The 249116-nt window shown below is 42.1% G+C and overlaps 2 protein-coding genes across 18 annotated transcripts in view; both read left to right on the top strand.

Moving 5' to 3' along the window:
• zeb2a (zinc finger E-box binding homeobox 2a) overlaps nt 1-25122 on the top strand; it is a 71015-nt gene extending 45893 nt beyond the window's left edge. For 3 of the 5 annotated variants that reach the window (XM_060929256.1, XM_060929255.1, XM_060929254.1), the window contains 8 exons: nt 3236-3409; nt 9426-9494; nt 12038-12232; nt 14102-14316; nt 18571-18679; nt 18933-20902; nt 21335-21515; nt 22980-25122. In XM_060929256.1, the coding sequence (XP_060785239.1) occupies nt 3236-3409; nt 9426-9494; nt 12038-12232; nt 14102-14316; nt 18571-18679; nt 18933-20902; nt 21335-21515; nt 22980-23590 (3524 nt within the window). In that variant the 3' untranslated portion in view covers nt 23591-25122. The remainder of the gene's footprint in view (nt 1-3235; nt 3410-9425; nt 9495-12037; nt 12233-14101; nt 14317-18570; nt 18680-18932; nt 20903-21334; nt 21516-22979) is intronic. The other 2 variants (XM_060929259.1, XM_060929258.1) reach the window with 2 other exon arrangements.
• A 7960-nt stretch (nt 25123-33082) lies between these two features.
• Nucleotides 33083-230133, top strand: gtdc1 (glycosyltransferase-like domain containing 1). 13 transcript variants are annotated; one of them, XM_060929241.1, is made up of 12 exons: nt 33107-33125; nt 88676-88741; nt 89928-90147; nt 140755-140922; nt 141547-141720; nt 201724-201822; nt 206668-206808; nt 217108-217217; nt 219618-219762; nt 229072-229142; nt 229540-229631; nt 229835-230133. In XM_060929241.1, the coding sequence occupies exons 3-12, from the start codon at nt 89969-89971 to the stop codon at nt 229919-229921; spliced, it is 1266 nt and encodes a 421-aa protein (XP_060785224.1). In that variant the 5' UTR covers nt 33107-33125; nt 88676-88741; nt 89928-89968; the 3' UTR covers nt 229922-230133. The 13 variants fall into 13 exon arrangements, 12 of the variants coding, with proteins under 12 accessions (XP_060785226.1, XP_060785224.1, XP_060785231.1 ...); XM_060929244.1 differs by lacking the exon at nt 88676-88741 and adding an exon at nt 54985-55065 and having other exon boundaries at nt 33108-33125; XM_060929242.1 differs by lacking the exon at nt 33107-33125 and adding an exon at nt 86151-86287.
• The last annotated feature ends 18983 nt before the right edge of the window (nt 230134-249116 follow it).

Genomic DNA, 249116 nt, shown 5'->3' with positions numbered 1-249116 from the left:
CGCGCACAGACAGCGTGAAGCTGTGAATCTTAGTCCATGGAGCGACACCGTAGGCCACTGGAAAGAGACGAGGTATTCTTGTTTCGTAAGAAGTCTTTAAATCTGATCTTTGGAGCTTATCTGTTTATATGCTTTGAAACACATGTAAGCCATGCTTGCTTACTTCAGGGACATCGGAGCGTTTTAAAGAAGGAGAAGGGTGAGGATCGGGTGAGAGTGACGACAGATAAGATGATAGGTGGGGCTATGCACTAAACTGAGAGAGAGAGAGAGAGAGAGAGAGAGAGAGAGAGAGAGAGAGAGGTGGCCTCTTTGTCTCTGGGGCGAACACAATGGGCCGTTCACTGCAGACATTACAAGGCAGGACAGCTGGCAGGATAGCAGGATAGATACGACAGCCAATCGGATCGCTAAATGGGCGGGGCACACGGTACACGGCCAGATCTGATTGGCAGCTCTTAGCCACTCGGATTATATTCATATATTCTTCTAGTCATATTGCAAGACAGAAAAGTCTTTGGACATTCGGGCTGGTTGTCTAGCTGTTAATTTTATCACTCGTTGCTTCATTAAAATGTGTCTGTCAAGACACACACACACACACACACACACACACACCCATCTGCCACACCACCAGACTCATTTGACCTCTGAGGTAAACATTGTGATGGATTGCTTTTGTGTTGCAAGCTTTTTGTGTCTTGCACATGTGATAATGGCTACACCCACCCATCCCACACACACACACACACACACCCATGCACGCACGAACACTCATGCACTTGTCCCCAGCCGAAGTGTATTTGACACGAGTCAAAATATTTCTCTTCCTGAAACCATTCTTCGAACCTCATTCTATTTGTGCCAGAAAGAGCCAGGCGGTCAAATCAGAAGCAACTTAGAGCCACAGAGACGTTCTCTCAAACGCCAAAAGAGAGAGAGAGAGATACACTCTGTGTCCTCGCGCATTCATGCCATGTAATTCGGAATGTACCGTCTCTGTAACTAGCTCATCCTGTAAAAACAAACAAACAAAAACCTTGTAAAAGGGAGAGGCTGATGCTGGGTTCGGTATTTTCTGTGGCTATGTCTCACAGTTCCTCTTAAACTCAGACAGCTCAGCAGTCGTCTATTAATGATATTCAGCTCCCTGACCTCTGGATTCATTCTCTCGGCCTTCCCTTCCCTTCCCATTCCATCCCATCTCATCCCTCCCCGTCTGTGTTTTTCCCCTTAGACTTATACTCCCACCATCCTGAGACGTAACGAACGTATTTTTTATTTTTTTTTTAAAGATTTTTTTTGGGCTTTTTCACCTTTATTGGATAGGACAGTGTAGAGACAGGACAGGAAATGATCGGGAGAGAGAGACGGGGAGGGACTGGGAAACGACCCCAGGCCAGAACCGAACCCGGGTCCCCGGACCCACGGCATGGCGCCCCAGCCACCCGAGCCACGACGCCCCCTACGAACGTATTTTCTGAAACGTAGGGCCGCATGTAACATCGTACACGGACGACGGGGAGTTTTGGAGCTATTAAGAAACATGAGAGGAGTCTGTGTGGCTCTGATGTCTTGGAAGATGTTAGCGAGAGAAATATAAAGTTGCAATATGTCCAAGGTATATCCAGACCACACACACAGAGCTACTTATGTCTTACTTTCCATTACTCCCTTAAAGCCTCCCTTTCTCGCTTTCATTTGCACCGAGAAAGGACTTGGGTATCTTTACCCCCACTCTCCGAAATAATCCCACCGGTCACACCTCTTGCTAAAAAATCTTTTTTGTCCCACGCCCCTCCTCAAACACCCCCCCCCCCTTCCCTCTATTCCACCTCTCCCCTCTCTTTTGGTATTCAGCCAGCGGTCGGCGCGTTTTTGCGCCCATCCCTCGCTCCCCTTTTTAATGTGCACCTGTTGCGCAGTTGTCCTGGCCCTGGCAAATGTGGCCGCCACCAATCACACAAAGATCATATTATGATCGGCTACGTGCTGGCTAATCTTTCCCCTTTCCCCAGTGAGTCCTTAGAGGTACAGGCCGTCTTTTTTCCGCCTGGGAACCTGAACGAGGGAGGGGAGAAAAAAAAAAGAAAGAAACCCGGGTGGGTCATTACTGTTTAGTTAAATGAATTGGGGTCCTGCGGACAGATTAGGGGACAGGGTATGGGACGAGATGAAAGGAGCTGGGAAAATGAACATGGCTGAGAAGGAGAGCGTGTTGTTTTTGAAGCCGTGTTGTATGAGGATGAGACAAACATCAGCAATTAGGTCTCAAATTTGGCCATTAGAGCCATTTCCCAGTAACTCTTGCTGGGCTTGGCAGAGTGCCAGGCTGATAAGGTGCTGCCGAGGATGGAGAAAGATCACGCTTCCCATGAAGTCATGCCCATTTGTCCTGCAACACATCACTGCATGCACCCGATTTATTCTTGACTACTTTTTTCCTGTACTGAATGAAGTATTTTGTATATTTTGGACACTGATACTAACTAAGCTTTATAGTTCACAGACTACAAACTAATAGGACGTGCATACTACGTTCGTTTCTTTTAGCCACAGTTTGAGTGCTGGGATATTCATCTCATCTCATCTCATTATCTCTAGCTGCTTTATCCTGTTCTACAGGGTCGCAGGCAAGCTGGAGCCTATCCCAGCTGACTACGGGCGAAAGGCGGGGTACACCCTGGACAAGTCGCCAGGTCATCACAGGGCTGACACATAGACACAGACAACCATTCACACTCGCATTCACACCTATGGTCAATTTAGAGTCACCAGTTAACCTAACCTGCATGTCTTTGGACTGTTGGGGAAACCGGAGCACCCGGAGGAAACCCATGCGGACACGGGGAGAACATGCAAACTCCGCACAGAAAGGCCCTCGCCGGCCACGGGGCTCGAACCCGGACCTTCTTGCTGTGAGGCGACAGCGCTAACCACTACACCACCGTGCCGCCCGGATATTATTCAATATGTTCCAAATGAAGACGATAAGAACGTTACTTCACAGACTACGTTGACTTGCTTAGTTAGACTCCCTAACCAGCCATATTGTCATATCCATCATGCAAACATGGACTGATTTGGCGAGTATGGGAATTTCCATCCATCCTGGGCCGGGCTTTGTTGTCACTCCTGAACAGGAGCCATGCGTGTAAACCAATGGAGAGATCCAAACTGTGTGTGAAAACTTTTTGTGGAAAATGTCAACCGGTTCCTGTCTGTCTTTCTGCAGTGCTGAGCTCCGATGAAGAGGACAGAGTGCATGGTTCGGAGGGAGAGGGGAGCCCGGTTGGCGTTCCCAGCCTGGAGCCATCGCCCCGAGTGGCACATGCCCTTCTTTCATGCAGAGGAGACGAGGAGGACGAGAGCCACGACATCTGGCAACACACGGACCTCAACGGCGCAGGTGAGAGCTGAACTTATATTTTCCGACCCTGTATTTTCTCTTCATTTTACAGAAATGACATACACCGATCAGCCATAACCTTATGATCACTGACCAGTGACTGATGTGAATAGCGTTGATGATCTCATCACAGTGGCACCTGTCAAGCGGTGGGATATACTGTATTATGCGCCAAGAGAACAGTCAGTTTTTAAAGTTGATGTGTTGATATGAAGCAGGAAAAATGGGTAAGCGTAAGGATCTGAGCGACTTCCACAAGGGCCAAATTGTGATGGATAGATGACTGGGTCTGAGCATCTCCAAAATGGCACATCTTGTGGGGTGTTCCTGGTATGCAGTGGTTAGAACCGAGCAAAAGTGGTCCAATGAAGGACAACCATGCCCCTTTTCTACCAAAGCAGTTCCAGGGCTGGTTCGGGGCCAGTGCTTAGTTTGGAACCGGGTTTTCTCTTTCCACTGACAAAGAACTGGCTCTGGGGCCAGAAAAACCGGTTCCAGGCTAGCACCAACTCTCTGCTGGGCCAGAGGAAAGAACCGCTTACGTCAGCGGGGGGCGGAGTTGTTAAGACCAACAACAATAACAAGACCGCGAAAGATCGCCATTTTTAAGCGACGAGAAGCAGCAGCTGTACAAACACGAAGTCATTCATTATTATTATTATTGTTGTTGTTGTTGCTGCTGCTTCTTCCATGTTGTTTTTGCTTCGATATTCGCACCAAGGTTTATGCAAACGTAGCAACGTAACTGACGTATACAGCGACGTAACTGACATATACAACGACGTAATGAAGTGGCTTCCCTGAGCACCGTGAGCTATGGAAAAGCAAACTGGTTCTCAGCTGGCTCGCAAGTTGAACGAGTTGTGAACCAGCACCAGCACTGGCCCTGAACCAGCCCTGGAACTGATTTGGTGGAAAAGGGGTACCAATGAACCGGCGACAGAGTCATGGGTGTCGAAGGCTCATTGATTCATATGGTGCACGAAGGCGAGCCCATATGGTCCAATCGTACAAAAGAGCTACTGTAGCACAAACTGCTGAAAAACTTAATACTGACACCTTTCTGTTTTCATGAGCTATTTAACAGTTATTCCACAAAATCGAGCCGTACATGAGCTGACAGTTGATGAGGCGCGTAGCACCGAGCTGTCTCGCTACAAAAAATTTGAAAACTGAATTTGACACTGCAAAAATGATATCTTAGCAAGTTAGAATATCTTAAATATAGTTGAAACGATCTTGCATTTCCTGTTAGAAGAATACAAGACGCCAACTCTGAGATTATTAAAACTATCTCTAGATTGTAACCAACTTTTTCCAAGATGTCTTGTCAAGTAAAATTATCTGTCCATGCAGCAAGATAATTTCACTAGTATTAAGGAATTTTCTCCTCAAATTCAGTTTTTAGTTTTTCGCAGTGCTATAAGCCGTGTACGACAAGATTGATTGGAATAACTGTTTTATTCTATCCACATTCACTGGATTTTGAGAAACGGAGCATTTTTATTTGTATTTTTTGCAAGTTCGAGAAATAAAAACTTTATACAAAACGTCCGACAATCGTTTCTGCTTAGAATGGAAACAAACCGGCGAAATGACAGGAGCAATTTGTGAAAAATGCGCTAATAATAATAATAATAATAATAAGCAGAAGAAGAATCCTTACCAGGCGGCACGGTGGTGTAGTGGTTAGCGCTGTCGCCTCACAGCAAGAAGGTCCGGGTTCGAGCCCCGTGGCCGGCGAGGGCCTTTCTGTGCGGAGTTTGCATGTTCTCCCCGTGTCCGCGTGGGTTTCCTCCGGGTGCTCCGGTTTCCCCCACAGTCCAAAGACATGCAGGTTAGGTTAACTGGTGACTCTAAATTGACCGTAGGTGTGAATGTGAGTGTGAATGGTTGTCTGTGTCTATGTGTCAGCCCTGTGATGACCTGGCGACTTGTCCAGGGTGTACCCCGCCTTTCGCCCGTAGTCAGCTGGGATAGGCTCCAGCTTGCCTGCGACCCTGTAGAACAGGATAAAGCGACTAGAGATAATGAGATGAGATGAATTTATTTTGTGGGGTTTTGTTTTCGAGTCGAGTTTTTATTTCATCCTCGGTTGCGTCAACGACACGTTCCGCCATTTTGTTTTTCTCTCCTCACGGTATATGAACTGATAGCCTAGTAGTAGAGTCGCCAATCAGAGCGTGCGATTGCTGGTATCCGGTGAATGCGGATGGAATAATCAGCGTTACTCACTTGACCTGTCAGTGGTCGTCATGTTATGGCTGATCGGTGCATTTTCAACCACGCGACATATCGTTATCTTCATTAGTACGGATTATTATGAAGTTCGTTCCTGACATCTTCAGTTCAGCTTGGTATCGTCGGTTATAATTATTTCCAAACATAATCTCGATGATATAATACAAAGATTATTTGTGATAGATAAATAAATAGGGCGGCACGGTGGTGTAGTGGTTAGCGCTGTCGCCTCACAGCAAGAAGGTCCTGGGTTCGAGCCCCAGGGCCGGCGAGGGCCTTTCTGTGTGGAGTTTGCATGTTCTCCCCGTGTCCACATGGGTTTCCTCCGGGTGCTCCGGTTTCCCCCACAGTCCAAAGACATGCAGGTTAGGTTAACTGGTGACTCTAAATTGACCGTAGGTGTGAATGTGAGTGTGAATGGTTGTCTGTGTCTATGTGTCAGCCCTGTGATGACCTGGCGACTTGTCCAGGGTGTACCCCGCCTTTCGCCCGTAGTCAGCTGGGATAGGCTCCAGCTTGCCTGCGACCCTGTAGAACAGGATAAAGCGACTAGAGATAATGAGATGAGATGAATTTATTTTGTGGGGTTTTGTTTTCGAGTCGAGTTTTTATTTCATCCTCGGTTGCGTCAACGACACGTTCCGCCATTTTGTTTTTCTCTCCTCACGGTATATGAACTGATAGCCTAGTAGTAGAGTCGCCAATCAGAGCGTGCGATTGCTGGTATCCGGTGAATGCGGATGGAATAATCAGCGTTACTCACTTGACCTGTCAGTGGTCGTCATGTTATGGCTGATCGGTGCATTTTCAACCACGCGACATATCGTTATCTTCATTAGTACGGATTATTATGAAGTTCGTTCCTGACATCTTCAGTTCAGCTTGGTATCGTCGGTTATAATTATTTCCAAACATAATCTCGATGATATAATACAAAGATTATTTGTGATAGATAAATAAATAGGGCGGCACGGTGGTGTAGTGGTTAGCGCTGTCGCCTCACAGCAAGAAGGTCCTGGGTTCGAGCCCCAGGGCCGGCGAGGGCCTTTCTGTGTGGAGTTTGCATGTTCTCCCCGTGTCCGCTTGGGTTTCCTCCGGGTGCTCCGGTTTCCCCCACAGTCCAAAGACATGCAGGTTAGGTTAACTGGTGACTCTAAATTGACCGTAGGTGTGAATGTGAGTGTGAATGGTTGTCTGTGTCTATGTGTCAACCCTGTGATGACCTGGCGACTTGTCCAGGGTGTACCCCGCCTTTCGCCCGTAGTCAGCTGGGATAGGCTCCAGCTCGCCTGCGACCCTGTAGAACAGGATAAAGCGGCTAGAGATAATGAGATGAGATAAATAAATAAATATATAAAAATTTTCATCAATTTCCTTTTTTATTTAATATTCTTAGTCATCGGTCAACACCCTTTTTTTTTCCCGATTACCTTGCAATGCCTCACATAACTATGAGTTGTAGAAACTGGCTACGGCTCGTGTGGAGTTAAAACTCATCTCTTAGTCATCTCCTTTAGAAGTTACTTACACCTGACCTTATGCATCATCCTCACTCCCACACAGCTCTTCTTTTGTCTCTTTCTTCAAATCTTCTTTCCATACCCCCTTTCTCTCTCTCTCTCTCTCTCTGTTTCAAAAGCGATCACGTTAAATGACAAGCCTCGTGCTAGCAAGGCTCAAAAGACGAATTCTTTTAATTAAGATCTGAGAGACATTATTTAGCGCACGCCTGCCATGACCAAGGCCTCATTAAGAGCATTAAATGAAATTTTTAGCATTATGATATCCATTTACATGCATAATGGCTTCACAATTCCTTGGCAGTTACGAAGCGAAGCCAGAACTTAACCGGGCCACTCGGAGGTTTTCATTTATTTATTTATTTATTTATTTTTTTAAAACCACCCGACTCCTAGAGATCAGTCTTGCCTAATGACTTAGTTTCTTAAACTCAGATGAAGAATGCGATTGCTAGTATAGAAAACTCTGTCTATAGACCTGGCCCCTGGTCGAGTGGCATTTTGCCGAATACCGAATGTCATGTACACTCCGGCATCCTAATTAGCAGCTCTATATAGAAGCAAGCGCAGGGACGAAAATACAGCCCTGACGTCTTCTCAGGATTAGCTTTGAAATTCTAAAGTCAGGTGAACGATTGATTACATTTCAGAATGAATACGTTTCGAAATAATAGCTCAGAGGTCGGATGCAAAAAATAGCAGTAGGTTAGCGGTGTACATGCTGGTAAATGTGACAGCTCGGAGTGTTACATGAATCATCATGCACAGTTATACCCAGGCTAGGACTTCCTCTTTTTTCACAATACTTTTGCCAGCAAAACATCATCTCAGCATTTATGGACTGGCATGCCTCCACTTAGCATGCTAATCCATGTTTATTTAGCTTCCTCTAAATAACCTGTTGGCATCAACAGCAAAAAAAGGGCCATATTTCTGACACGACAAGCCTCAAACACAACTTAGTCCTGTATCACAGAGTGAAAAATGAACTGCAACTGCTCCAAGTAGAACTGAGCCACTAACGTGGTGGCGATTTTTGTCTCTCGAGGAAACCAGACGTCGTAGAACCTCATGAAAACGTCCATCAGCTCCTACTCATGATGATGATGATGATGATGATGATGATGTTTAAATATGGATTATGAAATTCTCTATCGCCGTGCTAGCTAAAAGAGCTTAGCAAGCTTAGCAAGCGTACGTCATGGAAACAGTGAACTACTTTTCTTTTCATTTCATTTCAGTAAGCTCAGGGGAAGATCTGCGCTGACTCCAGGCTGACGGACGTTCGTCTGTTCGGCGCCGAAGGAGAACGTGTCGCCAACCGGGGCTGCTCTAAAGCAAACCGCCCGGTATCGGCGAACGATTTGTTGAATCTGAATTTCAGAAAGTGAAATGATTCCAAAACAAAGCGTTTACTCTTTTACAAGGCCAACAGAAGCGTGCTGCTTTTCAGTAGCAGCTCTTAAATGTGACACATTTTGAAAAAGACGCCTTTCAAATAGGGGAGAAGTGAGATTAATAATCTTTTTTTTTTTTTTCAAGGGGTTTCGGTTTTCATGATCAGATAATAGGAAGGAAACTTGAGAGCGGTTCAGAAATTAAACAGCACTAATGTTGGGGAGGGGTGTGTGTGTGTGTGTGTGTAATATGGAGTCTTCTTATTTTATTATTGTGGTAGAGGTGCTCTATATCCTCCTTTTGAAGGGGAAGCTTGTGATACTTGTGACTGCCGGTAAGAGGTCACATGAGCCCGAGCAGGAGGAACAAATACACAGTACATGAGCAAGATTTCTTCAGAAGCCACAGCACTCCTTGCTGAAAAATACCTTGATTTGGTTTCCTAAGCTTCAAACTGAGAACTTTTGTGCGCTTCATATTCCATTCATATCGTTCAACACAAAAGGAAAAGAAAAGATGTCAACCGCAAGCCTTTCGTCTGTGTTCGTTTCACTAAACACGTGTTGCTGTCTCCTTGTTTTATTGTTAAATTGTCATCAGTATACGGTATGAAAAGAAAGAAAGAAAGAAAGAAAGAAAGAAAGAAAGAAAGAAAGAAAGAAAGAAAGAACATCTGAGGGGTTTATGAAGGAGCCCAGCAGACTGGTGCGAGCACATTTAATGCTGTTGATTCATGCACTGTGGTCTTTCTTTTGGCTGCTCGACTTTGTGGTTTGTCTTAAGCCCAACATTTGCTAATATTCTCTTTCGCTCTCCTCTCATTTTCTCTCTCTCGATCTCTATCTCACTCTCTCCAGAGGAGAGAAAAGATGAATACAATCCTCTGAGCCCTGACGTGTCCCTCCATGGAGCTGGAAACGGTACAGGTGAGCCCACGTCTGTGATTTTAGCGAAACACATCGCCCCGTGCTTGTCAGTTTGTGCCATTGCCTTGGCGGCTAGGAGCTATTTTTAATTCCCCGGGGTTTTTTGTGTGTTTTTTTTTTTTTTTTAGCTTATTCCTGGAACAAAAGTTCTTTTCCATCCTTATTACTTTCTGTGCATTAGATGAACCATTTGCAGAATAGATTTTCATCTGCCACCTTCTCATCTCATCTCATTATCTGTAGCCGCTTTATCCTTCTACAGGGTCGCAGGCAAGCTGGAGTCTATCCCAGCTGACTACGGGCGAAAGGCGGGGTACACCCTGGACAAGTCGCCAGGTCATCACAGGGCTGACACATAGACACAGACAACCATTCACACTCACATTCACACCTACGCTCAATTTAGAGTCACCAGTTAACCTAACCTGCATGTCTTTGGACTGTGGGGGAAACCGGAGCACCCGGAGGAAACCCACGCGGACACTGGGAGAACATACAAACTCCACACAGAAAGGCCCTCGCCGGCCACGGGGCTCGAACCCGGACCTTCTTGCTGTGAGGCGACAGCGCTAACCACTACACCACCGTGCCGCCCCATCTGCCACCTTATTTTATTTTATTTTTTTTCACCGTGTCATGGAATTGAAAGAGTTTCAATACGCCACTTTGGAAAATTAGATCTGTGTCATCATTTTACATCCCTGTTGATTACCGGATTCAAACGTTAGCTGAGCAGAAGATTGGAGACTAGTCACAATCGCCGGTCTGGTGTCTCACAAATGTACACTCGCAGACACACACACACACACGGAGGCATTTAATGTTGCCTCACGTGTGTCAGGAAGAGATGGAAAGTAAACATTTGTAAGTTGAGCGAGAGTGCACCGCAAATCACATTTTACCACCAAATCGAGTTTGGGATGAAATCAGATTTGTTCTGTCCGTGTACTTTCCAATTGGTTTACAATGAGACAATACAATTTTCATTTGCTTTCTCTTCGTAGCTCACTGTTAGCGCCGTCCTGTCAAAGAGAAAATAACGAGTCTAGGACACTTTCCAAACTCCCCCCCCCCCCCCATACATGTCAACCTTTGGTCAATCAAACCTGTATAACCAACCTCCAAAATCCGTATTTCCCTTATAAAATCCGTATAAGATGCAAATTAAAATAACATTTGAATGATAATTAACAATGATATTATCCCAGTTACTTTTTATTCAATATTAATAACAATAAACCTTCAGAATGAATACGAAGCTCCAATGTTCGACAAAAACACAAAGTGTTATCAGCGTAGTTACGAAGGAAATACTTCGTTGTTTGGAGACAGGTTTCACCGAGCGGCTATTATGCACGAGACTTCATATTAGCCACAAAGTCAGGAAAATCTGTTCGTAAAATTATGTTATAATGACCAAATACAATGAAAAGTATTTTTCCAGTCTCACCTGTGAAAGGTAATCCCATGTGATCTCGTTTGGACGGTAAACCTGTTGGTACAGTTAAACGCAGCACATGAATGAGGCATCTTTATTCTCGGCTACTGTCTAGACGCTATACCAGAGACGGTTGAAGAATCTCCACTTTGCCACATCCAATATGGCGGCGAGGATGACGTATGATTCTACGCAGAAGGCGGCGTCTATGTTTATATGTCTATGACTTCACGGTTGGCGGGATTCTCGCAATGCGGTGTGCGCATGATCAAAAGTGGAACGAAGTCTCGCTACCACAAGATAACGCACGATTTCATAAGACTCTTTACTGGCTGTCTGTGGTGTACAGTACGTTTGTAAATATTATGCGCTCTTTTATCATCGTGGGAATTGATTATAGCTCTAAATAAATATTGAAGTTTTTTTTAAAGAATCCGTATAACTTTATTTATACGCCTGTATACTACGTTTATTGAATCAAATCCGTATAAAATACGGACATTCCGTATAGGTTGACATGTATGCCCCCCCTTTTTTCTTTTTTTTTCCTTCCCGCATTGTGTTTGTTGTTATATTTCTCACTTTTTCATGTAACCGTACGGTAGATCTCTCTGACCTTTAGGATGTTGAATCCTCAGACTTTTTTTCAATGCCGTCTTATCTTTCAATGGCGATCATTGCTACTTCTTATTGTTTATCGTAAAAATCTCTGGTCTGTGCAATTATACATAACGCATGGCTCATTATTAGATTTGGAGTCTGATTTTAAGTATACAATGGGCCATGCAAAGTGAGATCAGTTACCCAAGTGAGCCTAATTGCCACATAAACCAATTACCCACAATGCTGCAAATGTTTAAAGCCTTTTCCAACATGCAAGAGGACGCTTAAAGAGTGCTCGATGATCACGCTGGCTCCTATTCGTCTTTGAAGTGGCCATTACACTGTAACTTAAATAAATACTTCCACCTTTAAAGGCTTCCTAATGGTTTGTCCCAGCGCTACATCACATTTAGAGCCGGCTGCTTTCCTAATGTCCAGCTGGGGCTTTTCCACTGACAAACGGATCCATTCGTTATTTCTTTTTCTTTCTTCCTGTGTGTAGTTAAGGGTATTGATGCCACTGAAGAGCTGGAGAGCTTCTTCACCAAGAGGAAGCTGGAGGACAACGAGGGATGTCCTGCCAGCATCGCTGAGTACCTGCAACGAGGGGACACAGCCATAATTTACCCAGAAGACCCAGAAGAGAGTACGAGGCTGAGCACTCCAGAGGCCAACGGGCAGGAAGACAACGAGAACGGTAAGTGCTTTTCAACGGATGTGCTCAAAACTGCAGAGTAGCGAATCATTTCAGTAAGATTCACTGACAAGTAATTTCATTTACATGCTATAGAAGACGATATCTCGCAGAAAATTACTTAAGCCCTGTCTACACGGCAACGGATTCAGGTGAATCTGATAAAATTGTTTATCATTTCGGCCTGGCGTCCACACGGCACCGGCGTTTTGGGTGCCCCAAAACGAAATCTTTTGAGAACGGGTTCCAGAGTGGAAAAATCTGGCAACGGCGCCGTTGCGAAGTCGTCTGGATGAGTAGAACGGATTTGTTTACGATGACGTCACAACCACATGACTGTCAGTGCTTCACGCCGGGTAGAAGTGTAACGAACTCGATGCGAGTCGTCAACAAATCCTATAACTTGGTTCATGAAACGCGCTTACGAAATATTTTCACTGTGAATATTTATTGTGTAATGGTGCAAAGTGAGAGAGAGAGAGAGAGAGAGAGAGAGAATAGCCCTTAGGGCAGAGTCTTTAGTCCAAACACTGCGGAAGTACTGAGTATAACCAAACCGCGCACCGCCCGTGCGCTTTCCAAAAACAATCCCGCCAGCAAACATAGTAAAAAAAAAAGGAGCGATCTCACCTCTTCAGATGTTGGTTTAAGTCCGACAATACATTCCTCGAAAAGGGCGTAGAAGAACAAAGTAATCCATCAACGTGTAGCATTCAATTTATTCCGGACCATTAAAGAATTCTGGAGGATATCAGAATGTTGGCGTACCGGCTTCCATCTACCCCCGTTCATTCCTCTTTCCGCGTCTTTCGTTTTACGCTACTGATTAATAATCAAAACTGTATGTGGCTGATGCTACAGAAGAAGGGGTTTATGCGCATGCGTCTACTTCTTCTATTGTTCTGTTGTCTCTGATGGGACCGTCTTACAGCGCACGTAGAGGTGTGGCATGTGTATTGCATCGTTTTCAACAAGCGTTGCGTTGCAATATGTACCTGATATTTTACTGATCCGTTGCCCATGTGGACGCGATATTTAAAAAAAAAAATCTCATTGCCGTTGTCGTATGGATGTAGCCTTAGACTGCCTGTCAGATTTTTCAAGTGCAGGTCATAAAAAGAATTTTCCCCAACACCCAGTTTTTTTGTTTAGCGGACCGAAAGCTACTGAATTCGAATCACAGACTTCCAATTTTTAGTTTTCTTTGAATAGAACAATTAATGAATCGAGGGCCACGTGGCCCTAAATTCTCTGCTATTTTTTCCTGCTTCACCATGACGCTATACAAGATACTACGTCATGCATGACGTGGTGGGTGGGCTTTCCCTGTTTGCGCAAGGCATTTGTGGGATACAAATTTGAAACGGGAGAGAAAAATGGAGGACGTGAGTGCGCGAATGAAACGTGAAAGACCGACTACAGTAACGGAAAGAAAGCGAGAAGAAAAGATGTGTTATATGCGAAGGAAAAGAAACGCAGGACCAAACTAATAAATAAATATCGGCGGTCAGCGAGCACCTCGGTGTGATCAGCTGTTCGTTTAGCGACAGAATGATGGAACTGTCAGTGCACGGTCAAAGGTAAACCTGCGCATGCATGAGCACACACACACGGACTTCCTCTGTCTGCTTGACTGCGCAAAGCGGGCGATTTCATGCACGTTATTTGCTCGGGAATCAACTTAAATTAAATAACTTCCCAGCCACAGAATGGCCTGGGGTTTTTTTTTTTGGAGATATTTCAGAAATAAACGTATATCACAATGAGCAAATTTCAGAGGGAACTAAATTTTATGAATTCGAAAAAAATGTCGCACCCTAGAACCAACATTTCTAACATTTACTGATCTTGTTTTCCTCGATTTTTGGACAGATCTGGCACTCAGGACGCCAGATGATTTTGCCCAACTGTTGACCTGCCCTTACTGTGACCGCGGCTATAAGCGACTGACTGCCCTCAAGGAGCACATTAAGTACCGGCATGAGAAGAACGAGGAGAGCTTCCCCTGCCAGCTCTGCAGCGACACTTTCGCCTACCGCACGCAGCTGGATCGCCATATGGCCACCCACAGGCCCTCTAGGGACCAGGTGAGTCCAGAGCTTATCTTTGGAGTAATTGAGATCACTTAGAAAATTCAGGAATTTCATTCCTATTATTCATCTCATTATCTCTAGCCACTTTATCCTGTTCTACAGGGTCGCAGGCAAGCTGGAGCCTATCCCAGCTGACTACAGGCGAAAGGCAGGGTACACCCTGGACAAGTCGCCAGGTCATCACAGGGCTGACACATAGACACAGACAACCATTCACACTCACATTCACACCTACGCTCAATTTAGAGTCACCAGTTAACCTAACCTGCATGTCTTTGGACTGTGGGGGAAACCGGAGCACCCGGAGGAAACCCACGCGGACATGGGGAGAACATGCAAACTCCACACAGAAAGGCCTTCGCCGGCCCCGGGGCTCGAACCTGGACCTTCTTGCTGTGAGGCGACAGCGCTAACCACTACACCACCGTGCCGCCCATTCCTATTACTAGTATTAATATTATATCTCTACGGGTGTCACAGTGGTGTAGTGGTTAGCACTGTCGTCTCACAGCAAGAAGGCTCTGGGTTCAAGCCCAGTGGCTGACGGGAGTCTTTCTGTGTGGAGTTTGCGTGTTCTCCCCGTGTCCGCGTGGGTTTCTTCCGGGTGCTCCGGTTTCCCCTACAGTCCAAAGGCATGCAGGTTAGGTTAACTGGTGACTCTAAATTGTCCATAGATGTGAATGGTTGTTTCCCAAGCCCAGAAATGGGAGGGTTGTGGCAGGAAGGGCATCTGGCGTAAAACTATGCTCCAATTAATATGACATGTGGATCAATAGGGTCCACATGGACCCCACCTGGCAACAGTACTGGATAAGGGAGAAGATAATGATGATTAATATTATATCTCCATTCCTGCCTGTTTTTATATTACACTTTAATAAGCTTCAGTGATTGGTTTTCAAATAGAATGCTGCCATTGTTGATCTTATACATTAAAGAAGTTGTAGAAAGGCTCAAGTATATAGTCCCAGTCAGAAGTTTGGACACACCTTCTAAGTCAATGGGTTTTTTTTTTCATTATTTTTATGAATTAAAAGACGCTTCATGTCTTAAAGTAATGACGCATGTCGTTTCTCTTTACTTAGTTGAGCAGTTCTTGACATCATATCGAAAAGGGCTATTTACAGTACATATTATTTTTCATCTCATTATCTGTAGCCGCTTTATCCTGTTCTACAGGGTCGCAGGCAAGCTGGAGCCTATCCCAGCTGACTACGGGCGAAAGGCGGGGTACACCCTGGACAAGTCGCCAGGTCATCACAGGGCTGACACATAGACACAGACAACCATTCACATTCACACCTACGCTCAATTTAGAGTCACCAGTTAACCTAACCTGCATGTCTTTGGACTGTGGGGGAAACCGGAGCACCCGGAGGAAACCCACGCGGACACGGGGAGAACATGCAAACTCCGCACAGAAAGGCCCTCGCCGGCCCCGGGGCTCGAACCCGGACCTTCTTGCTGTGAGGCGACAGCGCTAACCACTACACCACCGTGCCGCCCCATATTATTTTTATTATTTACTATTTGATCTCAAACTCATTAAGAAGGTAAGAAATTGCACTAATTAACTTTAGACAAGACACACCCAGTAACTGAAAAGCATTCCAGGTGACTACCTCATGAAGCTGGTTAAGATAATGCCAGTAGTGTGCAAAGCGTCGTCAAGGTAAACGCTGGATACTTTGAAGAATCTAAAATATGAAACGTATTTTGCTTTTTCAACACTTTTTTTTCTTTTGTTTACCACATAATTCCATATTTGTTATTTCATAGTTTTGGTGTCTTCAGAGTTGCTCTAAAATGGACGAAATAGTCAAAATACAGAAAACTCTATGAGGAGTACTGTCGGTGTGTCCAAACTTTCGACTGGTACTGTATATATAAAATATAAGATAATAAAGGAAAGGAAGTCTCATCTCATCTCATCTCATTATCTCTAGCCACTTTATCCTTCTACAGGGTCGCAGGCAAGCTGGAGCCTATCCCAGCTGACTACGGGTGAAAGGCGGGGTACACCCTGGACAAGTCGCCAGGTCATCACAGGGCTGACACATAGACACAGACAACCATTCACACTCACATTCACACCTACGGTCAATTTAGAGTCACCAGTTAACCTAACCTGCATGTCTTTGGACTGTGGGGGAAACCGGAGCACCCGGAGGAAACCCACGCGGACACGTGCAAACTCCATACAGAAAGGCCCTCGCCGGCCACGGGGCTCGAACCCAGGACCTTCTTGCTGTGAGGCGACAGCGCTAACCACTACACCACCGTGCCGCCCGGAAAGGAAGTCTAAATAATGTTATTAATATAGGAATATGAAATGAATTGTATTTAAAATAGTGTCTGTTCAAATGGACTATGGAAAGCTCATCACTATGGGTTGGTCATGTCTGGAATGACTGATCAGATCCAAAACTAGTACAGTAATACCCAACGCAATTTTAAGGAATGCCGAATCTATATTTAAAGCCAGGCAAATTTCACGCCACCGTCTCACTATAGTGTATGGTCTCCGTTTGCTATACTTCTGGCTCTGTTGGCTTCACATGCTAAACATGTTTCTCTGGAGGCTCCTTAAAATGCAGATCTCTCACACTGGAGCCACAGCTGTGCACGGTTGTCTGCCCACGGTAAGGCATGTGTGGGATGTTCTAGCACATTGAGTTCTATAGACTTTCTGCCTCAGCTGCTGTTGGAGTGGAATCAAACTCCAAACATGCGCCCAACGCTGACATTCGTTTCGGTATATCTCACTGGTGTCAGGGCAGCAAGAGGTCTGTGTGGCTGAAAAGTAGTTGCATGGGTTGGTTTTAAATTAAAATAAATAAATAAATAAATACAAGCGCTGCCAGGCAAAACAAAACTCGCCCGGCAGCTATATGTCGATTATGGTAATGTTTCTCAGTCATCAGCTGTCAGGTTATAGTCCTATGAAAATCCGTGACCTTGAGTTTGACATTTCAGAGTCATTCAAGGCCACAGGTTATGATGCCAAACGAAAGCCCGTATGGCACTTCTTATAAGTTGATAATGGGAAATATCTGTCTCCCGTCAACTGTTTTCAAGTTACAGCCCTCTGTAAATCCGTGACCTTGAGTTTGAGGTCACTCAAGGTCAAAGGTCACGGTGCCAAATGAAAGGCCATACGGGAGTGCTTATAATAGGAAACGTTTGTCTATCGGCAACCGTTTTTGAATTACGATGGAAGATGTTGTTTTGACCCAAAGGTTGACCTTTCTGGTGACCTTGACCTTCACCTTGACCCGATTACCTCCAAGATTTAAATCAGGTAATCTACAGATCATTCCCCACCTACCCTGGAAATTTGAAGTCAACTGGTGCAACCGTCTAGACGCTAGATTGTTAACAGACAGACAAACAAACAAACAGACCGCACTGATTACAATATGCTTACTCCGTCGCGGGCGAGGTACGTAAAAAGGCCCCGTTGCACCTTCATTCTTTTTGATAAAACGTCTCTGGTAAATAAGCGCTCAAGCATTTAATTGGATTGAAACAGGATATTGTGCAAACTTTGAAGCTCTGTCTTCAGCACAAGAATTATGTGAACGACCCACCTTGCCTTCTTATCTGTCTTAATCTTGTTCAGTCTCTCTCATACACACACCTTTCCAGACTAACTTAAACATGTCCAGATGGTTTTCCTTCCCGAGATCTAGCTTATCCTAATCCCTAAATTACCTTAAATGTTTGTTTATTCACTCTCTAGGGATATTTTCCTGAACATTTTGAACTGTTAATTCCTAGGATTACCTCGAATTCTACTCGTTTCTTTACATCATGTGTAGTGCATCCTTTTTTTTTTTTGTGCATGTTTGACATTGTAAAAAATTCCCAGCGTACAGTCATTTGAGCTATGCTCTCCCACTAACATTGAACTTTTGGAGAAGTGTGTTCTGCGCACTGTGTACATTTTGCCCATCGAATACACACTCCTAAACTCCCACATGTTTTTCACAGACCTTTGTATCTGTGAGTGGGGTGCAGTAGTGAGTACTGTTGTTTTGCTTGTGCATCTAGGGCCCGCCCACATTTTAATTTCAAATTCAGAAGAAAGTACCGACATTTATATTCGAGTAAGTAGATAGCTCGCACTCTGTTGCTTAAATCTCAGAACAAAATGATTTATGGTTAAAGCAATTAATCTTGTTCTTCCTAAAATCATGGTTTTCCTTAGGTACTTACTGTACATTTCACTTGTCGTTTTCTCTGTAGCCTCCGGTGCTGAACGAAGGGGCCGGAAACCGCAAGTTCAAATGCACCGAGTGTGGGAAAGCCTTCAAATACAAGCACCATCTGAAGGAGCACCTCCGCATCCACAGTGGTAAGTAGCCAAGTGTCAGTGGTCACCATTTTGTGAGGTTTTGAAATAGATATTTGATGGCCAAAGATTTTACGTCAGCAAATCAAGTAACTTTTCTTATTTTTGTCCTGCATTGCATGTCACTATGACTATTTTCTTTGGCTTTGTATTAGTTATTCAGTAACAGATTTGGTCTTTTAAGAAAGGATTAGGCATTAAATGATGAACTTGACAATTACCTTGTTTTAATTCTTTCCTATATCTTTCTACTCAGGTGAGAAGCCATATGAATGCTCCAACTGTAAGAAGCGCTTCTCTCACTCTGGCTCTTACAGTTCACACATTAGTAGCAAGAAGTGCATCGGCCTCATCTCTATAAATGGACGGGTACGACATGGGGTTGGCACCAAGTCTGGCTCATCCCCAAACTCTGCCGCTTCATCACCAGGCAGCCCTGCCTTGGCTCAGCTAAGGAGCAAACTGGAAAACAGCAGGTGCACTGGTCTCCAGGATCCATTAGCCCACCCTGATATAAAGGCTGAGCCCATGGACTTCAATGAATGCCGTCTCATGATGGCTTCGCCACCAGAATTTGGAGGACATGGGGCTTTTCTTAATGGTACTGGCCGTGGGGGGAGCCCCCTAGGGACGCACAATTCGTCACAGAACCCTTTGCAGCACTTGGCTATGAGGCTGGATTCACATACATTAGGCTACCCAGGCTTGAGTAATAACTTAAGTAAGGTTCAGCGGGTCCTCCAGATTGTCGACAACACCGTGTGCCGGCAGAAGTTGGACAGCAACCCTGAGGAGGCCTCCAAGTTGAGGGCCTACATTAAGGATCTGGGCTCCCAGATGGAAGAGCACAAGCTGGCTCTGGCCTCCCAGGGTGCATTTCGTGGGGTTGGACAGAACAGTCCTAGCAAGAGCATTATCGACTACACGTTGGAGAAGGTCACCGAGGCCAAAACCTCCCCAAGGAGCCTAACTGAAGATGCAGAAAAAAAGGCTCTTGAAATAAAGAAAGAGAGGCCCAGTCATATAATTGGTGCCATTTCAGATGAGAAGGCCCAGGAGAGGGATGGCCAGTACACATCATACTCATGCCAATACTGCAAGGAGTCATTCAATGGCCCTATTCCCTTGCATCAGCATGAGCGCTACCTTTGCAAGATGAACGAAGAGATAAAGGCAGTCCTAAAACCTAATGAAAGCTTACCTGTCAGCCGTAGAGGAGTTTCTGGCGTAGAGCAACAGGGTGTTATGGTATCCTCTTCTATGCCAGATAGAAATACAACTAGCCCGATCAACCCATTTAAAGACCACCTGTCAGTACTGAAAGCTTACTTTGCCATGAATACCAATCCCAGCTCAGAAGAACTGAGAAAGATCTCCATTGCAGTTGGTCTTCCTCAAGAATTTGTAAAGGAGTGGTTTATTCAGTGGAAAGCTCAGTCTCTCCATGGCATGTCCAGGAAAAGATCTCCACCTCCTGAATGGGGCAGTGGGGACAGCAACCATGGTTTGCCTCGAGAATCAGCACTTGCGAGATCACCTGTGTCCACTGGCCAGTATAGTGACTCAACAGCAGAACTCCAAGGTACTACCAATGGTGAAACTGGGCACCGGCTATCCAAACATCACCAGGTACCAAGCATAAGACACATAAATGAAAAACCAGTTGACTCGATGGACCACTTGAGAGGCGAGACCCCCTCACCTCTGAATCTTTCTTCAACATCTTCAAAACACTCTCACAGCAGCTCCTATACCCCTACAAGTCTCACCTCAGAGGATGCCCATGGTGAACCTCTAGATCTGTCGTTGCCAAAACATCTCTCCAAATCTGACAGGAAGCCTAAGCCGAATGGTTTCAACATAGATGGTGACCCTGCTATACGAGCACAAGGTACAGAACCTCTGGACTTAGCGCACATCAAGAAGGAGTTCAATGGCTCAAACAGTGTAGGCAACGAAAACCAGATGGATAAAAGTTCTAGCCCGATCTTTGGCATCAATCCTTTCAGTGGCGGTCCTATTTATACCCCTCTACCACCTCATGGAGCATTCCCTCCATCTACTTTCATGTCCCCAGCACAGGCCAGCATCCCAGGACTAAGGCCTTACCCAGGGCTTGATCCTATGGGCTTCCTTCCACACATGGCTTACACTTACGCGGCAGGGGCGGCCACCTTTGCTGAGATACAGCAGCGACGGAAATACCAACGGAAACCAGGCTTCCAGGTAAATTAGACTAGGTCAGAGGTTAAGTGTGACATTTTATTGTATTTTCATTTGTTCACAAAGTTAATTTATGCTGAAAATTTCAATAAAATGTTGTAATATACGAACCAGGATCAAATAAATAAATAATGAATAAGCCATTAAATATATATATATCGCTGTTTTAAATGAGATATTGTGAACGGGTCTGAATATATTTGTTTAGTTTGTAACCCGTGTTCTCCTGCTAATCCGCTGGTCAAACCTAACCTACTTAAATCACATTTCATGGTCACTGAAAAGCCCATATGTTCCCTTTTTGGAGGTCTTTGCAACAGGTTCAAGAGATAAGCTCTGCCCAGACTTGGGATCAAACAGACGCTGTCTCCCTTAATATGGCAAGTGTGGATTTCTGCGCTAAAAGTCTTAAATCTGTCTCTCTTTGTCTCTCAGGGGGAGCTACTCGACAGCACAGGGGACTATTTGTCAGGGTTGGAAGACCTGACAGAGAGTGAGTTGCTGCTTGCCCGGAAGAAGATTAAGAAGACCGAAAGTGGTATGTACGCGTGTGACTTGTGCGACAAAACATTCCAGAAGACCAGTTCCCTCCTAAGACACAAATATGAGCACACAGGTATATCACATTTAGACAATTCTTTTTTTTTTTACCCTCACCCCAAGTTATATCTTTTGTTTTTTCTCCTTTCTTACATCATTTGCCTTCTTTTATATACCCCAGTTTTATCTTGTTTTCTGTTTATTTATTTCTCCATTTAAAACCATGACCACCAATAAAATGTGTGATTCTTTTCGACAGGCTTTTAGTACTGTAGGTCCGTTATGTAAGGATCGGCTTAGCTGAGATGTAGTATGTCCTTTTCAGGCAACCGAACGTTCTGCGGTAAGCAGCAGACGTTCAAGGGATTTCTTTCCCGCCTGTTACTTCTGTATTGCGTCGATACAGTATATTGATCACTGATAGAAGTGGAAGCCTGTCATGTACAGAGTGTACAAATCATGCTAGCATTTCATACTAAGCCAGGTGCATACAAGTGTGTGTGTGTGTGTGGGGGGGGGGGGGGGGGGGCATTTCGATGCCACGCCGTGACCTCCACTCCTGGGGGACTCCTCTCTTTCACAGGCTTGCATCATACCTCATTCGCATTCCTCCCCAGGAATGCAGGGTGGGGAATCTGCTCTCTCATTTATTTTTGAACTTGATGAGGGAACGTGTGTGTGTGTGTGTGTGTGTGGAGGGGGTCATTTCAAGCATTGCAGCTATGGAAGGTGCCGCAGGCATTCCGGTACTGTCCATGGCCAAGAATACACTACATGTGTTCAAAGATGATAGCGAATGTGCGTGTGCGATGTGTATGCGTAAGTAAAAATGGGGTTACACGTGAAAATGCCAGGCGATTAGACTTACTGTATTCCCTTGTGCTCGAAAGTCCCAGCAGCTCCTGCCAAAGCTTGATTTGGTGAATGAATACAGTGGAGGGGAAGTTTCTACCGTCCTCATCCTCATTACAGTATCACGAGGAAGCTGTCTGACCTAAGCATTTTATAATCTGGAGACATGATGTCATAAAAAGCACGCTCCATCAAGGATGCTGACTGCCTCGATTTCACCTTGTGTGGTATGCTGTGATAATCACCTGATCTCCTTGGCTGCATTCAGCGAGGTCATGTACAACCTCAGAATAGCTCGTCAGGATCATGGCTTCCCTCTTGACTCCTTATCCTGTTTATGGCATAAAATCAAAATAGACCCTGTTGTGTATTCACAGTGAAACCAATTCATGTTATTATTATTATTTTTTTTTTGGCATGCACTTTCTAGCCAGTCTCACAAAGGAGGGTTTGTTCACGGTAGTAATAATAATAATAATAAAAGGTCAAAATATGTTCAAGATGTTCGGTCATATGAAATAGATCATTGTGGTGTTGCATTCGATAGGATCAAATGAATTCTTTTGGATTAGCACACTGACACAAGTTTGATTATAACCCACAAAGTAATACCCGAGAAACACTAATTTGCTGGAAGGTTTGAGCCACACTAACCTGTTGGTTTGTCTCTTTCCTTGTGTGTCTGCAGGAAAGCGGCCTCACCAGTGCCAGATCTGCAAGAAGGCCTTCAAGCACAAGCATCATCTAATCGAGCACTCGCGCTTGCACTCGGGCGAGAAGCCCTATCAGTGCGACAAGTGCGGCAAGCGCTTCTCGCACTCGGGATCGTACTCGCAGCACATGAACCACCGCTACTCCTACTGCAAGAGAGAGGCTGAGGAACGTGAGGCTGCCAAGCAAGAGAGCCACGAGAACGGTGGCTTACTGGAGCCCACGGAGCTTCTGATGCACCACGCTTACCTAAAGGGACTTGCGCCACTGAGATTTTCTGATCCGGATGAACAGGGCGAGGACATGATGCGAGGAAGCACCATCTTGAGAGACGGCACAGAGGATGGGGCTAGGGAAGCAGAGAAGGTGTACCCGGAAGTGACGGACAGACGAGAGGCAATGTTCAGGGAGGAGGAGGAAATGGAAACGGAGGAGGATAGGTTGGAGAGCCAAAGCCTGGATGGTATGGTAAAAGAGAATGACGAGAAAGAGAATGACGCGTCAGGAGGAACGGAAGACGAGAGCTCAGAGGAGAGGAAGGCGGAGAGCAAGACAGATGGCGAGGGCGAGAATGAGGATGCCGATTAACTACTGCGATTTGGATTAAGCTTCCAGTGTTTTTTTGTCTTTGTCTTTTGCTTGTATCGTTTGCTCCTTCCCTCGCACTGAGGGACTTTGAGCCAGATTCACTTTTGTGACCACACTGCCATGTCTTGGTTATTCAGTATTGTACTCTGAGACATAAAGAGTGGAACTCGGGCTGGCATTGTCCATGGTCCAAAAAAGGCAGTCATCAAACGGGGCGGGACAGTTCGAGAGTTCACATTATGCAAAAACAAAAGTGATGATGAACTACGTTATATACAAGAGAACCAACGGAAAGGTTTCACGAGTGTACAGAGTGGAACGTGAAGGCTGTGTGGTGCTTATTATTTCCATAACCCCTGTGTTTTTATTGTGGTCACAGCACAAGCCTCGAATTGCACTCTGACGAATTACTACATTAAATAATAATTGTAAAAAACAAAAAAATTTAGAAAAGAGTAAGCATTGCCTATATGTACATATACTGCACTTGAAGTCGCAGTAGCGTGTCAGTGTTACGTTCTGTCTATCACTTACTGTGATATCCTTGTTTTTGCCTTTTCTTTCCTGACCTGCCACATGTTTATTTTGGATCACGTTACGGCTTTTTTATGAAGCGTCTTTATCGAAATAATACCTGTATGGTTCTAAAGAAAATTACAAAGTCTTAAAAAGAGGGACTAAGGACGGCAGTTACCGTACGATGAAGGCTCCATTGTGCGAGGCTTTGTCAAGCACCCCCGGTTTTGTTTTTTTTGTTTTTCGTTAGAAAAAAACGCCTTATATGCAAACCCTTTCACCTGTGTTTTCTGCAAGTGCCATTCTTGTAAAGTGTACCGTGGAGTCAATGCGTGTCCTCCATGCACCTGCTTAAGTATTACATTAAAAAAAAAACAAAACACACACACATCCACCTTCTTATTTGAATTACCTTCGTCAGTATTAGTATAGCTAGACTGCCTAGTTTACATATTGTTTGTGCAATTTTCTGTATTTTTTTTTTCCAAGACCATCCATCAGTATTACCATGGTTTATTTTGTTCAATACAAAAAATCCAATTATTTTTATTTTAAACTACCATTTTATTTATGTGACTCATTTTATATTTCCTAATTATATTTATTTCATACTGTAGTGTACAGTATTATAGTTCCTCGTTATAGATATATTTTAGTAAAATGGATCCTGACAAGTGAATATCGGAGCAAATTTTACATTAAGAGAGCATTTATTGTATCTGGGACAATTACTCTTAATTGTTCGACTTACTTAATGTACCTGATGAAGGAGATTCTACAATTTGGGAACTTTTGATACAATATTGTGAAAACACTGTATTTTTGACTGAGAAGAAAAAAAATTCCACTTTATTCATCTGTTTTTCTTTTTAGCTAAAGAGATGATGGTTGTCTGTGGTCAATGGGATTCTTGAAATGTCTGTTGAATTATAATTTAATTTTTTTTTTTTTTTTGATTTGTATTTTCTCTTGGAAATGACCTTGCTCGAATAAACGTAGCCCAATTTAATTTTCAATGCCTGCGTCATGCTTCACTGAGGATGAGATTCCTTTATGTTCTGTAGTGTGGTGCGGACAAGTAGGTTTTTCAGTTACAATTATGGACACAAAGACATTTTGGATAGTCGAGAAAATCAACAAGTTTCCTCTGGGAATGATTTTCAGGTTTGGGTTTGGATTTCACAAATTAACAAGGAGTGGGCAGCACGGTGGTGTAGTGGTTAGCGCTGTCGCCTCACAGAAAGAGGGTCCCGGGTTCGAGCCCATTGGTTGATTGGAACCTTTCTGTGTGGAGTTTGCATGTTCTCTCGCCCCGTGTCCGCGTGGGTTTCCTCCGGGTGCTCCGGTTTCCCCCACAGTCCAAAGACATGCAGGTTAGGTTAACTGGTGACTCTAAATTGACCGTGAATGTGAGTGTGAATGGTTGTCTGTGTCTATGTGTCAGCCCTGTGACGACCTGGCGACTTGTCCAGGGTGTACCCCGCCTTTCGCCCGTAGTCAGCTGGGATAGGCTCCAGCTTGCCCGCGACCCTGTAGGACAGGATAAGCGGTTACGGATAATGGATGGATTAACATTAAGAGCAGAATTTGCCCAAATCAACGGAAAACTTCAAGAACTTTCAGCGAAATGTAATTTTTATGGCATTGGTTCTCTTCCAGCACATTAAGGTCAAGAGTTTCAGCTATATGGGGGCGTCGTGGCTCAGTCGACTAAGGCGCCATACCATAAATCCGGGGACCCAGGTTCGATTCCGACCCGAGGTCATTTCCCGATCCCTCCCTGTCTCTCTCTCCTGCTCGTTTCCTGTCTCTACACTGTCCTATCCAATAAAGGTGAAAAAAGCCCAAAAAAAATCTTTAAAAAAAAAAAAAAAGAGTTTCAGCTATATACAGAGAGCTTTCTGTAAGTCAGGTATGTATGGTGAAAGCGAGAGAGGATATTACACAGTGGCACAAAGATATGAAGTTTATCTTCAAGTGGTGAATGTATACACCATGGAAGAGTGAAGCGAATTTTTCAACACGACGAGATAAACTTCATATCTTCACGCGACCGTGGAATGGTGTAATTTTTTGTAATTCGTGTACTTTTTTGATGGACACATAAACCAAGTAAAAAATGCAAGTTAATCAAAAGAATTTTAATTTTGAACCAGGTCGCCATTTGGACAACGTACGTCCAGTCAGCAGGAAAACACTGGGAGTGACATCATCGGAGTGAAATATCAGGAAATATGGCACTCAGATCTGCGATGTATTTCAAACGAAAAATGCGAGTTTTTCAACACGAGAAGAAAAACTTCATCTCTTCAAGCCAACGTGTGATTTTTCGTTGTATTATATCGACACATTCACAAACAAAAAGTACCCAAATTTATCCAAACAATTCATCGATTTCCTCACAAGTGAAGATATTGGAAAATATGTTACTCGCTGCCCTGGATGTGGTTTGTATGAATAACATGAGTAGCGTATTTCTCTGTAAAACAGTCTTGTCGATATCTCATCTCATCTCATCTCATTATCTCTAGCCGCTTTATCCTTCTACAGGGTCGCAGGCAAGCTGGAGCCTATCCCAGCTGTCTACGGGCGAAAGGCGGGGTACACCCTGGACAAGTCGCCAGGTCATCACAGGGCTGACACATAGACACAGACAACCATTCACACTCACATTCACACCTACGGTCAATTTAGAGTCACCAGTTAACCTAACCTGCATGTCTTTGGACTGTGGGGGAAACCGGAGCACCTGGAGGAAACCCACGCGGACACGGGGAGAACATGCAAACTCCACACAGAAAGGCCCTCGCCGGCCCCGGGGCTCGAACCCGGACCTTCTTGCTGTGAGGCGACAGCGCTAACCACTACACCACCGTGCCGCCCGTCTTGTCGATATAATAATTTATATTATCATCATTATCTCCATGTAACACAGGTGTATTCTCCCTGGCAATAAACCATTTTGTACTTTGATATTGAATTAACACTTCAAATATCAAACATTTTAGCAATTCATACTTTCCTTGACATATTTTGGTAAAAATAAGATTCATTATTAGATTCATTGAAAGCTTTTTTAAAATTTTTTGCCTTCTATGCAGTGAAGCGAGCAGTGTTAACTAGCTCACTAATAATAATAATAATAATAATGATGTGTAAGAGTGTTGTAAATGTTAATAAATTACCCAATCTTATTTCTCTCGTTTCTGTTGGCCAGTTACAAGATAAAAAGATTCCGTCTTATACTGTTAAAATGAGCAAATCTTTAATAACAAACTTCACAGTCATTCATAAATGGGGGAAAGAAAGACAGCATGTTATTTCAGAAATAATTCCTCAGGTGATATTTTGCGTACGTATTATTCATCTCATCTCATTATCTCTAGCCGCTTTATCCTGTTCTACAGGGTCGCAGGCAAGCTGGAGCCTATCCCAGCTGACTACGGGCGAAAGGTGGGGTACACCCTGGACAAGTCGCCAGGTCATCACAGGGCTGACACATAGACACAGACAACCATTCACACTCACATTCACACCTACGGTCAATTTAGAGTCACCAGTTAACCTAACCTGCATGTCTTTGGACTGTGGGGGAAACCGGAGCACCCGGAGGAAACCCACGCAGACACGGGGAGAACATGCAAACTCCACACAGAAAGGCCCTCGCCGGCCACAGGGCTCGAACCCGGACCTTCTTGCTGTGAGGCGACAGCGCTAACCACTACACCACCGTGCCGCCCCACGTATTATTTTAAAATGAATTTATTTATTTATTTATTTATTTATTTTTATAAGGACTATAAAGACAATGCATAATACAGGTGGCACAAGATACACATTACTGTACATCATAGCCGTGTACAAAAACACCATAATGGGTGTACAATGTGCATGATTCCATGATTGGGGTGCCATTTGTTCACTTTTTATTTGACCCAGCCCTTTATAACTCCATTTTGTTGAAATATAAAATTTAAATACTTCGCAAATATTTTATTTTATTTTATTTTATTTTATTAGATATGAATCCATTTAACATCTCACGCTTGAAAGATCTCATGCTTTTCCATGAGTCATCCATTACAGGTTATGATTAATGTACATTCGCTCAATCCCGTTACTTGAAACTGAAAGAAAATTATCAATTACAGGAAGTGAATCATTACTTCCACACTGTCTTTGTGTCCTTATCATGAAAGCTAGATAATAAGATTTGATGTATTTGCGAATTCCGTGCTAAACCCCTCAGCAAAGAAACTGCAAGAAACAAAGGTATTCTTGCCTGTAGCTGGGTTAACATGTTGTGAACTTGAAATGATGTTCTTAGATTCAATGCTCAAAATTAATAAAAATCCATCCATTATCTGTAGCCGCTTATCCTGTGCAGGGTTGCGAGCAAGTTGGAGCCTATCCCAGCTGACTATGGGCGAGAGGCGGGGTACACCCTGGACTAGGGCTGCATACTGGTACTGTGTACCGGTACTGTACAGTGAAAATCGATTCGGTACAAGTCCAAAATGCCGGATCATGAAGTACTGGTACTGTACCGATATAAATTTACACCAAGTATCTGCTTATTTTGTGACTGAAGATGTGTAAATCCTACCACAAAGACGAAAATTTAGCACTGAAAAAGACGTAAAATGCCACGCTGAAACTTGAAATCAGAGCCATCTTTGATTTGAGATCCTCTCGCCACAGTCTCACGAGACATTGCGAGAGCTTGGCTGATCCTGATTGGTCAAAAAGACTCAAAAGCAGGTCAGCCATTTTTCCTTTGCTGGCATTGGCGGCCTTTGTTGCTTTGTGTAATTTTGCCGCGTAAGTTAAAGGCCGCAGAGTGAATTTGTTTGTCATGCCACGTGGGAAGACCAGTAAGGTCTGGGATCACGTAACAAAGCTTTCAGGGGGCCAGAACGCAAGTTGTCTCGCTGTGAGACAACTTATGACTTTTTGTCCCAAGTTAACTAAGCCCATGTTTACATTAGACCGTATCAGCGGATCATCAGATTAACGTTTTTAAAACGATTAGTGTGCACACAGCAACACCAATACACGATTTGCGTGCACACAGCAACGCCAATACACGGATACGCTCGGCTCCGCAGGCATCCTGCGCTCCAAATCACTCCGCCCTGAACAGTGAGTGCCCTCTGGAGGGTGCGCACTCCGGCCTTGCGCAGCTCACAGAGTGCGCGAGTGTAGTGCACGAGCAGTGATTCGGGACTGAGCCGCTGTGTGTGTGATCCCAGCGCATATCACTTACCACTTGCAAGTGGAAGGATGGCAAGCCTAAAGACAATCATAACTACACAATGGGCAGTATTTGCATCAGTATTTGCAGTATTTTCATACTTTTATACTCTTTAATGAAAGGTGATACAAGGCGGAAGTCCGCGCCGTTTTTCAGCAGTCGCGTCACATGACCAACGCCAGCGAATCAGGAAGGTGGATGTCACAGTGACGTTGTCCAATGACGACGCCAGCTAGAGCTCAGCACAGCGTATCCGCGTATTCTCAATGTTTACACAGCACCGGACCAGACACGATCTGGATTGAATACGTGGACGCTGGCGGATTCCCGTTTCCCGGCGTTTCCAGGCGGTTTAATGTAAACGGACAGTGCATCCGCGAAGAAAACGAGACAGATACGGTCTAATGTAAACTTGGCCTAAGTGTGAGACTGAGAGGGTGACTGAGAAGTGAGGTAGGAAACCTAGTTACGTTCGGTTTTCTTTGAATAAAGATACTGACAAGTTGTCACCAGTTTATGAATGTTTCTGTCATTATTGAAGAAGTTCAGAAGAACACATGTTAATTTGTCAAATTGTTCAGGTACAGGTCCGGACCTGTACCTAAACCTCTGTACCGGTACCTGTACCTGATGTTACGTTTAGGTACGCAGCCCTACCCTGGACAAGTCGCCAGATCATCGCAGGGCTGACACATAGACACAGACAACCATTCACACTCACATTCACACCTACGGTCAATTTAGAGCCACCAATTAGCCGAACCTGCATGTCTTTGGGGGAAACCAGACCACCCGGAGGAAACCCATGCAGAGAACATGCAAACTCCACACAGAAAGACCACTGGGATCGAACCCAGAACCTTCTTGCTATGAGGCGACAGTGCTAACCACTACACCACTCAGGCCCAATGTCATGGAATCCAAATCATGAACTCAGCCATACAGTGAGTGATATGACTTGGATGATTTTGCTGAAGTGTCCTCCAATAATTTTCAGCTAAACTATAACAAACATTTTGGCATAAATTTTTTTTTTTGAGAAATTTGCATTCATGTAATCTCATCTCATCTCATTATCTCTAGCCGCTTTATCCTGTTCTACAGGGTCGCAGGCAAGCTGGAGCCTATCCCAGCTGACTACGGGCGAAAGGCGGGGTACACCCTGGACAAGTCGCCAGGTCATCACAGGGCTGACACATAGACACAGACAACCATTCACACTCACATTCACACCTATGGTCAATTTAGAGTCACCAGTTAACCTAACCTGCATGTCTTTGGACTGTGGGGGAAACCGGAGCACCCGGAGGAAACCCACGCGGACACGGGGAGAACATGCAAACTCCACACAGAAAGGCCCTCGCCGGCCACGGGGCTCGAACCCAGGACCTTCTTGCTATGAGGCGACAGTGCTAACCACCATATCCATCCATCCATTATCTGTAGCCACTTATCCTGTCCTACAGGGTTGCAGGCAAGCACTAACCACCATATATACAGTATATACAGTGCCTTGAAAAAGTATTCATACCCCTTGAACTTTTTCACATTTTTCCACCTTACAACCACGAACTTAAAAGTTTTTTATTGAGATTTTGTGTGCTACACCAACACAGAGTCGCACAGAATTGTGCAATGAAACGAAAATGATAAATGGTCTTCAAAATTTAAAACAAATAAAAATCTGAAAAATGTGGTGTGCATTAGTATTCAGCCCCCTGTACTCTGATACCTCTAAATACAATCCAGTGCAATCAATTGCCTTCAGAAGTCATCTAATTAGTTAATAGAGTCCTACTGTGTGTAATTTACTCTCAGCATAAATACACTTGTTCTGTGAAGGCCTCAGTGGTTTGTTAGAGGACACTGAAGAACAAACAGCATCATGAAGACCAAATGGTCTTCATGACCATTTTGCTTCATGATGCTGGACATCGCGTTCCCTTAAAAAGGTTGTAGTCCACTGAAAAGTCTACAGTTATCATTAATTGTATTTTAAGTTGGAACTTTATCCACCTAAGGATCGGTGCGCTCACAGAATAATCATAACCGTAATAAAACATCATGCAAAATATTTCATCACCGTTGTAACTCCGTTTTCCGCAAACCCAAAACCAATACGATTGTGTGTTTTGATCTAAACGGAAAGCCTCAGGGTCGAGGTCACTACCTCACCAAAAGTAGTAACTTAAAATCACTACGCCATATAAACATTTAGTGATAAACCTGCGATTTTGTTTTTTAAAACGAAAGCTGAAAGTTAGGTATAGATTATGTTTCTTACAGAATATGTTATGATGGTAGCTGGTCTTGTATGAATTTCTGAGCTATAAAATGAGTTGTGGTCTATTTTTTACCGTAGTGTGTTATTTGTGTGCGGGGAAGGACACACATTAACAATCTGCATGTGTAGAATGGAATTTTCCACTCCGACAGTTAGAAGTTGATCGTGCTTCCATTTGCGGTCTCTCTGTTACGCAGGTGATCTGTTCGGACGTTATCGCTGAAAAGGTGAGTTTTGACAGTTTTATTTTGTTTTAGTCTTGCAGTATAAGGCAATAGAATGTTTCTTTTTCATCTTACTTTCACATTTCGTAGTGTTTGCGTATTTTAGGCCAATATTTTGCAGCCACGGTCAATTTAGATCGAACTTTTGATAGAATCTACGGCCAGTCATTTTGCCCCGCCCCCGCCTCGTGCTCCGTCCGGTGCGGTAGCGATGTCCCGTTACTCGCACGCCGCAGCAGAGACCCGCGCGACCTTCAGCCGGTACAGTCGCTGTTCTTTTACCACCGCCGTTATTCTCATCTTTCCGGTGCGTTCTTGATTTTTCCATAGTGTCCTATTTCGCCATATCAAATACCCAAAATATTATTTATATTTAAGTGAATAATCAATTCAGTCATCAAAACTTGGCATTTTTAACCCAAGCAATCAAAAAGAGGAAATTTATTCAATATTTTCACTCCTCTGTGAAGGAGGGGCTTTAATTCTTCATGATGGAGTTATTTTATATGTAAATCAATTTTACAAAAGCATTTGAACTGTAATCAAAAACATTTCCACAGTGGAGGCCAGATAAAGCAATACGCTATCTTTATTCTTATTAAACATCACAAAAGAAACATTGAGTGTTCGGTAAATGCAAAAAAAAAAAAAAAGTAAAATTAGAAAATTTATTTTTTGACCATAATGTCCCAAATGAGAGACCAGTTTCTGAGACAGACCCAGATCCATCCATCCATTATCTCTAGCCGCTTTATCCTGTTCTACAGGGTCACAGGCAAGCTGGAGCCTATCCCAGCTGACTACGGGCGAAAGGCGGGGTACACCCTGGACAAGTCGCCAGGTCATCACAGGGCTGACACATAGACACAGACAACCATTCACACTCACATTCACACCTACGGTCAATTTAGAGTCACCAGTTAACCTAACCTGCATGTCTTTGGACTGTGGGGGAAACCGGAGCACCCGGAGGAAACCCACGCGGACACGGGGAGAACATGCAAACTCCACACAGAAAGGCCCTTGTCTGCCGTTGGGCTTGAACCCAGAACCTTCTTGCTGTGAGGCGACAGTGCTAACCACCATATATATATATACACACACGTGTGTGTGTTATAGTTTATTAGAAGTTTAGAAGTGAGGTCAGGAGAAAGAGAAGGGCAACGTGCTTACGCTTTCTGCGCACGCATGTGACGTCAGCGCGTACACAGGCACGCACGGCCGTGCTCCAGAGGCTGACGGGACTTTGAGGAAGAGGTAAATATGAACCGAGCGCGGTGTCTTTAGCATGATTTATTTGTGTTCACGCTGATATCTTACACATTGTCTTATAAAACGCATTATTCTCTCTGTAAAAATATTATTCGGTGAACATTAGGTCAGAAAATATCTCTTTATATTCAGAATCCGGTGCAGTGAAGGGTATTAGCCGAGCCGCTAGTTACTGTAGTCAGGGTTTAACGGCAAACCCGGGGCTGAGTGTCAAATCAGTGTGTCCTCGGTAGATTGGTGCACTTCCTAGGGTGACTTGAGTCCAGGAACAACTGCGATTCCAAAAAAGTTGGGACAAAGTACAAATTGTAAATAAAAACGGAATGCAATGATGTGGAAGTTTCAAAATTCCATATTTTATTCAGAATAGAACATAGATGACATATCAAATGTATAAACTGAGAAAATGTATCATTTAAAGAGAAAAATTAGGTGATTTTAAATTTCATTCTAGTTGCTCAACTGTCTTAGGTCTTTTTTGTCGTATCTTCCGTTTTATGATGCGCCAAATGTTTTCTATGGGTGAAAGATCTGGACTGCAGACTGGCCAGTTCAGTACCCGGACCCTTCTTCTACGCAGCCATGATGCTGTAATTGATGCAGTATGTGGTTTGGCATTGTCATGTTGGAAAATGCAAGGTCTTCCCTGAAAGAGACGTCGTCTGGATGGGAGCATATGTTGCTCTAGAACCTGGATATACCTTTCAGCATTGATGGTGTCTTTCCAGATGTGTAAGCTGCCCATGCCACACGCACTAATGCAACCCCATACCATCAGAGATGCAGGCTTCTGAACTGAGCGCTGATAACAACTTGGGTCGTCCTTCTCCTCTTTAGTCCGAATGACACGGCGTCACTGATTTCCATAAAGAACTTCAAATTTTGATTCGTCTGACCACAGAACAGTTTTCCACTTTGCCACAGTCCATTTTAAATGAGCCTTGGCCCAGAGAAGACGTCTGCGCTTCTGGATCGTGTTTAGATACGGATTCTTCTTTGAACTATAGAGTTTTAGCTGACAACGGCGGATGGCACGGTGAATTGTGTTCACAGATAATGTTCTCTGGAAATATTCCTGAGCCCATTTTGTGATTTCCAATACAGAAGCATGCCTGTATGTGATGCAGTGCCGTCTAAGGGCCCGAAGATCACGGGCACCCAGTATGGTTTTCCGGCCTTGACCCTTACGCACAGAGATTCTTCCAGATTCTCTGAATCTTTTGATGATATTATGCACTGTAGATGATGATATGTTCAAACTCTTTGCAATTTTACACTGTCGAACTCCTTTCTGATATTGCTCCACTATTTGTTGGCGCAGAATTAGGGGGATTGGTGATCCTCTTCCCATCTTTACTTCTGAGAGCTGCTGCCACTCCAAGATGCTCTTTTTATACCCAGTCATGTTAATGACCTATTGCCAATTGACCTAATGAGTTGCAATTTGGTCCTCCAGCTGTTCCTTTTTTGTACCTTTAACTTTTCCAGCCTCTTATTGCCCCTGTCCCAACTTTTTTGAGATGTGTTGCTGTCATGAAATTTCAAATGAGCCAATATTTGGCATGAAATTTCAAAATGTCTCACTTTCGACATTTGATATGTTGTCTATGTTCTATTGTGAATACAATATCAGTTTTTGAGATTTGTAAATTATTGGATTCCATTTTTATTTATAATTTGTACTTTGTCCCAACTTTTTTGGAATCGGGGTTGTAGATTGGTGCACTGCCTTGGGTGACTTGAGTCCAGGAAGATTGGTGCACTACCTAGGGTGACTTGAGTCCAGCCCAGACTGTCCCTCAGATCTGTTGCAGAGTGTCTGTGCTGGTTAAACACTGCCTTTAGGTCTGTTTACAGTTACACTCAGTTCAGATTTGCTAAACAGGCAATTTAAAACAAACAAATAAATAAACAACAAAACAGTAGTGTGTTTAAGCCTGTACACTGACTTTATCAGGAAAGTGGACCATTCACTAGTGCATCTCATTTAGAATATCATGAAAAAGTTCATTTATTTTCACTTTTTTAAAATTTTATCAAAAGGTAAACTATTCATTATATGTAAAGTGAAATATTTCCACACCGTGGGCGGTACGGTGGTGTAGTGGTTAGCACGGTTGCCTCACGGCAAGAAGGTTCTGGGTTCGAGTCCAGCGGCCGGTGAGGGTCTCTCTGTGTGGAGTTTGCATGTTCTCTCTCCCCGTGTCTGCATAGGTTTCCTACGGGTGCTCCTATTTACCCCAAAGACATGCGGTTAGGTTAATATGGGACGGCCTTGGGCTGAGGTGCCCTTGAGTGAGGCATCTAACTCCCAACTGCTCCCTGGGCGCTGTTAGCATGGCTGCCTGCTGCTCTGGGTATGTGTGTGTGTTCACTGCTTCAGATGGGTTAAATGCAGAGAGGAATTTCACACGTGTGTGATGAATAAAGTTGTGCTTTCTTTCTTATTTCAGGTTTTTGTTTTTTTGCTTTAATTTTGATGATTATGGCTTATAGCTCATGCAAATCAGAAATCCAAGGTGATGTAGTGGTTAGCGCTGTTGCCTCACAGCAAGAAGGTTCTGGGTTCGGCTGGCGGGGGCCTTTCTGTGTGGAGTTTGCATGTTTTCTCTCCCCGTGTCTGTGTGGGTTTCCTCCGGGTGTTTAGGTTAACATGTGGTTAGGTTAACATGAGGCAGCCTTGGGCTGAAGTGCCCTTGAGCACGGCACCTAACCCCCAACTGCTTCCTGGGCACTGTAGCATGGCTGCCCACTGCTCTCGGTTTGTGTGTGCACTCATTACTCACTTGTGTGTGTTCACTGCTTCAGATGGGTTAAATGCAGAGGACAAATTTCACTGTGCTTGAATGTGCATGTGGAAAATAAAGACTTCTTCATTATCAGAATATTTCCTAAGATCAATCAATAAAGCATTTACAATACAGAAATGTCCAACTTCTGAAAAGTATGTTCATTTATCCACTCAATACTTGGTTGGGGCTCCTTTACCACAAATTACTACATCAATGCGATCAGCCTGTAGCACTGCCGAGGTGTTATTGAAGCGCCGGTTGTTTCAATTGCGGCCTTCACAGCTCATCTGCATTTTTGGATCGGGTGTTTCCTCTTGACAATACCCTGTAGATTCTCTCTGGGGTTCACGTCAGGCAAGTTGGCTGGCCAATCAAGCACAGTAATATCAAGGTCAGCAAGCCATTTGGTAGTAGTTTTGGCACTGTGGGCAGGTGCTGAGTCCTGCTGGAAAAGGAAATCGGCATCTCCATAAAGCTTGTCAGCAGACGGAAGGTACGAAGTGCTTTAAAATCTCCTGGTAGACGGCTGCGTTGACTTTGGACTTGATAAAACACAGTGGACCAACACTAGCAGATGACATGGCACCCCGAATCATCACCGACTGCGGAAACTTCACACTGGGCTTCAAACACCTTGGCTTCTGTGCCTCTCCACTCTTCCTCCAGACTCTAGGGCCTTGATTTCCAAATGAAATGCAAAATTTGCTTTCATCTGAAAAGAGGACTTTGGACCACCGAGCAACAGTCCAGTTCTTTCTCTCCCTAACCCAGGTAAGACGCTTCTGATATTGTCTCTGGTTCAGGAGGGCCTCGATTTTCGGAATGCGACAGTTGTAGCCCATTTCCTGAAGACGTCTGTGCATGCTGGCTCTTGATGCACTGACACCAGCCTCAGTCCGCTCCTTGTGAAGCTCTCCCAGGTTCTTGAATTGATCTTCTTGACAATTCTCTCAAGGCTGCGGCCATCCCTGTTGCTTGCGCACCTTTTCCAGCCAGCCTTTTCAGCAACGACCTTCTGTGTCTTAGCCTCCTTGTGGAGGGTGTCGATGATTGATTGTCTTCTGGACAACTGTCAAGTCAGCATGATCGTGGTTGCGTGGACTGAACGAAGGCTGAGAGATACACGGTATTTATACTGTTTTACTCAAACTCGGAATGAAATTCTCATATTTTGAGATTTTGTTTCTATTTTTTGGCTCCGTAGGTCATAACGATCAAAATTGCAATAGAAAAACGGTTGAAATCTTTTAGTTGATGTGTAATGAGTCTAGAATATATTATTTTCACTTTCTTAAATAACTGATAGAAAATATTGAATTTTTTCACAATATGCTAATTGTTTGAGAGGCACGAGTAGGTCAGGGGTGTCAAAACATTTTTTCAAAGGAGGGCAGAATGGACTACATCAAAATACCTGCGGGTCAGTTGGAAAGTATTATTTAATAATTCTGCCAAAATACTAAATGTTTACGACAGGTATGGTCAGGCCCATAAATACATCAAGCGCGTTACGTTGGAGTCGGATTTTACATTAAAAAGCACTTTCAGCTTGATTTTTTAAGTATTTACACCCTCATCTCTCACATACCCCTTTTCCACCAAATCAGTTCCAGTGCTGGTGCTGGTTCACACCTCGTTCAACTTGCGAGCCAGCTGAGAACCAGTTTGCTTTTCCATAGCTCGCGGTGCTAAGGGAAGCCACGTTATTACGTCGCTATATACGTCAGTTACGTCGCTACGTTTGCATAAACCTTGGTGCGAATATCGAAGCAAAAACAACACGGAAGAAGCAGCAGCAGCAACAACAGCAATAATAATAATGGCTGACTTCGCATTTGTACAGCTGCTGCTTCTCGTCGCTTAAAAATGGCGATCTTTCGCGGTCTTGTTAGTGTTGTTGGTCTTAACAACTCCGCCCCCCTGCTGACGTAAGCGGTTCTTTCCTCCGGCCCAGCAGAGAGTTGGTGCTAGCCTGGAACCGGTTTTTCTGGCCCCAGAGCCAGTTCTTTGTCAGTGGAAACAGAAAACCCGGTTCCAAACTAAGCACTGGCCCCGAACCAGCCCTGGAACTGCTTTGGTGGAAAAGGGGCATCAGGTGAATGGTGTTGGAATTACAGCACTTTTTATATGTGGTCCCCCCCCTTCCTTTTTTTTTTAAAAGGAATTAGTCATTTTAAAAGCAATAAACATCATGAAGATAATCATAAATTGTTATTCTTAAAATGCGGATTCAAATCCACTTTAGTTAAGGACTTTTTGAAGAATTGTTGAAAGGTTTTCCAAGCGGAGTTTGATTTTTTTTTTAAAGTGCCAGGATAACTTCAGCTGCTTCGCTTTCTTTGCCTTCTCATCCTCTGAATATCTTTTGCATCGCTGATGATTTGTTTCAGTAATGTCACATGATCTTAAATGCTTTTATCGCTGCAATAGTCATGCGCACACACACGTGTTTGCTAAGTATCCATGTTTCCCCAGCTCTTTCTCACTCTTAACATTGTACTTTTTGTCTGTAGCCACGAGTAAATATCATTCAGTAAGTTTAACTGAAAGAAAAAAAGCTTTTAGAATATAGCTAAGAGTGCTAACTCAGTCTACTGATACCATCCGGCAGCTGGGGCTTGACTTTGGAGCCCCAGATATACAGGAGGGTGAATAAGGAATAAAACATACTTTTTTTTTTAAAATCCATTATTGGTTACGTTATATAAACTACAGCCCTGATTCAAAAAATAGTTGGGACACTGTGTAAAACATACATAAAAACAGAACGTGATTTACAAAATCATGGAAACCCTAAATTTCGTTGAAAATAGTACAAAGACAACATATCAAATGTTGAAACTGAGATCTTATTGTTTGTTTTTTGAAAAATGTATGCTCATTTTGAATTTGGTGTCAGCAGCACTTTTCAGAAAAGTTGGGACGGGGCAACAAAAGACTGGAAACATTGTAGAATGTTAAATAAAACTACAGTAATTAGGGAAATCGGCATCAGGTCAGTAACATGATTGGGTATAAAAAGAGCATCGCCGAGAGGCGGAGTCTATCAGAAGTAAAGATGGAGAGGGGTTCACCGCTCTGTGAAAGACTGCGTGGGAAAACAGTGCAGCAGTTTAAGGATAACGTTCCTGAATGTAAAACTGCAAAGAAGTTGTGGATCACATCATCTGTGGTCGATAATATCATTAAAAGATTCAGAGAATCTGGAGAAATCTCTGTATGCAAGAGACAAGGCTGAAAACTGACACTGTGATCTTCAGGCCCCCAGGCGACACTGCATTAAAAGCAGACACGTGTCTGTAGTGGAAATCACTGGATGGGCTCAGGAACACTTCAGAAAACCATCGCCTGTGAAAACAGTTCATTACTGCATCCATAAATGCAGGTTAAAACCAGATATAAACAATATCCAGAAACACCACCACCTTCTCTGGGCCCGAGCTCTTTTACGATGGACTGAGGCGAAGTGGAAAATTATCCCGAGGTCTGACGAATCAAAAGTAGAAATTCTTTTTAGAAATCATGAACACCACGTCCTCCAGGCTAAAGAGGAGAGGGACCATCCGGCTTATCAGTGCACAGTTCAAAAGCCACATGACATGGGTAGCTTGTACATCTGGGAAGGCATCATTAATGCTGAATGATATATACATGTTTTAGATCAATACGCTACCATCCAGACAAAATCTTTTTCAGGGAAGGCTTTCCTTCTTTCAGCAAGACAACGCCAAACCACTTTCTGTACATATTAAAACTGCATGGCTCCGTAGTAAAAGAGTCCGGGTGCTAAACTGGCCTGCCGGCAGTCCAGACCTGTCTCCCATTATGAAGCACAAAATACGACAAAGGAGACCCCGAACTGTTGAGTAACTGAAATTGTATATCGGGCAAGAATGGGACGACATTTCTCTTTCAAAACTACAGCGATTGGTCTCCTCAGTTCCCAAACGTTTACAGAGTGTTGTTAAAAGTAGAGGTGATGCAACACAGTTGGTAAACCTGCCCCTGTCCCAACTTTTTTGAAGCGTGTTGCTGACATCAAATTCAAAAAGAGTGTATATTTTTCAAAAAACTATCAAAATTTCTCACTTTCAACATCTGATATGTTGAAGAAAAAAAATCGCACTGCGTCTTGTGAAGTTGCACTTTGTCACAAAGCTCGAACATGTTTTTTAAAGTGCTGTATATAAACCTTTGACCCGATTTACCACGACTGCCACAACGATCAGAGGTGCTCTTATGGAAAATTAATCAACACCTTTAATAGGTGAAGAGCACCGTGGTATGATTAGTCATCGTCTGTCAGACCCTGAATATAGTCGTATGTGTTCGTAGCGTTGCACTTGATTTGAAGCATGCTACCGGATCCAGTGTCAGTACAGAGAGTGTTCCATTTTCTAAATAACATCTGGACCGTGGTGGTTTCGTACCGGTCCTTTTTGCTGACACAAAGGCGTCTACGGGGTAGCTTCAGCTGATAAGCTGATGAGATGAAACGAGAATCTCGGGTTATATCAGTGCTCAGTTCTCACAGAACGGCACCCGTGTATCAACCAACTTCAGAGAAGCCTGTAATCCATTTCTGACTGAAAGTCTCCTTACCTCAATCCAATACGTTATAAGATCTTACCCCCAAACTTCAAGGCATGGTTTGAAAGTAGTTTTGGAGGTTACTGTATTGTATACTTTATGGAAATTAGCATGGTATTTTGCATTATGCAGATTGAAAGTGGGCATAAACCTGTGTGCATTTCTCACTCTGACTCATACTGAGATAATCGATGTGACTTTTGAGTGCCATGAAGGCAGCGTGCAGCAAAGAAATCAACAGTCATCAACACTGACGCGTTGTTGAGAGAGAAAGAGAGAGAGAGAGAGAGAGAGAAAGAAGTGCCACAGTGGTTGATCCAGATTAAGAAGTCACGTCACACTGTCAGAAACAGGGTCTGTTTCTGTCCCCCAAGGTACAGTCTACACTAATGTACCTCCTCGGGCTCATTATTGGACCTCAGGGTAACTATGTGTACCTTTTTAGGGTCAAAAGGGTACAAATAAGTACCTTAGAAGCCATTGTACCCCGAAAGGTACAGTAATATATGGTATTTTGTGAGAGCGCGGTGCTTGTGCCACCAAGCCAGGTGCTTATGGAATCAATTTTGTGCCAAAATGTTCATACAATACTTTTGAAATATCAAACGAAAACGACAAATCAAAATACAAAAAAAGAACAAAAAGTCAATTTTTTTAGACTGGCAAACAAATTATTCGTGTAATCGTGCAAAATATCAGTCTATTACTCTTCAGAACCCTTTTATTTTTGTTCCGCGTCTTTCTCAGTTTTGTTTGGCGTAATTTATTTTGGTTGCGATTCCAGCTTTCTCGTTTGCGCTCCCTGACTTTTTGCTTGCAGTTTTGGCACAAACTTCACGTGTGGGTGGGCTGTCCAGGAACGCATTCCCATTGGCTAACTTGTGTTTGACTGACAGCTACGCTCAGCCATTCCCTACTCGGATTCTGGCGGACTGTTTGACGAGTGACCGATCCATTGACGGTAAACAAGGATCGAGTGGACTTCAGTGGCGACTATGATACTGAATTAATTCAACAAAGTGTAAATTCAATATCATAGTCGCCACTGAAGTCCTTGTTTACCGTCAATGGATCGGTCACTCGTCAACCAGTCCGCCAGAATCCGAGTAGGGAATGGCTGAGCGTAGCTGTCAGTCAAACACAAGTTAGCCAATGGGAATGCATTCCTGGACAGCCCACCCACACGGGAAGTTTGTGCCAAAACTGCGAGCAAAAAGTCAGGGAGCGCAAACGAGAAAGCTGGAATCGCAACCAAAATAAATTACGCCAAACAAAACTGAGAAAGACGCGGAACAAAAATAAAAGGGTTCTGAAGAGTAATAGACTAATCTTTTGCACGATTACACGAATAATTTGTTTGCCAGTCTAAAAAAATTGACTTTTTGTTCTTTTTTTTATATTTTGATTTGTCGTTTTCGTTTGATATTTCAAAAGTATTGTATGAACATTTTGGCACAAAATTGATTCCATAGGTGCTTGGATCGCACTGGAAATACTTGAAAGTGCATATTCTGGACCAAATTCGTTTTGTTTTTTTTTTATATATGAAAGAACGTCCCTTTACACACTCATCCAGAAGGGTAATTTTGCACAAGGCCGTCTGTCTGCAGCAGAAAAAAATAAAACAACAAAACGCGTCTGGAAAAATCCCAAGGGAGTCTGGAGCCAGATTCGTGACGTCACCTGCGGAAGCGCCAGCAGGCTGCGAGAGCTTTGCACGGTTTCAGTGCACAGCCTGTGTAGACCAAGCGCTCCCATTTCTCTCTCATTGTCCAGTCTTTTGGGAAACGATGAGTACTAATCCCATCAAGATTGGTGTTGCTACACCCTCCTACGATACATCTGTTAACCATTTTAATAATTACGCGATAACGTTGAAGAAATTTGCAGAAAACCACCAGGTCGTTTTCTCAGAAACAAACCAGCGCTGACATAGGGCCATTATTAAAAAATGTTCTGTTTCCGGTCCACCGGCCGGGTGAGTACCGTTTGTGCGGGTGAAAATTTTTTTTTTAACGCCGGTTTTTCGACATTTTTTTCGGGTTCGTAAATCTAAAATCAAACTTGACATTTGCGCATTCCCAGGGCTTTCCACTAAGGCTCATACTAGCCAGCCATGACAAATAAGTAGCCAGCCGGGGGAGGGGGAGTAAACACAAAATCAACTCCTGTGCATGCAGTTCCCAGGATTAAGTGTATTTTCCACAGACCATTTATTTATTCGCTTTACTCAAATACAAAGTAAAATGGCAGTAAATCTTCTTTCTTTTCTTGCGTATTGCATCATGAGGCGTTCCTGGCTTGTAAATCTCTTATTTTCGGTGCATGACACATTCACGCAACCGACAACGATAACGGTCTGCAGTGGTGGCTACACAATTACACACTCGGCGAACATTTCTCCATTTGTGTATGAAAATACACTCCAACCACTCAGTTTGGGTTCATTTACAACCAACGGTGTCTTTTGATGCCAGCACGTAATTGAACAAGAGAAGACTGGTTTACTGGAGACAAAATAAGCGTCATCTCTGCTTCTGTTCCCTCCGACACACTACTGCCTCCACCGAGTGCGCGCGCGCACACACCGCATGTCGGGGCCGCGGATGAGTTACTCTCTCCTGATCAACGAAGTCGGCGGGGAATTTGTGGTTATCGGTACAAACAGCGCGAATCACAACTTAAACAAGTGCGGTTCAGTTTGACATTATTGTCAGTCCGTTAGATAAACATTTAATTTTATTAAAATCGAAAATTAATATTTAAGATATTTTTTGGGCTTTTTTTTTTCACCTTTATTGGATAGGACAGTGTAGAGACAGGAAATGAGCAGGAGAGAGAGACGGGGAGGGATCGGGAAATGACCTCAGGTCGGAATCGAACCCGGGTCCCCGGATTTATGGTATGGCGCCTTATCCACCTGAGCCACGACACCCCCGAAAATTAATATTTAGAGCCTGTGGGCTACAAAAATAAGTCATTAAAGTAGCCGGCTGGACTTAATTGTGTGGCCGGCAGCCGGCGCTTGTGGAAAGCCCTGCATTCCACGCAGAATATAGAATCGAATCAGCTCTGCGCATGCGCCGTGCGGCACAAAAAAAATGGCAGCCACCATGAAGGAAGGAGATCCGGAGTTTTCAAACATTCGCTTCAGTGTGAAATCGCAAAATGGTATTCTAGCGAACAACAAACTAGTAAAGATTCAGAAAAACAAATCATTCAGTGATCATTTTAATAGTGTCATTTCATCCGAACGAGGCCTAACGCTCGATTTAGAACTACAAAAAGTCCGTGTGTCGGACATTTTAAGTACCTTTGTAAAAGTTTTGCAAATGTTGCAGTCAGCATTTAAAATGCTAACTTAAAGTTTTTGTACAAGTTTCAGTTGATTAAACCGTCATATTTTATTAAATGTGTCTGCTTTTGTGATAAAAAAGTACTGAGGCCAAAAAAAAAAAAATAGTGTGTTTCCGGTAACATGAAATACTAAAATAAGGTCGGTAGGTAGGAAAGTTTTTTTTTTTTCTTAATTTTTTTTTATTTTGTTCGAAAAAATTAACACAAGTAAACATCTTACAAAATAGTATTTTGGCACAGAATCCTTTATACCACACATCATAATAAAATAAGTGTTTTAAATCTTTAAACGAATAAAAAAAATATCGCGAGAGTTCGAGTTATGATCTACGGAAGCGATATTTCATGATATTTTCATGTAATAACGTGAAAACACCTTATCAAGAAATAACGTGAAAATAACGTCCTAGGCTAGGCTACTTCCATTAAAAGCAGACGGCCGAGCCTAGCCTACTGTAGAACTTGGGTCGAGCAAAAACATGGCTGAATCCTGAATGACTCCTATTTGTATAAATAGGGGACTACATAGGCGGCAAAATGTAGTGTTTTTCCCTACCATGGAAGTGCACTTGTATACCGAGGAGGAAGCAATTTCTATTACAGCCTTGAATGAGGATTCAAAATGGCGGCTCGGCTCAGTTTTGCCTTCCTCCTTCAGTATACGAGTGCGCTTCCATGTTTATGCAGGAGGGCGGATAGAAGTGGCGAAACATTTTACTTTTTATCGTTTCTTTCACAACTCGAATGCGTTGAAACAAAAAATTATGACAAACTAACGCCGCTTACACTAAAATATCGAGGGAAATTTGTAATAAAAACTTTACGGTCGGCAATTTCGACGCGGAAATTCTCGATCGGTCGGGTTACCGGAAACACACTATTTTTTTTATTTGGCCTGAAAGAAAAAGCAAACACAGCATTGAGATTTCTTATCCATCCATAAAAAAAAAAAATCCCTCCCTCCCTCCCTACTGAAAATTTTTATGCTCACCCAATGGACAGGAAACGGATTTTTTTTTTTTTTTAAAGGATGGCCTTGGATTCAGAAGGAGGCGTCCCACATGCGACGTCACGAAAATCAATGTTTCCCAGGAAATCCAAACGGCAAGTTTTTTCAGAGGCGGACCAATTCGCCTCAAATGGCTTGATTTCAACTGAATTTTTCTGGTATTGCGCAAGATAAAAAAAAAATTGCACAAAATGCAAAATGTGACAGATATTTGACCAAAGTTTAATATAAAATAGGAGAATTACATTGATCTCGCTCCTGAATTTACCCGTGATATGCACTTTAAGCGTGAGTGAGTGTGAGAGAGATGTAATGTACAGTTAAGGCCAATTTATGCTGACAACGCAGTCTTCGCAGACGGTGTCGCAGATAACGTCTGCGTAGCCCCCCCACCTTCGCAGACGCTCTGCGCGCACCTCCCAAAAATTGTGACCACCGCAGAAGCCTCGCAGACAGCGTCGCAGACAAGAGGGCTCTGATTGGTCCACTCTACGTCCGCTGTACACACACTTCCGCTTCCCTACTTTCCCAGTTTGGTTTGTTTTCACGACCGCCATTTTTAAAAACACGAGCGAAGATGGAGCAGCACGAAGAGCGGTTGATCGAGGAAGTGAGGAAGTACGGACATCTATACGACTCCAGTTCTAGTCATTATAAGTAACCGGAGGATAAACACTCCACTAACCACACCCACCAACTACTCCTAGTGATTTCGCGCCCCCTTGCGTTGTGCCGGTGAATAACATCGCGCACGCCTATTACTCCCCGCTCAACGATAAATTACAACTGTCTGCGAAAAGCTGTCTGCGAAAGCCTTGTCGCAAGAGCATGCAGAGGCCCTTAGAGAGAGAACAAAAAAGTTGCAGTGTTCGACATTTTACGGTTTCTCTTCAGGTTAGTGATAGGGACTTGATCAACAGGAGTAGCAAAATTAGTCCAGTTAAAACGAGACGGCCTTTCGATTTCATAAAATTTAGTTCCGTCTGAAACGTGGTCATTTTGATAGATGTTTGTTTCTGGAACATCTTACAAAATATCAGGCTGGGAAGTTATTTAATTAATTCGATTCCCGAGCAAATAACGTGCATGAAATCACCCGCTTTGCGCAGTCAAGCAGACAGAGGAAGTCCGCGTGTGTGTGTGTGTGTGTGTGTGTGTGTGTGTGTGTGTGTGTGCATGCATGCGCAGGTTTACCTTTGAGCGTGCACTGACAGTTCCATCATTCTGTCGCTAAACGAACAGCTGATCACACCGAGGTGCTCGCTGACCGCCGATATTTATTTATTAGTTTGGTCCTGCGTTTCCTTTCCTTCGCATATAACACAACGTCTTTTCTTCTCGCTTTCTTTCCGTTCCTGTAGTCGGTCTTTCACGTTTCATTCGCACACTCACGTCCTCCATTTTTCTCTCCCGTTTCAAATTTATATCCCACAAATGCCTTGTGCGAACAGGGAAAGCCCACCCACCACATCATGCATGACGTAGTATCTTGTATAGCGTCATGGTGAAGCAGGAAAAAATAGCGGAGAGTTTTGGGCCATGTGGAGATAAATTCATTAATTGTTCTATTAAAAAAAAAACTAATAAAATTGGAAGTCTGCGATTCGAATTCAGTAGCTTTCGGTCCACTAAACAAAAATAATTGGGTGTCGGGAAAATTCTTTTTACGACCTGCACGTGAAAAATCTGAAAGACAGTCTACCTGTAACCAATTTTGAAGCTACAGATGTGTATAAAAATCTGCTCCTGGGCAATTCCATGTAAATGTCAACCTCACCATGCAAAAATAAAGCAACATGTAATACATCAAAACCACTCCCAGAGATCTCACCTAGGCCTGTATTTTACAGATGTGAATAAGTTGAACCAATTTGTAACCAACCTAATATGTCACTGTCAGTCTTTCTTTCTTATAATGTAAACCCCAAGCTAAAATCAACTTTGATCATGTACAATTCTATATTATTGCCACAAGCCACAGAAATGTATGCTAAAATCCACAAAACAGCAAAACAATAGCCATCCTAAATATTATTTAAGAACTTTGATAGTTTTAGCTGATATTTAGAGAGTTTTTCAAAGGGTTATGGTGGTTAAATTGCTGATTTTCTAAACATATGCCATGTCTATTTCAGACGCGTCACATCCATAACGGAATTTCGTCACATCCATAACGCTGACTTTTCCTTCCGAAACTGCATGAAATACAAAATATTTTAAACAAAGATTTTTTAATATTCACCTTGGACCCCTCTATCAAACGGATATCTCCATTTCGACATTAGGTTTACGATTTCACAGAGTTTGATAAAAATGTACAGTCACCCAAGAAAAGTGATACTTTTTCTGTCACATCCATAACGCATCTTTTATTGGCGTTTTCTGGCATGCCCTAGATGTACTATGGGAATTATTCTTGTTCTATCACTTCTCCAGTATGGTACAGCCTTAAAATATGCAACACCTGTTTAAATACTGGGAGACAATAAAACATGCACTGGGTCATTTGTTGGCATTTTGAGTTCAAGTGTCACGTCCGTAACGCTGGAATTGCTCTCTTTGCAATATTATTTTTTTAACAGTTATTCGCCGAGGTGACGTGAATATCGGCGAATAACAACCGAGATGAAGTCGGGCCACTGATATTCACCGAACCTGAAGTGGATAATTGTTTGAGTAGAAGTACACAAGTGATTTTATTTAAAAAATAATTTATTTCAGACTTCATAAGAGGCATGCAAACATAACAGCGTAGGCTTGTCACTTATCTACCCCGAGTCACATAAAATACTTTTGTTTAGAAATCGATAAAATAAATCACAATCCCGCCTTACCTTTGAATAGTTTTTGACCAAACTTCGTAGCATCTTTAGTGTTATTTTCTTTCATAAGTGGTAATTATTTTTTTCGCGGTCCGGTTTCCATCAAATCCTGCGCTCTGATTGGCTGGCGAGCGGGTCCGTATCCTACAATACGGACCCCAGTTACGGACCTCTGGCGACTCGCTCGGTCACAACAACAAACATAGTAGCAATTTTTGTCAACATTAATTTTCGCATTTCTCAGGAGAATAGCATTAATTTTACAGCATGGATAGCGATAACGACAGTGTTCACAGCGAAAGCGAGTTTTACTACCCTGAGGAAGAAGAAATAAAAGAAAACATTTCAGGAGAAAGCTAAAAACCTCTAACTGTTGCTAACGCCGAGCAAAAACATGGCTGAATCCTGAATGACTCCTATTTGTATAAATAGGGGACTATGTAGGCAGCAAAATGTAGCTTTTTTCCTGCCATGGAAGTGCACTTGTATACCGAGGAGGAAGCCATTTGCATTACAGCCGTGAACGAGGATTCAAAATGGCGGCTCGGCTCGGTTTTCCCTTTCGGGCGCTCTCGTTTTCTGTTAGAATTTGGTAAAGAAAAAAATAAATATATTATTTACCAGCTTAAGGTCGGTCCGTATGGTGAAATACCGTGACCTCGGCCTTGAACACTGACCTCGACCCAGAGGGCCTCGCTCAGTACTTTCAAGACCTCGGTCACGATATTTCACCATACGGACCTCCCAGCTGCTAAATAACATATATTTCTTCCTCACTTAAGGCGACGAAGCAATCGGCCGCCATTTTGCCGAAATGCTCGAGGTGACGATCGAGAAATAATCTGAATCTCTCGACCAATCAGCATGCATGATTTTCTATAATCACCTGTGTATTTATGCTAATGATGATTGCTACACTCACTACCGCTGTGTTATATTTATCGAAGAGAAGGGAGCGTGTGTAAAGTCATGGTATATACCGTACACAGTGTCGATATTCACCGTTTTGAATTTTACATAATAATAAGTAAAAATAATAATAATAAACTTTCTATGGAAGCATTGTGGGCACAGTTTTGTAAAAAGGCCCACAGGGTAGCAGTTTAAGTGCGAATACCATGATGTGTGTATGAGACATGGATTAAAGTAATCAGTTAGTTCTTGGATGCTGTGACACTTCACACAAAAAATAGGCAGATCAAGTGAAAATTCAAGGCAAGTTTATTTATATAGCACATTTCATACACAATGGCAGTTCAATGTGCTTTACAGAAGTAAAAACAAAAACAGTATACAATGGAGAAATAAAATTACATAAAATTTTATTTTTATTCTAAAACAATTAAAAGAATAAAAAGAATTAAAAGAAAATAAGAATTAAACAATCGTAGAAATAAAATAATAAAATAAAGTAGAAATAGGAGGAGAAAAAAAAAGGAAACCAGCAGAATAGAATAAAGAATAAAATAGAATAAAGTTAAAATTAAAGTAAATTTAAAACATGCAGAGAAAGTAAAAATTATAATAAAAAAAAAAGAAGACAATATTAATAATTTAACAGAAAGCATCTGAAAACAGCTTGGTCTTTAACCTAGATTTAAAACTGCCAACAGCAATCCAAATTGCTTGAAACTGCTGTCATTGAATTCAGAGCTGAATGCAGAACAACGTACTTCTTACAGAATTCACGTCTGTTTATCCGTTCTCGAGATATTACAAATCAAAGATTGAAGAAACGGCAAACGGTAAAAACCAGTTCTGCAAATTAGCATTTAATTCGTACGAATGATTCTAATTAGGTAAAAACGTTAAATCGGGACACTCTCTTCTTCAGAGTTTCACCAAATGGCTTTATTTGTGCAATATAAAGCTGATCTGAACTCTCATTTGTACATCACAAAGAAGGAGAAATCAGTGTTAATTATAAAATCTGCATAAATAAGCACTGAAAGTCATTCACATCTACCATTCGCTATCAAAATAAAAAAGAAATAAAAGATTATTTCTAATCCCCTCTTTGTGCCCTGTAGGCCTTTGTGTTTCCAAGTAGTGCCGACTCGTGTTTATATTAAAGAATATAAATGATGATTTTGATTAATATTCACAGCTTTCAAAGCGAACCTCGAAAAACCTGTCTGATCCACATCCAATAAACAATTCCAGTTAATTAAATTTAAATCGACGCCGTGTTTCTGACTTTTGTTTTTTTTTTTAAATCTCATTCTGACCACTAAGATCTCAATTTTAGGGGTGTTCACACGGCACATATTTGCATCGATGCTGCACCGATGTCTTTTGTTGCGATATATCTTACACCGGTGTAAATTTTGTGGAGCGTTCACACGTCACAAACCTGCTTACTAGAGAGAAGCGTGTTAGCACCGGTGCAGTCCCACTTGCGTTCACACAGCAGTTTTTGAAGCGTGTCAGCACCGGTGCAGCCCCACTTGCGTTCACATGGCAGTTTTTGCGACCGTGTTATACGATAGTAATAATGCGGAAATGGAATATGCGCATGCGTGAAAATGCACTTCCTTTTCCTGGTTGTCATGGCATCGCCAAGCGCCGGGAAAACAACGTGGATGAAGACACCAGTGTTGCCAGATACTGCTGACGTTTTCCAGCCCAAAATATGTTCAAATCCGCCAAAATGCACTTAAAACCGCCCAATCTGGCAACTGGAAGACACGCAGTTCTGTTGTTGTTGATATTCGCCATTTTGGAAGCGCAAAATACCAGGATGCAAATTATGCAATGCCCGTATGTAATGAACTCTCGTCACGCGTAGCGAGTCTACCCCTGTAGCGTTCAGACGTCCCATTTTATATCGGTGCTGCCCCGCAAACTAGCATTTACTCCAGAGTAAATTTCTTAAACCACCTCCCGAGCAGGGTTAGATTTGCACCGGTTTAAGCAGCTTTCAGGGGTGACACCGGTATAACTTTGTACCGTGTGAACGCTCTACCGGGGCAGCCCCGGTGATGCACCGGAGTAAAAGTTGCCGTGTGAACACCCCTTCTGATGCAAAATTAATCCGACTAAAAGTGAATCACTTTCCGTGCTTGGAATCGACTCCAAAGCTTTGAATCTTTTGACTCTTTGGTTTCAATTCATGGAATCGGGGAGTCGACTCTTTTTGGGGTCGTCGAAGGATTACTTGATGCACGACATTTATTTAAATAGAGCATAATGCTGCATCGCAACACGTCATAATCCACGCAGTCCATGACAGGAGTTCATGTTTAGTCTTTTTTTTTTTTGACCCATCAAGTTTTCATACAAAGTACTGCCATTTTGGCCAAAGCAACACAAGGTACTCTTTTCAAACCAGACAGGAAACGATAGACACATGAGAAAAATGACCACAATAAGGTATGACGGAGCTTGAAAAGCAGATAAGCGAGAACAACTCACTCCACACGAGCTGCATGATTCATCCTGGGACACTGCGCTTCCACTGGTTCTCACACTGACCACAAAAGAACGACTGCAAACTGAAATGTTATTCAGATGAAGATCACGAGGCCGACTGTGTACTGTCATGTAACAAGTTCCCGTACTTTTATTTTTAGGAGGTTTTCCTGCTTTAACATGCTCATCCGTTTCCATTAAATGTGTTTTTAGTGTGGATATCAGACGCTCGCTGGCCGTGCTGTGAAAACTGTTCATGCAGACGCTCATCTAAGTTTCCAAATCTGTCATTGCTTAACTCTTGAATATTTTCCATCATAAATACTATCATTAAAAAGCTCATCATTTCTGCTTTCCAAACAAATCTGCTCAGTACTTTGGGAGTAACGGCAGGTTGAAGTCGGTACAACAGAGTAAAAACTCTGTGCTCGCGTGACGTCGGGAAACTGCCGGCGCTTTACTTTTTGAGTCACGGGAAAGCGCTCAGGTTCTCTCTCCTGATCGGTTTCCGACTGGATTACTCGTCAATATCAATCCTAACTTTTATAGCGATGTTCTCTCGCTCTCACTGCTTCTGATGAAGGATTCGGAAAAAATTTCCATCTCCTAGTTTAGATGTTCTGATTCACGCGAGACTCTGAAGTGAGTTTTCGTAGCTTTACCTACTTATTTTTTCAAATCAAACTGAGTCATGTGAATAAATAACTATTTTAGAATATAACTGGAGTTGTTTCGATGAACAATAATGTGAACACCCCTAGAGCGTTTTAGTTCGAGAGACAGGCAATGGAGATTTATTTGTCTGGTCAGAATTGAAAAATTAGGCCTCGAAATGACAAATGCGTCCAGAACCAGGAGAAAATGTGCAGAGTGTAATGACGTCCGTCACCTTGGATGAGCTTGAGTGTCTGGTTTGTTCGAGATGCGCAGTCATCTGATACATGTCATGAATGCAGTGAGTGATCCGTTATGTAATGGCGCCTTGTTAAAGCAGATACGCAGAACCATGGCCTGACTTTCGTTTATAAACGCCTTCAGACCTCAAGAATGGCACAGGAGTAGTTTTAAGCGCTAACAATAAATCTAATATAGTGATTTTTAATGATTAAAGTGATTCATATAGGTAGCGGTCTGAGAGGATGACCTTGATGTCTGTAACGTCACAGCAGGAAGTCAGTCTATCGGTCTCATCGCCATTTCCGCTATACTAAAACACAGAGCTGACTGCAACTCCGATCCTCCATTTTGAGCTAATTTATCGCCATGCCACGCAGATGTGTTGCTGGCGGGTGCAGCAACACGACAGAAGGTGGATTTACGTTGCATTCACGGCCCAAGAATGTTCAAACTGCAAAGATTTGGACGCGTTTTGCGAGAAGTTCATGGGCGCATTGGGTGTCTACGAAGTGGTCTCTCCTCTGCTCTGCACATTTTACTGAAGACTCGTACGACACCTCTGAAACACCCATCCTGTTTTAATGAGAGTCAACCCACAATCAATGAAGTCAAATCAGTCTTAGTTGAGCGAGTAGGTAACGGTATTTCTTACTTTCACCGTAAATGTTTATTTATATGACTTTGGTCTATAGCTGTAAAAGGTGTCGGCCTTAAAACCGGTTCCCGCTGTGACATCACGCACTCAGGGCTGGCTGGCTCAGCGGGGCAGCTCCAATGCCAACTTTGTGGTCGATTTTAACTCTCAAATACAACCCCGATTCCAAAAAAGTTGGGACAAAGTACAAATTGTAAATAAAAACGGAATGCAATAATTTACAAATCTCAAAAACCGATATTGTATTCACAATAGAACATAGACAACATATCAAATGTCGAAAGTGAGACATTTTGAAATTTCATGCCAAATATTGGCTCATTTGAAATTTCATGACAGCAACACATCTCAAAAAAGTTGGGACGGGGCAATAAGAGGCTGGAAAAGTTAAAGGTACAAAAAAGGAACAGCTGGAGGACCAAATTGCAACTCATTAGGTCAATTGGCAATAGGTCATTAACATGACTGGGTATAAAAAGAGCATCTTGGAGTAGCAGCGGCTCTCAGAAGTAAAGATGGGAAGAGGATCACCAATCCCCCTAATTCTGCGCCGACAAATAGTGGAGCAATATCAGAAAGGAGTTCGACAGTGTAAAATTGCAAAGTGTTTGAACATATCATCATCTACAGTGCATAATATCATCAAAAGATTCAGAGAATCTGGAAGAATCTCTGTGCGTAAGGGTCAAGGCCGGAAAACCATACTGGGTGGCCGTGATCTTCGGGCCCTTAGACGGCACTGCATCACATACAGGCATGCTTCTGTATTGGAAATCACAAAATGGGCTCAGGAATATTTCCAGAGAACATTATCTGTGAACACAATTCACCGTGCCATCCGCCGTTGCCAGCTAAAACTCTATAGTTCAAAGAAGACGCCGTATCTAAACATGATCCAGAAGCGCAGACGTCTTCTCTGGGCCAAGGCTCATTTAAAATGGACTGTGGCAAAGTGGAAAACTGTTCTGTGGTCAGACGAATCAAAATTTGAAGTTCTTTATGGAAATCAGGGACGCCGTGTCATTCGGACTAAAGAGGAGAAGGACGACCCAAGTTGTTATCAGCGCTCAGTTCAGAAGCCTGCATCTCTGATGGTATGGGGTTGCATTAGTGCGTGTGGCATGGGCAGCTTACACATCTGGAAAGACACCATCAATGCTGAAAGGTATATCCAGGTTCTAGAGCAACATATGCTCCCATCCAGATGACGTCTCTTTCAGGGAAGACCTTGCATTTTCCAACATGACGATGCCAAACCACACACTGCATCAATTACAGCATCATGGCTGTGTAGAAGAAGGGTCCGGGTACTGAACTGGCCAGCCTGCAGTCCAGATCTTTCACCCATAGAAAACATTTGGTGCATCATAAAACGGAAGATACGACAAAAAAGACCTAAGACAGTTGAGCAACTAGAATCCTACATTAGACAAGAATGGGTTAACATTCCTATCCCTAAACTTGAGCAACTTGTCTCCTCAGTCCCCAGACGTTTACAGACTGTTGTAAAGAGAAAAGGGGATATCTCACAGTGGGAAACATGGCCTTGTCCCAACTTTTTTGAGATGTGTTGTTGTTATGAAATTTAAAATCACCTAATTTTTCTCTTTAAATGATACATTTTCTCAGTTTAAACATTTGATATGTCATCTATGTTCTATTCTGAATAAAATATGGAATTTTGAAACTTCCACATCACTGCATTCCATTTTTATTTACAATTTGTACTTTGTCCCAACTTTTTTGGAATCGGGGTTGTATATATTTTTTTATTCCCATTTATGCAGCATACAAGAGTCAAGGATAGAGATAATATCCACTCAGAAATGTATTTAAAAATAAAGGTTCTGCATATCTGCTTAAAAAAAGAGTTCCGTCGTAGTAGGAGGAAGAGTTGGTGCTTCAAAAATTAAAAAGAAGTGATTCATCATTTAAAATGATCCAGTTAATCAGAGCAGAGGAAGCTGAAAGGTTAATCGATGAACAGAATAATTGTGAGGTGCAGCCTTGCATTACATAATACATGGCAGCTTTCCAACAATTGTGCACCCTTTTTTTTTTTTTTTAAATTGCGAATCTCTTGTGGTTTTATTTTACTGTATTCTGTAGGTTGCCAAGATGAGTTGGTGTATTAATGCGTGTATTAGAAGAAATGTACCAGACAGATAAATATCAACAGCAAAAACGTTACTGTTGAAGGGCTGCAATGAGTAACATCCAACTGCCATGGACTCGCCTCATTCTTCAGAGTGTGATCTACCTCTTTAACTCAGTGTCAAGAAAATCTTATTTCTCATGTTTCACTGTACAGGGTGTCTGAACCGACAGGAACGTGTTGAGCAAAATCTGGAGGAGGAAGTAAAGATCCAGTGGCTGAGGAAATGTGCAGAGTGTAAGGGTGAACATGTAGAGCATGTGTTGTAAATACAACCCCAGTTCTTAAGAAAAAAAAAAAAGTGGGACGTTATGTAAAACAAAGATAAACAGAATGTGATGATTTGCAAATCATGGAAATGCTGTATTTCATTGAAAATAGTACAAAGAGAGGATATATCAAGAGTTAAAACTGATAATTTTTTTATTTGATTTCTTATATATATTCACAAACTCATTTTGAATTTGATGACAACATGTTTCAAAAAAGTCGGGACGGGGGCATGTTTACCACTGTCTTGCATCACTTCTGTTATCAGATATCATAGGTTCGGACTGGATGTTATAATGTTGATATATCGTGCTAAATTATATTACAATACGAGTTTCTGAGATATCGCAGGTTAGTGCTGGACGATATGATGCTATAATGTTGATATATCGTGCTAAATTATATTACAATATGAGTTTCTGAGATATCGCAGGTTAGTGCTGGACGATATGATGCTATAATGTTGATATATCGTGCTAAATTATATTACAATACGAGTTTCTGAGATATCGCAGGTTAGTGCTGGACGATATGATGCTATAACGTTGATATATCGTGATAAATTATATTACGATACGAGTTTCTGAGATATCGCAGGTTAGTGCTGGACAATATGATGCTATAACGTTGATATATCGTGATAAATTATATTACAATACGAGTTTCTGAGATATTGCAGGTTCAGGCTGGATGATATGATAATTTATGTAACGATACACTTTTCTGAGATATCGCAGGTTAGTGCTGGACGATATGATGCTATAATGTTGATATATTGTGATAAAATATATTACAATACAAGTTTCTGTGATATCGCAGGTTCAGGCTGGATGATATGACGCTATAACGTTGATGTATCATGATAATTTATGTAACGATACACTTTTCTGAGATATTGCAGGTGAGGGCTGGACAATATGATGCTACGATGTTGATGTATCGTGATAAGTGATGTTACAATACGAGTTTCTGAGATATTGCAGGTTAGGGCTGGACAATATGATGCTATAATATTGATACATCGTGATAAATGATGTTACAATACGAGTTTCTGAGATATCGCAAGTTCATGCTGGACAATATGACGCTATAATGTTGATATATTGTGATAAATTACGCTATGATACAATTTTCTGAGATATCGCAGGTTCGGGCTGGACAATATGATGCTATAATATTGATGCATCGTGATAAATGATGTTACAGTATGAGTTTCTGAGATATCGCAAGTTCATGCTGGACAATATGACACTATAATGTTGATATATCGTGATAAATTATATTACAATACAAGTTTCTGAGATATCGCAGGTTTGGGCTGGATGATATGATGCTATAATGTTGATATATTGTGATAATTTATGTTACGATACAATTTTTTGAGATATCGCAGGTTAGGGCTGGACAATATGATGCTATAATATTGATACATTGTGATAAATTATGTTACAATACGAGTTTCTAAGATATCGCAAGTTCATGCTGGACAATATGACGCTATAATGTTGATATATCGTGATAAATTATATTACAATACGAGTTTCTGAGATATCGCAGGTTCAGGCTGGATGATATGATACTATAATGTTGATATATCATGATAATTTATGTAACGATACACTTTTCTGAGATATTGCAGGTGAGGGCTGGACAATATGATGCTACGATGTTGATGTATCATGATAAGTGATGTTACAATACGAGTTTCTGAGATATTGCAGGTTAGGGCTGGACAATATGATGCTATAATATTGATACATCGTGATGAATGATGTTACAATACGAGTTTCTGAGATATCGCAAGTTCATGCTGGATGATATGACGCTATAATGTTGATATATTATGATAAATTACGCTATGATACAATTTTCTGAGATATTGCAGGTTAGGGCTGGACAATATGATGCTATTATGTTGATATATTGTGATAAATTACGTTGCGATACAATTTTCTGTGATATCGCAGGTTACGGCTGGACAATATGATGCTATAATATTGATACATCGTGATAAATGATGTTATTTCTGAGATATTGCAAGTTCATGCTGGACAATATGACGCTATAATGTTGATATATCCTGATAAATTATATTACAATACATGTTTCTGAGATATTGCAGGTTAGGGCTGGATGATATGATGCTATAATGTTGATATATCATGATAATTTATGTTACGATACAATTTTCTGAGATATCGCAGGTTAGGGCTGCACAATATGATGCTATAATGTTGATATATTGTGATAGAAAATTGTATCATAACATAATTTATCACAATATATCAACATTATAGCATCATGTCATTTAGCCCAAACCTGCGATATCTCAGAAAATTGTATCATAACATAATTTGAGATATCGCAGGTTTGGGCTAAATGACATGATGCTATAATGTTGATATATCGTGATAGAAAATTGTATTGTAACATAATTTATCACGATATATCAACATTATAGCATCATGTCATTTAGCCCAAACCTGCGATATCTCAAATTATGTTATGATACAATTTTCTGAGATATCGCAGGTTTGGGCTAAATGACATGATGCTATAATGTTGATATATCATGATAATTTATGTTACGATACAATTTTTTGAGATATCGCAGGTTAGGGCTGGACAATATGATGCTATAATATTGATACATCGTGATAAATGATGTTGCAATACAAGTTTCTAAGATATCGCAAGTTCATGCTGGACACTATGACACTATAATGTTGATATATTGCGATAAATTATGTTACAATACAAGTTTCTGAGATATCGCCGGTTCGGGCTGGATGATATGATGCTATAATGATATATCGTGATAATTTATGTTACGATACAATTTTCTGAGATATTGCAGGTTACGGCTGGATGATATGACACTATAATGTTGATATATTGTGATAAATTATGTTATGATACAATTTTCTGAGATCGCAGGTTTGGGCTGGATGATATGACAATATAATGTTGATATATTGTGATAAATTATGTTATGATACAATTTTCTGAGATATCGCAGGTTTGGGCTGGATGATATGATTCTATAATGTTGATATATTGTGATAGTTTGTTACGTTACAATTTTCTGAGATATCGCAGGTTCGGGCTGGATGATATCACGCAATACTGTTGATTCATCGTGATATGATGTTACAATACGAGTTTCTGAGACATTGCAGGTTAGTGCTGGACGATATGATGCTATAATGTTGATACAGTGTGATATTTATGTTACGATACAATTTTCTGAGATATCGCAGGTTAGTGCTGGGTGATCTGATGCAATAATATTGATACATCGTGATAAGTGATGTTATAATACGAGTTTCTAAGATATTGCAGGCTAGTGCTGGACTTTATGACGCAGTAATGTTGATATATCGTGATAATTTATGTTACGATACGAGTTTCTGAGATATCGCAGGTTCGGGCTGGATGATATGACGCTATAATGTTGAAATATTGTGATAAATGATGCTACAATATGAGTTTCTGAGATATCGCAGGTTTGAATGAAGGGAAGCCAAATGTTCAGGAAGCATCTTTAACGATAACGTACAGAGTAACGCGAGTTCTCCAGCCAGCTGTCGTCACACTCTTGCTGTTGTACTGAACATCAGGTGAAACATGGCCGTTTCAGTCTTCAGTGTTATTACACATACGGGCCACTCTTTCCATGGAATAAAAACATGTATTCTGTTCCCTTCTAATGGGTTTATTGATGACATGCAGTATCGTTATCATATCGCTTATCCTCCATGTATTACGCCACTCTCCCCAATAGAGAATGCGCGTGCAATATTGTTATAATATCGCACGTTGTCAAGACAACATGACGTCACAGGTCAGAGTTCATGCGAAGATCCAATGACAGTTTTTCTGCTGCACACGCACAGAATAATTTCTTTGTCCGCCGGGAAAGAGAGAAGACGGGGTTAATCCAGTGCTACTGCTAGAATTAGCTATGCTACAATTAAGCACTAAATAAATAAACTGAAACTGAAGACGCGTTGAACAACCAAAAGGCTACCAAAACTTCGTTATATATTCTTCACGTATATTTACAAGAGAAAAACATACCAACGGACATCGAAGAACTGGAAAAGAGACACATCGGAGACATAAAACTGACGATTTGTAAACAAACATGGCTGTGAGGTTTGCTTCATTAGAAGCGGAAGGTTTTGAGAGAATTTTGGCTGCCAGGTCGCTCTGCTGTGTGTGTAGTTGTTGGTGTTGATTCTAAAAGTAACTAAGTAAATTACACAGGGGAAATAATAATAATATTCGGCTTGACTGTGCTAGCATTGTCCTTCGCTAACACTACGCCCGCTGGAAGGTAACTGGACTGCCTTGCTAACAGCACCGAGTTGTGGGTAATCTAGCGTTGGCCTTTGCTACTGCTACTGCTACACCGGCTGGAAGGTAACTGGACGGTCACACTAACAGCACCAAGCCATGGGTAAGCTAGCGTTGACCTTCACTAATGTTACTGTGACACTGGCTGGAAGGTAACTGGACTGCTGTGCTAACAGCACCAAGCCATGGGTAAGCTTACGTTGGCCTTCACTAATGCTACTGCTACACTGGCTGGAAGGTAACGGGACTGCTGTGCTAACAGCACCAAGCCATGGGCAAGCTAACGTTGGCCTTCGCTTATGCTACTGCTACACTGGCTGGAAGGTAACTGGACTGCCACACTAACAGCACCGAGTCATGAGTAAGCTAATGTTGGCCTTCGCTAATGCTACTGCTACACCGGTTGGAAGGTAACCGGAATGCTGCCTCGCTAACAGCACCGAGTCGTGGGTAAACTAATGCTGGACTTCGCTAATGCTACTGCTACACTGGCTGGAAGGTAACTGGACTGCCGCACTAACAGCACCAAGCCGTGGGTAAGCTAACGTTGACCTTCGCTACTGCTACTGCTACACCGGTTGGAAGGTAACCGGAATGCTGCCTCGCTAACAGCACCGAGTCGTGGGTAAACTAATGCTGGACTTCGCTAATGCTACTGCTACACTGGCTGGAAGCTAACTGGACTGCCTCGCTAACAGCACCGAGTCGTGGGTAAGCTAACGTTGGCCTTTGCTCATGCTACTGCTGGAAGGTAACTGAACTCCTGCGCTAACAGCACCGAGTCACGGGTAAGCTAGCGTTGGCCTTCGAGAATGCTGATATGAAGAATGTGTACGTATAATAATAATAATGTCTGGCTTTTTTCATGGTCCATCCGATATATTCCGTTCAGCTACTCGTCTTCGACTCGTTCAATATCATGCTAGCTGAACGGAGTATATCTGATATACCACGAAAAAAAGCCAACCGATATTATTTAACAAGCGCACAACTGTGTGTTATTCCTTAAACACATCACGCATCGTAGGAATGTCCTCGAGTGTAGTGATATGACAAAAAATGTCCTATCGCCTGCCCCTTTATGAGATCCAAACTCAAAAATAACACATGTCGATATTGGATCAGAGAGACAGGGTCGGTCCTTACTGAACATGTTGATGTGTTTACGATTGCCTTCTGTTTAGAAATGTATTTATTTACTTATTTGTGTGCGTTTTGCGATCTGCTGTGGCCTACTGTAGCGACCGTTTCTCCACTTTAAGGAAGTGAGCAGGCATGCATTTGACCCGAATATAAACCGAGCTGACGTTTTAGTGTTTGCGAAGAGGAGCATTAAAATGATATTTCATTCTCCGTACTGTATTATCGCATCTTCGCTAATCCACCCCATACTCTAGCATCCATCGGTTTGGCCAAATCAGATTCCACTTCCTGATCACCGCTGTACACGTCCGCTCTTGTGCGAGTGTGTAGCGATTAGCATGTACAGTTAGGTCCATAAATATTTGGACAGAGGCAACATTTTTCTAATTTTGGTTCTGCACGTTACCACAATGAATTTTAAACAAAACAATTCAGAGGCAGTTGAAGTTCAGACTTTCAGCTTTAATTCAGTAGGTTGAACAAAATGATTGCATAAAAATGTGAGGAACTAAAGCATTTTTTAAACACAATCCCTTCATTTCAGTCATTGGACAAATTAAATAATTGTAAATAAAATGTTCATTTCTAATACTTGGTTGAAAACCCTTTGTTGGCAATGACTGCCTGAAGTCTTGAACTCATGGACATCACCAGACGCTGTGTTTCCTCCTTTTTAATGCTCTGCCAGGCCTTTACTGCAGCGGTTTTCAGTTGCTGTTTGTTTGTGGGCCTTTCTGTCTGAAGTTTAGTCTTTAACAAGTGAAATGCATGCTCAATTGGGTTGAGATCAGGTGACTGACTTTGGAATATTCAAGAACATTCCACTTCTTTGCTTTAATAAACTCCTGGGTTGCTTTGGCTTTATGTTTTGGGTCATTATCCATCTGTATTATGAAACGCCGACCAATCAGTTTGGCTGGATTTGAGCACACAGTATGTCTCTGAATACCTCAGAATTCATCCGGCTGCTTCTGTCCTGTGTCACATCATCAATAAGCACTAGTGACCCAGTGCCACTGGCAGCCATGCATGCCCAAGCCATCACACTGCCTCCGCCATGTTTTACAGATGATGTGGTATGCTTTGGATCATGAGCTGTACCACGCCTTCATTATACTTTTTTCTTTCCATCATTCTGGTAGAGGTTGATCTTGGTTTCATCTGTCCAAAGAATGTTCTTCCAGAACCGTGCTGGCTTTTTTAGATGTTTTTTAGCAACGTCCAATCTAGCCTTTTTATTCTTGAGGCTTATGAGTGGCTTGCACCGTGCAGTGAACCCTCTGTATTTACTTTCATGCAGTCTTCTCTTTATGGTAGATTTGGATATTGATACGCCTACCTCCTGGAGAGTGTTGTTCACTTGGTTGGCTGTTGTGAAGGGGTTTCTCTTCACCATGGAAATTATTCTGCGATCATCCACCACTGTTGTCGTCTGTGAGTGTCCAGGTCTTTTTGCATTGATGAGTTCACCAGTGCTTGCTTTCTTTCTCAGGATGTACCAAACTGTAGATTTTGCCACTCCTAATATTGTAGCAATTTCTCGGATGGGTTTTTTCTGTTTCCGCAGCTTAAGGATGGCTTGTTTCACCTGCATGGAGAGGTCCTTTGACCGCATGCTTTCTTCACAGCAAAATCTTCCAAATGCAAGCACCACACCTCAGATCAACTCCAGGCCTTTTATCTGCTTAATTGAGAATGACATAACGAAGGAATTGCCCACACCTGCCCATGAAATAGCCTTTGAGTCAATTGTCCAATTACTTTTGGTCCCTTTAAAAACAGGGTGGCACATGTTAAGGAGCTGAAACTCCTAAACCCTTCATCCAGTTTTAATGCAGATCCCCTCAAATGAAAGCTGAAAGTCTGGACTTTATGTCCATGTCCATTATATAACTATAACTTGAATATGTTTCAGTAAACAGATAAAAAAACAAAATTTGTGTCAGTGTCCAAATATATATGGACCTAACTGTACATGTTGGGGCGTAATTACAGCCCTGCTCTTCTTTGATGATTAGCGTTCACACAAAGCCTGGGATGTAGCGAATGACGATGACAACGACGGGACTCGTGTCTTCTATTAAATGAAGGAGAAGTCACTTTTCTGGGCACTTTGCTCCATTTGAGAGTTTAATCCGTGGAAAATGCGAGCTTTTCCATCCGGGCTCTTATAACACGAGATCAAAAGGGTTTGGAAACGCGCCGTGCGTTCTTCCTTCAGCATACTGAACCTGACAGAAATGTCAGTGTCAGTCTGAATGAGCTGGTTTCAGGAACAAATTACTCAACGCTTTTTTTTTTTTTTTTTAAACAGGGCTTACAGTACTGTTTTAGTTGATTGAGATGCCACTCAGCACGTCTGGGGGTTGATGTCAACGCATCACTGCGTCACTGCTGTAGAAAAGTTTTCTCGACCTATTTATATCAAGGCTGACATGACGATCATGAGTTTTGGCGAATCGTAATCTAGATCGAAAGGAAAGCTTCATAGAGTCAAAAAAATCCTTGCGAGTTCTCTGTTGTGCTCAAGTTTCAAGTAAATGTGTCCATGCCCATGCGTTTCTTTTCAGGGTCAGAAAGTGCACGCACTGTGATTGGGGTTATTACACACATCAGCCAAAGTAATAGCTGAAATCGTGATGTCATGGATCTCAGTTTGACGGCACGACACGAAACCTGCGTGTTTGTAGTGCAGCGATTTGGAAATAACGCGTGGCGAGAGCAGTACTCAAAACAGGATTCACATTTTTGTAAAGCTGTTCTTCACTCGTCATACACACATTGGCGATTCAGATGCGATTCAAGTTGGGAAGAGTTAACATGACGGCATGATCTTTTTTTAACCTTTATTTAAAAAAAAAAAAAAGCATCACTTGTTATTTTAAGGAGTTTCTCGGAAAACTATTTTGTTTAAAATATCTGGACACACTCGCAACAAGACTTTTTACTTTATGACCGTGTGTGTGTGTGTCATCATGTGAAAAAGAAAGCACACCCTCTTCCAGTTACATGGTTTTTCCCAATCAAGACCTAAAAAAAAAATAATAATAATAATAATCATCTGATCCTTACCAGGTCCTAAAATTATGCAAATCTAACCCCAGGTGTAAAGCAACACGCGAGAGATTCCACCATGCCGTTATTTATTTAACACAAATTAAGTGAAAATGCAGAATCCAATGTGGTGTGAAAAAGTAAGTACACCTCATGATTCAATAGCTTGGAGAACCACCTTTTGCAGCAGTAACTTGAAGTAGGGCTGTGCGATAATGGGAAAAAATGAATATCCCGATACATTTTTCTCCATTTCACGATATACGATATATATCTCGATATATTTAAATCTCCTCTAAAGGACCCCATGAAATCTAACTTTTTACTGTTTTCACTACAATCCCTGCAGATTAAATAACATAACATTCTTGGTTAACTTTACAGGTGGTTTTCAACAACACATTTTACATTTTCATGTTGGTGATTAATCACAATTGAATTGAAATAAGACTATTTTTATTCAACGAAGACGTGGCACAAACTGCAAAAACAATCTTGAAAATTGCAACAAAGGGGCAACCAGGCTTTTAGGCAGGATTTTTTTTTAGGGAGTCTAACTTTTTTGCAGGTGTCACTGTATGTGGCGAGGTGTAGCGGCGCGTTGAGCGCCGCTGGCACGAGTGTTTTAGGGGGTTCCGGGGGTACTCCCCCGGAAAATTTTGAAATTTCTAATGCTAGCCGCTTCAAAGCCGCTAGCGTCCAAAGATTTAGTATAACAAAGAAAAAAACACACAGGAAATATGGCTAAGTCTTCAAACATTATAATGGTATTCGTTTTTTCAATAGAAACCCATTAATTACAAAGCTAGAAGGTAAAAACCAAGGTACTAAAAATTTACATTTAGGTATGAAAAACCTTCAAATTGTTCTCACCTTTGAAATGCATGCAACACACAATAACTTTTCAGGTAGAATGACCCCAGTACTAATTCTAAACATTTCTATCTTGGTGGAATTGAGCAGCGCCCTATGGTGGCTGAGATATGACGAATGTGACAACCATAACTTGTGACAACCAACCCCGGTCATCCCTATTTATTCATGCAAGAAACCTGGCTGTCTAGTTATGGGATTGTGATAGTTTTTTGACATTCCAAGCCTATCAACAGTTACAGAAGAAAAAAAAAACTTACATGAGTTCTCTTCTGAAAGAAGTTGGAAATCGTTGTTTGCCTTCCTCTTTTCTTCATTTTCTTCCTGTCATGCCCAAAAAACTCAGAAAAATCTATCTTCTATCTTCCTTACCAAATATCCCACGTGTTCGTCCTTTTCACGTGCGTTCTTTGGAATCCCAGCATCCTTTAGAACGTGTCGTATTTGATTATTGTTTAGCCTACTAGAAATACTACCCGCCGGCTCGACTACCACACTCTCCACTACGTAGCCTGTAATGTTGGGAAAATCTGCATGAAAATGTGTTATTTACTGTTAAAAGGATTTATTCGGGATAAATAACATGTCAGGTAAGGCCGGTTTTCTATAGACTACATTCCACATTTAGCTGCGGCAATATAGTCTACGGCTATATTGTCTGGATATTTATGCCAGTGTCTCCTAGGCATACATCTTTTCCCCCTCTGCTCTGGGAACGCATATTACAAGTGCTTTGTACACCAAATTTATTTAATAACCCATTTATTTATAACGAGGGCTCTCACAATTTTGAAATTAGTGCAGCCATAGAAACGCGTGTTTCTGTAGCTCTGCGGCGGGTGCCTATATTTTGTACTCTGGGCTCGTGCTGTTGCTATGGTAACCCTGGGCGTCTTCGGGAAAGACAGCTGTCAAAGCGAGACTTCTGAAATTTCCAAAATGGCGGTGTCAACAAAGCTTGTAGATCCTCGGAAAGCTCAGACTCGGCGATTTTTTAACATATTCAGCTAAGTTACCGGACATAACACGGGCGGAAATATTAGGGCGTCTTTAGGGCGTCGTACTAAAAAGTAGGGCGTCCAATTTCTTGTTTTTTTCAGTACAGGGCGTCGAAAAGACGCCCAGACGCCCCTCTATCTAAAAGCCTGGGGGCAACACAATACAGAGCTGCTCAGAGCTCGAACCAATAAAGCGCAAGCTCAACACTGAGAAAGACATTTAGCCTAAATAAGAAAAGTGCTCATTCATTAAATTATTAAAAAAAAAAATAGATCTCCAAGCTATTAACCTGACTACTGAGAACCACTGGAACATTCACAATGGAGCGCTTGCATGTGACGTCACATCCGATCCAGATTGTAAACAGACGCCACCTTGTCGGTCAAACGCCATGTTTCCGCCTTCTACTTCTGCTACTACCTTTTCTTCTGGAAAACACAATTCTACTACAACGTCAACTCCACTGAAAATCAATAAAACATAAGACGAGTGGAATCCTGTGTCCGAGTCCTTCCCTTTCAAGTGTGGGAAACCCATGATGCTCACATACACTTGACAGTAGGCTGCCACGGGACCCTGACAGGCGTGCAAAATGGATTGCTGCTATCAGGTATACCATATATACAGTAATAGTGATAGACTACAAGCTCTCCCTACCTGTGCACGTTTTTTATGTTTTTTGTGTGTATTTTTGCGTGTTGTTCGTCTGTACCGGACTTCAATATCCACTACAACCGTATGGACTTACTGGACATTGGTTTCCAGCAGAAAATGACGGTTTGTAGCGATTTCCATCGCATGCACAACATTCCGGACGAGATAGCGAGACCAGCGGGGTCTCAATACTTAAGTGACTTACCCGTCCAATGAGGATTGTTATTTTCTTGTTTACAAGATGCCACATCTGAGTCGCTGACAAATCTTGAATTTCTGTAAAGATAACTGTCCAGAGATTTATAAGCACGCAATGCTTCACCACTGAACAGCGAGGGAAAGTTAATGAGGTAATTATACACGTCTGGGTATTCCACCTCCGGCAGTTGAATATCCACTGACACGGTCGTGAAAACTCCGTCCGGTAAGCCATAAGGGCCACTAATCTGTAGATCGTTTATTTTAGACATATATCTAGTTATCTGTTCATTAGAAAAATGAGCCGTGTAGTCCGTCGGTTGAAATTGATCCATTTTGTACACGAGTGCAGCAGTATTCAGCTGTGTTTTTTACCGACAAGATGGCGGCTGTTTACATTCCGGTCACGTGACTGCAAGAGGTCTATAGAGAGAGAAATTGAGGGAGAGAAGAGAGAGATCTGCAAAACATCATTTTTCTCTTTGCACACTTTTGAACTGAATGTTTTCTGGCTCTGCCTCTCAGATGTGTATAATTCCGGCTGCTGCCTTTCGTGATGACAGGTTTTTTTTGCACACTTTACAAACTGGCATTTGCTGCTCCACGTCCTCCTTGCGATATCCAAAAAATGCCACATGACTGACCCCTTACTAGTTCTTTTAGGAACCAATTCGTCCGCTTCCATTTTTAATTTGTCGCTGAAATTGACAGAGCTTACACGGTAGCTAATGTAGCTAATGCAACACCAGCGATTGCACGAACTGAGTCAGCGCTGTAAACCGGAACCAGGAAATCTTCCCGCCGGCAGTGTTGCCAGATACTGCTGACGTTTTCCAGCCCAAAATATGTTCAAAACCCGCCAAAACGCACTTAAAACCGCCCAATCTGGCAACACAACCGAAACTAGAAAATCTTCCCGGAAGTTCCTTTCAGCACCGAGATGTCGCCCGGGATTGGTTGGCGAGTGCGTGACATTATTGTTTTCTTTACCCTTAGGCAGCCTCTCACGTTACTGCCTGAGGGACAGGGAGAAAACCACCGGGAAATGTTTTAAACAAACACGAAACGAACGCAAGTCGGAAGAGGACCATAAAATACACGATAGTTACGATATAATAATTTTATGTATCGCACACAGAATTTTCGGCGATATATCGAGTGTATTCGATATATCGCACTAGCCTGGGCCCGCCCATCCTAAGTGTGACGCAACACGAGGGCCTGTTGCGAGCTTAGTCTGGCAAGGCAAGCTATCTCCAGCTCTTCCAAGCTCCCGAAAAATCGGGAGCCAATCAACTTTGAGCATCTCCAACGGCCCTGGGTAGAGGCGTGTTCAAGGCAGTGACGTAGTAGAACTGCAACCGGAAGCCATAGATTGTTTACAGAATCTATGCCGGAAGCGCTTCATTCACTAGAAACATTACGAACATGGAGCAGCGGCAAGCCTTTGACACAGCGGTAGATGCTGTATTGAAAGCATTCAACGGGAAGTTCTCATTGAAAACGGAGCCCTGGAGGTATTTATCTTCTTCCTGTTACTCAAGCAGTTTCCGTCGCGCCACATACGTCAGAGGAAAGAGTGATGTGATTGGTTTAAGCTTCGTCACAGCCTTTTCTGGCTTCGACCAGTAGCAAACTGAGGCATTTCAGGGAGGCGGGTCAACACGCCTTTGGGAAACGGTTGGGCTTAATATCTTTGCCAGACCAAATGCTCGCAGAGCTTTGAAGTCGCGTTAGCCAGACTAATATCGCACAGCCCTAACGAAGCAATCGTTTTCTGTATGATTTTATCCGTCTCTCATATCGGAATTTTGGCCCACTCTTCTTGACAACATTGCTTCAGTTCATTCATGTTTGGGGCATTTGTTTATGCACAGCTCTCTTAAGGTCCCGCCACGGCATTTCAGTTGGGTTGAGGTCTGGACTTTGACTTGGCCATTCCAACACCTCGATTCTTTTCTTTTTCAGCCATTCTGCTGTAGATTTGCTGGTGTGCTTGGGATCATCGTCCTGTTGCGTGACCCAATTGCGGCCAAGCTTTAGCTGTTGGACAGATGGCCTTACATTTGCCTCTAGAATACTTTGGTATACAGAGGAGTTCATGGTTGACTCGATGACTGCAAGGTGCCCAGGCCTTGTGGCTGCAAAACAAGCCCAAATCATCACCCCTCCACCACCGTTCTTGATGAGGTGTTTGTGCTGATATGCTGTGTTTGGTATTCACCAGACATGGCGCTGTGCATCATGGCCAAACATTTCCACTTTGGTCTCATCTGTCCAAAGCCAAAATTGCTTCTCTAAGATCATTGCTGATGTCTTTCCTCCTTGTCATTGTGTTAACGCACACCCGAGTGCTCCAGACCAGCAAACCGCCAAAACTTCTGCTTTGAAAGAGGTGGCCACACTTGCTGATGATCAATTCTTCAAATTCATTTCATCAGCAACACCTGGCTGCTAATTGCCTTCATAATTTCTATGGAAGCGGTCAGGGTGTACTTAATTTTTCACACACTGCTACTGCATTTTTGGCTTACTTTGTGTTAAATAAATAATGACAGGGTGAATATATCATGTATTATTGGTCATCTGAGGTTGTATTTGCCTAATTTTAAGACCTGGTAAGGACCAGATGATTTTTTTTTAAATTATTTCCTGACACTTAAAACCTAGACTTGAAAGAGGGTGTACTTTCTTTTTCACACGACTGTACACTGTTACTGATCAGTTTACCTCGTCACTGTTCTCACCCTGAAGTTGATGATTTTCCTTTCACAGAACACCCCAGAGTGTGTTATTCCTCTCATCACACAGCAATTACAATTTATGTATTAAAATGATACATGGTGCTTTTTGACCTGTGCATAGCGACATTTAATCTTCTAAAACGTCCACAAACCTCGTCACCGCCTTCGTGCTGAGCGTACCAGCTTTAAACAGTCGTTTCTTCGGCGTGTCTGACAGTTAATAACATGGACAATGCAGCTCGTTGTCGCCGAGACGCCGCAAACGAAGATTCACACGAAGCTGAAACAATGCGTAACTAGGAAAAGCACGGACACTGGAGACTCCTTCCATCAACGTTCAATAAACTTCACCAAAGTTCTCCAGTTAGGTTGCGATCATGTGGAGTGGAGAGTCCACGCTTTCACAAGCCCCTACGAATGAGCTGTTGGATTTCAAGGCTTGACGTAAACGGTTGTCCGACTGTCCGGGACAACCAAGTTTTTGGTCCGGGCAAGTTAATTCCGCATTTGTCTGTCCGCCAGGACGAGTTGAATATTTGTTGAAAATCATCTTTAGTGTCGAAATTATTCAAGAGTTACATCAATAAAGTTCCAGCAAAACCAGTTCAATTCCCTCAGTGATCCGGCCGCGTTACTGTTTAGGAAATTCCACGGAAGCCGACTACAGCAGGTGCGTGTGGAAAAATAGCCATGTCGTAATATCTAATTATAGATTATTAGACTTCATCGAAATCAGAGAAATGGTGATCAAATACCTCAATAAAATCAATACCTGTGGTGAATCTTCATTTCAGTGTGTTTTTCTTTTGTATGGCTCACATCTACCATCACACACGTCGTAAAAAAAATTTCTTGGGGATTTTCCGACCGTACCGAACTCACTCACGGTTTGTTTTCATTCACAACGTGATTCTGTCCTCCTTATCATATCCACCTCGTTTTCTTTAAATTAATTTATACTTCAAGCTTTAACTTTATTTCCTCCAGAAGCTTTGAATTTGGTTGAGTCGAACTCTTAAAACTGCAGAACAGGGAATGGGTTAGAACAACACGCGCACCATAATGGGGCTTCGGATAGTTTCTGTTTATTGTTGCAGTTAAAGTTTGAGTTTTCAGGGGTGTTCACATGGCACATATTTGCATCGATGCTGCACCGATGTCTTTTGTTGCGATATATCTTACACCGGTGTAAATTTTGTGGAGCGTTCACACGTCACAAACCTGCTTACTAGAGAGAAGCGTGTTAGCACCGGTGCAGCCCCACTTGCAGTTTTTGCGACCGTGCTATACGATAGTAATAATGCGGAAATGAAATATGCGCATGCGTGAAAATGTACTTCCTTTTCCCGGTTGTCATGGCATCACCAAGTGCCGGGAAAACAACTTGGATGAAGACACCAGTGTTGCCAGATACTGCTGACGTTTTCCAGCCCAAAATATGTTCAAATCCGCCGAAATGCACTTAAAACCGCCCAATCTGGCAACACTGGAAGACACGCAGTTCTGTTGTTGTTGATATTCGCCATTTTGGAAGCGCAAAATACCAGGATGCAAATTATGCAATGCCCGTATGTAATCAACTCTCGTCACGCGTAGCGAGTCTACCCCTGTAGCGTTCAGACGTCCCATTTTATATCGGTGCTGCCCCGCAAACTAGCATTTACTCCGGAGTAAATTTCTTAAACCCCCTCCCGAGCAGGGTTAGATTTGCACCGGTTTAAGCAGCTTTCTGGGGCGACACCGGTATAACTTTGTACCGTGTGAACGCTCTACCGGGGCAGCCCCGGTGATACACCGGAGTAAAAGCTGCCATGTGAACACCCCTTTATTGAAAAATTATCAATCATGAAAGAATAATGATGATCATAACCAGACCTGCTTTATGATCAACTCGGTTAATCCTTTCACTGAACTAGTAAATACATAGGAATAAAAAGGTTATGGTCAGGACGAGCGAATTAAAAAGTTGATGTCGAGCCCTGGATTAAAAAAACAACAAAAAACCATCTTCGAATGAGCTCATGACGATAAAATGCGAGAGCTGCTGTGATGGAACATTAATCCGCAATTCGAGTCGAGAACGCAACAGCGCTGTGGAACGGAACTTGAACACTAGGGCTGTAACGATACACCCAACTCACGATTCGATTCGTTTCGCGATTTTTGACCCACGATTCGATACGCCCACGATTTTTTTTTAAATGTTTTTTTAAAGTAGTAAATTTGACTTATTAACATTTACTTACTTACATTAACTATTTAATAACAAATAATTCAGACCACTGCAGAGAATGAGTAATATGTATGCATAAATGAACAAATGTAAATCCAAAGACTGTTTTATTTCTCAAAATAATACTGTTGAGCCGGAAGCTCTGTTTCTTTCGGTTCTGAAAAAGTCATTTTTCCAAATCGTGTAAATCCATTAAGATTTTTTTTTTTTGGGGGGGGGGCTCTCTCACTGTCTCACTCTCATAGGGCCAATGATTTTCTGTGATCGCGGAAAACAGATGGAAATTACGGAATTTTTATGGTGAAACATTGCTCGCGTGTCAAAATGTAACTGCCGCAGAAGGCTTCCGCCCAAGCAGACATGCCTTCAGTGTTGCCAGATATTGCTAACGTTTTCCACCCCAAAATATGTTCAAAACCAGCCAAAAAGCACCTAAACCCGCCCAATCTGGCAACACTGCATGCCTGCAAGTGATTGTGATTGGCTTGTGGCACACCTAGCCAGCCAATGAGCTGCTCGTTTACAGATTCGCTCCCCGCGTCGCAACCAGAATGGCGACCGCTTAAAAGAAATGAACGCTCTGCCAGTGGCGAGTGTGGACGTTGCGTGACTCGCAGAAGATTGTCGCAGGTCGGCGAAAAAACGACTTACTAATAGATATAAAAAAATAAAAGTAATTTAAGTAAGTTTAAAATGTAATTTAAATAAAAAGTAAAGTATTCATAAATTGAAGTTTGGAAGCGCCTCTGTTTTTGGGCTGAGGAGAAGTTTGAAAGGGTGTACCGCGATTCTGCCTTCTTGTATCGCGACACGGATCGTGGCTCTGCGTATCGCGATTTCGATTTCGATACGCATATCGTTACAGCCCTATTGAACACGAACCCGTGCTATACGGATACGCTCAGTGTGTGAATGGTACGAGTTGTGATTGTTGTTTATTTTGCGATGAAACATATTGTTTGTTGGTTTTGTGTTGTAGGTATTAATTGCGATTTAATACATGATGTTGGGAAACTCATTACCCAGCACACAGGGTGCTTTAGGCGTGTGTGTGTTTTTACTTCTCCTTATTCTTCAAGTGTAATTTTGCGTTATGAGCCTCTGCTTCACTTGACCGCGGGGGAGTGTTTAATCAGATCTATCATTCAAGCTGGATTAACCCTCCAGAAAGACCATATCACTTTAGGCCTCCTCAAGCCTTATCACACTCCGTTGTGGATGATGAGACACACACACAGTCTAAAGACATCTATGAATGGCTGGAGGCTGTTAAAATGAGGTGTTGAACGCTAGCTGGCACACTCCAGTGCACCATGGTGGTTTTTTACGCTTGTCGCCGGGCAGCGCCACGCTCACCATACTGCTTATAGAGCCCCGACACACTCGCTCCCGCTGATAGGTTTAATCGGGCATGATCAGTGCAGATCATGTTATGTTATGTGATGTGATGTGATGCGATGTTCCAGAGTGTCTGCCCTGTACATGTGTCAGCCATGTTCTCTGAGTTCTTCCACCCCACCCCCCCAAGGCTCCGACCGTCAAAACTCTATCGTCTTCCTCTCATGTTCTCCGAGCTTACATTTCATCCAGATTCGAGAGTACCTCGTCTCACGCTCCAGGTGACTCCAACTATCCAGTCCATACAAACAAATGATTCGTTTTTACAGCCGTTTTTGTTGTTAAGTCTCTGGGATATGATGTTGATATCAGGTCGAATAACATCACAATGCGTCTTTGCGTTCTGACGGGTTGTAGATCAACACTTTTTAATTAAGCCCGAATGAGAGGCGGAGCGACTTTGCTCAAGGAGCACGGAGCGGCTTTTTAGAAACGCTCAGCATCGTGACAGTGTAACACATGCTAGCAGCCCATAATTGTTTTTTTTTTTTTTTTAATGTATTCTCTCAAAAGAATGATCATTAAAACGGCTCTTGGTGAGGCTGAACCGGAATACGTGAGCAGTACCGGAGGTACCGTTTAAGCAGGGAGTGGAAATTACAACCGCTCCACTCCATTCACATCCTATGCTTGAAGTTCATTTTAAAGGTGCCCTTCCACCAAAAACGTTTAATACTGGCTCTTTTTGAAATACCATAGTTCACTCCGAGTTGCGTATGCATGCTGCATGTGAAAATGTAATTCTACTCCCATTCCCTGTATTAGCTTATGAAAGAAAATAGTCGGAAAAACGAGCGAATCAGAAAAAGCCCTACGAACTTACGTAAGTTCGAAAGTTAGTAGTCATGGCCTCGCCCACCTTGGCTTGCGACCGCCCACGGGAAGAAAGTTCGGATTTAAGCGCGAGGAGAGAGAGCAGAGCCCATCTTGTCAGTTGCTAACGAAGAGGACCTAACAGCGAGTTGAAAACATGGCTGAACAAGTTCGTGCCTGTGTTACAGTATTTGTGGCAGTAACACATCAACGTTGCATTTCTTGCCCAAGATAGAAGAGCTGAAGAAGAACTGGTTGGAATTTATCTTTGGAGCACCACCAGCGAAGTATAATGCAGCGTTAGTACTGTGTTCTGATCATTTCAACCACAGTGACTTTTCAAACTTCGGTGCCTTCAGTAGTGGTTTTGCTTCGAGGTTGTTTTTAATCCCTGGATCTGTGCCGTCAAGACGATCGACCACCAGCTCACAAGCTGGAAGTAAAACACGAACTTTTTGTTCGAAGGTTTTTATTACAAAATAGCATGTTCATATTCTCCACGTTAGCATGCATGACATGGTCACAAGCTAGGCAGGGATGAGAGTTTCCCGCTTTTTCTGAGTAAAAAAATGAGCTTTTTATATTATGCCAAATCCGTAGAGAATTTTTTTATTAATTTCGGGGGGTTGGGGTATGTTCCTTCATGCTGTTCAAACTTTATTAACTCCAGCGATGTTTACACATTATTTGTAAGTCGCCATCTTTAGTCTCGTTTAAATCTCGTTGAATGTGATGTGAAATTCGTGTTCTCTACATTGTTATTGGTCAAAACGTCAACGTCGAGACAATAGCCAATCAAAACAGTTTTTACAAAGACGCCCACATCCACTTGTTCTGACCCACTGGAGGTAGCGTCACAGTGCTGTTAGCCAATCAGAGGTAACACGTTTACATGTCATGAATATTAATGAGTAAGAGCTGAAATCCTGTCGTTCTCCCGCCACCCACTCCTCCACCAAACTAGAACAGCCTGAAAAAGGAGAACCACAGCATTTTTTTCACCAAAACCGGCTCACAGGGCATTCATTCATACTAGAGACTACCGCACAATTAATGAAAAAAACGATGCAATGAGACCTTTAAAAAAAAAAAGCATCTTGGCGTGGCATGGTGGTGTAGTGGTTAGCATTGTCGCCTCATAGCAAGAAGGTTCTGGGTTCGAGCCCAGCGGCTCTGTGCGGAGTTTGCATGTTCTGCCCGTGTCTGCGTGGGTTTCCTTCGGGTGCTCCGGTTTCCCCCACAGTCCAAAGACATGGAGGTTGGTGGCTCTAAATTGACCGTAGGTGTGAATGTGAGTGTGAATGGTTGTTTGTCTCTATGTGTCAGCCCTGCGATGACCTAGCAACTTATCACCCCACCTCTTGCCTCATAGTCAGCTGGGATAGGCTCCAGCTTGCCTGCAGCCCTGCACAGGATAAGCGGCTACAGATAATGGATGAATGGATGGAGATACAGCTTGGTGTGATGCTTATAAACTGCTCTTTACTGATGATCACATGGTGGAAAGGAACACTGGAGACTCCTTCCAAAACTGTTAAATGCCTCCTTAGAAAAAACCCAAACTTCACAATGTTAATAATTACACGTTTATGTGCCATGCAAGTGTCTAGGTTTCCACACCATACAGTACGATTTCAAATCGTAGGGCCATGGATTGATATTTGATGATACCACTTCACTTCAGGAGTCAGCGATATGACAAAAATATCATATGAAAATTCAGTACTTTCCAAAAATGCATTATATGCAGCGAGGTCCGCAAATCTGATTCCCGAGTTTGTAATTGTTATTAAAAAAAGATAACGTAGAAGAATATATCACGATACCCATGATTTATCCAAAAAGCCCAAATGCCACTGAATCTTTATTTATTTATCTTAAAAAAAAAAAAGTTTAGGCAGCTTGGTATCGGACCACTAAGGTGCTGCCTGATCCATAATGCACCGAGCCCCAATGGCTCCTCCTGCAGGTGATGGAGCCACAGAAGGGTGGACCCAAGTGGCTCTTTCAGACTGAGCCCTGCTGGTCCCCATGAGTCAAGACTTGACCACTGGGAGCTCACAGATAAGCCCCTTCCCCAGGCCTGTCTCCAGGGTGGGGGCCCAGTATCCCTGTTCTGGGCGAGGTTTCATGCTTTGAAATCCTTGCCTCAAGTGGAGGAGTTCAAGTATCTCGGGTCTTGTTCACGAGTGAGGGAAGAATGGAGTGGGAGATTGACAGACGGTCGAAGCAGATGCTGTACCAGTCTGTTGTGGTGAAGGGCCAAAAGGCAAAGCTCTCGAATGACTGGTTGATCTATGTTCCTACCTTCACCTATGGTGACGAGTTGAGGATAGTGACTGAAAGAACAAGAGCATGGATACAAGAGGCAAAAATTAGCTCTCTCTAAAAGAGGAGTTTGGACATTCTGGAGGGGCTCAGAGTAGAGCCTCTGCTCCTCCACATCAAAAGGAGCCAGCTGAGGTGGTTCTGTCAAGGATGCCTTCTGGATGCATCCCCATTTGGGACCCCGGGGCAGACCCACACAGGACATGCTGGGTGGAGAGATTACATCACTCCGCTGGCTTGGGAATGCCTCGATGCCCCCCCTCCCCTGGACACAGATACTCCCGTCGCCACTGTGGATCTTTGCAGCTCCTTCAGTGTTATCTTATCTTTGGTGTCTTTGTTGCATCTCTGATTAATGCCCTCCTTATGCAGATAACAAACACTCTGACCTGGCCCCATCACACTGGGGCCCTTGTAAAGAGGGCTCAGAAGCGCATGCACTTTCTGTGCCAGATGAAGAAGGCACATCCCCCCTCCAATTCTCACCACTTTCTACAGAGGCACTATAGAGAGCATACTGACTTGCTGCATCTCTGTCTGGTCAGGAGCCTGCAGGGGCTCCGACTGGAAGTCCCTGCAGAGAGTGGTGAAGACAGCGGAGAAAATCATCAGGACTTCACTTCCTCCGATACAGGATATTGCAGAAAAACGTTGCCTGACCAGGGCTCGCAACACCATCAGGGACACCTCCCACCCCCACTATGGACTGTTCTCGCTGCTGGTTTCTGGAAAGAGGCTATGCAGCCTCCAGAGTAGAACAGCCAGGTTCTACAACAGCTTTTTCCCACGTCATAAGACTGTTGAACCGAATTAATCCCCCCTCCCACCTAGGCAATATACTTTATATTCAGGCAATACACTTTATATTGTATATAGGACTTTACACACAGTTTTCTCATATTTATTTATTTATTTCAGGTAATATACACTACCGTTCAAAAGTTTGGGGTCACTTTGAAATGTCCTTATTTTTGAAAGAAAAGCACTGTTCTTTTCAGTGAAGATCACTTTAAACTAATCAGAAATCCACTCTATACATTGCTAATGTGGTAAATGACTATTCTAGCTGCAAATGTCTGGTTTTTGGTGCAATATCTCCATAGGTGTATAGAGGCCCATTTCCAGCAACTCTCACTCCAGTGTTCTAATGGTACAATGTGTTTGCTCATTGCCTCAGAAGGCTAATGGATGATTAGAAAACCCTTGTACAATCATGTTAGCACAGCTGAAAACAGTTGAGCTCTTTAGAGAAGCTATAAAACTGACCTTCCTTTGAGCAGATTGAGTTTCTGGAGCATCACATTTGTGGGGTCGATTAAATGCTCAAAATGGCCAGAAAAATGTCTTGATGATATTTTCTATTTATTTTACAACTTATGGTGGTAAATAAAAGTGTGACTTTTCATGGAAAACACAAAATTGTTTGGGTGAGCCCAAACTTTTGAATGGTAGTGGACTCGCTGCTGTTTCGTTCTGCACTACACTGAGCCAAAGCAACGAAATCTCATTCTGATGTGTATCGTTTGATGCAAATCTGAATGACAATAAAGAAAGTCGAAACACTATACACATTGCCCGGTCTGTGAGTTTTGGTGGGTTGTCTTCTCGTCAGGTTTGCAGTGGTACCATGTTCTTTCCATTTTGCTATAATGGATTTAATGGTGCTCCCTGGGATATTTTTTATAACCCAACCCTGATCCATACTTCTCCACAACTTTGTCTCTGACCTGTTTGGAGGCTCCTTGGTTTTCATGTTGCTTGCTTAGTAGTGTTGCAGAGTCAGGGTCCTTCCAGAACAGGTTGATTTATACAGACATCATGTGACAGATCATGTGACACTTTGATTGCACACCGGTGGATCTTAATCAACTAATTATGTGACTTATGAAGTGAATTGGTTGGACCAGCTCTTATTTAGGGGTTTCATATGAAAGGGGGTGAATACCTATGCACACTCCAGATTTCTGTTTTTTCATCTTAATTATTGTTTGTGTCACAATAATAAAAAAAAAGAAAAAAAAAACAATTTGTATCTTTAAAGTTGTCGGCATGTTCTGTAAATTAAATGGTGCTAACCCCCCCAAACATCCATTTTAATTCCAGCTTGTAATGCGACAAAACAGGGCGGCACGGTGGTGTAGTGGTTAGCGCTGTCGCCTCACAGCAAGAAGGTCCTGGGTTCGAGCCCCGGGGCCGGCGAGGGCCTTTCTGTGTGGAGTTTGCATGTTCTCCCCGTGTCCGCGTGGGTTTCGTCCGGGTGCTCCGGTTTCCCCCACAGTCCAAAGACATGCAGGTTAGGTTAACTGGTGACTCTAAATTGACCGTAGGTGTGAATGTGAGTGTGAATGATTGTCTGTGTCTATGTGTCAGCCCTGTGATGACCTGGCGACTTGTCCAGGGTGTACCCCGCCTTTCGCCCATAGTTAGCTGGGATAGGCTCCAGCTTGCCTGCGACCCTGTAGAAGGATAAAGCGGCTAGAGATAATGAGATGAGATGAATGCGACAAAACAGGACAAACACAAAGGGGGATGAATACTTTTGCACTGTAGCCTCTGACTGGATTTGCATGAATACTTTTGCACTTTTGCACTGTAGCCTCTGACTGGATTTGTGATCAATGTTGAGAATCTTGGGCAGGCTATTAGAGAAGAGTAATGCTTCAGAGTTCCAGGTAAATCACCTTGCTAGCCTGTTAAATTATTCACACATTACTTTCAAATTTAAAAGATATATATGTATGTTATTTAGCAGCTGGGAGGTCCGTATGGTGAAATACCGTGACCGAGGTTTTGAAAGTACTGAGCGAGGCCCTCTGGGCCGAGGTCAGTATTCAAGGCCGAGGTCACGGTATTTCATCACACGGACCGACCTTAAGCTGGTAAATAATATATATTTTTTCTTTACCAGATTCTAACAGAAAATGAGAGCGCCCGAAAGGGAAAACCGAGCCGAGCCGCCATTTTGAATCCTCATTCACGGCTGTAATGCAAATGGCTTCCTCCTCAGTATACAAGTGCACTTCCATAGCAGGAAAAAACTACATTTTGCCGCCTATGTAGTCCCCTATTTATACAAATAGGAGTCATTCAGGATTCAGCCATGTTTTTGCTCAGCGTTAGCAACAGTTAGAGGTTTTTAACTTTCTCCTGAAATGTTTTCTTTTATTTCTTCTTCCTCAGGGTAGTAAAACTCGCTTTCGCTGTGAACACTGTCGTTATCGCTATCCATGCTGTAAAATTAATGCTATTCTCCTGAGAAATGCGAAAATTAATGTTGACAAAAATTGCTACTATGTTTCTTGTTGTGAACGAGCGAGTTGCCAGAGGTCCGTAACTGGGGTCCGTACCGTAGGATACGGACCCGCTCGCCAGCCAGTCAGAGCGCAGGATTTGATGGAAACCGGACCGCGAAAAAAATAATAATTGTTTTCACACATCAATTGATTTTCATTGATTCTGAACCAGTTGTAATCCTAACATGCTCAGTTTATGGTTATTACCTTGATTGATTTATTTCAAATGTTGGCTTTTAAATCAATGTGTCAATCCAAATCATTGGCTCCTTCCACCCTTACAAGTGTGTTAGTTGTTACTATGGAAATAATAAAGTAAGCTTGTTTTCTTTTTTTTTTCCCAGTGCAGCTGTTCAAGAACTTAAACCAGTGTTTGTCAATCAATGGGCCATAGCCCATTAGTGGGCCATGAAGCGTCATCTAGTGGGCCGCGAATTCTTTTAAAGTTTGAAGCCAAATAGTAAATAGTTCAGGATGTCGTAGTGTCCCAAATTGGGTAGCTGGTTTGCCTTACAGTTTTCAAGTGGAATAAATACATTTGTGGGTAAATTAAGAAGAACAAGCCTTTATTTTTGTCACATTCCTCCTCTACATTTAACCCGTGCGTGCACACACAGGCACAGAGACAGAGAGAGCGCACACGCAGAATAAACAAATACGTTTGTGGGTAAATTATATGGATCTGTGATGCCTGCTGGAAGAGAAGAGCAGGGAGGATTGAGAATCGAGTGACTGTGGTTTGTTTACAACTGATACTAAAACTTGTATCGCCCTAGCGACCTTCTCAAAGACGCGGACAAAAAACCCAGAAATTCCTCCTTACCTGGGCAAAAACGATACAGGATTTATCTTGTAGTATCCTGATCCCCAGATCTTTAACCCAGCCACATATTAAAAGTTGTTCTCCTCCATGCTCTTCCAGGTTTTCATCTGCATGTCCGTGTAGAACGATGTCTGCAGCACCAGGTAGTCTGAGATGTCGGGGAACTCAACGGCTGGATCATTTTCCAACTCGTAATGAATGAATGACTTTATTTAAACACGATAAGTTGATCAGCAGAGCTGGTGGGGTCGAGCGTGTACAGATACAAATAATTACAAATACAAAAGACTAAAAATATACACAGTCTTTAAAAAACCCTTTAAAATCTTTAATCCCTTTTGACTGAGAATGACCTGCATGCAAGGTTTGGCTTCTGGTACGTCCATACAGTTTTAAATAAATAAAACCTACGTTAAAATAAAAAAATATATATATTGCATTTATTTAATTCCTGGGCTTCCATCTGTAACAGGGAGTGATGTTGCGTCCCATTAATACACTTTACTAGAGTTGAGCCGGATACTCAGGGTAAAGGGTAAAGCACTTTTGCCGAGTACGAGTATTATACGAGTAATACGAGTCAATATCTGTGCTCGGACTGAATAAAAATCCTCACACAGCGTCACAGCGCCCCTCCCCTACACACACCGCTCTGCTCACTCACACAGAGAACAGCGCTCTGTCTCTCCGGTTCGCGGCTCTTTTCCATTAACGTTTCGGGTTTCTTCAGCTTCAAGTTTGTTTTTATTTCAGTTTGTACTTACTTATAACCAGTAGAGTTCTGGTAAACGTGGGTTTGTTCAGACGTGGTGCTTGGTAGAAAGCGACTCGCGTTGCGTCTGCCTGTCGGAGATTTTTTTTCTTTTTTTAACCGTCGGTTAAAAACAGTTTTTTTTTTTTTTACTTCATGCATTGAGTGTCTGACACTTTCTTGCTGTAATTCATGTAAAAATAAAGGTAGTAGTGGTATAAGTATTACAAATTAAGCTACACTCTCTCTCTCTGCTGGTCGTCAGAGTTTTTTTTTTCTTTTTAAACCGTCAGTTGGCTCTAACCAGTTTTATTTTACTTCACGCACTGAGTGTCTGACACTTTCTAGGTAGTAGTGGTATAAATAATATTACAAATTAAGCTACACACACACACACACACACACACACACACACACACACACCTGGTGTGGAAATAAATTACATTTCATTTCATAATTGCAACCGCATGTGTTGTATTCATTGTTGCGAAGCTTGTTCTGTAAATAGTTCGTTTGCGTTCGTGATCAAAACCACTGATCTGCAGCTCGATGCTGACTCTGTCCTGTAAATAGTTTTCTAATCAGCAATAAATATAACAATTTCTGATCAACCCATATCAATTGCATGCTTAAAATAACATACTGGTTAAAGCCCCGCCCGTTTCAAGACAACCAGACCCACTTCCGGGTTAAACCCCACCCACTTCCGGGTTAGGCCCTGCCCACTCCGAGTGCGGATACGGATACAGATAATTCATCTGGGTAACAGATACAGATAATGCTGTACTCGCTCATCCCTATACTTTACACTAGATGACTAGATTTTAACAGAATAGATGAGCCAAAACAATCGGGGATCTTTTTTAACGGGCCCCGACTCATTACAAGTATGAATAGGTGGGCCGTAAAGCAGAAAAGGTTGAGAACCCCTGCACGAAACAACACTGTCTGCTCAATCAGAATCAACGATCCGTCCTCCTTTATTTTGTCTTTTGTTCTTGTTTGAACAATTAATTGTTTGTGAACTCTAGACATCATTGGTCGTGTGGTGGTCCTGGCAGTGCGGTGCTGTACAGGGCTCTACATTAACTTTTGAAATCACTTGTCCTGTCGGGCAAGTTGAAAGGAAATTTACTTGTCCGAATGTGAAGTTGACTTGTCCGAAGAAAAATTTGAGAAAACAAAACACAAAAACTATTTGTAATCAACTAATTTCACCAGAATTACTTGAACACAATCTATTCACTGCAGAAAAACTTGGACTCCATCAATCATTCATTTATTTATGAGAAATTGAAAACCAGAAAATTAAAATTATACAGTATATTTTCATTTTTAAATGATTAACTTTGAATATATATCCTCCACTGATTAATTGTTGTTGTCTAATTATTCATTGTGGCTCCTGTATGGTATTTAATGGTTGCGATGAAAGTTGCGGTGTTTTTTAGGTTTTTGTTGCGATGACATTGCGGGAGGAAGTGAAAGTTGCGAGAAATTGTTGCGATTTTCTCTTTTTGTGATTAAAATTGAGTGATATGTTAAATATTAAGTTATTACTGAAAAAGTATTGATTAAAAAAACAAAGACACTGAGAAATGGTCCTATAAACAACTTTACCAATATAAAAGATTACCAGGACTACAAAAATGCAGAAAAATTGGCTTTACTTATCCAAATGCACCTGTTGGTTCAAAAGTTAAAGTGCAGAGAACCTCACAGCACAACATGAAGTTACCTTAAAATATAATATAAATGCCTCAGCTTTCATGTAAGAAAAAAAAACTATTAATACTAGTACTGTGTGCAGGCAGTCTCTCCTGAAGACTAAATTAAACAATAATTATAAACTAATAAAATAAATGGCTCAGGCTTCATAGAAGAAAAAAAAAACAATTTGAACAGAATCTCACAGTATGATGCTGAAGCTGCCTAAACAATGGAAAATAAAATACCATTTTGGCAAAAATGTTGGCATCCATTAATTTATTGTATTAAGTAAAAAATAATGTAAAGTGCGCACAGTCCTTCACTGTAAACATAACACACTTTCAGTAACAGAATTTAAGCCCATATAAACACTGACTCGCACATGCTGCTTCTCTTGAATGTATACACGGAAGTAAGGCGGAAGGTAGTTTGTCGACATCACCTCAAGACGACGCCAAAGATTGGTCAAATTTGCGGGAAAGTTGCAGTGATTGGATATAATTGCAACACCGCCCTGAATTCGCGGGGATTGGTTGAATTTGCGTTGAAGTTGCAAATCGCAACATCGCGAAATCCTGGAGGGTCTGGTAAACGACCGTTTACTTTTCAGCTCAAATGCACGAAGCGGTATTGGCCGGTTTCGCAAGTGGAATATTGTGCATGCACACATCGCTCTTTCCGAAGAGAAACATCCGGCGATTCATCAAAACAATATGTCGAGTGAGGTGCTTCGGAAATCATTTGAATAAACTGATACATTTGATATGTAACCCGAATATCAGCGTATTTTGGCACTTGTCTGATCGGACAAGTAACTGAGACGATGAACTTGTCCGACATAAAGGATCACTTGTCCCGGACAAGCGGACAACCATTAATGTTGAGCCCTGCTGTAGTCACAAAAGTGTTCCGGATTTTCCCAGAATTCCGGATTTTTAGATTTTCATGAAAATTCCTCCGGATTTTTCCCGCTAATGACGAAATACCCGGAAATCCGGATATTTGACAAAACTCTTGACAATCTCCGGTTTTCAAATGGAGAAATTTATTTTTCGGATTTTTTGCGTTCTTAGACGCGGCGTAATCCTTCGCATCGTCCTTGCCTGGGCGCGGTCCTTAAATAGCCCAAACATAGTTCATTGATTAAAGACAGGTGTTCTTTGTTCAGGTGCACGTGCTAAAGCGCGCAGGATTGACACCGTTCTGCGCAAGCGCAACACGATCGCACTAGAAAGCACGGTCAAGCTGCCAGTGTCGCTGCAGTCTTTTTAGTCGCAAATTACGAGTATTTTCTCGTGTTAATAATTCACCATGTCAAAACAAGCAAAACTTTCCTCCTTCTTTCGACGGGAAGAGAAGTAAGCAATTTATTATAATTTTTTTTCCATCAAAGTTGCATTTTGTGGTTTCGAAGCTAAGTTTTAGTGCCGTTTCTAGAACACAACATCAAGAAAACGTGGAAGAAACAGCAATAATGGAAGAGCCGGTTTCTAAGCTGCCTAAAACTAGCAATGGTGATTATTTTTTGGTACATAATTTACTCAGGCTGCCAGTCAGTGTGAGACACACACACACACACACCCTACGCCCCTGATTTATATGAGTAATTTGGTATTCATTGGTGTGTTTAAATTTACAGACAATACGAACTAATGTAAACAATTGGCTTCAACTCGCATAAATATGAATCGGAAATGTTTAGTTCACTTTAGCTTCTGCAAACGCACGACTCGACTAAAAGATTGATAAACGAGGCTCAACGTCCCCAACATTGAAACCTGAAAGCTTTAGAAACTCTAACAGACCTTTACTTTTTAACAGGACTGGTTTGGGATTTTGCTGAGTTTACCTTCAACTGTCTGATTTTTTTTTTTTTTCAAAGTAATGAACTGCGTAGCAGGAAAATCACCGCGTTTTCTAAACGCACTCCTGAAAATTACTCATTAACTCAGGGAATTAAATTTGATGTTTTTGACATGTTAATCTAGCCTGGCAAGCCAGACTAAATGTGAATATTTAGTCTGGCCTCGATCCGTAGACGTTTCCGAAGTGGGTAGGAGGAACAAACCGCTGTCTTTCAAACTGTCTCTGTGCGTATAGGCCAACGCTCTGACCAATCAGCACAACAGTGACGTAGTCAGAGCGACAGAAAGCAGTGGGGGAGACCTTGAAATTAAATAATTTTTCAAAATGCGTATTAATTAATAAACAGGTTCTAGATATTAAGAAGTTTGGAGATAATGACCATAAGTTTGGAGTCTGTACCACATACACATTTTTTTCCAAGTGTTTTTCAAGAGTTTAAATTTAAAATAACGGGAAAATAAGAAACAATCAAAAAGTAATGTTTCAAAGCTGTTTATTAATTCTTCGTACTGCACAAACTAGCCCCATCCTTTTGGCTACGAGCGGAGCCAGCTGGTAGATCAGACTTTTGCCATAGCCGGTCGGCAAAACAGCGAAAACGTCCTTCTTGAAAAGGAATGAGCGGAGAGCCTCTTCCTGCTCATGTTTCAACGAAAACTCCAAGTCTAATTCTTCTAAAACTGATTCCAAAGCGGAGTCAAACGCGCGCTGTTCACTAGCCGTAGCCATCTTTCCTGCTGCGCTTTCTCCAGCGTCACGCAGCCTCGTCGTCACTCCTGCAAAAGCCCGCCCAAAGAATCCAAACAAAAACCTTGCGTTGTGATTGGCGGGCACGATTTGATGCCCGGGGTGTTTTTGTTTATATGGTGCGAGGCTAGACCCATTCGCTAGGCAAAAAATATTTTTGGCCGCTAGGCGGTTGGGTCTAGTTTACTAGGCTAATGTTAATCATTAATGTACATGAAAGAAAAAGGCTTAAAAGTGATAACTTGTTTTAGTGAGAATAAGTACTAAAATGCACTAGAATGCAGGGTTTTGCGTGTTATGTTATTAAAATATTTTCGGTGGACGTTGCCCCGCCCCAATCTTAGTTTGACTTTCAAAAGTTCGGGGTTTTTTTTTCTTTGCGCCACTTTCATCTCTAGGTGCTGGCAGTTTGTTACCAAATGCAGATCCTGTCGTCTGTCATATTGTAAAAGTGGTGTGACGATTCTTTTAAGTTACTCTCATTTATCAAAAGAAAACCTTTAACCTCCTAAGGCCCAAGCTGTTTTTTTACATGCATTTTTTTTATTTCTCTTTGCTATTTGGGCTTATTAGAACCTGATTAGAATAAAAACTAAGCATCATCTTTTGATAAGATGCACTTTTAGAGAAAAAGTATGTCCACATATGTGGATTCTTGTTCCGAATTTCTAAAAAGTGCTGTCCACGCATGTGACCGCTAAGCCCTAGGAGGTTAAATTAGCAAATAATAAAAATTCTCGAGAAATGTGGTATACCTATAAAGCGATGGAACACTCGCACTGCACGAAATGGAGATTATGTAGAAAAATGATTCACTTTTGTGGTACCTACTGGCAATAAACAATGCAAAGTAATCGAAAAAATTAATCAAGCTTTCATCTGACTCATCATCGCATACAATATTCCATACACGCTTCAAACAGTGTACAGTAACTGATTTATAATGAACGTAAAGGCTATAGAGATGAGTATTACAACTCTGTTTGAATATCACAGCTGCATTGTGAAGTCTCCTGTCAAGGCTGTTGCTGTCAGCCTCGAGCTCTCAGTCTTGCGTTGAAGTGATCGGAGCGGTTGCGCTGAGGCAATCGTTAGAGAGAAGTTCAGAAATGATTCAGCAGTCACGGTGAGGCATGATGGTGCTGCTTTAGATGGCTTGAGCTCTGGTACCGCGGGGTTTCCCTCTCACATCAGCGCGTGTGGGTAAGAGCTCTGACGTTAACCCCTCACTTTCCTCTCTCCATTTTGAGGTCTTAATGTTTGTTCTGTCCTACCTGTATAAGATGTTAAAGGTAACTGCGTGGCGTAAGCGGGGAAAAGCCCACTAGCTTTATCTGCACAGCAATTTGGAAAACCCCAAAGAATTACGATTTTCTCGGTATCTTGTCTTCGAGTTATTGCTATAGCAGACCACTCAGTGTAAGTGGAAATAATGCTGTGTTTGTTTGTAGTTCTAGTGTTTTTTTTTTTTTTTCCCCTTCTAGGTTTGTGATTGTCTTGTTTCGGCAGTCGGGGATTATATGTTAGTTTGCTCGAAGAAATTTTTTTTTTTTCAGAGAAATGGTGTTTGAGGTTAGACAGAGCAAGGAAAAGCCATCAAAGTGCAATTAAACGATAAATGACGAATTGTCCGATATTTTTTACGACACATGGCTAGAAAATGCTTTGGTCCTGACTATAAAAATGTACATTTTCAAATAGGAGAAAGAACACTTTTTTTTCTCTCTTTCTAGCTTGCACTGCATTTAAAAAAAATATATACTAGTGCATCTCAGAAAATTAGAATACCATGAAAAAGTTCCTTTTTTTCATAATTTAATTCAAAAAGGTAAACTTTCATATATTCTATATTCATTACATGTAAAGTGAAATATTTAAAGCCTTTTTGTTTTAATTTTGATGATTATGGCTTACAGCTCATGAAAATCAGAAATCCAGTATCTCAAATTATTAGAATATTCCCTAAGATCAATCAAAAAAAGGATTTACAATACAGAAATGTCCAACTTCTGAAAAGTATATTCATTTATACACTCAATACTTGGTTGGGGCTCCTTTACGGTACCATGAATTACTGTATCAATGCGGTGTGGCATGGAGGTGATCAGTCTGTGGCACTGCTGAGGTGTTATTGAAGCCCAGGTTGCTTTGATAGTGGCCTTCAGCATATCTGTATTTTTGGGTCGGGTGTTTCTCATCTTCCTCTTGACAATACCCCGTAGATTCTCTATGGGGTTCAGGTCAGGCAAGTTGGCTGGCCAATCAAACACAGTAATATCATGGTCAGCAAACCATTTGGTAGTAGTTTTGGCACTGTGGGTAGGTGCTAAGTCCTGCTGGAAAAGGAAATCAGCATCTCCAAAAAGCTCGTCAGCAGATGGAAGCATGAAGTGCTCTAAAATCTCCTGGTAGATGGCTGTGTTGACTTTGGACTTGATAAAATACAGTGGACCAACACCAGCAGATGACATGGCACCCCGAATCATCACAGACTGTGGAAACTTCACACTGGCCTTCAAACACCTTGGATTCTGTGCCTCTCCACTCTTCCTCCAGACTCTAGAACCGTGATTTCCAAATTAAATGCAAAATGTACTTTCATCTGAAAAGAGGACTTTGGACCACTGAGCAACAGTCCATTTCTTTCTCTCCTTAGCCCAGATAAGACACTTCTGACATTGTCTCTGGCTCAGGAGTAGCTTGATATTAGGAATGCGAAAGTTGTATGCCCTTTCTTGAAGATGTCTGTTCGTGATGGGTCTAGATACACTGACACCAGCCTCAGTCCACTCCTTGTGAAGCTCTCCCAAGTTCTTGAATCAACTTTTCTTGACAATCCACTCAAGACTGCGGCCATCCCTGTTGCTTGCGCACCTTTTCCAGCCACCCTTTTCAGCAATGACCTTTTGTGGCTTACCCTCCTTGTGGAGGGCACCAGTGATCATCTTCTGGACAACAGTCAAGTCAGCAGTCTTCCCCATGATTGTGGTTGTGTGTACTGAACTAGACCGAGAGATACACTGTGTTCATACTGTTTTACTCAAACTCGAAATGAAATATTCTAATATTTTGAGATTTTTTTTATGTTTTTGTACTGTATGCCATACTGATTAAAATCAAAATTAAAATAGAAAAATGCTTGAAACATTTTAGTTTATGTGTAATGAGTCTATAATATATAACATTTTCACTTTCTTAAATAACTGATGGAAAATATTGAACTTTTTCACAATATTCTAATTTTTTGAGATGCACTAGTATATTAAGGCAACATTTAATAAAAATAATAATAATATGTGACCGTCGTTTATTTGACTCGGCCTGAAATAGCACGGATGGCAAGCAACAACAAAAACGTTCGAAAAAAATATCGTTTGCAATATACAATAGGTTACGACAAGTGATACACAGCCGGCTCACGAGCACGTTGTCCTCCAGTCCCATCGATCGACGGTATATCGTCGAAATGGCCAGAAGTGTCACTTTTCCATGATGCATAGCCTGTTTGTGCGATAAATATCACTGTGTCAGCATTTCATTTCCAGCTGTTGATATCATGTTTTTGATTATACGCCTCATTCTGCTTTCCAGTTATGACTTAACCCTTCGTTTCACATGGCAGCCTTGAGCTTCACAAACGACGGGAAAGTACTGCAAGTAGGCGAAAAATTTTTTTCTTTTCTTTCTGTCTCTCTCGAATACAGCCTTTAATGGCATCCCACTTATTATTCCCTCATCACTTTATAGGCCTCGCACTCGTCATGTCTCATTACTCATTACAGTATTTCCATCAATATCAAATAATACGAATAATTCACTTTTTTTTGGGACATTTTGTTTATTACAACCCCAATTCCAAAAAAGTTGGGACAAAGTACAAATTGTAAATAAAAACGGAATGCAATGATGTGGAAGTTTCAAAATTCCATATTTTATTCAGAATAGAACATAGATGACATATCAAATGTTTAAACTGAGAAAATGTATCATTTAAAGAGAAAAATTAGGTGATTTTAAATTTCATGACAACAACACATCTCAAAAAAGTTGGGACAAGGCCATGTTTCCCACTGTGAGACATCCCCTTTTCTCTTTACAACAGTCTGTAAACGTCTGGGGACTGAGGAGACAAGTTGCTCAAGTTTAGGGATAGGAATGTTAACCCATTCTTGTCTAATGTAGGATTCTAGTTGCTCAACTGTCTTAGGTCTTTTTTGTCGTATCTTCCGTTTTATGATGCGCCAAATGTTTCTATGTGTGAAAGATCTGGACTGCAGGCTGGCCAGTTCAGTACCCGGACCCTTCTTCTACGCAGCCATGATGCTGTAATTGATGCAGTATGTGGTTTGGCATTGTCATGTTGGAAAATGCAAGGTCTTCCCTGAAAGAGACGTCGTCTGGATGGGAGCATATGTTGCTCTAGAACCTGGATATTACTTTCAGCATTGATGGTGTCTTTCCAGATGTGTAAGCTGCCCATGCCACACACACTAATGCAACCCCATACCATCAGAGATGCAGGCTTCTGAACTGAGCGCTGATAACAACTTGGGTCGTCCTTCTCCTCTTTAGTCCGAATGACACGGCGTCCCTGATTTCCATAAAGAACTTCACATTTTGATTCGTCTGACCACAGAACAGTTTTCCACTTTGCCATTTTCACACTTTCGACATTTGATATGTTGTCTGTGTTCTATTGTGAATACAATATCAGTTTTTGAGATTTGTAAATTATTGCATTCCGTTTTTATTTACAATTTGTACTTTGTCCCAACTTTTTTGGAATCGGGGTTGTATATGCTGTATTGACGCTACATTAGAGTATCTGTCTCTGTTATTCCAGGTTGAATTGAATTGATTGGGGTGCTCCATCCTGCTGCATCCATGAGCGTGCTGCTGGTGGAGGCTTTCTACGGCGGCTCTCACAAGCAGCTGATGGACCTTCTTCAGGAGGGCATAGATGACTGTGTGGTTTACACGCTACCTGCTAAGAAATGGCACTGGAGGGCCAGAACAGCAGCGCTGCACTTCATGCAGGCTATCCCAAGCAGCCAGTCGTACAGGTCGGTGTGTATAAGAGCATCAGGATCGCACTGACACATGTCTTTCCAGATGTGAAATTATTTAAAAGACATATCAATAATCCGATTACTGAAAGCAGAATATTATCTGGATAAGACTTGTATAAAATATATACACACACTCACTGGCCACTTTAAGAGGAACTTGTTGGTGATTCTAAGATCCCTGTTCTTGGCTGCAGGACTGGAACCCAGTGTGTTCTTCTGTCTGCTGTTGCATGCTGAGATGCTTTTCTGCTCACTACGGTTGTAAAGAGTGACTATATGAGTCACTATATCCTTCCTGGTAAAAAAAAAAAAAAGCTCGAACCAATCTGGCCATTTCCCTCTGACCTCTCTTATCAACAAGGTGTTTGTTTCCACCCACAGAACTGTCGCTCACTCTCTTGATGTTTTGTTTTTTGCACCATTCTGTGTAAACTCCAGAGACGGTTTTGTGTGTGTGTGTGTGTGTGTGTGTGTGTGTGTGTGTGTGTGTGTGTGTGTGTGTGTGTGTGAAAACCCCAGTTGATCAGCAGTTTCAGAAATACTCAGACCAGTCCATCTGGCTCAAACTAACAGCCATGCCAAAGTGAAAGAAAGTCACACTTTGAGATCACAATTTTTCCCGTTCTGATGTCTGAACACTGTGAACATGAACTCAGCTGAAGCTCTTGATTTGTATCCGCGTGATTTGATGCGTCGTGCTGCTCTCAGGGGATCGGCTGATTTAGAGAACCGCATCAAACAGGCAGCAGGTGCATGGGTGGTCCTAATAAAGTGGCCAGGGTGGGGGCTTGGTTAGACAATAAATAGCAATTTTATTGACACATGCAAAATCTTTTGCTGCTGCTACTACTACTACTACTAATAATAATAATAATAATAAAAAGCACTTAAAAATAGTAAAAAAAAAAATCAAGGTATTTGTTGTCTGCCCAAACATGTATTTTTTTTAAATTAATTAATTAATCCCCGAGAGAGAAATCTAGAGCAAATGAAATCAGGATATATGTGTGTGTGTGTGTGTGTGTGTGTGTATAAACACACACGAGGGTAAGACAAAAAGTTCTAAGACAAATGAAAAAAAATCTTTATTTATGAAAATAACAAAGCTATTTCTCTACATATCCTCCATTTAAGTCTAAACACTTCTGTAAGTGATGTTTCCATCGGAGAATTCCTTCTTTGTATTCCTTTTTTGAATTCCTTTAGAAATTATAACATCTGTCTTCGAGCTTTTTGATTTACCCTCGTGTGTGTGTGTGTATATATATATATATATATATATATATATATATATATATATTAGTGCTGTCAAAAATGTCGCGTTATTAACGCGTTAACTTGACTCAATTTTAACGGCGATAATTTTTTTATCGCGAGATTAACGCTCTGTGACATGATGCCACGCCCCGCACAGCCAGAGTCCTCTGCCCTCCCCCGAAGAGCCACGGTGCTCGGCTTAGGTTTCGTTTTCCCATCGGCGGCTCCAGCCCCACTTTGCAGTGGCTGTGACAAGACGTGTTATGCTCTGCAATAAAAAAAAAACAAAACATTGGTACAACCAGTGTTCGAACTATGCCGATATTTTCGGAGGGTCCCTTTTTTTTCCCTTGGGGGGGTGCTTGCGCTTGTCTCAGAGCGCGGCTCTCCATCGCGCGCTCACTTCGGATATGCAAATGCTTCCCGTTACACACGATTGCTGTCAATAAACATCATTTTGCCAATATTTTAGAGACCCCCCCCAACATTTCCCAAATCATGTTTTCAAGGGATCTCATGTCTGTTTCAGGGGATCTCGGATCCCCCGAGTACCCCCGTAGTTCGAACGGTGAGTAAGCCCATTCACTTTATGCTGATTTACAATGGTTTTTCATGTGACAAAAATGTGCGATTAAATTGCGATTAATCGCGAGTTAACTATGACAGTCGCAACATTAATCGCGATTGAATATTTTAATCGCTTGACAGCACTAATATATATATATACACACACACTACCGTTCAAAAGTTTGCGGTCACCCAGATGGACAATTTTGTGTTTTCCATGAAAAGTCCCACTTTTATTGACCACCATAAGTTGTAAAATGAATAGAAAATATCGTCAAGACATTTTTCTGGCCATTTTGAGCATTTAATCGACCCCACAAATGTGATGCTCCAGAAACTCAATCTGCTCAAAGGAAAGTCAGTTTTATAGCTTCTCTAAAGAGCTCAACTGTTTTCAGCTGTGCTAACATGATTGTACAAGGGTTTTCTAATCATCCATTAGCCTTCTGAGGCAATGAGCAAACACATTGTACCATTAGAACACTGGAGTGAGAGTTGCTGGAAATGGGCCTCTATACACCTATGGAGATATTGCACCAAAAACCAGACATTTGCAGCTAGAATAGTCATTTACCACATTAGCAATGTATAGAGTGGATTTCTGATTAGTTTAAAGTGATCTTCGTTGAAAAGAACAGTGCTTTTCTTTCAAAAATAAGGACATTTCAAAGTGACCCCAAACTTTTGAACGGTAGTGTGTGTATGTGTATATATATATATATATATATATATATATATATATTCCGTAGAGAGAAATTTAGAGAGTAAAAGAAATCAGGAGATTATATATAATATATAAATGAATTTATTATTTCCCTAGAGAGGAAAAAAAAGGATATTTTTTATTGTCTAAAAATGAATTAATTAAATGTTTCCCGTAGAGAGAAATCTAGAGAGCAAAACAAATCAGGATATATATTTTTTTAAATTCATTCATTCATTCATTCATCAGTTAACTAATTAATTAATTAATTTATTTATTTTTCCCTGAGAGAAAAATCTAGAGAGCAAAAGAAATCAGGATTTCTTTTTTCTTTTTTTTTTTCTTCCTGTTCAATGACCAATAATCGTCTCAAATGCTCTGGAGATCATTTATACCATTTCCATTTTCCTCAACCTCGTCTCGAACCGATCATCCATCCTCGTGGACACTGTGCTGTACATGAAAGGGTTAACATCGTCACTCAGACTCTGAGTAAATGAGCTGAGGTTCAGGGGAAACTTTCATCAGGACTAACGGTGTGTGGGTGCACCCCACCTGTGGTGTCATGGTCCTTTTCTCAATATTGGTCATGTTTTTAGGTTGATGGTTATTTAGTGTTGCAGCTGTGATTCACATCTTATCATTCGAGAAACCAGTGGAAACGTGTCCGGAAACTAGCATGCATGCTGAGAAAGCAACCTACAAAACCTAATATTCGAAACCTCTCTTTCTACCTGAGTGAGAATGTAGCACTTATAAGGAAAGCACTTCAGCAGAACGGGTGAATGTCACATCATTTGAACTTTGCCACCCACCCATGATAAAAATCTGTCTGCTAATCTCCTATCACCCAAGGTGTTTTTCAGCCTGTTTTTTTTTTTTTTTAAATTTGTTTTTCTTGAAATGGAGGAACCGTCGTGTTTGAAATGGTGTTAAGACACTTTATAGGTGAAGGAAAGGTGACGGTGTGACACATCCGCTCCACTCCATGGTGTCGCACACTTCGGTTGTTTTCCTGTAGCAGTACAAGCAAACGTTCCTGAAGCGCAGGCCACTTTAATAGGAACACCTGCTCATTCTTGGAGTTGTCCAGGCAGCCAAATGGTAGCAGCGCAATGCGTAAAGTCATGCACATGGAGTGCAGAAGTCAAGGGGTGCAAATAATACTTGAATCATGATTGAATAAAGACAAGGTGGCATGATTCTGGTCTTCAGCTGTCCAGTTTTGGTGAACCTCTGCCTACTGGAGATTCAGGTTCCTGTTCTTGGCTGACAGGAGTGGATGCTAATGTGGTCTTCTGCTGTTGCAGCCCATCCACCTCAAGGTTTGACATGTGCTTTCTGAGATGCTTTTCTGCTTCACACAGTTAGACAGAGTGATTGAGTGACTAGAAACTTCCTGTCAGCTTGAACTAGTCTGGCCATTCTGCTCTGACCTTTTTCATCAACAAGGCATTTCTGCCCACAGAACTACCACTCACTGGGTGTATCCATCCATCCATCCATCCATCCATCCATCCATCCATCCATCCATCCGTAGCCACTTATCCTGTTCTACAGGGTCGTGGGCAAGCTGGAGCCTATCACTGGGTGTATGATTTTTTTTTTTAATTTATTACACCCCCACTCCGAAGGGGAGGAGGGGAGGGGAATACTGGATTACCTCTGTCCATCCATCCGTATCTCCATCCGTCCGAACACCCTTTTTTCTCAGCAACCACATTTCATAATCACTTGGTACTTGGTAACAAACTTCAGCTTGGGGTTCTATACTGTGTATACCATTTTCAGGTCTGTCACACATCGACTTCCTGTTTACCGACTGAATGTATTTACGAAACATCTCATCTCATCTCATTATCTGTAGCCGCTTTATCCTGTTCTACAGGGTCGCAGGCAAGCCGGAGCCTATCCCAGCTGACTACGGGCGAAAGGCGGGGTACACCCTGGACAAGTCGCCAGGTCATCACAGGGCTGACACATAGGTCATGTTTACATTAGACCGTATCAGCGGATCATCAGATTAACGTTTTTAAAACGATTAGTGTGCACACAGCAACACCAATACACGATTTGCTTGCACACAGCAACGCCAATACACGGATACGCTCGGCTCCGCAGGCATCCTGCGCTCCAAATCACTCCGCCCTGAACAGCGAGTGCCCTCTGGAGGGTGCGCACTCCGGCCCTGCGCAGCTCACAGAGCGCGTGAGTGAAGTGCACAAGCTGTGATTCGGGACTGAGCCGCTATGTGTGTGATCCCAGCGCATATCACTTACCACTTGCAAGTGGAAGGATGGCAAGCCTAAAGACAATCATAACTACACAATGGGCAGTATTTGCATCAGTATTTGCAGTATTTTCATACTTTTATACTCTTTAATGAAAGGTGATACAAGGCGGAAGTCCGCGCCGTTTTTCAGCAGTCGCGTCACATGACCAACGCCAGCGAATCAGGAAGGTGGATGTCACAGTGACGTTGTCCAATGACGACGCCAGCTAGAGCTCAGCACAGCGTATCCGCGTATTCTCAATGTTTACACAGCACCGGATCAGACACGATCTGGATTGAATACGTGGACCCTGGCGGATTCCCGTTTCCCAGCATTTCCAGGCGGTTTAATGTAAACGGACAGTGCATCCGCGAAGAAAACGAGACAGATACGGTCTAATGTAAACTTGGCCATAGACACAGACAACCATTCACACTCACATTCACACCTACGGTCAATTTAGAGTCACCAGTTAACCTAACCTGCATGTCTTTGGACTGTGGGGGAAACCGGAGCACCCGGAGGAAACCCACGCGGACACGGGGAGAACATGCAAACTCCACACAGAAAGGCCCTCATCAGCCACGGGGCTCGAACCCGGACCTTCTTGCTGTGAGGCGACAGCGCTAACCACTACACCACCGTGCCGCCACCTTTACGAAACATATAGCGTGGATTTACAAAGTTTTCATAACACTTTTCTCAGCAACTACAAATCGCAACTGCTTGATATTTGGTACCAAGCTTCAGCTTGGGGTTCTATACCGTGTAGACCATTTTCAGGTCTGTCGCACATCGACTTCCTGTTTACCGACTGAATGTATTTATGAAACCTATAGGGTGGATTTTGACGCTATTTCAAGAAGCAAATTGCTATTTCAAAATGACAGTTTACCAGGATGCTATTTGAAATCCCTGGGGAGAACACTGCTCTTTACTTACTTGTTTTAGGGTTCATTATTTGTTGAAGTCAACATTCATAATAAGTGTGCTATTCCTTCAGTTGCTTGCATTCTGATATGAGAGAGCGGGGGGGTACGTAAGTGAGCAGTAACTCACAGCTGATCTTGTTTTTTTTTAATTATTTTTTGTGCCAGTCTGCGGAAACCCTACAGAATGTTGTAGGTGAAAATCCCAGGAGATCAGCAGCTTTTGAAACACTCAAACCAGCCCATCTGGCACCAACAACCATGCCACAAGTCAGCGAGATCACATTGTCCCCCATTCTGATGTTTGATATGAACATTAACTGTGACTAGTGAGTTCAGTTAGAGATAACGTGATTGTCATGATGTATCACTTTCAACCAATGAGGTAGGTTTTTATTTATATATAGAGAATAGAGGTACCTAACGTTTGCTGAACTGTGAGAGATGGCACTGATCTAGGCACCCAGTATTTACGGTTGTGGTCAGAAGTTTACATACAGTGACATGAATGTCATGGCAATATTTGGGCTTTCAGTAATTTCTTTGAACTGTTCTTTTTCTGTGGCAGAATGATTGTACAGCGTACAGCTTTAATTTAAAAAAAAAAAACACTAGAATTTGGTGCACAAGTTTTAATTTTCTTTGGGTTTTCTGAAATCAACACAGAGTCAAAATTATACCTACAGGGTCAAAAATTTACATCCAGTCACTTAGATTATGAATTCAGAGGTGCTGAAACTTCCAAAACGTCTCTTATCTTGCCAAGGCCGAGGTCTTTTAACTTCCTGTTAGTGATCATGATTGACTACAGCTGGTAGCTTCTCTGTGCCTTCATAAAACGACTTTGTTTACAGCACTCATTGGATTGACCAACACACTGTAAAATGGGAAAGTCCGAGGAGCTCAGTGCAGATCTGAGAAAGAGGATCGCAGATGTACACAACTCCGGAATGTCTCTTGGAGCCATTTCTAAACAACTGCAAATTCCAAGATCAGTTCAAACAATTGTATCCAAGTTACTGTGAGGTGTAGTCACTTTGCCAAGCCACTTCAAGAAAACCCAAACTGTCACCGTCAGCTGAAAGGAAATTGGTTTGGATGGTCAGGAACAACCTGGGAACCACCATGGCACAGCCCTGCCATGAACTGGAAGCTGATGGATCACTGTCTACAGTTCAGATCACCATGGACTAAGAGGCTGCTATCCAAGAAATAACTTCCTGCTCCAAAATCGACACCTTCAAGCTGAACTAAAGTTTGAAGCTGACCACACGGACAAAGAAAAAGTCTTCTGGAGGATAGCTGTATGGTCAGATGAGACAAAGATTGAGTTGTTTGTCCACAATGAGCACCATGTACAGAGGGACACTGTACCAGCTGGTGGTGGTGGTAGGATCATCATGCTCTGGGGCTGTTTTGCTGCCAGTGGAACTGGTTCATTGCACAAAGTGGATGGAATAATGAAGAAGGAGGACTACCTCAGAATTCTTCAGCATAAACCATCAGAAACTTGAACATGATTTGGGAGTTACAACAGGACAATGAACCCAAACACGCATCAGAGCTGGTTGTGGAGGATAAAGCAGGCTAACATTAAGCTGAAAACAAGTCCTGACTTCAACCCTATTGAAAATATATGGACCGTGCTTATAAGTCGAGTCCATGCCAAGAAAAAAAATTTAATTGAACTCTATCAATTCTACCATGAAGAGTCGTGAAATATCCAACCAGAATTCTGCCAGAAGCTTGTTCATGGTAAACAAAAATGTTTGGTCAAGGTGAATCTTGCGAAGAGACATTTTACCCAAATATTAGGTGTGCTGTATGTATGTTTTTGACCCTGTGTTGATTTCAGAAAACCCAAAGAAAATTAAAACTTGTGCACCAAATTCTAGTGTTTTTCATTCATTCATTTAAAATTAAAGCTGTATGCTGTACATTCTGCCACAGAAAAAGAACAGTTCAAAAAAATTACTGAAAGTTCAAATATTGCCATGACATTCATGTCACTGTATGTTAACTTCTGACCACAACTGTATATCAGTCCAATTCTAAAAAATGGTCAGTCAGTTGTCAGAGAAAATGTATCAGATATTGACTCTTATAATGAATGCTAAAGATTAGAATTGGATATGGGGGGGAAAAACTTTAACTGGAAGTGTGTGTGTGTGATATATATATATATATGGGTCTGTCTCAGAAACTGGGTCCTGTGGGGGTCCCCCACTAAATATACTCATAGTCAATAAACTATACGGTTTTGAATGGTGATGTTGGTTTTAATTTGCAATAAAATGATGAAAGAAATAATACAGATCAAACTAAATCTTTGATGTGAATACTCTTCAGAATTTGGCAAAAATTCCGCAAATTTGTGGAAAAATGGCGGCTTGATCTGGGACATGATAAATGGTTGACTACATCGCATTCCCTTAAAAAGGATGTAGTCCACTGAAAAGTCTACAGTTATCACTAATTGTATTTTAAGTTGGAACTTTATCCACCTAAGGATCGGTGCGCTCACAGAATAATCATAACCGTAATAAAACATCATGCAAAATATTTCATCACCGTTGTAACTCCATTTTCCGCAGACCCAAAACCAATACGATCGTGTGTTTTGATCTAAACGGAAAGCCTCAGGGTCGAGGTCACGACCTCACCAAAAGTAGTAACTTAAAATCACTACGCCATATAAACATTTAGTGATAAACCTGCGATTTTGTTTTTTAAAACGAAAGCTGAAAGTTAGATATAGAATATGTTTCTTACAGAATATGTTACGATGGTAGCTGGTCTTGTATGAATTTCTGAGCTATAAAATGAGTCGTGGTCTATTTTTTACCGTAGCGTGTTATTTGTGTGCGGGGAAGGAATTTAGTCTTGCAGTATAAGGCAATAGAATGTTTCTTTTTCATCTTACTTTCATATTTCGTAGTGTTTGCGTATTTTTGGCCAATATTTTGCAATCACGGTCAATTTAGATCGAACTTTTGATAGAATCTACGGCCAGTCATTTTGCCCCGCCCCCGCCTCGCGCTCCGTCCGGTGCGGTAGTGATGTCCCGTTGCTCGCGCGCCGCAGCAGAGACCCGCGCGACCTTCAGCCGGTACAGTCGCTGTTCTTTTACCACCGCCGTTATTCTCATCTTTCCGGTGTGTTCTTGATTTTTCCATTGTGTCCTATTTCGCCATATCAAATACCCAAAATATTATTCATATTTAAGTGAATAATCAGTTCAGTCATCATGACTTGGCATTTTTAACCCAAGCAATCAAAAAGAGGAAATTTATTCAATATTTTCACTCATCTGTGAAGGAGGGGCTTTAATTCTTCATGATGTAGTTATTTTATATGTAAATCAATTTTACAAAAGCATTTGAATTGTAATCAAAAACATTTCCACAGTGGAGGCCAGATAAAGCAAGACGCTATCTTTATTCTTATTAAACATCACAAAAGAAACATTGAGTGTTCGGTAAATGCAAAAAACAATTGTAAAATTAGAAAATGTATTTTTTGACCATAATGTCCCAATGAGAGACCAGTTTCTGAGACGGACCCAAAAATGTTTGGACCAAGCTCGGCACACCATGGAGCTGGCTTTGTGCACAGGAGCATTGTCATGCTGGAACAGGTTTGGACTCAGACCCTGTGTCTGAAACCGCTCACTCGTTCACTACTCCCTATATAGGGAATTACTCTATAGAGGACTATATAGTGAGTTCATTGGTAAAATTAAAAAAAAAAAGCTTTCGGATGCTACTCCGTCGCGCTGGTATTTACGTCATTACTGTCGCACAATTAAAACGTGCCAGATCAGTCGGCTGGTGGGTTTTCAAAATAAGAAACACACGCATGTATTTTTGTGATAAATCCATATTATACTGAGCGCATTTCCAACATTAATCAGTATAAAGTACCTGCAGCTTTCAGTTCTTTTAAATCAAGGCCGAATACTTTCTTCTTTGCCGCTGCCTTTTATTCAGTCAGATCTGAGACTTTTAATTTGATTTCTTTCAGCGTGACCGCAATGCATGATGGGATATATTGCTTGGGTTAGTGACCATCAGTTGTACACTACTTTTCATGATGCATTGTGGGATACTTTGAGTGCACTATATAGGGTGTAAATAATCCTCACTAAGGTTTTGGACAGCACTACAAAATGGCGTCCTCGCTATATAGTGAGTAGGGAGCGATTTCGGACGCAGGGTTCGTGCCAGTGAAAAGGAAATTGTAATGCTACAGCAGACAAATGCATTCTGTACAGGTATGTATTTCCAGGTTTGTGGCAACAGTTTGAGGAAGAACAACATATGGGTGTGATGATCAGGTGTCCACATACTTTTGGCCATGTAGCATGTATGTATATGTTTATTTAGTAATTAGATTCATTTTGGCTATGGTTATTTTTATGATTATGATTTCACACTGTATTGGTTCTTGCCGTGTGTGTGTGTGTGTGTCCAGTATGTGGATATCAGTGGAAACAGTCTGAAAGAAAAGGGCCCTGTACAACACAACTACAACCCCGATTCCAAAAAAGTTGGGACAAAGTACAAATTGTAAATAAAAACGGAATGCAATAATTTACAAATCTCAAAAGCTGATATTGTATTCACAATAGAACATAGACAGCATATCAAATGTCGAAAGTGAGACATTTTGAAATTTCATGCCAAATATTGGCTCATTTGAAATTTCATGACAGCAACACATCTCAAAAAAGTTGGGACAGGGGCAATAAGAGGCTGGAAAAGTTAAAGGTACAAAAAAGGAACAGCTGGAGGACCAAATTGCAACTCATTAGGTCAATTGGCAATAGGTCATTAACATGATTGGGTATAAAAAGAGCATCTTGGACTGGCAGCGGCTCTCAGAAGTAAAGATGGGAAGAGGATCACCAATCCCCCTAATTCTGCGCCGACAAATAGTGGAGCAATATCAGAAAGGAGTTCGACAGTGTAAAATTGCAAAGAGTTTGAACATATCATCATCTACAGTGCATAATATCATCAAAAGATTCAGAGAATCTGGAAGAATCTCTGTGCGTAAGGGTCAAGGCCGGAAAACCATACTGGGTGCCCGTGATCTTCGGGCCCTTAGACGGCACTGCATCACATACAGGCATGCTTCTGTATTGGAAATCACAAAATGGGCTCAGGAATATTTCCAGAGAACATCATCTGTGAACACAATTCACCGTGCCATCCGCCGTTGCCAGCTAAAACTCTATAGTTCAAAGAAGAAGCCGTATCTAAACACGATCCAGAAGCGCAGACGTCTTCTCTGGGCCAAGGCTCATTTAAAATGGACTGTGGCAAAGTGGAAAACTGTTCTGTGGTCAGACAAATCAAAATTTGAAGTTCTTTATGGAAATCAGGGACGCCGTGTCATTCGGACTAAAGAGGAGAAGGACGACCCAAGTTATCAGTGCTCAGTTCAGAAGCCTGCATCTCTGATGGTATGGGGTTGCATTAGTGCGTGTGGCATGGGCAGCTTACACATCTGGAAAGACACCATCAATGCTGAAAGGTATATCCAGGTTCTAGAGCAACATATGTTCCCATCCAGACGACGTCTCTTTCAGGGAAGACCTTGCATTTTCCAACATGACAATGCCAAACCACATACTGCATCAATTACAGCATCATGGCTGCGTAGAAGAAGGGTCCGGGTACTGAACTGGCCAGCCTGCAGTCCAGATCTTTCACCCATAGAAAACATTTGGCGCATCATAAAACGGAAGATACGACAAAAAAGACCTAAGACAGTTGAGCAACTAGAATCCTACATTAGACAAGAATGGGTTAACATTCCTATCCCTAAACTTGAGCAACTTGTCTCCTCAGTCCCCAGACGTTTACAGACTGTTGTAAAGAGAAAAGGGGATGTCTCACAGTGGGAAACATGGCCTTGTCCCAACTTTTTTGAGATGTGTTGTTGTCATGAAATTTAAAATCACCTAATTTCTCTCTTTAAATGATACATTTTCTCAGTTTAAACATTTGATATGTCATCTATGTTCTATTCTGAATAAAATATGGAATTTTGAAACTTCCACATCATTGCATTCCGTTTTTATTTACAATTTGTTCTTTGTCCCAACATTTTTGGAATCGGGGTTGTACTATGATTTTATATTTTCCATTTGATTACCAAACAAACACATCAGGGTGAACATCAGTGGGAGTGTACACATGACTGGTGTTACATCAGTGGGAACTATGGGCTTGCATTAGGGTTGCACAAAGGTCAGGGTCCGGCTCTCAGTGACTGCAAACATGCGTCACCAGTCCTCGATTTTCTCATTATTTTCAGTAATTTCACTCTTGTCTACAGCTATAAAGTGTTCCTCAAGATGGCAAACATCTCGAGAGCATGCTTTTTGATGTTCTAGAAAGTAGAGTGGAGCTGCCTCGATAGCATCACAGTTTTGCAACCCGTCCATCTGATAACAAGGCAAAATAGTATTTATGTCAGCAGTAAGTGGCTTTTGGGAAAGACACACACACATCTCACCTCAAACTCTCTCTTGTGCAATGCCAGCGCTTGCTTCCAAACGTTTTTGATTTCTCAGCAGAAACCTTGAGTGTCATTGGAAGATGAGTAAAATTTCGAATGCTTGAACAAGAATACGTGTCACAAACGAGTTGCCTTTGCCTCGAAGCCGCTGTTAAAGTATGGTATCATTTTTCTGTTCTGGATCTGGATGACACTTTTGCTGTGGATGGTAAAAGAGAGCAACTGGACTTGCTTGAAGATTTTTGAAGACGTTTCACCTCTCATCCGAAAGGCTTCTTCAGTTCTGTCTGACTGGTAGGGAGCATGGCTCAACACAGGAGAGCCAGTTCCTCAGGCCAGGACTCTACTGTCTACCTTCATCTTAACAACAAAGGACACTCATTTCAGGATTGCAACGTACGCATTTTAGCCAGAGAGGATCGTTGGTATGAGCGAGGAGTTAAAGAAGCCATTTTTGTCAACCTGGAACAGCCATCACTGAACAGAGGTGGGGGTCTAAGGCTGCATCCACATGACAACAGCAACGAGATTTTATTAAAAAAAATATCGCGTTCACATGGGCAACGGATCAGTAAAATATCAGGTACATATGGCAACGCAACGCTTGCTGAAAACGATGCAATACACATGCCACACATCTACGTGCGCTGTAAGACGGTCCCATCGGAGACACCAGAACAATAGAAGAAGTAGGACGCATGCGCATAAACCCCTTCGTCTACCCGGCGTGAAGCACTCTCAGGAACAAGCACACAACAACAAGAAGAAGATGGCTGTGACTACGCGAGGAAATCGTGCCTTCTGTGTATACAAATTAGTTTTATTAGTGTGCATAGTTTTATATAACTTAATTTTCTTATTGTGTGTGAACATTTTGAAAAGCATTTTTATATAATTTATATAACTTTTTATATTGTGTGTGAACATTTTGAAAAGCAGTCTTATCCAATAAAAAAAGAAATTCAAGAAATGGTTCAGTTACTTGTTTATTTAAAAGAAAAGCTGTATACAAAAGTGAATGCAATGCAGTGGTTCATACAAAACAGCGAGAGTGCTGCTTGTTCTAGTCATGTGGTTGTGACGTCATCGTAAACAAATCCGTTCTTCTCATCCAGACGACTTCGCAACGCCGCCGTTGCCAGATTTTTCCACTCTGGAACCCGTTCTCGTTTTGGGGCACCCAAAACGCCGGTGCCGTGTGGACGCCAGGCCGAAACGATAAACAATTTTATCAGATTCACCTGAATCCGTTGCCATGTGGACAGCCTCTGAGACATCATTTATCAGCCACTTACAATGCAGTCCTTGGCACACTTCCCAGACAACTGAATGCACACCAAAACCCAGCTGTTTTCAGTGACTCACAGGAGGACAGAGAGAATCAGCATTCCATTGATCACCTTAATGGGCAATCCATTGATCACCCTAACGACTCTCTAGGCCGTTCACACCCAGCCTCCAGTGACCCACACCAACAGGATGACTCAACGACACCTTAGGATTGCTTTTCATCCATGAGAGGATAAATACCTGATGCTCCCTATTCGGTGGGGTTTACATTAGACCGTATCAGCGGATCATCAGATTAACATTTTTAAAACGATTAGTGTGCACACAGCAACGCCAATACACGATTCGCGTGCACATAGCAACGCCAATACACGGATACGCTCGGCTCCGCAGGCATCCTGCGCTCCAAATCACTCCGCCCTGAACAGCGAGTGCCCTCTGGAGGGTGCGCACTCACTCCGGCCCTGCGCAGCTCACAGAGCGCGCGAGTGAAGCGCACGAGCAGTGATTCGGGACTGAGCCGCTGTGTGTGTGATCTCAGTGCATGTCGGGCATGCGCGTCACTTACCACTTGCAAGTGGAAGGATGGCAAGCCTAAAGACAATCATAACTACACAATGGGCAGTATTTGCATCAGTATTTGCAGTATTTTCATACTTTTATACTCTTTAATGAAAGGTGATACAAGGCGGAAGTCCGCGCCGTTTTTCAGCAGTCGCATCACATGACCAACGCCAGCGAATCAGGAAGGTGGATGTCACAGTGACGTTGTCCAATGACGACGCCAGCTAGAGCTCAGCACAGCGTATCCGTGTATCCTCAATGTTTACACAGCACCGGAGCTGACACGATCTGGATTGAATACGTGGACGCTGGCGGATTCCCGTTTCCCGGCGTTTCCAGGCGTTTTAATGTAAACGGACAGTGCATCCACGAAGAAAACGAGACAGATACGGTCTAATGTAAACTTGGCCTGAGAATCTTCACAGACATGACACTTTTGCCTTCTGTCTGAAGAAACGTGTCGAACTTAGGAAGCAGCTCGTAAAAAGTATCTCAAAAGTTCTGCCTCTGACTTCCACGTGGTATAGCACTATATCACCAGCTTGGACAGAATCTCTGAGGTTGGGCAGTGGCCTTGTTCAGCCATCATTATCCCTACGGCATACTGTATAATGCGGGGAGATATACGTAGCTATCACTCCATCTGTCTGTAAACATTTTAGTTTCCCGAGCATAATCGAAAAACTAATAGAATTTTTTTTTTCCACGAAACCTGACAGTTAAGTGTCTAGTGCAGTTGTGACTTTTGACATTTTGGGATTTCTGTGAATTTTTTTTTCCATATTTCCATGGCAACCAGTTCAACTTCGGAAAATTTGGAGCGGGGTTTCATGAGGGGGGGGATATGTCGTCATCTGATGATTCTTGTTTTATCGATGAGGCCAAGTAGCACTCGTATTGTTCTGATAATACTTGGTGCACCATGGATTGCCGGGTTTCAGTCACATGACTTTTCTTAGGTGTTTTACCGGAAGTGAAATAGCTGGTGGTCTAAACGGCTGCCGTAGCGCAAACAACTAGTGATAACTCATCAGAGTACGCTCGTAATCTAGAAGCCACTGCTGGCTTTAGATATATTCAGAAGATTGCTGTGTGCAATGGAATCGACCCCTACAGTCTAGGAAAGAAGAATTTGTCATACGATCTCGAAAACTACCCTTCAGTCGAGTTCCCCGACATCTCGAACTACTGTATCTGGTGTTGCAGACGTCCTTCTACACCGCAAAACAGATGAAAGCGTGGAAGAGTATGGAGGCTTACAACCTTTTTATATGTGGCTGGGTAAAGGACCTCGCTATCAAGTCGCTGCTGAATGATTCTTGTATTGTTTTTGCCCGTGTAAGTTTTTTTTTTTAAGCTTTTCGTTCGCGTCTTTACAACGAAGCGCTGCAAGTTGAAGTGTAAACAAACAACAGTTGGCTTGATTCTCACTTGTGTTGGCTCTTATCTCTCAGGTAAATCATTCACAAAGATCATCAGAAATTCATTTAAAGACCTGGATCTTAGTGAAACAAGACGGAGAAGTGATCACGGCGCATTGTAACTGTACGGCTGGGAAAGAATTTTGTCGTGACCTTCATGCATATGGACTTTGTGAGGAGTGAGGAGGAAACAAAGAAACAGCTGGGGACTTTAGCGCATAAGTACCGTAAAATAATGACACATAGCAAGAAAAGTCCTTGGAAAACACTAAGGCCATAGCTGAGAGGGAAATACAAACCTTTCACCAAGTGATCACTGCAAACTCGAGCATGCTTCGACTCGGCTCCCTTCGATCTCAGTGAGAGGTTCAAAAGCCACCTTTCCCGACGTCTTTTTGTGAAATCCTGTGTTCGTTCACCCTTTTTTATTAGTTCACAGGGAACCCTGAAGAAACTTTTATCAGTTTCACGGTTTGATCGATTCGAACAACACAAGCGTAAGGGATTTTTCACGCGAGCAATGCACCTTCTCTGTACAAACGCTTCGTCAGTTGAGCTTTGGTAGAGCACCAGCTAAAGTTTTGAATAACTAATGAAGCGGATGTGACGTCACGTGAAACCCAGCAACTGAGGCCCTGTCCACACGGCAACGGATTCAGGTGACTCCGATACAATTGCTTATCGTTTAGGCCTGGCGTCCACACTCCACTGGCGTTTTGGGTGCCCAAAACGCAATCTTTTTGAGAACGGGTTCCAGAGTGGAAAGATCTGGCAACGTTGCCGTTGTGAAGTCGTCTGGATGAGTAGAACGGATTTGTTTACGATGACGTCACAACCACATGACTGTCAGTGCTTCACGCCGGGTAGAAGTGTAACGAACTCGATGCGAGTTGTCAACAAATCCTATAACTTGCTTCATGAAACGCGCTTACAAAATATTTTCACTGTGAATATTTATTGTGTAATGGTGCAAAGTGAGAGAGAGAGAGAGAGAGACTCTGCCCTTAGGGCAGAGTCAATCCCGCCAGCAAAAATAGGGAAAAAAAGGAGCGATCTCACCTCTTCAGATGTTGGTTTAAGTCCTACAATACATTCCTCAAAAAGGGCGTAGAAGAGCAAATTAATCCATCAACGTGTAGCATTCAATTTATTCCGGACCATTAAAGACGCCGCCTTCCGCGTAGAATCATACGTCATCCTCGCCGCCATATTGGATAGGTCAGAGCGGAGAATAAAGATTAGCTGCGTTTAACTGTACCAACAGGTTTACCGTCCAAACGAGATCACATGGGATTACCTTTCACAGGTGAGAAACAACAAATTAATCCATCAACGTGTAGTATTCAATTTATTCCGGACCATTAAAGACGCCGCCTTCTGCGTAGAATCATACGTCATCCTCGCCGCCATATTGGATAGGTCAAAGCGGAGAATAAAGATTAGCTGCGTTTAACTGTACCAACAGGTTTGCCGTCCAAACGAGATCACATGGGATTACCTTTCACAGGTGAGACTGGAAAAATACTTTTCATTGTATTTGGTCATTATAATGTAATTTTACGAACAGATTTTCCTGACTTTGTGGCTAATATGAAGTCTCGCGCATAATAGTTTATGCGCATGCGTCCTTACTTCTTCTATTGTTCTGGTGTCTCCGAAGGGACCGTCTTACAGCGCCCCTAGAGGTGTGGCATGTGTATTGCATCGTTTTCAGCAAGCGTTGCGTTGCCATATGGACCTGATATTTTACTGATCCGTTGCCCATTTGGACGCGATATATTTTTAAATAACATCTCGTTGCCGTTGTCGTGTGGATGTAGCCTGAGATCCTTGATCAATCAAGTCCCAACTATTCCATCGTTGAGCATTTCTTTTCAAAAATATCCTGTGACATTGTTGTACCATTTAAGGCTTTGGAGAGAACCAAGCTCTTTGTGGATCTCAAGATGTTCCCCTCAGCTTGTACATCTACATTTGAGAATGTAGGTTGAATTGGGATTAATTAAATTATAAATTATGTGATAATTGATAATTAAATTAATCAATTTATAAATAAAGATCAGTCTCATAAAATCTTAAATTATTAATCTTAATACTCACCGTGAATGGTTACACTCAAGATTAATGGTAGCTCTGTATTAGATGGGAAACCCAGTTGTATACAAAAGCTAAATTCTGAAGGAAAAAGGAGTTCTAAATAGTTGACCTTGTGAATAAACAACAGGAACAAGTAAAATGCAATTCAATTTTATTAGCTTTTATTTGTCTACTACTCACTAATAATAATAAACTCAAAATACATTCAATGTCAGCAAAGGTAATAACAAGACAAAACAATGGAACAATTACACCTGGACTATAAATTTGAGGGAAAGAGAGAGAGAAAGAGATAGAAGGAAAAAGAAAAGAATCCCTTGTGTGTGCGTGTGTGAGGCTAGGGCAAGCCGATGCGTGTGTGTGTGACCTAGCTTGTCGTTAGCTAAAACAAAGGAATGTTAGCTAAAACAAAGGAATGTTAGCTAAATAGAACAAAGGATTAGCTCTGTGGCTAATGTGTGCTTTGTGTAGGTATCTGTGGGCAGATGCTAATGACTAGCCACTCTGGCAATGCTTAAACAAAATGGCGGTCAGTGCCTAGGTGTCGTATCACAGGTAACTCAATGAGGAAGGTATCAAAATGGCGTCGGAAAAATGGCGCCTGCAGGCCTAGTCGAGAACACAAGCCTACCAGCTAGCGTATCACCCTGAGGTAGCTAGCAATAAGTTGCTAAGGAGAATCTGACCACGCTACAGCTGGATCCAAACACTGCACTTAACAACAATTTCCAACAGACTATCTAGGCAAAGAACTCAACGCGAGAGAGAGAGAGAGAGAGAGAGAGAGAAAGAGTGTGAGAGAGTGTGTATATGTGTTGGATGGAGAGAACTAGGCCTTGTAGCGGTCTAGCCTCGGAGCTTAAAATAACAAACTTGTCGCTGCGCTGCTAATCAGATAGGGAAGCTAGCAATGGAGTTAAGGAAAGATATCATGCAAGATACCCTGTCTAACAAGTTCAAAGAAAAAAAAACAGAACCAAAACAAACAATAAAAACAAACAAACAAACAATAAAAACAAACAAACAGCTTCCGTGTCTGAGCGGGTATGCTAAATAGCTCAAAGCTTAAACATGACCCTAACAACCATCTGAATAAGCTACAAATTAAAAATTTGCCCAAGTGCCTACTCAATGCGATGGAAGTTCTTTCTCCGATGTCCGCGCTGAGGGTCGCAGTCCGAGGAGAGGAGGTTAGCGGCGCGTTGCGTCCAACCGCGGCTAACGAAGCAGGGAGATGAAGGCCTAGCTGGCCCACGGTGCTTCAGGAGAAACCTCCGGTGATGCGTCGACGAGAAAAAGGCTGAGAGGAGCGAAGCTGTCCGCAAATGCCTCTTAGCGTGGAAAACTACTTAACTGTAGTTAAACTTTGCAAAGGTTTAGAATCGAAACCACTATATCGCTGAAACTTAGCGGGTCGTTCAAAAGTTCGGCCGAAACTAATTTGAACAGGCTGTTCTCAGACAATAGAGGTTAGTCTCAACACTGTAGGCGAGCGTGCCTACAGTCCGTCCGACCACTCCAGTAGTCAGAACATGAGAGAGCGAATCGAGGCGCTCTCGATACAGTTAAAGCAGTTCCACTTCACGTCACATCCGGGTGGAGCGCGCAAGGAAATTGTGGGATCGTTATAGGGGGCGCTGGCGAGTTACCAACATTCCCCCCTTGGCCATAGGCGCTGAAAGGAGTGATACCCTATGGGCACATGGTGTTTAGTCTGCGACCCACGGTCCCTAGTAATCCACAATGAGGTAGTTCCACAATGAGGTAGTTCCAAGGGTCCTTTCTGTGAAAAGTCTTTCAGACACAGTTCAACAGTTCAATTCATTTCATACAGTCCATAAGATGCATAGGCACTTGGGCATGAAAGCATAGGCACTTGGACATGAAAACAATTACACTATGGCTACTTAACTACCTTCTACATACAATATTTCACACAGCAAACAAAAATAATCAAAACTCCATAAAGGAAAATGGAAAAGAGGGGTTAGTTAGCGTGTTAGCAAGCCTACTCTTCAAGAAAGTTAGTGGAGGCCTTAGGCCTGATGGAGAATCGGACAATGCCACGATCTAATTTCTCAGGTGCGTAGATCATTTTGTCCAGTTTGCGGTGTAGTGTCAGTATGTACCTATGTAGAGTGATGGCTATGAAGACTGTGATAACCCAACCGCTAGCTAGAAATCCCAGCGCAATTCGGCTTATTAAAGATCCTTGATCGGAAGAAGGGTTTGCGCGGTTATTCAAGAAAGTGGTAGCGATGCCAGTGGGCTTAAGATCGAATTGCACGGTTTTGGTCCCTTCCAGCAGTAGTTGTGCTTGGAGGGTGGAGTTTATCTCAAGTTCGTGACCTGGGAAGGCATCGGGCATTTCTATCTCGGTCTCATACTGGTCAGCGCTAAGGTGATGGAGGGTGATGTCACCCACGTGAACAGTGGCTCCTAGTGGGACACTTAGGAGAGAGGTTTCGTTAGGGATCTTCATTCTAGTGGCAGTGTTATGTTGATCATATGATACCAGAATCTCAGTTTGGGGAGTGTTGATTAGCCACCGATTACCAGCTCTTTCTACTCTAGTTCCTATTCCTTCATCTTTAATAGACAATTTGCCTGCACACTTCTGCTCGGGGACTTTTGTCAATCCACAGAGACGGTCTGTGGTGTCTCGGATAAAGGGATTGCTGGGGCAGACCCAGTGGATATCTTTGGTAGAGATGCACATGTCTAAGTTAGGGACGAGGTAGATAGAGGGGTTGTCATTGTGATAGGCTATGGTGGGAGGTGTCTGCAAACGTACGTGTACGTCGTTGTTCCAGAAACCTACATTAAGGACAGATTTGATTCTGTATATGTTTTGCCGTTCAATAACGGGGAGATTGAGGATGAAGCCTATTTCTAGGTTTTGAGGGTTCACAAAAATGGGGATAGCACTGCCAAGACTATAAGCCAGATGAATCTGTGATGAGTAAACGTTAGTCGTGGTAGTAGATCGGAGTATGCTGTCAACCATGCTGAGGGGTATCAAATATGGTGGGATTTTACCTCCACTCAGGGTGCTGAGAGAGCTACTTACTTCTCTCATCAGGTCCTGCATTAGGTCTCGGATTACTCGGACGTACTTGACTTCGCTTCTCATGATTGCTGCTAGCCTGTCTACGGCATGTACTGTGTTCTTGATTAATGTAGAATGCATGTTAACGGTTAGTATGGTTCCCTGCAGGGTTTTGCCTAGGCCCTGCAGCTCCTCCTGTTGAGTTAGTAGTCTACCCTGGATTTCTGGCATTTCTTCCTTAAGAATGTTCATTTCTCGTTTGACCGCGGTTAGGCTAACGGTGTTAACGGCAGAGAGGCCCATTGAGAACAGAGAGCCAATGGCGGATGCAGCAGTAAGTAGTCCTCCGAGGAACCGTTTAGGGCGTGTTTTGCCGCTGAGTTCCTCCTCAGTGACTATGAACTTCTGTAACTGTTCGAGCATGTGAACTGTGGTACGCTTGGCGTGTTCGATGTTGGACCCAATCTCGGAGTCAGGCCCGGTTTCGAGGTTTGTTTGTGTGGGCGATCTAAAATGCTTACGGTACACGTCCCAAGGATCGAGGCGGGTGTACACGCGCTGGGTATGGACGCGGCAATTGGTGAGGAGCAGTCCTGGGGCATCTTGGAGAACAATGCCACTCGGCGGACCTGGTTCCACTATGTTACCGGCCAATGTGGTCTGCAGGACTAGGAAGATACCGAGGATCCAGAGAGGGGCCATTCTGCAACATACAGGAGTTTGTTATTCCGATTTGAGTGATAACGAGGGTGGTTACTTATAGATGCACGCTTATGGATTGAGAGGCATGCAACTAAGTTGGGCAGGCTATAACTTACTGTTTGTCCACCCCCCTATGGAGTGTGGACTGCTCAAAAAGCTTTATTTGGTTGCTATGGACCCATCTATACGAAGGCGCCTGGCTGGGCTTCGAAGTTTTGATGCGGTAGGCGACGGGGGACAGTTTACCGACGATTTCGAAAGGGCCGGACCAACGGGGTAAGAATTTCCTGGCTACTCCTACCGGTTTGGTGAAATTGAAGTATAGGACTCTGTCGCCTACTTCGTACTCACGGTGTGTCGCCTTTCTGTCGTAGTAAGCTTTCTGTCCTTTTGCACTCTTTTCGAGGTGTTCCTGGGCCCACGCAAATGTGGCCTGCAAGTGGCGTTGCAAGTCGGTGACGTACTGGTGTGCGGTGTACGCAGTGGCAACGCTTAGGTCCTCTGGTCGGTAGAGGAGGTGTAAGGGAAGAACCATTTCACGGCCAGTCATCATTTCGAACGGGGTGACTCCGGTGGTGCGGTGAGGAGTGGACCGAATGGACATCAGCACCAGAGGGAGTTTGATGTCCCAATCTTTGCCATGGTGACTCACATACTTGCGAAGCATGCTCACGATGGTTTGGTTGGCGCGTTCGACCTGACCGGAAGACTGAGGATGATACGCGATGTGGAATTTTGCCTCGACTCCGAGCATCTCCCACAACACTCTCATGACCTCTGCGGTGAAATGAGTACCTCGGTCGGAATCAATGGATAGGGGCAAGCCCCAACGGCTGAACACATGGTTCATAAGAAGGAGAGCGGTGGTCTCTGCGGTTTCGTTTGGGGCGGGCAAGCATTCCACCCACTTCGTGAACGCGCAAGTGACGGTCAGGAGATACTTATTACCTCGAGCTGATTTCGGCACCGGTCCGACCCAGTCTATCTGGAGATTAGACCAGGGGAATGAGATGCCTTTGCTTTGCAGTGGGGCGCGGTTCAATGGTTGGGCTGGTCGGAATTGGCAGCAAATCAAGCACCCTTTGACATACTCAGTAACGTCCTGAATCATGAAGGGCCAATAGACAATCTGTTGGAGTGTCTGGTAGGTCGCCTGAGCGTTCCTATGGCCCCCGCACGGGCTGTCATGAGCGTACTGCAACATGACCCCCCTATGATCTGTGGGCACGACCCACCGGGGAGGTCCCTGGTTGCGTGGTGTGTACACCAGGAGTCCTTTCTCGAGTTTTAAGCCGTTTTTGAGATTGTGAAGGTGATTTAAGTCTCGGGACTGTTGCAACTCTTGTGGGGAAATTGGGGACGCCACGGGGTCCGCAAGGAACTTACGGATTTGGTGGATCACGGGATCCCTTTCCTGCATAGACACCAGGTCGGCGTCCTGGGGCAGTCGGCCGAGTTGCACGGTTCCTGCTTGGGGTACTGCGTCAGTTTGACCTGCTCTAGCCTGTCGGCGAGTAATCGCGGTTACGTTATGGCGTGGCGTCTCGGGAAGCCATGACGGCTGGAATTCCCAAAGGGGGCCGTCTACGGCTCCCGCTTTGGCGAGGCCATCTGCCTCATCGTTACCGACTTTGTCAGGTCCTGGGACTTGAGAATGTCCCTTCACCTTCTTCCAATAGACGCACATTCCCTGTTCGGTTATGAGTCGATCGCATGCTAGGAAGAGTTCGGAGTGTTTCACTTCCTTGCCCCTTGCGTTTTTCATGTCCTGCACCTTCCACGAGGGAAAGTGTGAGACGAAGCTATGCCTGGCATAATTTGAATCAGAGCAGAGGACTAACCGCTTGATGTTCTCACGGGCAGCTTGTTGCAGGACGATGAGCACGGCTGCTACCTCCGCATATTGGCTAGTCTTAGCCCCAAGTCGGTGTTGGTATTTCCCTTGTATAGGGCCGTTCGCCCATACGATACCGACACCGGCTTGGACTTTGCGTTCATGATGGAATGAGCATCCATCTATGTAAGCGGTGGGGAGGTCTTTGCAGACGTTCTCGTCATAGTAGTGGTGGTCGGAGGGGAGAGCAGGTACGGTTGTTAGTTCGGTTTGATCCGGACTATTCTCGCAGTCGCAATGCTGGCATTCCGCCAGGCCTCGGCCAAGCGCCATCTTGTGGTTCTGGGCGTACTTCACCTCGACGTCGTAGCCCTGTAGTGCCATCATCCAAGCTGCGATGCGACTGTTCGAAACTCTTCCCTCTCTCAGCCTCTGGCTGTTCAAGAACGAGACCGGTTGATGATTGGTCTCTATCACCGCCTTCTGGCCACCAATGTAACTGCGAAAGTGTTCAACGGCCCAGACCGTGGCCAGCAGGGCTTTTTCGCAGTCTGAAAATTTAAACTCCACAGCACTGAGGGGCCGACTGGCGTATGCTACGACACGGCGATCTTTGTCATGCTGCTGTGACAGTGCAGCGCTCAGGCAGTGGGTGGAGAAACTAGCCTCCAAGAAGAACGGTTTGTCTTTGTCGGGATACGCGAGGCAGGGAGCGGAGCAGAGCTTCTGCTTCATGCTCTTGAACGCGAGTTCTTGAGGGTCACTCCACTGGAAGGGTTTATCCTTCCGGAGGAGCTCGGTGAGCGGTCGTGCTATGTCCGCGTAGTCCTCAATGAACTGTCGGGAGTAGTTGCAGACCCCTAAGAAGCTCCTGAGTTCGGGTACGTTGGATGGGGCTTTGATATCTTGGATAGCCCGCACCCTCCCTGACTGGGGTTCAATGCCATCTGGCCCGACGCACAGTCCAACGTATTCAACTTTGGTGCGACACCACTGCCCTTTGGTGACAGAGAGCTTCGCTCCTGCTCTGGACAGCTGGGACAGAACATGGCGTATCTCTTCGAGGTGTGCATCAAAAGTCTGTGACCTAATGAGGATGTCATCGACATAGATCAAGTTGCCACGAGCTGCGGCATCGCTCATTGCCTTATGCAAGAAGATGTTGAATTCAGCGGGGGAGTTCGCGTAGCCGAACGGACATCGGTTGAAAGTTAGCTGGCGGTTCCCAAAGGAAAAGGCCAGCTTGTGCTGGTCAGCTGGATCCACGCGCATGGTCCAGAATCCACTCGCCACGTCGGCGGTGGAGAAGAACTTTGCACCCTTCACCTTGGCAAGTTCTTGATCCAGATGGATCATGGGCCATCTTGACAAGGGCACTTGCTTGTTCAGCTGCCTATAGTCAATGGTGAGACGCCACTTGCCGTTCGGTTTCAGCACCGGCCACAAGGGGGAGTTGTAAGTCGAGTTACACTCACGAATGATCTGCTTTTCCAGCAGAGTGTCCAGTGTTTCTTGTATTGAGTCGTATGCGGCTAACGGGATTTTGTATTGCCGCACGAACGTCGGTGGAGCGTTCGGATCTGTTGGGATTCGGACGGTGTGGATGTCCGTGACTCCGCAGTCATTGGAATCTCGCGCCCAGATCGCCTTGAAGTCGTAGAACAGTTCACGGAGCTGTCGTCTCTGGGCATCCGTGGTCAGGCTGTCAGCTTTCACCAGCTGTTGTTGAACTTCTCGTTCAAAGCCTGGGTACGGTTCACCTAGAGCTGAATCAACGACCTCAGTTGCAGGGGTGTCGTTGCTCGATTGCGTGGCAAGAGCATACACCAGCATGTGTTTCGGGGTGTCAGTTCTGGTCATGACTATGCGCTCGTCGCGAAGCATGTCGTGAGGTTTGACGTGGATCATGTGGAAAGGAAGAGTGATCCAGGGAGGTTCCACTGGATCGGAATGAGTGTCCGGCGTTGGCAGCTCACCGATGACTGGAATGGTGAGTTCAAAGTCATGGAATGCCTGGTCTATCAGAAGGCCTAAAGGCCGACGGGCGGGGATCGTGATGGCGTCCCGCGTGGAGTTTTGAACCAGGAGGTAAGCGGAACGATGACTCACTTCAAGCAGCGGAGTCCCACACACGGCTAAATCGAGCTCCATGAAGAATCTGAGAGGCTGGAAGAACGCCTGGGAGCTACGAAACTGTTGGTCTTTCATGATGACCAGCTTAAGAGGGGAACCAGCAGTCCTAGCGGGAATGACAATGTCAAATTCGCTAGTGACATGGCAGGCTTGGGGAATCGTTTGTCCTGACCGCATTTGTTCCGGGTCAGCTTGGAACGGGTGCTTAGCAGCGTCGGCTTGGGTCCAGATGACCCGGTTGACTAGGTCCAGTTGGGCTCCCAGTCTGACCAAGATGTCTGCCCCAATGACCAGTGGGTCAGGAAGTCCGGGGACGACACTCAAGAAATGAAGGAATTCTCTCTGACCGATGGCGAGCGACACGGCGCAGACGCCCGTGGCTTTGATGGGGCTCTGGGGTTGTTCGGCTGACAGTAGCCGGTGGCTCTTCTGCACAAAGACAGCGGAAGGAGTGCTCTGACGCACTATGTCGAACCACGTTTGGCTGATGGCTGACTTCTCTGACCAAAGCGCTAACCTGACGGCAGGTGCCGTGACGCCGTTGACAGCAATGTTGCCAGATATCCAGGGGTAGTACCTGGTTGGGGCAGATTCGCCAAGAAAGCAAAGGAAAGACGGGTGGCCATCAAGCGCGTTGCGGTTGAGAGGAGTGTCGGTTGAGTTTGGTGCGTCTTGACTCGGCTCAGGGTGGAGCGGAGTGGTCTCGAGGTTCTCGGGGACCTGCCCTGACTCAGCTATCGGTGGAGTAGCCTCCACGCTAACTTCATCGCAACAGGCTCGATCGTGACGACGAGGATCTGGGGTCTGTGGGGACGCGACCTGGGCCCACAGTTGCCCACGACGACAGTCAATGAGGGGCGCTAGCCTATCTAGTAGGTCTTGGCCAATGAGGAACGGTTCTACCCCAACAGAGCAGATGTAAGTGGGGTGAGTGATGGACATGCCCTGGAAGGTGAGTTCTAACCATGCAATGGTTGTTACTGGGGCTTGATTCTGGGTGAAGCTAACCAAGTTGACGTCACAACGTTCGGTTCTGATGGGTCTACCTTGCGCGCGCTGCGCATCAGAAACCTCTGCGAAGACTTTGGAACACATCAGGGTGATTTCTGACCCGGTATCTAAGAGAGCTTGGAGGGAAACGTTGCCTTCTACCACAACTGGGGTATAGATACGCTTGGCGTTGCCTTTCCTAACCAAATCTCCAAGAAACTGCGTCAGGGGTGCATCCTGCGGGTCAGGCTTCACTAACGGAGGGGGTGGTTTCAACTCATCGCTGCCTATTGGGCAGGGGTCCTTTCCCCACCCCACGAGGTAGACACGCGGTGGTGGTGGGGATGGGTCCCGGCCTAGTCATGCTGACGGTTCGTCCCTGTCCTTGCTCGGCTTACCCTTCCTGTTCTTATTGCTCAGCAGTTGTTTAACTCGTGCTAATTCGGTCCTCAGTTCTGCCATCCCAAGCGGCTCTTGGTTGGCTTGTTTAATCCGTGCTAATTCAGCCCTCAGTTCTGCCATCCCAAGCGGCTCTTGGTTGGCTTGTTTAGCGGTAGCTAGCTTAGGGCTCCGCTCCCTTCGAGAGGAGTTGCGATGGGGCCTTGACTGTCCGCTATTCTGAGATTTAGGGCCGTGACTGCCAGGTTTGCGGTTACCTTGTCCTTTGGCGTTGGGGCCCTGTTCCCCCTTGGCTCCAGCTTGTCGAACTTTCCAGTTACCTTTGGGTTGACTCGACGTCTGGTGGCCGGGGTTTGGGTTCGCCCAAGGGGGCCCGCGGTTTGGGGCTTCACCCCCTTCTAGGCCTAAGGACTGATCTTCCTGCTCATATAGGCTGAGGACTCTGGGATCGTCCTCATGGCGGTCTGTGGGTCGGACGAACGTCTCCCACGTTAGTTGTGCGGTGCGACGCATTTCTCTCATAGTATGGGGGCGCTGGCGACACGCGAGTGTTACTTGGTTACGGATGCACGGGTGAAGGTTATGGAGGAAGAGGGACTTGAAGTTGCGATCTTCCTCTAGCCCGGGCTCGCTTCTGCCCTGAAAGTACGCTGCACGGAGCCGACGGTAGTACTCGCGAGGGTGTTCGCTTCGTTTCTGTCTGATCAGAATGGCACCCATCGTCGCAGCAGTCTCATCCTCGTACAACGAGTATTCCTCTTTCAAGTACTTACGTATTTTCTTGTAGTTGTCGAGGACTGACTGCGGTAAGGTCTCAACGAATGCTCGTACGCCACTACCTAAAGTTTTCCAGACTAGTCTGGCCTTTTCATGCGACGTAGCCTCTGGCAGGTCCAGGAGGCTACGCTCGATTTCCCGGAAATAATCATTAACGCTTCGGTGTCTATGATTTTCCGGCTCAAAACGCTCTATGTCTTTCGCAAGGGCGTCGATTTGGCGGATCCTAGTTTTGCGTTCTGCGACGAGGCGTTTTGATTTTGACCCGTAGGGGTCCTCGCTGTCTTCGCTATTTGAGCTGCTCTCATATCGCCTATGTCTGCGTTTCGGCTTGGAGGCGGCCTCTCCGTCAGAGGAGTCTGAGGGTACGTAGCGCGGCGTTTTCTGCGGGCTAGAGGCTGCAGCGATATTGAAGCGCGAGGGGGTGTAGTGGGGAGTAAAGTAAAAACTCCCAGCGCCACGAGGTGGCGATCGCGCGACTTTCACGCGAGTTGAGCTTGAGTGCGGTGTCTGATCTACCGTTCTAAGCTCAGGTTCTTCCTCCTCCAGAGCGGAACCCTGTTCTTGGGAGGGTTTGGCCGATCCCTCATCTGAGCGACGTGCTTGCGTCACTTCTTCTCTGAGGTATTCTATTTCGCGCTTTAGTTCATCTTGTGTGGCTCTCAGGCCCACGAGGCTACTCTCCGCGCTTTCTGCTCTCCTTTGAGCTTCGGCCAGTTGTCGTTTTAGTGTTCTTTTCTCTTGTTCGAGGGTCATACACACATGTTCCATTTCCTTATAGTAGATCATGAACAATTTGGGTAGCCCTTCTGGGAGAGTCATAGTACGCTCCTTAAGTTCCCTAACGGCTATGTGTATTTCATCAAAGCGAGCCTTTTGGTCCAGATCACAGAAGTAATTTCTCCTATCCTCCGGGACTTGGCCTAAATCGCCTACAACGTCGAAGAGAGAGAGGAGGGGCCCTTCTGACTCCCTTGATGGGGAACGCGACATTTTGTTCGAAATGTATTAATTAACTTAAAGGAAATTAATACTAGGGGTTGATTAGGTTAGAATTTAATTTAATCCAAGTTGCTAAACAATTGATGTGGTTTCTTAGCTACTTTGTTTTCACTAATGTTTCACTTGTATTAATTAGCTCAATTAATAATTAGTTAACAATAATGATTATTATTATTAATAATATTAATTAAGTACTTGGATTAGATATTACTCTAATGTACTAATCAATTAAACCAGTTTATCAGCTAACTGTGGTTGGCAGCTGAATTTCAGTTCTGTGATTAACACACTGTTAATGATTCACCATTAAAGTCATCTGTGTTATACCTTGGCAGTTGATTTTGGGTATACAGCAGTTTACAAGTTATTGTTGAGAAATTCACAAGGTCATTAAACTATTCCTCACACGGGGCACCACTTTAATGTAGGTTGAATTGGGATTAATTAAATTATAAATTATGTGATAATTGATAATTAAATTAATCAATTTATAAATAAAGATCAGTCTCATAAAATCTTAAATTATTAATCTTAATACTCACCGTGAATGGTTACACTCAAGATTAATGGTAGCTCTGTATTAGATGGGAAACCCAGTTGTATACAAAAGCTAAATTCTGAAGGAAAAAGGAGTTCTAAATAGTTGACCTTGTGAATAAACAACAGGAACAAGTAAAATGCAATTCAATTTTATTAGCTTTTATTTGTCTACTACTCACTAATAATAATAAACTCAAAATACATTCAATGTCAGCAAAGGTAATAACAAGACAAAACAATGGAACAATTACACCTGGACTATAAATTTGAGGGAAAGAGAGAGAGAAAGAGATAGAAGGAAAAAGAAAAGAATCCCTTGTGTGTGCGTGTGTGAGGCTAGGGCAAGCCGATGCGTGTGTGTGTGACCTAGCTTGTCGTTAGCTAAAACAAAGGAATGTTAGCTAAAACAAAGGAATGTTAGCTAAATAGAACAAAGGATTAGCTCTGTGGCTAATGTGTGCTTTGTGTAGGTATCTGTGGGCAGATGCTAATGACTAGCCACTCTGGCAATGCTTAAACAAAATGGCGGTCAGTGCCTAGGTGTCGTATCACAGGTAACTCAATGAGGAAGGTATCAAAATGGCGTCGGAAAAATGGCGCCTGCAGGCCTAGTCGAGAACACAAGCCTACCAGCTAGCGTATCACCCTGAGGTAGCTAGCAATAAGTTGCTAAGGAGAATCTGACCACGCTACAGCTGGATCCAAACACTGCACTTAACAACAATTTCCAACAGACTATCTAGGCAAAGAACTCAACGCGAGAGAGAGAGAGAGAGAGAGAGAGAGAAAGAGTGTGAGAGAGTGTGTATATGTGTTGGATGGAGAGAACTAGGCCTTGTAGCGGTCTAGCCTCGGAGCTTAAAATAACAAACTTGTCGCTGCGCTGCTAATCAGATAGGGAAGCTAGCAATGGAGTTAAGGAAAGATATCATGCAAGATACCCTGTCTAACAAGTTCAAAGAAAAAAAAACAGAACCAAAACAAACAATAAAAACAAACAAACAAACAATAAAAACAAACAAACAGCTTCCGTGTCTGAGCGGGTATGCTAAATAGCTCAAAGCTTAAACATGACCCTAACAACCATCTGAATAAGCTACAAATTAAAAATTTGCCCAAGTGCCTACTCAATGCGATGGAAGTTCTTTCTCCGATGTCCGCGCTGAGGGTCGCAGTCCGAGGAGAGGAGGTTAGCGGCGCGTTGCGTCCAACCGCGGCTAACGAAGCAGGGAGATGAAGGCCTAGCTGGCCCACGGTGCTTCAGGAGAAACCTCCGGTGATGCGTCGACGAGAAAAAGGCTGAGAGGAGCGAAGCTGTCCGCAAATGCCTCTTAGCGTGGAAAACTACTTAACTGTAGTTAAACTTTGCAAAGGTTTAGAATCGAAACCACTATATCGCTGAAACTTAGCGGGTCGTTCAAAAGTTCGGCCGAAACTAATTTGAACAGGCTGTTCTCAGACAATAGAGGTTAGTCTCAACACTGTAGGCGAGCGTGCCTACAGTCCGTCCGACCACTCCAGTAGTCAGAACATGAGAGAGCGAATCGAGGCGCTCTCGATACAGTTAAAGCAGTTCCACTTCACGTCACATCCGGGTGGAGCGCGCAAGGAAATTGTGGGATCGTTATAGGGGGCGCTGGCGAGTTACCAACAAGAAGCTGGGTAGTGCATCATCGCATGTTCTTACTTTCGTCCTGTGCTCACAACAAAAGGTTTTTGGATTTATTTTGGAGTTAGACATGGATGTGTCTCCCCATTTCTTCAGTCCTTCTTGCGATCGTTCTTGAGGCTGCCAGCATTTTTATTTTTTCTCCACAAACTCCCCATCTGAGAGAGGTTTTCTGCTCCGTGTTATTACTTTGGAAACGTGAAATCTGGCTTGGTTGCATGACTGGTTCAGTTGAGTTTGTCCTACAAATGAATTCTGCTGTATTTCCAGTCTTTTCATTTCAGCATTTTGTCTGCTTGCATATGTCCTTGTGTGCAGTCATATTTGTCGATTCGTAATGATGTGCATTTTGAAGATGGACACGACCTCTCAGCAGATCCTTGCGCTGAACCAAGAAATAATCGTTCGCCCGTTGCTTATTTAAAGTAGTTCTAGAATTTTAGAACCCACTATTGATGAAAATGTAGTATAAGGGTATATATTAAATGTATGCAAATTAAAAATAAAAAATTTCCCCATCAAAGGGGTGTATTTGAGCGACAAAACCGAGCTTCTGGGAAGCATTTCCTGGAAATCCCAGTCGGGAGTCACATGACCGATGACGTAGTAAATTGACCAGGACGGCAGCATCCAGTATAAACACAAGCGAAATGAGTGAATCAGACAGCGATTATTCAGACGAAATTGCGTCCGAAGACGAAAGTGAATCGTGTTCCAGTCGAGGTGAGTCGATGCACAACATTATTTCTACTAAATCAGAGGTCTGGGCCGAAATGTGCGTCGTGATCGGCAGTATATTTGGGGCGAACCGATGGCGTTCAAGCGGCCTTTCCAACAACACGGAAATGACTGCAGCTGTCAAAGTCTGCTTTGTGTGCGTTCGGAGCTTGGGGAGAAGAAAAATGCGGGCCTGAATGGGGACAGTCACGGCTGTATCGTAGAAGTGCAAAGCAGGAACTCATCCAGGGATCGTCTAGTTCTTGTTTAGTTAAAGAACCCTTTAATTGTCCTAAAGGTTCGGGAAGCTCGTTCAAAGCGCGCCTCAAGATTCTCCCATGGACTATAAAAACTACTTTTCCCTTTACACTCACCAGCATAAATATGTGCACTAGCCTTCAACTAGCACCAGTCTGCCCTCGTCCGCTTTACTTGCCGGTTCCACTCAGCGAGATCGTATCCATTATTCTTATCAGGATCAGGGAACTGATGCAGAGATACTCCGTCTTTGTTGGTTTTAGAATAGCTGTACGCGACACACTTTTTTTTTTTACCATTCTTTAAATTCGTTTCTTAAGACAAGAATTTTTTAAGATGTTACCTTGACAGTTTCGGCGATAAACTTCCGCCTTCTTCAAAACAGTCACCAGATGTCGAGTGGTGACGTGCCTTATCAGCTGATGTTACTCTAAGGAGGCGTGAACGTCTTTTTTTGTCTTTTTTTGAAATTGGGCGGGACGTTCACGCCTCCTTAGAGTAACATCAGCTGATAAGGCACGTCACCACTCGACATCTGGTGACTGTTTTGAAGAAGGCGGAAGTTTATCGCCGAAACTGTCAACATCTTAAAAAATCCTTGTCTTAAGAAACGAATTTAAAGAATAGTTTCAATAGGTAGACATAATGAACTTTCACTACACACTTTTTTACCATCGTATACAGTGGAAATAATCCGTAGATCCGCGAATTGTCACTCACAGTCACAGTATGTACAGGCAGTGAGCTGTCTAGCTTGTCAATTTACTACGTCATCGGTCATGTGATCGCGGCGCGATGTTTTGCTCGTGGGCTATCGCAGAAAATCCTCTATAAAATCATTACGGATAAACATTTTTTAGTGATTTTTTTTTTTTGTAATATACTACAAATATTAGTATTCATCGTTACATGCAAAGGCGATTTTTCAAATTCTAAAACTACTTTAATATCCTGCATGCTTTATCAGTTGTCAGTTATCCATGTGTTTGTTTTGCTTTAGCATTACTGATCAGAAAACTGGCTAGCTTAAAAAAACATCCTTTTAGGTGGGAACAGTCACGAAACAACTGTTGTCTAGCTGTAAGAAACGTTTCGACAGCATCTGCTTTGGCTGAGTGAGAACAAGAATGAACTGCCTGAATATAATGTAATCTGAGCTTATAGGTCCTTATTTTGCGCTAGTTTTGTGTCCAGCTTCATCTCCTTCCTCAGTAGTAACCAGTGGTTATTTTTGTTTCTTATGGTTACGTTTTTAGCTCTTTCAATCATTTATTCAGCAAAAATATCAATAAATGTAATATTCTTCGATGGAGCAAGTAAGTACACCCTTGGCTTCAGAAGCTAGTATCGCCCCCTTTAACAGAAATAACTTCTCGTAGGTGTTTTTCTTGCATAACTGTCCACCAGTTTCTGACGTCCGACTTGTTGAAACTTTTGACCTTGCAAAATTCCTTCAGTTGCAAGATCTTTGAGGGTTTTCTTGCATGTCCTGCTCTATTCAAATCTCCATAACATTTCAATGGGGGTCAAATCTGGGCTTTGACGAAGCCATTCCATCCCCACCCCCCACCCCCCGAAAAAAAATTCCTTTTTTTGAGCCATTCCTTGGTGGATTTGCTCATGTGCTGAGGATCTACCTCCGGTTCAACTTCAACTTTTGGACAGGTGGCCTCACGTTATCTTCAAGCGCTCTTTGATATGATTCAGGATTCATCATTGAATCAATTAATGTAAGCTTCCCAGTCCCTGAGGCAGGGAAGCAACCCCAAACCATAACATTTCCATCGGTTGGTATGAGGTTCTTCTCCTGAAAAGCCATCTTTGGTCTGCGCCCAGGGCTTTACAGTACATTAACTTTTTTGCTCACCGGACACTGTGGCTTGTGGTTTTCCCGAGCCACTAGCCATTCAGCCTTTTCACAATTTTGTTGCCAGGAAATCGCAGTTTTTTTCTTCGCCATGATACGTTAAAGTTCGGAAGATCTAGGTTTAATTATGAATGTCAGTGTATAATGTATCTCTACAGTAGCACTCGAGTATTCAGTGCTGTTAAGGTAGCTCCCTATATGAAAACATGCAACCAATTCAGACAAAAATATAAACAGAGTATTCTGTTTATTGAACTCAAATTCAAGGCCCTTACAATATGAAACATCGTATAATATGAAAAATAACATTCAGTACAACTGAACTGATTCTAATATTAAAAGTCCAATTCAAAACATTTATCATTGAAAAACATTTGATGTTTTGATATGCAAGTATTATGTGTATTATCAAGTATTATTATGTATATTATGTATTATCTATTAATAGTGTATGTGTGTGTGTGTGTGTGAACATGTGTAGAGAGAGAGACATTAAATGTCCTCATTACATTCATCATCAGATGAGTCTGAATGGTCCATGAAAAATGGTCTTCATGACCGGAGGCTTCCAGCAGGCCATAAGTTGATAGCTGGGGCGGATCAACTTCTTTCCAATCGCGTGAACGTTTCTAACCAGCAGCTCCATCCTCTCCAGCTCAGCCGACTTCATGACAGCCAGGGACTGAAAGCAGTGCTGTCCTGTAGTGAACCAGCCGTCTTCGCCTGTTTTGATGTTATAGTGCCGATGTGTGCATTTGACTTTTCGTGGTCCTTTATAGTTTCGAGTTTAAAATTACTGGTGCCTGTCTTTGCCAGACTTTCTACAGTCTTCGCAGTACAGGGTATTTTTGGTTTCGCTATGAACTAGCCAATTTCACCCGAACTTCCATTTGTCATTGAACTGTCTTATCTTCCTATTAGCGTCTTGCTCATCTCCATGGCCGCAGCCAGCTCTCACTGGAGTGAGAGTTGCTGGAAATGGGCCTCTATACACCTATGGAGATATTGCACCAAAAACCAGACTTTTGCAGCTAGAATAGTCATTTACCACATTCGCAATGTATAGAGTGCATTTCTGATTAGTTTAAAGTGATCTTCGTTGAAAAGAACAGTGCTTTTCTTTCAAAAATAAGGATATTTCAAAGTGACCCCAAACTTTTGAACAGTAGTGTACCTTCAGAGAAGTAAGGACTGGAATGCTAGTCCGTGTTATAAACTTATACACAAGAACACACACACACTTATATATGTGTGTATGTGTATATATATATATATATATATGTATGTGTGTGTGTGTGTGCGCGCGTGTATGTATGTAAAGTGTGTCTCTTGAATTTAAATTAATTTAAATTTTATCATCTTAATCCGACATTGAAATTTTGCCATGCAAAAAAAAAAAATTGGACAAGGACATTTTTATTTTTATTTCGACCGACGTCATCAAAAATATGTTGAAAAAATCCGTGAACTTAAAGATAAAAAATGGGTACCCTAAGCAGTAAGCCATAATAAATTCAACAAAGTCAATATTTGGTGTCACGACCCTTTGATTATAAAAATATATAGTAGTCTGCGGTGCAGTGAGTGCAGTTTTATGCGGAAATGAGCTGTAGGTTTTACTGAGCATCTTACAGAACCAGCCGCAGTTCTTCTGGACTCTTTGACTCTCACACTCGCTTCTTCATTTCACACCAAAACCCAGCAGCCTTCATTATGTTTTCTTTTTTCATCTGAAAAGTGCTCTCTTATGTAATATGCTGCTCAGATACAAACTTTTTTTTTCTGTAACATTTAATTTTGTTCTGGAAAACAAATGAACGTTTTTGGACTGACTCGGGTGGCACGGTGGTGTAGTGGTTAGCGCCGTCGCCTCACAGCAAGAAGGTCCGGGTTCGAGCCCCGTGGCTGGCGAGGGCCTTTCTGTGCGGAGTTTGCATGTTCTCCCCGTGTCCGCGTGGGTTTCCTCCGGGTGCTCCGGTTTCCCCCACAGTCCAAAGACATGCAGGTTAGGTTAACTGGTGACTCTAAATTGACCGTAGGTGTGAATGTGAGTGTGAATGGTTGTCTGTGTCTATGTGTCAGCCCTGTGATGACCTGGCGACTTGTTCAGGGTGTACCCCGCCTTTCACCCATAGTCAGCTGGGATAGGCTCCAGCTTGCCTGCGACCCTGTAGAACAGGATAAAGCGGCTACAGATGATGAGATGGACTGACTCGATAATGTAGAAATCTCATCTCATTATCTCTAGCCGCTTTATCCTGTTCTACAGGGTCGCAGGCAAGCTGGCGCCTATCCCAGCTGACTACGGGTGAAAGGCGGGGTACACCCTGGACAAGTCGCCAGGTCATCACAGGGCTGACACATAGACACAGACAACCATTCACACTCACATTCACACCTACGGTCAATTTAGAGTCACCAGTTAACCTAACCTGCATGTCTTTGGACTGTGGGGGAAACCGGAGCACCCGGAGGAAACCCACGCGGACACGGGGAGAACATGCAAACTCCGCACAGAAAGGCCCTCGCCGGCCACGGGGCTCGAACCCAGGACCTTCTTGCTGTGAGGCCCAATGTAGAAGTCATAAAATAGAAATCTATAACAAAGTTTGTATGAAAAAATATAGAGTGCCTAAGACTTTTGCACAGTACTGTGTATTTTATTAATCTGTGGTCTAGTATAAAATATGGTCCAAGTTCAGAGGCTGTTGTTATATGTGTAAATCAGTTTCACTTCTTGTTTTAAAATAAAAATTTTAAAAATCAAACTCTAGATCTGCATTTTTAATGTTATTACAACCTCATCGTGTTATATTAAAGTTTAAACAGAAAATAGTAGTTTTCATGCTACCAATTTATTGGTAAAGAAAATGCTTTTTTTTTTTTTTTTTTTGTTCCTCTCAGGTTTATCACCGTGGATTTATTCAGGATTTCTTTCCATTGTTTTGTACCGAAATACCCTGACTGATATAGTAGACTCCAAATCAGAAATCCAGACCGCTGTTTACTTCTTTCACATGAAAAGACAGAACAAGCAGAAGTAAGAGACTACCTTGTCCTGTACCTGAACATTTTGTGTTCGTCTCGAATCTTTGGGCGGTTTTTGAGTTGCACTCAGGATGGGAATTTTGATGAAACCTGGCAACCCTCCCTGAGGTGTCTTAAAGGGATAGTTCGGGATTTTTGACATGAATCTGTATGGCATCCCCATCAATAGTGTCGTGCAAACACACTGACTTACCCCTGACAGCATCCTGTGAGTCCAGTTCTTGTCCAGTTTTGGTCCAGACGAAAGTAGTCCGGCAAGTTTGTTGGGGTCACGAAAGTAAAACGTTTTTCGTCTCAAAACAGTATGTGTTCAAAAGAGTGATATATTTGCATCACAAAACCGTTGCCAAATAAAAAGTCAGACCTCGAAATCGCTTGGCGCTATTTTCTTTCCCTTCTTATCACTGCCGCCAGGTGACAGCCACGGCTGTTTCATTCATTGTTTACTGCTAGCAAAGTTAGCGACAACATGTCTGACTACGACAGCGACGTTGAAAACATTGACTTCATCTCACAGCCAAAGGGATATCTTTATGAACCCGAATATACAGATGAAGAAATTCGCCAGATGGAGTTAGAACGGGCAGAGAGAGAAAGGGTGGACAGAGAAGTGGAAGAAGGTGAAGCTGGAGCCGCAGCTTGTTAGCGCCGCTGGTCTGAACTCCTAATCACTGCCAAACAATGGGAAAGGTGTTGATTCCTGCACAGATGTCAACATGACAGCGCGCAGTGATACCGAGGGAGACAAAATATAGCGCCAAATAATTGCAAGGTCTGACTTTTTATTTGGCAACGGTTTTGTGATGCAAATATATCACTCTTTTGAACACATACTGTTTTGAGACAAAAAACGTTTTACTTTCGTGACCCCAACAAACTTGCCGGACTACTTTCGTCTGGACCAAAACTAGACAAGAACTGGACTCGCAGGATGCTGTCAGGGGTAAGTCAGTGTGTTTGCACGACACTGTTGACGGGGATGCCATACAGATTCATGTCAAAAATCCCGAACTATTGCTTTAAACCTCTTTTTTTTTTTTTTTAATTTAAGATTTTTTGGGGCTTTTTCCACCTTTATTGGATAGGACAGTGTAGAGACAGGAAATGAGCAGGAGAGAGAGACGGGGAGGGATCGGGAAATGACCTCGGGTCGGAATCGAACCCGGGTCCCCGGATTTATGGTATGGCGCCTTATCCACCTGAGCCACGACGCCCCCAAACCTCTACACTAAAATCAAAACCTTGTCCCCATGTCAGTGTTTTTTATTTTTTTATTTTTTTTATTCTTCAGGAATCCTCACCTATTGTACGGTTTTTTTGGCAAGCTTTCTAAAAAATTTTGCGTTTGTCACTGAGCAAACTTTTCCATTCAGTCTGAGGTGGAAAGATGGGGAGTTTTGTTAAATGACTGCAGGAGGCTCATGTAAATTATTTTTTAATGTATTCCATATTTTCTAAGCTGTTTGTACGAGTTTGAATAATAATAATAATAATAATAATAATAAAAGACTATTGCACCTTTTAATTAAATCCTGGTAGTTTTGGCAAAGAAATTGAACACCCATTATAGGGCTCTGGAAATTGCCCGAATAGTTTTGGTCTGTGTCTTTTAACTGTTAATAGGCTGTTCAGGATGTGTTCGACTGAAACCCAGAGAGCATGGTTTCGAACTCAACCTCAACCGTATGAAAAATCGTAAGAAGTGTCGATGGCCATGCTGGATCTAGATGGGAGTTTTGATATGTGATGAAGGTTTTGGGGATGACTGTGAGGATCACGTTGTGTCAAGGGGAAATCCACTGTATATTTTGCTTAAGCCAAATAGGACGCAGAGCACATGGCTGTTTTCGAGCATCGTCACGGGTCTCCTTGGCCAAACGCAGCATCCTCATGTAAGGTTATGATATATGGACCGCATTATTCTGTACAATACAGTACAGTGCAACACACACACACACACACATATATATATACACTATAAACGCTTATCTTAATGGTTTACTCCTCAGTATAGCAATGCAACCAAATGAAAGCTCTTTACTGTGGTTTGACATTTATCTATCTATCTGTCTATCTATCTTGTGTGTGTGTATGCATGTGTGCACACGTATGTGTGTGTCTCATAGGGAGGAAGGGCTCTTCAGGCCAAGTTTACATTAGACCGTATCTGTCTCGTTTTCTTCGCGGATGCACTGTCCGTTTACATTAAACCGCCTGGAAACGCCGGGAAACGGGAATCCGCCAGGGTCCACGTATTCAATCCAGATCGTGTCAGCTCCGGTGCTGTGTAAACATTGAGAATACGCGGATACGCTGTGCTGAGCTCTAGCTGGCGTCGTCATTGGACAACGTCACTGTGACATCCACCTTCCTGATTCGCTGGCGTTGGTCATGTGACGCGACTGCTGAAAAACGGCGCGGACTTCCGCCTTGTATCACCTTTCATTAAAGAGTATAAAAGTATGAAAGTACTGCAAATACTGATGCAAATACTGCCCATTGTGTAGCTATGATTGTCTTTAGGCTTGCCATCCTTCCACTTGCAAGTAATAAGTGATATGCGCTGGGATCTCACACACAGCGGCTCAGTCCCGAATCACTGCTCGTGCACTTCACTCGCGCGCTCTGTGAGCTGCGCAGGGCTGGAGTGCACACCCTCCAGAGGGCACTCGCTGTTCAGGGCGGAGTGATTTGGAGCGCAGGATGCCTGCGGAGCCGAGCGTATCCGTGTATTGGTGTTGCTGTGTGCACGCGAATCGTGTATTGGTGTTGCTGTGTGCACACTAATCGTTTTAAAAACGTTAATCTGATGATCCGCTGATACGGTCTAATGTAAACATGGGCTTAGTCTTGGTTGACAATCTTCCTAGAGATGGTGTCTCGGGGGGGAAAAAAAAAAAAAAAAAAAAAATATATATATATATATATATATATATATATATAAGGGTGCATCAGTTGCCCTCACTTTCATAAAATCTGATGCATTTTTGTTTGGGTGTTCCTTTTCACCAATAAAGACATCCTGTAAAATGTTTTGACCATATTCAAAAGTCTAATGGTGGCACCATGACGTTCATTTTTTTTTTGCCAAAAAACGCTTATTTTATGTTTTCGCGTAAGGTTTGAATCACAATGTTGGACTCCGTTTATTGATTCCTTGTGAGCCAGAGATCATGTTAAGAACCTTTGCGAGGGATTGAGAAGCATTAATGTGATTCATAATACATTTGCATTGTTTAAAAGTAGTTGAACAATGATTCAATGAACAGCTAAAACTCAAACTGTGCTTGATAATATATTTAGAATATGGACTAAAAATGTGTATCTAAGATATTTGGTATACTCTATAAGGTGCCATAATGTTTCATGAAAAGTGATGGAAATTTTGTCATAAAAGTCATAAAATAGCAGCTTTTTCCACAACTTTGAGCTCCTGGTGCCACCATTAAACTTTTGAATTTTGTCAAAATATTTCACCCAGTGTGTTTTCTTACCAAAAGGAACATAAAAACAAAAATGCATCATGATCGGAGGAACTTTTCATTTTTAGGCGGCAACTGATGCACCCTAAGGCCAAAAAAAATAGATAGTGTGTTTCCGGTAACATGAAATACTAAAATAAGGTCGGTAGGTAGGAAATTTTTTTTTTCTTTTTTTTTTATTTTGTTCGAAAAAAATTAACACAAGTAAACATCTTACAAAATAGTATTTTGGCACAGAATCCTTTATACCACACATCATAATAAAATAAGTGTTTTAAATCTTTAAACGAATAAAAAAAATATCGCGAGAGTTCGAGTTATGATCTACGGAAGCGATATTTCATGATATTTTCATGTAATAACGTAAAAGCACCTTATCAAGAAATAACGTGAAAATAACGTCCTAGGCTAGGCTACTTCCATTAAAAGCAGACGGCCGAGCCTAGCCTACTGTAGAACTTGGGTCGAGCAAAAACATGGCTGAATCCTGAATGACTCCTATTTGTATAAATAGGGGACTACATAGGCGGCAAAACATAGTGTTTTTCCCTGCCATCGAAGTGCACTTGTATACTGAAAAGGAAGCAATTTGCATTACAGCCTTGAATGAGGATTCAAAATGGTGCCTCGGCTCAGTTTTGCCTTCCTCCTTCAGTATACGAGTGCGCTTCCATGTTTATGCAGGAGGGCTGATAGAAGTGGCGAAACATTTTACTTTTTATCGTTTCTTTCACAACTTGAATGCGTTGAAACAAAAAATGATGACAAACTAACGCCGCTTGCACTAAAATATCGAGGGAAATTTGTAATAAAAACTTTACGGTCGGCAATTTCGCCGCGGAAATTCTCGATCGGTCGGGTTACCGGAAACACACTATTTTTTTAATTTGGCCTTATATATATTACATATTACTAGGGAAGGATGACCCTCAAAAACCTTTGAATACAGCTTCCAAGAAGTGAATTTGAAGCAACTTGGTGTTACTGTAGATTTTTCTGTCACTGCGACACAAAGCACACACACTAATTATTATTATTATTATTATTATTATTATTATTATGGCTAAAACTCTGCACGCATATGAACAGTGGCATCTGCTGAGACTTTCTCCTCCTTTCCTCTCAACTAGTGGGTGGGGAAAATCCCGGAGCATACCTTAAAATGTGTCACTTCTTGTATCTAAAAAAAGAAAAAAAACAAACAAAAAACATCGCTGTAAGAAAGATTAATCTGGCATGCCCGTTTCAAGACTTTACCTGGTGAGTAAACTCCAGACATTCACCCACCTCATATCAGTACTTTGGCCATTTAAAACGTAAACCGAAGCAAATATTTGCGCATAGCCCAGCTTAATGAATAGCAACAGGCCAAAATGAATAATTCATAAGCTCACTCTTGCTCCCCGTGTTAATTATAGGAGGGGGAATTTCTACAGCCGTATTGTGCCAGGAGCAAAGCCGGTCTTTCCAACACAGCACCTTTCACTCAAAACGCTCTTATGCAATTAGGAGTATGACTAAGCAAACACAGTAACAGAGCCACCCACCACGTCTGCTGTCCTACAGGTCCCTTTTGGACCTAAAACATCTGCTTTGGTTTCAGTCAGTACTGGAAAAAAAGCAAAAACAGTGGGCGACAATTATGGGCCTGTGACGAGAAAGAAAACGCTGCGTCGGCGAATAATGAATTAGCTTTCAAGGATGGCGTTTTAAGAGCTTCATCAGCAGTGAAAGACTTCTCGGTAAATTGTGTACCGAACAACCAAACACGAGTTGATGTACTGCATAAGAGAAATGTGTTTTGGGTGGGCGTGAAAGGAAATACACAGTTATGAGTAAAGAAGTGGTGGTGTCCGTGTTTAATTAAAGCACACCCATATTACATTACAGCTCTGACGCGCTTGTTGTGATTTATTTTTTTTTTTTCTTTCTTCTTTACTGCTTTGATCGATGGACCAACGGTACGTGCTAGTTAAAGTCTAACACATATTTTGTTCTGCCGCGAAGTGACGATTGATTTATGGAACGCCACAGAATTACTGGTTGAGGTTTGAAAATGTTTTTTCCGCTGGTGAAAGGACTCTTTCCAACAAATAACAAATATAGTGCATGAGTACAGAGTGGCGGTAAGCAGCGTTTGCAGGCGGCCAAGCACCATGACCCAGCATTACTGATGGATGGATGGATGGATGGATGGATGAAATATGGCTGTATGTAGGGATTATAATTTTGCTCAGACTGTACACACCCAAAAGATCGCACATGGCTTGCCACAGCATGTCCTAACAAGTCTGCGGCAGTGCGTTCCCAACATCCGTCCACCACACCATGGAAGCAGTCATGGTCATTGTAGCGGAGGCCTCGGATTCCAGGGAGCTGACTCAGCAGTGGAATTCGAGGAAGGGGAAGCATGTTCACGTCGCTCATTCTCTCTCTCTCTCCTGTGGGATTTCGGCTTCTTCTGGAGTCTAACGGGTGGAGTGGTATGAAAAATTTACGGAATGATAAACGCCCAGCCTAATTTCAGTCTGTCACATGCGTGTCAGCTTACAACAACGTCTTTTTTTTTTTTAAAAGAGCGACATGAAGCGGGACATCGCGCTCCAGCGTCAGTGCAAGTGACGAATGATTTGGTCCTGGAAACTGATAGAATATTTCCAGAATGGACAGAGCACACTATTTCTCACAGTGTCCTGCCTTACTAGAATGTAATATAGAAATATTACTGTACGAAAGTGCCGCAAAATGACTTCACATTGACCGAGAAATGTAGTTTTCTTCTTTTAAAGGGGTACAAAATATAATATATACGGTCGCTGATGTGACAAAGTAACGTATTCTATCAAATTTATGTACTAGAAAACAACAAAATATCTTGGTAATTGTAAATATAATAGTCGGTACGCTAAACCGCACAATCAGGGCTTTGAACCGGTTCAAGGGACGAAAACAAAAACCGGGAACTTTTTCTATTTCACATGGAACAGAAACGAAACCAGAAACTTTATTATTGTTTATGTTCCGGAACAGAAACGCTTATTAAAAATAATGGTAACCGGTTAATACCGGTTTTTATTTCGTTCCTCAAAGTTTCCGTAGCCTACAAATAAAAAATTCATTCTTCTCCTGCGCAAGTTTCTATGACCCGCTGGGGTTCACTTCCTGTGTGACGTTCGCTGACTGAATGGAGAGAGCGGGAGGGTGGACTACTATCACGCCTCCATTACTGAGTGTCTGAGCAAAGAAGAGCCTGAACGATGCAACCTCCCTATTGGCTGTTTGTAAAAATGTATCAGTTGTTGCCCCTCCCACGGGAATCATCGCGGACTCGAGAGACGAGACCTGACGAGTTAGTTCATTGGTAGCAGAACAAAATGTCTGGACACAAATCGGGTTTTCAGAAAAGGAAAGAAAATAAACGGAGGGTCGAAAATACAAAAAAGGAGGCAGAAAATGCAAAACGAGTTTTAAGGTAGGACAAATGGTTACTTTTCTGAGGCAGCCCGCCGTGGCTGCCTGCAGGCTTATTTATTATAGCCCATTTAGTTAAAATAGTTGATATAAAATGTTTATAGTTATAGTTATGTGATGGTTGTCCTGATTTAGACTGGTGTGTTTTTGTGGGGGGGGGGGGTTGCGCGATGTTGCACCCGGGTCCAGATTAGGGCAGAACCGGCCCTGGCTACATTTCAGGTGTAGTTTGTTTTATGTCTGTATGTACTTGCATAGATCTGTACTTGGTCTTCCAATATGGCGCCTAACAAAATCTCGCGGCGCGGTGACGTCATGCGGTAGCCCTCTATAGGGCCTGATTAGCCTTTGGTAACACACTAAACGAATTCTCTTTCATTTTTGGCACTTTTTCTGTTTGTGTAGATGGGAAGACGTACTAAGAATCCAAATCGCCAACATTTGAAATAATAGTTTTGAATTATTTCTTGTCTTATTTAATGAAGGTTGTAATAGAATTAGCCTACATTTGGCTTAAGCTGGATGAAACAGAGACACAATTTTATAGCCATTTGTTAAACAGCTGACAGGGAACGTAATTAACCGTTCCGGGAACGAATTTTTTTTGTTCTAACCGGTTCGGGAACGTCTATTTAATGGTGGAACCCAAAACCGGAAACGTTAAAATTCCGTTTCTGTTCAGAACGAACCAATAGGAAAAAAATTCTGGTTCAAAGCCCTGCGCACAAGAGTCGCCATTTTTAAAAGACCGTGACGTCAGCGCTACCCACTGCACTAGCGGAACTCTCCGAAATAGAGAAGTGTGTAATCATGGCGTCGGGCGCATCAAGTGAAAGCGACAGCTCTGTCGAATCGTACGAAGAGATCCCGCAAGACACACTGCAAGCAGGCTATGGCTTAGAAGGGTCCCAGTTTGAACCTAGGAGAGGTACTCTCGACTCCGGTGATGAAATAAGAGAAGAAAGCTCGGATGACGGCGAGGATGAGACTGATGCTGACCATGGGCGTGGCGAGCGTGGGGCAGAGCGTCTGCATGCAGGTGACACGGCGTGGTGCTCGTGCGGAAAATGTAACGTGGAGTTGCTCACGAGTCCAGCAGAATTTATTTGCTGCAGTGAGATAGGCGTGGACTTGCGAAATCGTCGCAAGAGGCAGAAACAGGTATTTCACACGTGCTAGTCCCAACCTCAATGAGCCAACACAACTGGGCACGTACATACGTCACGAGTGTTACGCAGAGAAAATGAACGTGCATTCTGATTGGATAAAATTAATATCACGGCGGGCTGTTCAAACTGCGGAAATAGTTTGCTCGAGCTACTTTCAAAACACTAGAACTTTCCAACCTTAGAACAAAAAACTTTTGTAAGTCTTGAATAAGGTTCATCAATGTGTGTTTTATTGTTATATTTACTCTATATATTGCCCTCTGTTCCCCTTTAATCCTGACTTCAAGTTGTTCCTGATAATAACGGTTTATTAGCATAATCCAAAACAAAATTTGGCTCTTACAATGCTAAACTATAACCAAAGACACACACGTAATAAAAATAGGCTAAGGATTCGAAACAAACGAAGAATAAAAGGGAAAGAATATATAATTATACACATGGATAACGAAATCTAAGAAAAATCTAAGAATAATGATGATAATAAACAGCATGCAGCAAAAGACTAAGTATGTACAGTGGAAATAAAAAGTGTACACACCCCGTTAAAATGATCAGTTTTTCTGACGGAAAAAAAAAAAAACGAGACCACGATAAATAATTTCAAAACTTTTCCCACTTTTAATGTGACCTATAACCTGTACAATTCAATTGAAAAACAAACATCTGTTAAGCCTAGGTCACAACCGGACGTACGATTTTTGTGGCCGTGCGATTTTTGGCGTTTCCCAAATCGCTAGGTTTTTTTTTGTTCATGGAGAAAGACGCATGTTGGCCGTAAGTTTGTCTTGCAACCTGAAAAAAACGTAAGCGCCCGTAGAGTTTGTTTGACATGACAAAGAACCTCTGCGGCCGGTCTACGGCTTGAAAATCAGCACGTCACATGCGTGCGTTTCTTGCGTTTTTTGCACGTAGACCGGCCATAGGAGCACGTACGGCCGGTTGTGACCTAGGCTTTAGAGGGGAAAAAAAAGCGTATGGTAAGCTGGTTGGATAAGTGTGCACACCCTTAAACTAATACTTTGTTGAAGCACCTTTTGATTTAATTACAGCGTTCAGTCTTTTTGGATTCACAGCTACCATTAATTAAAATGACTCTGAGTAACCCCAAATAAAGTTCAGACATTTACTCAGTTGCATCGTCCAGCAAAAGCCAGGGTTCGCAGAGAGCTTACAAAGCATCAAAGGGATCTCATTGCTGAAAGGTATCAGTCAGGAGAAGGGTACAAAAACATTTCCACGGCATTAGATATACCATGGAGCACAGTGAAGACTGTCATCAAGAAGTGGAGAAAATATGGGACAACGGTGACATTACCGAGAACTGGACGTCCATCCAAAATTGATGAAAAGACAAGACGAAAACTGGTCAGGGAGGCTGCCAAGAGGCCTACAGCAACACTGAAGGAGCTGCAGGAATTTCTTGCAAGTACTGGTTGTGGACTACATGTGACAACCATCTCCTGTATTCTTCATATGTCTGGACTATGACGTAGGGTCGCAAGACGGAAGCCTTTTCTTACAAAGAAAAACATCCAGGCCCGGCTAAATTTTGCGAAAAACTACATCAACTCTCCCAAAAGCATGTGTGAAAATGTGTTATAATCTGATGAAACCAAGGTTGAACTTTTTGGCCGCAATTCCAAAAGGTACGTTTGGTGCAAAAACAACACTGCGCATCACCAAAAGAACCCCATACCCATGGTGAAGCATGGTGGTGGCAGCATCATGTCTTGGGGTTGTTTTTCTTCAGCTGGAACAGGGGCTTTAGTCAAGATGGAGGGAATTATGAACAGCTCTAAGTACCAGTCAATTTTGGCCCAAAACCTTCAGGTGTCTGCTAGAAAGCTGAAGACGAAGAGGAATTTCATCTTTCAGCACAACAATGACCCCAAAAAGTTTTGGAACGGCCCAGCCAGAGCCCAGACCTAAATCCAATTGAAAATCTGTAGGGTGACCTGAAGAGGGCTGTGCACAAGAGACGCCCTCGCAATCTGACAGATTTGCAGCGCTTTTGCAAAGAAGAGTGGGCAAATATTGCCAAGTCTAGATGTGGCAGGCTGATCGACTCCGACCCAAAAAAACTGAACGCTGTAATTAAATCAAAAGGTGCTTCAACAAAGTATTAGTTTAAGGGTGTGCATACTTATGCAACCAGTTTATTGTACGTTTTTTTTTTTTTATTTTTTGTTTTTTTCCCCTTAACAGATTTGTTTTTCAATTGAATTGTACAGGTTATAGGTCACATTAAAGGTGGGAAAAGTTTTGAAATTATTTATCGTGGTTTCATAGGTTTTTCTGATGTAAAAAAAAAAAATCATTTTAACGGGGTGTGTACACTTTTTATATCCACTGTATAAGCAGCATGAAACTATGAGCATTTGTTATGTGCGCGAGCAAAGAAGTTGTGTTGTTCATTTAAACTGCTACAGTTTCTTACACTTTTGGGAAGGGAAATAAATATGTTAGCAGCGCTATCTCGAAAAGTTCCTGATATGAATGTAAGCTTAAGCTCACTACAGTGGTGCTTGAAAATTTATGAACCCTTTAGAATTTTCTATATTTCTGCATAAATATGACCAAAAACATCATCGGATTTTCACACAAGTCCTAAAAGTAGATAAAGAGAACCCAGTTAAACAAATGAGACAAAAATATTATACTCAGTCATTTATTTATTGAGGAAAATGATCCAATATTACATATCTGTGAGTGGCAAAAGTATGTGAACCTTTACTTTCAGTATCTGGTGTGACCCCCTTGTGCAGCAATAACTGCAACTAAACGTTTCCGGTAACTGTTGATCAGTCCTGCACACCGGCTTGGAGGAATTTTAGCCCATTCCTCCGTACAGAACAGCTTCAACTCTGGGATGCTGATGGGTTTCCTCACATGAACTGCTCGCTTCAGGTCCTTCCAAAACATTTCGATTGGATTAAGGTCAGGACTTTGACTTGGCCATTCCAAAACATTCACTTTATTCTTCTTTAACCATTCTTTGGTAGAACGACTTGTGTGCTTAGGGTCGTTGTCTTGCTGCATGACCCACCTTCTCTTGAGATTCAATTCATGGACAGATGTCCTGACATTTTCCTTTAGAATTTGCTGGTATAATTCAGAATTCATTGTTCCATCAATGATGGCAAGCCGTCCTGGCCCAGATGCAGCAAAACAGGCCCAAACCATGATACTACCACCACCATGTTTCACAGATGGGATAAGGTTCTTATGCTGGAATGCAGTGTTTTCCTTTCTCCAAACATAATGCTTCTCATTTAAACCAAAAAGTTCTATTTTGGTCTCATCCATCCACAAAACATTTTTCCAATAGCCTTCTGGCTTGTCCACATGATCTTTAGCAAACTGCAGAAGAGCAGCAATGTTCTTTTTGGAGAGCAGTGGCTTTCTCCTTGCAACCCTGCCATGCACACCATTGTTGTTCAGTGTTCTCCTGATGGTGGACTCATGAACATAAACATTAGCCAATGTGAGAGAGGCCTTCAGTTGCTTAGAAGTTACCCTGGGGTCCTTTGTGACCTTGCCGACTATTACACGCCTTGCTCTTGGAGTGATCTTTGTTGGTCGACCACTCCTGGGGAGGGTAACAATGGTCTTGAATTTCCTCCATTTGTACACAATCTGTCTGACTGTGGATTGGTGGAGTCCAAACTCTTTAGAGATGGTTTTGTAACCTTTTCCAGCCTGATGAGCATCAACAACACTTTTTCTGAGGTCCTCAGAAATCTCCTTTGTTCGTGCCATGATACACTTCCACAAAGGCTGTGAAGATCAGACTTTGATAGATCCCTGTTCTTTAAATAAAACAGGGTGCCCACTCACACCTGATTGTCATCCCATTGATTGATAACACCTGACTCTAATTTCATCTTCAAATTAACTAATCCTGGAGGTTCACATACTTTTGCCACTCACAGATATGTAATATTGGATCATTTTCCTCAATAAATAAATGACCAAGTATAATATTTTTGTCTCATTTGTTTAACTGGGTTCTCTTTATCTACTTTTAGGACTTGTGTGAAAATCTGATGTTGTTTTAGGTCATATTTATGCAGAAATATCGAAAGTTCTAAAGGGTTCACAAACTTTCAAGCGCCACTGTAGATGAGCAAGAGACCGTGCTGGTATGTGTTGTTCTAATTTAAGATAAGAAGGCCAATAACTACAATGCAAAGCCTTAATTACTAACTTACAGAAATTAAACTCTGTACGCTCCACAATGGGCAGCCAGCCTAGTTTAAGAATATCAGATGTCTGCGAAATAAAATACTTCGTTACGAAACTCGCAGCAGGCAGCTGTAAACGCTGTCATCACTTAACAAGATAATCAGGCATGGGATAAGATACTAAATCATTAAAATCTAATTTAGACAAAATCAGGGATTTGACTAACTGTTTCCTTATGTGAAACGGAGCAAAGTTTTTAAGTTTTCTAAGAACAGCCAAAGTCCCATAGCAGCTAGGGATCTTTTTGAGTTGATCTCATTGTTCCACTTCAAATTTTGTTGAATCTCAGTTCCAAGGAGACGAGTTGTGGCAATCCTTTCAAGCACTTTGTCTATTAACAGAAAGGTTGGCTTGGTAGTCGTCAAGCTGGTGAGCACGTGCAAGTTATTGAGTAGACAGCAGCATATACTTGGTTTTCTGTGAGTTGAAGGCAAGGTTGTTGTCATGAGACCAAGATGGCAGCTGATCAAGAGCACGCCGTCATCGTTCCTCGCAGTCTTTTATTTCACCTGGCTTGGCATGTGCATAGGAAGTGGTATCATCAGCATACTGGTGAGACGAAACCGAGTCAAGCTCATCTGAGAGCTTGTTGACCTAGAGATTGAACAAAACGGGACCCAGAATTGAACCCTGAGGAGCACCAAAACATCCTGATCTGTTTAGGGATGTTTCAGAATCCCTGTGGGGTTGGTTTTGTTGCATGTAAAGGAATAAAAGTTCAAAGACGCAGATTCCATCCTGTCTTAATCAGTGCCCGATGTCTTGTTGTTTTTTTTTTTTTTGGCTTATGTAAGGTACTAATATCTTTTAATATTTGGGTGCAAAAAACATACAGACACACACAAGCACATGTGTGATTTGAACCCAATTGAAAAGATGCATCAAATTTCACTCATCACCTCGAGTTCAAAGGCAGCCAGAGCATGTCCCTGGTTTTTTTTTTTTATTAGTACCGTAACCAAGTGTGTTGTCTGGACCCTTTCGAGTAGGGATATGGACCAAAAACAGTGACGCCTCATGTACTTTGGTTCTGCGCCTTGGTTTTGCTGTGCGTTGTGTACTGATGAACGCACGATAACCAAACTTGTTTCCGGCGCTTTGAGAGCAGCCTCATGACTCGTGACGCAACGATCAGGGTGAAGGTTTGCGTCAGAGAAGCTGTTCCTAGATCAGTGTAAAACTGCGAGTTCAACCCGGAGCGCTTCGTGGTCTCGAGGTCGCAGGCTCGCCACATCAAAGAAGCTGAGCTCTGAGCACAGCGAACAGGGGGTTGGGTTCATTTAGGGAGATGAATGACGCAGCTTCAAAGCTCGCTCGCTCGCTCACTCACTCTATCCCAAAGCTCTTAACGCAGACAGGGACACAGCCTCGAGTAGCACCCTTCACTTCACTTCACTTCACATCGCTGCACTGTGCGTCCCAGCGCACTGATTATTGCCCCTCAGTAATGCATCTAACACAGCAATTTGAGACGAGCCCTTTATTTATCTATGGCTATGACACATGACTGCCGGATGTGTTCGAACCGTTTTTCAAACTGATCAAGAACGCAAGCGCATACAGCGAGCGCTTTTCCATACTTAGCGTTCATCTCAACAGCGTTTTCTTTTTCTTCAGGATTCTCTTCACGAGCTCCGTGCTCAACCTCGCCGAACTGGCGGCCCTGCGTCCAGACCTCAGCGCTCTGAAGAAGATCCTCTACTTTCACGAAAACCAGTTGATTTACCCAGTCCGCAAAAGCCAAGACCGAGACTTCCAGTATGGCTACAACCAGATCCTTTCATGGTAATTCATCTCGAGTAAAATGTGCTTCTTAGCTTTTTTTTTTTTTTTTTTTTTTTTTGGAAGTGGTGCATTTTTAAACCACATCCTCGGATGTACTGTATGCAAGTTCCAGCGAAGAATCTGATGGACTGCAATTCTCCGTTAAAAGCATTTGCTGTCTCGCTGCTGTTGCTTAATCCTGACATCTCGTAATGCAGCTCTTACAATGAATATTTCCATTAATCCCGTTGCATCAATTAAAAGCGTCTTTTTAAGGCTACTGTGTAATTGTTCCGCTTGATGATTGCAGTCTGGCCACTTTGCTTGCTCAGTTAACTTCTCGGTTTGTTTATAATTACAGCAACGTGACGATATTTAAAAGGCTTGCAGCTTACGGCCTGCAAATTTGAATGCTAATTGAGTGCCGTGGCACGAGTCATTCTTTAATCAGTGTTAATTTGTACAACAATTAAAAAGCTTGTCACTGTTTGGGTTTCTGCTTTATTGCATGTAATTAAATCAATATAACTCGTCCTCGTGAATATCTAATCCACGCTTCTGTGCTTTCCATGATTGTGTTTTCATTATTTCGACTCCTGCGATCACTTCCATCTTATACGTTATCTGTTTTCCTCAAACCTCCAGTTTGGTAGCGGATGCGGTCCTGTTTAACTCCGCGTTCAACATGGACTCGTTCCTGTCCTCCATCTCCAGCTTTCTGAAGACGATGCCCGATCACCGACCCAAAGGCCTGGAGCAACTCATCCGGCCCAAATGCCGTGTCCTTTACTTCCCCATCCGCTTCCCGGATGTCACAAGGTCTGTTCCTTCATCCCTGTCTGCTTTTCCCTCCTGTATCCCTGCCTGATGGTTAATGACGAGTGGACAAGGTTGTGTTAGGAGGTGATTGGACAGATTTAATATCCTGCACTTGACACACTCCTGCTGAAATGCACGCACATATATATATATATATATCATCTCATTATCTCTAGCCGCTTTATCCTTCTACAGGGTCGCAGGCAAGCTGGAGCCTATCCCAGCTGACTGCGGGTGAAAGGCGGGGTACACCCTGGACAAGTCGCCAGGTCATCACAGGGCTGACACATAGACACAGACAACCATTCACACTCACATTCACACCTACGGTCAATTTAGAGTCACCAGTTAACCTAACCTGCATGTCTTTGGGCTGTGGGGGAAACCGGAGCACCCGGAGGAAACCCACGCGGACACGGGGAGAACATGCAAACTCCGCACAGAAAGGCCCTCGCCGGCCCCGGGGCTCGAACCCAGGACCTTCTTGCTGTGAGGCGACAGCGCTAACCACTACACCACCGTGCCGCCATATATATATATATATATATATATATATATATATATATATATATATCAGGCCTATATTTTTTCACCAGCAAGCCGGACGAGTTCCCTTCCAAAGTAACTCGCCAAACAGAAAATCAGCTAGCCAAAATTTGTTCATGTATGAATTTTACTTCTGTCAAAAATAACACAAAAGAGAGTAGTTACCATTGTTCATGACTAATGTGCATTTATTTCAAGATACTGTTGTTAAATACATAAATGAGAACAACACAGAGCACCATAATATAATATCAACAAATAATAATATATTGGAAAACTTGGTGTATGAGTATTGAAAACAAATATACTTACTATCATGACTATAGCACCCAAAATACGTCCAACATGCTTTCTGTATTTAACCATTTATGAGAGAGAAAGCATTAGGAGCTTCATATTGACTAGGAATCAACTTGAAAAAAATGAATTATTCCATAAAAATCGTATCGCAGCCAAGGCCTACCCTTGTCCTTTGTCGTTTCTCCTTCTCGTACGCTTTATCGGTGGCCTTTTTCTCCTCTTCAGACCGAGGTCGGTTTGTCCCCGTCTCTGGCGGTTTCTGTACACCTTTCAGAAAATTCCACATCGCAACGTAGCTTTGTCAGATGTAGATGTAAACAACAACGAAAACACATGTTTAAATTTGCGATAATGTGGCCACATCTGTTGAATTTGATAACGTGATTACCGCGATATTCAACGAGATGCGTTATGCATGTGCAGTAGTGAAAAAAACGACAGCCTGACTCGTACCACGATATGATTCGGAATTCGTCGGTATTTTCCGTCCTGCCGATAAACACATCGATTAACACAGACAGGGCACGCGCTTAATATGTGGCGGCTTTAGTTGACGGTGTGTCTGAATCTTCGCTTCATATATATTTTTTATTTTCAACTAGCCAGCCGGGCTGGTGAGTGACAGGAATTACCCGCTAAATGACAAATTAAGTCGCCTCGGGCGACCAGACCACCGCGAATTTCGAGCCATATATATATATATATATATATATATATATATATATATATATATGAGTGATTCCACGCTTATGGGTACTGAAATGGGGACATGAACTTATTCACCTAAAACCATTTCTTTTTTTTACCATCAGGTCACAAAACATGTAATCTTTAATGAATGATATGTTAAAAGATAACTTTAATTTTCTGAGATGTAATAAAAACATATTTATATGCCAAAGTCAAGCCTATGAGTTCCAAAATGATGTCTGTTCCATTACTTCTGTTACGATTGTCCATCTCGCGTCTGTTACAAATTAATTACAATCTAGCTATATACCATGTTAATCTTATTGAAAGAATGTGTATGTTTATTCTACTACACGTTTATTAATTATATTTGCTAAAACATCACCTTCCTATGTTTCAAAAAGTAATTCTACATTGTTAAAATTGAGAATATATATGTCCACAACACTTCTGTTACGTTCTGACTTTGGCATATAAATATGTTTTTATTACATCTCAGAAAATTAAAGTTATCTTTTAACATATCATTCATTAAAGATTACATGTTTTGTGACCTGATGGTAAAAAAAAGAAATGGTTTTAGGTGAATTTTAAAAAATAAGTTCATGTCCCCATTTCAGTACCCATAAGCGTGGAATCACTCATATATGTATTAGGGCTGTCAAACGATTAAAAAATTTAATCGCGATTAATCTCAGGATTTCATATAGTTAATTGCAATTAATCGCATTTTTTTTTTAATCTATGTAAATGAATAAGGCTTTTAAAGTGAAATGTTACATAGACGCCGCATTGAGCTGGTGGCCCCGTTGCTGGGATACGTCAGAGTGTCCGCCATATTGGATGTGGCAAATCTTCCCCGTAAACCAATGCAAGTAAATGGACTGAACTTCATAAAGCCCCTTTCTACAATAATATTTAACTCGATGCCTTTTATTCACCCATTAAGACACACACGTACCGGTATATATTTGGGAAACAAACAGGCATCAAAACAACATGTATAACTTTTAATGTGATGGTTATAAATAGTGTGCGAAATACCCTGTACACTGCAAACTAGCGACAGATACGCGATAGATAGCTCAAGTAAGCTAATCAGTCAGCATACTGTACCAGGCTACCAAAACCTGAGGCCACAATAACCAACCTACAAGACTGAATATGATAAATGATGGAAATAGTGAATGAAAATAAAAATGTACTGTTTTATTTATTGAGTCACCACACAGACCTACTCTCGTTGAATAAAGTGAGCTGAATGAGCGCCAAACTGAGTTCGGCCAGGTTCTAACGTCATACCAGAACAAAATACATCACTGATTCCTTCACGTTCAGAAAGGTTAAAAATATTCATCATACATTCAAAAACGTTCATCATAGTGTGGCACTGTATTCTCTAATTCTCACTGCTTATAACTCTACACCCCCCCGGTGGAGATGAGCTGGGAGACTGAAGACTGAAGGAACAGTATTGAAAAGTATTTTCCAGTCTCACCTGTGAAAGGTAATCCCATGTGATCTCGTTTGGACGGTAAACCTGTTGGTACAGTTAAACGCAGCACATGAATGAGGCATCTTTATTCTCGGCTACTGTCTAGACTTTGCCCCATCCAATATGGCGGCGAGGATGACGTATGATTCTACGCAGAAGGCGGCGTCTATGTTTATATGTCTATGCCTTTCTCCATCACTCACACTTACTCTTATTGAAGCAGCGCGCGACAAGCCTCAACAGGAACTACGGGTGACTCGCAGGGCCAAATTAGCATTTGCGTTAACGGCACTATTTTTTTTAAATCGCGATAAATTGAGATCGCGTTAACGCGTTATTATCGCGTTAACTTTGACAGCCCTAATGTGTATATATATACACTACCTTTCAAAAGTTTGGGGTCACCCAGACCATTTTGTGTTTTCCATGAAAAGTCACACTTTTATTTACCACCATAAGTTGTAAAATGAATAGAAAATATAGTCAAGACATTTTTCTGGCCATTTTGAGCATTTAATCGACCCCACAAATGTGATGCTCCAGAAACTCAATCTGCTCAAAGGAAGGTCAGTTTTATAGCTTCTCTAAAGAGCTCAACTGTTTTCAGCTGTGCTAACATGATTGTACAAGGGTTTTCTAATCATCCATTAGCCTTCTGAGGCAATGAGCAAACACATTGTACCATTAGAACACTGGAGTGAGAGTTGCTGGAAATGGGCCTCTATACACCTATGGAGCACTTGCATGTGACGTCACAGCCGATCCAGATTGTGACAGACGCCATCTTGTCGGTCAAACGCCATATTTCCGCCTTCTACTTCTACTTCTGCTTCTACTTCTAGCTTTTCTTCTGGAAAACCCGACTATATACAATTCTACTACAATGGCTGCGGCTACAAGCTCTCCCTACCTGTGCACGTTTTTTATGTTTTTTGTGTGTATTTTTGTGTGTTGTTTGTCTGTACCGGACTTCAATATCCACTACAACCGTATGGACTTACTGGACATTGGTTTCCAGCAGAAAATGACGGTTTGTAGCGATTTCCATCGCATGCACAACATTCCGGACGAGATAGCGAGACCAGCGGGGTCTCCGTGGATTGTTATCGGAAGCAAAGAGAAGGAGGCGGCGCCGGGAGCGGAAGCAAAAGCGAGGCTGCAGGCAGAGCCGGCCTGTTGACTAAGCTCAGAAAACAGCCACTCAAATCTCCACTGCTAAGCCTCTACCTCTCCAATGCCAGATCCATGTAAACAAGATGGACGATTTGGAATTACAGCTGAAATTACCTTATTCTATTCTATTCTATTCTATTCTATAATCGGCTGGTCAGTGCTATACTCAACACTTAAGTGACTTACCCGTCCAATGAGGATTATTTTCTTGTTTACAAGATGCCGCGGCTGACAAATCCTGAATTTCTGTAAAGATAACTGTCCAGAGATTTATAAGCACGCAGTGCTTCACCACTGAACAGCGAGGGAAAGTTAATGAGGTAATTATACACGTCTGGGTATTCCACCTCCGGCAGTTCAACATCCACTGACACGGTCGTGAAAACTCCGTCCGGTAAGCCATAAGGGTCACTAATCTGTAGATCGTTTATTTTAGACATATATCTAGTTATCTGTTCATTAGAAAAATGAGCCGTGTAGTCCGTCGGTTGAAGTTGATCCATTCTGTACACGAGTGCAGCAGTATTCAGCGGTGTTTTTTACTGACAAGATGGCGGCTATGTACTTTCCGGTCACGTGACTGCAAGATCTCTATGGAGATATTGCACCAAAAACCAGACATTTGCAGCTAGAATAGTCATTTAGCACATTAGCAATGTATAGAGTGGATTTCTGATTAGTTTAAAGTGATCTTCGTTGAAAAGAACAGTGCTTTTCTTTCAAAAATAAGGACATTTCAAAGTGACCCCAAAATTTTGAACGGTAGTGTGTGTGTATGTGTATATATATATATAAATGAGTGATTCCACGCTTATGGGTACTGAAATGGGGACATGAACTTATTTTTAAAAATTCACCTAAAACCATTTCATTTTTTTTTACCATCAGGTCACAAAACATGTAATCTTTAATGAATGATATGTTAAAAGATAACTTTAATTTTCTGAGATGTAATAAAAACATATTTATATGCCAAAGTCAGAACGTAACAGAAGTGTTGTGGACATATAGATTCTCAATTTTAACAATGTAGAATTACTTTATAACTGTATTTTATTATGTATAGATAAAGTAATGATATATTAGAATATAACAGTGAGGGTTTTTTTTTTAATGTAGCAATCTACATCAGCTTTTTTTAATAATGTTTGACACCAATAGAATGACATTGTCTGATACAAAAATGTAAAAAGACTGGTTGGCTTTTTGAAACATAGGAAGGTGATGTTTTAGCAAATATAATTAATAAACATGTGTAGTAGAATAAACATACACATTCTTTCAATAAGATTAACATGGTATATAGCTAGATTGTAATTAATTTGTAACAGACGCGAGATGGACAATCGTAACAGAAGTAATGTAACAGACATCATTTTGGAACTCATAGGTTTATCAAATTATAATTCCTTCCTTGTTTTGATTACAGTTAAACAGAACATCTTTCACAGTTTCTAAACTAGGCCTCCCAGACTTGCATATCCAAAATATTAGGGTTTTTAATGGGTAATTTTTAATGGGTTCCTCTGTTTCTACACTTTTCTACAGAGATACCCGCATTAACGTGCGATCGTCGCTGTCAAATTATACGTCTGTTCAGATTGAACATGTCCAACGTCACGTCTGTTTACATGTCAAATCGTGAAAACCGAGATTAACTATTTTTGAGGTATATCTTATCGTACTTAACCTACGTGTTACTTAAAATAAGTGATTAGAAATGGACTGAAACTAAGCAGGTGCCGAGGAGTTGACTATACTTTGAATTGATAGACACGTTACGTCCAGACTTGGTTAATGTAACGGAGCGTGATGGTAAACATATCGTTGATGGGAAACATACCTCTTGTTATCTTCGGCCGTCTTGCTTGTGTACACATGATTTGATGACGTCAAATAAAAGACCGCACAAAAATATATACTCTCTAAACAGCAATATCTTAAATAGCCGGGCAATTTTTTTTTTATCGGTAATTGAACAGAACGTAATGTTTGACGGATTTACGAACACTCGGATTGAAAGCGATTACAATTGATAAAAAAACCCGCAGACGTTCTCTGTTCATTATATAAGAAAACTAATAGTGTTTTCTACCATTTTTCAAAAATATCCATTATCCAAACTTTGTATGGTAAAATTGATTATCTACCCATTTCATGTGTATTTTTGACGGGACGGAAACGTCTGTTCAACGTATTTTCAAATGTTTCTAAATCGATATATATACACTTAAATATATATAACAATATATAAAATTCAAAGGTACGTCCCCTTATTGAATTTATAAATGCAAAACCCAATGATAGTAGGCATTAGAGCCATGTGAGAGCCATGTGAAATAATGCATCTGAGAATGTCCCCAACAGCTCTTGCGAATCTGACGATTTTTTCAAAATGATTATTTAATAACTTTTGATTTAATATGGATTGAGCATTAATTTTATCTTAATTATCTCTCAAAGTTACAATTAATAACTAGCAATAAATCATTCATCACTACTGTGAGTAAAATTTAATTGTTAACACGTTGTATATACCCATGTCTGCATATCGCCATATTACCCATAAGCGTGGAATCACTCATATATACACACACACACACACACTGGAAGTGGACACTTCCTCCATTCTCCATTTTACAAAAAAAAAACCCACAGTGCTTCGGGGGAAATGTTGACTCTGCTTTGAGAGGTCATTCTCTGTATGACTCTGTGAAAATCAGCATTTAGTCTTTTGCTACACGTCATTTCCAATGTGTCTGATGACACAATCTTTAACACTTTTTTTTTTTTTTCCTTATACAGTTGCGGTCAGAAGTTTGCATACAGTGACGAATGCCATCTTGGATATGAATATCATGGCAATGTTTGGGCTTTGTCATTTCTCTGAACTGTTCTTTTTCTGTGGCAGAATGTACAGCATACAGCTTTAATTAAAAAAAAAAAACGAAACTAGAATTTGGTGCACAAGTTTTAATTTTCTTTGGATTTTCTGAAATCAACACAGGGTCAAAATTATACACACAGAGTCCAAAATATACATACAGCACACCTGATATTCAGGTAAAATGTCTCTTCGGAAGATTCACCTCGACCAAACATTTTTGTTTACCATGAACAAGCTTTTGGCAGAAATCTTGTTGGATATTTCACAACTCTTCATGGTAGAATTGGTAGAGGTCAGTTAAAAAAAAAAAAAAAATATATATATATATATATATATATATATATATGTGTGTGTGTGTGTGTTATTTACCAGCTGGGAGGTCCGTATGGTGAAATACCGTGACCGAGGTCTTGAAAGTGCTGAGCGAGGCCCTCTGGGCCGAGGTCAGTATTCAAGGCCGAGGTCACGGTATTTCACCATATGGACCGACCTTAAGCTGGTAAATAATATATTTATTTTTTTCTTTACCAAATTCTAACAGAAAACGAGAGCGCCCGAAAGGGAAAACCGAGCCGAGCTGCCATTTTGAATCCTCGTTCACGGCTGTAATGCAAATGGCTTCCTCCTCGGTATACAAGTGCACTTCCATGGCAGGAAAAAAAACTACATTTTGCCGCCTATGTAGTCCCCTATTTATACAAAATTAAGTTATTCAGGATTCAGCCATGTTTTTGCTCGGCGTTAGCAACAGTTAGAGGTTTTTAGCTTTCTCCTGAAATGTTTTTCTTTTATTTCTTCTTCCTCAAGGTAGTAAAACTCGCTTTCGCTGTGAACACTGTCGTTATCGCTATCCATGCTGTAAAATTAATGCTATTCTCCTGAGAAATGCTGGCAAAAATTTATAAGATTTTTGATAAAAATCTTATAAATAAATCTTATAAAAAAGATAAATGTTGACAAAAATTGCTACTATGTTTGTTGTTGTTGTGAATGAGCAAGTCACCAGAGGTCCATAACCAGGGTCCCTACCGTAGGATACAGACCTGCTCGCCAGCCAATCAGAGTTCAGGATTTGATGGAAACCGGACTGCGAAAAAAATAAATTTATTATTATTTTTATTTATTTATTTATTTATTTATTTTTCCTTGGCATGGACTCGACTTGTAAGCACGGTCCATATATTTTCAATCGGGTTGAAGTCAGGACTTGTTTTAAGCTTAATGTTAGCCTGCTTTATCCTCCACAACCAGCTCTGATGCGTGTTTGGGTTCATTGTCCTGTTGTAACTCCCAAGTCGTGTTCAAGTTCCTGATGGTTTATGCTGAAGAATTCTGAGGTAGTCCTCCTCCTTCATTATTCCATCCACTTTGTGCAATGAACCAGTTCCACTGGCAGCAAAACAGCCCCAGAGCATGATGATCCTACCACCACCGCCAGCTGGTACAGTGTCCCTCTGTACATGGTGCTCATTGTGGACAAACAACTCAATCTTTGTCTCATCTGACCATACAGCTTTCCTCCAGAAGGCTTTTTCTTTGTCCGTGTGGTCAGCTTCAAACTTGAGTTAAGCTTGAAGGTGTCGATTTTGGAGCAGGGGGTTATTTCTTGGATAGCAGCCTCTTAGTCCATGGTGATCTGAACACTAGACAGTGATCCATCAGCTTCCAGTTCATGGCAGGGCTGTGCCATGGTGGTTCCCAGGTTGTTCCTGACCATCCAAACCAATTTCCTTTCAGCCGAGGGTGACAGTTTGGGTTTTCTTGAAGCAAAGTGGCTTGGCAAAGTGACTACACCTCACAATAACTTGGATACAGTTGTTTGAACTGATCTTGGAATTTGCAGTTGTTTAGAAATGGCTCCAAGAGACATTCCGGAGTTGTGTATATCTGCGATCCTCTTTCTCAGATCTGCACTGAGCTCCTTGGACTTTCCCATTTTACAGTGTGTTGGTCAATCCAATGAGTGCTGTAAACAAACCCTTTTTATGAAGGCACAGAGAAGCTACCAGCTGTAGTCAATCATGATCACTAACAGGAAGTTAAGAGACCTCGGCCTTGGCAAGATAAGAGACAGTTTGGAAGTTTCAGCACCTCTGAATTAATCATCTAAGTGAGTGTATGTACATTTTTTGATCCTGTATGTATAATTTTGACCCTGATTTCAGAAAACTCAAAGAAAATTAAAACTTGTGCACGAAATTCTAGTGTTTTTTTTTTTAATTAAAGCTGTACGCTGTACAATCATTCTGCCACAGAAGAACAGTTCAAAGAAATTACTGAAAGCCCAAATATTGCCATGACATTCATGTATGTAAACTTCTGACCACATCCATATGCAGAAAAACTACAGGACGGCATGTTACGTTTTCAGAGCCATTTTCAGTAAGGCTGCACTGATCTGATACTCAGTATCACTATCGGTTGGGCTCTGGATCGTACGCTTAAGTTATTCCATGAAATCGAGTCGTACATGAGCTGATAGCCGACGAGGCACGTAGCGCCTAGTCGGCTATAAGCCATGTACGACGAGATTGAGTGGAATAACGCTTTTACTCTATGCACATTCACTGGATTTTGAGAAATGAAGCATTTTTAGTTTTGTTTTGTTTTTTGCAAATTCGATAAATAAAAACTTGATACAAAATCATTTTCGCCTGCCTTGCCAGGTATGATCATGATACGCAGAGCTACACACACACACATTCTTGTCAAGCCACAACTGTGACTCGAGTCAGCTGTATAGCTTGAAATTGTGATGTCAGTTCATGGTATATCCAGGATAAACCTTGGCTGACTCATATGGACTCAATTTTGTGCCAAAATGTTCATACAATACTTTTGAAATATCAAACAAAAACGACAAATCAAAATGCAAAAAAAAAAAAGTGAATTTTTTTCGACCGGCAAACAAATTATTCGTGTAATCGTGCAAAATATCAGTCTATTACTCTTCAGAACCCTTTTATTTTTGTTCCGCGTCTTTCTCAGTTTTGTTTGGCGTAATTTATTTTGGTTGCGATTCCAGCTTTCTCGTTTGCGCTCCCTGACTTTTTGCTCGCAGTTTTGGCACAAACTTCACGTGTGGGCGGGCTGTCCAGGAATGCATTCCCATTGGCTAACTTGTGTTTGACTGACAGCTGCGCTCAACCATTCCCTACTCGGATTCTGGCGGATCGTTTGACGAGTGGCCGATCCATTGACGGTAAACAAGGATGGAGTGGACTTCAGTGGCGACTATGATACTGAATTAATTCAACAAAGTGTAAGTGCGGGACAAATGTGCTGTATGTGTTGCAGTAGTGCACATTATGCAGGCGTGTTTAACGTTAGCAAGACAGCTATTATATTGGGTAGTGGAGCTAAGGCTAACATTTGACTTGCCACGAAACACCTGCATAATGTGCACTACTGCAACACATTTGTCCCGCACTTACACTTTGTTGAATTAATTCAGTATCATAGTCGCCACTGAAGTCCACTCCATCCTTGTTTACCGTCAATGGATCGGTCAAACAGTCCGCCAGAATCCGAGTAGGGAATGGCTGAGCGTAGCTGTCAGTCAAACACAAGTTAGCCAATGGGAATGCATTCCTGGACAGCCCACCCACACGGGAAGTTTGTGCCAAAACTGCAAGCAAAAAGTCAGGGAGCGCAAACGAGAAAGCTGGAATCGCAAGCAAAATAAATTACGCCAAACAAAACTGAGAAAGCCGCGGAACAAAAATAAAAGGGTTCTGAAGAGTAATAGACTGATATTTTGCACGATTACACGAATAATTTGTTTGCCAGTCTAAAAAAATTGACTTTTTTTTTTGTATTTTGATTTGTCGTTTTAGTTTGATATTTCAAAAGTATTGTATGAACATTTTGGCACAAAATTGATTCCATAGACTCACCCCATATCCTTTTTTTTTTTCAATTTTGGATGTCATGAGATACATTGCTTATTCAGTGTTGGAACTATTTTATGTCACATGAGCCGTCCTTGGCCAATCCCTGCACGGGAATTTTTTGATGAGGGATATGATTCAGTTATTCCACGAAATCGAGTCGTACATGAGCCGATAGCTGACGAGGTGATACAAGTCGGCTATAAGCCGTGTACGACAAGATTGAGTGGAATAACTGTTTTGTTCTATCCACATTCACTGGATTTTGAGAACCGGAGCATTTTTATTTATTTATTTATTTATTTATTTTGCAAATCTGATAAATCTGATATACCAAACGTCCGACAATCATTTCCGCTTAGAATGCAAACAAACCGTCGAAATGACAGGAGCAGATTGTGAAAAAATGCTATAATAATAATAATAATTCTTGAAAAATAATTTAAAAAAAGATATGTTCTTACCATCAAATACTCTTATCCCATATTTTTGTTACTTTTCTTTTTTTCTTTTTTGGGGTTTTGTTTTCGAGTCGAGTTTTTGTTTCGTCCTCAGTTGGTTCAGCAAAACGCTCCACCATTTTATTTTGTTTTTCTCTCCTCACGGTATATGAGCTGATATCCTAGTCGTAGAGTAGCCAATCAGAGCGCACGATTGCTCATATCCAGTGACTGTGGATAGAATAAGTTTGGTTATTCCAGGCACGCACATTTTTACACATCCTGTGATACTGACAGCATGCTTCTTGCATGTAATGGTCTTAAAACATGTCCTCAACATCCCGCTGATGTTTCATATCGCTTGGCAAGCTTGCAGTAAGTCCGCTCAGATACGGTGATGATGTCGGAATCAGACAGCTATCATATACACTAATGAGTAGCATGCTATAGATGCACAATGGTGTAACATAGGGAAAAAAATAAAAAATTCAGGTTTTGATTTCATGTACTGAAATAACTATTAGGCACAATTTTTACAATATCTATATAAATTAGTTGTTTTTACCCATTTTAACCTTGAAATCAGCATTTTAATGATTACCCATAATGCATTGTTTATTGCACTAAAACAAGCAAAAACGTCATAGGACAGTGGAAATACTACCTTTACTACCTTCACGTGGCGTCTTTCTCGATCGCACGTGCCTAGAAGCGTACCTTCTAGAACATTCCTGGGTGGTCACGGACTGTCACGTAGCCTAGTTCGGTTGTGAAACTCGCTAGGATGGAGTATTTTCGCGAGTTTAGTGGCAAACTTTTGCGCCGCAATTTCTCTATTCTCGAAATTTGTAACCTGAAACCCTACAAGAAATGTTTCATAATGTTTGGGATTTTGAAAAATGCTTCTAGCAAGTTTATTTCGCTGTATTTTTCCGTGAAACTTGGCATAAATCATCCTTAAGTGATGAGCGTGACATTGTTATTTTGGTCTGGGTCACGGAGTTAGTTGGAAGCGGGAGGAATGAGAGTTTCTCAACTACAGCAGCACTTCTCACCATAGATGGCTGGCGCGTTTCACGGCGTTTGGGATTTACTAAATCGACTAAATCTCTAGATCTACTGAAGCTACGAGGATATAAATCACCAGGATTCTAATTTACTGCGTGAGAAGTATTATATATATTTTTGAAAGGTTTATTCGCGCTACAAGTCCATGAAAGTTGGAATTGTTCGTGAAGGGGTTAGTCAGATTTTGGTAGCGTGACGCGCACAACAAGCAAAAGAAAAAACAAATTTTCTTCCGAATTTCCTTGCTTTATCAAAATTATTTTTTGATACATTAAAAGACTGTGTGTTTATAATATTTAAGCGATTTTTTTATTATAGAGAATATTTGATCAAAACTTTCAAAAGAGCATTCAAAGTGATTTTTCACAGGTGTAAATGTCACGCGTGACGTCCATAATTACGTTAAATTTTAAGAACTAAAATTCTGTTAAAAATTCTAGATTTGTGCTGTCATTCTGGGGTTTTGCTGAATAATACTTTAGGGAGTTCTCTTCCAATGCTGAAAATTCAATGAGTTTTGGTGACATTCTAGAAAAGTTATTTACATTTTAACGCGCCTGATAGCGATTGTGCTCGCACAGCGTGCTACTCATAACAACCGTTCAAAAGTTTGGGGTCACCCAGACAATTTTGTGTTTTCCATGAAAAGTCACACTTTTATTTCCCACCATAAGTTGTAAAATGAATAGAAAATATAGTCAAGACATTTTTCTGGCCATTTTGAGCATTTAATCGACCCCACAAATGTGATGCTCCAGAAACTCAATCTGCTCAAAGGAAGGTCAGTTTTATAGCTTCTCTAAAGAGCTCAACTGTTTTCAGCTGTGCTAACATGATTGTACAAGGGTTTTCTAATCATCCATTAGCCTTCTGAGGCAATGAGCAAACACATTGTACCATTAGAACACTGGAGTGAGAGTTGCTGGAAATGGGCCTCTATACACCTATGGAGATATTGCACCAAAAACCAGACATTTGCAGCTAGAATAGTCATTTACCACATTAGCAATGTATAGAGTGGATTTCTGATTAGTTTAAAGTGATCTTCATTGAAAAGAACAGTGCTTTTCTTTCAAAAATAAGGACATTTCAAAGTGACCCCAAACTTTTGAACGGTAGTGTACACTACACTGCCTGGCCATAAAAACGTGGACACCTGTCCGTCACACTAATGTGTGTTCCTTCACCAAACTGTTGACAAAAGATGAAGCATATTCCCCAAATCAAGACTTATTTCAGTTTTGATTCTTGGAACACATTTCAAAAGAAGTTGGGACAGTAAAGCAGTTATCACTTTATAATGCTGCTGTTCCTTCTCACAGCACTTAAAAGACGTTTAGGGACTGAAGACACCAAGTGATGAAGCGTTTCAGGTGTTCTTTTGTCCCATTCTTCCTGCAAACAGGTCTTAAAGGGCGTATCACGGGTAAATTCAGGAGCAAGATCAATGTAATTCTCCTATTTTATATTAAACTTTGGTCAAATATCTGTTATATTTTGCATTTTGTGCAATTTTTTTTACCTTGCGCAATACCAGAAAAATTCATTTGAAATCAAGGCATTTGAGGTGAATTGGTCCGTCTCTGAAAAAACTTGGCGTTTGGATTTCCTGGGAAACATTGATTTTCGTGACGTCGCGTGCGGGACGCCTCCTTCTGAATCCTACGTCAGCGCTGGTTTGCTTATGAGAAAACGACCTGGTGGTTTTCTGCAAATTTCTTCAACGTTATCGCGTAATTATTAAAATGGTTAACAGATGTATCGTAGGAGGGTGTAGCAACACCAATCATGATGGGATTAGTACTCATCGTTTCCCAGAAGACCGGACAATTGGCCCTTTTCCACTACCCTTTTTCAGCTCACTTCAGCCCGACACGGCTCGCGTTTCGACTACCTCAGAGCAGCACAACTCGGCTCGCTTCAGCCTTACTCAGCACCCAAAACTCGCACGGTTTTGGAGTGGGGCTGAAGCGAGCCAAACCGAGCCGAGTGGGGCTAGGGGCGTGAGCAGACACTCCCCTGTGCACTGATTGGTGAGGAGGAGTGTCCTCACATGCCCACACACGCCCCGCGAGCACGCTGGGATCTGTAAACACCGTAAACCCGGAAGAAGAAGAATTACGAGAATTTCTGAAGCCTTATGCGCCTCGCCTCATCTATACGCTCTTGCCAGTATCTGTTGGCGTTGTCGGTGACAACAAGCCACAGCACCAAGACCAGCAACACTAACGACTCCATGTCCTCCATGTTTATTGTTTACTATCCGGGTCGTGAGACTACCGCTTAAAAGATCACTGATGTCACTGTTTGCGCCGCCTAACGACATCACGTGATGTCCACCCACTTTCGCTAACTCCACCCAATGTGTCCACCCACTTCCAGCCAGCACGGTTCAGCGCGGTTGTAGTCGAAATGCAACTCCAACAGCCCCACTCAGCTCGACTCAGCACGGCACGGCTCAGCCCAACTCAGCCGCGTTGGTAGTGGAAAAGCGGCAAACGAGAGAGAAATGGGAGCGCTTGGTCTACACAGGCTGTGCACTGAAACCGTGCAAAGCTCTCGCAGCCTGCTGGCGCTTCCGCAGGTAACGTCACGAATCTGGCTCCAGATTCGCTCGGGATTTTTCCAGACGCGTTTTGTTATTTTATTTTTTTCTACTGTAGACAGATGGCCTTGTGCAAAATTACCCTTCTGGATGAGCGTGTAAAGAGACATTCTTTCCTATAACCCCCCCCCGAAATTGGTCCAGAATATGCACTTTAAGGTGTGCAACAGTATGGGGTCGTTGTTTCTTTTCAAAATTCTCCACACATTCTCTGTTGAGGACAAAGAGAACAGGCACCCTTTTCTTCCACAGCCCCGCCTTTGTAATGTGTGCAGAATGCGGTTTTGTATTGTCTTGTTGAAACCTCCCTGGAAAAGATGTCGTCTTGAAGGCACCATATGTTGCTCCGGAATCTCGATGTACTTTTCTGCATTAATGCTCCGTCAGAGAAGTGTAAGATACCTTTACCAAGGGCACTGACACAACCCCATACCATGATAGATCCTGGGTAGGGTGCATCAGTTGCCCCCTAAAAATGAAAAGTTCCTCCGATCATGATGCATTTTTGTTTTGATGTTCCTTTTGGTAAGAAAACGCACTGGGTGAAATATTTTGACAAAATTCAAAAGTTTAATGGTGGCACCAGGAGCTCAAAGTTATGGAAAAAGCTGCTATTTTATGACTTTTATGACAAAATTTTGATCACTTTTCATGAAACATTATGGCACCTTATAGAGTATACCAAATATCTTAGATACTGTAGACAGTATGTCTAGAATGTCTAAAAATATTTGGAGGTTTATTTTAGGGTGTCACAATGTTATAACCCTGGTTTTAAGCTTGCCGCCTATGCATATGCTAGCCCCGATTAAATGCAAAGGTTCTTAACATGATCTCTGGGTCACAAGAAATCAATAAACGGAGTCCAACATTGTGATTCAAACCTTACACGAAAACATAAAATAAGCGGTTTTTGGCAAAAAATGAACCTCATGGTGCCACCATTAGACTTTTGAATATGGTCAAAACATTTTACAGGATGTCTTTATTGGTGAAAAGGAACACCCAAACAAAAATGCATCAGATTTTATGAACGTGACGGCAACTGATGCACTCTAATCCTGGGTTTTGGGGACACGGCGCCCATTTCTTCCAAAAAAGACTTGGAATACAGATTCGTCTGACCACAATACACATTTCCACTGTGTCCACACAGAGGTCCAAAGAGAGGTTTCTTTTTTTGCACCGTCAAGTTTTAACCAGGGCTTTGAACCGGAATTTTTTTCCTATTGGTTCGTTCCGAACAGAAACGGAATTTTAACGTTTCCGGTTTTGGGTTCCACCATTAAATAGACGTTCCCGAACCGGTTAGAACAAAAAAATTTCGTTCCCGGAACGGTTAATTACGTTCCCTGTCAGCTGTTTAACAAATGGCTATAAAATTATGTCTCTGTCTCATCCAGCTTAAGCCAAATGTAGGCTAATTCTATTACAACCTTCATTAAATAAGACAAGAAATAATTCAAAACAATTATTATTTCAAATGTTGGCGATTTGGATTCTCAGTATGTCTTCCCATCTACACAAACAGAAAAAGTGCCAAAAATGAAAGATAATTCGTTTAGTGTGTTACCAAAGGCTAGTCAGGCCCTATAGAGGGCTACCGCATGACGTCACCGCGCCGCGAGATTTTGTTAGGCGCCATATTGGAAGACCAAGTACACATCTATGCAAGTACATACATTCATAAAACAAACTACACCTGAAATGTAGCCAGGGCCGGTTCTGCCCTAATCTGGACCCGGGTGCAACATCGCGCAACAACCCCCCAAAAAAACCAGTCTAAATCAGGACAACCATCACATAACTATAAACATTTTATATCAACTATTTTAACTAAATGGGCTATAATAAATCAGCCTGCAGGCAGCCACGGCGGGCTGCCTCAGAAAAGTAACCATTTGTCCTACCTTAAAACTCGTTTTGCATTTTCTGCCTCCTTTTTTGTATTTTCGACCCTCCGTTTATTTTCTTTCCTTTTCTGAAAACCCGATTTGTGTCCAGACATTTTGTTCTGCTACCAACGAACTAACTCGTCAGGTCTCGTCTCTTGAGCCCGCGATGATTCCCGTGGGAGGGGCAACAACTGATACATTTTTACAAACAGCCAATAGGGAGGTTGCAACATTCAGGCTCTTCTTTGCTCAGACACTCAGTAATGCACTTACTCACTAGTAGTCCACCTTCCCGCTCTCTCCATTCAATCAGCGAACGTCACACAGGAAGTGAACCCCAGCGGGTCATAGAAACTTCCGCAGGAGAAGAATGACTATTTGTAGGCTACAGAAACTTTGAGGAACGAAATAAAAACCGGTATTAACCGGTTACCATTATTTTTAATAAGCGTTTCTGTTCCGGAACATAAAAAATAATAAAGTTTCTGGTTTCGTTTCTGTTCCATGTGAAATAGAAAAAGTTCCCGGTTTTCGTTTTCGTTCCTTGAACCGGTTCAAAGCCCTGGTTTTAACTGTCATTTGTGGCTGTAACTCCGTATTGTCGTGTTTGACAAAGGTTTGCCAAAGTAATCCTGAGCCCATGTGGTTGTGTAGTGTGATTTTTGTACCAAATCACGATTACAGTCGCCTGTTGACATCACCAGTTTCAAATCACATCATTATTTCATTGATTTACCTCATTACTCGCCGTAAATTGCCCTCGTCCCAATTTTTGGGGGAATGTGTTGCAGGCCTGAAACGCAGGAATGGATGTATATTAACAGATGAAATGAAGCTGACTGGATAAAACATGAAATATCTTCAGGGTTCATTCTGTCTCCAATGAAATACAAGTCAAAGTAACACGGTGGTGTAGTGGTTAGCGCTGTCGCCTCACAGCAAGAAGGTCCGGGTTCGAGCCCCGTGGCCGGCGAGGGCCTTTCTGTGTGGAGTTTACATGTTCTCTCTCCCCGTGTCCACGTGGGTTTCCTCCGGGTGCTCCGGTTTCCCCCACAGTCCAAAGACGTGGTCAGGTTAGGTTAACTGGTGACTCTAAATTGAGCGTAGGTGTGAATGTGAGTGTGAATGGTTGTCTGTGTCTATGTGTCAGCCCTGTGATGACCTGGCGACTTGTCCAGGGTGTACCCCGCCTTTCGCCCCTAGTCAGCTGGGATAGGCTCCAGCTTGCCTGCGACCCTGTAGAACAGGATAAAGCGGCTAGAGATAATGAGATGAGATGAGGTGATTTTTCCGTCCCGTCCCATCTTTTTCTGATTCGGGGTTGCAAGAGGCTCTGAATTGTTCCAGCATCAGTGCCCCTGTGCACAAAGTGAGCTCCATGAAGACTTGGTTTGTCAAGGTTGGACTGGAAGAACTCGAGCGTTCTGCACAGAGTCCTGACCTCAAGCCCTCTGAACACTTTTGGGATCTTTGAACTGGAACACTGACTGCGCTCCAGACCTCCTCATACAACATCAGTACCTGATCTCACTAACACTCTAGTCGCTGAATGAACACAAATCCCCACAGCCACGCCCCAAAATCTAGTGGAAAGCCTTCCCAGAAGAGCGGAGTTTATTGTAACAGCAGACCTCTTGATATTGTTCAGCTTTATTTGAACTAGAAACAATGCTGAAACAAAATGTTCTTGGCTGCTGTTTTTCTGTAATCCGATCCAAACCTATTTGAAAGTGAGATCAATTGAAACAAACCGAAATGCAATCTAATAGTTAAAGGTCGTTATTCGAACCATGACTGGTCTATGAACTTTCCTTCAGCCATCTCTGTGGATTTGTTCACCAGTTTGTATAAAATTGTAAAACACATCACCATCTACACTATACTATTTGTAGTTTCCCTGTCACTGTGTCGTCGTTGTTGTTGTTCTCTGTTGCCAGAAAAGCCGACAACCCCAATTACAAAAATGTTTGGATGCTGTGTAAAACGTAAATAAAAACAGAATGCGATAATTTGCAAATCATGGAAACTCTATAATGTCATTGAAAATATTAAATGTTGAAACTGAGAAGTTTTTATTGTTTTTTGAAAAATATACACTCATTTTGAATTTGATGTCAGCAACACATTTCAAAAAAGTTGGGACAGGGGCATGTTTACCACTGTGTTGCATCACCTCTACTTTTAACAACACTCTGTAAATGTTTCGGAACCGAGGAGACCAATTGCTGTAGTTTTGAAAGAGAAATGTTGTCCCATTTTTTGCCTGATACACAATTTCAGGTGCTCAACAGTTCGGGGACTCATTTGTCTTATTTTGCACTTCATAATGCGCCAAATGTTTTCAGTGGGAGACAGGTCTGGACTGCAGGCAGGCCAGTTTAGCACCTGGACTCTTTTACTACAGAGCCATGCAGTTTTAATATGTACAGAAAGCGGTTTGGCGTTGTCTTGCTGAAAGAAGGAAGGCCTTCCCTGAAAAAGATTTTGTCTGGATGGCAGCATATTGATCTGAAACCTGAATATATCATTCAGCATTAAGGATGCCTTCCCAGATGTACAAGCTACCCATGTCATGTGCACTAATGCCCCCTCATACCATCACAGATGCTGGCTTTTGAACTGTGCACTGATAACAAGCCGGATGGTCCCTCTCCTCTTTAGCCTGGAGGACGTGGTGTCCATGATTTCTAAAAAGAATTTCTACTTTTGATTCGTCAGACCTCGGGACAATTTTCCACTTCGCCTCAGTCCATCGTAAAAGAGCTCGAGCCCAGAGAAGGTGGCGGTGTTTCTGGATATTGTTTATATCTGGTTTTAACTTGCATTTATGGATGCAGTAATGAACCGTTTTCACAGACGATGGTTTTCTGAAGTGTTCCTGAGCCCATCCAGTGATTTCCACTACAGACACGTGTCTGCTTTTAATGCAGTGTCGCCTGGGGGCCTGAAGATCACAGTGTCAGTTTTCAGCCTTGTCTCTTGCATACAGAGATTTCTCCAGATTCTCTGAATCTTTTAATGATATTATGGACCACAGATGATGTGATCCACAAATTCTTTGCAGTTTTACATTCAGGAACGTTATCCTTAAACTGCTGCACTGTTTTCCCACGCAGTCTTTCACAGAGCGGTGAACCCCTCTCCATCTTTACTTCTGATAGACTCCGCCTCTCTGCGATGCTCTTTTTATACCCAATCATGTTACTGACCTGTTGCCGATTACCCTAATTACTGTAGTTTTATTTAACATTCTACAATATTTCCAGTCTTTTGTTGCTCCTGTCCCATTTTATAAAATTCCAAGTGAGCATATATTTTTCAAAAAAAAAAAACCACAATAAAATTTCTCAGTTTCAACATTTGATATGTTGTCTTTGTACTATTTTCACTGGGTTTCCATGATTTGCAAATGATCGCATCACAAGTCACCTTTGCAACACTTTGCACTTTTGCTGTACATTCAAATCCCAGGATTACCAGAGAGGCAGTGTTGGTCCCTTGAGTAAGGTTGATCAGAATTGCATTGGAAAATATAAAAGAAATCGCGTTGCCATTTTATTAGGAAACAGCTCGGTATACCTGGGCCAGTAGGGTGCGTATCACTATCGTACCCCTTTCCCACCAAATCAGTTCCAGGGCTGGTTCGGGGCCAGTGCTGGTGCTGGTTCACAACTCGTTCAACTTGCGAACCAGTTGAGAACCAGTTTGCTTTTCCATAGCTCGCGGTGCTAAGGGAAGCCACGTCATTACGTCGCTGTATACGTCAGTTACGTCGCTGTATACGTCAGTTACGTCGCTACGTTTGCATAAACCTTGGCGCGAATATCGAAGCAAAAACAACACGGAAGAAGCAGCAGCAACAACAATAATAATAATAATAATAATGGATGACTTCGCGTTTGTACAGCTGCTGCTTCTCGTCGCTTAAAAATGGCGATCTTTCGCGGTCTTGTTATTGTTGTTGGTCTTAACAACTCCGCCCCCCCCGCTGACGTAAGCGGTTCTTTCCTCTGGCCCAGCAGAGAGTTGGTGCTAGCCTGGAACCGGTTTTTCTGGCCCCAGAGCCAGTTCTTTGTCAGTGGAAACAGAAAACCCGGTTCCAAACTAAGCACTGGCCCCGAACCAGCCCTGGAACTGCTTTGGTGGAAAAGGGGCATCAGTGAATGTGGTCGTTAAGCTCGAGGTGTCAGGAAATTCACTTTACCTGCCGAGTAAAGTGCGTGTCTCAGTGTTCAGTGCTTGCAAAAATGAAATGTTCACACCTGTGACAGTTTCTTTGCACCCACACACTCGTCTCACTGCTTCACACTTCATGCTTCACGCTTCACTTCCACATTCACTCAGAAATGCATTTGTTTGCATGCAATTCACGTCACCTTGAACTCATTTTCATGATCACCCTCTCTGATGCTGCTCTGCACACTCAGGTTACTTGTATTATCGGAGCATTTTCACAGAACACAGTTTGCAGTGTGCTTTGCTTTGATTGCTGTCATTAATTGTGAAATGCATCCAGATCACGGTCATTTCATGTCGTCTTTTTATCAGCATGACACTGAACACGTAGCATCACGTGGTTTTGGTCTCCATTAGAGGTCTGCGCGGGACAGAATTTTCAGTCCTGCTCCCGCCTGCTCCCGTAAAGAATTATGATTTTCAGGCCCGCGCCTGCCATATTTTGTCCCGCTCCCGCCCGCAAATCCCGCATGATGCAGACATTCACGTTATTTCTCACGAAAGTTCTTGTCATTAGCTTGGGGAATTAAACATGCTGAGCTTAGCTGAGCTCTCCACTGACCGATCCTTCACCTAGCTCACGTAGCGAGGGTGCGCGTTGCCAGGCGGCATGCGCAGCTGAGGCTTTACAGAGATACCCATTGTGAGGTTCACTAGAGGAGCTCTGCTCTTCTGCCATGATCGGAGATCTCAAACATGGAAGAGCGGAAAGGAATCGGAAACGTACGCGGGATTAGACCACATCCGCAAATTTAGGCATCTTAAAATGTTTTTATTAATGCCAAATAAAATATCCAGCACAAATTATATATGATAGACATATATTAATAATTTATAAATTTTATTTTAAACACGTTTTTAGTTAGCGGGACTGCAGCTTATCACCTCTCCCGCATTGTGCACTCCCCCTCCCGCCCGCGCCCGCAATGAGCTTTCAAAATTTGTCCCGCGCCACACTGCTTTGCGTCGGGTCCCGCGGGACTCCCGCGGGAGTGCGGGGCTCTAGTCTCCATGCATCTCTACTTATATGTGGTACCTTTTCTGTCCTTGAAGGAAACCAGTTAAAAGTATTGTTTTTAAGCATTACTCTATCATATTATTTAGTGTAAATACACAGGCGATTATAGGAAATCGCGCGCTGATTTGTCGAGAAATTCAGACGATTTAACAATTATTCGCTGAAGGCGAAGTGAATATCGGTGATTATTATACATACAGGCCACTTTTCCCATGGAATAAAAACATGCATTCTGTTCCCTTCTAGTGGGTTTATTGATGGCGTGCAATATCGTTCTCATATCGCTTATCCTCCATGTATTACGCCACTCTCCCCAATGGAGAATGAGCGTGCAATATTATAATATTGCACGTTGTCAAGACAGCACGACGTCGCACATCAGAGCTCATGCGAAGATCCAGTGACAAAACTTTTCTGCTGCGCGCGCGCACAATCATTTCTTTGTCAGCCAGGTAAGAGAGAAGACAAGGCTAATCCAGTGCTAGATTTGAGCACCAAATAAATAAACTGGAAATTGAAGATGCGCTGAACACCCGAAAGGCTACCAAAACTTTACGCATATTTACAAGAGAAAAACATATCAACGGACATCGAAAAACTGGAAAAGAGACACATCGGAAATGTAAAACGTCCTGGCTAGCGAGTGGCAGTTTGTAAACAAACATGGCCGTGAGGTTTGCGTTGTTAAAAGCGGAAGATTTTGAGAGAATTTTGGCTGCCAGGTTGCTCTGCTGTGTGTGTAGTTGTCGATGGTGATTTTAAAAGTAACTAAGTAAATTACGCAGGGGAAATAATACAACCCCGATTCCAAAAAAGTTGGGTCAAAGTACAAATTGTAAATAAAAACGGAATGCAATAATTTACAAATCTCAAAAACTGATATTGTATTCACAATAGAACATAGACAACATATCAAATGTCGAAAGTGAGACATTTTGAAATTTCATGACAGCAACACATCTCAAAAAAGTTGGGACAGGGGCAATAAGAGGCTGGAAAAGTTAAAGGTACAAAAAAGGAACAGCTGGAGGACCAAATTGCAACTCATTAGGTCAATTGGCAATAGGTCATTAACATGACTGGGTATAAAAAGAGTATCTTGGAGTGGCAGCGGCTCTCAGAAGTAAAGATGGGAAGAGGATCACCAATCCCCCTAATTCTGCACCGACAAATAGTGGAGCAATATCAGAAAGGAGTTCGACAGTGTAAAATTGCAAAGAGTTTGAACATATCATCTACAGTGCATAATATCATCAAAAGATTCAGAGAATCTGGAAGAATCTCTGTGCGTAAGGGTCAAGGCCGGAAAACCATACTGGGTGCCCGTGATCTTCGGGCCCTTAGACGGCACTGCATCACATACAGGCATGCTTCTGTATTGGAAATCACAAAATGGGCTCAGGAATATTTCCAGAGAACATTATCTGTGAACACGATTCACCGTGCCATCCGCCGTTGCCAGCTAAAACTCTATAGTTCAAAGAAGAAGCCGCATCTAAACATGATCCAGAAGCGCAGACATCTTCTCTGGGCCAAGGCTCATTTAAAATGGACTGTGGCAAAGTGGAAAACTGTTCTGTGGTCAGACAAATCAAAATGTGAAGTTCTTTATGGAAATCAGGGACGCCGTGTCATTCGCACTAAAGAGGAGAAGGACGACCCAAGTTGTTATCAGCGCTCAGTTCAGAAGCCTGCATCTCTGATGGTATGGGGTTGCATTAGTGCGTGTGGCATGGGCAGTTTACACATCTGGAAAGACACCATCAATGCTGAAAGGTATATCCAGGTTCTAGAGCAACATATGCTCCCATCCAGACGACGTCTCTTTCAGGGAAGACCTTGCATTTTCCAACATGACAATGCCAAACCACATACTGCATCAATTACAGCATCATGGCTGCGTAGAAGAAGGGTCCGGGTACTGAACTGGCCAGCCTGCAGTCCAGATCTTTCACCCATAGAAAACATTTGGCGCATCATAAAACGGAAGATACGACAAAAAAGACCTAAGACAGTTGAGCAACTAGAATCCTACATTAGACAAGAATGGGTTAACATTCCTATCCCTAAACTTGAGCAACTTGTCTCCTCAGTCCCCAGACGTTTACAGACTGTTGTAAAGAGAAAAGGGGATGTCTCACAGTGGGAAACATGGCCTTGTCCCAACTTTTTTGAGATGTGTTGTTGTCATGAAATTTAAAATCACCTAATTTTTCTCTTTAAATGATACATTTTCTCAGTTTAAACATTCGATATGTCATCTATGTTCTATTCTGAATAAAATATGGAATTTTGAAACTTCCACATCATTGCATTCCGTTTTTATTTACAATTTGTACTTTGTCCCAACTTTTTTGGAATCGGGGTTGTAATAATATTCGGCTAGACTGCACTAGCATTAGCCTGCGCTAACACTACGCTGGCCAGAAGGTAACTGGACTGCCGCGCTAACAACACCAAGTCTCAGGTAAGCTCGTGTTGGCCTTCGGGAATGCTGATATGAAAAGAGTGTGTATGTATAATAATAATAATAATAATAATAATAATAATAATAATGACTTTTTCCGTGGTCTGTCAGATATATTCCATTCAGCTACTCGTCTTCGATTAGTTCAGTGTCATGGAATATATCTGACAGACCACAAAAAAAAGCCAGCCAATATTATTTAAATAATAACCGAGATGAAGTCGAGGTTATTATTCACTGAGCCTGAGGCGGATAATTGTTTGAGTATAAATACACGGGTGATTATTGAAAAAAAAAAGTAAAAAAAACAAAAAATTATTTCAAACTTCAAAATGGAATAACGGCGCGGCGCAGACTTGCATCACTTATCTACACCGACTCACGTAAAATACTGTTTTGAAATGGATAAAATAAATCACAACTCCACCTTACCTTTGAATAGTTTTCGACCAAACCTCGTAGCATCTTTAGCGCTTTTAGGAACAGCATTTCCTTTCATTTCTAATTCTCCCTCACTTACGGTGACAAAGCGATCAGCCGCCATTTTGCCGAGTCACTCGAGGTGATAATCGAAAAATAGTCTGAATTTCTTTACCAATCAGCATGCGCGATTTCTTATACTCACCTGTGTATTTATACTAATTCTCAATAATCGCCTCGAGTGACTCAGCAATATGGCGGCCAATCGCTTCATCGCCGTAAGCGAGGTATATTCACTTCACCTTTGGTGAATAATTGTTCATTATTTTTTTCGCGGTCTGGTTTCCATCAAATCCTGCGCTCTGATTGGCTGGCGACTCGCTTGTTCATAACAACAAACTTAGGAAAATTTTTTGTCAACATTTATCTTTTTTGATAAGATTTTTAATATTACCAAAAATCTTAACTTTTTGCCAGCATTTCTCAGGAGAACAGCATTAATTTTACAGCATGGATAGCGATAACGACAGTGTTCACAGCGAAAGCGAGTTTTACTACCCTGAGGAAGAAGAAATAAAAGAAAACATTCCAGGAGAAAGCTAAAAACCTCTAACTGTTGCTAACGCCGAGCAAAAACATGGCTGAATCCTGAATGACTCCTATTTGTATAAATAGGGGACGACATAGGCGGCAAAATGTAGTTGTTTTCCTGCCATGGAAGTGCACTTGTATACCGAGGAGGAATCCATTTGCATTACAGCCGTGAACGAGGATTCAAAATGGCGGCTTGGCTCGGTTTTCCCTTTCGGGCGCTCTCGTTTTCTGTTAGAATTTGGTAAAGAAAAAAATTAATATATTATTTACCAGCTTAAGGTCGGTCCGTATGGTGAAATACCGTCACCTCGGCCTTAAATACCGACCTCAGCCCAGAGGGTCTCGCTCAGCACTTTCAAGACCTCGGTCACGGTATTTCACCATATGGACCTCCCAGCTGGTAAATGAGATATATTTATTTTTTTTCGCGGTCCGGTTTCCATCAAATCCTGCGCTCTGGTTGGCTGGCGAGCGGGTCTGTATCCTACGATACGGACCCTGGTTACGGACCTCTGGAGACTCGCTTGTTCACAACAACAACAAACTTAGCAGAATTTTTTGTCAACATTTATCTTTTTTCATAAGATTTATTTTTAATATTACCAAAAATCTTTAATTTTTGCCAGCATTTCTCAGGAGAATAGCATTAATTTTACAGCATGGATAGCGATAACGACAGTGTTCACAGCGAAAGCGAGTTTTACTACCCTGAGGAAGAAGAAATAAAAGAAAACATTTCAGGAGAAAGCTAAAAACCTCTAACTGTTGCTGACGCCGAGCAAAAACATGGCTGAATCCTGAATGACTCCTATTTGTATAAATAGGGGACGACATAGACGGCAAAATGTAGTTTTTTTCCTGCCATGGAAGTGCACTTGTATACCGAGGAGGAAGCCATTTGCATTACAGCCGTGAATGAGGATTCAAAATGGCGGCTTGGCTCGGTTTTCCCTTTCGGGCGCTCTCGTTTTCTGTTAGAATTTGGTAAAGAAAAAAATAAATATATTATTTACCAGCTTAAGGTCGGTCCGTATGGTGAAATACCGTCACCTCGGGCTTGAATACTGACCTCGGCCCAGAGGGCCTCGCTCAGTACTTTCAAGACCTCGGTCACGGTATTTCACCATACGGACCTCCCAGCTGGTAAATAACACACGTATTTTATATATACACTTACAGAGCATGTTTTATATTTTAATATGACACAATGAAATTGAGTTAATACCTTTGGCATTTCACAATAGTAAAAAAAAATACATAAATTTTTTGCAGTCTTCGATTTAAGACCTTAAGAAAATTGACCTGCCAGCTCAGATTAGTTTTTGGACAACGTCTACAATAATATCACTTCTTATTTTATGTCACTATGTGTCATAACAGGGGTCGTTTGTTGTTTCACAGTACTCTGAGTTTCCGAAATCAGTCGCAAATGTGTACGTTCGTCATCCATATGACTTTATCTTAATTTATCGAAGTAAAGTTGATATTTAACACACAAAATTCAGGAGTTTTGTTTGTACAGTATGTTTGCTTATGTGTCGACGAAGGCCCAAACTTTTCCTGTGCAGCTTAAATTGCTTAAATACAGTTGTGTGTGTGTGTGAGACAGCTAAGAGGCACTGTAAGTGAACTGACAGTGATGACGCGAGGCTCTCGCCTACAGTGTTTCTCAGCTCATTTTCAGATGCTAATTTGCTCCATCCTCAGGAAAATCACAGAGCGCAAGAAAGTGATTATCTGCATGACCGGTCATCCGTCAACATGCCCAAGGATTCCAACCAACATTGTTTAAGGATTTTGAAAATATATCAAGTAAAATATGCCAACAGAAAAAGCACAAACATGTTTTGAATTTAAATGGCTTTTTATTCGCAGACACCTTTTGCTAAAACCTTTTTTAATGATGTAATAATTAAATATCCAGTCCTCTAACACTGAATAACCATTCCGTTTCCAAGGTGAGGCTTTATTTGGTGATGAAAAATTGTGTGAAGTAGAGCGGCGACTACAATTATCGACACCTTAAAGTGCATATCACGGGTAAATTCAGGAGCGAGATCACTCACTACGTTTACATGCACATAGAGAGAATCGAATTTCTGCCGTTGCTCGACTGAAATCGAAGTTCAAAATGCCATGTATACACCTTAATTCGGCTGAAATTGAACCGAACTTGATTTCTCGGAATCGAGCTACACGACCTAGTTTATGCGATTTCTGCCGAGCTACTTTGCGCATGTATACCCTATCGAGCTAGTTGTCGAGCTACTTCCGGAAGTGACGAGTGACGAGACCACAAGCGGGAAACACAACAGCCTCGGTCGGCATGACAACGAATCATGACAACGGCATGAATCTTTTCTTTTTGTGGCATTGTTTGCACTGTTAAAATTTAGCTCACTTACTGTATCACCAAATACATCTGTACAGCTGTTGCATAGCTGTGAATTGTGTACATAAACAAGTCATTGTATTTGTGTGTGTGTGTGTGTGTGTGTGTGTGTATCTATATATATGTCCAACATCTGAAGAATGTCAATAAAAACAAAACAACTGAACTTTTTGTGTGTTTATTAAGACATAAATTAAATTGTAAGCAAAAAAAATTATTTTTTGTAAGCAAAAAATGGACTTTAGAAAAATATTATTGTGCAAAATAAGTTGTCTTACAAAACAGTTTGTAGCCATACAGTCTGTTAGAGCAAGCCTAACAGCTTGAACACGGAACTACTAGTGTTGCCAGATTGGGTGTTTTAAGTGCATTTTAGCGGATTTGAACATGTTTTGGGCTGGGATACGTCAGCAGTATCTGGCAACACTATAGCTCTTCTTCATGACGACAACCGGAAGTGTACCAACACGATGGGGCGTGTAGCGCCACGTGTGGCTCGGGTGCACAATGCACCTTGCACAATAGCCCGATTTCACTTGTGCATGTAGGATTGGATTTCTCTGGCACCCCTGCTGGGACCCTTTGCTCGATTACCAACAGCAGCTCGATTTGGACGTGCATGTCAACGTAGTCAATGTAATTCTCCTATTTTATATTAAACTTTGGTCAAATATCTGTCACATTCTGCATTTTATGCAATTTTTTTTATTACCTTGCGCAATACCAGAAAAATTCAGTTGAAATCAAGCCCTTTGAGGCGAATTGGTCCACCTCTGAAAAAACTTGGCGTTTGGATTTCCCGGGAAACATTGATTTTCGTGACGTCGCGTGCGGGACGCCTCCTTCTGAATCCTACGTCAGCGCTGGTTTGTTTCTGAGAAAACGACCTGGTGGTTTTCTGCAAATTTCTTCAACATTATCGCGTAATTATTAAAATGGTTAACAGATGTATCGTAGGAGGGTGTAGCAACACCAATCTTGATGGGATTAGTACTCATCATTTCCCAAAAGACCGGACAATGAGAGAGAAATGGGAGCGCTTGGTCTACACAGGCTGTGCACTGAAACCGTGCAAAGCTCTCGCAGCCTGCTGGCGCTTCCGCAGGTGACGCCACGAATCTGGCTCTAGACTCGCTTGGGATTTTTCCAGACGCGTTTTATTTTTTTCTGCTGTAGACAGACGGCCTTGTGCAAAATTACCCTTCTGGATGAGTGTGTAAAGGGACATACTTTCATATTAAAAAAAACGAAATTGGTCCAGGATATGCACTTTAACGATCTTTTGGCCGTTGCAAAAGTAGAAAATACTTTCAAGATGTAAATCATGCATGAATAATTACTCAGACTTCCATTGGAAAAAAAAATACGAGTTGATTCCCGATTACTTAGCGTATCAGATCACGTGACCACCGTTCCACAATTATCGACACCTTTGTCCACAGTTATCGACACCCTGATGATTATTTATAAAAAATAACTGGTATGTGGTATTAAGAAAACAGTTTTTATTTAGAATTTGTTTTACACGGCTTATATTTAGTACAAAATATGTTTTATATAAATATATCGATGTTGGTGTTTATGTAAATGAGGAAGTAATTCTAATGTTTGTCAACAAATGAACTGATAATGTTTAACCTGAGTCAGAAAATCTTTTTGTTCCACTTTCAAGTATTTTCGTAGATCGCATTTTGTTAATCATTCGTTGTTGTTTGTATTCATTTCTAGTTTTGTCGTTTACCAATAAATGCCAACAGGCGATTGATACTGTAACCGCGTGAAACTCCAGGTCAAAGGTCGCATGTCATTCTTCGAACCAAAATATAAAACGTCTCCTGATATTGTAATATGTGGTAGATATTTGCAACAAACTGCAAAAAAAAAAAACGAATGAAATAGAAAAATCTGAATATTTCAAACATGTAATTTTTTATATGCTAGGAATTTAATTCTATTTATTGCAATCGGATTCCAAATACTCTATAAACATTCCATTCTGTTATCAATCAGAAAAAAAATATATAAATCACAGCACTTTTATTTTATTTTTTTTAAAGTACTTCATCTACTTCAACAACGTTACACAAAGCTCGATCCATAACAGTTGTAAATGTCCCTTAATTCCACAGGGTGTCGATAATGGTGGACGCCGGTGAAAGCGATCACTATTATCGACACCTCACGTGACTTCTCAAACGCGCGTTTAGATACAAAATGGCAGCTGTCAAATGAAAGAGTAAGAAATAAAATAGGTTTCGATGACTAGATCATGAAATATCAGTGAATTTGATCAGTATAAACATGTCCATGATCTTTCCACCATGCGACGATAACATCCGGGTTTTCCGAAAAATTGCTGATTCCATCTCGGGTAACGAGCTGCGTCATCAGACGACAAGATCAAAGGGCGAGGCGGGTCTTCCGGGTTGATTAATTAACCAATAATAAGTGCTGTAACTGAAGCTCATCTTTTATAAAAATTTTTTTTATTGGAAAATCTGAAAAGGTGTCGATAATTATGGACTGTCGATAATTGTAGCCGCCTCCCTAGTCAGAATAATCAAAATTTAAGGATGTTGAACACAGTTTAGTGAGCATGCGAGCTTTGATTTCAGAGTTAAGCTCCTGTAATAAAACTGTCCAAGCCTAGTGGTTGTTTTTGTACTAAATCACAAGAAATCCTGGATTCCACGTGTAAGATGGCTAATCTGTAGCACTGGACATTTCTATCGTCCATTTCCAGTCGTTTCGTTGTTAATTTCTTCATTAAATTTACTCATTAGGCTTCAAATGCTATTTCCACTTAAGTGGCATTAAATGTTTCCTGGAACGACCGTACCATTTGTCTTCGAGGCATAAAATGGACAGTTAGTACCGTATTGATCCTAAAGACCATGATTTTATAATGACACACCCTCCCATGTGACCGAAACCCCAGTACAATTAGCCTCATCAGGAGGAAACAGTATCTCGATGATCTCTCATCCCAGGATTCCATTGTCTGGAAAGACAGGTTTTCATTAGCCCATTTAACTCGATGCAGATAACTGCAGCTACTTTTTTTTTTTTCTTCTTCTTAAAGTTGTGGGGGAAAGAGGGCTCTTTGGCTGGTTTTTAAAAAGCGCTTCAAAGCCATTGATGTGACTCTCCGAGGAGTGGCCTGCCTCCAATGACTGACTCGTGGAATGATTGTGTTGCTGAAGCAGATGGCAGGATATCCTGCTGCAGAGATTCCTTCAACGAGGTTCAAAAGGAAACAGCTCCATATCAAAGTTTCACAATGGCAACGCTGGAAAGTTAGATCAAAGCCAGTTGGACGTGGAGCCAGTCTTGTTCTGGGCCGTGTTATTTCACAAACGAAAAAGCTTTCCTGGTTTAAGACTAGGTGAAGACTAACCTCTGGAAAACATTCGGGAGGTTTGCATCGGTTGTGACGATCGGCATCTTTCACAAATATTACACGAAGAATTCAGGGTCAGACATCCGTTCTGGGAAAGTGCGTTTCCTGTCTCACCGAATGCCTTTCACCGTGTTTTGAGGTTCAGTGATTTGATGTCGTCATCATCATCATCTTATTCCATACTCTTTTAGAGCTTCAGAGACCGTTTTCCTCCATTTGGACCTATCAGCTGTCTGTCTTTTTGCCTCTTGTGGAGTGAGGCCAGTCCACTTCCAGATGTTATCCATCCATGTTAGCCCATGGAGTGAAAAAGGTTTTCTTGGAGGAAATGGTGCGTTTACATGCACATCCAAATCGAGCTGCTGTCGGTAATCGAGCTAAGGGTCCCAGCAGGGGTGCCAGAGAAATCCAATCCTACATGCACACAAGGAAATCGAGCTATTGTGTGAGGTACATTGTGCGCCCGAGCCACAGGTGGCGCTACACGCCCCATCGTGTTGGTACACTTCCGGTTGTCGTCATGAAGAAGAGCTATTCAAGAGTATAAACAAAGTTATCAGTTCCGTGTTCACAAGAAGAACGACGACGAGGACAGCAACATCGAGATATATTTTATATATATACAGTTGTGTTCAAAATAATAGCAGTGTGTTTAAAAACGTGAGTAAAGCTCAAAATCCTTATAATAGTTTTTATTTCCATGCATTGGGAACACTGCACATTATATTCTACATCAAAACATGAAGAAAAATGTATCAATATTTTAATTACTTTACAGAAAATGAAGAAAAATGAACATTGGGCTGTTCAAAAAAATAGCAGTGTCTGCATTTTTCATTACAAACTCCAAATATTTACTGTATAAACTGAAAAAATCTTAAGGATTTAGTATTCCTGTGAATCACTAAACTAATATTTAGTTGTATAACCACGGTTTCTGAGAACTTCTGGCACCTGTGAACAGGTATTCCAGCCCGGGATGATTTGACAACATTCCACAATTCCTCTGCATTTCTTGGTTTTGCCTCAGAAACAGCATTTTTGACGTCACCCCACAAGTTTTCTATCGGATTAAGGTCCGGGGATTGGGCTGGCCACTCCATAACTTTCATTTTGTTGGTCTTGAACCCTGATGCTGCTCGCTTACTGGTGTGTTTGGGGTCGTTGTCTTGTTGAAACACCCATTTCAAGGCCATTTCCTCTTCAGCATAAGGCAACATGACCTCTTCAAGTATTTTGATATATGCAAACTGATCCATGATCCCTGGTATGCGATAAATGGGCCCGACACCACAGTAAGAGAAACGTCCCCATATCATGATGCTTGCACCACCATGCTTCACTGTCTTCAGAGTGTACTGTGGCTTGAATTCAGTGTTTGGGGGTCGTCTGAAAAACTGTCTGCGGCTCTTGGACCCAAAAAGAACAATCTTACTTTCATCAGTCCACAAAATGTCTTTCCATTTCTCTTTAGGCCAGTCGATGTGTTCTTTGGCAAATTGTATCCTCTTCAGCACGTCTTTTTTTTTAACAGTGGAACTTTGCGGGGGCTTCTTGCCGATAGATTAGCTTCACACAGGCGTCTTCTAATTGTCACAGTACTCACAGGTAACTTCAGACCGTCTTTGATCACCCTGGAGCTGATCATTGGCTGAGTCTTTGCCGTTCTGGCTATTCTTCGATCCATTCGAATGGTAGTCTTCTGTTTTCTTCCACGTCTCTCTGGCTTTGCTGTCCATTTTAAAGCACTGGAGATCATTTTATCCGAGCAGCCCATCATTTTCTGCACTTCTTTACAGTATACGTTTTACCTCTCCAATCAACGTTTTAATCAAAGCACGCTGTTCTTCTGAACAATGTCTGGAACGACCCATGTTTCTCAGGTTTTCAGAGAGAAATGGATGTACGACATGTGCTGGCTTCATCCTTAAATTAGGGCCACCTGACTGACATCTGTTTTTTCACAGAATGAATGATCTCACTAATTAAACTCCACACTGCTATTATTTTGAACACGTCCCTTTCACTTAATTATTCGATTACACAGACTCAGGAGCATGCATATCATGAATGTTGGGTCTGTTGGTTTTCTATGACTCTACTACACCTACTGGTAAATTATTTGCCATGTAGTAATATAATTTCCACCAAAAACAGTGATTGATCTGGTTAGTCGTGTTGGACTGCTATTATTTTGAACACAAGTGTGTGTGTATATATAATATATATATATATATTCAACTCCTTAAGCTGAATGAGCATGAACTCTATCTCCTCATTGCTCCAGAAGTGCATGTTTCTACTACTGTTGTCATGCCGACCGAAGCTGTCGTGTTTCCCACTTGTGGTCTCGTCACTCGTTACTTCCGGAAGGGGCAGTGCTGAAGTAAGTAGCTCGACTACGTAGCTCGATAGGGTTTACATGCACTAAGTAGCTCGGCTACAATCGCATAATCTAGGTCGCGTAGCTCGATTACGAGAAATCCAGTTCGGTTCGATTTCAGCCGAGCTAAGGTGTTTCCACGGCATTTAGAACTTCGATTTCAGTCGAGCTACGGCAGAAATTCGATTTAGCCCATGGAGTGAAAAAGGTTTTCTTGGAGGAAATACTGAGTGGTCCTCCTCATTCTTCTCACAGCGCAGTGGTCGCTTACTGACTCGAAGTAGCCCGGCTGTCGGTGCCTTTATGGCTCTCTTCCGCCTGTGCAGTTTGCTTGATTGCCGTTGACCCATTGAGTTCATCCACCAACGTTGCCATCCAACACCCTACTGCCAGTGTTTGCCCCGAAACCCTGGTGTGGGGGGGCTTACAGGTGCTAGCCCTTGCCCAAGGGACACCTGAGAGCATCAGCAGTGATTAGGACGTACTCTGTCATCCCCCTGGTCCTAGCGGACCCCACTGCCTGGATGCGGTTTCACGTCATGCCCAGGACGAGATTTGATGTGCATTAATTTAAAACTGGCACAACGACGCATTGGATTTTGACACAGTGCCGAATGCAGAAAACTGCTGATATCCATTTGATTTGTTGTGAATCTGCAATCCATCCATTATCTGTAACCACTTATCCTGCGCAGGGTCGCGAGCAAGCTGGAGCCTATCCCAGCTGACTATGGGCGAGAGGTGGGGTACACCCTGGACAAGTCGCCAGATCATCGCAGGGTTGACACATAGAGACAAACAACCATTCACACCTACGGTCAATTTAGAGCCACCAGTTAGTCTAACCTGCTTGTCTTTGGACTGTGGGGGAAACCGGAGGAAACCCACGCAGACATGGGGAGAACTTGCAAACTCCACACAGAAAGGTCCCCGTCGGCCACTGGGCTCGAACCCAGGACCTTCTTGCTGTGAGGCGACCATGCCTAAAATATCAAGAGCTATCATGACACAACAGGCGTCCTGTCTAATTTCATCTTTGGATTACCACAGATGAAGATGTAGCACTCTATACAGCGCTATCCTTCCTTAAACTCCTGAGCTAACCGGAGCGTGGCCTGATGGAGGTCAGGGATACTTATCAACTTGGCACTAGAGCTCCAAATCCTCATATGCCACATCACTCATCCTTGCAACACTTTTTTCCTCCCCTCCCCCTTCAATTGCTCTGAAGCCGTAACGCAGTTGGAGCGAGGAGATGAAGAGTCTTTCTTAATCAAACCGTCAAGCGTTTAATCTTGTCGGTGGAACATCTGGCAGGCACCTTTTCTCATTTGCTTCATTCAAGTTAGATTGTACCTCACTGTTCTTGTAGGATTTGTTTTTAAAAAAAAAAAAAAAAAGGAATCTCTCGGTTCAGAGTCACGATGACTCCTCAGCATGTCCCCTGTGAAAATAATCCAACGGTAAAACCCAAAGGTACAGCATGCTTCTGATCTGCAGATTGCATGTGCCAGGACCGAGCCACAATCGAGTCCATATGGTGCTTTGAAGTGCTCAGAGCGAACTGTGATAAATAGGAACGAAGCAAGGGCGAGGATGAAAAACTACAACTCGAGATATTTGTCCTAAGTAATTGGCGACTAGCCACGGATTTGGAAATGTGTAATCATGAAAAGTCGAGTATCTGTTTGCTTTTTAAAAAGGTAACAATGGATGGATTTTTGGTTCGAGCTTTGATGAGATGTTTTATTCAGTAACGTGGATCGACATTGAAAGACTTTCCTCTGGGTTCCCCCATCTGCTGGAACCGAAACTGTCGATTTGAGATTGTAACGTGGAGAACATCCCACTTCTAAAGCCAGACGAATATAACAGTCGCACTAGTAGAAAGTCATCTTGTAGCCCTCGTGACCTCTTTTCCACTGAATTTTTGAAGAACTTAAAACACTCCCGAGTTTGTTTATGTTCAGCGTTCCCAGCACACTGGAAATCCCCGAGGAGCATGTAAACGATCTGTCAGTAGCGCGGAAGATAATTTTGTTGCTATGTACGCTTTTCATTCGAGGCCACCACATTTTCTCCTTTCCATTTTTCTTACTTTTGAATGACAGCCACACGCAAAGCACCATCCAGTTGTTCTGATTACATATCCAGAGTTTATAGACACTGGTCCAGCTCTAGAGACTCTGGAGCTTCGGGTCGGGTACACCGTATATTTAACAGTTATTCCACTCAATCGAGTCGTACATGAGCTGATAGCCGACGAGGTGCGTAGCACCGAGTGTACGACGAGATTGAATGGAATCACTTTTGTTCTATCCACATTCACTGGGTTTTGAGAAACGGAGCATTTTTATTTTTATTTTTTGCAAATTCGATCAATGAAAACTTTATACAAAACGTCCGACAAAATCATTTCCGCTTCGAATGTAAACAAACCGGCGAAATGACAGCAGCAATTTGTGAAAAATGCGATAAAAATAATAATTCTTGAAAAATAAATATGTGTTATTTCCCAGCTGGGAGGTCCGTATGGTGAAATACGGTGACCGAGGTCTTGAAAGTACTAAGCGAGGCCCTCTGGGCTGAGGTCGGTATTTAAGGCCGAGGTCACGGTATTTCACCATACGGACTGACCTTAAGCTGCTAAATAATATATTAATTTTTTTCTTTACCAAATTCTAACAGAAAACGAGAGCGCCCGAAAGGGAAAACCGAGCCGAGCCGCCATTTTGAATCCTCGTTCACGGCTGTAATGCAAATGGCTTCCTCCTCGGTATACAAGTGCACTTCCATGGCAGGAAAAAAACTACATTTTGCCGTCTATGTCGTCCCCTATTTATACAAATAGGAGTCATTCAGGATTCAGCCATGTTTTTGCTCGGTGTTAACAACAGTTAGAGGTTTTTAGCTTTCTCCTGAAATGTTTTCTTTTATTTCTTCTTCCTCAGGGTAGTAAAACTCGCTTTCGCTGTGAACACTGTCGTTATCGCTATCCATGCTGTAAAATTAATGCTATTCTCCTGAGAAATGTGAAAATAAATGTTGACAAAAATTGCTACTATGTTTGTTGTTGTTGTTGTGAACGAGCGAGTCGCCAGGGGTCCGTAACCGTTCGCCAGCCAATCAGAGAACAGGATTTGATGGAAACCGGACCGCGAAAAAAAAAAAATATATTATTTACCAGCTGGGAGGTCCGTATTATGAAATACAGTGACCGAGGCCTTGAAAATACTGACCGAGGCCCAGAGGCCTCGGTCGGTATTTTCAAGACCTTGGTCACGGTATTTCATGATACAGACCGACCTTAAGCTGGTAAATAATATATATATATTTTTTTTCTTTACCAGATTTTAACAGAAAATAGGGGTGTTCACACGGCAACTTTTACTCCGGTGTAGCACCAGGGCTGCCCCGGTAGAGCGTTCACACGGTACAAAGTTATACCGGTGTCGCCCCTGAAAGCTGCTTAAACCGGCGCAAATCTAACCCTGCTCGGGAGGTGGTTTAAGAAATTTACTCCGGAGTAAATGCTAGTTTGCAGGGCAGCACCGATATAAAATGGGACGTCTGAACGCTACGGGGTAGACTCGCTATGCGTGACGAGAGTTGATTACATACGGGTATTGCATAATTTGCATCCTGGTATTTTGCGCTTCCAAAATGGCGAATATCAACAACAACAGAACTGCGTGTCTTCCAGTGTTGCCAGATTGGGCGGTTTTAAGTGCATTTTGGCGGATTTGAACATATTTTGGGCTGGAAAACGTCAGCAGTATCTGGCAACACTGGTGTCTTCATCCACGTTGTTTTCCCGGCGCTTGGTGATGCCATGACAACCGGGAAAAGGAAGTACATTTTCACGCATGCGCATATTTAATTTCCGCATTATTACTATCGTATAGCACGGTCGCAAAAACTGCCATGTGAACGCAAGTGGGGCTGCACCGGTGCTAACACACTTCTCTCTAGTAAGCAGGTTTGTGACGTGTGAACGCTCCACAAAATTTACACCGGTGTAAGATATATCGCAACAAAATACATCGGTGCAGCATCGATGCAAATATGTGCCATGTGAACACCCCTAATGAGAGTGCCCGAAAGGGAAACCATATTTAGAACAAACCTGCAACAAGCTCGTCAAAAACCTGTTTGTCAGCTCTGAATGTTCCATTTAGGTTTCGACAGAACTTCCTAAAGACACTGAGGTCGTAGGTCGTCTTTTTTTGTTGTATTTTCTGCCCTTTGCTCCTCAGTAAACGGCTGGATTTGCTCAGCGTTAGCAACAGTTAGAGGTTTTTAGCTTTCTCCTGAAATGTTTTCTTTTATTTCTTCTTCCTCAGGGTAGTAAAACTCGCTTTCGCTGTGAACACTGTCGTTATCGCTATCCATGCTGTAAAATTAATGCTATTCTCCTGAGAAATGCGAAAATAAATGTTGACAAAAAATTGCGACTGTTTGTTGTTGTTGTTGTTGTGACCGAGCAAGTCGCCAGAGGTCCGTAACCGGGGTCCGTGTCATAGGATTCCGGACCACTCACGAGCCAATCAGAGCGCAGGATTTGATGGAAACCGGACCACGAAAAAAATAAAAAAAGATATGTTCTTACCAACAAATGCTTTTATTCCATATTTTGTTACTTTTATTTGTTTGCATTTTTTTTTTTCTGAGTAGAGTTTTTATGTCGTCCTCGGTCTATTCAGCAAAGCGCACCGCCATTTTGTTTTGTTTTTCCTCTCTTCCCGTTATACGAGATGATATCCTCGGAGTAGAGTAGCCAATCAGAGCGCACAATTGCTCATATCCAGTGAATGTGGATAGAATAACGTACATCGCACATTTCTGAGGGCTTTTTGTAAAGAACCTTGCGCTACATGTTTCCAGTTTTACTCCCTTGCTCACTTTCTACATGGTAACACTTACATTGCTGGATTGCTGCTTTAACAGTTGCATTTCATGCGGGTTTTTTTGTTTTGACGTTTTGCGAAGCTTGTGTTTGACTCCTCTTTAGTGCCACAAACTCCTCTATAAAACTATCAGGGTCATTGAACAGTACAGCTACTAGATGAAGAGTGAAAAAGCATTAATGCATGAGGCGTCTTTATTTCCCGTAATGTTAGTCCTTCCTCAAAATAACAGCACTTTCATCATATTTGGCTGCCAAGTGTTCAGTGTGGCTGCTGCACTTGTGGGTTTTTTTTTTTAAGCAATATTAACAGCTGGTTAAAATCAGTCGTGACAATATTCCCACTTGGAGAAAATCAGATTTGATAAACGTGCTTTGTGTGTAATGCATCGCTGGTAAGTTTTGAGCGGGACGAGTCAGTCGCCCCATCCATTCACTCCGTATATTTGATTTGTAAAGTCAACGGAGATGTAATAATTAGTACATAAGGCCATTATTAAAAAATGTTCTGTTTCCGGTCCACCGGCCGGGTGAGTGCCGTTTGTGCGGTTGAAATTTTTTTTTTAAACGCCGGTTTTTCGACGTTTTTTTTCGGGTTCGTAAATCTAAAATCGAACTTGACATTTACGCATTCCCAGAGCTTTCCACTAAAGGCCAATTTATGCTGACAACGCAGTCCTCGCAGATGGCGTCGCAGATGGCGTCTGCGTAACCCCCCCCTTCGCAGACGCTCTGCGCGCACCTCCCAAAAATTGTGACCACCGCAGATAGCGTCGCAGACAAGAGGGGTCTGATTGGTCCACTCTACAGCCGCTGTACACGCACTTCCGCTTCCCTACTTTCCCGGTTTGGTTTGTTTTCACGACCGCCATTTTTAAAAACACGAGCGAAGATGGAGCAGCACGAAGAGCGGTTGATCGAGGAAGTGAGGAAGTACGTACATCTATACGACTCCAGTTCTAGTCATTATAAGTAACCGGAGGATAAACACTCCACTAACCACACCCACCAACTACTCCTAGCGATTTCGCGACTTCGCGCCCCCTTGCGTTGTGGCGGTGAATAACATTGCGCACGCCTACAGTATTACTCCCCGCTCAACGATAAATTACAACTGTCTGTGAAAAGCTATCTGCGAAAGCCTTGTTGCAAGAGCATGCAGAGGCCCTAATGCTCATACTAGCCAGCCATGACAAATAAGTAGCCAGCCGGGGGAGGGGGAGTAAACACAAAATAAACTCCTGTGCATGCAGTTCCCAGGATTAAGTGTATTTTCCACAGACCATTTATTTATTCGCTTTACTCAAATACAAAGTAAAATGGCAGTAAATCTTCTTTCTTTTCTTGCGTATTGCATCATGAGGCGTTCCTGGCTTGTAAATCTCTTATTTTCGGTGCATGACACATTCACGCAACTGAGCATGCTATGAATTAACAACAACAACGGTCTGCAGTGGGGCTACACAATTACACACTCAGCGAACATTTCTCCATTTGTGTATGAAAATACACTCCAACCACTCAGTTTGGTTTCATTTACAACCAACAGTGTCTTTTGACGCCAGCACGTAATTGAACGAGAGAAGACTGGTTTACCGGAGACAAAATAAGCGTCATCTCTGCTTCTGTTCCCTCCGACACACTACTGCCTCCGCCGAGTGCGCGCGCACTCTGAACTGAATCAGCTGAATCAGCATGTGCCGTGCGGCACAAAAAAATGTCAGCCACCGTGAAGGAAGGAGATCCGGAGTTTTCAAACATTCGCTTAAGTGTGAAATCGCAAAATGGTATTCTAGCGAACAACAAAATAGTAAAGATTCAGAAAAACAAATCATTCAGTGATCATTTTAATAGTGTCATTTCATCCGAACTAGGCCTAACGCTCGATTTAGAACTACAAAAAGTCCGCGTGTCGGACATTTTAAGTACCTTTGTAAAAGTTTTGCAAATGTTGCAGTCAGCATTTAAAATGCTAACTTAAAGTTTTTGTACAAGTTTCAGTTGATTAAACCGTCATAATTTATTAAATGTGTCTGCTTTTGTAATAAAGTACTGAAAGAAAAAGCAAACACAGCATTGCGATTTCTTATCCATATATATATATATATATATATATATATATATATATATATATATATATATATATCCCTCCCAATTTTTTTGCTCACCCGGTGGACAGGAAACGGATTTTTTTTTAAGGATGGCCTCATGTATTTAGTATTTTGTTTCCTTCGATGTACAAGTGAATGTTTGGGTCATTTTTTTTTTAATGCGTTCAAAGCTTTCTGACTGTGTTTCATTTTTTTTTTCTTCAGGTGTATGCATGCAATCAAGTTATTCCACGAAATCGAGTCGTACATGAGCCGATAGCCAACGAGGCGCGTAGCAATGACTTGTCTATAAGCCGTGTACGACAAGATTGAGTGGAATAACTGTGTTATTCTATCCACACTAGGGTGGTCCCGAAATGTATGGGAAAAATTTTTTTTTTACCAAAACATTCCGACCACCCTACCATTTTTTTACATAGGCTAAAAGAAGGCAACAAGCAAAATTTCAGAAAAATTGGTTAATATTTAGAGGTGCCACACGAGCCATTAACATTAGTTGGTGCGTAGACTGTTGCAGAGAAGATCTCAAACCCCCAAAAAGTCACAGTTCTAGAGCGAATATGCCACTTCTATGAAAAAGAAGAGGCAGGAAGAGTTTATAGACTGATAGAAGGTTAACTTTCATGCACTAAGGGCTTCTTAAAGGAACAGTCCACCGTACTTCCATAATGAAATATGCTCTTATCTGAATTGAGACGAGCTGCTCCGTACCTCTCCGAGCTTTGCGCGACCTCCCAGCCAGTCAGACGCAGTCAGACGCGCTGTCACTCCTGTTAGCAATGTAGCTAGGCTCAGCATGGCCAATGGTATTTTTTGGGGCTGTAGTTAGATGCGACCAAACTCTTCCGCGTTTTTCCTGTTTACATAGGTTTATATGACCAGTGATATGAAACAAGTTCAGTTACACAAATTGAAACGTAGCGATTTTCTATGCTATGGAAAGTGCGCACTATAATGACAGGCGTCCTAACACCTTCTGCGCGCTTCGGCAGCGCATTGATACGGAGCTCAGATATCAATGTGCCGTCGAAGCGCGCAGAAGGTGTTAGTACGCCTGTCATTATAGTGCGCACTTTCCATAGCATAGAAAATCGCTACGTTTCAATTTGTGTAACTGAACTTGTTTCATATCACTGGTCATATAAACCTATGTAAACAGGAAAAACGCGGAAGAGTTTGGTCGCATCTAACTACAGCCCCAAAAAATACCGTTGGCCATACTGAGCCTAGCTACATTGCTAACAGGAGTGACAGCGCGTCTGACTGACTGGGAGGTCGCGCAAAGCTCGGAGAGGTACGGAGCAGCTCGTCTCAATTCAGATAAGAGCATATTTCATTATGGAAGTACGGTGGACTGTTCCTTTAAACAATGAGCACTGATCGTAATATGCTGATGAAGTTGTGGATGTTTTTCTTTCTATGTTTTTCAGAAGGCGAGCAACAGTAATACAAGTAGTACCGGTGGTGCAAAGCACAAAACCAGAAAGGACAATTATGTTTGGTTAATTGGTCCCACTTCCAAGGAACTGTCTGGGAGAAAGCTTCCTTCTGCTAGGGAAGTCCTTAGTGTGTTCTTTTATCTCCACAAGATACCATAATACCGAAGGGTTTAGAAAATCACAGACAAGTAATCGCTATTGTTACTTCGAACGCAGGAAGTTATATTACTGTATTGTTTGTATTAATATGAAACAGTTAATAAGCCACATTATTTTATATTGTGTCTTGAGTGAAAGCTTTAATGGCTTTGTGGCACCTCGAAACATTGTTCAATCTTAACCAAATTTCGCACAATAACTTCTTTTAGGCAGCTGGGCCATAGAAGGTTCACGCTGCACGTTGCATGCTGCACACTACACGCTACACGCGTGTAAAGAAAAGTGGACAAACGTAGCATGACTTGCTCTGGGCCATAGAACGGCGTTCACGTTGCACGCTGCACACTTCACGCGTGAAGCGTGAAATGAACATGCACACTTTTTTCTAGGCGTGAAGATGGAAATTCCAGTCAATGCATGCGGTCACCGCCGCGCCAGCCAATCAGAACGGGTCTAGGGAGATAACTCTATGCTTTCAGGGGAAAACTTCAGAAAAAATATAATTGAATGGTATAATTGAAAAAATAGTTCTTCATCGGGATTGTCAAGCAGATTATAGAATGTTCGGTGAAATTCACCATGGGTTTCTCTCAGAAGGAAGTGTTCTCGGCTCCAAATTCTGTTCCTTTTTCTCTTCCTCTGTCTCAGTAAAAGCAGAATGAGGCAATCGTCGTCATCCGAAGAGTCCATATTGTTGGTTACTCGGTCAAAGTAGAACAGACGCAACACGTGAACATCCAAGCATGAAGTTTAATGGCCCAGGGTCCGGTTCTTCACGTGTAGCGTGCAGCATGCAGCGTGCAGCGTGAACCTTCTATGGCCCAGCTGCCTTGGGCAATGTAAAAAAAAAAGGTAAGGTGGTCGTAACAAAATCCTAAAAAAAAAATTTGAGAGCCACCCTAATCCACATTCACGGGATTTTGAGAAACGGAGCATTTTTGTTTTTATTTTTTGCAAATTCGATCCATAAAAACTTTACGCAAAACGGCCGACAAAATCATTTCCGTTTAGAACGTAAACAAAGCGGCGAAATGGCATTAGTAATTTGCGAAAAATGCGATAATAATAATAATAATAATAATGATTGAAAAATAAAAAAGATACGTTCTTACCATCAAATACTTTTATTCCATATTTCGTTGCTTTTTCTGTGTGTGTATTTTTTGACGGTTTTGTTTTCGAGTAGAGGTTTTATTTCGGCCTCGGTTGGTTCAGTAACACGCTCCGTCATTTTCTTTTTCTCTACTCACGGTATATGAGCTGATAGCCTAGTAGTAGAGTAGCCAATCAGAGCACACGATTGTTCAAATCCGGTGAATGTGGATAGAATATTTAAGTAATATTGGCTGGCTTTGAGTGGTATATCAGATATATTCCATTCAGCTAGCATGATATTGAACGAGTCAAAGACGAGTAGCTGAATGTAATTCTCATAGTCGGCGTGACGTCACGAACACATGACAACAGGCGCCATATTTGACTAGGTGAAAACATGTTTTACCCAACTTTGTTAGTGTTCAATGTTTTAGTAAGATTTTGTTAGTTTTAGCTTAATATACTCGTAGAATGTCCTACCAGTGTCAAGATAGTTTAGCTGCTGAGGATCTAGCTCGTTATAAATTGAAAATCAGTAGTGTTGGACTGGAGTTATGTCCGTACAAGCAAGGGTGGGACAGGTTTTTGCAGACAGATTTATATTATGAAGCGTCAGCAAGTTTTCAGAATGTTTATTGTGGCAAATTCACCTATTACTGTAGCCTAGTAAACTAGACCCACCCGCCTAGCGGCCAAAAATATTTTTGCCTAGCGAATGGGTCTAGCCTCGCACCATATAAACAAAAACACCCCGGGCATCAAATCGTGCCCGCCAATCACAACGCAAGGTTTTTGTTTGGATTCTTTGGGCGGGCTTTTGCAGGAGTGACGACAAAGCTGCGCGACGCTGGAGAAAGCGCAACAGGAAAGATGACTACGGCTAGTGAACAGCGCGCGTTTGACTCCGCTTTGGAATCAGTTTTAGAAGAATTAGACTTGGAGTTTTCGTTGAAACATGAGCAGGAAGAGGCTCTCCGCTCATTCCTTTTCAAGAAGGACGTTTTGGCTGTTTTGCCGACCGGCTATGGCAAAAGTCTGATCTACCAGCTGGCTCCGCTCGTAGCCAAAAGGATGGGGCTAGTTTGTGCAGTACGAAGAATTAATAAACAGCTTTGAAACATTACTTTTTGATTGTTTCTTATTTTCCCGTTATTTTAAATTTAAGGGAAATTATTTCACCAAACACCACTAAATAAAAACTCTCAAAAACAGTTTAAGCAAACCCTTGAAAAACACTTGGAAAAAAAAAATGAGTGTATGTGGTACAGACTCCAAACTTGTGGTCATTATCTCCAAACTTCTTAATATCTAGAACCTGTTTATTAATTAATACGCATTTTGAAAAATTATTTATTTCAAGGCCTCCCCCACTGCTTTCTGTCGCTCTGACTACGTCACAGTCACTGTTGCGCTGATTGGTCAGAGCGTTGGCCTATACGCACAGAGACAGTCTGAAAGACAGCGGGTTGTTCCTCCCACCCCCGTTGGAAATGTCTACGGATCGAGGCCAGACTAAATATTCACATTTAGTCTGGCTTGCCAGGCTACTATTACTGCTCATTTGTCGGCAATTAACTCGTACAATAACAGAGCTGTTACTATCACTAAAAACTCATGTCTATTATAAATTCTTTTCTTCACTTACCATTGATGAAATGACGACCACATACATATGTATCGTTAGATTTGGGTTCCCATAACTTTCCATAGTTAACAGATCCATCAGCTCTCACTTCACACCAGTTTACAGCCCTCAACCATTTTTCTCTCCTTTTACCCGATAATGGTATCATATGAAACTTTAAACCTTCATTTTTTATTGAATTGGCTGTACAGCCTGCTACACAACACCCTTTAGGCATGCTAATAGCATAAAAAAGCTCTCAAATTTGAACTAAATTGCTACAATACACAAACAGGCTTCTCCCTCCCTTTCACCTAAACCAATATGGCGGCTGGGTTGTCATGGAAGTCACATGACCAGTGACCCGGATGTCTGACTTCGAGAATATATCTGTTAGACCACGAAAAAAAACCCAGCCATTATTATTATTATTATTATTATTATTATTATTATTATTATAATACATACACATTCGATGGTACAATTTTATCAATTTTACAGAAAGTTAAGAACAGGGCAGTAACTTACCAGTACTGAATGCCGATTCTGATCGGATGTAATTCAATGTTCTGTCAATCCAACGTACTGTACAAAGTCAAAGTTCTAACAATAAAAATGGTACGAGTCCAAAAAGCCTGAACAACAACCCGAATTATATACAAGCTATATACAGGTTTACAGTTCAAGTTCAGTTACTTTTGGTCATAGTTAATTGTTCCATTGCAGTTGTTCAAAACAAAAGGGCTTTGCTGAGTGAAGTCCACGAGCGAAGTCCTCTTGTAAATGTCTCCGTCACTTTTCCTCACCTCCAAGTAGAACTTTGGCAGTATTTCCACTATTGCTCTCTTTTCCAGTTTTTCGATGTCCATTGGTATGTTTTTCTCCTGCAAATATGCGTGAAGAATATCCGGTGACGTTTTGGTAGCCTTTCGGGTGTTCAGCGCATCTTTCTCTTTCAAAATTCTCTCAAAATCTTCCACTTCCACTGTTTGCGTACAAACTGTCAGTCACTCACTAGTGCAGAAGTTTTACATCTCCAACGTGTCTCTTTTCCAGTTTTTCGATGTCCGTTGGTATGTTTTTCTCTTGTAACTATGCGTGGAGAATATCTAATGAAGTTTTGATAGCCTTTCGGGTGTTCAGCGCGTCTTTATTTTCAATTTATTTATTTAGTGCTTAATCCGAGCACTGAATTAACCCCGTGTTCTCTCTTTCCCGGCCAATAAAGAAGTGATTGTGCGCGTGCGCAACAGAAAAGGTTTGTCATTGGACCTTCGCATGAGCGCTGAAGTGCGACGTCATGTTGTCTCGACTATTATAACAATATCGCACGCTCATTCTAGGGCTGTGCAATTAATCGAATTTTGATCACGATTTCGATTTTGTGTCAAACGATCTCAAAATTCATATAATCGAGTTGAAACGATTATTTTGCCATTTGTCGGGGACGCGCACACGCAATACCGTACATTTCCTTCCTGCGGGCCCATGCGCAGACTTGCCAACAACACTCACGCGGCGGAAGCAGTGTGTGTGTCTCTATGGCTCTCCACTCACGCAGCTGAAATGAAAGGAGGAGAGATTGTGAATTGTTTGGCGCGAGGTAGGCTCGCAAGATGACAGAAGGAGGGCAGAATCGGTCGGTCGACAAAAAGGGACGAAAAACGTCTGTAATATGGGATCACTTTGGATTCGAAGAATCCGACGTGGAACAGAAGCGCATCGTGTGCAAGATTTGCAATAAGGTAGTATCTGCGCCTCTTGGCAACGCTACAAACCTCTTCAACCACCTGAAACTAAGCCATAAAGTTATTCACGACCAAACAATAAAAAACAAACAAAAAGATAAAGCCGATGCCGCCACAACCAGCAAGACAATGCAGCCATCCATTTCAGCCACTCTCTACAATGCCACTCCGTATGCCACGAGTTCGGAGAGGCACAACGCACTCACAGCATCCATCGGATATTATTTAGCCAAAGACATGCAGCCTATGTACATTTGTTTTTCTCTGCCTTATGCCAAAAGAATATTTTTATTTTGTTTTATACATCGCAAACTTAAGTTTTTCTAGACTATATTTATTTTCACTTTGAAAGAAAGGTGAACGTAAATGATCAATAACAGAGAGGGGTTTTTTTTGTTTTAAAGAGAAATGCTGAATAAATGCATTGTTTCAAAAAATCGTTTGAATAATTGTGATTTCAATATTGACTGAAATAATCGTGATTATTATTTTTTCCATAATCGAGCAGCCCTAGCATAATCCATGGAGGATAAGCGATATGAGAACACGCCATCAATAAACCCACGAGAAGGGAACAGAATACACGTTTTTACTCCATGGAAAAAGTGGCCCGTATGTACAGTGGTGCTTGAAAGTTTGTGACCCTTTAGAATTTTCTATATTTCTGCATAAATATGACCTAAAACATCATCAGATTTTCACACAAGTCCTAAAAGTAGATAAAGAGACCCCAGTTAAACAAATGAGTCAAAAATATTATACTTGGTCATTTATTTATTGAGGAAAATGATCCAATATTACATATCTGTGAGTGGCAAAAGTATGTGAACCTCCATGATTAGCAGTTAATTTGAAGGTGAAATTAGAGTCAGGTGTTTTCAGTCAATGGGATGACAATCAGGTGTGAGTGGGCACCCTGTTTTATTTAAAGAACAGGGATCTATCAAAGGCTGATCTTCACAACACATGTTTGTGGAAGTGTATCATGGCACGAACAAAGGAGATTTCTGAGGACCTCAGAAAAAGCATTGTTGATGCTCATCAGGCTGGAAAAGGTTACAAAACCATCTCGAAAGAGTTTGGACTCCACCAATCCACAGTCAGACAGATTGTGTACAAATAGAGGAAATTCAAGACCATTGTTACCCTCCCCAGGAGTGGTCGACCACTGAACAACAATGGTGTGCATGGCAGGGTTGCAAGGAGAAAGCCACTGCTCTCCAAAAAGAACGTTGCTGTTCGTCTGCAGTTCGCTAAAGATAACGTGGACGAGCCAGAAGGCTATTGGAAAAATGTTTTGTGGACGGATGAGACCAAAATAGAACTTTTTGGTTTAAATGAGAAGCGTTATGTTTGGAGAAAGGAAAACACTGCATTCCAGCATAAGAACCTTATCCCATCTGTGAAACATGGTGGTGGTAGTATCATGGTTTGGGTCTGTTTTGCTGCATCTGGGCCAGGACGGCTTCCCATCATTGATGGAACAATGAATTCTGAATTATACCAGCGAATTCTAAAGGAAAATGTCAGGACATCTGTCCATGAACTGAATCTCAAGAGAAGGTGGGTCATGCAGCAAGACAACGACCCTAAGCACACAAGTCGTTCTACCAAAGAATGGTTAAAGAAGAATAAAGTTAATGTTTTGGAATGGCCAAGTCAAAGTCCTGACCTTAATCCAATGGAAATGTTGTGGAAGGACCTGAAGCGAGCAGTTCATGTGAGGAAACCCACCAACATCCCAGAGTTGAAGCTGTTCTGTATGGAGGAACGGGCTAAAATTCCTCCAAGCCGGTGTGCAGGACTGATCAACAGCTACCGCAAACGTTTAGTTGTAGTTATTGCTGCACAAGGGGGTCACACCAGATACTGAAAGCAAAGGTTCACATACTTTTGCCACTCGCAGATATGTAATATTGGATCATTTTCCTCAATAAATAAATGACCAAGTATAATATTTTTGTCTCATTTGTTTAACTGGGTTCTCTTTATCTACTTTTAGGACTTGTGTGAAAATCTGATGATGTTTTAGGTCATATTTTTGTAGAAATATAGAAAATTCAAAAGGGTTCATAAACTTTCAAGCACCACTGTATAATAATGTCATATATTATGTGCAAATAATAGGAAGGAATAGTGGCACACAAGTTCTGTTCTTCAGTGAAGTTTTCTAGCGTCGTTCGAAAGCGTGATGCTGTTGAATACGTTCAAGCAGACACTATTAGTGATCCAGTCCCAGGCTTTACTTCCATTTCCCCTTAGTGACCCGCGTTTTTCTCCTATCAATCTTTCTCACTGACTTTGTAGTGAAGCACTTTCTCTTCGGGCTTCAGAGCTAAAGTTTTGTACTCATGTCACATTTTAACAAGCTGCAGTAAAGGCTACGCGCCAGATCCGGGGTGGGAGTCGTGCCGCCCCTGTGAGGTCAGTTCAAAGTGATGAATGTGGATATTAATGTGCAATAATGACCTTCTCGGACCACATTTCCGAAGCTCTCTTCAGGTCTCCTGCGCCCGTAATGTTCAACCTCTGTCAGGCCGCCGTGCAGGACACCCGTTACGATGAGATTAATGATGCTGGCGGTACGGTCCCAGCTCTGCCCTTGCCCATGTTCAACCTCTGCACGATCAGTCTCTTTTTGTTTAATGCACAGGGAGCGTTAAGTCATCCTGCGAGTTTGACTTCAGCCTGGTTTTGCAGCACTCCCCCAAAATGTCGAGACTAAACCTGACTCGCTTCCAGCTCTTTCAGTTTCTGAGCTATTGCATCGGCCAACCTCGAGATCAATGGCATTTTTCATTAGCCCGGGAAAGCGGAACCGCTTGTGATTATTGCCAATAAAGGAAATTAGATCAAATGATTTTTGACTTTGATTCCCCCCCCACACGCACTCTCTCTCTTTTTTGCCCTGCCATCCTTTCACATTTAATCAAACGTGAGGTAAAGTCATCACTGAAATTGCCGTTGATTTATAAATAAGCTAATTGGCGGCATTCTCTTTAAGTACCTCTCTCTCCGGTGGGCATGGCCCTGTTTTTATTGCCTAGTCAAACCCGGCTTCATGTAATTTTCAAAATGGTTCTCGAAATGAAATTTTCCTCTGAGCTCGCGAAGCACCTCCATCGCTCACAGCGCTCTCCGAGTACTTCTTTTCATCCATTCGGTGCAGTGTTTCACAGGCCAGCTCTCTGTCCTTATTTGTTTGCAGAACCATCCATCCAAAGCTTTAGCTTTAGCACCAAGATGGTCGAGGTAAGGCTGTTAAGTGGCCCATGTCGACGTTTTAGTCTTTTGCGGTTCGCTAGAGCATATAAGGTTTATCATTTACTTATGAGGACTGTACTAATTTGGAGACCGGCACAGTCTAAGAATGGTCCCGTCTAAAATTAGCAGAAAAAAAAAATATCCATACTTTTAAAAGACGTCTCTGCCAGTTTTCGAGCGTTTGGATCCGAGCCTTTGGTTCTCCAGGTTATTTTTGAGAGGAAAATTTCTTGGAAGATGAAGCGTAACCTTGTGGATGATGACAGAAAACTGGCTTTATAACATCTGGACTATAATCTAAGCACAGACCGTTTTTTTTTTTTTTTTTGTGAAAAGGACAATGACCAGAAGCGCACTGAAAAGAATGATAAAAAGAACAGGAGGACATAGAAAACGTGAGCAACAATTTTACACACTGCCACGATATCCAGTCATCCAGAACTGATAAAAACAAAACACGTTGCTTAGGAGCTCCATGATTTAAAATCAGAGAACACTAGTGTGACTTGTCACTCAGATAGGCCAAAGGAACAGATTATCTGTTTCTCCCAAATTAAACAGGAGATAGCCAGAAAAGAAGAAAAAAATCTGAGTATGGAATGATGAGAGCAGATGTTTTGTAATCTCCCATATTACCAGACACCGCCTGGAAGCCCCGCCTATTTTTTTCAGCCAAAAACGGTCAAAAACAGCACTTTAGGTGGATATACACCACTTTGAGTGGATATACCTGTACAGTGGTGCTTGAAAGTTTGTGAACCCTTTCGAATTTTCTATATTTCTGCATAAATATGACCTAAAACAGGCGGCACGGTGGTGTAGTGGTTAGCGCTGTCGCCTCACAGCAAGAAGGTCCTGGGTTCGAGCCCCGGGGCCGGCGAGGGCCTTTCTGTGCGGAGTTTGCATGTTCTCCCCGTGTCCGCGTGGGTTTCCTCCGGGTGCTCCAGTTTCCCGCACAGTCCAAAGACATGCAGGTTAGGTTAACTGGTGACTCTAAATTGACCGTAGGTGTGAATGTGAGTGTGAATGGTTGTCTGTGTCTATGTGTCAGCCCTGTGATGACCTGGCGACTTGTCCAGGGTGTACCCCGCCTTTCGCCCGTAGTCAGCTGGGATAGGCTCCAGCTTGCCTGCGACCCTGTAGAACAGGATAAAGCGGCTAGAAATAATGAGATGAGATGAGATGACCTAAAACATCATCAGATTTTCACACAAGTCCTATAAGTAGATAAAGAGAACCCAGTTAAACAAATGAGACAAAAATATTATACTTGGTCATTTATTTATTGAGGAAAATGATCCAATATTATCTGGTGTGACCCCCTTGTGCAGCAATAACTGCAACTAAACGTTTGCGGTAACTGTTGATCAGTCCTGCACACCGGCTTGGAGGAATTTTAGCCCGTTCCTCCGTACAGAACAGCTTCAACTCTGGGATGTTGGTGGGTTTCCTCACATGAACTGCTCGCTTCAGGTCCTTCCACAACATTTCCATTGGATTAAGGTCAGGACTTTGACTTGGCCATTCCAAAACATTCACTTTATTCTTCTTTAACCATTCTTTGGTAGAACGACTTGTATGCTTAGGGTCGTTGTCTTGCTGCATGACCCACCTTCTCTTGAGATTCAGTTCATGGACAGATGTCCTGACATTTTCCTTTAGAATTCGCTGGTATAAATCAGAATTCATTGTTCCATCAATGATGGCGAGCCGTCCTGGCCCAGATGCAGCAAAACAGGCCCAAACCATGATACTACCACCACCATGCTTCACAGATGGGATAAGGTTCTTATGCTGGAATGCAGTGTTTTCCTTTCTCCAAACATAACGCTTCTCATTTAAACACAAAAGTTCTATTTTGGTCTCATCCGTCTACAAAACATTTTTCCAATAACCTTCTGGCTTGTCCACGTGATCTTTAGCAAACTGCAGAGGAGCAGCAATGTTCTTTTTGGAGAGCAGTGGCTTTCTCCTTGCAACCCTGCCATGCACACCATTGTTGTTCAGTGTTCTCCTGATGGTGGACTCATGAACATTAACATTAGCCAATGTGAGAGAGGCCTTCAGTTGCTTAGAAGTTACCCTGGGGTCCTTTGTGACCTCGCTGACTATTACACGCCTTGCTCTTGGAGTGATCTTTGTTGGTCGACCACTCCTGGGGAGGGTAACAATGGTCTTGAATTTCCTCCATTTGTGCACAACCAGTCTGACTGTGGATTGGTGGAGTCCAAACTCTTTAGAGATGGTTTTGTAACCTTTTCCAGCCTGTGTAGAAAATGGTCACAATACAGAAAAACAAACACCGATCAGCCATAACATTGTGGTCACTGACAGGTGAAGTGAATAATACTGATTATCTTATTACAGTGGCACCTGTCAAGTGGTGGGATATATTCGGCAGCAAGAGAACAGTCAGTTCTTGAAGTTGATGTGTTGATATGAAGCAGGAAAAATGGGCAAGTGTAAGGATCTGAGCGACTTTGACAAGGGCCAAATTGTGATGGATAGATGACTGGGTCTGAACGTCTCCGAAATGGCACATCTTGTGGGGTGTTCCTGGTATGCAGTGGTTAGAACCGAACAAAAGTGGCCCAAGGAAGGACAACCGGTGAACCACTGACGGGGTCATGGGTGTCGAAGACACTGATTCGCATGGGGCATGAAGGCGAGCCCAATCCTACAAAAGAGCTACTGTAGCACAAACTGCTGAAAAAGTTTATCCTGACACCTTTCTGCGTTTGATTGGTGTATAAATAAGTAGGTGTGTCCAAACCTTTGACTGGTACGATATATCAATTTTATTATTCCAGTTTAGTGCACAGTTTCATCTAAAAAGCCACCATCCAGCCGCATTTTCATGGTTGCCACTGCCAGCCAGCAGTTCCCGACTACCCAGCTGGGAATATTATTACATGTTCCTGTACTCTCCTTAATCCTGAAATGGCAGAAATGTTTGTCTCCCTGGGGTCCCCCCCCCAAATATATATAAGGCTATCGGTTCTTGACAATTAAATAATTTATTGCGAATTTTCTAAACTTGCGAATAAAAAGTGTGGAAAAATCTATATCACACAATCCAGTAGGTGGTGGTTGTTGTTATTATTATTATTCTATCCAGAATTTGTCTGTGAAATCCTGTTCCAAGCAAATAGAACATGGTGCGGTCGGAGCACCAGAGTTCTGCCAGCCAGACTGCTTAAAGTGTATGTAATGCCTTAAAATCAATACATATCATTAGCAACAACCCAAATGAATTAATAAAGCAGGGGGGAAAATAATATTAATTATTTGTTATTATCAAGCACAAAACTATCGATAAACCGCCGCTTCCGGATCCCGGAAAAAGGCAGCCTTGCCTCAGGGCTAATCTCGCGTGACGTCACACGTGGAACCCCGGTTATCTGGGTCATTTCGGTTCATCTGACTCCGTGCTTGTTTACTCACCGAGATTGGATACTGTTGTTGGAATCTTCGAAAAATAACGATGTGAAAGCGCCGAGTCGTGTTTAGACGTTCAAATCCATATACAACAGGACGTTCAGTTCACGAATTTCCAAGAAATGACACAAAAGTGACAGAAGTGACAGATTTCGTGTCACCTACTAATAATAAATCTGATTCATTAAGTGTTCATCACCACCAGAACGACCACATGGGAATTACTGGAGCAAAAAAGAAACCCACTGATTTAATAGATGACATTTGATCTGACATTTGGACAGTTCATCGATTCCCCTATTATCTCACACACACACACACACAGTGCACCAGACGCAGTATTATGAGCAGCATTTATACGCTCGCGACATCCGATCTTATCGTATCTGATGCACTTTAACAGGAAGAAAAATGCATGCTCGCAATCATTATTAATTATTAACTGAAACGTGTTAAAAACTCTCAGACTGCAGTATAGGGTCATTCCATGCCAAATCAACAAATATCTGACAAATTTATGCTCGACCATCTCAGATTTCAATGAAATTTGGAGCGCTCAGAGATACTATTAAAAGAAGTTAATCCCCAAAACTTGAGCTTCCTATCTCCAACGGTTTCAGAGATACAGGCATTTGAATTTTTCGATTTTTTTTGCATTTTGCTCAAAACATACATATTTCAAAGTGTAATATAATCTTTATTATGCAAGATAGAAACCTAAAATTTTGCACAGAGAGACTCAATGTCTTGTACTACAAGCTTCAACTTAGAATTTCAATGGTCATTGTATATTAGATGGTGATTTTAACAAGGAAATTAAAAAGCCAAATTTGCATTTTTTGCATTTTTAATTCATTCTGGAAGCTTGCCTGTGGCAGTAATGCTTAAACTAAGAATGTTATTCAAATCTACACAGAAATATCTACCAATTTCAGTTTTACCAAGTCTCCACTATTCCTAGTTTGTCTGTAATAGGGTTTTGAAATTCGCCGATTTCTAAAACATGCCATTTTCAGTCGCAAGAAATCCAATGTGGGATAGCAGTTAGGAACTTGTAAATTTTTTTTTTCAGTAATCCCCAAGACCCATATTTTATATTTCCAAATTTTTGTTCTGTGTCTCTCAAGTATTTTTAAACTACAGGGGTTTAAAAAATCCATTTTTCACCAAATTCAAATTTTTGATATATTTTCATATAACTGATATTTGAGGGTTAATAAATGCTTCAATAAGGCTCAAGTAGGTTAGGAGACATGTTTCTTCCTCAATTTTAAATAAAATTTCAATTAATGCTCAGTATTAATTATTTGTAAATTGATTTTAATCTAAGACTGTGTAACATTAGCAATCAATGACCAGCTATTGTGTACCAGTCAACAGCCAGTCTTATCAATATCAACACAGCACAATAGGTGACCTTTGATACCAGAACAGGTGGCTCATATCTTATAGTTTTAGAGTCTGTAAACTGCATACTTGTTCAGATAACATTATATTGCTTGGATTATATTAAATACATTGTAATACAGAGCACTGAGAAAATTTACCAATGTTATTAACTGAATGTGTTTCTTTGCAAGGATTGGATATTTTGAATAGTTGACTAGAGAATTTAATTGTAGTTGCTTTCAATTTGAGATCAGTATAAATGAGTTTGTTCTTAGACATCTAGAAATGGCTGAACTTCCTCCCTGTTCTATAGGAATTGGACTAAAGAAAGATTCTGACTGCCATAAACTAACATACAACAGAAATTGTAAGTTAAATACACTCTCTCAGAGTGCCTTTCATATGGATCACAACAACTTTTCTGTAGCTCTTCATGTTTCATCAGAAACAGTTTCTCATGATGCAGACATACTGTGTCTGTGCTTGAAATGTTCTCAAGTTCAGTTCTCTGTTTAATTAATGAAATTTGCTCCAAACTATACTGAGAGAGTGTATTTAACTTACAATTTCTGTTGTATGTTAGTTTATGGCAGTCAGAATCTTTCTTTAGTCCAATTCCTATAGAACAGGGAGGAAGTTCAGCCATTTCTAGATGTCTAAGAACAAACTCATTTATACTGATCTCAAATTGAAAGCAACTACAATTAAATTCCCTAGTCAACTATTCAAAATATCCAATCCTTGCAAAGAAACACATTCAGTTAATAACATTGGTAAATTTTCTCAGTGCTCTGTATTACAATGTATTTAATATAATCCAAGCAAAATAATGTTATCTGAACAAGTATGCAGTTTACAGACTCTAAAACTATAAGATATGAGCCACCTGTTCTGGTATCAAAGGTCACCTATTGTGCTGTGTTGATATTGATAAGGCTGGCTGTTGACTGGTACACAATAGCTGGTCATTGATTGCTAATGTTACACAGTCTTAGATTAAAATCAATTTACAAATAATTAATACTGAGCATTAATTTAAATTTTATTTAAAATTGAGGAAGAAACATGTCTCCTAACCTACTTGAGCCTTATTGAAGCATTTATTAACCCTCAAATATCAGTTATATGAAACTATATCAAAAATTCGAATTTGGTGAAAATGGATTTTTTAAACCCCTGTAGTTTAAAAATACTTGAGAGACACAGAACAAAAATTTGGAAATATAGAATATGGGTCTTGGGGATTACTGAAAAATTTTTACAAGTTCCTAACTGCTATCCCACATTGGATTTCTTGCTACTGAAAATGGCATGTTTTAGAAATCGGCGAATTTCAAAACCCTATTACAGACAAACTAGGAATAGTGGAGACTTGGTAAAACTGAAATTGGTAGATATTTCTGTGTAGATTTGAATAACATTCTTAGTTTAAGCATTACTGCCACAGGCAAGCTTCCAGAATGAGTTAAAAATGCAAAAAATGCAAATTTGTCTTTTTAATTTCCTTGTTAAAATCACCATCTAATATACAATGACCATTGAAATTCTAAGGTGAAGCTTGTAGTACAAGACATTGAGTCTCTCTGTGCAAAATTTTAGGTTTCTATCTTGCATAATAAAGATTATATTGCACTTTGAAATATGTATGCTTTGAGCAAAAAAAAAAAATTCGAAAAATTCAAATGCCTGTATCTCTGAAACTATTGGTGATAGGAAGTGCAAGTAGTGGGGATTAACTTCTTTTAACAGTATCTCTGAGCGCTCCAAATTTCATTGAAATCTGAGATGGTCGAGCATAACCTCTTGTTGATTTGGCATGGAATGACCCTATTGCAAGACTCGAATTGTTTTTAGTTTTGTTCAAGAAAACATGATGAAGGGTAACCACTGTGTTCTGTACATCTCTATCTATCTATCTATCTATCTATCTATCTATCTATCTATCTATCTATCTTGCACGCGCTACAGTGTACAGTGGTGCTTAAAAGTTTGTGAACCTTTAGAATTTTCTATATTTCTGCATAAATATGACCTAAAACATCATCAGATTTTCACACAAGTCCTAAAAGTAGATAAAGAGAACCCAGTTAAACAAATGAAACAAAAATATTATACTTGGTCATTTATTTATTGAGGAAAATGATCCAGTATTACATATCTGTGAGTGGCAAAAGTATGTGAACCTCTAGGATTAGCAGTTAATTTGAAGGTGAAATTAGAGTCAGGTAAGCAACTGAAGGCCTCTCTCACATTGGCTAATGTTAATGTTCATGAGTCCACCATCAGGAGAACACTGAACAACAATGGTGTGCATGGCAGGGTTGCAAGGAGAAAGCCACTGCTCTCCAAAAAGAACATTGGTGCTCGTCTGCAGTTTGCCAAAGATCACGTGGACAAGCCAGAAGGCTGTTGGAAAACTGTTTTGTGGACGGATGAGACCAAAATAGAACTTTTTGGTTTAAATGAGAAGCGTTATGTTTGGAGAAAGGAAAACACTGCATTCCAGCATAAGAACCTTATCCCATCTGTGAAACATGGTGGTGGTAGTATCATGGTTTGGGCCTGTTTTGCTGCATCTGGGCCAGGACGGCTTGCCATCATTGATGGAACAATGAATTCTGAATTATACCAGCGAATTCTAAATGAAAATGTCAGGACATCTGTCCATGAACTGAATCTCAAGAGAAGGTGGGTCATGCAGCAAGACAACGACCCTAAGCACACAAGTCGTTCTACCAAAGAATGGTTAAAGAAGAATAAAGTGAATGTTTTGGAATGGCCAAGTCAAAGTCCTGACCTTAATCCAATGGAAATGTTGTGGAAGGACCTGAAGCGAGCAGTTCATGTGAGGAAACCCACCAACATCCCAGAGTTGAAGCTGTTCTGTACGGAGGAACGGGCTAAAATTCCTCCAAGCCGGTGTGCAGGACTGATCAACAGTTACCGCAAACGTTTAGTTGCAGTTATTGCTGCACAAGGGGGTCACACCAGATACTGAAAGCAAAGGTTCACATACTTTTGCCACTCACAGATATGTAATACTGGATCATTTCCCTCAATAAATAAATGACTGAGTATAATATTTTTGTCTCATTTGTTTAACTGGGTTCTCTTTATCTACTTTTAGGACTTGTGTGAAAATCTGATGATGTTTTAGGTTCTATTTATGCAGAAATATAGAAAATTCTAAAGGGTTCACAAACTTTCAAGCACCACTGTAAGACTCGTGAACTGAGTGAACTGGCAGTTTCTCATCTTGCCGGCTCGAAAGGATAACCATTCACTCTGCAATATCCTTGATAATCTTCTGCTCCTTCATCCGACATATAAGAAGCCCAGTCACTATCAGGATTCTCTCCAAAACGTGATTCCATATCAACACTGCTGCTGCGCACGGGAACGAAACTGATACCTGGATCTTCGTTACAGGTGTGACGTCACGCGCCCGTTCGGGATCTTCCGGATGAGTCTCGGTAGATTCCGTGAAAATCAGCTGATCTTATTGATTTTCCATCAATTCATGGCCTTTTGGATTGGCTATGGTTCGAAAAAAAACACATAATGATTGTTGCTTTGTCCAAGGAAAGGATTGTGGTTTCGAGGCGTTAACTTGCTTCAGCCTGGTGTGCTTGATGTGAATTTCTCCAGTCTTAATGTTGCTTGGTGAAGGTGATGCCCCGACACTCCAGAACACCAAATTATCGCATCGAAAGTGAGCAGTTTTTGACTGTGGGTCGAGACTCAGCTGCGCTATGAGCTAACCAGGAATGCGCAAAGCGAAGAAGGGCTTCCACCCCACAAAAGTCAGTCGTTTGTGTGTACCTCAAAGAGAAGCTGGTTTTTACACGCCTGGCTTTATAGTTCGCGTCGTTTTGAAGTAGATGAGATCTCCAGCAATTGGAACGCTCCTTTCTATGTATTGCAAACATATTGTGGGCCACTGTGCTAAATCGGTTAGTAGTTAGTCATCCCGCGCCGTCGCCCTCCACCACAAAGTTTTTGGCGCAACGAAGGCACTACTTAGAGGATCCATTTCAGTCAGGCCAAAATAATGAACTTTCTTCCTTTGGGAAATGACTGCTGAAGGCATGGCACTGACTACTAGAGATTATCTGAGAAACTAGGACTGTGTTTTGCCTGCCATGGTCCAAGGTTTCTGCGGTATTCATTTGTAGCTCGTGGGCAAGAGAGGAATTAAAGGCTCCGAAAGTAAAAAGTTGCGCCAGAAGCTCATCTGCATGAATCGGAGCGTGCAAGCCAACGAAATAAAAAGACGACGCGTAACGCCATTGTTTATTATGATTTGTTCGATGCGACGAGCATGCTCCTATCGATGTCGTTCATTGCGCTCACTTCAAGCCTCATTCTTCAGCGCGGAGTCTCAGGCTCGTGGCTGCTCCTTCAGTTCTGCTCTGCTGCAAAAAATAATAACGCGTCAGTACAAGACGGGAGGGAATCTTTGCTCTCAAATAGCTAATTGGCTGAAGGCCATTGCACAACCTGCAATTAGGCCTCCCGGTGCAACGAAGCAGCGTATAGGCAGTCTGAGGGAAGTCGGGAATGTCTCTGCTGTGTTTTATAGACGTCTGTTGGCACACAATGACACAAAAAGCCTGACTTGTTTTGTACTAGCTTGTAATAATCACGTACAGCGGACGTCACTCAAACTCCTACCTGGTTTTATTTTCGTCTTTGGGAAAGGGCACCGTGACAGATTTCCTTGTGTAAGGGGGAAAAAAAAAAAAGAACTGACGCATGTTTATTTGTAAAGCAGACAACGTTTTTGTGTCGCACATTAATGACTCGGTTCTTGGTCGGAACAAAAGGACACACACGAGGACTTTTTTAATGACCTCGTGACTGCGAGATGTCATTCCTGCTTTCCAGCAACGAAACGGCTGTATTTATGTCATGGTTTCTTTCTTTTCTAGATTTCTGCCTGAACACAAGCTCCTGCTCAGACAAGCCCAGCCTCAGCGTAATATCAGCTCACAAGATTCCAGAAAGTATCCTGAAACAGCAGCAGCGAGGTAAACGACCTAATACTCACACATGTGGATCGTAAACTGCGTCTCTGTAATATATTTTATTCCATCCACATTCACTGGACACGAGCAGTCGCACGCTACTCTCCTCGAGCGGCGGCTACAATTATCGACAGTCCATAATTATCGACACCTTTTCAGATTTGCCAATAAAAAACAATTTTACCAAGGTGAGTTTCAGTGACAGCACTTATTAATCAACCGGAAGACCCGCCTCTCGTCCTTTGAGCTTGTCGTCGTTACCTGAGATGGAATTTTTTTAGCAATTTTTCGGAAAATCCGGACGTTATCGTCCATGGGGGAAAGATCATGGACATGTTTATACTGATCAAATTCACTGATATTTTATGATCGAAACCTATTTTATTTCTTCCTCTTTCACGTCGCCATTTTGTATCTCAACGCGCGTTTGAGAAGTCACGTGAGGTGTCGATAATAGCGATCGCTTTCACCGGCGTCCACCATTATCGACACGCTGTGGAATTAAGGGACATTTACAGTACCGTTCAAAAGTTTGGGGTCACTTTGAAATGTCCTTATTTTTGAAAGAAAAGCACTGTTCTTTTCAATGAAGATCACTTTAAACTAATCAGAAATCCACTCTATACATTGCTAATGTGCTAAATGACTATTCTAGCTGCAAATGTCTGGTTTTTGGTGCAATATCTCCATAGGTGTATAGAGGCCCATTTCCAGCAACTCTCACTCCAGTGTTCTAATGGTACAATGTGTTTGCTCATTGCCTCAGAAGGCTAATGGATGATTAGAAAACCCTTGTACAATCATGTTAGCACAGCTGAAAACAGTTGAGCTCTTTAGAGAAGCTATAAAACTGACCTTCCTTTGAGCAGATTGAGTTTCTGGAGCATCACATTTGTGGGGTCGATTAAATGCTCAAAATGGCCAGAAAAATGTCTTGACTATATTTTCTATTCATTTTACAACTTATGGTGGGAAATAAAAGTGTGACTTTTCATGGAAAACACAAAATTGTCTGGGTGACCCCAAACTTTTGAACGGTAGTGTACAACTGTTATGGATCGGGCTTTGTGTAACGTTGTTGAAGTAGATGAAGTACTTAAAAAAAAAAATAAAAGTGCTGTGATTTATATATTTTTTTTCTGATTGATAACAGAATGGAATGTTTATAGAGTATTCGGAATCCGATTGCAATAAATAGAATTAGAGCAGAATTAAATTCCAAGCATATAAAAAATTACATGTTTGGAATATTCAGATTTTTCTATCCCATTCGGAAAATATATATGAGTGATTCCACGCTTATGGGTACTGAAATGGGGACATGAACTTATTCACCTAAAACCATTTCTTTTTTTACCATCAGGTCACAAAACATGTAATCTTTAATGAATGATATGTTAAAAGATAACTTTAATTTTCTGAGATGTAATAAAAACACATTTATATGCCAAAGTCAAGCCTATGAGTTCCAAAATGATGTCTGTTCCATTACTTCTGTTACGATTGTCCATCTCGCGTCTGTTACAAATTAATGACAATCTAGCTATAGACCATGTTAATCTTATTGAAAGAATGTGTATGTTTATTCTACTACACATGTTTATTAATTATATTTGCTAAAACATCACCTTCCTATGTTTCAAAAAGTAATTCTACATTGTTAAAATTGAGAATATATATGTCCACAACACTTCTGTTACGTTCTGACTTTGGCATATAAATATGTTTTTATTACAGCTCAGAAAATTAAAGTTATCTTTTAACATATCATTCATTAAAGATTACATGTTTTGTGACCTGATGGTAAAAAAAGAAACGGTTTTAGGTGAATAAGTTCATGTCCCCATTTCAGTACCCATAAGCGTGGAATCACTCATATATATATATATTTTTTGCAGCTTGTTGTAAATATCTACCACATATTACAATATCAGGGGACGTTTTATATTTTGTTTCGAGGAATGACATGCGACCTTTGACCTGGAGTTTCACGCGGTTACAGTATCAATCGCCTGTTGGCATTTATTGGTAAACGACAAAACTAGAAATGAATACAAACAACAACGAATGATTAACAAAATGCGATCTACGAAAATACTTGAAAGTGGAACAAAAAGATTTTCTGACTCAGGTTAAACATTATCAGTTTATTTGTTTACAAACATTAGAATTACTTCCTCATTTATGGAAACACCGACATCCGATATATTTATATAAAATATATGTTGTACTAAATATAAGTCTGTGTACAACAAATTTTAAATAAAAACTATGTTTTGTTAACTTAATACCACATACCGATTTTTTTTTTTTTTTAATAAATAATCATCTGGATGTCGATAACTGTGGACAAAGGTGTTGATAATTGTAGAACGGTGTCATGTGATCTGAAACGCCAAGTAATCATGAATCAACTTTTTTTTTCCCCCCCCAGTGGAAGTTTGAGTAATTATTCATGCACGATTTACACATTGAAATTACACATCTTTTCTACTTTCGCAACGGCCAAAAGATCGTTAAGGTGTCGATAATTGTAGCCGCCGCTCTACTAGGATATCAGCTCATGTACCGTGAGTAGAGAAAAACAAAATGGCGGAGCGCGTCGCTGATAGCCTGGGAAATCCCACGCTGCTTTGCACAATCGTTCCGATCTGAAAAGACAGCATGGAAACTATGGTCTAAAGGCTCGCCTGAGTTAGGGAGCCAATCAGAGAGTGGGGAGGGGTGGAAAGACGGTGACGCGTACTACTCGACAAACGGAAGCTTGTAGTTTATTTGGGTCTGTTTACGGATCACATTTAACATGGCGGCGAGCGATACGAACCAAACTTTCGATCGAGCTTTAGACACTGTTCTGAATAGTTTAGAGCGAAAGTTTGTTTAAAAAAAAAAGAACAGCTTTTGGCGTTACAGTCTATTTTTGTTTTGCCTTCTCTTTCCTTTTCTTCTCTTCTTCGCCTCTTCGTCGCTCTAACTACGTCACCGGGTACAACTGCCATGATTGGCCATGGACTACGTATACGCCAAATGATAGACATTCGCAACGTCAAATAAACGGCCGTTGACAATCGTAAACCACACCTCCCCTACGAGAAATTCAATAGGCGGATTCCAGACCATATTTCACTTGTGATATGGTCTGGTGTTAACCAGACTACGTCGCTGAAGCAACCGAGGACGAAATAAAACTCTATTCGAAAACAAAACCCCCCAAATAAAGCAACAAATTACAGAATGAAAGTATTTAATGGTATGAACATATCTTTTTTTTTTCAATAATTATTATTATTATTTTTATTATTTTTATTATATAATTTTTGGCGGCATGGTGGTGTAGTGGTTAGCGCTGTCGCCTCACAGCAAGAAGGTCTGGGTTCGAGCCCCGGGGCCGGCGAGGGCCTTTCTGTGTGGAGTTTGCATGTTCTCCCCGTGTCCGCGTGGGTTTCCTCCGGGTGCTCCGGTTTCCCCCACAGTCCAAAGACATGCAGGTTAGGTTAACTGGTGACTCTAAATTGAGCGTAGGTGTGAATGTGAGTGCGAATGGTTGTCTGTGTCTATGTGTCAACCCTGTGATGACCTGGCGACTTGTCCAGGGTGTACCCCGCCTTTCGCCCGTAGTCAGCTGGGATAGGCTCCAGCTTGCCTGCGACCCTGTAGAACAGGATAAAGCGGCTAGAGATAATGAGATGAGAATGAATTTTTCACAAATTGCGTGCTGTCATTTCGTTGGTTTGTTTACGGGAATTATTTTATCGGACGTTTTGTATGGCAATTTGGGGGGAAAAAAAGCTCCGTTTCTGGGCAATTCCATGTAAATGTCAACCTCACCATGCAAAATTAAAGCAACATGTAATACATCAAAACCACTCCCAGAGATCTCACCTAGGCCTGTATTTTACAGATGTGAATAAGTTGAACCAATTTGTAACCAACCTAATATGTCACTGTCAGTCTTTCTTTCTTATAATGTAAACCCCAAGCTAAAATCAACTTTGATCATGTACAATTCTATATTATTGCCACAAGCCACAGAAATGTATGCTAAAATCCACAAAACAGCAAAACAATAGCCATCCTAAATATTATTTAAGAACTTTGATAGTTTTAGCTGATATTTAGAGAGTTTCTCAAAGGGTTATGGTGGTTAAATTGCTGATTTTCTAAACATACGCCATGTCTATTTCAGACGCGTCACATCCATAACGGAATTTCGTCACATCCATAACGCTGACTTTTCCTTCCGAAACTCTGCATGAAATACAAAATATTTTAAACAAAGATTTTTTTTAATATTCACCTTGGACCCCTCTATCAAACGGATATCTCCATTTCGACATTAGGTTTACGATTTCACAGAGTTTGATAAAAATGTACAGTCACCCAAGAAAAGTGATACTTTTTCTGTCACATCCATAACGCATCTTTTATTGGCGTTTTCTGGCATGCCCTAGATGTACTATGGGAATTGTTCTTGTTCTATCACTTCTCCAGTATGGTACAGCCTTAAAATATGCAACACCTGTTTAAATACTGGGAGACAATAAAACATGCACTGGGTCATTTGTTGCCATTTTGAGTTCAAGTGTCACGTCCGTAACGCTGGAATTGCTCTTCTCAAAGCCCAGTGAATATGGATCGAATAAAACAGTTATTCCACTCAATCTCGTCATACACGGTTTATAGCCGACTCGTACGACTCATGTACGACTCGATTTCGTGGAATAACCGTTAAATATAGAATGTTTTTTATAAAGTGCGCTACGTTTATGCTGGCTGTGGTCGAAGAACATTCTACAACTCGACGATGCTTTTATTCCTGCTCGGTATTCATGTGCTGAACCTCACCAGCTCTACAACGTCTCGGACTGAGAAGGAACAAAGAAGCGAGTCTGATGCAGAAGAGCTGGAGCATCGATTAGTGTCCAAGTGGAGCTCTGATCCAGAAAGAGGAATGCCGCGGCCCCTGCACATCGTCTGGCCCCATCGTTGGTAGGTGTTTGGATATTCTTGTCCAACTCGACATTTGCGGTTCACTTCAGTTCGCAGTTGGCCCGACGTGCAAAACAAAATGCCTTAAAAAAAAAAATCCTCCATGTCATCCATCTTTCCAACTGTAACAAAGTTTTGTATATTATGTGAATCATTATTTCACACTGGACTGTGCTTAACCTCCGAGGGGAAACGCGGTGCAAAGTGCAAACGGCAAATGTTTCTCACGGTAGATTTGAACGCAAGGCCGACTCCAACCGTTCGGCATCTCGAAACGTTCGCCGTGCTTCCAAACAGAAACCGTTCGTTCAGGCTGTTGGATTCGTTCAGCGTGTTATGTTTGACAGCGAGGCAGGGGCATGGAACACGGACAGCCCACATGTTTTCAGTGCAACATGAAGAAATCATTTTGGTGCAACAAAGAAGGACCATTGAGTCCATTCTAGGCGTATAATCTTAAATCCGTTCTGCTCAGATCTTTTAGTGCACGGCAGTTTTATTTCACATTTCACTCCAGGGAGAGGAGAAGAGGAAGAAAGGAGGGAAGGGGAAAAAAAAAAAACCTCCAGCGAGTGACCGGAGCGGGTGAGACACATCGATTGTTTGAGAGTCGTTCTAAGGCAGGAGTAAGGGCCGGAGCCGGAGCCCACTGCGATGCCACGTCCTCTCGAGGACAATGTGGAAATGCGCTGCCACTGAGCTGCGTTCGCAGAAAGAGCATGACAAGGGAGGGATGAGAAAATATTTCTCTGCCCACAGGACCGCTCTGCGGCTTTTTCTGAAGCTTAAATGTCTTCCACTCCCCATATTTTAGAGCTTCTCTTGGCATTAATGGAAACCGAATGGGAGCATCGTATCTCTGCCTCATCTGCTCAGCCTGCAGAGCGGGGAGAGAAAAAGGTTTTCGAGCTACATTTTTCTCCCATGACTCTGCTCTCATCTCTTGGCGGGGACAGTGTGTTTCCTGAAAAAAAAAAAAAAACGCTCGTAAATCAGGTTAACGGGCGAAAAAAAAAAAAAAGTCAAGACCACCAGTGCAGAAGTTTCTACGCTGGCACCGAGGTTTAGCCGTGTTTGTTTGCATTGGGCCTCTGCGTCTCACCTACTCCTGTATTAGTAATGAAAGCTGGCCGTTTTGTAATCTCCCGGAAAAAAAAAAAAACAAAACTGAGCAAAACAGAGACGGATTAAGGACTTGCAACATGCGCGTTTCATAAACGCTGGAGCCCGGCCGAGTTAAATTAGGGTTTACGCAGGGCCAGAGCAACTGGTTCGAAAAAGGGGAGGTTTGGATTATCTGTATGATTTAAGCCGTGACACAGCGTGTACTCTTTCACCCTTCTCCTTTCCACTAAGCTTCATTCCCCCGCGTCTCATCACTCGCTTACAGATCGTTAATCTGTTTGTGGCCTGGTTAGGCGTTCATCCCGGGCTGGATTACAGCGCTGTCTAATTGCAGGCGCTGCCTACGACCAATCAGATCAGAGATCTGCGCGTGCAGGTGTTGACGCAACGACAGCTGAAAGGAATCCAGCGTTAGGAAGGGACGAGTGATCATGTCAGGCTCAACCTTCAAATTCTCTTCGCGGTAATGTAATAGGGACTTTCTTCATGGAGTGGACTTCAGTGGCGACTATGGCTACGTTCACACTGCAGGCTGAAGTGACTCAAATCCGATCTTTTCGCCCATATGTGACCTGTATCCGATCTTTTATTGACAATATGAACGACACAGATCCGATTTTTTCAAATCTGACCCAGGCCGTTTGGATATGTGGTGCTAATTCCGATTCCTATCCGCTCTTTTCATATGCGACTTCAGTCTGAACCGCCAGGTCGCGTTCATCCGACTTACACGTCATCAACAAGCCACAAACGTCACTATTCTGCGCTGAAGTAGGCGGCGGGTCTCTCAAAAAAGTTACAACAACATGGCGTATAATCACGGGCGCAGATAGAGGGTGGGACTCGTCCCACCCAGATTTAAATTCACCTCGTTCGGTCCCCCCTACTTATAGGGAGGAAAAAACGTCTATGCTGTCTTTCTTTGCATAAGGCAAACCTCACGGAAAAATCAAAAGACTAATTACCATTCGGTTTATTGAGGTGCACAGCAGTGTGTACATAGTTGCAACAACTCACATAAAACAAAGACTGATTTTCGGTTGGTTGAGCTGCGCAGACTGCACAGGTTGCGAGCTCGAGCTTGGTTGCTATGGTTACTAACAACAAGTTTGACAGGCATATCGGGGTTGGGGTTGGTTTGCTGGCAGCTTTGTCCCCCCCCCAGTTTTTTGTCCCCCCCCCCCGTTCAAAAAACGTATCTGCGCCCCTGCGCATGACATCAATGCGAGGGACGCTTCGGGCTGTGAAGGTTCTGAATCTTCTCAATGGAAGGACGCAGAGGTTAGGGAGCTGATTTCCATTTGGGGGGATACAGCTATTCAGGCTAGATTGGATGGGTCATACCGCAACCGGGCGGTTTTACTTCCGTAAACACTGGCCATGCTCACTGCGTGTGACGTCGTCGTATCCTGCAATGCGCATGCGGAACACTTTTAGGTCGCTTTTCGTTCATACTGAGGATCACATACAAGTCGCATATATTTGTTAATGTGAACGACCTCACAAAAAAATCGGATTTCACAAAAAAATCGGAATTGAGCATTAAGCCTTGCAGTATGAACGTAGCGTATGATATTGAATTAGTTCAACAAAGTGTAAATTCAATATCATAGTCGCCACTGAAGTCCACTCGATCCTTGTTTACCGTCAATGGATCGGTCACTCGCCAAACAGTCCGCCAGAATCCGAGTAGGGAATGGCTGAGCGTAGCTGTCAGTCAAACACAAGTTAGCCAATGGGAATGCGTTCCTGGACAGCCCACCCACACGTCAAGTTTGTGCCAAAACTGCAAGCAAAAAGTCAGGGAGCGCAAACGAGAAAGCTGGAATCGCAACCAAAATAAATTACGCCAAACAAAACTGAGAAAGATGCGGAACAAAAATAAAAGGGTTCTGAAGAGTAATAGACTGATATTTTGCACGATTACACGAATAATTTGTTTGCCAGTCTAAAAAAATTGACTTTTTGTTCTTTTTTTGTATTTTGATTTGTCGTTTTTGTTTGATATTTCAAAAGTATTGTATGAACATTTTGGCACAAAATTGATTCCATACGCTCTTACCATCAAATGCTTTCATTCCATATTTGATAAATAAAAACGTTCCACAAAACGTCTGACAGAATCATTTCTGCTTTGGCAGACTTCTTAAAAACCGATCGACGGCTGCGCGAATTGTCGTTCCTTTGTCGAAAGTCCCGTCTTGCTGTCGTGCCGCAGTATAGAACAGTTTTAAACGTCTATTTAACTCTTCCTTGGGCATTTCAGTTCTGTAGTTTTCAAACTCCTTTGAGCTTTTGAACCAGTCTGAAAAATTCAACACATTTTCATGCTTAAACATGAAGAATGTGAACAAACCAGGAGCAATTTGTGGAAAAAAATAATAATGCTTGAAGAAAAAAAAAAGTTCTTACCATTAAATACTTTCTTTCCATATCGTACTGCTTGTTTTTTTTGTGTGTGTGTGTGTGGTTTTGTTTTCGTGGAGAGTGTTTATTTCGTCCTCGGTTCATTCAGCAACACGCGCCGCCATTTTGTTTTTCTCTACTCGCTGTGTATGAGCTGATAGCTTAGTAGTAGAGTAGCCAATCAGAGCGTGCGATCGCTCATATCCAGATAGAATAAAAATGATTAAATATGTCGTGTGTCGTAATAGTAGACGGTTTGGTCTTGAGTGATGCATTTTGTCTGGAGACGGGTTGCCAAATTTTCCAAAATTCAGATTTTCCTCAGCAACTTAAGCGGCATGTTAAGCTGGGCGATTTTTTTCAATCGTGGTATTCAGCTGCTGCTCACACTGTACGAGTGAATCGCAGGGGTAAACAGCACGCAGCTTTCGATTCCTGTTCTCACACTATACGATCCGATGCTCAGGATTTCAAACAGGTTTGATTTTCATCCGATCGATCGGGAGGAGGTCGTGAGGTGTTAATCGCTTGTCGGTACCCCATGTATACTACACGATCCGAGACGCACGATTGAGCCAAAACTCGGCCCGATCTCCAAAATAGTCGCACGAGTGAAAATCGTGTCAAAAATCGCACAGTGTATGCCCAGCATTAAAGGGTCATTCTATGAAACCGATGCCTTTTCCACATTGCAATTCTTAAAAAAATAATTTAAGCTATTTTTTTAAGATACTCATATTAAATATGTGACATCAGAGCAGCAAAAAAATGTATTTTCCCACTTCGTGCATAAATTCCTGTTAATATTATCCTTTTTATTGTGACCCAGGTGTCATGTGTTTTACCACCCTGTAACGGACAAGATGCACTAAATTTGAATACAAAGTGTTAAAGGGTGGTATGTTACAGGGTGGTAAATTTCACCTCAGAATGACCTCAGCTAGTTCTGATAATAACTAGCATAGCTAACAAGTGTACAATCCAGTTTACAAATCTCTCTATTTTCCTTAAAAGCTGAAAATAACAAGAATTTTTTATAGTTTCCCTGTCTATTATGCGTTACAGGGTGGTAAGGTTAAGCTTAACGGACCCTATCTAACTACCAAAAAGAGCAAATAAATCATATCAAATTGTGTGGGAACTTGCCTGCTTGGGATCCTGACTTTGACCAAGGGTTTGAGTGATGTCATCAGCTTCCTGTGATGTCACTTAAAGAGACACTGTCTTTCTAACAGCCAAAACGTGTAAGCGTTACAGGGTGGTATGTAAAATTGTGGGACGAGCATAAATTGTGATTTTTAGATAATAAATGATACTTTTATTCTAAACAAAACTATTGTATTTTACGAAGGATGTAATTTTATTCATGAAATTAATAAAAATTGTTGGAAAAATGTATATATTTATGTAAATATGTTAGGTGCAAATTCCATACGGGACTTCCCGGACATGGGAAAATAGGTTGTGTATATGATAAAAAGATGAAAAAAATGTAGGATTTTTGTTTACAGTGACAGTAAAACATGCATTGTGTAATTCACAACACTTAAATAAACAGTTTTGTTAATTTGAAATACATTTTCACAATTTCTGACATTTTTTAGAGGTCATGAAATTATGCGGACACAAAAGGCACCAGTTTCGTAGAATGACCCTAAAGCTTCAGACAAATGAACACTAGCTCTTAACTGAACGAGAGGGAAGAAAAAACGAAGGAAAGGACGAGTTGCAGTTTTCAGTTTGTGTGTTCTCAGAGACCGAGGATTAAAAAAGAAACAAAACAGTCCCTCGCACACAGCTCTAAGAAACGAGGCACACAGGAATATTACTAACACTAATATTACCATCACGTGGACTTTTTACTTGACTGACGTACTGAAACTCATTTATGAATCCAGCACAGACAAGTTTCACGCTCGTGCCTGCATGATTTCTGACCGTCTGTATTCGGTGGCTTTAATATGAACATGTTTGACTTTAACGTTCCTGAACATGAACTGTCGAGTATATCAAAACAGGCTTAATAGTAACGGGAGATATCTATCAGTTTAAAATGATCAGGGTATTCTTTTTACTTATAATTATTATACATATTTCTTTCGGGTGTTCAGCGCATCCTTCTTTTTCCAAATTTCTTTCAACATCTTCCGTCTTTAACGAAGCAAACCTGGCGGCCACGTTTGTTTCCAAATTGTCGCGGTCGCTTGCTCGCTAGCGCGGAAGTTTTACATCTCCGACGTGCGACGTCATGTTGTCTTGACAGCCACGCGACATCGTAAACCATATTCAACGCTCGTTCTCAATTGGGTAGCATGACGTAATACACGCAGGATACGCGATACGCTAACAATATTACATGCTGTCAAACCAAACGAATGAAACCCGCTAGAAGGGAATAGAACACACGTTTTTATTCCATCGAAAAAGTGTCCTGTATGGATAATAATTAAATGATGTTGGCTGGCATTGAGTGGTCTATCAGATATATTCCAAGATATAATCGAAGACGAGTAGCTGAATGGAATATATCTGATATACCACGAAAAAAAAGTCAGCCAATATTATTATTATTATTATTATTATTGTTATTATTATTATACATACACACGCTTCATATCAGCATTCTCAAAGGCCAGTACTAGCTTACCTGCGACTCGGTGCTGTTAGCGCGGCAGTTCAGTTACCTTCCAGCCGGTGTAGTGTTAGCGAAGGCCAGTGCTAGCGCAGTCAAGCCGAATATTATTATTATTTTCCGTGTGTAGTTTACTTAGCTACTTTTAAAATCAACATCGACAACGACACACACAGCGGAGCGACCCGGCAGCCAAAATTCTCTCAAAATCTTCCGCTTTTAACGACACAAACCTCACGGCCATGTTTATTTACAAGCTGTCACGGTCACTCACTAGTGCGGAAGTTTTACATCTCCGATGTGTCTCTTTTCCAGTTTTTCGATGTCCGTTGGTATGTTTTTCTCTTGTAAATACACATGAAGAATATCTAATGAAGTCTCGGTAGCCTTTCGGATGTTCAGTGCGTCATCAGTTTCAGTTTTCAGTTTATTTATTTCGTGCTTAGACCGAGCACTGGATTAGCCCCGCCTTCTCTCTTTCACAGTCGATAAAGAAATGATTGTGCGCGCGCGCAGCAGAAAAGTTCTGTCATTGGCTCTTCGCATGAGCTCTGAAGTGTGACATTGTGTTGTCTTGACAATGTGCAATATATATATATATATATATATATATATATATATATATACACACACATATGTTATTTATTTACCAGCTGGAAGGTCCGTATGGTGAAATACCTAGTCTGGCTAACGCGACTTCAAAGCTCTGCGAGCATTTGGTCTGGCAAAGATATTAAGCCCAACCGTTTCCCAAAGCGCGTGGTTGACCCGCCTCCCTGAAATGCCTCAGTTTGCTACTGGTCGAAGCCAGAAAAGGCTGTGACGAAGCTTAAACCAATCACATCACTCTTTCCTCTGACGTATGTGATGCGACGGAAACTGCTTGAGTAACAGGAAGAAGATAAATACCTCCAGGGCTCCGTTTTCAATGAGAACTTCCCGTTGAATGCTTTCAATACAGCATCTACCGCTGTGTCAAAGGCTTGCCGCTGCTCCATGTTCGTAATGTTTCTAGTGAATGAAGCGCTTCCGGCATAGATTCTGTAAACAATCTATGGCTTCCGGTCGCAGTTCTACTACGTCACTGCCTTGAACACGCCTCTACCCAGGGCCGTTGGAGATGCTCAAAGTTGATTGGCTCCCGATTTTTCGGGAGCTTGGAAGAGCTGGAGATAGCTTGCCTTGCCAGACTAAGCTCGCAACAGCCCCCCGTGTTGCGTCACACTTAGGATGGGCGGGCCCAGGCTATGAAACACCGTGACCGAGGTCTTGAAAGTACTGAGCGAGGCCCTCTGGGCTGAGGTCAGTATTCAAGGCCGAGGTCACGGTATTTCACCATACGGGCCGACCTTAAGCTGGTAAATAATATATTTATTTTTTTCTTTACCAAATTCTAACAGAAAACGAGAGCGCCCGAAAGGGAAAACCGAGCCGAGCCGCCATTTTGAATCCTCGTTCATGGCTGTAATGCAAATTGCTTCCTCCTCGGTATACAAGTGCACTTGCATGGCAGGAAAAAAACTACATTTTGCCACCTATGTCGTCCCCTATTTATACAAATAGGAGTCATTCAGGATTCAGCCATGTTTTTGCTCGGCGTTAGCAACAGTTAGAGGTTTTTAGCTTTCTCCTGAAATGTTTTCTTTGATTTCTTCTTCCTCAGGGTAGTAAAACTCGCTTTCGCTGTGAACACTGTCGTTATCGCTATCCATGCTGTAAAATTAATGATGTTCTCCTGAGAAATGCTGGCAAAAATGTATAAGATTTTTGATAATCTGATAAATAAATTTAAAAAAAAAAAGATAAATGTTGACAAAAAATTCTACCATGTTTGTTGTTGTTGTGAACGAGCGAGTCGCCAGAGGTCCGTAACCGGGGTCCGTAACTCCGCTCGCCAGCCAATCAGAGCGCAGGATTTGATGGCAACCGCACCATGAAAAAAAACAAAACAATATTGAACGCTCATTCTCCATTGGGGAGAGCGGCGTAATACATGGAGGATAAGCGATATGAGAACACGCCACGAGAAGGGCATAGTTTTTATTCCATGGAAAAAGTGGCCCGTATGTATAATAATAATATTTCATAGACAGTAATTCGAAGTGGGAAAGGGAAAGGAAAAACCTCCTGGACCTGCGCTGTGTTCTTCCTTCTGCAAATCCAGACATATTTGTGCATCATTCTGTTTTTCTTTCTTTTTTTTTTTCTTCTCCCCCCTCCCAGTCTGTTCTCGAGGCGCTAATCAGCAAGCGTAAGAGACGTGGGCACTGACGCATCACCGCACCACGTTGGCACTGCCCCGAACGCTCCTCTGGCACCACCCTGTCCTCCGAGCTCGCAGCCAAAACTCTGCCATTTCGGAGTGACTGTGCATTGAAGAGCATGACGCGCGCCAGACTAGCAGCTTCAACAGCACATTCCCGAACCCAAATTAGAAAACATTTGCTGTTCAGCATTTGGAAATATGCAACATATTAGACAACAGTTTCAGTCCAGCGTTCAGGGATGTGCAGCATGTTTCGAAGAGAGCTGCCATTCAGCGCTCAATTGGAAACAGCTTTATCTGGCTCAAGTAGCCAAGAATATAAAATCTGAAAATCCAATTTTATAAACATGATCAAAACAATATGTTGTTCACATTTTCCTTGCATTAATTGAATATGCACTGGAGGTTCCATAATGCATAGAGAAATAGTTTTTTTTGGGGTCTGTTTTATCAATCCCCTGATCTCCCGTGCCTGGGCTTTCAACCATCCCATTAATTTACTCCTTTTCACTTCGAACGCTTTTAACGTCCGCTGTAAATATAGTCCGAGATATATATTTTTTTCCGCCCCTTCAAAATGCACCTCTTGGGTGCGACTTAAAGCGGAATATTTAATCACAGCTGTCTGGATGAGAGGATGATAGTCTTTTAAGTGTTAAAGGACGCCGCTAATGAGGGTCCCTACTGAACAAGCGTTTCTTGATTTGTTTTATTTGTGCTCCGTGTTGTAGCGGCCGATCGAGCCGCGTTCAATCGAAGACTGTTTACGGAACCGAAAGGGCTCTGCGCGTTTGGCCGGAAGAAGAGAAACCCAAACAATGGTGTGCAGAAATCGCTGCCTTACAGAACATCCGTGATGCTTCCGAGTAATCGAATGCGACGTGCACAGCAGTGGATATTTTGGTCTGCTTTCAAACTTAATATTGCAAGCGGTACAAAAACCCGATCCGCAGGACTGGCAGTGACATTCTGCTGCGTTCTCTCGTCAGACTCCTAACGTGCCAGCAACACATCGAGCTTCCTGCAATCCCGGACTAGCATAGCTGACATATTAATTAACCCTGGGCTTCGGTGTCAGTAGGGAATAAGGCGTCACGCCGCGCGAAGATTACGTTTTTATTTACTCCGCTGACAGGACGGGTAATAGGCGCCATGTCACCTCACCACGGGTCAGCCGCGCTTAGACCGGAGGAGGGTTACATTCACATGTTCAATTCAAAGAAGATGTGAAATTAATGAGGGAATCAGCGCCGAGCCACAGGGGAACGTGGCAGCATAAAAGAAGCAGAAATGAGGATAAATAAGCTTTGTGCTAATACCTCATCTAAAGAGCTTCGGCCCAGGCGGGGTGGCATCTTTTGTCAAGCGCTTCAGTAATCTGCCTTCGACCTTCAACAAACGTCACTTTTGGAAAGGAAGGCCGGTTTTTGTTTAAAGGCACTCAAAGAAGGAAATGAGCTGCAAAATGAAAAGGCTTTGGCAGCACTCTCCGAGCGTAGAGCGGACCCCATGTGCTGGGCCTTTGGCTCACTTCTGGACTGTGTTACAGGAGAAATGGAAGAACCATTTGATATTTATTTCCAGCTCGTACGTTTCGACCGAAATCGTTGGGCGTGTAGCCTTAGCAGGAGATGGTTTGAGTTATGACTTTAAAGGACAGAGAAAGAGAGAGACAGACGCACTGATCCGTTTACAGAACACTGTGTGTTTGTTGCTATTAATATTCATGGCTTTCCGAAATCTACACCACAAGCAGATTTTATTTAGGTCCGGTTTTTTTTTTTGGCACGGCTATTAGTCCGTCTTGTTTTAATTCCACACTTTAATATCGTCGTACCCAACCAGTCATATTCGTTTTCTTTCTTTGAAGGGAACACGACAAAGACCCTGAGCTGTTCTTCCAGACTTTGCTCAAGCTGAGAGAGCGAGAGCTGAGCTTTGAAGTGTCCGTCCTCGGGGAAACATTTACCGAAGTACCAGGTACGCCGAGACCCGTGAAGATGCGGAAAGGAAGAGCTGTCGCGCAGGATGACCGATTTTTTTTTTATTTTCAACGTTAAATCGAGAACGTTGCTTTTAAGAATGAAAGAATCCGGTCACACTGCGTGACAGTTTTTCATTCGCAAATAAGCAATTCCTTATTAGACTGTGTCTTTTTCTGTGGAAGTAACTTTTACAGTTAGGTCCATATATATTTGGACACTGACACAAATTTTTGTTTTTTTACCTGTTTACTGAAACATATTCAAGTTATAGTGATATAATGGACATGGACATAAAGTCCAGACTTTCAGCTTTCATTTGAGGGGATCCACATTAAAACTGGATGAAGGGTTTAGGAGTTTCAGCTCCTTAACATGTGCCACCCTGTTTTTAAAGGGACCAAAAGTAATTGTACTATTGACTCAAAGGCTATTTCATGGGCAGGTGTGGGCAATTCCTTCATTATGTCATTCTCAATTAAGCAGATAAAAGGCCTGGAGTTGATTTGAGGTGTGGTGCTTGCATTTGGAAGATTTTGCTGTGAGGAAAACATGCGGTCAAAGGACCTCTCCATGCAGGTGAAACAAGCCATCCTTAAGCTGCGAAAACAGAAAAAACCCATCCGAGAAATTGCTACAATATTAGGAGTGGCAAAATCTACAGTTTGGTACATCCTGAGAAAGAAAGAAAGAAAAAGAAAGAAAGCACTGGTGAGAACTCATCAATGCAAAAAGACCTGGACGCCCACAGACGACAACAGTGGTGGATGATCGCAGAATAATTTCCATGGTGAAGAGAAACCCCTTCACAACAGCCAACCAAGTGAACAACACTCTCCAGGAGGTAGGCGTATCAATATCCAAATCTACCGTAAAGAGAAGACTGCATGAAAGTAAATACAGAGGGTTCACTGCACGGTGCAAGCCACTCATAAGCCTCAAGAATAAAAAGGCTAGATTGGACTTTGCTAAAAAACATCTAAAAAAGCCAGCACAGTTCTGGAAGAACATTCTTTGGACAGATGAAACCAAGATCAACCTCTACCAGAATGATGGAAAGAAAAAAGTATGGCGAAGGCGTGGTACAGCTCATGATCCAAAGCATACCGCATCATCTGTAAAACACGGCGGAGGCAGTGTGATGGCTTGGGCATGCATGGCTGCCAGTGGCACTGGGTCACTAGTGCTTATTGATGATGTGACACAGGACAGAAGCAGCCGGATGAATTCTGAGGTATTCAGAGACATACTGTGTGCTCAAATCCAGCCAAACTGATTGGTCGGCGTTTCATAATACAGATGGACAATGACCCAAAACATAAAGCCAAAGCAACCCAGGAGTTTATTAAAGCAAAGAAGTGGAATATTCTTGAATGGCCAAGTCAGTCACCTGATCTCAACCCAATTGAGCATGCATTTCACTTGTTAAAGACTAAACTTCAGACAGAAAGGCCCACAAACAAACAGCAACTGAAAACCGCTGCAGTAAAGGCCTGGCAGAGCATTAAAAAGGAGGAAACACAGCGTCTGGTGATGTCCATGAGTTCAAGACTTCAGGCAGTCATTGCCAACAAAGGGTTTTCAACCAAGTATTAGAAATGAACATTTTATTTGCAATTATTTAATTTGTCCAATGACTGAAATGAAGGGATTGTGTTTAAAAAATGCTTTAGTTCCTCACATTTTTATGCAATCATTTTGTTCAACCCACTGAATTAAAGCTGAAAGTCTGAACTTCAACTGCATCTGAATTGTTTTGTTCAAAATTCATTGTGGTAACGTACAGAACCAAAATTAGAAAAACGTTGCCTCTGTCCAAATATTTATGGACCGAACTGTATATGTGTTTTTTTTTTTTTTTTCATTTTATGTACACGAATATTTATACACGAAGTTCAGAGATCATCCGGTCGTCCTGTACGGCATGTACTCGTGCCATTTTCATCGCCAGAACATGCTTCCATTAGCAGATGATTATGCTTTAATGTCTTTTGGACAGACTTGGATATTTATAGTGTTTCCTTAAGTTAATTCACACACACACACACACACACACACACACACACACACACACAGCACCTTAGAGGAATCTCTTCTGTCGAGGCCTAAACTTTTATAGTAGCATAAACAGCTTACGAGGGGTGGAAAAGGCACCATATTTCGAAATGATGTTTACGGTTGCTCGGAAGGCAATCATGCTAAAAACTCTTTTAATCCATTTTGATTTCACTAATAGGATCACCATTGATTATTTTAGCCCTTTTTTTTTAATATACATCCGAACGTTATGACTGCCTCGCCTGTTTTTCGTTCACGGACAAACTAGTGTCCGGAGCAGAAACTTGCCTCTTTCTGTTAATTACCCGTGTGTTTGACGTTGAGGTCTTGGACTTTGCAGGCATCTTCTCCGAGGCTAAGGAACAGTTGGCTCGCCACATCCGCCACTGGGGTTTCATGCCCAGTAAGGAGGACTACCTCAGAACGCTGTGCCAAGCAGATGTTGTCGTTTCCACGGCCAAGCACGAGTTCTTCGGCGTGGCCATGTAAGTCTGCTAATGAAGGGCGTTTTCTCTCATGAATGGAGTGGCCCCACTGTGAATTTGTGGAAGGATCAGGAAACATCCATAATGGCACGACTTACCAAAACTAAATAACGTTATTGGGAAGGGGGGGGTCAGCTAATGAAGGGCGTTTACTCAACATTTAATTGTTTATTAACATTTACAAATGGGGTTTCCCGACTGTGGCTTTATAGCAGGACCAGTTGACAGTGTACTGGGTGCCAGAATCTAACAAAATTTGGTACGCTTGCTTCGACATGCACAAATAGAAGACCTCTAATAGGACTGAGTGAGTGGTGTGCGGTTACATCAGGCCAGGAGGAGATGGAACAGGGCATGTTTGTTCAGGGTGAAGTGTAGTTTGAACCCAAAAACGTCAGTCTGAGCCTGTTCGAGACTACGTTTGCTAGAAATATACTCTGAGGTATTTTTTTGAGTCAGGAAAAGGTTTTTTTTTTTTTTTCCTGGTGCTTCGTAGCTCCAGGGTCACTGGTTCAATCCTGAGCTCGAGGTCTTCTTGTGACTGTGTAGGTTTCCTTTAGGTCAGTGTTTCCATGGGCCGCGAAGCACCATCATGTTTGTTTTTTTTAAAGTTGAACCTCATTTTTACTTGTACTAGGGAAGAATTGCAGGGTTGCATCCGACGTCATATTCACCTCATTAAGCTACGGGCACACGATGCTTTGCGATGGGTTATCGATGAAAATGAGGTGGCGGTGCACAGCAGTACACTTGAGCTAAAAGTTGTGGTCAGACAGCACGCGAACACTTGACTGCTACGCCTTCGCACACTCGTGTCTGGCGCAGTTCGAGCCACTTGGGACCCAGTCATTACGGGAAACACCTGATACTGATTTGAGTGCAATCGGCACATGCGGATACAGACGCTGTTTTCACATAGGCTTTGCGAAGTAGCCTCATGACGGTCACGTTTGTTTCTAGCCATGTTTATAACGCTGTTTTTATGTTTTGCGTTTGTAAAAAAAAAAAACACTTGGAAGACGCTCTGGACACTTACATTAATGTTTTTATGTCTGAGAACTACAGCTGACTTGCTAACTTTAGGACTGCAGTTGGATGTCATGAACGGTTTATAACTTCAGCAAAATAGATTTCATGCTAAAACTAGAATGAATTTCCTGGTTACACAGTTATACAGTGGTGCTTGAAAGTTTGTGAACCCTTTAGAATTTTCTATATTTCTGCATAAATATGACCTAAAACAACATCAGATTTTCACACAAGTCCTAAAAGTAGATAAAAAGAACCCAGTTAAACGAATGAGATGAAAATATTATACTTGGTCATTTATTTATTGAGGAAAATGATCCAATATTACATATCTGTGAGTGGCAAAAGTTTGTGAACCTCTAGGATTAGCAGTTAATTTGAAGGTGAAATTAGAGTCAGGTGTTTTCAATCAATGGGATGACAATCAGGTGTGAGTGGGCACCCTGTTTTATTTAAAGAACAGGGATCTATCAAAGTCTGATCTTCACAACACGTGTTTGTGGAAGTGTATCATGGCACGAACAAAGGAGATTTCTGAGGACCTCAGAAAAAGCGTTGTTGATGCTCATCAGGCTGGAAAAGGTTACAAAACCATCTCTAAAGAGTTTGGACTCCACCAATCCACAGTCAGACAGATTGTGTACAAATGGAGGAAATTCAAGACCATTGTTACCCTCCCCAGGAGTGGTCGACCAACAAAGATCACTCCAAGAGCAAGGCATGTAATAGTCGGTGAGGTCACAAAGGATCCCAGGGTAACTTCTAAGCAACTGAAGGCCTCTCTCACATTGGCTAATGTTAATGTTCATGAGTCCACCATCAGGAGAACACTGAACAACAATGGTGTGCATGGCACGGTTGCAAGGAGAAAGCCACTGCTCTCCAAAAAGAACATTGCTGCTCGTCTGCAGTTTGCTAAAGATCACGTGGACAAGCCAGAAGGTTATTGGAAAGATGTTTTGTAGACGGATGAGACCAAAATAGAACTTTTTGGTTTAAATGAGAAGCATTATGTTTGAAGAAAGGAAAACACTGCATTCCAGCATAAGAACATTATCCCATCTGTAAAACATGGTGGTGGTAGTATCATGGTTTGGGCCTGTTTTGCTGCATCTGGGCCAGGACGGCTTGCCATCATTGATGGAACAATGAATGCTGAATTATACCAGCGAATTCTAAAGGAAAATGTCAGGACATCTGTTCATGAACTGAATCTCAAGAGAAGGTGGGTCATGCAGCAAGACAACGACCCTAAGCACACAAGTCATTCTACCAAAGAATGGTTAAAGAAGAATAAAGTTAATGTTTTGGAATGGCCAAGTCAAAGTCCTGACCTTAATCCAATCGAAATGTTGTGGAAGAACCTGAAGTGAGCAGTTCATGTGAGGAAACCCACCAACATCCCAGAGTTGAAGCTGTTCTGTACGGAGGAACGGGCTAAAATTCCTCCAAGCCGGTGTGCAGGACTCAACAGTTACTGCAAACGTTTAGTTGCAGTTATTGCTGCACAAGGTGGTCACACCAGATACTGAAAATGATCGTTCACATACTTTTGCCACTCACAGATATGTAATATTGGATCATTTTCCTCAATAAATAAATGACCAAGTATAATATTTTTGTCTCATTTGTTTAACTGGGTTCTCTTTATCTACTTATAGGACTTGTGTGAAAATCTGATGATGTTTTAGGTCATATTTATGCAGAAATACAGAAAAATCTAAAGGGTTCACAAACCTTCGAGCACCATTGTACTTTGTGACTCTATAGGACACTGTTATAGAAGCGATTTATTTATAATCATGCTATCTGTTATCACCCAAATGAGGATCGGTTCCCTTTTGAGTCTGGTTCCTCTCGAGGTTTCTACCTCATGTCGTCTGAGGGAGTTTTTCCTCGCCACCGTCACCACAGGCTTGCTCCCTCCCACCCTACCTCCAGATCCAGCGTGACCCAGACCAGGATAAAACACTTACTGAAGATGAATGAATGAAGTACATGAAAGCACCTTTAAAAAAACAAAAACTATTCAGGCTGAATTCTAGTCCAGAGTTCAGTCCACATGTGAATGAGAATGGTTGAGATTTGATTGCGCCTTTTTTTTTAGCTAAATTTTGAGCTAATTTATCGCCATGCCACGTAGATGTTTTGCTGGCAGGTGCAGCAACACGACAGAAGGTGGATTTATGTTGCATTCATGGCCCAAGAATGTTCAAACTGCAAAGATTTGGACGCGTTTTGCGAGAAGTTCACGGGCACATTGGGCATCTACGAAGTGGTCTGTCCTCTGCTCTCCACATTTTACTGAAGACTCGTATGACACCTCTGATCTGTTGAGGAGTGTTGGGTATAAGCCCGTATTGAAAGAGGGTGCAGTACCAACAATTAAAGAAGACTACAAGAAAAGGAAAGTAAGTTCAGTTGCACCAGTTCTCCCGGAGCGTGAGCCGAGGGTTGTTGGTAAAACCTGGGATGGGATGGGATGGGATGGAATGGGACGTGACCTGACATATTATCACTCAGGCAGTTACCTCCTTGCAGTTGTTGCTAAAACCGGTGACGTCCCGTTCCATCGTGGGTTTTAATAATAGATAGTTTTCACTGACGTCACGGCATTCCGGGGAACGCCCCCCAGCTGCCATCTTGTGGGGCAAACAAAACGGACCATCGCCATTACCGGCTACGTTATCTCGGACGAATTTATGAAGTTATATAGTCAGTTTTCTAAAATAAAGATCAATGTCGGCAAAATCAAGCAAACAGAAGTATATAGATACATTAGACGACATCTCACGACAACGGTATGCAGCCAAACTGGCCTTGATTGGGGGAATTGACCCCTACAAAGTGGACAAAGATGCATTTTCCAGTGACTATGCAGGGCTGCCATCCATATCGTACCCTGATATTGTGAACTATTTCGTGAATAGTAAAAGTGCCTACACACTTGACGACCTCAAAGCATACAAGTTGCTGGAGTCATACAATCATTTTGTCTGTGGCTGGGTCCGTGAAGTCCACCATGTAAAAACAAGTGACAGTCATGTCCTAATTACAGCCAAGGTATGTAAACATTGGAATTTTAGAGCTCTCAACACTGCATATAAATATATGTGTGTGTATAATATCGAGTCAATGTAAACGTACACTCAGCGGTTCCAGTTAGGCATTCTCCAGAGATTGTTTCACGATGTTTTGGTTTCCAAAAACAAACTTAAACACAATTGATTGTTTATTTAAACAACTTACCACTTATAAAATGATCGGAGCAGACTTTGCTGTGTTTGGAAGGCTGATAATCCTTGCGGTTGATTCTCGCAAGCCATAGATTTCTCCTTTGCATGCCGAGTTTCTTTGTTTGCTCGCCTTCGTGCTCCCGTACAGTGGGAATTCCATAAAAGCTCCGCTTGACGTCATCATCTGACCTATTACGACAGCCGTGAATACAACAGGTGTGCACCATTGCTAGCTTTAAATAGTAATAATGTGACTATAAATGTAAATAATATATAAATAAATGTAACTCGCGCATTACAATGTGTGCTCAGTGACCCGGACGGTAAGCTTGCCCCACAAGATGGCCGCCACTAGGGAATCCCCGACTCTGTGACGTCATGTGAAAACTATCTATTGCCTGAGCCGAGCAGTAATGGCGGAGTACTCAGTGTGGTGAAAATGGAGAATGAGTGGACCAGCCGTCTGATTTCTCTGCTGGATATGCTCGTCTCAGCAGCAATATCTCGCCCTTATGTGGAAGAAGCGAACGAACGGAGGACTGAAAGTCAGATTGTTTCAAAACAATCGGCCACAAGGTCGGCCTTCAAGAAGCGAGAACACAGACGGGTAAGACGCGACTCTCATTTGGATACGAAACAACAAAAACAACAACACTCGTTGTTTACCTGCATTTAGATTAATACGTGTAACTTGTATTGTGTGTTTTAGTTACCGGTATAAGATTTAATTTGCTTCAGAATGTGATTGTCTCAGTTCATCTGATTATTTAATTAGCCTTTTACGTTTTATCAGTGAAAACGCATGCATGTACATGTATGTTGCATAAGTTATAACACCCATCCTGTTTTAATGAGAGTCAACCCACAATCAATGAAGTCAAATCAGTCTTAGTTGAGCAAGTCGGTAACGGTATTTCTTACTTTCACCGTAAATGTTTATTTATATGACTTTGGTCTATAGCTGTAAAAGGCCTCGGCCGTAAAACCGGTTCCCGCCGTGACATCACGCACTCGGGGCTGGCTGGCTCAGCAGGGCAGCTCCAATGCCGACTTTGCGGTCGATTTTAACTCTCAAAAATATATTTTTTTATTCCCATTTATGCAGCGTACAAGAGTCAAGGATGGAGATACTATCAACTCAGAAATGCATTTAGAATTAAAGGTTCTGCGTATCTGCTTTAAGCGCTTGGTAAAGAGCGCCATATTTCAATGAAAGCAGACCTACATCACTGCGGCGACCTAACCACAGTCTAGTGTGTAAGATTTGAGGAACGGCAATGCAATTCTTCTCAAAGAGCCTGGAAAGAAAAACGCGAGCGCTTGCTTAAGATCGTCCAACTATAGGAACGCGAACAAACAAGGAGGCCCTTGAGTTTATACAATAGATCCAGTATATTATTAGCTAGACACACATTTGCCTAAATTTACTGGCAGCTCTGATGAGGTTCCTTGTAACTTTCCTTTGTGCCACACCACATGATGAAAAGCACCACGCCCACGTGAAGGGACTTTCTCTACCGCACTCTGCCCTCGTTATTGTGGAAATTAGCCTAATCTAATTAATTGTCAGCAGACACCCATCCATGCCCGGCAGAAAAAAAACAGCGAGGCCGCCAAGCAGAACGATCGGCTAATTATATTTGAGATGAAAAGCCTGATAAGCATTTGTGCGCTCGCACATTAACTGCATTGACATGGAGCTGATCTTAATCAGTTTCATGAGACCGGAGCCAAGCGCCTACGAGTTTCCACGCTCACCCAGCGGTAGATCAGTGAAGGAAACATCGTTGGTTGCACTTGATGGTTTATATTTAGTTTATAGTTCTGATTACTGTCTGGCGTCTGATGGAAAAGAGATCGAGCGCCTTGCATTAGACAGATTTAACCGCTTGGGGTGGAAGCATCTTTGAAACACGAGGGACCAGACTGAGAGAAAAGTGTCACTTCAAACCATGACGGACATTAAAACCGACATGAAGAAAAAAGTTTTTTTGAGAAGGCTCAATCAAATCTACAGAAATTCAGCACTGAATGTCAGCGAGCTAATCGGATATTAAAATATGCATGGCTTTAGCATGGGGAATGAGATGGTGATCTGATGGCGAGGCGAGTGATGCATGGACTCGTGAAATATTAACGCTCATTCTACAAAATATTTAAACAGCCGGTCATTTTCCGCTGGCAGCTAATAGGGCGGGTTCGGATGAGGCGAGGCTCCAGATTCACCGAGGATGTTGTAGCTTTGACACGGTGACGCGTCAGTTCCATCCATGTCTGTGTTCAGCCAAAAACTTTGACCAAACTCGTCCATACAGAGGATACTTCTGGGTTTTGGCTCCTTTGCAGGTTTCTTCGTCATACCTGCTGAACTGACTTTTTTTTTTTTTCCCTTGCCACAGTCACCCTCGTCTTCTCATTCGGGGTCGGAGTATGGAATCCTGTAAAAGCGCTTCGTTACAGAAAGTGTTGTCGGATAAAACAGACTTCCGACGGAGAGGAAATGCATGTCTTTGTTCAGCTTGTTGTAGCAGTAAATCATTTCGCGTGTATTTATTTATTTATTTATTTATTTATTTAACAGTTATTCCACGAAATCGAGTCGGATATGAGCCGATAGTCGGCTATAAGCCGTGTACGACAAGATTGACTGGAATAACTGTGTTATTCTATCCGCATTCACTGGATTTTGAGAAACGGAGCATTTTTATTTATTTATTTTTTTGCAAATTCGATCAATAAAAACTTTACACAAAACGTCCGACGAAATCATTTCCGATTAGAACGGAAACAAACGGCGAAATGAATGCACGGGAGCAATTTATGAACAATGCGGTTAATAGTAATTTTTGAAAAATACAAAAATACTTTTTTTTTTTTGAGGGTGGTGTTCTTCTTTAGCCCTTTTTTTTTTTTTTCAACTTAAAGGTGCATTACCGCCACCGACTGGGCTGGAGTGCGGAACAGGAGATAGTGGGAAAACAAACAACAACAACAAAAATTATATATATATACACACTACTGTTCAAAAGTTTGGGGTCACCCAGACAATTTTGTGTTTTCCATGAAAAGTCACACTTTTATTTACCACCATAAGTTGTAAAATGAATAGAAAATAGAGTCGAGACATTTTTCTGGCCATTTTGAGCATTTAATCGACCCCACAAATGTGACGCTCCTGAAACTCCGAGGCTGTCCACACGGCAACGGATTCAGGTGAATCTGATAAAATTGTTTATCGTTTCGGCCTGGCGTCCACACGGCACCGGCGTTTTGGGTGCCCCAAAACGAGAACGGGTTCCAGAGTGGAAAAATCTGGCAACGGCGGCGTTGCGAAGTCGTCTGGATGAGTAGAACGGATTTGTTTACGATGACGTCACAACCACATGACTAGAACAAGCAGCACTCTCGCTGTTTTGTATGAACCACTGCATTGCATTCACTTTTGTATACAGCTTTTCTTTTAAATAAACAAGTAACTGAACCATTTCTTGAATTTCTTTTTTTTTTTATTGGATAAGACTGCTTTTCAAAATGTTCACACACAATATAAAAAGTTATATAAATTATATAAAAATGCTTTTCAAAATGTTCACACACAATAAGAAAATTAAGTTATATAAAACTATGCACACTAATAAAACTAATTTGTACACACAGAAGGCACGATTTCCTCGCGTGGTCGCAGCCATCTTCTTCTTGTTGTTGTGTGTTTGTTCCAGTGAGTGCTTCACGCCGGGTAGAAGAAGGGGTTTATGCGCATGCGTCCTACTTCTTCTATTGTTCTGGTGTCTCCGATGGGACCATCTTACAGCGCACGTAGAGGTGTGGCATGTGTATTGCATCGTTTTCAGCAAGCGTTGCGTTGCCATATGGACCTGATATTTTACTGATCCGTTGCCCATGTGGACGCGATATTTTTTTTAATAAAATCTCATTGCCGTTGTCGTGTGGATGTAGCCTCAATCTGCTCAAAGGAAGGTCAGTTTTATAGCTTCTCTAAAGAGCTCAACTGTTTTCAGCTGTGCTAACATGATTGTACAAGGGGTTTCTAATCATCCATTAGCCTTCTGAGGCAATGAGCAAACACATTGTACCATTAGAACACTGGAGTGAGAGTTGCTGGAAATGGGCCTCTATACACCTATGGAGATATTGCACCAAAAACCAGACATTTGCAGCTAGAATAGTCATTTACCACATTAGCAATGTATAGAGTGGATTTCTGATTAGTTTAAAGTGATCTTCATTGAAAAGAACAGTGCTTTTCTTTCAAAAATAAGGACATTTCAAAGTGACCCCAAACTTTTGAACGGTAGTGTAGTAGTAGAGTAGCCAATCAGAGCACACGATTGCTGATATCCGGTGAATGTAGCTTGAAAAAAGATAGATATTATACAGCAAGATATACAAAGATAGATATACCGCAAAAGTCTTCGGCGCATGTAAAGAAATGCTGGAGACCAAAAATGGCGTAATAAATAATGAAACGAAATGTTTAAACATTAAAATAATACTATAAGCAGTAAGACGTAATAAATGAAACAAAGTCGATATTTGGTGTCACGACCCTTTGCTTTAAAAAAAAAAATTAAAAAATAGTAGTCTGAGGTGCAGTGAGTGCAGTTTTATGCGGAAATGAGCTGTAGGTTTTACTGAGCATCTTACAGAACCAGCCGCAGTTCTTCCGGACTCTTTGACTCTCACACTCGCTTCTTCATTTCGCACCAAAACCCAGCAGCCTTCATTATGCTTTCTTTTTTAATCGGAAAAGTGCTCTCTTATGGAATATGCTGCACAGATACAAACTTTTTTTTTTTTCTGTAACGTTTAATTTTGTGCCGGAAAACGAATGAGATGTTTTTGTACCGACTCGATAATGTCAAAGTCGTAAAATAGAAATATATCACAAAATTTGTATGGAAAAAAAAAAAAAACCAGGGTGCCGAAGACTTTTTTCACAGTACTGTGTGTACTGTATATAGGGCTGTAGAGCTTTATGTCTGATCAGTATGTCACAGAATAAATGGAGTTTTCTCTTAAACAGGTTGGAAGCAGTGCATTGTGGTTGCTACCCACTGTGTCCAAAGGCTCTTGTCTACCCAGAAATATTTCCTGGTAGGGTTTGATTTATTTTTTAATTTACTTTTTTTTTTTTTAAAAAGAAGAAGAATTTGACATTTGAAGATGACACGATGACAAAATTACATCGCCGATGACATACATCACAAAATACTATGGTAACTGTCATCGACAAAAGTTATAAATTATACCAGAGTAGTAAGTAATTCATCTTCAAGCCTAAAGCATTGACACATTTTGGTGTACTTTTATATAAATAAAGAAAACCCAAGCCCAGTTGAATAATGTAAAGCATAAAACAGCATGGAGTCGGGTGCATTTTTAATGCTGGAAGTGGTTGGTCTCTGCTCCATGCTTTTGAGGTTTTTTTTTTTTCTTCTTTGTGTAATCAAAAATGTATTTCTCCCTCCTTTTTTTTTTTTTTTTTACGCAGGTTCATATCTGTACTCAACACCTGAGCAACTTTTTAAGAGACTTCAGGGTTTCTGTAAGCATCCTCATTTAGCCAGACAACATGTTCTTCAGGTAGGTCTTTATTCACGTCTACGGATATGGTAATGTTGATATCATAATGACTTTTGATCACATTATGGATGTTGGTTATACGGAGGTTGTTTTTTTTTTTCTTTTCCCCTCCCTTGATCACAGATTCCACATTCTTCAGTGAGAATTTTAAGCAGTGACTTGATCAGTTCGTATCCTGATCATATGTTATACCTCTGTTGTAGGTGAACACGGGAAGGTTTTCCTGGGATGCTTTGGGACAGGAGTACAGATCGCTGTTGGCAACAGGTTCCAGGAACATGACGTCATGACAGATGTGCGCATCTTCAAAGTTCGATACGAACCTCAATCGGGACTGACCAGTGTTGGAGTCGAGTCACGAAACCTGGAGTCCGAGTCCAGTCTCGAGTCCCCAGTGTTCAAGTCTGAGTCATTAAAGAAAATTTCGAGTCGAGTCCAAGACTCCGACCGCACCGTTTGACGGCGGCTGTTTTAGCGCCATTAAAAACATGACGTATGAACAGGTGAATGTGCTTCTCTTTGTCAGGGAGTGCGAAGTATTCTGTCAGAGATGGTTGCGAGACGTGCAGAAGGTGTGTTTATTAATACAAGTGAAGAACAATCCAGAACGGCAGGCAAAATCGTAAAACGGTGAAACGGGCAACAGGTCGAGCGAAGCACAAACAGGCTATCGTAGACTCGGCAGAATCAAAGACGAGAAACAGGAAACCAAACAAGGAAATAAGGCTCTGTAAAGCCTCGGTCACAACCGGCCGTACGTGCTCCTACGGCCGGTCTACGTGCAAGAAACGCACGGAGGGCGCGCATGTGACGTGCTGATTTTCGAGCCGTAGACCGGCCGCAGAGGTTCTTTGTCATGTCAAACAAACTCTACGGGCGCTTACGTTTTTTTCAGGTTGCAAGACACACTTCCGGCCAACGTGCGTCTTTCTCCACGAACAAAAAAAAAACGCAGCGATTTGGGAAACGCCAAAAATCGCACGGCCAAAAAATCGTATGTCCGGTTGTGACCTAGGCTTAATGTCTCAACAGTGCAACTCAATACTTCGCAAAGTATGTGTGTTTTCACAGTTTTTATATCGGCGCACTGATTGCGCCTTAATCCTGTGCAGGTCCGAGTCATTTACGATACGCACCTGAGAGTCTATCTGATGCACAAGCCAAGGCACGCAGGTGTGACAATCTTGCAGAAAATCAGTCCAAAAATTAAAGGAGAACTGAAGTCATTTTTAAACTTGCTTTATTTCTTAATTAACGTGTTATTCGATGACGTTTTCGGTTTTAGTAACCTTATATCGTGATTCGTATTGGCAACTAATTGCAGTTAAATATGATACTTATCAGCCTGTTCGGTTTTTAGCCGTGCTGAATTTAGTTCGTTCGGTCCACGGCAGGCATCGCTTATCCGCGCGATCTTCACAAAACGTCAAGTGTCAGCCAGGTGTCAGTGCCGCCATTTTGAAAACTGTTGCACAAAAACAAGTTTAAATGGCGATTACTGCCGACTTTTTTCAAACTTTCCTGACCGCTATCAAAACAAACAAAACTTCCGGCTTGATCACGTCGGCGTTCGAAAGAGGGCGCACGCGTTTTTTGACAACGTCGGTCACTGATTTCCGCGATATGTTTTATTTCCGTCCTACGACGTCTCGCACAGGTCTCAGCGAGTCTCGTTTACGGCCATCGCTTTGACATACGGACTGATTACAGAGCGTATTTCAAACACTCATCACTTGCTATAGCAGCGACAAAATAGCGATCAGAAATGCGTTCCGATATTTAACAAATAGAATTTTGATCGTAAAAAATTTGCCTTCAGTTCTCCTTTAATGTCGATATAAATATCTTACGCCAAATTATTATGGCATGTTACAAAAAATAAAGAAAAAATGCGAGTCCTCGTCTCCAGTTTACGAGTCCGAATGCAAGTCCGAGTCACGAGTCCTTAAAATTAGGGCACGAGTCGGACTCGGGTACTTCAAGTCTTGGACCGACACTCTTCAATGAAGTGAAGGAATGTGAAAGGGCAATTTCAGGAGCAGTTTTGAAACAGAATCTCATGTTATTGAGTTTTAGCTTTAAAAAAAAAAAAAAACCCTAAGCTGTCCAGTTTTAACCGATTCCACTTTATTCTGTTATTAAAATTCAAACCTGAAACTCCTCCGTCATGCAGTCTTCATGAGTCATTAATGTGACACTTAACAGGTAAGTAGCAAATCCTAAACGCCTCATAAATAGAGAACAAGAATAGGCAGTCAAACTCTCTCAAACATGTCTTACAGGCAGCTAAAATAAAGTGTTTCTCATGACTCTCAGAACAGACGCAGCCACAAACCTGCCTCAGCCTCACCACCTCTCCACTAAAACAACATCCACAGCACAGGGACCTCAACGCAGAGCGCTTTTACATGCATAGTTTGAAGGGAGAGGAGGGAAAAAAAAAACGAGAAGTAAAAAATAAACAACCTAGAAACCTGCGACCGCTGTCCGTGTTTTCCGCTTAGGCGGTGCCACCTCACATTTCGGTTCAGGTCCATTTTTATCCTTTTTGTGCCGGAGCAAAGCTGCACGGCTGGAATCTTCGCTTCCCACTCGGGCTGAGTGGCGGCCAACGTTGCGGCTTGAAGCTCTTGTGGGCTCCACCTGGGGGTTGCCAGGTTGTCACAGAGTCCCCCGAGGCTCAGAAAAGGTTAATAGGAGGCCTTCGCTGCCCTGTGGTCGCATCTAAATATGTCCATAGTGTTTGTGTTCGGAAATGAGCCACCGTATAATTAAGGGGGTCCAAGAACTAGGTATTTATAAGTCATCAAGAAACGTAAAGGGGAAGATGAAATAACATATACTAGTGCATCTCAAAAAATTAGAATATCGTGAAAAAGTTCAATATTTTCCATCAGTTATTTAAGAAAGTGAAAATGTTATATATTATAGATTCGTTACACATAAACTAAAATGTTTCAAGCATTTTTCTATTTTAATTTTAATCAGTATGGCATACAGTACAAAAACATAAAAAAAATCTCAAAATATTAGAATATTTCATTTCGAGTTTGAGTAAAACAGTATGAACACAGTGTATCTCTCGGTCTAGTTCAGTACACACAACCACAATCATGGGGAAGACTGCTGACTTGACTGTTGTCCAGAAGATGATCACTGATGCCCTCCACAAGGAGGGTAAGCCACAAAAGGTCATTGCTGAAAAGGGTGGCTGGAAAAGGTGCGCAAGCGACAGGGATGGCCGCAGTCTTGAGAGGATTGTCAAGAAAAGTTGATTCAAGAACTTGGGAGAGCTTCACAAGGAGTGGACTGAGGCTGGTGTCAGTGTATCAAGACCCATCACGAACAGACATCTTCAAGAAAGGGGATACAACTTTCGCATTCCTAATATCAAGCTACTCCTGAGCCAGAGACAATGTCAGAAGTGTCTTATCTGGGCTCAGGAGAGAAAGAAATGGACTGTTGCTCAATGGTCCAAAGTCCTCTTTTCAGATGAAAGTACATTTTGCATTTAATTTGGAAATCACGGTTCTAGAGTCTGGAGGAAGAGTGGAGAGGCACAGAATCCAAGGTGTTTGAAGGCCAGTGTGAAGTTTCCACAGTCTGTGATGATTTGGGGTGCCATGTCATCTGCTGGTGTTGGTCCACTGTATTTTATCAAGTCCAAAGTCAACACGGCCATCTACCAGGAGATTTTAGAGCACTTCATGCTTCCATCTGCTGACGAGCTTTTTGGAGGTGCTGATTTCCTTTTCCAGCAGGACTTAGCACCTACCCACAGTGCCAAAACTACTACCAAATGGTTTGCTGACCATGATATTACTGTGTTTGATTGGCCAGCCAACTTGCCTGACCTGAACCCCATAGAGAATCTCTGGGGTATTGTCAAGAGGAAGATGAGAAACACCTGACCCAAAAATACAGATACGCTGAAGGCCACTATCAAAGCAACCTGGGCTTCAATAACACCTCAGCAGTGCCACAGACTGATCACCTCCATGCCACACCACATTGATACAGTAATTCATGGTAAAGGAGCCCCAACCAAGTATTGAGTGTATAAATGAATATACTTTTCAGAAGTTGGACATTTCTGTATTGTAAATCCTTTTTTTGATTGATCTTAGGGAATATTCTAATAATTTGAGATACTGGATTTCTGATTTTCATGAGCTATAAGCCATAATCATCAAAATTAAAACAAAAAAGGCTTTAAATATTTCACTTTACATGTAATGAATATAGAATATATGAAAGTTTACCTTTCTGAATTAAATTATGAAAAAAAAAGAACTTTTTCATGGTATTCTAATTTTTTGAGATGCACTAGTATATTACCCTATAAGTATGTTTGCATGTCAACCGTACTTGAATGCTTGGACCCTTTGATCGCTTCTTCCTTTTAATCTGCGACGCTGAAATCGTTTAAGTTGGTCATTGAGGAGGGGGGAAAAAATCATCGCAATATATCCATTTTTAACTTAGCAGCCTTCGTGACATGCAGTTAATACAAATGTATTGCTAATTCAGGTGCAGCAGATGTGAGATTGGAATTAAAGGAAGAAATGAAATCAGGTTGTGATACAGCTCCTTATTTCCTGAAAGCAAAATTAGGCCCATCGTTCTTGCTTTTGCCATAGGTCCTGACCCACCTCCGGTTGAAAAATGGTTCCTAATATCTTTTATCAGCATTCCACACGTGCGACTACGAGTTTCCTTCCTCCAGAAGATGCAGAGATCTTAGCAGCTTGATGTATGTGTTATTTCGGAGATATTCCCACTCATGGATTCACATACAATGGTTTCAGTATCATAATCGAGCATGTACTAGTACAAAAGAAGCTTTAAGGGAGATAATATGATTTCTCACATTTCGGTTTGGCGAAAGCCAACACCGTGTCTTGCTGCGGTACGTTAGGCCTAAAGACGGATCGCTTTGACCCCTGAGCGCCGTGACAGATTTGCTGTCGTTTGAGGATCCTCTCCTGCAGCGTCAGACGAGTCGGGCCGACCCGAGGTCAGGACCTAATGACGCCGTAAAGCTTATACCACTGCTGTTTCGGCACTTACAAAATGTCACCCCACATATAAAAACTTAATAGCAACCTCTGTAAAATGTAGGAGGCATGAAGCCCTTTTTCACTGGCCTTTTTAAGTCACGGTCCTGCTTCTCACTGACAGTATTCGAAGAACAACACGCCAATTCTCAAAGCCTGCTTGCATGAAACGGTCTTGGTTTTTCCAAGGATAATTTTTGAAAGTAATGCTTGGTTCACACATTGTCGTTTCAGCCTTGCGTATGTACGGCGTATCAGGATACGTGGCAGTAAGAAAGGAACGTCACAGGCAGCATCGCCAGATTACGTCGCGAATGCTCTTGGATGCGTAACACGAGCTCCTTGTACGCCAGGGTGCAGCGTATTTCTAAGTCCGCACTTAAAAATCTGTAGCAGCTTTGATACGGCATAAAAAAATGTAAGCTACACAGCAGGAACGTTGCTCAAACACCTATTACGCCGTGCGAACGCTTTAGTTGATGTGTCTGATGAAGGTGGCTCCGGGGCTGGCTGGGTGGGTGGATGCGGCTCATGTCGTCCCTCTTCCGTTGCCCTTCTTGGGTCCTGACTTCTTTGCTGGCATGATGCTTTCTTGACTGTGACGAATGACAATGAACGCAGCATGGGGCCCACTTTTATATCCACCTGTGAACGCCGCAGGTACAGAGCAGCGTCACACATAAGAACGAAACGCCACGCCAGTGAAACGGTTACGCTGCGACAGTGCATCGTACACCTCAGTATGCCGTAACCTTACGTCCCTCAAACCCCGGAAACGTCACACATACGCCATGTACGTCAAAGTCAAAGTCCTTCCCACACCATTCATGGCACGTTTGGTGGCGCCAATCTCCGTTTCGTAGCCCTCTGCCTCTCACCTATACAACCCCTATTCCAAAAAAGTTGGGACAAAGTACAAATTGTAATAAAAACGGAATGCAATAATTTACAAATCTCAAAAACTGACATTGTATTCACAATAGAACATAGACAACATATCAAATGTCGAAAGGGAGACATTTTGAAATTTCATGCCAAATATTGGCTCATTTGAAATTTCATGACAGCAACACATCTCAAAAAAGTTGGGACAGGGGCAATAAGAGGCTGGAAAAGTTAAAGGTACAAAAAAGGAACAGCTGGAGGACCAAATTGCAACTCATTAGGTCAATTGGCAATAGGTCATTAACATGACTGGGTATAAAAAGAGCATCTTGGAGTGGCAGCGGCTCTCAGAAGTAAAGATGGGAAGAGGATCACCAATCCCCCTAATTCTGCGCCGACAAATAGTGGAGCAATATCAGAAAGGAGTTCGACAGTGTAAAATTGCAAAGAGTTTGAACATATCATCATCTACAGTGCATAATATCATCAAAAGATTCAGAGAATCTGGAAGAATCTCTGTGCGTAAGGGTCAAGGCCGGAAAACCATACTGGGTGCCCGTGATCTTCGGGCCCTTAGACGGCACTGCATCACATACAGGCATGCTTCTGTATTGGAAATCACAAAATGGGCTCAGGAATATTTCCAGAGAACATTATCTGTGAACACAATTCACCGTGCCATCCGCCGTTGCCAGCTAAAACTCTATAGTTCAAAGAAGAAGCCGTATCTAAACATGATCCAGAAGTGCAGACGTCTTCTCTGGGCCAAGGCTCATTTAAAATGGACCGTGGCAAAGTGGAAAACTGTTCTGTGGTCAGACGAATCAAAATTTGAAGTTCTTTATGGAAATCAGGGACGCCGTGTCATTCGGACTAAAGAGGAGAAGGACGACCCGAGTTGTTATCAGCGCTCAGTTCAGAAGCCTGCATCTCTGATGGTATGGGGTTGCATTAGTGCGTGTGGCATGGGCAGCTTACACATCTGGAAAGACACCATCAATGCTGAAAGGTATATCCAGGTTCTAGAGCAACATATGCTCCCATCCAGACGACGTCTCTTTCAGGGAAGACCTTGCATTTTCCAACATGACAATGCCAAACCACATACTGCATCAATTACAGCATCATGGCTGCGTAGAAGAAGGGTCCGGGTACTGAACTGGCCAGCCTGCAGTCCAGATCTTTCACCCATAGAAAACATTTGGCGCATCATAAAACGGAAGATACGACAAAAAAGACCTAAGACAGTTGAGCAACTAGAATCCTCCATTAGACAAGAATGGGTTAACATTCCTATCCCTAAACTTGAGCAACTTGTCTCCTCAGTCCCCAGACGTTTACAGACTGTTGTAAAGAGAAAAGGGGATGTCTCACAGTGGGAAACATGACCTTGTCCCAACTTTTTTGAGATGTGTTGTTGTCATGAAATTTAAAATCACCTAATTTTTCTCTTTAAATGATACATTTTCTCAGTTTAAACATTTGATATGTCATCTATGTTCTATTCTGAATAAAATATGGAATTTTGAAACTTCCACATTATTGCATTCCGTTTTTATTTACAATTTGTACTGTGTCCCAACTTTTTTGGAATCGGGGTTGTATTATGTAGCTAGGGTTACAGTGGGAGGCTAGTCCTCTGGTAACCGCAAGAGTTTGACTCCCGTCTCACATCTGTATTGCAGCGTGCCTTGCCAGATCTCAGTAGGCACCATTTTTATGATGGTCTTTGGTATGACCCGACCGTGAGTACGTCGCAGAACTTAAATTTTTCACAAAATACGCCTCGTTTCTTGGCGTTTGACCCACACGCCGCTTACATGGCAAGATACGAGACCGTGTGGTAGTAGCCTAACGGAGCTGTAAATGCTACGTTAAAACTTGATTATGGTTCGATAAAAGAAAGGAGTACAGTTATTGAAAAAACCTCTAACATGAACCTGTCCATTACTCCTTCAGATTTGGTGGTCAAGCATAATTGCGTAGCGACATTTTAAAATTCCGATAGGGTGTAAATCAAGGAGAAACTCACGCAGGTAGCAGAAACAAAGACTTGTCGAGTCCGGTGATAATTTCCTTTCCCTGAAACACTGAAAGTATGTCAGTTTAATCCTTCCCTCACCTCATGGATTCTCAGTCTTAACAGGAGGTTTGCCTCCGGTGCTTAAAAACGTGTTTATCTCCAACACACACCATTTTACCTTTCACAAGACACTAGATAAAGGGATTAATTTGAACATTTCTACAACCGTGCTTCTTTTTTTTTGCTAATAGTCTCTAATAAAGTTGACAACAGTATAAAAAATGCAACAGCTGCCCCAAGTTACACAGAAAGGTGTTGATTTTTGGTGGGAAGAGGTCTGGGGGTGTTTTTTAAATGGATTATCAGCATGAAACAGTGGCATTAATTTCATGCCCCAGCAGTGATCCTGCTTCAGTTTGGCTGTTGTTCTAAACCTGAAAGAAAGAGAGAATTAAAGAACGAAATTCTTTCAGCAATGAATACCTTTAGTGTATTCTTGGGAAATGCTCCTCTAAATTAAAAGAGTATCGAGGCTACATTGTGCATGAAATGGGAATTTTGATTAGCGGCAATTTTGTTTTCCCAAATGCAGCCTCCGTATTTTGACGGCCATTAGTTCTTGGGCAAATCAAATGGCCAGAATGCTTAAGTGGTTTAAATGGTATGACACTTACCAGCCACTTTATTCGGACCGCCATGCTAATACTAGTATGAGTTAGGACTTCCATTGCTCACAAGCTCACTTCTTGGTGACATGGATTCCACAAGGTGTTGGAAAGATTCCCTTGAGATTCTGGTCAATGCTGATATGATTGCATCACATAATTGCTGCAGCTTCATCAGCTGTATGTTCATGCTATGGATCTCCTGTTCCAACATGTCCCAAAAGTGCTGTTTGTGATTCAGATCTGGTGACTGGGCCACTGAAGTACAACCCCGATTCCAAAAAAGTTGGGACAAAGTACAAATTGTAAATAAAAACAGAATGCAATGATGTGGAAGTTTCAAAATTCCATATTTTATTCAGAATAGAACATAGATGACATATCAAATGTTTAAACTGAGAAAATGTATCATTTAAAGAGAAAAATTAGGTGATTTTAAATTTCATGACAACAACACATCTCAAAAAAGTCGGGACAAGGCCATGTTTCCCACTGTGAGACATCCCCTTTTCTCTTTACAACAGTCTGTAAACGTCTGGGGACTGAGGAGACAAGTTGCTCAAGTTTAGGGATAGGAATGTTAACCCATTCTTGTCTAATGTAGGATTCTAGTTGCTCAACTGTCTTAGGTCTTTTTTGTCGCATCTTCCGTTTTATGATGCACCAAATGTTTTCTATGGGTGAAAGATCTGGACTGCAGGCTGGCCGATTCAGTACCCGGACCCTTCTTCTACGCAGCCATGATGCTGTAATTGATGCAGTATGTGGTTTGGCATTGTCATGTTGGAAAATGCAAGGTCTTCCCTGAAAGAGACGTCGTCTGGATGGGAGCATATGCTGCTCTAGAACCTGGATATACCTTTCAGCATTGATGGTGTCTTTCCAGATGTGTAAGCTGCCCATGCCACATGCACTAATGCAACCCCATACCATCAGAGATGCAGGCTTCTGAACTGAGCGCCGATAACAACTTGGATCGTCCTTCTCCTCTTTAGTCCGAATGACACGGCGTCCCTGATTTCCATAAAGAACTTCAAATTTTGATTCGTCTGACCACAGAACAGTTTTCCACTTTGCCACAGTCCATTTTAAATGAGCCTTGGCCCAGAGAAGACGTCTGCGCTTCTGGATCATGTTTAGATACGGCTTCTTCTTTAAACTATAGGGTTTTAGCTGGCAACGGCGGATGGCACGGTGAATTGTGTTCACAGATAATGTTCTCTGGAAATATTCCTGAGCCCATTTTGTGATTTCCAATACAGAAGCATGCCTGTATGTGATGCAGTGCTGTCGAAGGGCCCGAAGATCACGGGCACCCAGTATGGTTTTCCGGCCTTGACCCTTACGCACAGAGATTCTTCCAGATTCTCTGAATCTTTTGATGATATTATGCACTGTAGATGATGATATGTTCAAACTCTTTGCAATTTTACACTGTCGAACTCCTTTCTGATATTGCTCCACTATTTGTCGGTGCAGAATTAGGGGGATTGGTGATCCTCTTCCCATCTTTACTTCTGAGAGCCGCTGCCACTCCAAGATGCTCTTTTTATACCCAGTCATGTTAATGACCTATTGCCAATTGACCTAATGAGTTGCAATTTGGTCCTCCAGCTGTTCCTTTTTTGTACCTTTAACTTTTCCAGCCTCTTATTGCCCCTGTCCCAACTTTTTTGAGATGTGTTGCTGTCATGAAATTTCAAATGAGCCAATATTTGGCATGAAATTTCAAAATGTCTCCCTTTCGACATTTGATATGTTGTCTATGTTCTATTGTGAATACAATATCAGTTTTTGAGTTTTGTAAATTATTGCATTCCGTTTTTATTTACAATTTGTACTTTGTCCCAACTTTTTTGGAATCGGGGTTGTACACGGAATTCATTATTGTATTCATGGAACCAGTTTGAGACGACTTGCTCCTTGTGTCACGGTGTATGATCATGCTGTCAGTAGCATTTATAAGATGGTGAATTATGGCCATAAAGTGATACACATGGTCAGCAGCAGTAGTCCATTACTCCATACATGTGGCTTTCAAATGACGCTTTTGATGACGGTGCGTGTTTTTTTTTAAATTAAGGAGCCCTGTATATGCCAAGAAAACTTTCCCCACATCATTAAATGCCACCACCACCTGAGCCGGGTCTGTAGATTCATGCTGTTGACACCAAATTCTGATGCAACAGAAATCAAGATTCATCAGGTTTTTCCAGTCTTCAGCTGTCTAGTGTCAGTGATCCTGTCTCCACTGTAGCCTCAGATTCCTGTCCTTGGCTGACGAACCTGATGTGGAACCTTCTGCCTGAATGTTCGACGTGTTATGCATTCTGCTCAGCACGCTTATAAAAAGTGGTTATTTGGGTTACTATAAAGACTATACACTGGGATCAAACTATGTAACATTTGTGTATGGCGCCATGCTGGATGGCAAAATGAATGGAGTATGTTCTGGCACGCAAATAATGAAGCACATACACTTATTTTAAGTGCAAAAACAGTTAATTTATCTAAAACCTGTGCCGGTTGCTTTAAGACAAAGAAGGAAACCATTAAACATATCGGCGCCAGTTGGGGATTTGCTTGGAGGTTGCAATGGTGGGATAATTTGTAAATATTTCAAATGAGCTAGAAGTATAAAGTTCTGTTTGATTGATTTGTTAATTTCTGAAATTTGTTGTTGATAAGTCTAGTGAGTGAAAACAACAAATAACAGCTTGTTTTGATTATCGGTTAATTACGTAGAGATGGGTTTTCGAGTCATGGAGAGGCTCAGTGTTGGAAGGTCCAGAAATGTTATGAGGTTTATGGATGTGGGGAAGGACGGTTGATGCAACGGAAGAAGATACGAAGGACAGGAGGAGATGGAGGAACACTATCCGCTGTGGCGACCCCTAACGGGAACAGCCAGGAGGAGGAGGACGAGGAGGAGGTCCAATGTTGATGTTAGAAGCATATGGAAATAAATGGACGAAATATATTTCCAACAGTTTTGAGGCATTTTCTTTCTAATTGTTTTTTTTTTTAATTCATAAATCAAGACTATCGAAATAAACCGTTCTTTATGTTTTTCTTTGGTTTTGCCTTTTTGTCCATGTACAACGTTTTTATAGCTCGTGAAATTCCGTATAGCTAATTCATCCAATCTTTTCGCTTTATTGCGATAATCCACCTGTTTCTCCTATCAGGATCGACTGGTGCAGCTGGAATCCTGCAGTAAGATGGCCTATATCTTGACCCATCATCATAGTTGAGGCACCAAACAGCACAACATGAGTGCACCATGTTTTTTTTTTTTTTTAAAGAATCACACAATCCAGCCACTGTTTGCTTCCATCCAGCATGACGCACGTCTTGCTAAACACATCATGATGATGTCATGTGCATCATCACCGTAGACTTCCTGCCAGTTTGAACCAGACTGACCATTCTGCTCTGACCTCTCTCATCAGCAAAACATTTCCACCATTAGAAATGATGCAGTGTATGATTTATTTCTTTATTTTTTCATGAGAGATGGCCTTATTATTTTTTTTTTGAAGCATCATTATTGACAGCATTTGAAATTAATGGAACTCTAAATGCAAGAAACACATTAAAACTCCATTAGGATTTGATGAAAAAAAAAAAAAGCCGGCGGTGTCAGACACACAAAGTGTGCATAGTCATTTAAAATAAATTAACTGATTGGCACTCAAACCTGTAGCTTCCAATCCAGTATTACAGTGCCAGTCAAAAGTTTGGACACGCCTTCGAATTCAATGTTGTTTCTTTATTTTTATTAATTAAAAGACACTTCTTCATGTCTTAAAGTAAAGATGGATGTCGTTTCTCTTTACTTACCGTAGTTGAGCGGTTCTTGACATAATATGGATTACTCCAGTTGTGGAATAGGGCTATTTACTCATCTCATCTCATTATCTGTAGCCGCTTTATCCTGTTCTACAGGGTCGCAGGCAAGCTGGAGCCTATCCCAGCTGACTACAGGCGAAAGGCAGGGTACACCCTGGACAAGTCGCCAGGTCATCACAGGGCTGACACATAGACACAGACAACCATTCACACTCACATTCACACCTACGGTCAATTTAGAGTCACCAGTTAACCTAACCTGCATGTCTTTGGACTGTGGGGGAAACCGGAGCACCCGGAGGAAACCCACGCGGACACGGGGAGAACATGCAAACTCCACACAGAAAGGCCCTCGCCGGCCACGGGGCTCGAACCCAGGACCTTCTTGCTGTGAGGCGACAGCGCTAACCACTACACCACCGTGCCGCCGGGCTATTTACTGTATTTTTATTATTTACTATTTACTGTTTGAGCTCAAACACATTAAAAAGGTAAGAAATTGCACTCATTACCTTTTGACGAGGTACGGCTGTGAATTGAAAAGCATTCCAGGTGACTACCTCATGAAGCTGGTTAAGATAATGCCGATAAGCGTCATCAAGGTAAACGCTGGCTACTTTGAAGAATCTAAAATATCAAACATACAGTGTCTTGCAAAAGTATTCATCCCCCTTGGTGTTTGTCCTGTTTTGTCGCATTACAAGCTGGAATTAAAATGGATTTTTGGAGGGTTAGAACCATTTGATTTACACAGCACGCCTACCACTTGAAAGGTGAAAATTGTTGTTTTATTGTGACACAAACAATAATTAAGATGAAAAAACAGAAATCTGGAGCGTGCATAGGTATTCACCCCCTTTCGTATGAAACCCCTAAATAAGAGCCGGTCCAACCAATTCACTTCATAAATCACATAATTAGTTGATTAAGATCCACCGGTGTGCAATCAAAGTGTCACATGATCTGTCACATGATGTCTGTATAAATCAGCCTGTTCTGGAAGGACCCTGACTCTGCAACACTCCTCAGCAAGCAACATGAGAACCAAGGAGCCTCCAAACAGGTCAGAGACAAAGTTATGGAGAAGTATAGATCAGGGTTGGGTTATAAAAAATATCCCAAACTTTGAATATCCCAGGGAGCACCATTAAATCCATTATAGCAAAATGGAAAGAATATGGCACCACTACAAACCTGACAAGAGAAGGCCGCCCACCAAAACTCACAGACCGGGCAAGGAAGGCATTAATCAGAGATGCAACAAAGACACCAAATATAACACTGAAGGAGCTGCAAAGATCCACAGCGGAGATGGGAGTATCTGTCCATAGGACCAATTTAAGCTGGACACTCCACAGAGCGGGGCTTTATGGAAGAGTAGTCAGGAAAAAAAAGCCATAGCTAAAAGAAAACACGTTTGGAGTTTGCCCAACAGCATGTGGCAGACTCCCCAAACACATGGAAGAAGATTCTCTGGTCAGATGAGACTAAAATTGAACTTTTTGGCCATCATGGGAAATGCCATGTGTGGCACAAACCCAACACCCTGAGAACACCATTCCTACAGTGAAGCATGGTGGTGGCAGCATCATGCTGTGGGGATGTTTTTCATCTGCAGGGACAGGAAAGCTGGTCAGGACTGAAGGAAAGATGGATGGCACTAAATACAGGGCAATTCTGGAGGAAAACCTGTTTGAGTCGGCCAGAGGTTTGAGACTGGGATGAAGGTTCACGTTCCAGCAGGACAATGACCCTAAGCATACTGCTAAAGCTACACTGGAGTGGTTTAAAGGGAAACAGTTAAATGTCTTGGCATGCCCTAATCAAAGCCCAGACCTCAGAATCTGTGGCATAACTTGAAGATTGCTGTACACCAACGCAACTCATCTAACTTGAAGGAGCTGGAGCAGTTTTGCCTTGAGGAATGGGCAAAAATCCCAGTACCTAGATGTGCTAAGCTAATTGAGACATACCCCAAGAGACTTGCAGCTGTAATTGCAGCAAAAGGTGGCTCTACAAAGTATTGACTTTGGGGAGTGAATACTTATGCACACTACAGATTTTTTTTTTCATCTTAATTATTGTTTGTGTCACAATAAAACAACAATTTTCACCTTTAAAGTGGTAGGCATGTTGTGTAAATCAAATGGTGCTAACCGTCCAAAAATCCATTTTAATTCCAGCTTGTAATACGACAGAACAGGACAAACGCCAAGGGGGATGAATACTTGTGCAAGGCACTGTATGTTCCATGTGTTATTTCATAGTTTTGATGTCTTCAGTGTTGTTCTATGATGTAGAAAATAGTCCAAATACAGAAAAACCTATGAATAAGTAAGGCAAGGTAAAGTAAGCCCAGGCTTTTGATTGGTACTTTCAGTCAAATTTGGTGGTGAAGTGCAATTGTGTCATAACCCTAAAAATTCTGATTTGGAAAAATAGTGATGACAACCTCACACACACAGACTTATCATGTCCAGTGGCAACTGCCTTTCCACCCACTACACTACTCCCACTTGGTTTTTGTTTTCCATCCCAAGTCTGTGTAGACTGTTGTGTGTGTGAAATCCCCAGGAGATCAGCAGTTTCTAAAATACTCAGTCCAACCCATCTCTGTATGCACTGACGATGGTAACTGTAGTACGTTCTGTGAGTATGTGAGTGAGTAGTAAGGACACAGTTCAGACATACAGTGTCTTGCAAAAGTATTCATCCCCCTTGGTGTTTGTCCTATTTTGTCGCATTAAAAGCTGGAATTAAAATGGATGGTCCTTTTGGAGGGGTAGCACCATTTGATTTACACAGCATGCCTGCAACTTTAAAGGTGCATTTTTTTGTGACACAAAATTAAAAAAAAAAAAAAAACAGAAATCTGGAGTGTGCATAAAGGTATTCATCCCCCCCCCACCCCAAAGTCAATACTTTGTAGAGCCCAATGTTTTCATTTAAACCACTCCAGTGTAGCTTTAGCAGTATGTTTAGGGTTTTTGTCCTGCTGGAACGTGAACCTTCGTCCCAGTCTCAAACCTCTGGCCGACTCAAACAGGTTTTCCTCCAGAACTGCCCTGTATTTAGTGCCATCCATCTTTCCTTCAATTCTGACCAACTTTCCTGTCCCTGCAGATGAAAAACATCCCCACAGCATGATGCTGCCACCACCATGCTTCACTGTAGGGATGGTGTTCTCAGGGTGTTGGGTTTGTGCCACACGATGGCCAGAAAGATTAATTTTACTCTCATTTGACCAGAGAATCTTCTTCCATGTGTTTGGGGAGTCTGCTACATGCTGCTGGACAAACTCCAAACGTGTTTTCTTTAAACACTGGCCTGTTTTCTGGCCACTCTTCCATAAAGCCCCGCTCTGTGGAGTGTACGGCTTAAAGTGCCATTCCACCATTGGATGTATTCTTTGGCATAAAATACAATATATTTTGACAACATATATAAATGGTATCACTAGATAGAGAAATCTTTTAGCTTCAAAATGATATATCAAACATAATTTTTTGACAACGACAAGTATATTAATTTTGCGACCAAAGTCACCTACCCTTTTAATTTCCACGCGTGATGTCATCGGCAGGTTCCCCTTCTTGTGTACCACGTGACGTGTGACGTGGCACATATTATCAGCAATGGCGGATAGAACGCGATAAAAATAATACCAATAAATCTAGCTAATACCAATAAATCTAGCTAACTGAAAGATTAACTCAAAATTTTTCGCAATTTTTTTGGCCCCCATATACGAAGAGAAATGACTCTCTCACTTTGGGGGTTTCCTGGTCTAAAAATAGACCGACACGTGGTACACAAGAAGGGGAACCTGCTGATGACATCACGTTTCACTACCGCGCAGAAATTGAAAGGGTAGGTGACTTTGGTCGCAAAATTAATATACTTGTCATTGTCAAAAAATGATGTTTGATATATCATTTTGAAGCTAAAAGATTTCTCTGTCTAGTCATGTTGTCATAAAATATATTGTATTTTATGCCAAAGAATACATCCAATGGTGGAATGGCACTTTAAAGTGGTGCTATGGACAGATACTCCCATCTCCGCGGTGGATCTTTGCAACTCCTTCAGCGTTATTGTTGGTGTCTTTGTTGCATGTCTGATTAATGCTGTCCTTGCCCGGTCTGTGAGTTTTGGTAGGCGGCCTTCTCTTGTCAGGTTTGTAGTGGTGCCATATTCGTTCCATTTTGCTATAATGGATTTAATGGTGCTCTGTGGGATATTCAAAGTTTGGGATATTTTTTATAACCCAACCCTGATCTATACTTCTCCACAACTTTGTCCCTGACCTGTTTGGAGGCTCCTTGGTTTTCATGTTGCTTGCTTAGTAGTGTTGCAGAGTCAGGGTCCTTCCAGAACAGGTTGATTTTATATGCATCTTTAAAGTGGTAGGCATGTTGTGTAAATCAAATGGTGCTAACCATCCAAAAATCCATTTTAATTCCATGTTGTAATGCAACAAAACATACAAACACCAAGGAAGATGAATACTTTTGCAAAAGACTGTATGTTTCTGCAAGGGCAAAAATGTTTAAACAATTCCTGATATGTTTGTATATCGCTTCAACACCCAGCTTTGTTTCGGACAGCCATCATCTTTCTACTTTCTCTGAGGAATTCTTTGTCTTTGGTTATCCGGAGACTTGAGCTGAATTATGGGATATCGTAGTGTAGCGTAACGTGTTATGTTTGCATACTATGGATGTACAACCCCGATTCCAAAAAAGTTGGGTCAAAGTACAAATTGTAAATAAAAACGGAATGCAATAATTTACAAATCTCAAAAACTGATATTGTATTCACAATAGAACATAGACAACATATCAAATGTCGAAAGTGAGACATTTTGAAATTTCATGCCAAATATTGGCTCATTTGAAATTTCATGACAGCAACACATCTCAAAAAAGTTGGGACAGGGGCAATAAGAGGCTGGAAAAGTTAAAGGTACAAAAAAGGAACAGCTGGAGGACCAAATTACAACTCATTAGGTCAATTGGCAATAGGTCATTAACATGACTGGGTATAAAAAGAGCATCTTGGAGTGGCAGCGGCTCTCAGAAGTAAAGATGGGAAGAGGATCACCAATCCCCCTAATTCTGCGCCGACAAATAGTGGAGCAATTTCAGAAAGGAGTTCGACAGTGTAAAATTGCAAAGAGTTTGAACATATCATCATCTACAGTGCATAATATCATCAAAAGATTCAGAGAATCTGGAAGAATCTCTGTGCGTAAGGGTCAAGGCCGGAAAACCATACTGGGTGCCCGTGATCTTCGGGCCCTTAGACGGCACTGCATCACATACAGGCATGCTTCTGTATTGGAAATCACAAAATGGGCTCAGGAATATTTCCAGAGAACATTATCTGTGAACACAATTCACCGTGCCATCCGCCGTTGCCAGCTAAAACTCTATAGATCAAATAAGAAGCCGTATCTAAACATGATCCAGAAGCGCAGACGTCTTCTCTGGGCCAAGGCTCATTTAAAATGGACTGTGGCAAAGTGGAAAACTGTTCTGTGGTCAGACGAATCAAAATTTGAAGTTCTTTATGGAAATCAGGGACGCCGTGTCATTCGGACTAAAGAGGAGAAGGACGACCCAAGTTATCATCATCAGCGCTCAGTTCAGAAGCCTGCATCTCTGATGGTATGGGGTTGCATTAGTGCATGTGGCATGGGCAGCTTACACATCTGGAAAGACACCATCGATGCTGAAAGGTATATCCAGGTTCTAGAGCAACATATGCTCCCATCCAGATGACGTCTCTTTTTCAGGGAAGACCTTGCATTTTCCAACATGACAATGCCAAACCACATACTGCATCAATTACAGCATCATGGCTGCGTAGAAGAAGGGTCCGGGTACTGAACTGGCCAGCCTGCAGTCCAGATCTTTCACCCATAGAAAACATTTGGCGCATCATAAAACGGAAGATACGACAAAAAAGACCTAAGACAGTTGAGCAACTAGAATTCTCCATTAGACAAGAATGGGTTAACATTCCTATCCCTAAACTTGAGCAACTTGTCTCCTCAGTCCCCAGACGTTTACAGACTGTTGTAAAGAGAAAAGGGTCATTGCATTCCGTTTTTATTTACACTTTGTCCCAACTTTTTTGGAATCGGGGTTGTAGTAGATCATCTAGGTACCATTTCAACTCCTATTAAATGCCTACTGGATATTCAGGCACCCTACATATTGCTTTTTGCGTACTAATAGTATGGAAGTATGACTGTTCAGCTATTCATATGCAGCCTTTTTTTTTTGAACAGGCAACATCACATGACAGATGTTTAAAACACATTGACCATTTTTGATCATTCTACAAATCCTCTAATCCTTATTTGCTGTACTTCTATTAAAGTCTGACAAGTAGTTAGGAGCTAATGCGAACAGTGCCAGTGTTCCTAATGTAAAAACAAGGCTGAGGCAGAGCGCTGTCCTTGTGTGACACAGTCATATGCTATCAATATGCTGCCATGTTCTCTTGGAACATGCTCCCCCTTTTAATAGGGCCTGGTGGTTAGAACATGGCAGGCAGTTCACAAGGACACAGCATTGTTATGCTTTCATTTACTTTTTTGAGTCTTTTTTTTTTTTTAAGCATTCAGCTCTTTTTTTTTCTTTTTTCAGCCTTACAAAGACACGCATTTCCATGAAGCTCTGCCAAGAGGGATGGGAAAACAAAAGTGTGTGTTGGGTGGGGGGGGGGGGGTTCTCCAGAACGCAGTGGTCTCCAGTTAGAACACGAAATCGTTCGACGTGAAGCGCGTCTTGGCTCGCCTAGGGAAAACACGAAGCCCACAGTCTCCATCTCGTCCTGAAGTCTGCATGGCGTCGACTGGTCTTTCACACGGCCCTGACGTTTACAAGACACCGTGATGCGATCCGTTTTCTTATTACATTTGGGTGTACAAAAAAATGTAGTCTAAAGCCACATGGTGATGCTTATATATGTTCATGATTTGCATTCGCGGGTC

This window comes from Neoarius graeffei, chromosome 9 (assembly GCF_027579695.1).
Source record: "Neoarius graeffei isolate fNeoGra1 chromosome 9, fNeoGra1.pri, whole genome shotgun sequence".
Lineage (NCBI taxonomy): Eukaryota > Metazoa > Chordata > Actinopteri > Siluriformes > Ariidae > Neoarius > Neoarius graeffei.
Note: the sequence above shows the minus strand (reverse complement) of the source record. Positions and strands in the feature narration are given on the sequence as shown.

Bases quoted from the DNA above. Each gene is read 5' to 3' on its own strand.
- gtdc1 (XM_060929243.1), top strand. From the start codon at position 89,969: ATGAGCGTGCTGCTGGTGGAGGCTTTCTACGGCGGCTCTCACAAGCAG. The intron at 90,148-140,754 runs GTCGGTGTGTAT...CTTTTTCTTCAG, and splicing joins CCAAGCAGCCAGTCGTACAG to GATTCTCTTCACGAGCTCCG. The intron at 141,721-201,723 runs GTCTGTTCCTTC...TTTCTTTTCTAG, and splicing joins CGCTTCCCGGATGTCACAAG to ATTTCTGCCTGAACACAAGC.